This window comes from Hermetia illucens, chromosome 1, assembly GCF_905115235.1.
Source record: "Hermetia illucens chromosome 1, iHerIll2.2.curated.20191125, whole genome shotgun sequence".
Taxonomy (NCBI): Eukaryota; Metazoa; Arthropoda; class Insecta; order Diptera; family Stratiomyidae; genus Hermetia; species Hermetia illucens.
The window spans coordinates 92,200,995-92,489,352 of NC_051849.1; the positions used below are offsets into that span (position 1 = coordinate 92,200,995).

Sequence of the window (288,358 nt, forward strand, 5' to 3'; positions counted from 1 at the left end):
GCTGACCACATTGCCTCCTACAGTGTACTGTAGTGTACCGTTACGGTCTTGAATGAAGTGCTCTAACACACTTCAAGGCCCTGTTCCAATATGGATTGTTGTGTATAATGCGCCTGTGTGCGGTATCAACGTCGCCTCGGAACTACTGTCGGTGGATGTTTGGTAATTTGTATACTAATACAGGCCGGCTTAAAAGTCATGATGTGATTATCAATCCTAACGAAAATCTAATTTCTTTCATGGCTCTTCACTTGAGAACAACTCGACAGCCTGAAGATGTTTTATCACCATAACAAATGCTACTTTTGGGGTTATACACTAGTTGAAAGTTAAGTACATCATTGACGTGGTTCTTTGAGTTTATCATCAGTGTCATACCAAAGCGGTGTTTCCTCTGGGTGGCTGACGGGAGAACACACAATTTGATTCTTGCTGGCCGAATGTATTCCTCAAATCAATATAGTTTCAGCCAAGCCGGTAACCAACGATTTTGGGAGTGAGATTTAATTTAAGGAATTCAAATTGCCAATCTCGAAGGTTTCTAGGCAACCCAGAACTGTGATTATAGGTATATGGGTCAGTGAGACTGATGAACTGATGGACAAACCAAATAAGCCGCGTATTCGCCATGGTACAAAGCGAGCGAAAATGTTGAAGAAGTCAGACGATGACACAAACCGTAACCTCTGCAACTAAAAACGCCAAGTGATATCGACGACTAGGGCATCGAGATCTCGTAGCGAATAAGAAAATGACCAGTTGAGAATAGACAACTGGAATACACTTCTGTCCATGATGGATGATACAGTTGGTGACAGCTGCATTAAGAGAGGATAAGCCAGTGAAAATGTCTAGAAATAGGGAAAAGAAACCAGAGATGCTGATCTATTCGGACTTGTAAGGACCGCTACAGACAAAAACATCAAGCGGGAACTTTCTGACAGTATCAACGACTATATTCAATTAAATATTATGTTGCAGAAAAGAGAAGCAAATTTGGTGGAAACCACTGGCGTTTAAATCTTAAAACCGGAATTTATTATATCTCCAAGGAACTACAAGACTTTCTTCGGTTTGAAGAAGCGGAGCAGAAATTCACGGTTATGTGCCACCGCAGAATGGAATGGCGGAAAGAAAGAAACCGGTTGAATTTGCAAAGTGCATATTGACTGAGCCTGAACTGGGTAAGCAATTCTGGAAACAAAATAGTAAGCACGAGCATCGAGAAAATACCAGTTGGAATGTTCACAGGTGAAAAACCAAACCTGTCGCTAGTGGGAACTTTTGGCTCCTAGGTTTTGTTGCTGGTCCCAAAGAAAAAACGAAGAAAGTGGAACATGAACGCTCGACAAGGAGTCTTGGTAGGCTCTCATCGCAATGTTACAGGACGCAATTCTGCAAATAGTAACAGAAGAGGTCTAGGCTAGCAGGCCGGTGAAGATTATCGAAAGCCCACTGGAAAGGAAAAATAGCTGCCATGAAGGTAAAAAATAAAAGACGTCGTTAAAGTAGAAAATCACGTATCAGATTGATATCTGATGAGAGACCAGAAGACCAACAAATGGAAAGAGAAGCCATAGCCGACCATAGAACTAATCAACAGATGTAGAGTTTGGAACATAGTCGTCAGTGCAGAGAATAGTGTCCCAGCGATACAGTCAAAAAGTACCACCGATGAGGTGGTGAGAAAACCGGAAGTTTGGAATGATTTGTTGCAGGTGGCACAGAGGGAGCAAGTCATGTAGGGTTCAGCAGCAAAGGAAGAGATGTAATCACTGGACGAACATAAAGTCTGTCAAATGGAAGATCTTTCTCTCGGCAGAAAAGCAAATTAATCAAATTAATTGACGATGATGGGAAGGTTTGCTTAAACAAGGCAAATCTGGTCAGAATGGGGTTCTTGCACGGTCGAAGCACCTGCTGTGCTCAAACATGAGACGGTCCGAATCCTAATTACCCCCTAGATGTAAATAGTTCATACCTCAATGAAGAATTGGAGGAGGATATCATCCTGGAGTTGTTTGCAGGATTTGCTGTACCAGTGCAAAAGCAAATTTTTAAGATTAGGGTCTATATAGGCCTAAGCGGTGGCAGTAGCTTTCTCGGAGAACTGGGGTTCAGCAGTGCGGGTACGTATTTGTAATCAAAGCTGAAAAGCATAGAAGAATGGCTTATATTCTACTCTACGCCGATGTTTTGTTAGTGCCCCGATTACGAGAACAGTGAGTGAACAATTGAGCAGACACATCCAAATAAAGTGATTGGGAGAAGTTACCAACTACTTGGAATTGCAGATCGAACGAGAAGATGACAGCTCATTTTTGTTAAAGGAAGAGATAAAAATTGTCAAATTATTGGAAGAGAACGGTTTACTGGATGCCGGATTGGGTAATTTGAACATTCTGCTAGTCTCTCTTTCTTTTTCCATATCGGAACGGTCGCTCTTGGTTCCTATCCTCGTCAATAACGCGATTGAAGAACTCATCGAATCAAAGTGGTTGTCCAATAGCTGCGCTTTCCAGAGCTCAGCAGCAATGTCCTCTTCAGGACTGTCAGGTGGAATTGTTTTAAATGTGGAAGCGGAGGATAGGCAATTTACCTAATAATCTATTTCGTTGCGATCTGCTAGCAGAATTACCGCCCATTGGCAATTGGCCAGCGTTTTATCGGGGAGAAACTTACGACAGAGACATTTATTTTCACGGACTTTCGTTTATCTACTGTCAATTCAAAGCGAAGTATTTTGGTTGTTGAACTGCTAACCTGGCTTGATGACCCCAAGGGTTGTATAGGCGGCTTTGTGGGTCGGCTTCTTTCCTTTTTTTCACGTAATCACCGCAGGACGTTCCTCACGTTGCATTATCGGTGGCTTAGTTCACAAGGCAGCAATCAATGGCCGATGTTGAGGTACGATGATTTTATAGAGAACGGCTTCGCAGTCAGTGACGGTCAAAAATGCCGGCATCTTATGAGGATATAATCGATTTGCGTTTTATCGTCCCTAATATAAAATGTAATAAAACAACTCGCTACAATCCACTTTGGTTATTAATTGCACTTACACTTAATTAACTGATAATTTATGAAATATTGAGGAAAGTTGAAATATTTCGATATGTAACTTATGTATATGAGGAAATAAAATGAAAAGCATTATATAGCCGTTGAGTGGAGTATATATCTATATGGGTGCAGGTACACACGAGATAACCCAACACCATGGAATTATAAAACTCAACGACCTAGTTTTCATCTTTCGTTAAGTTTTTAGGTTTAAGTCTGGAGTTAAAAACAGAAACCTTCAGTTGCTAGTACTTAACAGAAGAGACCGCACGAGTTCTGCCAAATAGTTTCCTATCCAATAACAGATGTCGCTGAAACTACGGGTGCGTGTCAATGGTAGGTGTCCATAAAAAGCTTTCTGTTTTGTAGCAATACCGCTGGTCGTCACACTGTTCCGTGGATAAAGTATAATCCTCAGTCATCCCAAGAAAAGTTTTAGTTTTTATTTTCAATAGTGACTTACATCTCAACGTTAGTTGTTTATTTCTAGCTTAAGTTGAACGTAGCTCCTAATTCTATTTTACTGAGTGGCTATTACATTTGTTTGGCTTACCCGACCTTCTACTTAAATTTAATTTTCTGCGCATTCATATCCAATACCGTTAATTAAATACATTCTCGTGCATGGGGGGAAGAATAGAAGAATAGAATAGAATTCTTCGTTAATTGTCGCTTGTTGCTTACGAAGTACCAAAACTAACATTTCGCATAAAGCACTTATTAAGAATCAATTCAAAATGTATACAAAAATATAAACGTTTTTAGTTAGAGAGGATCTATTAGAAATTATTATAAAAATCCTCATGTATCTAAATATGAATATTTATCAGTCACTCCTCATCACTTGATGACAAATCACGACGAATCCCTGCTGAGGTTTCCAGTTGAGAAGCTGTCCCAGATGTTGACGGTTCGAAAAATGTAGTTAAAGTTGTCTGACTTGCTTTAAGCATTCTCGATTTGTACAATTTCCGATAACATTCAACACTTTTACTTATTGAAAAGGACACCGTCTGCCTTCTTTCACTGTCTCGATCATCCTCCAAATACCCCAACGCCTTCTCAATGTGTTTTTAGTTTATAGTTTTTTTTAGTTGGAAACACTTTTTCTCCCTCGACTGAATTTTTTTGTACCACTTCTGTGTCATCTGTTACAATATTTGACAATTCTTCGTTGCAAAGTGGCACTTCAGGAGTATTAATTACGTCAAATATATTCTCTTCATTCAACTGCCTGAAATTTCGACGCAGATAGTATACTTTAAAGGTAGCAATTACACCTTGGTCCATGGGTTGTAGCAGGGAAGTGGTATTGGGCGGTAGGAAGACCACTTTCACATTTTTATCGCTTTGGTTGAGAGTTGCAGGATGTCTAGGAGCATTATCGATTATGCGATAAGTTGTTCTTCCTACAGAATTCTTTGACTCTTGAACAAAATTCATTTCTAAACTGACCAGTGAATAACGCCGAAGTTACCTAAGCCTTTTTATTATGTTTCTTGGAAAATGTACGTGATAGTAAACGCTTCCAGTAAAGTTCTGTCTCATCGACATTAAAAACTTGTCTCGGGCTGTAACCGCCTTCATCAATAATACTTTTAAGCATGTCGGGAAATCTTTTGGCTTCTTCACAATCAGCATTAGCCGTTTCTCCAGTCAATTTTGAATTATGCAGCCCAAATCTTGATTTGATCTTGCCGAACCATCCTCGACTTGCATTAAATTCGAAGGCTTGGTTTTCACTTCTGATGGTATTGAACAAACTCTTCACCTTTTCCTCGATGATTGCTATTGAAATTGGTATGTTTCTCTGATTCATGTCGAGAATCCAGGGATACATACGTCTTCTCTAATACAAAGAGTCAGTGTTTTGTTATTATAGTACTACATGGTGAAGCAATGCCCGCCTTAATATGCTCGCGAATTTTTGGCGCATTCCTTTTTATCTGATAACACATGCAGGAACAGAAATTTGCGCGGCTCTCTCTTCTTCGTCCAAACGTTTAATTATCTCCATTTTTGTTTTTAAATTAATAACGTGCCTCTGTCTCCTCTTTCTAGAGGAGCTGTATCCTTTATCCATACTGCTATGTGGGTTTTTGATCCTTTTCCTGTTAAAACAATCTTGTCGTTTAGAATATGACGGTCCGTTTAAAAAGAAAATTTCTTACCAAGTTTTAGTCCTTAATTTCTTACTCGAAATCAAACTAATATCGTCGTCCTTTAATCTTGAGTTCTACTACCAAGATTGAATTAAAACTAACGAGGCTTCTTTTATTTATGTGTCAGATAATCATGTACATAGTTGGATCATCATCATCAACGGCGCAACAACCAGTATCCGGTCTAGGCCTGCCTTAATAAGGAACTCCAGACATCCCGGTTTTGCGCCGAGGTCCACCAATTCGATATCCCTAAAAGCTGTCTGGCGTCCTGGCCCACGCCATCGCTCCATCTTAGGCAGGGTCTGCCTCGTCTTCTTTTCCTACCATAGATATTGCCCTTATAGACTTTCCGGGTGGGATCATCTTCATCCATACGGATTAAGTGACCCGCCCACCGTAACCTATTGAGCCGGATTTTATCCACAACCGTACGGTCATGGTATCGCTCATAGATTTCGTCATTGTGTAGGCTACGGAATCGTCCATCCTCATGTAGGGGGCCAAAAATTCTTCGGAGGATTCTTCTCTCGAACGCGGCCAAGAGTTCGCAATTTTTCTTGCTAAGAACCCAAGTTTCCGAGGAATACATGAGGACTGGCAAGATCATAGTCTTGTACAGTAAGAGCTTTGACCCTATGGTGAGACGTTTCGAGCGGAACAGTCTTTGTAAGCTGAAGTAGGCTCTGTTGGCTGACAACAACCGTGCGCGGATTTCCTCATCGTAGTTGTTATCGGTTGTGATTTTCGACCCTAGATAGGAGAAATTGTCAACGGTCTCAAAGTTGTATTCCCCTATCCTTATTCTTGTTCGTGCTTGTGTTTGACCAGTGCGGTTTGATGTTGTTGGTTGATTCGTCTTCGGTGCTGACGTTGCCACCATGTATTTTGTCTTGCCTTCATTGATGTGCAGCCCAAGATCTCGCGCCGCCTGCTCGATCTGGATGAAGGCAGTTTGAACGTCTCGGGTGGTTCTTCCCATGATGTCGATATCGTCAGCATAGGCCAGTAGTTGGGTGGACTTGAAGAGGATCGTACCTCTTGCATTCACCTCAGCATCACGGATCACCTTCTCGAGGGCCAGGTTAAAGAGGACGCATGATAGCGCATCCCCTTGTCGTAGACCGTTGTTGATGTCGAATGGTCTTGAGAGTGATCCTGCTGCTTTTATCTGGCCTCGCACATTGGTCAGGGTCAGCCTAGTCAGTCTTATTAATTTCGTCGGGATACCGAATTCTCTCATGGCCGTGTACAGTTTTACCCTGGCTATGCTATCATAGGCGGCTTTAAAGTCGATGAACAGATGGTGCAACTGTTGTCCATATTCCAACAGTTTTTCCATCGCCTGCCGCAGAGAGAAAATCTGATCTGTTGCTGATTTGCCTGGAGTGAAGCCTCTTTGGTATGGGCCAATGATGTTCTGGTCGTATGGGGCTATCCGGCCTAGCAAGATAGTGGAGAATATCTTATAGATGGTACTCAGCAACGTGATACCTCTATAATTGCTGCACTGTGTGATATCTCCCTTTTTATGTATGAGACAGATTATGCCTCGTTGCCAATCGTCAGGCATTGATTCGCTGTCCCATACCTTGAGCACAAGTTGATGAACCACTTGGTGTAACTGGTCGCCTCCATATTTAACCAATTCGGCTGTGATTCCATCGGCTCCTGGCGACTTATGATTTTTTAGCCGATGAATTGCACGGACTGTTTCTCCTAAACTTGGTGGTGGCAGTATTTGTCCGTCGTCTTCAGTTGGCGGGACCTCCAACTCGCCGATGTTCTGGTTGTTCAGTAGCTCATCAAAGTACTCAACCCATCGCTCTAATATGCCCATTCTGTCGGAAATCAGATTTCCCTCTTTGTCTCGGCAGGATGAGCATCGAGGTGTATAAGGTTTCATCCTGCTGACTTGTTGGTAAAACTTCCGCGCCTGGTGCGGTTGCTCCCTGTACTTTTCTAGTTCACAGACTTGTTGGTTCTCCCAGGCTTCCTTTTTCCGTCTGTGAAGTCGCTTCTCCGCTCGACGGAGTTCGTGATAAGTCTCTGCGCGTGCCCGCGTTCTTTGAGAATGCAACATTACTCGGTATGCGGCATTCTTCCGTTCCGTTGCTAGCTTACATTCATCGTCAAACCAGCCGTTCCGACTCCTTTTGCGGCTGGGGCCAAGTATATTTGTGGCCGTATCCATGATAACGTTCTTCAGGTGGTTGTGAAGATCATTAGTTGATGCTTCATCTCCAGGTCCTCTATTGACTGCGGTTATTGCGGCATCCATTTCCCTCTTATAGGTGTCGCGGAGGGTTGTGTTGTGGATGGCTTCAGTGTTCACTCTCACTTGATTGTCAGAGGGGATTCTAGGTGGTATTGTTATTCGAGCTCGGAGCACCATGCCAACGAGATAGTGATCCGAGTCTATATTGGCCCCCCTATATGTTCTGACATTCATGAAGGCTGAGAGGTGGCGGCGTTCAATCAACACGTGGTCAATTTGGTTGAAAGTGGTCCCGTCTGGAGAGGCCCACGTATGTTTGTGGACCGCTTTCCGCGCAAACCAGGTACTTCCAACAACCATTTCGTGTGACCCTGCTAATTGAATAGTCCGCAGTCCGTTATCATTTGTTTTTTCGTGTAAGCTATGGGAGCCAACGTATCGCCTGAATACGGGCTCCTTCCCTACTTGGCTGTTGAAATCCCCAAGTATGATTTTGATATCATATCTGGGACAGGCTTCGAGGGCTCTTTCTACTGCCTCGTAGAAGGTATCCTTCTCCGACTCTGCAGTCTCCTCTGTAGGGGCGTGAACGTTTATGAGGCTTATATTTCTAAACTTGCCTCGCAAGCGCAGAGTGCATAGCCGTTCGCTTATACTTTCAAAGCCGATAACAGCAGGTTTCATTTTTTGGCTGACTAAGAAACCTACTCCGAGCACATGGTTTACTGGATGGCCGCTATAATATATGGTGTAGTGGCTCTTCTCCAGGAAACCGGTCCCTGTCCATCGCATCTCTTGCAACGCTGTTACATCAGCCCTATATTGGGACAGGGTATCGGCTAGCTGCTTACATAGTTGGATGGATTTCAATATTTGCAACGTTCAATCCTTTCAGGCTTTATTTGAACAGATTGCTTACATTCAACGGATCCTTATCCAGGGTTATCTGAAAGTGTAATTATCTAACTCGTTCTCAATGTTTATCTAATTATAATCTTCTAATGATCTTCTAATGGTGGTCAAAGGGTAGTATAGGTCCCAGGACGAAATGTGGATTGGTACCCATGTTGGAGCATAAAACGCTGGGAGCTCTTTCTTAACGAAAAGCTGCAGGCGGAGAAGAATGAAGGCGAGTTTCCAGCGCCCAAAAACGGGACAAATTGTACCAACTGGTCCTCCAGTTTGGGGGTTGGGTAGGGCTGACAACCCTCCACGGAAAACTGAAGTTACGAAGCCACGGAAGGAGCCTCGGGCTGGACGGATAATGCAACGACGAACCCGGCAACGACAAAGGAATAACGATTTGCGCATTTTCTCATGGAACGTGCGCTGCCTGTACAGAGACGAAGCTTCCAAGCAGCTGTAACCGCGTTACAGGAGATGCGTTGGAAAGGGACCGGTTTCCTGGAGAAGATTCACTAAACCATATATTATAGCGGCCATATAATAAACCATGTGCTCGGAGTAGGTTTCTTAGCCAACCAAAAAATGAAACCTGCTGTTATTGGCTTTGAACACATAAGCGAACGGCTATGTCTCTGCGCTTGCGAGGCGAATTTAGAAATACAAGCCTCATAGGCGTTCACGCCCCTACAGAGGAGACTGCAGAGTCGGAGAAGGATACCTTCTACGAGGCAGTAGAACGAACCCTCGAAGCCTGTCCCAGATATGATATTAAAATCATACTTGGCGATTTTATCAGCCAAGTAGGTACGGAGCCCGTGTTCAGGCGATACGTTGGCTCCCATAGCTTACATCAAAGTACAAATGATAACGGACTGCGGATTGTTCAATTAGCAGTGTTACACGAAATGTTCATCCTGCCGAGACAAAGAGGGAAATCTGATTTCCGACAGAATGGGGGGGCTTTGGGTTGAGTACTTTGATGAACTACTGAATAACCAGAACATCGGCGAGTTGGAGGTCCTTCCAACTGAAGACGACGGACAAATACTGCCACCACCAAGTATAGAAGAAACAGTCTGTGCAATTCATCGGCTTAAAAATCATAATTCGCCAGGAGCTGATGGAATTTCAGCCGAATTGGTTAAATATGGAGGCGACCAGTTACACCAAGTGGTTCATGAACTTGTGCTCAAGGTATGGGACAGCGAATCAATGTCTGACGATTGCAACGAGGCGTTATCTGTCACATACATAAAAAGAGAGATGTCACACAGTGCAGTAATTATAGAGGTATCACGTTGCTGAGCACCATCTATAAGATATTTTTTGGCCCATACCAAAGAGGCTTCACTTCAGGCAAATCAGCGACAGATCAGATTTTCTCTGTGCCGCAAGCGATGGAAAAACTGTTGGAATATGGACACCAGTTGCACCATCTTTTCATCGACTTTAAGGCCGCCTATGATAGCACAGCCAGGGTGAAACTGTACACGGCCATGAGAGAATTCGGTATCTCGACGAAACTGATAAGACTGACTAGGCTGACCCTGATAAATGTGCGAGGCCAATAAAAGCAGCAGGATCACTCTCAAGACCATTCGACATCAACAACGGTCTCCGACAAGGGGACACCCTATCATGCGTCTTCTTTAACCTGGCCCTCGAGAAAGTGATCCGTGATGCTGAGTAAAAAGCAAGAGGTACGATCCTCTTTAAGTCCATCCAACTACTGGCCTATGCTGGCGATGGGGGGGGGGACGAGGGGATGCCCTATCATGCGTCCTCTTTAACCTGGCCCTCGAGAAAGTGATCCGTGATGCTGAGGTAAATGCAATAGGTACGATCCTCTTTAAGTCCACCCAACTACTGGCCTATGCTGACGATATCGACATCATGGGAAGAACCACCCGAGACGTACAAACTGCCTTCATCCAGCTCGAACAGGCGGCGCGAGATCTTGGGCTGCATATCAATGAAGGCAAGACAAAATATATGGTGGCAACCTCAGCACCAAAAGCCAACGAACCGACAACATCAAACGTCAAACGGGAAGAATAAAGATAGGAGACTACAACTTTGAGACCATTGATAATTTCTCCTATCTAGGGTCGAAAATCACAGCCGATGAACGCTACGATGATGAAACCCGCGCACGGTTGTTGGCGGCCAAAAGAGCCTATTTCAGCTTGCAAAAACTGTTCCGCTCGAAACGTCTCACCATAGGGTCAAAGCTCTTACTGTACAAGATAATGATCTTGCCAGTCCTCATGTATTCCTCGGAGATTTGGTTTCTTAGCAAGAAGAATTGCGAACTCTTCGCCGCGTTTGAGAGAAGAATGGATTAGCGGAGAACACGTGGTATCTCCCTTTTTATGTATGGGTCAGATAATGCCTCGTTGTCTGTCGTTAGTCATTGATTCTCTGCCCCACACCTTGAGCATAAGTTGATGAACCGCTTGGTGTAATTGGTCCCCTCCATATTTAACCAATTCGGCTGTAATTCCATCGGCTCCTGGCGACTTATGATCTTTACCCTGATATTTCTTCAATATTTGGCGGTGGCAGTATTTGTCCGCCGTTTTCAGTTGGCAGGACCTCCAACTCGCTAATGTTCTGGTTGTTCAGCAGTTTATCAAAGTACTCAACCCATCGCTCCAATATGCCTATTCTGTCGGAAAACAGATTTTCCTCATTGTCTCGGCAGGATGAGCATCGAGATGTGTAAGGTTTCATCCTGCTGACTTGTTGGTAAAGCTTACGCGCCTGGTGCGGTTGCTCCCTTTACTTTTTGAGTTCACAGACCTGGTGGTTCTCCCAGACTTATTTCCTTCTTTCGTCTGTGAAGTCACTTTTCCCCTCGCCGGAATTCGTGATAAGTCTCCGCGCATGCACCATTCTTCCGTTGCGTTGCTTGCTTACATTCATCGTCAAACCAGCAGTTCCGACTTTTCTTGCGGCTGGAGCCAAGTAAGTTTATGGCTGTATTAATGATAACGCTCTTTAGGTGGTTGTGAAGATCATTTGTTGATGCGTCATCTGCAGGACATCTGTTAGCTGCGGTTATTGCAGCATTCATGTCCTCCTTATAGGTGTTACGGAGGGCTGTGCTGAGGATGGCTTCAGTGTAACTCTTACCTGACTGTCAGAAGGTGTTGTAATTTGAGCACAGAAAGACGAGGAAGATGTCAACAACGATGGCAGTTAGTCTCATGAAAATTAAAAACAAGTCGGAATACCGGAAGCTAAACGCTGGGGGCATAAAGGTTTTATGATTAGCTGATGTGAGAGAGGTGCATGACCCCACAGACACAAGACTTATTACTTGATTACCAATTCTCTACAAATTCATAACATCCATTATTAGTGGTAGGGTCAATACACATCTCGAGACCAACTACATTCTGTCCGAGGAGCAGAAGGGCAGCCGAGTTACATTATCGACTCAGTAGTTGAAGGAAAAGCAACAAGAGGCCAAAGAAAGCTCTTTAGTTGCTATATCGATTATGCCAAGGCTTTCGATAGCTTCCCGCCCATCTGGCTAATCGATGTTCTAAAACTGTATCGCATTGATTCCAAAACAAATATAGTTTTCGCCACAGTGAATGATGCTAGAGGCCATGGTTTTGCAATCAAATGTGGCTTACGTGCTGAGTGCGAGCTGACACACTTGTTGTACTTAGATGACATCAAACTGTATGCTGTACTGACGACCACCTTAGAAGTCTGTTCCGAATAATGTACATGTTCAGCCGTAATATTCGGATGGAATTTGGATTAGACAAGTGTCGAATCCAAGCTATCCTGAAAGGTCATCACGAGCCGCATGCGGGACATAGCACTGGTGACCTCCACATCGAAGCAAGGGTGACTCTACAAGGAACCCATGCTCCAGCTGGAGGGCTTTTAACGGGACATTGCCGCTTAAACAAGAACATGGAAAAATCTGGGCTGGTGGTCTCGGCTATATATTTAGCCAATGTAAGATAGAAGGTGAGGCATTCCTTTACTTTATATGCAGCTGACCTCCCTCTTCAGACTCAGACGAAAACATTTCGGTGAAATTTCCTTCAGCAATAAATCTGCGCCTACTCTGCCTGTGGAAGATGTTCTCAGATTGCCAAAAGCTTAAGAATGCTGCAGACAGGAGACCATTGTATAGGCAATTTTAGGGGATAGTACAAAAGGCTTAACAAAAGGCTTGAGTGCTTGGAATTGCGGCTTCCCCCAGCTAAACCAACTACCTGGGCAAAATTAAGGTGAATGCGACTTCTAGGAACTGCTTATAAGCCTAAAGGATGTCATCGATATCTCGAAAATTCAAGTAGCACTTTCATATTCTTAGCCTCCCTGCTCGCCAATATCCATTCATCCATCCAAATATCTGCTCCCACTGCCAATCCTGTATATTTATAGCAATTTCGCATATGTTCCGTTTTATTCAGTACAGAATGAATGTGGAAAGAAATCTTAGAATCATTGCCGTTAGTTTATTGCCTATCAGAAGCCAGCCGGGTACTCTTGTCTTCGGCTGAAATCTGATTGTAGGCACCACATTTGCATCCACTCACGTATGCCGACTAAGTGATTTGGGGGATGCATGGATACTGCTTCCTGTACTAAAATAGAAGTTCAAATGCAAACGGGAGACATCTAATTTGCTTTTAGGTAACTTAATGAGAAGTGAACTGTATTTGTTTGCAATCACTCCATTAGATTAATTTAGCCTTTAGCTCCGCTATCTCTCTCTCGCACAGAGACAAATTGTTAACCGCCCGCAAAGTATCTAAAAAGGAGCCTAACGATAAACCCCTTTTGTCTAATCTATTTGAAGGGTCCCTCTAATCCATTAAAAATTTTCCATTCAATTTCGCAACCTTGATGACACTCTGAATGCATGGCAGGATCCTTTCGCGGAACGATTCGTATGAAAAATTACCCCATTAAGAAAGTGCCAGCTTTTCACTGGGTCACTTTTCTCATCGAAAAGAGAAATCACAGCCAAATTATAACCCCATGTGATTTCTTAAGCCCGGTTCCTCCTGCCTCATTTTTTGTTTCCTTGTATTTGGCTGCTGGGCGGATTTTTTCTGCAGATTTTCCACCCATCAAATCGCTAAATAATTACATCCTACCACAATCCAACTTGCTGTCCACTTCCTCCATTGACCTAAATCCAAACGGTTGGAAATTCGCCGAGCGATGCCGGGGGGAGAATAAGGCGGAATTGGGAAAGCAGTAAACTTGAAGGAACCGAAAATATAGATGAAAAACGGACTCATCGGAATTTCCGGCACTGCTAGCGTGTCGCACTGGATATTTGAAAACTACGCAAACTTCCGTTTTGGCTTCCGCCTGGAGGGATTCAAATACTTCAATTAAACGGTCATTAAGTCGACAATTAAGGAAAGGCGAGAAAAATGTTATTATCTTTGTAGCTGGTACTATGCGTTGGGGGGATTTAAGTGTTTGGGGAATGGGGTGCACAATGACATCAATTTTATCCGAACGGTTGTAATCCGGTGGGAGTGGGGAAAGTGGGACATATGTACATAACATGAATCGTACTAAATTTTCTGTAGTAAGCTGCTCACTTTCTGGATTGGCCGTAAGGGACTGCTGTCGCGTGTCAATGTTGAAAATGCACAATGTGGAGAAGTGAATTGAAGCATAGCAAGCCATAGTGGGATAAGCTCGAAGTGATGTCGTCAATCTATTATTCTTTCAATATTTTTGATAGGTGATGGTACGTGTAAAAGCAGCGATGAGTGTGAATTCCTTTTAGTTAGGTTTTCTCTCTTATAAACTCTTTTTTTCTATGACTTCAGTACTGAATTACTTGAAGGCAGGAAAATTGTAGAACAGAAGGTTTTTCCTGCATAACGTATCCTCTGTGGACACGAGTCATTGTAATCTGCTCTCATCCAAGGAAAAGTCTGGCTGGTTAATGCATTGTGAGGGACTACATATTTTGGACTACGGTCGATACTAGACCCTGGAACAATTGAGAACACCAGTTGTCAGGAATTGATGTCCCCAATCCTTTCTTCTTCACTTTTGGGAAATATATTGGCAGTTCTCTTGTACAGAAAATGTGAAAATTGTCCTTAGGTGATCACAATCACATTTAGGCAGCTCGTAGGTCCGGAATAATATGTAGTTAGTAAGATTGACACTGTGGCGGCACGAAATGACTTAGACGTTGTATCACAGGCTGTAAGTAATGGATTTTGTCGCTGCTTCGTCTGCTACGACATTTGTTTCTTATTGCAATTCCTGGTGCCAGGAGACATTTTATGAAAGATTGCCTGTTAATAAAAGGATAAGGAATCGACACAATGCGATTTTCTTGGGATGAGTTCGATTGCCATCCAGGAAGTTATGACCAAGTAAACACTAAAACTATACTTCACAAATGGCGTGGACACTTAACAAGTTAATGCCCCTGCACAGCATGTATATATGTAGCCACTTTCTTCATTGGTTGCTATTGAATGGTGTACTACTTCGATTTATGTATTTATTCATCCACGTCCAGTTACCTACGAATAACTAATGAAAGCCAAGTTAGATTGCTGCCAAATTTAAATAATTTCATGTCTAGCATTCGTAGTAAGTGATCAAGTATCTAATATGTAGTATTCCTAATAAAACACTCTTTAATACAATACTTAGATTATAATAATATATTGTCAATCTGAGTGAAATTATGCGGTGTTTCCAACGATTAATTAATTGAAATAATAAAAACTTGTTGTTTCTTTTTCGTTGGTGTGGATATTTATTCTTGCAAATACCGATATTTCGGGAACCACTTGTTCCCTTCATCAGTGCTAACAAGTTTGAAATATCGGTATTTGCAAGAATAAATATCCACACCAACGAAAAAGAAACAACAAGTTTTTATTATTTCAGTATTGTAAATGTATATAATTATATCATTAATACAAAAAATAATCCAAAATATAATTAAAATAAACAAAGAAATTTATTCAAAGACTTCATTGAAACAGTTGAACTCGCTGAAAATGGAAGAGCGTCCAGCTTTGTTCTTCGGAGCTGGGGGATAAAAAGCTGTGCGCTTGCCCTAGGCGCGTGTTATATGTGGGGAAGAAGACGAATTCTGCAGAACACAGTTGAAGAATATCAACCTGGAAAAGAAAAGTGAAAAAAAGAGAAGCAAAATCGAAAATTTCAGATACATATACAACCCTTCCAGGCTTCTGCTCCCTCGGGATTTCCATCAAACTTTCCGGCATGATGTTGTATATGATAGCGTATATCACCCTATGATTTTTTATGACTCGGTCCAATATGTACGGCGTTATTCCAAAGTGGTGTGGTCCAATTTTTCACACGCAACTTCGATCGGTGTGCTTATGTGACGCCGTCTTGTTGAAGCCACAGCTTGGATATATCGATGTTGTCGAGCTCTTGTTATAGAAGGTGGATTAACATGGCTCTACAATGAGTACCACTAATGGTAACGCCACTCGTTCACCATTTCGAAAGAAATAAGGCCTGATGATGCCGGGCCGGATTGTCAAACTTTGTGGCTGCATTGACGCTTGATCGAACACTTGCGGAGTGTGGGACAACGACATTTCCAGTGTTCAGTCAGCGTGGGCCTATTTCAACACTTCTAGATCTGCTTCGATACTGGCCGCTATGACGGCTGAATTTTCGCTCTCTTGTTCAAATTTTTAACGAATTGCTTACGCATCGGTGCAATGCTGAGGATCGAGTTCACGAAGAAGTTTACTTTGCGTATTTGTAACTGTACCATAATTTCTATACGTTCAGAAAGCGCAGAGCAGGGTGCTGTTGTCAACTAAGCATATCGTGGACCACATGCTAGTCAATGAAACAACTTGGTGAGTGGAAGAAAACACAATATTCTGAGGAAGGCAATAAATAACAACACGAGCCGCAGATCCTAACTGATCATGCCCCGCAACGTAATATTGAAATGGCAATGTGTAGTGAATGAAAGTCTCACATAAACTGATGTCAGAAGCCAACGATAGGTTTAAGGTTTCGGTCTTTTCCACCTTCCAACGGCAAAAAACGCAGAGAACATCAGTGAAATATAGAAATCAGGGGAGCTTTCGGAAAACAAATAAATACGATTGTATTATGCCGAAGAATCATCTTTCGCCCTAGTCGGATGGAAGAAATAGAGTTTGTAGTGGCCGCGGCTTTCCAACATTGACAACATTTTCTTTGCCTTGTTCAGGGACAATCTGACGGAGGAATGCATTTAATAATATCCTTCATTCCTTCATTTTCACCCGTCCTAACACCCCTTAGCCTTCCCTAACTCACTACTTTCAAGTTACCCATCACCATCCCTACATTCCAATTTTCAACTTAAACATGTTACTTATGGAATTTTTAAAATAAAAACTTTTAGTTATTCTATAAATAGACTACTACATGCCAACCTTTTCCACCAAGCATTTACTTACATTTGCACAATTTTAAATTTTATTTTAATTTTCCCATTTGCACTATGCAAGTGAACAACGTGAAAATGGACATTCACCCCATTTGTGTAAATCTACTATCGTTGTTGTTGTTTTTGCAATGTAACGTTCCAACACAGCTTCTGAACGGGACATGCGGTGTTGTTGTCACTAAGCGGCATGAACTTCGAAGTTCAAGGCCAGGTTGAGCGGGACCGGCTGATCAGAGAGACAGCAGGTGAGCGTAAAGATCGTTGTTGGCTGTTGAGCAGGAAGGAACGGCGACGGACTTGCAGAGTGCAATACACGCGACGGTGTTTTAAATCAGTGTTAAAAAATTCGAAATTATTATTAAAAGATTAAGCGTTGACCTGCGTTTATATAAAATCCTGGTAATTTTATTTGTGTTATTAATTATTTTCATATTAATTCAAGCACTTTACGGTGCCCTCCGTCTGAATTCTGAATTTTCAAGTGACATTGAAAAACGACAATTTCGAACCACTCTGAAAACAAACAAAATTGTCGACGGCTGATCTTTTCTAATAAAAATACGGAAAATACTATAATATCAATTTAATTTTTTAAAAATATTTTTCGGATTTATTTTCTGGTCGAAATAGTGTTTTCTTGGTGTTTTTAGTGCTTTCGGTAATTTCAACGTAGATAGAAGGAAGTGTACTATACTCAATAATCTTTCAATCATTTCAGCTTATAACAACTGTTAAGTTTTTTGCAAAAACTTTTTAAATCACTTTTCGGGTTTATTCAGTGAATATGATTATAAACACGAATGGTGTACCGAACGCAACTAAAGAGCTGAGAAGACGAATTTCCGATTAAGTGGTTTTAACAACGGTAGCTCTCCAAATACGTCAAGTTCGAGTTCGTCATCATCATTAGCGGGAAAGGCGGGAACACCAGTCGGCAGAGATTATAAATATAACTTTTACTAATTTGGGTGCCGCCGGTTTTTGTAGATTTTTTAGGTCTCAAATTGGAGGACCAGAAGCCACCATTTATTGGATTAACCGTGCAGACCGAGCGTATCAGCTGATTATAAAAAAAAGATAACGAATTTTAAACATTCATTTGTAGGAGTTTTTGATGACCACGCATATATGCATCCCGCAGAGCGCAGAGGTATTGTGAGTTTTTTTTGTAATCATTTTATTAGTATTTTGTTGTTTTTCGGTGTTGTCACAATCTCGACAGATGCCGGATTTTTCTGCATGGTTTAAACCAGACTGTGTGAGAGTCCCAGGACATCAAGGGAAGCCGTGAGTTGACAATATTATGGGAACTACAACCACCCGCTCGAGACGCCAAATTTCTTTGATTTTCCCAGCTAGTGTTCACCTTCTTCTCCACGTATTTCATGTACATGTATATGCTGTAAGCAGAACTATCAAGTACTGCTTGCGGCTTATATCGGTGAACCGGACATCTTCCCGTGATGCAAGGTTTTGATGGATCACCGATGCCATAATAGTCCGTCTCAAATACCGAACCACACACACACCGCGCCCCTACCTCCGATGTCACGAGACAGGGTCATCCGCTCCACGGCAGAGTTTGGATGATGCATTCGGAATTTGGACATAGTAGTCCGTATCCGCCGTTGGACTTTCTCCAGATCGGTTTTCGTCCACGGCAATATTTCGTTTCTTGCAGAACTCTTAGATATTTGTAGAAGTCTGCCGCGGTCATAGCGTCGATGTGGAGGTCATCAATGCTATGTCCGGCATAGGCTCGTGATAGCTTGTGGATAGCTAATCCGAACTCCATCCGAATATCACGGCCGAGCATGTTTATTATTCGCAACAGACTCCTAAGATGGCCGTCAGTACCAGCATACAGCTTGATGTCATCTAAGTACATCAAGTGTGTCAGTTCGCACTTAACACATAGACCATACTTTACTGCAAAACCGTGTCCTCTAGCATCATTCAGTAGTCATGAAAGGCGGTTCAGTGCCATACAGAACCAAAGGGGACTCAACGAATCCCCCTGGAAAATGCCTCTCCGTACACGGATGGATTTTGAGATAGTGCACCCTCAGATGAACGCATTGATAAGGCGGTATGCCACCCTCCCATGCCTGTCGCCAAAAAATTTATTAATTTCGGATCAATGTGATACAGACGTAGGACATCGATTAGCCAGGTATGCGGTACGGCTTGACATACTCGATATAGCAACTAAAGAGTTTCTTAGGCCTCTTGTTGCTTGTCCTACAAATACCGAAGGGATAATGAGTTGCTTTTTGCAACCCCTTGACCCCGGACCTCGGACAGAATGTTGTTCGTCTTGAGGTGAGCATAGACCCTTCTACTAATAATGGACGTTATGAATTTGTTGAGGGTTGGTAAGCAAGTAATCGGTCTAATGTTTTCGGGGTCCTGCACCATATCCCTTTTTGCGGCAAGGTAGGTAATTCCCCCAGTGAAGGAGGGTGGAAATTTCTTCAGCCGACTAATCATCTGATTTTGCCAACCGACTGTGTACGCTGGTAAATTTCTTATACCAGAAATTCTGCACCCGATCCAGACCTGGGCCCCTCCAGTTCTTCGGGCTGCTTATGGTTTGTCGAACTTTCTCTTCGGTAACATCCGCAAAATTCATGTCAGGCGTGTTGGCATGTCGGGTGCCTTCGACGGTGATCCACTCAGTATGCTCAGCATGCTCCACGGGTAACCCCGAAACCAGGCTGTGCGAAAGTCCCAGGACATCAAGGGAAGCCGTCAGGGATTTAGGTACAATACCTGTAGCTGACAATATTATGGGAACTACAACCACCCGCTCGAGACGCCAAATTTCTTTGATTTCACGAGCCAATGGCTCATAGTTCACCTTCTTCTCCACGTATTTCCGTTCAATGTTGCTATTATGGGGGATAGCAACATCAATAATATACGCGGAGCGACCCGTCTTGTCAACTAACAGTACGTGTGTAGAGTGTGGCGATCAGTCATAACTTGCCGGTCCCAATACATGCTGTAAGCAGAACTATCAAGTACTGCTTGCGGCTCATATCGGTAAACCGGACATGTCCCCGTGATCAGCCCATGCTTGTATGCAAGGTTTTGATGGATAACCTTACATGCAGCATTCTGCCTGGTGATGTATTGCACCGGTGCCATAACAGTACAGCCAGAAATGAGATGGTCCAACGTCTCTAACGCCGAACCACACATTCTGCACTGGTCGTTCTCCACCCGTTCTTTCATGATGAGCTTTTTATAAGCTCGGGTGGCGGCCATGCCATCCTGAATGGCACACATGAACCCCTCCGTCTCAGCAAAGAGCTCCCACGCACACAGCCGTCTGTTCGACAAATGCAAATCGACAAATGGCTGCCAAAGACAATTCACGTGTTTACCGTGCATTGCCTTCGACTTCCATTCATCGATCCGCTCTTGGTCCGACTTCACCCCAGTCAGAGGATTGAAAGATCGATCCTTCAAGTTAAGAGGAGTCAGTCCCCAGTCTGCCTTACAGACAGCCGCATGCAAGGGACTCGCCTGCTCTTTGCTGTAAAAATAAGCGCGCAGCGAGTCGACTTGGCGATGATGTAGTGCCGCCACGTCAACCACGCCCCTACCTCCGATGTCACGAGGCAGGTTCATCCGCTCCACGGCCGACTTTGGGTGATGCATTCGGAATTTGGACATAGTTGTCCGTATCCGCCGCTGGACGTTTTCCAGGTCGGTCTTCGTCCACGGCAATATTCCGAATGCATAAGCCAGTGAAGGGATAGCGAATACATTCAACGCGCTCACTTTATTTTTCCCCGAGAGATGCGATTTCAGCACCAGCTTTACACGTCGCAGGAATTCGGACAGCAGAGCATCCTTCAGATCACCAACTCGAGCATGGGTTCCTTGCAGAATTCCTAGGTACTTGTAGAAGTCTGTCTCGGTCATAGCTTCGATGTGGAGGTCACCAATGCTATGTCTAGCATGCGGCTCGTGATGACCTTTGCGGATGGCTTGGATTCGACACTTGTCTAATCCAAACTCCATCCGAATATCACGGCTGAACATGTCTATTATTCGCAACAGACTTCTAAGATGGTTGTCAGTACCAGCATACAGCTTGATGTCATCTAAGTACATCAAGTGTGTCAGTTCGCACTTAGCATGTAGGCCATATTTTATTGCAAAACCATGCAAAACCCTCTAGCATCATTCAGTAGCCATGAAAGGGGGTTCAGTGCCATACAAAACCAAAGGGGACTCAACGAATCCCCCTGGAAAATGCCCCTCCGTATACGGATGGGCTCTGAGGTATTAGCACCCTCAGATGTACGGACTGATTAGGTGGTATGCCACCCTTCCATGACTGTCGCCAAAAACTTTATTAGTTTCGGGTCAATGCGATACAGAAGTAGGATATTGATTAGTCAGGTACGCGGAACGCTGTCGAAAGCCTTGGCATAATCGATATAGCAAGTGAAGAGGTTTCTTTGGCCTCTAGTTGCTTGTCCTACAACTACCGAGTCGATAATGAGTTGCTCTTTGCAACCCCTTGACCCAACTCGGCAGCCCTTCTGCTCCTCGGACAGAATGTTGTTGGTCTCGAGGTGCGCATTGATCCTTCCACTAATAATGGACGTGATGAATTTGTTGAGGGTTGGTAAGCAAGTGATCGGTGTTGTGTCTGCGGGGTCCTGCACCGTGTCCTTCTTAGGGATCAGGTAGGTAATCCCCGCAGTGAGGAAAGGTGGAAATTCCTCCGGCCGAATCATGACCTCATTTATACTGCGTGCCCAGGTCTGTCCGACTGTGTACGCTGGTAAATTTCTTACACCAGAAATTATGCACCCGATCCAGACCTGGGCCCCTTCAGTTCTTGCTGTCGTTTATGGCTCGTCGAACTTCCTCTTCGGTAACATCCGCAAAATTCATGCCAGGTGTATTGGCATGGCGGGTGCCTTCGGCGGTGATCCATTCAGCATGCTCAGCATGCTGGGCAGGTAACCCCCAAAGTCCACCCCAATACTCTTTCGCTTCCGTCACCGAGAACTGTATTGTCTGGGCGCTCTGTTGGGATTCGTTGAGAGATCTGAAAAAGCTCCACTGGTTCCTCCCGTATGTTGCATTCTGGACACGTCTGGAATAACTTTCGCCATAGCGTCGTAACCGACTGCATATGACAGAAAGAATTTCAATAACGGGTATCTCACAGGGGATGGCATAATTCCGGTAAACCCTTTGCACTTTGTTTTTCACCCGTCGGCTGGCATTGCTAGTGCTGATCTGAATCATTCTAGCAATGTCCTGCCTTAGTGAGTCCCGCCGACGTTCCGGGCGAATTTTTCATGGTGGATCTCTTTTGTCACTCAAACCAATAACATGAAAGTGAATCTTTTGACCGTGCAATCTGATAACCGCAACTGGACCACAATACACAAGTGATTGTAGTTGCAGCAGCGACATATCAGCACACAGTCGAGATGCAATCTCATCATTGATTTGAGATAGAATTCCCGGAGTTGCTGGAGATGCATAGAGCCTGGGAATACCTGGTCTATGCAAAGGATCTATATCCGAGAATTCTATACACGCTCTTTGGAATTCGTCCCGGACCTCAGCGGAAACCTCAGCAGACGGTGGAGAAAAGTGCTTCGGCGAGTACTGAATCTGTTGCCTGCAGTGCGGCGTGGTGTTGTTGATGCCGCCGCCTTTGCCCCCATCGACTCTCGGTCACCAGTTTCCCCGATGACCCCAAGTCGAACACGTTCCCTGATGGTGGCCGGGATTGTGTCGCTGCGAGTAATAAAGCGGTACTGGTCTGCGACTCGCTGCACAGTCACGTGCGCGAATTGCGGGAAACGCTCGACGAATCTCTGGTGCAACAAGGGGCGGTAAGATGTTGTACCTGTATTTCGTAGTAGGAGCGGATGATGAAAAGGTTCATTTCTTCAGTCCATTTTATCCGCTTCCTACGCGAACCTGCTGAAGTGGTCGCCACATATTGTGGCGAAACAGCTGCAGCAGGCGGAGCTGTGCTCCTGGTCGTCGTGGCGCCTAGACGTCGAACCGCCCCACGACTAGCGATTTCGACGCCGTGCTGTCCATTACGAGAGCCCGACCCTGACTTGATTTATTTTTATTATCTTTAGTTAGTTTATCGTTTTTATTATTTCTTTTGTTTTGTAACTCGGATAATGAATTTTCTTGCGGAATATATCTCGGATTCACTGCTCCACGTGTGCGGTCGAGCCGTCGGTTTTTTAAGGTTTTGTTTGGAAAGAAATAAGGTTTTCTTCAATGGTTCATTTCAGGTTCAATGTCTGTCTGTCTGACAGTCCGTCTGTTTGTCTGCCTGTCATACGCACTTTTCTCAGAAACGGTTATAGCGATTGACACGAAATTTGGTGAGAAGTTGGGAGCTGTGAACGCCCAGACATGCAGTGAGTGATATCCTTCTACGTTGAGATTAAGGGAGGGTCCCCATACATGCAAAAGGGGGGTGTCAAATTTTTTTTCACCGAATATCTCGATGAGTACTTTTCGAAGCCGGTCGTAGTTTTGACATTTGTTAGAAAGGCGGGGAGTGGGAGGGGTGGAAAGTAGTGATTTCTTGACGGACCCATTCTCAGAAACTACCCAACCAATAAATCTGAAAAAATCATGAAGGTGCCTCTATATGATGCCCAGGCCTCAAAATACTCTCCATATCCATATCTGTTAAACTAAAGTTAACAATAGACTATTACCATATTTTTGGGGAAATTGAGTAAAAACCCCTTTAAGTTGATCGTAGAGTTATAAAAGTAGTAGTATAGAATATGATATGAAACATGTTATCCCCAAAATTGACTTCACCGTGTAAATTTACTGCAATTATCAATATCACACTAAAGTGAGTAGTCTGACATGCTAAATGCGTATACATAACCGGCTACGTACAAATGGGATAGTTCTGCAATCAAATATACTCACAGGAGAAGCAAACAAAATCTTTCATACCTGAGGCGCCGAACTTCCGGTTTCCTGACTTGTTTACTTTTATTTTTAGATTTTAGCTCGCGTATTGTTTTGTCTCGTTAGGCTTGTGCGAATCCCCCTAGTGTGTGTGAATATTTTCAAGATTCGATGTGGACCTACGCCCGTGAGGTATCGAAGCACTTAAAGGATCCCCCCCCCCCACACATTCCTAAGTCTGGCTAGCGCAGAGGCGTGCAAGCACGTGTCGATAGAACACACCGATGGAGCTTCAAGTTTCGGGTGAACCTTCACGGTCGATTTCGTTGTGAGGTTTTTGGAATTGCTCTTCCCTCTAGGTCATTTCCGGGAATCAACGAACTACATTCTTGTGGAGATTTGCCTCTGGAGCAACAGCTTACTGATGAATCGTGTGGTGTATTGATCTGATTGAATGAATAACGAATGTTTAGATTTTCAATTTGATTTCGATCAAAATGAAGATTGAAAGAATGCTAAAGTTCCAATTTGATTTTCGGTTTAGAGTAGTAGTAGTAGTAGGTGAAGCTATTAATTTTTGTGCGATTGATGATGTGTTGGCGTAGCTTTTCGGATCGTGTTCCTTTGCTAGTAAGGAAAAAATTGCCACTCATTATGGTTTTACTTCAAATTCAAAGGGTAGTGTAGGTCCCAGGCCAAAATGTGGATTGGTACCCACGATGGAGCATGCTGAACCAACACCAACAGCTCTTCTACCAAACCCTATCTCCATTTCCACGTGGTGACCGCTGGGAGCTCTTTCTTAATGAAAAGCTGCAGACGGAGAAGGATGAAGGCGAGTTTCCCGCGCCTAAAAACGGAGCAAATTGTACCAAATGGTCCTCCAGGTTGGGAGTTGGGGAGGGCTGGCAACCCTACACGGAAAACAACTTGTTACGAAGCCCCAACAGAAGCCTCGGACTGCACCTTATGACACAACCACCAGCCCGGCAACGACAACGGAATAACGATTTCCGCATTTTCTCATGGAACATGCGCTCCCTGTACAGAGATGGAGCTGCCAAGCAAAGCATGTGCTCGGAATAGGTTTCTTAGTCAATCAAAAAATGAAACCTGCTGTTATCGGCTTTGAAAACATAAGCGAATGGCTATGCACTCTGCGTTTGCGAGGCAAATTTAGAAATATAAGCCTCATTAACGTTCACGTCTCTACAGAGTAAACTGCATAGTCAGAGAAGGATACCTTCTACAAAGCAGTAGAACGAACCCTCGAAGCCTGTCGCAGATATGATATCATAATCATACTTGGGGATTTTACCAGCCAAGTAGGGACGGAACCCGTGTTCAGGCGATACGTTGGCTCCCATAGTTTACATCAAAATACAAATGATAACGGACTGCGGATTAGCAGTGTTACACGAAATGGTTGTCGGAAGTACCTGGTTTGCGCGGATAGCGGTTGACAAACATATGTGGCCCTCTCTAGACGAGACCACTTTCAACCAAATTGACTACGTGCTGATTGAACGCCGCCTCCTCTCAACTTCGATGAATGTCAGAACATATAGGGGGCCAATATAGACTCGGATCACTATCTCGTTGACATGGTGCTCCGAACTCGAATTACAACACCACCTACAATCCCCTGTGACAATCAGGTGATAGTTAACACTGAAGCCATCCACAACGCGGCCCTCTGCAACACCTATAAGAGGGAAATGGATGTCGCAATAACCGTAGTCAACAGAAATCCTGAAGATGAAGCATCAACAAATGATCTTCACTATCACCTGGAGACCGTTATCATAAATACGGCTGCAGATGTACTTATCCTCAGCCGCAAAAAGAGTCGGAACAGCTGGTTTGAAAATGAATGTAAGCTAGCAACGGAACGGAAGAATCCCACATATCGAGTAATGTTGCATTCTGAAAGGATGCATGCACGCGCAGAGACTTATAACAAACTCTGGCGAGCGGAAAAGCGACTTCACAGACGGGAAAACGAATCTTGGGAGAAACAACAGGTCTGTGAACTCGAAAAGTACAGGGAGCAACCGCACCAGGCGCGCAAGTAACAACTCAGCAGGATAATGGATGGATGGAATTACAGCCAAATTAGTTAAATATGGAGACGACCCATTACACCAAGTGGTTCAATAACTTGTGCTCAAAGTGTGGGACAGCGAATCAATGCCTGACGACTGGCAAAGAGGCATTATCTGTCTCATACATAAAAAGGGAGATATCACACTGTGCAGCAATTATAGAGGTATCACGTTTATTTTTATTATTATTCTGTCAAGGGAAAGTCGCACCGCGTCCTTGAAGAACTATTGTGCCCCTTTTACTGGTTATAGTGTACCTATTGATCATAGTATCTCAAGCAGGCCTGTAACCGTTAGGAACTTTAGTATATTCCCTACTTCCAGATCTTTTAGCTTTTGCATCTGGTATTAAGTGTTCTCACAGATGTCTCGACCTACTTTGCACAAGTGCTGGTCACTGTCCCAGGACGTGTATAGAGGTTTCGTCCTCCTCCTCACTGCAGGCAGTGTCCGTAGATATCCCTAGCTTCCCCAGGTGATAGTTCAGCCGACAATGACCCGTGAGAATTTCCACTATGATTCGGAGGTTCTTTTTGGTGAGGTTTAAGCAATCCTTTGTTCGCATAGGTTCGTATCCCCCAATAAGCACCCTGGACTGCTGGTAGGTATCACGTTGCTGAGTACCATCTATAAGATATTCTCCGCTATCTTACTTGGATAGCCCCATACGGCCAGAACATCATTGGCCTATACCAAAGAGGCTTCACTCCAGGCAAATCAGCAACAGATCAGATATTCTCTCTGCGGCAAGCGATGGAAAAATTGTTGGAATATGGACATCAGTTGCAGTTGCAGTTCTTCATCGACTTTAAAGCCGCCTATGATAGCATAGCCAGGGTAAAACTGTACACGGCTATGAGAGAATTCGGTATCCTAACGAAATTGATAAGACCGACTACGCTGACCTTGATCAATGTGCGACGCCAGATAAAAGGAGCACGATCACTCTCAAAACCATTCGACATCAACAACGGTCTACGACAAGGGAATGCCCTATCATGCGTCCTCTTTAGCCTGGCCCTGGAAAAAGGATCCGCGATGCTGAGGTATATGCAAGACGTTCCTCTTTAAGTCCACCCAACTACTCGCGACCTGAGCGATTTAAATATTTCGAGTCAATACTATCAGTCAATGGAGAACAGCGTTATGCTCCTCACATTCTCACGCATTGAAAGTTTTGTTTTACACAAAATGTCTCTACGTGAGGGTCCCCTCTATGGGTAAAAAATATTTAATTAGAAAGATTCAAGAAGACGAAGATTTGACGATTGCGGATTATAATAAAATTTGTACAAGGGCTTAGCTAAATAATACCAATATAATGATTTTATTGGGTTCAATTTATTGGAATCAAAAAAATCCTTCTCTCGGGCATACCTTAGCCCAGCAAAGAATAAACTAAATGTGGACATTATCGTATTATTTTGATTTTGCAAGTTGGGTGAATTGGTATTATGTTCGTTCTATTCTGAATGTGGTAATGTGGGAGAAGCAGGGTAATACACAATGGAGTCTTAAGAATAACTGGAAAAAAATCGAAAAATCCAAATCAAAAAATGAACAAAAGTTGATTTTCAAAAAAGAAAAAAATAGAAATTCCATTTTGACTTTCTACAATGTCACCTTTCCTTCTGACTGTAAAAATGCAATAACAATGAAGTTGTTTCCTGTTATTTATTTTTGGAATTGTTACTATAATAATTTTATGTCATGTAACGAGGAAGTTCATTTGATGTTCTTTCTCCTTCAATTTGCTAATTGCATTTCCCCATTAACACTTCCTTTAAAGCTGCTAAGTACGCCAAGCCTTTCGTAGTCGCAATAACTTCTGCCTCACTGGCCTTCATTTCGTCTTAAGGCTCATTAAGCAGCTGTCAACTGTAAGAAATGACATCCTTTGTTTCAGGAAGAAATGCTTCGGCAATCATCGTGTAATTTTCATGTCTTTATAGCTTGTACGGGTGAAGGACTATATCTATGATAATATTGTAAGCATTGTTTCGGTGTTCCACCCATTGCATTCATTTCTACGGAGAAGTAAAAGGAAATAACTCCACTTCTTCATTCTCCCGTGATTACATGTATTTAATGCAGACTCATCGTAGCTTTGCAGCGTTATTAAATATAGAGCTGAACCGGAAATGTGACCCCTTCTTACATGGCATGAAATAACAAACATCTTGTTCTCGTTACCATTCTTACAGATGAACAGCTTATTCTCATCGTGGACTTTCCTCCACAAAATATACAACGAAAACTCACAATAAGAACCGAGGAAGGAGGTGGAAGCATATTATGATGAACACTAAAAACACAACGCTAAGTGCTAAGGACTAAATGTTATCGAAATTGCTCAATTGAACGTATCAGACACATTTCTAGTGGTAGCAGCAATAGTCCGGGGTAGGGATAACACATTTTTTTCCCTTCGCAAAGGCCTGCTTGGTATGAAAACCCTTTTTGTGTAGCATTTTCTCCAATAGGATAGAACCCACCCTGTCTATCGCCATCACATAAATTATATTTCATTTTTTCATCATATGTGTGGACTACAGAGTGAGTGTAGAAAAGGGCGATAGGCAAGGATTCGAGGACGGTAGTGGAACTGTTTGTGTTTTTGGATGTGCAATGTTTCTTCCATTAAGCGACAATAGGAGGAGGCGATGAGTAAATAAAGGGGGAAATCGATTTCTAATCCGCTTGGTGTTTTTATGGCTTCGCCCTGGTATGACTCGGATGAACGTTGAAGAATCTTCTATATTTCTGGAGTCTATCCCAAAAGTTAATTTAATGATGGCGAGTTTGTCCGAAAATTGGTTAAAAAACTTCCAGTGATGCGCTTTATTTTGGCTACAGATTCGAAACCAGCAGATTTTTAATTTCGAATGGCTTAATTATACCAACGCGATGAGCAGCTGGAACTTGTATAAAGTAATTCAGAAATGTTCAATCGAGTCATTAGAACTTTAAACGTTTTCGCATAAAACTCGAATGGATAGTATTGTTCGTGGTGACATGCATGTACACACAAAATTATCAGTAACAAACTTATGTATCACAAAGAGTAAAAGAAGGGTAAGGAGTTAATTCCACCAGACAGCGGCAATGCTGAAAGTGTACATGTTCACCAAACTCGAGGTCATCTTTTCGAACCTGAATCGAAAAACCGAAGGATGGAGCAAATGCAAACAAACCAACTATATGTTACAGTGTAGCTCACATTTAATCGTTAGGAGGAGAAAACATATTCTGATACCTTGAAAGGCAGGGCACATTTAATAGCCAATGAGTGAGAAACTAAGTGGATCTGTGTGAAGAAAAAATGTAATTTCCTTGCAAGGAAATCCACATCTTTACACTGCTAAACTAGCCTAAAAAAACCATCCATAACAAATAACAGACTAATATGGCACTACCTCCATCTGCTGCTGCATTTAGGAAGCCAGATTTTGCCAATTGTAGTTTTTATCAATGCCGATTGGACAAATCAACCTAATGGCCATATTCTGAACTGTTTCCATTGCATGAATTCTTCCCCGCCTTTTAAAGTATGACCTATCCACTACCACTTCTGCCCTCTAATCAACACATCCACCGGCAGCAGGACCGTACGTCGACTTAAGTCATCATTGGAGATTTTCTGGACTAGAATGATGAACAGCGAAAATTTTGGTAACATTGGCGCGTAGCAACCTCAACTTCATGTTAGTATTGACGTAACTGCAGTCTCAAGTTTTAGATGTAACAGCAATGACAGATCTTGCACTGTTGGTGAAATGGGTGACAACAGGGTCAGCAAGATTGATAAATTGTCACCTTCGATGTTCTGTCCGTTAATGTAGATAGGAAGATTGCGGTGGTCAGTCAGTCTGAGAACCTTGGTCTTATTGGTTTTTATCTTCAGTTTGACTCTGTTTGCTCTCTTTCCAAATTCAGAACCATTTGGCCAAGGCCCATGATACGGTGAGAGAGCAGACGGATGTCATCAACCTAGTTGAGGTAAGGAAAGCTGTCATGCTCAATTGAAGTTTTCCACGTCCTCTTTACAAGGCAGCCATAATGCAAACATAATGCAAACTTGCCGGACTGCGCTTTGAACTTCAAATTCCTCGATGCAGCACGTGACATTTTACACAATAATATGTCGCTCTGATATGAGCTATTAGTTTCTCCGCTGGGTTTTGATGTGGTCAGTACGAAAATCAGCCTGCTCTCGGTTCATTAAGCTTTCGAGATGCGTTCATGTGTTCCAGGATAATTTTAGTTGTTGCCTTTGCGACGGCAGGAAGCATGTAAGTACTCCTTCAATCGTCGTATTCAAGACAGATTCCCTCCTTTGGAATCTCAACGATTATTCCCGGCTTCCATTCACTGGAAAAGACCTCAGATTCCTAGAATTACGGATGAGCGAAAGAAGCAGCTTTGCAAAGGTAGTCAGAGCTGCGACGAACAGCTATGCAGGGAGGTCGTCAAGCATAGCGCATCGACTTGCGACCACATGCAAGTTGTTTCGTGATGCGGTATAAAGTAGCGAAATCGTCGTTATTTGTGGCATTTTGTGTTTGTCTAGTCAGCGGAATAATGCATTCTGAATTTTGGCGATACCAGACCTCAAGAGCATCAGCATGATAAGTAGGATAGCTTTCCCACAGTCGAACGACAGCCGGGTATAAGTGAGCCGTGTTGAACTTCGGGGGTCGGTCGTCCGAGGACGCATCAAGCGGATACAGCAATCATTAATTCGACGTCTGACCCAGGCTTATTTCGGAGTACAAAAACACAGTGTCGCAAGAGAGGCCAGTCTCATCATCTTACCTCCGTTAACTGCATAATGTCTAGCTTGGATTGCTGAAATTCTCGTTGAAGTTAGAACAAGCGGACATTAGCGGGAGCCTCGATATTTTTGTCGATAAGCGTTTGTACATTGCACAATTTAATCACAAACCGTTGATGAAAGAAAAAAGTCGTAATCGAAAGATTAGTACGATTCCGAGACATGGTAGCCGTTTCCGAGCATAACAAAATTCGGAATTTGTAGACTGCTGGCCTACCAATCTTTTATGACAAGCAGAAATATCTTGAGTTAATTTTACAACCCCAAACTCACAGGCACCAACTTCCTGTTTTAATAGAAAGCACCATCGGTCGGGGTGGGACTGCCCCTCGCCTTAGTTATGTCCCCATAACAACCATCAACATCCTACATTTACATACAATTTATATTTTCACCTTAAGTAAACATAAATTTATTCCAAATTGCACTTTTCACAAATTTGTAATAAAATATATTTTTCCGGCAAGTTCATTGTATCAGATATCTTTCTAGCACATGCCGGATGTGCATTTTCGAAGTAAGCATATCATATCAAGCAAATCAAATGTATAAAAGTCAGAAATAGAAATTAACAAAATAAGTTGTAATCGGGATTTTGGCAGGAACGCTGCCCGAATAAATCATTAAAATTTAAAACTTTTGTTTTTTTTTCAGAAGGGTTAATGTATAACCCATAACTCCTTCGATCTGAGACTTCAAGGTGTTACACGGACATTTAGACTGTAGTTACTATTTTCTCTTCCTTTCTCAAATGGGCCTGAGATCATCTATGACTCCTTAGAATCATACCGCGAAGAACAGTAAAGGAGAGCTGAAGCGGATTTCTTCGAACCGGAGATTATGGCACTTAGGCGTGTTGGACGCGCCATGCTCCATTTGGGAGATATTAGCCATCAATGTAGTCTAATATTCTTTTTACCTAAAGGATTGAAAAACTGATAGAACGGTCCATACGGGATATGCTTGTTCCTAGAAAACTGCTTCAAATTCATGGGAAATGTTACCCCGATGCAACATGGGGAATTCTAAGCCATTATGAATATGTCGTACTCATAAAAGCTGTTTTCCATTTTATTTAGAGCATTGCAGATACATTCCCTGTTCATGCTGTTGAAAGCTTTATCGAGATTGACGGAAAGCAGGTGGAGCGACAATATGAACCCCACGCACGGTGATCTAAAGATATTATCTCGGTCGGCACAGCAGGATCTGAAAGGGGAATCAGCCTGTTCTCTCGTGATCGAACTTTCGAAGTGTTCTTTGAAGTGATTCAAGATGATCTTGGGAAGGATGCGAATTTCGGGGTTATACATAGTTGGCGTATTCAATACGCGTGCTCTTCTTTATATTCTCGAATAGCTTTCTTTCTTTCGCTCGCTGGGAAAGACCTTAAATTTCTAGAATTTACATTTGGGTGACTAGCAGCTCTGTAGGAACTGCAAGGGCTGCACAGAAAAGCTCCGCAGGGGTCCTGCTAAATGCCGCGGTTTTACCTCGCTTGAACGCGTTGATGGCGAAGATCATTTCGCTTCTGTTTGGAGAAGCATGTTACGGTGCTATATCATCCACAGGAGGCAGAATTTCATCGGAAGTGATACGATTCAAAGTCCGTTACCGTCCCTCACGGGAGAATCCTAAATCTTACGACCCCATGCAAACTTTTTCGAGATACGTTATACGGTAGCGAAATCGTTGCTGTTTGCGGGATTTTTGCTTCTCTCACCGATGCACTGGGGAATTTGCCTTTGCAATGGCGTACATTACACTGTACTTCTGGTACTTTTTCACGTTAATCGAGCTCCAGCGCGTTGGGGTTACCTCACCTCGTAGCCACTAATATATCTTTCAGCTGAACGACTTGTTTGACTGAGAACCTTATTCTTGTTGATTTTTATCTTTAGTCCGATTCTGCTTGCCTTTCTTTCAAAATTCAGAGCTATTTGACCAAGGTCGATGACTTGGTGAGAGAACAGATAGATGACGTCTCGAGTTTTAAGCAAGACAAATTACGAGGTTTTAGCTAAATTTGAAAGCAAAATCCTCTGAGGAATTTCCCGTACCTACAGAAGGATGGATGATTTCGTTGCCTATATAATGAATCAGCTGGGGACGCATAATTGAATACAAGCAAGAAACTTTTATGAAAGTAATGCCTTTGACTCCAGATCAAACCTGATTTCTACACTTTATTTTAACTAGGGATGATGAAGGCATCAAACACATGAGCTATTGGTTTTTAATTTGTTCGTTTATTCAATTTTGTTTCGAATTATAAACTCGTGTCGTATATTTTTTTCAATTACCAATTTTTTTTATAAGTTTTTTTACAACTTTTAGTCTTTTCATGTCTCTATATAAACGCAGATTCAGATTTGCTGCATTGCACATATTTACAATTTCTTAAAATAAATTTCTTCTCTTTTCACATTTATCTATATCTCTTACTCAAATTTTGTACAATCTGTGAATTTAGTACAGCTAATAATAAAATGTCTTAAAAACACATTAAATATTAACCGCAAGTTTTTTTGTAAATATTATTAAGATTCGAACGAGAGGAATTTCCGTTAAAAAGTAGATAGATTTCACTTAGCTACAAATATTCTTAGGATAGTGAGTAGTGTTTAGATATACTTTACACAGATTTAGTTAGACAAGTAGTAGTTAACATCGAGTTAGCTTACAGCGAAAGTATATAGTTTACTTTTACTAATTTACATTCAAATGTAGCAACTTGAAAATTAATTGGTACAGATATTTTATTGGCATGTGAACTTTCAGTAGTGATTTCTTACGTATTTCGTTTTGTGTTGTGAATCAGTCAGATTTGCAGGAGATATTTCAATATTAAATGCATTTATATGGATTTGAACATGTGAACATTTAGTGAGATAAGAAGTCGAGTAGCGGTAAATTGGGTTCTGGTGCTGGTAAGCAGTTTTAATTTATTTAGAGCTAGAAAAACGTTAAACCTTTGTTCAAAAATAAGTAATAATATATGTCCTAGATATGCTGAAAAAAGTTCCGTTGTATAGTTAGTAATTTTTCATTTCATACAAAAAAAGCAAATATTATGTAAATTTCTCAATGAGGCAATTGTTTACCCCAAAGGCATACTAAACCATTGGTCTTGAGTAATTGAATTGAATTCGTTCCAAACGTAGCTTAAGCCCAATACCATCACGTTCAGGAATACTAATCGGCCATAAAATTTTTGGTTATTGCTTAGTTGCTGTAGATCATAAGATTAGCTAAGTTATATCGCTCAAGGTTTGCAAACTTGGGATTTATATTTCCCAGAAGTTGCATCTAAACCCTTAAAACTAACTCCGAAATGAAGGCAAACCTTTAGCCTGGATGGTAGGCGGAACTGGTTTTATGACCAGTTAAAAGTTCAGCCTCCTTTCACTTTCACAGGTATGATTATTTCACTTTGTCGGCAAAGGTAACATGATAATCCGCTTTTCATTGAGGATAGCCAAACTGACTTCTAGAGGCTGGAGGTCGTTTGTCAGGAAGTTTCCTGTCTGCTTCAATGTGAAATCATCGCTTGGAGCCAAGAAAATGTTGGGTTTTCCCGTGGATTAGTCTGTGGCGTTTATGTACGGTTTAATATGAAGTAGATTATCTTGTTTTTAATCTCTTCCCTTTATTGTGTCAAGAATCGACACATAAGCAAGTGGTCCTCAATTAGCTCCTGAAATAGGTGCGGAGGTAGATGATTACGGGTTTTCGTTTTTTTGAGAAAAATGATGGGATATTTCTCGTGTGTTTCACGTAAAGTTATGACATTTATTGCTCCAATTTAATTTTTTGTTTGAAGAAGGGGTTTAACTTGGGGGCGTTTTGGAAATTGCCGGAAAAGTAGAATAAGGGAAGAAAAAAATATAATGTAAACAATACGGACAATAAAACATAATTTTGAATTTGGATTGCGGAGTTCCTCACATAGTTCTCAAGAAGAAATACACGTAATTGCTTGTATATTCATGTCTACCTCTGCGCAAGCCTGTCACAAATATATTAAGCTGTATTAAGCTGAAAAAAGTAGAAAAAATGATTCCAACATCACAAGTTAAAAGTCTGACCAATTATTATAAAGAAGTCAAACTTGTTGATGAGACAAGAAAAAAGCGAGGTATGTTAAATAAACTATTGTTTGGAAAAATATGCGATATATAATATTATACTAGTAGAATTGAAATATAATAATGGATAAATAGTAATGACAAGTGTAATTTGTTTAATATAATTCATAAGTTAGTTTGTGTAGCTTCTCCTGAGACTTCAGTCCAATTCGTAAAGTGCGTTCAATCTAAATATCATAAAGTATTAAAAATTTCATCGGAAAAACTCCACCAGAGTATTTCACTGTTCGTTGAAGATTAAGCGGATTCAGCTCTATTTTTCATTTTTTCTTCAGCATTGTGCAGACCCGTGATTATTAAGTTAATTTGTCTTAAATATTCATTCACAGTTGAGTCGATTGGTATCCGACATCCAATCACGTTACAAATCCTTCTACCACCAGTAAGTTTTGAACAGCGACCATCTGAGGAATTTCCCGTTTCCCGACCATCCGTTGCAGTAGCCTAGCCAATCGGATGCTAAAGTATCAAGTTTTTCTTTTAGTCGGTAGAAAGACTAGATAACCTTGCTATCGGCGTTCCAGAACTAGATGTTAAAAAGGCTGAGGAAAAACGGGTGGCTCTACTATGGGGTTTGGACCGTTATGCTGCAAGAGAATGGGCCTAAGGCTAGTATAGGAAATCTCTTAATTGGTGAGGTGGAATAAATATGGAATAAGGAGCACAATATTTCTAAAAAAACTTGTCGAATTGTAAAGCAACATTTATATAACACATATAAGAACCTATTGTATACCAACGGAAGTACTAGACCCCGTACCTGCTTAGTAGTTCCCGAGAGTGGCCGGTATTGAAATGAGATTTTTCTCGGAAAACTAAAATTCAGAGCTTTGACAAGACATATTGGGTGATAAGCAAATTAGTGCTAAGTTCCCGAGTTATGATCTCTGGGAGGCGCATTATATGAACTGTTGCAATCAGAAAACAACCCCTGTGATCACAACCTGCAAAAAGAGCATAAATTGTAAGGGAAGTGCACTTCCTAGAAAGCATCCAAAATGACAGCTCAGAGCCTACAATTATATCCAGTACTCAACGGAGAAAATGAACTTTGGCATGCAAAATAGTGTTAATAAACACCCTTGCTTTGGTTCCTAGAGGATGCAAATTATTTACAAGTAGCGAACAAAGTACGTACAGTTGACTGAGTGCTCGGAGTAGCGGCTTCCCTCACTAAACTAGCCTTTCCTAATGTAAACTTGGGGGTATTTAATTATTCTTTGTGAATAAGACCACGTTTATGAAGTTTAGTTGTTTATCGTAGGTTACACGACCATAAACGAGAAAATTCGACCTTCGTGGCTGCATTCAGTGGAACGAAATCGTGAATTTGCATGGAGGTCAGGGGTACATACTCAGAAAATGAGGAGGGATGTAACATTTTTTTTCTAGTTGATATTGTGTGTCGAATCAGGTATCAAGTAAGGAGATAGGGGTCAAAAAGAAGAACAGAATTAATTCTATCTATCAAACCAACTTATCTCACCGGAAAATCTTTGAAAATTCAGGACTATGCGTAAGTATAAAATTTTGGCGTTACAATACGTCCTAGTCTAATACGCCTTTAAATAAAGTTGATAGTAGTAAGTTATTACATTTTGAAAACTAACGAAATAAAAGCAATTAAACTTTCGTGATCGTTTTGGAATTCCACCTCTTAAGCTACTCGTCGTTGTAGATCAAGAGTCAATCATGACTGTTCCTCTCAAGTTAGTCACAGGGGACACTATCCTATACTTTCTGAAAGGAAGAGATTAGCCGCGGTTCTATTGCCAAATACAACACGTTCACCCCACTCGTAATGACGATAAGAGCTTTCTGTTCTCGACGATCGTCGATCCGCTTTCATGTCCGCACTGTTGAAGAACTTACTTCGTTCCTTCGGGACATGGCCAAAAACTCCATTTCCGGCGAAAATAATCACTTTTGAAAGCGGCCCAGTGCTCATTAATATTCTCCCGGGAGCTATTCAAGATGTCTGTCTTCTGATCCTACTGTCAAGCGACACCGAGCCGTGTTGAACTTCGGGATACAAGAAAATGCGGACGTAATTCGCAAGTGAAGGTAAGTGGTCATCAAATGATAATTTCTCTCTAGGCGAATGTTAGCGCTTTTATTGTTTTGCACATCCAGAAGACAACTCCGAAATCTATTGATGGTTGCGATGTAACCGATTATATTTGATGTAGGTTGCCGATCAGTTGAAATTGACCTGTCTTACTCTGTCCTTGGATAATATGTCATTTACCATGAGGCATTCGAATCTGCGGAAAACCGCGAATCACTCTCATTACGGTTCCCATGACCCTGTTTCCTGATCACATTTTCGACTAAGGTGTTATTAAAGCCACCTTAGCATTCAAATTCCTCAGGAATCTTCCTTCTCCTCTGTATTGGAAGTCTCCTTTGGTGCGCAAATGTTACTGTTAAAGTAATAAAATCAAAACCAAATAATAAAATCAAAAACCATTTCCTGGCGCCTGCTTAAAGACAAGTTGGGAGGAAAGCGATCATAAAGAAAACCCTGAAATAGATGGGAGGATTTAGTGGACAACGCAAGTTACATGCTGCTCGTGCTCGGTTTTTGACGTGGCCACTCGATCAAGAGGAAGGGAAGCGAAGATTTCGGGGGTCCAGCACAAACATCGGATTATAGTGTGATAGAAAAGGAAACAACTTATATTTCACTTACTTATCATCCCTTGAGTATTTGACAAAAAGATAAAGTTATTACTTACCATATTGAAGTGCTTATAAAAGCGATAAGAATGATGATTATTTAGACTTCATGGCTTCACAGCACGAATCTGAGTGGTTCCTAGGAAGTTCGAAACCAGACTCCTTTAGAACGTATTGTGGGAAATTGGAAGCTGAAAGAGAGACTTGAGGGCTGTGAAGAGGCCTTGAACAGAATGAGTCGTCCCAATTGAACTTTCTTAGAAAATCGGATAAAATTTTCACCAATATAGAGTTGAGTCAGTACAGACTCGCTTCGAAGGAGAGCAGATAACAGAAGTAGAAGGGAAATAATTGGAGGTTTCTGATAACCTTTCAACATGAAAACGTTCCAACCGGAATTGAACCGTTACGAAAGTGGTTAATAATGAAAAGCGGGGGAGCTGTTATACCATCTATTGGGCACTTCAAAGCATCTGTCATGGATGATGTCCATCAATCGATGCTAGAGAAGGGCAGAAGCATTTAAAACGACCTCCAAGAAATGTGTTTCTAGTGTGTCATGCTCTGAGCTACGTGGATATTTCTAGTCAGAAGGTGAAAGTGGCTCTCATGATTAGCCTGGGAAAAATGGCTATTCCAACAGAAAGAACTTCAGATAGACCAGCTTAATATCATCTTTGCTGATATATTTGGAGAAACCAGTTTGGTGTTACATTTGCTAGGAAGGACTAAGGTCATACCAACTACATCCATGAAACCAATATGCTTACCAGCTTCTAAAGGCCAGTAGATTTCCTCTTTATTCCTTGGGTTCAAAGATAGAAAGCGAGTTTAACAAATCTGTGGATTATGGACCTATCCTATGCTCACGTAAATATTTCTGTGTGGGGAAGTGGCTGTTGGTTGCTTGGTGACAACAGAAGCAACGAAAGGCTGCTCCCAAAAAGGTTTTCGTCACTTCACTTGGTGAATTGCAAAATCTGCCAATTAATGCCCAAGCTTATGAGTGCTGCAAGTCAAGAAGACGCTTTGTTCATTTGATTGTGGGTGCTTCAGGCATTAGCTTTCAGTAAATCCAAATAAAATCAGGACGCCATTATTTACATAAAGCAGGAAACTGAATGGCCTTTGCCTTCTAGACACGAGGCGGATAATCCTTCAACTCTCCGAAGTAGTGAGGTATTTGGGTGTTATTATAGATAAGAAGCTTTTTTAGAACTAATTTGTAGAGGTAAAGATGAAACGAGCTTTCACAGCCTTTGAGCTGTGCGGGTGGATGTTTTCCTCGAAATGAGAATTTAGCTAGGCCTCATTTAATAATGCGGATATCACTAGACTGATGGTTCCTTTGTATTATATACAATGGTTTTTCAAATTGAAGTGTATGTGATCCTAAGAGCAGCAACTTGGGTGGTTGATAAACTGCTGAAAGGCATCTGCATCGCGTTCTGAAGGGATAGTCAAGCTGCAGTGAGGGCGTTGAGCAGTCCTTTGATCATCTCAAAAGCCGTTCAGGAATGTATGTAGAAAGCGTTTGAACTGTATTTCTAGATCCAACACGGTGGAGCTGCTCTGGGTGCCTCTTCATTATCGTGTGCAGAGAAATGAAATCTCGTAGGCTTATCAAAGGAGAGAGGATCAGAGCCAACAATTGGAGTGTTAGCATGAGATAATGAGGTTATCAAAAACTGGGAGCAATTTTCTCCGGGAGAACTTGCTGCTAGACACACCAAACTTTTGTTGTCATAACCAAATAAACATACTGCAAAGTTTATCCCGTAGAAAAGCAGGAAGATTGTGGGCATTCTGATTCACTAGCTAGCCATATGTTTAGAATAAGAATTCTACAAGATGGTGTGTGGCCTCCCTATAATGGGGAACCGGAATCCACAGAACATCTCCTATCTTTGTGCCCCCGCCCCCCGTGGATGTAAATTTTTGGTGCTAATATACCCTCGCTGCAGGTAGCATCACATTTACTAAAGGAAATCCTGTTATGCATAAACGAATCTAGAAAATTGCGTTAGATAAGAGTGTCGCTTACAATGGACCCCTACGATGTGAATACTGAGAGATTATGCCTTTTCCCCTGCATATGTCTACTTTCGATGGTTCTAAAGACAAATTGTCGTTCGTGAAGATACATATATGAACGAGAAGACTCAGTAGATTTTCTTTTATCGCGTAAGTTCGAACCTAGACAATTTATATAATTATCTATCTATTTTCAGTTGTTATTTCTGTATTTATTCAGGGATTAAAAGGACTGTGTTTATGAGTAAAAACATGAAATTTAGTGGAACTCGTTTGACAGTCTGTCATCAGTTAGTTTCCATGGAAAATGCAAAGTGCCTTAAATCGATGACTAACCTATTAAGGAAGAAGTACATTTCAACCAATGTTAGAATTCCTGTAGTTTCGTTCTGTAAAGGTTGATCGAAGGTGTCAAGCGATCTAACTGTTTTAATATCTGTATGTTGTGAAAAAAATATGACCACGACCCCCCTACAGGGAAGCTCTAAGTATGTAATATGATTCCATTCTCATGTATTCGTAGCTGAGTAATTCCTACTCCTCCTATCACATGTATCAGAAGCTAGGAAATGGAAAAATTATATGTCTCCAATAATTTACCTGCTATGTGAAGAAAAATTTGATTGATAGCTATGTGCGACTAATGCATTCGGTGGCACTTTCAAATTAGTGGGGTTGCTCCAATTCGAACCAAGCTCATGATTGCTATTGGTTTCTGAAACTCATTATGAAATTTGTTTTCCGATTTTGTCATTAAAATAATAGGATTTTGGTAGGTATTATATGCACATTGCTCTATATATAGTGTATTATGTTTCAAAGGCTAATTTCAGCGTACCTAGGATATGAAAAGAAACATTTTTTAAATTATTGTTTCATTAAGACTATCGCTTAAGAGCGAAGACCCTGTTTTATTCCAATTCAAATACTTTTTATCAAGAAATGAGTCATATATTCATTTTTAGATAAATAAATAATCCGAAAATGCATGCCTTTAATTGGCATAATTATTTAGAAGTTTACATTATAAAAGTTCATCAAAGTTTAAAAGGTACACTTTTTACCGGCGAAAGAATTTCAAGATGTGCAAAAAGGCGGATTGAATGGATATACATATGTACGTATGTAAACGACGAATTTAATAACGACTAGACAAAGCTTGAGAATTCTTCATCGTCAACGAATAAAGGATAAAGCTTTCACATTTTCACAAAGAATGTTATTTACGACGAAAATTAAGTGGGGGAAGGATGAGAGTTATTTGAGTTTTGGTCTGCTTGATTTATAGCCGTGTACGTTATGGCTACCCCGGCTCAAGTGTTTGCATTGGGTAGGAGTAATATTACTCGAGCTCTTCTTTGGCTTCGCTTCGTTGTCTTCAAAAGGAATCTGAAGAATGACAAAGAGAAGATTTATAATGGCATTACTATCTAAAATTAATTGAGAAAAACTGTTTCAATTTAGGGTGCGGTAGTTCCGCCTTATCTATGGGGAAATCCATAGAATGCCGAAGCCTAGTCTGCTTTGAAAAGGAGGATATAAAGTAAAGGAGGAAATGTCTATTTGATGGCAATATTCTAGGATTTTTCTGTGGGAATTGAGGCTTAACTCCAGCGAAAAAATAGGAGATTTGCTTGTATACACAATGAACAATCAAATGTTAGTTTTTGTGGTGATTATTAGTTAAAAGATGAATTAATTAGTATTAACCAACTAAATCCATACGCAATAATCCTCCACTTGCACTAAGATAGGAGATATGGCGGTTATTGAAAACAAACAAGTAATATCAACTGAATTTATAATTTTCTAATAACTGTCTACCTATTTGCCTACATGGTAGTCCCATTCAAGGCTACTTGAATGTTTATATAAAACTTTGATTCCATTTCATATCACAATGTCTCAAAAAAGTGTACCTATTTGTATATAATATTCATTTACACATTTATGTACTGTAATTGTTCATATATAATACATATTTGTCGTATATTGCTGCAGAGTAAAAAACGCTCCGATGGCAGTTTTTGATTTAAAGCACTTAAACAAAAACATGAATCTAAGCAATTTATTGTACATGACATTTGCAATTTTCGTTTGCTAAAAGTTTTACAATTTTGTCCAGTACACAATCAATAGTTATCTGAAAAATATTTAGTGAACTTACCGAATGACAATACCTTCTTTTTACAATGTACATTTGTTCCATTAATGTGGGATTTCTATTTTATACCATTTAAAATTTTTATTATTCTGTAATACTTCGTTAACAAAAATAAATATAAAAAATTTACAACTATGTTTAGTTAACAATTACATTAACAATATCTAATAAGGATACATTCTCTTTTTTAATTGTGTAGCAATACCGAATTTTCATGTCTGACTTTTCCTTAATTTAAACCTTATGTACAATTCCAGTTTCAGCTCCTTCAACATATCTTCTAGTATTTTGCACAATGTTAGGCGATAATTGTTACTACGAGGTGATTCTCCACGTAAAGTTGAGAGTTCATATGTACTTTCCAAGGTCTTCATGAAAATCCTGGAGGTAGGCTAATAGTTGAGGAAACGATGGCCGCTGTTTTGCGTCCGCTAACCAGCAACATGACATCACCGTGTAACTGAGAAATTATTGAAACAGATATTAATTAAGAGAATGCTAGAAAATAATCATTTTTAAGGTTCCGTGAGAAACAAAACCTTATTAAATTCGATTCAATGTCTGTTACCCCGGATTTACTCGAAAATGGCTGAACCAATTGTCATAAAATTTATGTGGTTTGTGTGCCGGTCGCGTTGGGAATAAGGTGGCTCCCTATATATGCGAAATGGAGGCAAAATCAGATAGGTCAGTGAGTACTTTTCGAAACTGGTCTAATTTTTTATATTGGGTGAAATACAGGGGAGCGAAAGGTGTGCCCCAAAAACTCAACCAAGTCTCATTCTCAAAACATATCGAACTAAAAAGTCTGAGAAAAAAATTGAATGGTGCATCTATACGAAATCTAGGCCTTAAAATACGTTCCCCTTCCCGATATCTGCACAAACAAAGTTAATAACGGTGTATTACCATATTTCAGAAATTTATCCGGAAGCATCCTAGAGTCCAAAATCTGGCATGAGTATAAGCGATAAAATAGGACATAATGAAGGCAATCTTAACTATTATTAACAAAGTTATAGAAGGTGACAGTTTTACATTTCGCGTGAATTTAGTGCACTCTAAGACGTGTTTCATATAAAGTGAACTCATATGAACGTCGCGTTCCATGGGGATATTTTAGTTTTCCTTTCACAGCTTTTTTTTAATTATTTGTATATTAGTATCAATTACTGGAGCCGGAGATGAGTGTGGATATGTATGTGCTAATGAAGTTTGCGGGTAGTGTACAATAAGATGGATACGTGTGTACGTTTGTAACCACGATATTTAATTTACGTACACACATAGTGTTGTGGTTTTGAGCACAGAGTAAAGTAGAAATATGTGGAGATGCGTTAGATCAATTTGGATAGGTACTTATTTATGTAGTAGTATACGATAATAGGAAAACTTTGTTTCTTTTGGATGAGCATAATATTTATGGCTTTAATATGTATGTATATATTTATAACTTGGAGTGTCAGTATATGAAGGAATATTTTGCATTAGCTATGGAGGAATGGAAAAACGTGCATGAATAGTTTTCACATAAGATTAACACAAACACTTTATACCCGTTGTTGAAAGCTTCAAGTTGTTTCGCTTGTTGTGGTATATTATTGTTTTAAAGTTTTTTTTTTAGAAGAAAGCCTTTTAAAATCGGGTTATTGTCTATCTGCTCGTGAATCCCACGGCATGCAACATAGTTCCAGGCCAAGTTTAATGGGGGTCCCCATACACTCAAAGGGACCGGGTATAGTCATTATTCAAATCAAAAGTTTCGATTGGTACTTGCTGAAGTCGATATCAGTTTTAACATTGGTTGTAAAGGGGAGGAGCATGGGGGCCTGAAAAGTCAGTTACTTCAAGGACCCGTTTTCAGAAATTAACCAACCAAACTATATGAAAAAAAAAATTCCTCCATTGGCCTACCACCGGCCACCACCACCCCCACTATAATTTAAGTAGGTAGGATAATCAGAGCCTAAATGCTTGGCACTTAGTGCCCCCAAAACAACTCGCAAATTACCATATTCATATAAGCATATTTTCAGACATAGGCCAGGAACGCCCCTTAAGTTTATCCTACAGTTACTAAGTTCAAGAATAAAGGCTATACTACAGACCATGATACTACCAAGTTTGGTGGAAATTGCGCTACAAAGTTGTAATAACTCCAAATTTTTCTCTTTTGTGCAAATTTGCTGTATTCTAAGACTCGAATGTCAGTATCATAAAACAATTGGTCTGGCAAACCAAATGCATAGACATTATGAGCTAGGTACAAATGGGGTAAATGCCCACCCAAATATGTTTTTTTAAGTAATACATAAAACCTTTAATACCTGAAACGTTTCCCGACTTTGTCAAGTTAAATTTATGAGAATCAGTGTTTGGTATATATCGTGTAGTATTACACAGTTATTTTTAGTTGTGGAGGATTTTAATTTTCAAGAGTTAGATAAAGAAGATATACTTGTTTTCCATATTTAGGGAACCAATTTTTTTCTTCGTCAAAGCCAAATCTGGCGAACATGGGATATTAAGATATAATTGATAAAACTGATGTCACTTTCGGTTTACGTGAAAAATAGTAGACTAGAAGGCAGGGGGATCAAACTGTACAAGTCTTACTTTTTATGCAAATTCTTCATCTTTAATTCAAATTGTAATCTTCATTTCTAATGAATTGAGCTCAGCCGTTTGTGGTGGAAACTATTATAGTTCGGAACTCGCCTATGCCAAAAGTACAAGCATGTCAAGTAGAATGTGAGCAATAATTTTCTCTAAATATTCGATTTATTGAAATTGTATTTTTTGAAAGAAGTAACATGCTATGACCATGTGGTCCTTTTTGACATGCTGCTACTTGTAAAAAATATAGGGAAAAGACCAATACCAATTGGTTTTACCTTATAGAAGGACAATGGGATGTTGGCGGTGGTGGTTAGAGGTTTAAATTTCCGACATGAAGACCTTTTGTATGTCAATGGAAGTGCTAGACCACGTCCCTGCATGGTGGGTTCAAAAGGTCTCCAGGCTATCTTCATTCACCTATATGTTGGCGACATTACAACGATCAAATTAACCATAAAGAGTCAACAGGAAGATATGCGATTGTTCTGCTTATTTTCCCTATAAAGAGGACAAAGTTCTCAGATTTGGGTATTGCATCCACTTTCTGCAATGCGATCGGACGAGAGGTCATTAATATCAAGGTCTCATCCCCTGACATGGCGCTATTGTCAGAGAGGGGGGGTGGGGAGACTGAAATATATCGCCCCCTCAGATCACAAGCTCATTGATTCGCCACCTCCGATGTGTAACATAGAATTGAGCGCTCAAGTTACCATCCTTGAGCGATGAATCAAATCCATTGCCGGGACTAAGAAAACAGAACCCATTACCATAACTAAGATGAGAGAAGCTTTCACAGAGAGCTGTTTACCCAATATGCCAAAGAAAGTTAAAAGACCATGAGACTCGGATTTGTCAAAACAGAGGAAAACGATAGTACGATTCTTCACATGTTGAAGTAGAGGAAAAAACTGGCTTGGTGGAGGTCCGCTTTTGACAGTCCGTGAAAAAATGCTAGGTGGAAATTTTGAAAGGAGGATCTACTCGCAATACTAAATAGCCGCTGACTTCAGATGGCGAAGGCTCACCATCTGCAGTAAATTAAGAATGATTTGGCCCGCTTACAATAAGACTCGATACTAAGAGATTTTGGACAAGACCCCTGCAAATTTGTACAGGGTTTCGGCGCTCTGCTCGAGGCACTGACATGTAGGGGACCATGCTGTCAGACTCGGCATACCCTTTAATTTCTTTTGCAGAAACTTCGTGGATGAGCTGCAGGTATCAGGCCCTTTCTTACTTTCTTTACGATTGTCCACTTCTAGAGTTGGAGCCAGGCAGGTAAACCGTTCTTTGAAGTCCTCATGGAGGTCTCTAGCTGCAGGGTGGGTGAGTTCCCAATTCTCCTTTAATCGCGAAAGGAGTCCTAAGTCGCCTAGGAAGCTGCAATTTGTTGTGAAGAACTTTATTGAAATTTACTACTGTCCCAACAAATTTGTTGAGTTTTCGTATCACAACTTATTTATAGTTCAGACCACTTGATTCTGCATACACTATAGATTCCTTAGTCCTTGCATCAGTGGCGAACACAGGGCAGCTTGATTCACTTGTCTCAGGATGGTTGTTTCTAACAAATTTGATATCAGGATACAGGCTCTCGATCTTGATGATCTCTCATCATAAAAGATCCTAACTCCTTTTATTGATCCAATATCGCAGATTTTGCTAAACCGAAACCATGGTCTTTTACCAGAAATATGTAAGGGCAGTCCCGAAGATATCCCAGCCTTGTGGACAGTAGAACAGAAGGGACTTCAATATTTTACAAGTTAATTTGACTAACCTTTGCCTATGTAGATAAAAGTGTATTCTAATATGTGTCGAAAAATTGCCTCTAACTGAACAGTCTGCTGCTTTGAGTGTGGGCTCACCGCAGTTTCTACATTGTCTCTATCTTCTGCTGGAAGTCGCACTTCCTAATGTCTCAATTCTTCGGATCTTGCCACACTTGGTGAAGCAGCTACGTCGGATAGGAGCGGTGTTAGGCTCACGGTGTCCGGTTTGCATAGTTCCATGATGGAGTGTGAACATAGGGTGTAGGATGCTGCTATGGTGAATAACAATAATTTGGTCTATGTATTTCCGAAACAAAAATTAGATATCTTTCGCGAAAAATTCCCTTCTTTGGTAGTTTTCTTTTTTTGTCATTATTACGACAAGGACTTTGTAGATTAAACAATCAAAGAGAAGCATTTGACGCTCTACAGGATTTATAATTAGTGCCAAACGTTTCAGGCTATAGCCTACATTCACTGTAATATGGTTGTATATTTCTATGTCCGTTCTCGGTTATTCTTTCTTGGCAAAACTTCCAGCGAAGCGAAGCTGTGTTATAACAACGAACTTTTATTAGATTGCGTCATTTTAATATAGAGCGGACCACTGTAGTTGGAGATGAAAGTGGAACACTCCCTAGCTGAACAATACATACATTTTCTTATCAAGGCGTGTTTTGAGAAAGGTACCTACAACTGAATCAAATGGCATTTCCTCAATAAACTGGTCCCAATAGACGCATCGTATCAAAATCTGTTGTGAAAACTTCTACCCAAATTGCATAAGATATTGCCTATTTTGCTAGATATATCAAATGTACTTACAATTCATCGGGACAGTTAACGGGCTGCCCCAGTCGATAGCCATCTCTTAAATATGGTCCCAATTCGAACGGGTCGACTTCTTCGAATGGCATTGCTGCTAGTGTTGCTAGTTCCCAAAATAATACACCTAAACTCCAAATATCACTTGTTGGTGAATAATATTTCTTTTGTAGTGTTTCAAGTGCCATCCACTTAATCGGACGACATTCATTATCCCCCAGACAATGATAGTCATCTGGAAATAAATCACGTGACAGAGCACTATCACATATCCTTACGTATGAGTCGGCATCCAAACTATAGAAAAGGAGCAGAAAAGGAAGTAAGGATACAAATTATTCCGTGAATTCCATTGTACGAAATCGCATAAATCATCTTTAATCTTAGATGAAATTATAGAGTATTTCCCATTGTGAAGGGTAGAGCCTCCATTTTGAAAGATGTTCTTCTACTTACAAGCAATTTCTTGTTGCAATATCCTTATGAAGGATACCTAATGAATGTAGATGAGCTAACCCCCGGGCTACATGTAATCCAAATTCAACTAAAAGGCGTGTACTAAGTGGAGAGCTCGTCTCTTTTGATTTTTGTAAATATCTGTAATAAAAGGAAAGAAGAAAGGATATGGTTATTAGCGGATTAATTTAAGATTGGTTTTTGTTGATGATATAAATATGCTTAACTTTAAATTTTATACCCACATTTTTAAATTTCCCTTTGCAGGATTAGGATATGCTATCGCCGGAGGTCCTGGCAGTTCAGCGTTGGCGACCATCGGTGCTAGAATATTAAGATGACTTACTCCTATCAGCATGGATGCGTCTGAGAGTAGGCAAGCTACTTGTGTCAAAGATGCACCATCCACAACTGTTTTAATTAGGACATCACAATTCTCTCCAAGGAAACCAGAATATATTCGTCCATATGTTCCCTCTCGGATTAGGTGTTCATGCTTGAGAGCTCCCGACTGAACACACGGAATTCGTCTTAACTTGTCTTTAGCTTCATTCGAGTTGCTGTGATAACTTTTAGGCGTTGAATTACTATAGACCTGTATCGTATCGTAATCGTATTGCGTTAATGTAGTAATAATTAGCATTTACATGGATTTAAATAGGTTTACCTTTAAAGTATTAAACTAAGCTTCATATAAACAAAGGGGTGTGCAAGCACTTGTACTTAATATTTGCGCATATTACATATGCACATGATCACATTTGAGATGTTTCGTATGCTTGTGTCACTTCGGGAAAAGCAAGCACTCAGGTACGAAAGAGCGGAATACAACAAAGTAAACAATTAACATCCATTACACCCCAAAGAAGCTTTATGCCAGTGTCCATATACCGCCCATATTTGGTTCGCGTTTTCATTAATTAATGATGAATAATAATTTTTAATTGTCATTTACAATAATGTGTTGCATTTGTGCAATCCAAACAAATGGATGTGTGCTTGCAGCAAACAACAAACACAGGCACAGCGTAATAAATATAATTCCAATTAATTTTAATGAGCTCATGAAAATGTCAAATAAATTTCTTTTCATAATGTTTATCTCAACACAATACAAATAATATTCAGTATCAATCCTTTTCCGTTAGCTGCATATAAGCCTTATAGTCAGGGCGGTGAATCAGATTTAACAACCCCCTCCCACTTTCCTGCCGAATCCTAAAGTTCGATCAAAATGCGATGACAATTAAAATTCAATAAATCATTTCCCAAACCCTTTGTGGATTGTGCAGAAGGGCAAAGCGATTGGATTGGAAACCCCCGTGTATTTCAGATACATAAAACATTTGTGGATGTTGAATGGAATAAAATCTTTTTGCGGCAGTGATTGCCTCTCAACTCCTTTGCCCTCGGAAATGAAAATGTGTTGCGATTTCGGAAGGAGTAAATGATAGATAATGTAACAGAGAAATTCACTCATAATTTGATTTCATTTGCACCCCTTTAGCGATAGCGTTGTGCTCTATGTACCTTTTCAGGGAACAAAATCGCAATCTACGCATCAGTGTAGGATGGAAATTCTGAAATATGAACATATCAGATACACAATAAAATGCTAAGCCTATGATTTATTAGTCTCGAGGCGCAAGCACATAATAATTTGGGGTGTAATTTTGTTGTGCTCAGGTGATATGTATATATACATATATCAGCATCGGTTAACAAATCGCTTAATATGATGAAATATCTACATAAGTAGATAGAGAAAGTTCTAATTCTGAAAATGTCCTTGTTTTAACAGCGCACAGTTGCAAGTACGAACGCAAAGGAAAAAGATGTATATGTGTACATACGAATATCTATTTATTCGGAAGCTTTAATCGATTTACGAATTACGGGTCTTTTAGGGAAAATGTTGGAAAATGGGAAGTTCATAAATTCGGACGGAAGGATGTGCAGCAACTTATTTGGATCTAGGCCTTGAAACCTGTTAGAGCACTTAATTTCAAAAGCGTTAGGTGACACTAGCAGGTAGTATGTATGGTTAACATTGTATTTAGGTATTCATTCAAAGATGAGCCGACCAGTACTAGATATTCAGTCACGATATAAATTCATTTGCCACCTGAGAGATTTGAATCGATTTGGTGTCAAGATATTGCTCGGAGATTTCAACGCCACCGTTGGCAACGAGGAGACACATTAAGGAACGTTTGGAGGCACAGTGTCCATGGCATATCAAAATCGACGTGCTCCCTACAAAAGCGCCTTCTCAAAAGGACGTGGGGATCCCCAGATGGCATTATCTTCAACCACGTTATCACCAGCTAAAAGATGACGCAAACGAAAAAAATGATGCCCAATAGACAAAATATAACGGTTGACGAGTACAACAATGTAGATAACTGTATATACTTAAGCATATAACTGACCGAAAATCGAAATGAACTTGACGAAATAAAATGATGTATCCGATACTGATTTTAAACGCCTGCTATGCAGGAAGGCTTCGAGTGTAGAAAATTATAATAAGATCTGTGCTATGCTACTGATGGGCCTTAGCCTTAGCACAAACTTCCGAAAAACTGGTCAATACCTTCGAGAGCAGGGTTTTAAGGAGAATAATTGCAGGTAAACGATAAGACGACCAACAGCGGATCAGATACAACCAAGGCCACCCTGCGCTGGGGAGATGCTGTCTGTTGACGAAGACAGCGCATCACTGTTCGGATTTTAGCAGCGAAATTGGAGGACAGGATCTATGCATCGAGGTGGTTGGAGGAAAGACGTTCTCAAAGCCAAGGCCGGAAATGTGCAGGAGTGCCTCGACGACAACGAGTTTGATAAGTTTCTGAAAAACTCATCTATTTAGTTTTTGCTTATTGCATATAATATTGTCAACGAGCTGTACCAGTAATACGTGCACATAAAATTATAAGCTTTATATTCCCATTTGAACCTACAATGTAAAATCGGGCTCGTCCCGAAAACGAATAGACAACATTCACTTCAGAGGAATTCTAGTAAATAAAAGTTTTCATTCACACGCGCTGGCTGAAACTAGCAATAAGTCAGAACTAAATAACAATTGAGAAAGTTTTATTTTAGAAAGTTAATTAATTAATCATTAATGCATAATTGATCTTCTGTTTATTTTTACTTCTTTATTAGTTTGGAAATTTACTCTCTAACGTAAATCGTGGTTTTAGAATGACTCTTGAGTTTGGTCCAACTTTATTGTTGCCTAAATAAGATATGGAAATTTAATGAGCCACTTTTCACTTCCACTAGCTCGAGCCCTCTCCGGGTGGCTGCTAATTAAAACTTATTTATTTATAGGTTTAAAAGTCGAAAATGAGCTATTAATTTGGGGTGAACTTTGAGTTTATGCTCCATCAAGTCATAAACTTTATCTGTTTGGAATTGTGATGCGAGGTTACAATTGAATTTTATTTCATATTTACAAATTTTTTTCGTTCGTTGATCAAAATAATTTTCTTCATTTCACCAACAAACATGGTTCCGTGTTTTGTGTATTATACCGGGGTCGATAGAAGGTCAGTGAGTATTGGTCATAGAATTAAGTTTCATAATTATTTTCCATTTATGGTTGGCATTTTTTTGAGTTTAGATGATAAGGCTTTCACTGTGAAACTCCAAGTGTGTCTCGGTGGGGTCTTTAAGGTTCATCATCATCAACGGCGCAACAACCGGTATCCGGTCTAGGCCTGCCTTCATAAGGAACTCCAGACATCCCGGTTTTGCGCCGAGGTCCACCAATTCGATATCCCTAAAAGTTGTCTGGCGTCCTGACCTACGCCATCGCTCTATCTTAAGCAGGGTCTGCCTCGTATTCTTTTTCTAACATAGATATTGCCCTTATGGACTTTCCGGGTGGGATCATCCTCATCCATACGGATTAAGTGACGCGCCCACCGTAACCTATTGAGCCGGATTTTATCCACAACCGGACGGTCATGGCATCGCTCATAGATTTCGTCGTTATGTAGGCTACGGAATCGTCTGTCCTCATGTAGGGGGCCAAAAATTCCTCGGGGGACTCTTCTCTCGAACGCCGCCAAGAGTTCGCAATTTTTCTAGTTTCCGAAGAATGCATGAGGACTGGCAAGATCATAGTCTTGTACGGTAAGAGCTTTGACCTTATGGTGAGACGTTTCGAGCGGAACAGTTTTTGTAAGCTGAAATAGGCTCTGTTGGCTGACAACAACCGTGCGCGGATTTCATCATCTTAGCTGTTATCGGTTGTGATTTTCGACCTTAGATAGGAGAAATTGTCAACGGTCTCAAAGTTGTATCCTCCTATCCTTATTCTTCTTCGTGTTTGACCAGTGCGGTTTGATGTTGTTGGTTGATTTGTCTTCGGTGCTGACGTTGCCACCATATATTTTATCTTGCCTCCATTGATGTGCAGCCCAAGATCTCGCGCCGCCTGCTCGACCTGGATGAAGGCAGTTTGTACGTCTCGGGTGGTTCTTCCCATGATGTCGATATCGTCAGCATAGGCCAGTAGTTGGGTGGACTTGAAGAGGATCGTACCTCTCTCTCTCTCTTTTGATCTCAGCATCACGGCTTGCGTGAAAAAAACCTTATTAAAATCGATTCAATTCAATGTCTGTCTGTCTGTTTGTCTTTCTGACTCGGGTGTGAGTTTTGCTCCGAGACTACTGAACCGATTGGCACGAAATTTAGTGCGAATATGTGGTCTGTGTATCCCTTTACATGTAGCGAGTGGCACAATTTTGTGTTGAGCTTCAAGGGCGGCTCCCCATACATGCGAAAGGGGATTGCCAAATTTTTTTCACAAAATATGGTCATGTGGGGCATCAAATTAAAGAGCTTGATTACTACTTTCCGAAACTGTTACTTATTTATATTTACTTCTGATATTAGGTGAAACATAGGAGATTGAGGGCTCTAAATGTGTGCCCCAAAAAGGGAATCTATCCCTATTCGAAATCTAGGGTTTAAAATACATTCTGTTCCAATATCTGCACAAATGAAGTTAATAATAGTATAATCCGATATTCTAGAAATTTTCCCGGAAACTCCCTTAAGTTCATTCTAGAAGTACAAAATTTAGCGTCAGCATATACGATAATATAGGTCATAATTTTAAATGCAATCTAACTATTATTCATAAAGCTATTGAAAGTCAAAGTATTGCATTTCATGTAAATTTATTCCACTTCAAGACGTGTTGACGTCATCTTCATATGCATAAAGTGAACTTATGTGAACAGCGGGGTCGACAGAGACACTTTAAATTTTCTTTTTTAGCATTTTTTATGTATTTGAATATCAGTATTAATTACAGGAAACAGGCATATGTGTCTATATATGCTAAAGAAATTTGCAGGTGGTGTTCAATAAAGTGGACTTGTGCGTATGCTTTCGTACACAGAGTAAAGTGGGACTGCCTTAGATCAATTTTAAGCACAATTTTTATGGCTTTAATATATATGTACATGCGCATATTTTGTTTGCCAATATATGACGGAATATTTGCATTCTTAGTTAACAAATGGATACAGGTGCATAGAGAGGCGCCCACCTAAGATGAACACAAAACCTGAAGTGCTAAGTTTCCGGTATTCCGATTTGTTTTATGATGTGTATGATATTGTCATACTGCCCGATGTCGGTCACAAATTTTGCAGGGGTAGGAAGAAGGAAGGGCCACAGTAATATGAATATGGCACTGAAGCCTGACTTGTCTTGCAACCATTTAGGTTGGTTTTATAATAACACGGTCCGGTTTTGATATTCTTAATACGCACACTAACGATAAAATGTGGTTGATTTTTGAACCTTTTGATTATAATCTGGATCTAAGGTCTTGCAGTGCTCTTGTACTCTGGAAAGCTAAGTTACCTGGACTATTAGTTCGGTATTAGTTTGCAAAGCGCGTTCCGACAGGGTGGACAGATGGTGGGACTGTGGAAAGTACTTCTCTGCCTCTTGCGGCAATGTGCTTTTGTACTCTGGAGAAGCAAGTGGTAGCAGGCGCGAATCAGGTGTCGGATTGTTACTAACGGCTACAACATGCCACGCTATTTTGATCTAGGAGCCGTTTTGACAGCATTCTGACTGTAAGATTCCGGTCCATGTTAAGGAGCATCACAATTGTCCAGCGGAAATTTCCGATATGGTGGAAAAGGATACTTTCCATGAGTAATTAGACGCAGTTTGGGAGAGGCTTTCTAAAGGTGATATTGTAATCGCGATGTGTGATAGACAAAATCTTGCTTGGGCATTTGCTGGAGAAACACAGATTCGGCGACCGTAACGATAATGGTGGAGGTCCGTGGATTTCACCTTTCACCGCTTGCCGTACGGTCTGTTGCATTTTAAGTGACCGACACCGTATGAGCAATCAGGTTGACCACTTTGCGATTAGTAGATTTAGGAGTTGTTTTTTGGATACGCGTAACAAGAGAGGCGTTGACATCGGCGTCGAACGGGATCACCCTCAGTCGTTTACCTTGGTTGGGAGTTGCGACTCTTCAATTTCAGCAATGAGTAGCTCAATGATTCAGTTGTTGCTCAACAGTGGGGGAGCTGTCTTGCAGATCGTCCGCTTGAGGAGCGTAGATTAAAACAAGTCGGGAAACCGGAAGCTGGGAGCTTCAGGTATAAAAGGTTTTGTGTATCCCTATGTGAGGAGCACAACGTAGTTCTCCATTGGCTTATAGCATTGACCCGAGATATTGAAATCGCTCAGTTCTGGGCAGGTTGCTGCCATTGCCAGAACTGAACGATTTAAATATCTCGAAGGGCAGGTTACTGCCATTGCCAGAACTCAGGGATTTAAATATCTCCAGTCAATGCTATCAGCCAATGGAGAGCTGGGTAATGAAATTGTTTCACGCATTAATGCAACCTGGATGAAGTGGCATTCCGCAACTGGTGTTCTTTGTGATCGACGTATCAGCGCACGTCCCAAATCTAAAATTTACTGCAATGTCGTCCGTCTGCCGCTCTCTATAGTTTGAGTGTTGACTATAAAGGACAATGAACGGCGTCTTGCGGTAATGGGGACGAAGATGTTGCATTGCACTGGTGGCGTGACATGTTTTGATCACGTCTGAAATGAAAATATCCGGGATCAATATGGGTTTGCAACGATCGTGGAAAAACTGCAAGAGAGGAGTTTTCGATGGTGTGGTCACGTAATTCACGCTAACGAGAATTCAACAACCAGTATTGGTCAGAACATCGAAGTCAATGGTAAGCAATCAAAAAGCCGGCCAAAACAATGGTCGCATAATACACAGGATGAAGATTTAAAGGTCTCGAGATTACATCCTCATCAGGCATTTGATAAAATAAAATGACGAAACCGATCACCACGAACCGACCCCACTTGTGAACTGAAGGCTGAAGAAAAGGAAAAAGATGTGAGGAGCGACGAGTGCATGACAGCTCCGTGTAATATAGCCCAAAATTCCATTGCCCTCTATTTTCTAGAAAGCGATTTAAATAAATCATTTGATGGAAAGCCCTGTGTTGATGATGGTCAAACGCTTCACACTCTGAGTTTAACATTATTAGCAAATGCCAACAATTTAACCAACATCAAATATAAACATGTCGGGAAACCGGAAGCTGGACGCTTCAGGTACGAAAGGTTTTGTGTATTTCTTAGTACGTAGCACGTAATATATCCATATATTATGTGAGAGTATCCACTTTCGGGTGATATTGACATTCATAGTCTTCAATTTTCAAAGAAGCAACAAATTTGGGGTATTATAACTTTGTTAGTAATAGCGCGATTTCCACCAAACTTGGCAAGATCATGCTCCAAATTATAGCCTATATCACTGCGAAATTTCATGGTACTAGGATGAACCTAAGTGGGGTTTCCAACCAATTACAAAAAAATGTAGTAATATACTATCATTAACTTTATTTAAACAGATATCGGCATGGAAGGTATTTCGGAGACCAGGCATCATATAGTGGCAGCCTCCTGATTTTTTTCAGATTTTTCAGTTCGGTAGTTTCTGAGAATGGCCCCCTTAAAGAAGTGATCATTTTCAACCCCCCGCGCTCCCCACCCATGCAACGAATGTCAAAACTAAGATTCGCTTTGAAAAGTACTAATCGAGACCTTTAATTTGATACCCCACATGACTATATTTGACGAAAAAAAATTTTACACCCCTGTTTTGCATGTATGGGGACCCCCCCCCCCTTAAATTCGACGTGAAAGGATGTAATTCACTGTATGCGTGAGCGTTCACAGTTCCCACCTTTCTACCAAATTTGGTGTCAATCGCTATAACCGTCTCCGAGAAAAATGCGTGTGACCGACAGACAGACAGACAGACAGACAGACGGAGAGACAGACAGACAGACAGTAAACCGATTTTAATAAGGTTTTGTGTTACACAAAACCTTAAAAAAAGAAGAGGAAGAATATCCGTCCGGAAATACTAATCAATTTCGAGAAATCCGATAACCTTGAGCTCACTTCTTTAAAAAGTAAATACCTACCGAGCGGCGACCGACTGGCTTATAATGTGAATTATATTAGACGAACAAAGTAGATAAGCTAAGCAAAAGGACAGCGAAAGAGATGAGGGAGATGTGGACAAATGATCACCTCAGATTGCATTCCAAAACTACTACATATGTTGTGCAAACGGAAAAAAGATGTGGGTGAACCCCACAGCAGACTGCTGAAATTTGCAGGTAAGTTAGGTTGTGAAAAATCTATCTCAACCGTTGCAAGTCGAATCAATGTCTATTCGGGAGTGGATGAAAGAAAGTGACGGGGGGTTTATCTTATTTTGGGATGGGGTTAATACCTAGTATAAAAGATACAATAATATTCCCAATGTACCAGTAGTACAATACGACGAAATAGAGATCAACATGGTCTTGAACCATGGGGGTAATATCATTGCTGGTGATTTGATCCCATGGGTTGCAAAATGGAGTCATCAGTTGAATCCTGCTTCGTGTCTTTGCAGAGCTAGCTTTCATATCTAATGATTTTAAGCGGCGACTCGAAAGGTGCGGAGTTCTTCGAATACGTAACCGAAGGGTAAGATAGCACCGTCACAGCATAAAGCGGCTTCCTATGAAACTGAGACACTGAGGTTGCTGCACCATAAGCTAGGGCAAGAATATTCGAAATGACGAAGTAACTCTGAGCGAGCTATATGGAGCGTTATGGGGGAATGCTACAGAAAATTATGTTTTGAGGAAATACAAGCCTGCGGGACATTGCTTGTAAAGCTGTTTTTAATATCCCAGCAGAGCAAAAACCAAAACACCTTAAGTGGCCATCCGTTAGTTTTGCAGGAACCCTTTTACCTTTTTCCTTAGCAAGAGGAAGATAAAACTCATATTCAAGCTCATTGTCATGTTTTTAGTAGGCCGCATATGGTCTGTCCTCCTCGTATTGCCATTTTTGGCTCGGCATCATGGGAAATATGTATGTTGCAATACAAAATAGGCTGCTCATGGGGAAAGTGCAGGAACTTTGCAGTGTTACAGTAAGGGATAAAATACACCGCTAAAAATTAGGAGAAGGACGATTTTAAGGTCCGATATGGATAAAGAGCGGGAGTCGTCTGACTTGGTGACTGGGTCGGGCTCCCATAATGGACAGCACGGCGGCGTCGGAAACGATAATCATTGGGCGGTTCGACGTCTAGCTGCCACGATGATCAGGAGCATTCCTCCGCCTGCTGCAGCTGTGGTCGCCACAGATTGTGGTTCACGTAGGTAGCGAATGAAATGGACTGAAAAAATGAACCCCTTCATCATCCGCTCCTACTACGAAATAACGGCGGGGCGGGTACAACATCTTACCGCCCCTTGTTGCACCAGAGATTCGTCCAGCGTTCTCCGCAATTCGCGCACGTGACTGTTCAGCGAGTCGCAGACCAGTACCGCTTTATTTCTCGCAGTGTCACAAATCCGGCCACCATCAAGGATCGTGTTCGACTTGAGGTCATCGGGGAAACTGGTGACCAAGAGCCGATGGGGGCAGAGGCGACGGCGTCAACAACACCACGTCACACTGCAGGCAACAGTTTCAGTACTCGCCGAAGCACTCTTCTCCACCGTCCAGCTGTGGTCTCTGCTGAGGTTCGGGACGAATTCCAGAAAGCGCGTATAGGATTTTCGGAGGTAGATCCTTTGCACAAACCAGGTATTCCCAGGATCTATGTATTTCCAGCAACTCTGAGAATTCTATCTGGGATCAATGATGAGATTGCATCTCGGCTGTGTGATTGTATGTCGCCGCTGCAACTATAATCACTTTTGTATATTGGTGCAATTACGGCTGTCACATTGCACGGTCAGAAGATTCGCTTTCCCGTTATTGGTTTGAGTGACCGAAGAGATCCATCATGGAAAATTCGTCTGAAACGTCGGCGGGAATCACTAAGGCAGGACTTCGTTAGATTGACTCAAATCAGCACTGGCAATGTCTGCAGGCGGGTGAGAAATAAAGTGCAGACGGTTTACAGGAACTATGCCATCCCCAGTCAAACATCCGTCGTTGAAATTCTGGGCACAAAAAGCAGAAATTTTTTGTCATATGCAGTCGGTTATGATGGTATGGTGTATGGTGAAAGTCACTCTGGACGTGCCTAGAATGCAATTTACGCGAGGAACCAGCGAAGTTTTTCAGATTATTCAACGAATTGCAACAGAGCATCCAGACAGGATAGTTTTCGGTGATGCAAGCGAAAAAATATTGGGGAAGACTTTGGGGGTTACCCGCCCAGCATCCTGAGTGGGTCACCGTTGAAGGGACCTGTCATGTCGCCATGCCTGCTATGAATTTTGCGGATCTTACCGAAGAAGAAGATCGATGAGCAATAAGCAGCTCGAAGAACTGGAGGGTCCAGGTCTGGATCGGGTGCAGAATTTCTGGTATAAGAAACTTACCAGTATAAGCAGTCGGTTTGCACATAGCATAAATCGGGTCATTAGTCGGCCAGACGAACTACCACCTTTCCTCACTGCGGTAATTACCTACTTTATCCCTAAAGAGGACATGGTGTGGGACCCCGTAGTATCTGCTGACCCTGAACAAATTCATAATGTCCATTATTAGTGGAAGGAGCAATGCGCTCCTCGAGACCAACAACATTCTGTCCGAGGAGCACATGGGCCGCTGAGTAAGGTCAAGGGGTTGCAAAGAGCAACTCATTATCGACTCGGTAGTTGTAGAGCAAGCAATTAGAGGCCAAAGAAACCTCTTTAGCTGCTATATCGTTTATGCTAAACCTTTCCATAGTGTACCGCATACCTGTCGAATAGATATCCTACGTCTGTATCTTATTGATCCTGTGGTTTTGCATGGCACTGAACTCCCTTCCATGGCTACTGAATAATACTAGAGGGCATGGTTTTGCAAAAAATTATGGCGTGCCAAGTGTGAACTGACACACTTGGTGTACTTGGATGACGTCAAGTTGTATGCTGGTATTGACGACCACCACATGTACAGCCGTGATATTCGGATGGAGTTTGGAATAGACAGGTGTCGAATCCAAGCCATACTCGAGTTGGTGATCTGAAGGATGCTTTGCTATGCGAATATCTGCATTGCATCTCTCGGGGAAGTATAAAATAAGCGCATTGAATGTATTCACTAATTCTTCACTGGCTTATGCATACGGAATATTGCCGTGGACGAAGACCGATTTAGAAAACGTCCAACAGCGAATAGGGACTAATATGTCCAAATTCTCAATGACCATGCAAACTCTGCAGTGGAGCGGATGAATCTGCCTTGTGACATTTGAGGTAGGGGCGTGGTTGACGTGGCGGCACAAAATCATCGCCAAGTCGATTCGCTACGCGTATTTTTACAGCAAAGACTAGGCGAGTCCTTTGCTTGCGTTTCTACTTAACTTGAAGGACCTCTCAATCCTCTTAGTGGGGTGAAATCAGACCAAGAGCGGATCGATGAATGGAAGTCGAAGGCAATGCACAGTAAACACCGAATTGTCTTTGCAGCCATTTGTCGATTTGTATTTGCTGAACAGATGCATTTATGTTTACAATTCACGACGGCGTGGTCGCGACGCCGGTGGAGAACGGCCAGTGCAGAATGTGTGGTTCTGCGTTAGAGACATTGGACCATCTCATTTCTGGCTGCACTGTAATGGCACCAGTGCAGTACACGAACAGGCACAATGGTGTGTGTAAGGTGATTTACCAAAACCTTATATACAGCATGGGTTGATCACGAGTTACCGATATGAGCGGCAGTGATAGTTCTGCTTACAGCATGAATTGGGATCGGCAAGTTCTGATCGGGGTATATCTCATAATAACCTTGACGTGCTTTTAGTTGCCAAGACGGGTCGCTCCGGATATATTATTGGTTTATCCCCCATAATAGCAACATTGAACGGAAATACGACGAGAAGAAGGTGAACTATGAGCCATTGGCTCGAGAAATCAAAGAAATTTGTTTTTCCGAGCGGTTGGTTACAGTTCCCATAATATTGTAACGTATATATTGCACCTAAATCCTCCACAGATTCTCTTGATATTCTGGGACTTTCACACAGTCTGGTTCAAACTCTGCAGAAATATACCATTCTGCATACGTGTTTGATGTTACGAGGAGTTCTCGATGGATTCTCCCACTAACCTACCACCGGCCACCATCACCAGCGCCACTTTATAATTTAAGTAGGTAAGATCGTTCGAGCTTAAATGCTTGCTAGTATTAGGTAAAATCTGGCGAGATTGTGATAACTCGGAAATAATAATAATCGTTGGCGCAACAAGCCAATTGGATCAGGGCCTTGAAGTGTGTTGGAGCACTCCATTCACCCATCAATTCTTCAATGTGGATCCACCTATATTTTAAACTATGAATGGCCGCGGTAGAACGCCCAATTAAGTTATAGTTCCAGAGAAAACTTAAAGGAAGCAGTATCAATTTTCAATAGCTGCAATCTGCTGTGATAATCAACTTCATGTCATTCATGTCATCGGGTTAACTCAACCATATATTGTATGTATATCTGCATATATGTATGTATCTTAATGTATCCGTGAAGTTGCGCAGAGTCCTTTCATGCTCCCTTAGACATTAGTACCACAAAACCCACCGAGCGTATAAAAGGCGCAATGTAGTTGTGGTATTATTGCGAGATGGGCAAAATGATAATTTTTCTACACTCAATCTGTGTTGGAAGTAGAGTGGCAGGAACGAGGACGTTGAATAGGGTTGTTCTTCAATGGGCTTCGGTGGCAGGATTTTCTATTGTTGTTATTCCACACCCTATCCATGTACAGCCATTTACATAGTGCAGCCCCAGTGAGTTCATGCTTTGTTCTCTATGGGAACGTTACACCTGACAGTTTCGTAATTTAACATTTCAGATTTCTAATAATAATTCCTGAAGTGTTTATGTATGTAGATTATAATCGTAATATAGCTGTGTCATTATTGCTTGAAACAACTCATCGAATCGGGGCATATTAAAGCTGGTTCTGTGCAAAATTAAAGTCGCAGTCGGAATAGTGTAGGAAAATCTTCGAAATTTTCAGTGGTAACAGGTGCAGTGGGGTAGTATCGGGATGGACAGTTAAGGCAACATAGTGAATATGATCCGTTATGAATTTGCTGCTATTGAATATATTTTGCAATGGAACAACAAGCTTGTTGAGCATGTTTCCAACATATATCTTCGCTAGATATTCTGAGGGTACGCTAAGATCATAGTGATTCAATTGGTATTATCATTCGTCAGTTATGCTTCTTTTGAATGTATGATATATAGGTGTGAGGCGGTATTATAGTCCGATACATATGTCGACTACATCTTCCGTGCAGAAAAAGAAATAAACATGGACGTGATGGCTGTGCGGGTAGATTTTTTGGTTCCAGTTTCAAAAATCACACTCAGCGTCAGCTAAGTACAAATATTTGTGGGTCGTTTATGTAAAAAGCAATTTTCATATCCCTGACATATAATTTATGGGTTAAACTAATCACTTCAGACGATTTTTCTATGGGTGGTCTCCTAGGGTGCTATAAATTCCGATAGGAAATGATTTTCTGACCTATCTGGTTTTTCTGGCAATCCACCTAAATTTTTCAGCCACGGGCGCTTAGCGATTGTTCTCAGCTGTTTAAATATGGTAATAATACTAGTTCAGTCAATTTTGATTGGTTGCATTTGCGGTCTGGATTTTACGCAAAAGCGTTTCCTTGATTTTTTATTTTGGTGATTCTGGAAACGAGATATGCCTGTATGTGTTAAAATTCCATGCACCAGCAAATATCTCAAACGAAGAAAACTTGGTGCTAATCGACAAAAAAAACAGTTATTTCACTCAGATAGTGATTGATAGTGATCAAGAATTGCTCAGCGTAAATTGCTAGTGAAAGGGGTGGAAGTTTGTAGGTTATTCTTTGTGCTAGCGAAGTGCTACGATTTTCCGCGTATAAAGACATGGCTTTTAGAACGTGTGTAGCTCCTCGACAACGCTGATGAAGAATACTCGATTTTCTCAACTTGAACTAGAAACCCAGCTCTGTATTTTGAATATTCTCGGGTTAAGTAATGTCAGATCATGGGACTCTACAAAGTATTCCTTTTCTTCTTGCGGCGCTGTGCTATTGTACTACTCTTAGATCATAACACATTGGCAGAGTATGGGATTTATCTCTTAAATGTGTATAGTGTGGCGTTGACCTCAGCCTTGAAAGAGATCATCACTTGAAGGTTGGATACGCTGCTTTTTGCAGGGTTGTAGAGATGCAACCTGTCAAGTTTGACAACGAATCATTACGTGGTCCAGCTGTCGTTCAATAGTGGGCGAACTATATTGTTGATGGTAAATGCCTTGAACACTACATTATGTCCCCATCAAAAGTTTTTTTCTGTGGTATTACTCAGGTCTTTGCGAAAACATTGAAGCGGATGGTATAAACGTAGAGGATAGAAGGCTCGAGATTGATCGTCGCGAGAGATGGGAACGTGACGCGTCGAAGTTCCCATATCGTAGCAACTTCCCTATGCAGCCGTGCAAATAACTACGATTTCAGAACCCTATACCGCATCACGAAAGGACTTGCAAGTGGTATGAAATCTTTCAATGGTTTGGTCGAGAACGTTAACAGTCAACTCGTCATCCAGAACGATGGAAGGAACACTTCACCGAGATACTTAATCATATAACATCCGGTGCAGTTCATCTTCGCGTCCCCAGCGTGATGGGCTCCTTGTGGAATTGTTCTTTACAGTCATTCTAGTCTCTGCAGAGCTGCTACTTCCACCTATGCGAAAACCCGAGGTTTATAGATCTTCTTCAAGGAGTGAAAGGTGGGGATGATGGGAACAAAAAAGGGAATCCGGCTTGTGTGCGACAATTGGATATGTATTCGCATGGCCGGGGTCATAATATAATAATAATGGTGTAACCTACAATATCGTAGAACTCCCCGAAATGATGGAAGCCAGGAAGCACATCTGTTTTGTTCTAGATTCTCAAACGTTGACCGTACTAACACTTCAGATCGTCGCTTTACCTGCTTTCCATTTATTTGGGGAAGCTTTCAATAGTGGCAAAAGAATTTGGAGAAGGAGACACTGTGTGTAGGAATGATTAGTTGCAGCTTATTCCTATCAATTATAGCTTTTGCCCTGTTCATAAGCGGGGTCAGCTCGTCATGATCGGTTGCGCCATTTTATTTCATCAAAGGCCTAATATCTATTTGTCTTAAGAGGCGGCTAAAAGGAATAGAAATTTGTGGGCTAGCAACCACCAAATTTTGAAATTTTATTGCTATCGAAATGTCAACAACGCCTCGGATAGGATCTGACCTCATGACTACAACTTTTCGCTTTCGAAAACGGGCAATTATTGGTTTTTGAAATATGTCCATTCTCATCGACAACGGTAGAAGAGAAGAAGACCTTCATTCAGAATGCCCACTTTCTCCAACTCGAGTGGGAGCTCCAACGAGGGGCCTAAGTGAAATAAGATGAACTCTGGAGAGTACTCTTATCCTTCTTGTAGCAGTGTGTTTTTGTACTCTGGAAAGCAAAGTGGTAGTAGACGCGAATACGGTGTCGGGTTGCTTCGGCCGATTACTGCAAGGCGCGGGCTCTTGAACTGGGAGCCGGTTTCCGACAGATTTCTGACTGCAAGATTTCGGTTCAGGTTAAGGAGCACTACAATTGTATAGTGTTAGGCGCAAATGTTGAAATTCGTTTGAAGTGACGTAAAAAGGCTCCAGTGATTCTTCACGTATTCTAAAACGTCAGAATGCATACAATTGAAATTTTTGATTGAGTGAGTTCAGAATTTCAACGACGTGTGTTGAACTGGGGATGACATATTTCAGGTAAACTTATTTAATTTTTCATTTGGTTGTTGGCACGTTGAGGGCCTCGCAGTGTGCACCCTTTTCGGTTTGAAAACTGAATCAGATTGCATGTTACTTCTTTGTGCTGGCGGCTATTCCACTTTCCGATAATAGGGCTAAGTTTGAATATTTGTGTGCCAGTCGTAAATTGCTACCATGTTTTTTGCGCTGTCACTTTGATAGAGTTTCCGCATTCCACCCAATAAAGTGTAATTGCATATCATACTCGCTCTGAGATACAATGGTCCTCTCGACATTGCTATATGCATACCTTGAATCGTCCAAAGTGCACTTAGTCGATAAATTAAGTGTATTTTGGTTTTGTTTGCTACCAGTTTAAGTTTTCCGATTCTGCATAGAGGAAAATACATATAATTAATCATCCTTTCAAATTAGAAATCTATGACTCTAGCTGGGGCCACTTATAACAGGTCATATTCTCGCAAACACTACGTTGGTATTCAAAACAGTTATGCTTAGAACTAATCACAGTGCCTAGGTAAGGGTTGGTTGGATTGGATCGAATTGCTTGTTTGCTTACAGCGACTTATAATATCTTTGTATTGAGATGGCTACCTATCAACCACACCTTTGTTATATATAAATATATTCACTTCTGCCAGATTCATCATCATCAATGGCGTAACAATCGGCTTCCGGTCTAGGCTTGCCTAGATAAGCATCCAGGTTTTGCGTCGAGAGCCAGCAATCGATATTCATAATACCTGTTTGGCGTCCTGGCCTTCGCCGTCGCTTCATCTGAGGAAGGACCTTTCATACACACAGCCCGCTCCGATATTTGCCTGCGCAATTTGAGAGTATGTGCCAATATCGTCAGCATAGGCCATGAGTTGAGTGGAGTAGAAGAGAATAGTGTCTTTCACATTTATATCAGTATCATAGAACACTTTTTCCAAGACCAGACTAAAAGTGAGGCATAGCATGATAGGATCTCCTTGCTTTAGACCGTTGTTGTTAGTGAAAGGTCTCGAAAGTCATCCCGCTGCTGGGATACCGCATTCCGTCTTGGTTGTGTACAGTTTTACTTTGACTGTGCTATCATGGGCGGCTCTAAAGTCAACGAAAAGATGGTGGAATTGGTGGCCAGTATATTTGCTTGGAGTGAAAACTCCTTGATATGCGCCGGTGATGTTCTGGTAGCTGAATAGTAGCTCACAAAATAGAGGAGAATATCTTTTACTGGTTTACAATCGTTAGTGAACTAATCGTCCTAACGTTTTTTTTTGTGATTGGGGCCTAATATATTTGGAAACAACACTAAGATTCTTCTGGTGGTTAATTAAGATAATTTGTTGATGCTTCTTATTCAGGTCAGAAGTCAGAGGGGATTCGAAGTGGTTCAGAGACGGCATGCCTATGGGATAGTGATCCGAGTCAATATTGGCTACCTATGTTATATGTTCGTCGTTTATAGTCAATCTAGTCTACAGCTCCCTTTGTGACTTCATAGTAATTGGTTTCTGTGTAGGATTATCAGCCTTTGTAGGGAAGGACTAGATAGTACAATTTCTCCCCTTTTTCGTTTTCAGTTTTCTCTGTCTGCGGGTTTTCGTTATGAAAGAATTCCCTGCGAACACCATGTGAATTTGGAGATACGGTTTGATAGCAGCGCTGTTGACGCTGAGGCGCTTCCCAATTTTTGTGCTCTGTCGCGTGTAACAATTCACGCTTTTGGCAAGGGATCTATTCTTCTTTTTGATCGTTTCTTTCAGGTTGCTTGCTAATATGGCTACTTTTAGATCCGATAACTATCTTTCGGAAGCTTGAGGTTTAGGAAGCTGTTGTATATGATTATTTAAAGTTGGGGTTCCAAAACAGATTCCTAGGGAACCCCAGCTAGACTTTATTAGCAGAGGAGCTCTACTAGAACTCTACTACTATATAGTCATCTTCTTCTTTTTCTTCAGCCCCGCTTGTAAACGGGACAAGCGGGGTCGGCTCGTCGTGATCGGTTTCGCCATTTGGCTCTATCGAATGCCTGATCTACTATAATACTTTATAGTCATGCGGAGTATCAAATGAAAGATCTCGATTGGTACTTTATGGTCTTAGATTTGACATCGGTTGCCAAATAGGAAAGTGGGGGGTTAATATGTACAAACTTGAACTCATTCTCAGAATGAAATCAACAAATCTGAAAAACCATGGTAATGCCTCTGTATAAATCTAGGCTTGTAAATATATCCCCTTGCGATATTTTCTGACATAAAATTAATAACATAATGTTACTACAAAACAAGGCCATCTGATGGCAACTCCGCACCTCGAAAATAGCTCAGGGAGAAGAAGTATCGGACGATGGAATTCGTTAGCGATTTTCTTTCCTCAATCACTGCATTTGGGTCAGTTTAGCTCCACGCCCTCTTGTCGGCCGTTTTTTTTTTCACCCGAGTGGTATCAGTTTTATCGCAATATCGATTAATGATTGATTTGGGCCACTTCTTTTTTGGTACTGGCTTGTATGAGAATGAATGACTCACCAACTGGGTAGCACAGACGTACACAACCGCGGTTTTGATGCACCTGGACGATTAGATCCTGCAAACTTTTCAGATTGTTCCATCTCAAAATACATCTCATAACGATGTCAATCGATATCAAACTAAAGTCTCACGTGGGGAGTAGTAGGCTGACATTTGTAGAGAACGGACCTGTCTACAAATTGATATTATTAATAAAAATAATTTAAAATTGAAATTAAATTAACTTTTATCAAGAATATAAAAAGATATTTATATTACTTAATTAATAATATATAATTTAAAACTTAATTGAAACTAATTTACTTTTGAGTTATTATCTAAGTTATTTTTCCTTAAAAAGTTTTGAGTAAAAATTCGTCTTTTTTTGGCCTCCCGGGAATGAGCGGCGAGCCGCCGGCGGGTGGCGGACCAGACCGGCCCCCCACCATAAGGCCTAGGGGCACTCGGATCGGTCGTGGAGTCCGCAACGAGGAGGATCCAGACTTGAAAATAGCCAAAGTGAGGATAGCCAATCTTGAAAGAAGAAATGGCGAGCTGGCGAAGACACTCGAAGATTTCAAAAAGCAAATGACAACATTGATAAAAAAAAATGAAAAGCTTACAGAGCAGCTAATGGCTGGGGAGGCGGGCCCGCCGTCTCCAAAGGTAGCCAGAAAAAAGGTTAAGCTATCTTCGACTACTTTTGCAATCATGGAGGAACCGGGCTGCCTTGAGGGCGAACAAGTTCTCGACAGCGAATCTGTCCGTATGGAGGACATAGAGAGCAGTAAAGCAGACGATACGAGAGTCGGCGACAACGGTGGCGATGGAAATGTCCCAGAAGAGGATGCTAACCAGGCAAGTTGCAATAGTGAAGATGGAAAATTGGGTGAGTTTTTGGTCTATGTTTCCAAAAAATTAAAGAAAAAAAACAAAACCCAAGAAAAAATGTTAAATAATGTTAAAAATAATGCAAGTACGAGTGAAAATTTAAAAAATAATGCAAGTACGAGGGAAAATTTAAAAAATGGTCCGACTGGGGATACAATTAGCACCCGAAATAAAGAAAAGGGAGAAAGGGTGCCCCCCATTAATGTTTATAAATTAGGTGGTAGAGATTTAGCCACTCTACTTAATAGGAGCGCGGGGCTCTCAAATTTTGTTATTAAAAAGACGGGGGCCGAGAGAGCCCAAGTCAAATGCAATAAAATTGCAGATTACAAAAAAGCACGGGAGGTCCTCGAGCGAGTGAAGACTCCTCACTTCACCTACACTCCAAAGGAAGAGAAGGTGCAAACCTTCCTTCTGAAAGGCTTGGATGCGGAGGAAGAGCCCGATGAGGTGCTCAAAATGCTCCGGGAGACGGGAACTGAGGTTAAGTTCCTCTCAGTGTCACGGTTTAGTGCGAGGTTCAGTACGAGTCAGCGGCGTTGGATGATACCGTCCCTTCGGCACCAATCGTCTCGGGGATCCCATTTGCAGAAGTAGTTCGACAAGGGGGAGCTAAGAAGCCCCAACAAGATGCAAATGGCGGGATGAACACTATCCTCAATAAAATACTAACCATGTGTGAAAACATGCAGCATACGCTACACGTACACAATACAAAAATAAATAGCATAACAGAATATTTACACAAACAGCATGTCCGCTGCTAGGTCTGCAGTCACAGCGGTACCACTGGATGGTCTCCGGATCATCGCGATTAATGTGAATTCCATCGTAGGAATCCATCGAAGAGCGGAGCTCCTTGATTTCGCTGCCAGACAACAGCCTGACATAGTCTTGATTTCAGAAACCCACCTCAATCCGAGGCATTCGATAACATTCAAGGATTTTGAATTCGTGAGGAACGATAGACGAAATTGTGATGGGGGAGGTGGTACCGGAATACTTGTGGGTCGCCAATATCGTTTCAGGCATATTAACAGGCCTGAATTTGAAACCTTTGAGTGTATCGAAGTCTCATGTATTCTTTTTTCACTGCCTAGAGGAGGGAATCTATACATTCTGTCAGTCTATGCAGTGGGAAACAACCGAGCCAAGTTCAGGGAGGAATTCCATTCTCCGTTTACGATACTCGAACTGAATAGGCTGCATAATTACTATATTATAGCTGGCGACTTGAATGCTAAGCATACCTCGTGGCTAAACGCCACAAACAATCCCAGAGGGGTATTCCTCAAATCTTGGATAGAGCAATACCAGATAGAGTATAAATGCGAATTATATGGGTCAGAGAGTCCAACCTGGCCTAGGGCAGATTCCTATCTGGATTTGTGCATTGCTGACGCGCGCTTGAACTTTAATTTTAGGAATCCTCAACGGAAACTACAGACTCTTCCTTACGATAGCGATCATAACGCTATTCTTATTGAAGTTCTGTTTGATGGACGAAGAGTTCGCCTTCTGCCGATGGACAGTGGCGTCCACAGGCTGAACTTTAAACAAACAAATTGGAAGAAATTCCAAGAGAGGTTTATTCGGGGATATCGAGAGGAATACCCACCTCTTGATGGGGAAAACGATAGTACAATTGCACTAGGTGACAGGAACTTGAGCAACGAGGAAATACTTCAGTATCTTCTCAAGCTAGAGAACTTGACGCTGGAAACAATTGAACAAGTCGTCCCTAAAATTAAACCTCGCAATAATATGGAAGGATATGAAACTGCAGCCATAAAACGGTTGAAAAAAGTGAAAAGCCTTCTGCTCACTCGCGTCAACAAAATCTATCGGAGATATGGGGACTATCATCATCCCATATTGGTTGAGTTCAAATCACTTCTAAAGATTGCGCGGGATCTTATCCGTCAACATTACGTAAATGAAGTGAACTCCCAGTGGCGGGAGAAGTTAAAGGGTATTTCACCAAGCGATCCAGATTCCATGTTTACTAAGATAAATACGTTATTCCGGAAGAAGTCACGAATAACTGTGCCGAGAATTAAAGTCGGTGGCAGCGAGATACAACACCTTATTGACTCAGGTATAGACACGAATAGTGTAACTGCTGATGCGCAAGGCAATTACATCATGATGGATGATGCTCTGAAACTTGAACTTATAGGGGAGCACTTTGAATCGGTGCATCGGCCCAGAACGGGCTTAGAGCCAACGCGACTTTCGGAAATTGTAGAACGAGATGTCCACAATTTCAAATATAGCCTGAACGGCACCGCAGTTCTCCAATTTAGCTCTGCGTTGCAGGCTGATCTCATACCGAGTGATAATCTGCTTGATTACTTTGTCTCATGTGTTGAGTTAACTTCGATATTCAGAAGAGTAAACAATAAGAGATCATCCGGTATGGATGGCATTCCCAACGCGGTCCTCAGGCATTTACCAGACATTGCCATTCGTAATTATTGCATTTTGTTCAATAATTTATTGAACAATTCCTTCTTTCCAGAACAATGGAAGAAAGCCCGAGTATTCCCGATTTTAAAGAGAGGGAAGGATTCATCCAGCCCTCAAAGCTACCGCCCAATCAGTTTGCTGCCTAACATCAGCAAGGTGTTTTGGTATTGAAAGCCTTGAACGGGCATATCAAGAAGAAGGAATTATTGCCGAACGCGCAATTCGGATTTCGATCTGGACATTCGACAATACATGCAATAACGAAGGTAACGTCTGATATTTGCTGGCGGATTAACAACGGTGAGTGCGTAGGCGCTTGCCTTATAGACATGGAGAAAGCCTTTGATACTGTCTGGTTGGATGGACTGATTTTCAGGCTCCTGAAAAATGAGTTTCCCAGTCACCTCGTAGCGATGATGTGTAGTATGCTGTATGGCAAGTGCTTTGTCATCACGGACGGAAATCTCACTACTAGCAGAGAAATTCATGTTCTGAATGGATTACAGCAAGGGACAGTGACTGCGCCTACACTTTTTGCGGTATTTGCCGGCGAATTGCTCAATTCTTTCGATTTTAATAAATCTCCTAAAAGGTCGTTGGTTGCCTTTGCTGACGATCTGATAGCCTACACGGCGCACAAGAAGGTAACTGAGGTGCAAGTTGAACTTCAGAAGATGTTCAATGATATTAAGTTCTTCACGAACAGTTGGCGGATGAAAATCAATGCGCAAAAGTGTGAAATGATTCTGTTTCGAAATTCCTTGGCATATGCCAGTAGGAACTTGAAAAGGAATTGGAGAGATTTCCACATTGTCGCGAACGAGGATAGTTCAGAGCGCATTCCTCATAAGAAGTGCGTTAGATACCTGGGTGTGCGTCTTGACGAGCGTCTCCAATTTAACGAGCACGTTAAAGTCGCGCTAGAAAGCGCTCGCAAGGCATTCATGTCTCTTCGAAGACTCCTTTATGCTCCACATCTTAGCCGGAAGGTTAAGGTTATTTGCTATCTTACTTTGGTTAGACCGGTGCTTACCTATGGGTGTGCTATCTGGTTTAATTTGAGTGCTAGCCAAATGGAGAAAATAAGGATCTTTGAAAGGAAATGTCTGCGTGCTTGCACGGGGCTTAATAGGACTGCTTCGTCAAACTATGAGCATTATGTAACTAATGGAGTGATGTACGCAGCTGCTGCTGTGCCAAGAATCGATACAGTTATCGTCAGATTGATTCGGAATCATATAGTGCGATCTGCTTCGCATGGTGAGAACCCTTGGGTTTTGCAGCCGTTCTACCCAAATGATGGGTATTTCGAGAAAACTCTCACGACAGGCTTCATTCCTCCCGAAGCGTTCGTGTATCTTGACAGGAATGGTCTAATTCTTGATTCTGCCGGTGATCCGGTTATGTATCATATATGATACATAGACGGGCCACGGACAAAAGAATAGAATACCCCCCGAATTTGACAGTGGGGGCTCCGGGATTCGACTGGAGATACTCCAGAGCGAGAGCAATTGGCATTAAGCGGGATGAAAAAGAGAAATCTTGGTACTGGTGGCTGCGGGATGCCGGTTAGCGGTGGCCGTGCTCAGTTCTGCCATTTGTTTCTTGGTGGGGCTTTGTAAATATGTACACATTGAACGGGCGCTGATTTTGTCTCCAGTTGTAACTTATAAATACATACGTTATTATTCTTTGTTTTTTTTTTGTATGGATGTTATTGTAAAAAAAAAGAAAAAATGTGTAATATAAAATATATAATTATGATAGTTTTAAGAACAATAATTTAAGTTAAAAGTATCTTTTGAAGCGATCAAATATTTATTATTACTTTTATATTTCTTTATTTGCCACTAAGGCCAAGTGAATTCTGTCGGGTTTTTGACCATTTCCCGACAACTTATTGTAAAATTAGATTTTCATTTCTTACTGTTTCTCTTCTCTGTCTGTAAATCGTTATTCAAAAATTTTGAGAGCCCACAGTGGCCATTAGATTTAAGTTATTTTTGTTATTTTAAAAGATTGTTTTTTTATTGTTCATTTTTCCAATCTATATACTATTGTTACCTATTTCTTAAAAATAAAAATGATTTTTTTAAAAAAAAAAAAAGTCTCACGTGGTAAATATTGTATTTATACATGAGGAGGTATTTGGAAATTGAGCAGTTCTGGGCTCATATATTTTTACACAAGAAGTTCAAAAGGCTTGCGTTATGAAAAGCGCCAATCTTCAGTTTCGATTTGTGATGGATTTTATCGATAGTTTTCTAAAAAGTAAACGAATACATTTCTAAATATCTTATTGATATACGGAATTCATATTATCTCATGTAAAAATTATATTTCTCTGTACTGTAGAGAGTGAAAAATAGCTAACTTACTAGCAATGATCATACAATGAAATTCAGTTAAGAGTTAAGACTCCAATCGAATAAGGATAAAATTTATGGTAAGATAACAATTTGACCTATTTATTGCGAAGCAAAATTGAAGCTTATATCTGAGAATATAATCTCTTTTCTTAGGAGTTCATTTCACCTGCAAATTACTAACCACCCTAAATCCATTCAAAGTTTCCCAAAAATGTACCTTTATGTCACAGGATTCTAAGGGTCACATCATTTCTTGATTTTTATGACCTAGTCGGCGCCAATTTACGAGCCAATCTTTTTGTACTCAAAAAAGTGTCTGGGTTTTTGCCTACACCTGTTTTTAGATTTGAACAACTGGTTGAACCTTTTGTTGTCTATTAACCTAATACAATTGATGTTATTTCCTAATTGGTTTAATTTCGCTAAACTCTGTTCAAGAAGGAAATATTTTGAGGAACATTTTTTTTATCCTTATAATACACATATCACAAAAAAGTCACATATATGCAAATGGTACGCAAATTAAAGGAAAAACACAATTAATGATGCCTGTGCATACCTAAACCTTCTACTTCTTAAATATAAATTGCATTTAGTAAATAAATAAACAAGTCGAAATACCGGAAGCTTTTGGTTTGGGTATACAGGTTTTGTGTTCAACTTATGTGAGAAACTTTCTATGCACATTTTTCTATGCGTATATGGCTGAAAACCCAAAATATTCTCTCATATTTTTTTCAACTACAAGAAATACGTACATATTACAGACGTAGATATTATACTCACCGTAAACAAACATTGCCTCTTACCGAATAGTATACTTATACATGCACGTAATGTGGTTTAATGTACAAATATATCTATCTGAATTAGGCACTAATAGATACATATGTCTGCCCTGAGTAATTGGGAAATATTTCCCTGCGACCCCTATTCATATGAGCTCACTTTGTTGTGATATTGACGAATTGATATGTTACGAACAACATTTACATAAAATGTAAAAGTTTGACTTTCTAACTTTGTTAATGCTAGTTGGATTTCTCAAAGATACGTCTTATGCTATCCTTTGTGCCACTACTATTACTTATAGCATGAACCTAAGAGAGGTTTTCGGCAAAATTTCTAAAATATTCAAATACACTATTATTAACTTTATTTGTGCAGATATCGGAACGGGATGTATTTTGAGCCCTAGATTTAGATTTTTTAGATACACCACTGTAATTTTTTTAGATTTTTCGGTTGGATAGGTTCTGAGAATGACACCTGTTACATTTTTGGAGGGTTATATTTTCAGCCCTCACTCCTCTATGTTCTACCCGATATCAAATATGGGATTAGTTTCGAAAAGTATTAATTGAACCCTTTTATTTGAAGTGGCCATATTCTGTGGAAAAAATATTGCACACCGACTTTCGCATGTATGCGGGACCCACCTTAAGCTCAACAAAAAATGGTGCTACTCGCTACAGTTCATGACAATCCGTTTCCGTGTAAATCGGGTGTAACAGACAGAGAAATAGACAGACAGACAGACAGATATCGAATCGATTCTAATAAGGTTTTGTTTCTCACAAAATCTTCATAAACCCTCATATTAAACATCAGAACAGCTGACAACGAATGCTGCCTGATTTAGTAAGAAAAATTTAAGAGTTTCTTGAGCTATGCCTACTTGACAATATTCCTGGAAATGGGACTGGGAAGAATAAGAAATGTGCCAAGGGGTGTGGAGTACAGAACACAGCGAGTGGCAACGTGATTAGAACCAATTCATTGACGGCACAATAAATGAAGAAAGTTAAAAAATCTCTTAGATCGAGAAATGAATACTCGAAACATTACACATTTTTGTAAGTTTTCATGTCAGGTTCTACCTTTCATTTTCAATCTAATCTATCTACCTAGTTCTGAAAGTGGCAATCTATCAATTCCAGCCTATCATTCATAAGTCTGTTCAAGAAAGATAGTTGACGTAAATTGCTAACTAGTGCATAGTGTCACAATTACACATACGTGCTGCACTTGCTGGGTTTTAAGATTTTGTGTGAAACAAGACTTTATTAAAACCGATTAATCGTCTGTCTGTCTGACATGTGATCACTAACAGGAAGTTCTTTTGAGTATAGTATGTAAGTACAGTGGAGTCCTGAACACACTACCTAGAACTTGTGTGCGGTTACTGAAGCTCCCATTACGCGCATAACTTTGGGATAAGGAAACGTTCGGTGGATGTGTTACGAGCGAGCATAAGCGCTATAGGTAGGTGGTAGCAAAACGCTTTTTCGTGTGAGATTTTCACTCTCCAAGTGGTGAGTAATCAAGTCGCGGTTGTGGCGCGAATTTTCATGGCTTCACCAAATTCAAATTTTCCCACAGAGAAATTTGTGGAGCATGTTCTCCACTGCAATGAAAAGTCTAAGTTTACATTTAGTGCTTATGGTGCAGCCAGCCAGAAAGGAAAGTAAGGCAAAAATCATTTTGAGGAAAACTGGGATCCGACCACAGCCTGCTCGTCCGCCGTACATTGCTTAAATAGGGCAGATAGCAGAAGAAGAAGGATCGGTAAAATTAAACTTCAGCCAGTAAGGAGAGGGGATTACATTCGTCCTATTCGTCACAACTATCCCCTTTAAAAGAAGTCATCTGGACTGGTCACTTGGGAAGGGTCTCAGCCGACGGCAGAAGTTTTCAGTTAAAAGCGTTCTCAGTGTATTTACGGTGCACATCATCGGTGAATTTCTAGCTTAGTGGATCTAATAGTAAACAAAATTGGGTACAATCATCTCTTCATATTTTTTCAAAAATCAAAAAGGACAGAACGTAACTGTCATTAGTGACCACCAAATAATGTTAACAGATTACTCGTTATCTGAAATCGAAGCTGGTGACCTCATTAATTTATGAACTTATTGCGAAATCATTTTCGTGGCACTTGGATGGGTACCATGGATTCGATTTAACAAAATCTGACACTGATGTTAATGGTGTAAGAGGCAACCATGTCGAGACGATTCTACTCTCATTTTACAACACTAGATTAACGGCAAGGGAGAAATGGTCATAGTTGACTTCGCTCTCTTACACTGTGATTCTTTGTGTCTCCGCTGATTCAAGACCAAAGGCTGGTAGTGCATGCCGTATCAAGTGGTCTTGAATTTTTAACATGTGGTGATGCGAACTTTCAACGTGGTTACTGGGGGAGAGCAAATGTAATCCTGAAGAATGAAGATAACCTACTTGAATTCACCACTTCAGCTAGTCCCATGAAGTTCCACGAAGCTGGCTGTGCAACCTCCTAGGTCTCCTAACTTGGTTGGCGGTTCAACAACCGAGACACTTGGCAATTCCAATGTCCAAATAAAGGTCCCTGAAAAGGAAGCAATCCACCGAAATGTTTGGGTTTGGAATGACGAATGACTAAAGGCCCGCGAGAAGAAATCTCTTTACCATAAGTTTCTAATTGATAAAACACTGGGAAACTGGAAAAGTGTATGCGAAACGGGGAGCAAAGAAAGCGAGCGCTATTCCCGGAGCGGCCGATTACAAAGATGTTACCGATAAACTGGACACTCAGGACGGTGGGAGAGATCTGTATCGATTTGTTAAAAGGTGACACCAATGCACACAGAATATTTTACGCTTACGCTGATCGACAACCCGCAACGTATTGATGGCGGGAATATTTCGAGTACATTTCAATTGAAGAATTTGATTATCCTCCATGTCTACCAGTACTGTTAACCATAGGTGGCAATCCCCAGGTTAGCGCTACAGAATTTGAAAAAGCAATGAAACGAATGAAATCGTGGAAAGCAACAGGACCTGACGACACCGCATCTGAGCTTTGGAAAGCAAAGAGTTGCGACCCAACACTGTGGATCCATGAATTCTTCAATGAGGTTATTCAGCAAGGTATAACATCATCTGACTGGCGGAAAAATATCACCGTTCCAATATGGAAAAAGAAAGGTAGTCCAGCAGAATGTTCCAATTACCGTACGATCAGATTGATTTCCCATACTATTGAGATTTCTGAACGCACTTGACAAACCTTCCTCAATATCGTTCAAATGACCGTCAATCAAGTAATGCTTATGAGGAACTTCAGAGCTACAACGCTGCTTCGCTGCTCATGGAGAAATATAGTGAGAAGTATCTTACTTTTGACGACTGACCCCAGTAAAACAGACACTAGTACTGTTAGTGACAGGCACCTGTCCCAAACGATCAAAAGGTTCGCAGAAAATATGTTGACTGATACGTTAGATGGTGAGTTGAAAGCCTCTTGTCCTGTTTCTGAACAGAACAAAGGCAGAACAAGAAGAAGTTGGTGTCTTCACTGCGAATATAGTGTGCGCCCTTACGTTCACGGGACTAAGAGGATGTGTAGTAATTGATCTAACAATTTGCACTTCGAAGTTGTTAGAGTTGAATAGAGGCTATCACCATTGCTTGCAACTCAGTCTGACTATTGCAGCAAAACAGAATATAATACGAAGACGGAATCCTTGGAAAAAGGGTTGAACAAAGTTCAATGAAATTCTTGGGAATTAAGTGTAGACAACTAGGTACTCCTTTGGCGGTAGAACATCAATTGGGAACCGAGAACTGTAAAAATTCTCAAAATCAGCCAGACGGCTTTTGAGTCGTGCTTGTATAAGTAATAAGAAACAAGTCGGGAAACCGGAAGCTGGGCGCTTCAGGTATGAAAGGTTTTGTTTGCTTCTTGTGTGAGTATATTCGAGTGTAGAACTATCCCATTTGTACGTAGCCCGTTAAGAATATGCGTTTAGCATGTCAGATTTAGAAATTCGGGTTGTAAATTTACATGGTAAACAACTTTTAGCTACTGTAACTTTGTTACTAATAGTACGATTTTGATCAAACTTGGGGATAATATATATATATTATATTTTATACTACTACCAACTTTTATAACTCTGAGACAAACTTAAGGGGGGTTTTACTCAATTTTTCCAAAAATATGGTAATATACTATTATTAACTTAACTTGAACAGATATCGATATGGAGAGTATTTTGAGGCCTCGGCACCATACAGAGGCAACTTCGTGATTTTTTTTGGATTTTTCGGTTGGGTAGTTTCTGAGAATGGGTCCGTTAAAGAAATCATCAATTTCTACCCCTCCCACTCCCGGCCTTTTCAACAAATCTCAAAACTAAGACCGGTTTCGAAAAAGAATAATCAAGACCTTTCATTTGATACCCCACAAGACTACATTCGGTGAAAAAAATTGTACATCCCCTTTTACATGGATGGGGACCCCCCTAAATCTCATCGTAGAAGGACATCACTTACTGCATCTGTGGGGGTCCATAGGTCCCACCATCTCACCAAATTTCGTGTCAATCGGTAAAGCCGTTTTTGAGAGAAGTGCCTGTGACAGACAGACAGACAGACAGACAGAGGCAATTGTAATCTCCAGCAGAGGACATCTAACGTAGATACTGAAGAAGGTGAAATCTGACCCTGACCTAAAACACCTAGGCGGAAATGTCAGCAAAATCCGGAGGACCCAGAAAGGGGATCTCATGTTTGAGCTGAAAAAATCCAGCGTGGGAAAAACTGACGGCCTCGTAACCAAGTCTTAAACTCACTTGGGAAGAATGTCGCGGGTCGTTCCCAAAAACATGAGATCTATATCCAGTGCAAGGATCTCGATGAGGTAGCATCCACAGAAGAGATCTGCACTGCCTTGAAGCAACAATTCAAGTTGAAGGCATTCAGCGAAGGATCTATAGTGAGCCTAAGAATCGCGTATGGCGGTACTCAAACGGCCACAATGCGACTGCCAGTGGAGCCAGCGCAGAAATTGTTGGCCGTAGGGAAGGTTCGGATTGGTTGGGTTGTTTGCCGACTAAGGGAACAGATCTCTTTGAAAAGGTGCTTCAAATGCTTAATGTTTGGACACTTCGCAAGGGCATGCACTACCGGTATCGATCGGTCCGATCAATGTCGAAGGTGTGGGGAAAAAGGACATATTGCCAAGGAGCGCAATAGAGACCCCAAATGTATTTTGTGCGAAGAAAGGAGGGAAGGGATAACCGGCATATTGCCGGAAGTGGTATATGCCCAGAATTTAGGAAGGCGTTAACTGCAGTGAAGAAGGGAGGTTAATATGATACAAATAAACCTCAATCAATGGTCGCACAAGATTTGCTTGAGCAGACTACTTACGAATCCGCGATGGAGATTGCTATCATTAGTGAACCGTACAGAAATCTCTATGGTGGTGCATGGGTCACAGATTCAACTGGTGGAGCGGCGATATGGGCGTGCGGTCGTCAAGCCATACAATATAGTATGTGTCAGGCGGCTAGTGGCTTTGTGTGGAGAAAATCAGCGGTATATTCGTATACAGCTGCTACGCCCCACCGAGCCTCACACTTCCTGAGTTTGAAGAACTCTTAGATGATCTTGTTCACGACGCATGGGGACGAGGTCCAAAGGTGACTTTAATACGTGGGCTATCGAGGGGGGCAGCAAAGAAAATAACGCAAGGGGGCGGTGCTTATTAGAAGCATTTGCCCAGTTAGATGTAGTTCTGGCCAACGAAGGCGATGTAAACACTTATCGGAAAGGGGGAACTGGTTCAATTGTAGATCTGACTTTTGTCAGTCCTGCGCTGGCACGTGCATGTCCTGGCAAGTTAGCGAGAACTTCACGTACACTGAACTAAGGAGGGAGCCACAAGACAGGATACCCGCACCTCAGAAGACGAAATCCAAAAGAACGCCAGGATGGTCTGCAAACATTCATGGAAGTGTGGCTGGACTTGTCTAGCAAAACAGGCACCTCCAGAAGACCCAATTATTGGTGGAATAGTGAACTTGCCAGTCTTCGATCGATTTGCCACAGAGCCAGACGAACGGCTCAGATCGGTAGGATCGATCAAGGGCAAAAAGAGCATGCCTATAAGGAAGCCCGCAAGAACCTCAAGCTCGCTATCCAGCGGAGTAAGCGGGAATGTTTTAATGAGGTTTGTTTGGAAGCGGACATAAATCCGTGGGGTAGCGCCTATAAAATCGTGACAGGGCGATTCAGAGGCCGATCATCTCCGCAGATCACGTGTCCTATGCTCTTGTTGAAAATAATCCAGGGGGGATTTCCCCAGCAAGAGCAGGGTACTAACACTTTCCAGCGTCCCCTGAATGTGACACCGATTCCATTAGTCACCAGGGACGAGCTGCTGGAGATCTGCAGTCGAATAGGCGCCAATAAAGCCCCGGGTCTGGACGGCATACTGAATAGACCGGATATGTTCGCGGAGCTGTTCGAAACGTGCATGTCCGAGGGTATTTTTCCAGCACCGTGGAAGCGGCTGAAGTTGGTGTTGCCGCCTAAGACTGGCAAACCGCCAGCTGAACCGTCCTCCTATAGACCCATATGTCTTCTAGACACTATGGGGAAAATGTTAGAGCGGGTTATTTATAATAGACTACTCCCAGTCGTCGAGAGCCAAGGGGGCCTTTCAGATAGGCAGTATGGGTTCCGTAAAGCCAGATCAACCATTGATGCCATCAAAATGGTTACTGGCTTGGCTGAAAATGCAATTCACGGAAGGGGTTGTACCAGCAAATATTGTGTGGTGGTCACCCTGGATGTGAGGAATGCATTCAACACGGCCAATTGGAACCTTATATGGTGAGGATTAGTGTTCCCACCTACCTCGCCGCTCTTATAGATAGCTATTTGCATGAGCGAACATTGTGGTATAATATAGATGATGGACCCAAGGAGTACGTTGTCTCCGCGGGTGTCCCACCGGGCTTTGCACTGGGCCCACTACTGTGGAACATCATGTACAATGATGTGCTTAACCCTCCGGTTCCGGAGGAGGCCACGGTGGTGGGTTATGCCGATGATATTGCACTGGTTGTGGTCGCAAAGCATCTCGAGGATGCTGAGTTGTACTCAAACGAAGCAATCAGTGTTGTTAAGGCTTGGCTAGAGAGTACTGGACTGGCACTCGCTGAGGAAAAGACAGAAGCGGTCCTCATCACTAAGCGCCGCAAAAGAAATTACGCCTGCCTCAGAATCGGGAATCGTATCATCACTTCCAAGCCTGCCATCAAATACTTGGGGGTGATGATAGACGGAAAACTCAATTTTAAACAGCACATAGAGCATACTTGTAAAAAAGCATCCACCACGAGTATGGCTCTGGCAATGATGATGCCGAACGTAGGAGGACAGCGGCATACTTGCAGGCTGCTCATTGCCAGGGTGGTGAGTTCTATCATGCTGTACGCAGTCCCAGTTTGGGGAAACGCACTGTAGGTGTTAGGCAATGCATATAAACTGAGTACGGTTTACAGAAGAACCACCTTAAGAGTCTGTTCTGTCTTCAGGACCGTCTCAGACGATGCAGCGTTCGTCATCTCAGGAATGATGCCAATTGACATCCTGGCAACCGAAATGATGAACATTTATAACACCAGGTCCATCTCTCCCTTATCGCACGTGAAAAAAGCCGAAAGAGAGAGATCCATAAGTAGATGGCAACAGCGAGGGGACCAGTCAGAAAAGGGTCGTTGGATTAAAGGTTGATCCCTTCCATCAGGGAGTGGGTGAAGAGAAAGCATGGGGAGATCAATTATAATCTCACCCAGTTTCTCACCGGCCATGGAGAATACCGTCAATACCTGTACAGGTTTAAATTGGACACCGGACCTAATTGTCCAAATTGCGACGGGGTCCCAGAGGACCCAGCGCACGTATTCTTCCAATGTCCTAGGTTCGTGGAAGAAAGAAGGAACCTAGAGGAAACTCTAGGTGAAGTGCTATCACCGGAAAATTTTGTCCGTAGAATGGTAGCTTGCCAGGAAGACTGGGATGCGATCAATTTCATGATCGCAGTAATTCAGGAAAAACTGCGAAAAGCAGAAGAAGTGAGGAGATGCGGTTACGAACCCCGCGGGAAGACGGAAGGAGACCTAGCTAAAGTAAGCTAACTCCGTCCCGTAATGTAATACTTAAAGGTGGTTCCGCGGGGTAGGGGGGAATTCGGGGGTGGTTTTAGTAGGTAAAAATCCCACACTCTGGCGTGCCCAGGCCAGAGTCTTTTGAAGATTTCCACCTCCTTAAAAAAAAAAAAAAAATAGCAAACATACAGACAGATATTGAACCGATTTTGATAAGGTTTTGTTTTGCAAACAAAACCTAAAAAAAGCCTGGTTAAAACTTGAGGAATTCCAAGAGTGAATACAAGTGTATAAGTGGCTGTTCTAATTCTCGAAGCGAAACTCTTTTAGAACATATTGTCAGAAAGTGGAAGGTGAAACCGAAACTTTAAGCCTGTGCAGAGTCTTTAAACGGAATGAAACGACCAAGTTGGATTCTCTTAGAAAACCGCACTGAACTCTCCCGAACTCCAGAGTTGAGCCAGTGCAGGCTCTCTTTGAAGCACACCATCCGAGAGAGCCAGAGCCTACCTATTGACAGAAGGTTAAGGTAATCTTCATTCGAAGTCAAAGAACTGAAACTGAACTGAAAAGCTGGTTGTGTGTCACATTCGCACGAAGGCGCTAAGATCGCATCTACTAGATGAAAACTAATGTGGAAAGTTCTGCGAGTCTGCTCTATTCCTTGGTTTTAAAAATTCAAGAGATGCAACTTTTAACGATGAGTGCCCAATGGGGTGTCCATGGACATTGAAGGGGTTTTTCACTGTGCGCTGTTCCAGAAATTTTCTGATGATGCCAGATACCTTAATTGAGTGGAACGTAGCAATTACTGTGTTCGAAAGTGGGCGTTGGTCACTACTCGATAGCAGAAGCTATCAAGGAGGTCTGCTATTGCGATTTATGTGTACGTTAGTATGTTATTTGATGCACAACTATGTGATCCGTTGAATCTGCCAATATATGCAAAAGTTTATACGGATGACGAAATTGTGCTTTCACTGTAAACGAACCTCATTGCAAAGAACTGTATGTCTGTGTATTTCGGTGCTATGAGCGTTGCATTCGGGGTAGCTCTTGGTTTATAGTATATTCAAAGCATTGCAATGGGAACAGTTAATAGACTATTTTTTTAGATGTCTAGATAAACCGTGGATATGAAGAGCACAGAGCATTTATTTATATTTATTGGGAGAATTGAATCCAGCATAAACCATTCTTGCTGATTTTCGTATTCCCATACATGCAGATATGAAGTTATCCTCAAGTGTAGAGAAAACCGGGAGAAAACAGAAGAATATACTGAAGTTTTTTACACTGATGGCTCGAAAACAGCACTGGATTCTGGAGCAGGAGTCTATCTTACGGATGAAAACGAAAAATGGAAAATGGTGTAGCGGAATTCACGAAATATTTTTTACGTGAGTGCTTCTCTATGGGCGTAACAGACATCGGATTTGTGTCGCTAATATGCTACAGCGGATAGCATCACATCCACAACCGAAATCCTGCGATACAGAAACGAATTCGCAGTACTCATTTAGAAAGATGTGTCAATTTACCACTACCGCCTGAATGCTCAGAGGCTAAGTCTATCCTCCACCTCGTAGATAATCACACACACACAATTTCCGTTCTAGCTCAAAATTGTTAAATATAATGACGTTCAATATCATTCTCCAAGTCCAGCACGTGGAATTTAACCAGACCCGTAATTGTACTGCTAAGTGTACAAGTATATAATTTAGAGGTATTTAGAGGGATCTGTTAATGATAATGGGATTCACGCTAAACTTTCCATTATTTTTGCAGAGATCATATTTATTTAAATTGGGTAGAATATTACTGATAGCACAGATATTTCTTTTAGATTTTTAGTTTAAGTAGGTTTTGAGAACGAGATTTAATTGCGTGTACCTTGACTTCTTACTATACTATGCTTCAACCAATCTTAAAAGAAGTAAAAGTTGGTGGGTATTATTTAAGGAACATTGTCTCTTTGGAACACATTGCAAAATCAAGCTATTTACGAGTACTACATATATAAGTGGTTTCTCATGGACCCCGCGCTACCTTCAAATTCTGTGACAGACACGAGTGCACTAATTCAATAAGGTTTTGCTCTCTATGGGAGTTTCATAGTTCATGGAAATATAAACTGCTAAATGTTTTACCTATTGTCATCCTTATAAGCAATGAACAAACGTTGTGAGAAGAAGGTGAGCTACGGTTGTAGAATCATTCGAGGGGTAACTATAGCATAGCTCATCAAAATTCTCAGTTAGCTTGGCTACTCCAATATTTTTACCCATCATGGCAGACTTTCTAATGTTTTCAATGTAAACATATTGTTATGGCTTTCCTGGTTTTCCCTTGTAAAACACCTATTGTACTTGCAAATATATGTATACGTCTAAGCAAGCTAAACGGATCCGCATCCGATGAATCGAATTCGTGCATATTATTATCTACCACAAACCATTTCGGGGAAATCGGCGAGTATTAAACCACTATCCCTTCGAGTTTCAGAATCCTTGGTATCCTTACTTCCTTCCTCTGTCCCAACAACAATGCGTGTGCAGTCACTTCGCTCTGGAATAAATAACTGTGTAGAGTACCAAGCTGCTACAACCGGTATACGCACAGCTTACGGTTCACTATCTCCAACCTATCACGACGAGGCAATTTCTGAATGCCTGGGGATAATTTCATAGGTTCTAGGGAGAGTAGCACCCAAGCCCTTGAAACTCCAAGGGATCCAGCCTTCAAAGGTACTAAGTAAATTAATTTAAGTAGAGAGTTGTCGAGAAGGGTGACAAGCATTTATCTCTAGAATCGATGATGAGAATGAAGTTTTCAGTTCAACTTTGAGCATATCCTTCCCTACATTCATAGAATTTGTGAGGCTGACTCGAGACGTAAAGCAATCATACCTGGTAGCTTTGAGTACGTTTACTTGCTTACATGTTTATCCGCACCAACGTGACACAATTTCTATGACGACGGCATTAACAAAAGCTTTTGTCACCTGAAAACATTTCACGTATTTCAGCTCACGTCATGGCGCTCAACCTTTTCCTGGGGTGGCTTTAGTGTTTTCAATATTTAGTACATAAATTATTATATCGTATTGTATTGTATTTCCCATGAAAGGATAAGGCTTTACATGTACACAAAGAGTAATTATGATTACAGGAGGATATAAAAGAGACTTTTGTTGTTAGGAGTTTCCTATGTTTTTTTTACAACAGAATATGTTGTTAAACAAACCTAAAAGGGCTAAAACGATGTTACATCTATTTGTACAGCAATTTTCAATTGTTGATTTCATTTTTAGGGTTCATCCAATGTTCTGAAATCAAAGCCATTGGTTGTGGATCTCTGAATTTCAGCACTTCATTCCGCCCATTCCTTATATTCATAACAGGTTCTTGAGGTGGGTTACTGGGATCTTCAATTGAACTGATGTAAGCAACAAATACTTCGGCCCCATTCCCTTTGGAATTTCCTAAGTAGGAATACGTAGATTTGAATTTAAATTCGATTTTGGGATTCACTTAGAGAATTCGAGTTCCAAGCAAGGACTTGATTTTTATGGGCTGACATAATCAGGACAATGATGACAAGGACAAGCCTGATTTTTTAGAGGTTTTCCTATATAAATATTAGGAAGTTTACATCATATATGACCTTTCAAGTGCTAGGTGGGCCGTCCCTCATGGGGATAGCTAAGAAATGTGGTTTTGTCACGGCATATTACATGAAGATGAAGTGGAATGAAGTGAAATGTCAACGCGATTATAAAGCATGCTCTATTCGAGGAGAGGCCGCACTCGAATAGAAACGTATGGGTACATGTGTGTCAAGTCCGTTTGAGTTATAATTCAAGTACTCTAGAGTGGCATGCCAGTTGGGTGGTGTGTGCAAAATAGTATTATTTATTTTTTACTGCCCTAGATGTTTACATCCATGATTAATATTGGCTCATCTAAAAAGCAACCTTAACAAGAAAGCTGGTTATGGACAGCATAATTGCTGGTTGAATACAGGGAATTTCTAATCAGAAGTAGAAACCATTGAGGCGGAGACCCAGCGCTTTAGGTATCAAAGATTCTGTTGATTTTTTATGTAAGGATAATTAGGTACATGATGGTTCTATGTATTTGATAACGGGTCCTTGTAGTTATTGACCCCGACTTCGGAACGTACTGATCCAGACCTTTCATTGTCTATCTTACCATTCTATATTCGGCAAAAATAAAATTGTGTACTCATCGTTTACGCGCACGGGAGCTCCCCTGGAGCAATAACCGACCTGCCTTAGTCACAACTCTAGACATTCCACGACGACAACCATTGTGTGTGGCGTCCAAGCCTATACCATCGCTTTGTCTTCTTCTTTTTCCATATTCCATTTCCATATTTATTGCCTTTATAAATTGCTTTGTGTCCGGATAGCTGAGTGGTTAGAGCGCAAGGCTGTCGTATGGAAGGTCGCGGTTCAAATCTCACTGGTGGCAGTGGAATTTGTATCGTGATTTGACGTCGGATACCAGTCGACTCAGCTGTGAATGAGTACCTGAGTCAAATCAGGGTAATAATCTCGGGCGAGCGCAATGCTGACCACATTGCCTCCTAGTGTACCGTTACGGTCTTGAATGAAGTGCTCTAACACACTTCAAGGCCCTGATCCAACATGGATTGTTGTGCCAACGATTATTATTATTATTATTTATAAACTGCTAGGTTAATTATCCTTTTCCAAACGGATAAGGTGAGCTGTCCACCGCAGCTTATTGAGCGGGATTTCATGCACAACCAGGCGGTCGTCGTTATACAGACTACGGAAATGGCCATCCTTCTGTAGTGGCCCCAAAATTCTTCTCAGGATTCTCCTCTTGAACACGGCTAACATACATACATGAGGACTTGCAAGATCATTCTCCTCTGCAGTAAGTGATGTGGGACGTTCCGGGCGGAGCAATTTGTATAAAATATAGTAGGTTCTGTGGTTTGCACGGATTTCGTCATCACAGCTGTTATCGGCACTCATTTTCGACCCCAGATGGAAAAAATTATCAAGCGCTTCAAAGTTGTATTTTCTTATCCTTATGGTTTTCAGTTGCCTAGTACGCTGGCGTTGTTCTTTGTTTCGTTTTTTGGTGCTGACGTTGCCACCAGACCAAGTCTTGCTTTTGTCAATTTGCCGTACAAGATCTTGCCCCGATTCCCATTAGTATGTATGATCTGGATAAATTCACATCCCGGGTTGTTCTTCATTCATTATGTCGATATCGTCAGCGGAGATCAGCAGCTGGGTGGACTTGGAGGGCCCAATTTGTTTGCGATATATCAATAATAAAGTTCTTCTTCTGAAGTTCGTCGTTGTATCATCAGTTTAATCCAAAGCTCCTTATGTGGCCTTGTAACAGGCGGCTTTGTGTATAGGGTTGTCGGCCGTAGCCAATTCTAGACTTGGAGAACGAATTGGTACAGTTTGTCCTGTTTCAGGCGCAGGAAGCTCGTCTTCATCCTTCTCCGGCAGCAGTTTTTCGTTAAGAATGGACTTCGATCTATCACAATGTGGAAGTGGAGGTAGGGTTTGATAGCAGGGCGGTTGACGTTTCAGAAGTTTCGTGCTTGGATGCTTTCGTCCTTGGACTACTAATTAATAATTCACTGTGCCGAATGCTTGCTAGGAATGCGAGGTGTCAAAATATTGAGTAAACACATAGCAGGTGTACTGTATTACAATTTCCATAATAACTGGATCATTGAGTTGGGGTATAAGAATACACTCAAAATATCCTCCGTTTACCGTAAAAGGCGACTAATGCGGACAGAGATTTGTGGACTAGCAAGCGGCAAATTGAGAAATTTTTTTCCTACCACAATAGTGGCTCGAACAAGGACTGGCTCTCGAGAGACTTCAGAATCTCGGTTTTTTCGAATCGAGTGAGAATTCTGGCAAAGCAAATTGGATATTCTGGGCCTAACATTGTAGGGCTCTGAGGATTACTCTTCTTATTCTTCCGACACTATACTTTTGCACTCTGGACACCGTCGTAAAGCGAAAATTTGAGTTCGAGGAGAAAGTTATCAGCTTATGCAGGCGTTCCTTCTCTCCCCTTATTTTATATAAATTTTCACATCGGCCCTCAGAAAAAACTTCAAGCTATCAAGATTTAGTTGAGATTTTTACTGAGTTTATAGCTTTTTTTTGCTTGTGGAGTTTAGTTGTCCACTGCGCTCCTGAAACCAAAAGGGAGTCTCAACAGAAGTGACCCACTTTTTCAGCTTGCGCCAAAATTATGGTGTCCGTGTTCTGGACTATGAAAGCATACATAGTAGTGATTGAACATTCGAGCGCAGGAGGAGACCATCAACGCAGCAAAGTACTGTGAGACAAAAAAATTGAAGCAGGCTATTCAGAATATAAGGAGGCGTATGTTATCAAAGGCGAACTGTTTGTTGCACAAGAATTCTGGACCACGGATGGCCAACGCCACGAAGCAATTTGAACCACCTCGCATTACCCTGACCTGGTGCTTTCAGATTACCATCTGCTCTTTTCATTGAAGGTGGACTTGGGTGGAAAAGAGGCATCTAATGAACGAAGAAGTGAAGAGGGAGGTGGAAAAGTGAGTGAAGGAGCTGGTGGAAACTTGTTTAGGGACCTACTTCAAAACGAATGGCGACTATGTTGAAAAATAGCTTACATATCTGGAAATGTAACCATGTATTTTTTTTAATTTAACTTTCCTGAAGTCTACAAAAAAATTGATGACACTTACTTTTCGGATATGCCTCGTATTTTCAGTGGTGATAACATATTTTGAATAACTCACTGAAGCAAATGATGAACCCTAGGTTTCTTCACCCTTGAGATAGGCGAATGTCGGAGCTTAAGACTTTAACGACCAGTAAGAACGAGGCTGAGCACAACCTGCAAGGGCTTTAGGAACAAGACAGGTAAATGCTTCCGTAACATGTGAAACAAAAGCAGTAGAAGTAGATGAATAAGTGATTTCATTGTTTACCTCCTATAGCCTCGTCCTCCAAATAGAAGAGTGGTAACAACAATGCGCTCTAGCTTGCTACCGCGCTTGGCGGTCTTCCTGATGAAAAATGAAGTTACGTTCAGTGGAGTGAAGTGTTCTATGCAGGAGAGTATTATATAGAAGCTAAAACCTGTTATCAAAACGACATACCTGTGATGCTAAATGTTGCGTACTGCATCGCGGTGAATTTTCTGAGGGAGTTAATATCCAAAAGCTAATTGGATACCTAAATAAATAAATACAAACGCGAAGCGGATGGTGGTTGAAATACAACGAGAAACATCTAGATCCCAGATAACATCTGAAAAGTTTTGGTAATACCTAAGAGCAGTAATGTTGTGGAAATGCTCTCCTTTATCATATTAGGTTCTCTTAATAGTCGTCGCAATGCGTCTATAAATAAATTCAAAGCTCCCTTTAATGATATCGTACACGGAGTCCACTTAAAATATGCTTGCATTGTAATGGGAATTGAAAAGTCACTCAAAATATTCTCCATTTGTTATATGTTATATGTGAAATGGTACTTTGTAATCTTCGAATATTCGACCTTTTGCTTTCGTCAACAATTTATGATCACATTTTCGAATGTACAAATGCTCTCTCGTCACTCCAACTTCAGCGGAAATTTTATCCCTACAGGCTGGACATTCTGGTTTTATGTGCGGTAAGCTGCTGGATTCTCCCAGCTTGGAGTAAGCGTGAACATGGGGTTAGTTAGATGCTTGCTGCTTCTAAATGTGCGCCATTATGCTTTGGGAACTTGTGGGATTCCAGCCCAGAAAGAATATCATCTCAATGGAGAAGTACTACGCTCACTAGAGACTTCAGATAAAAAGGAGAAGTAGACTTTCTGTGAGCAGCTCAATGTGATCCTGGAGAGGCTTTCAAGAGGTAAAGTTGTAATCGTGATGAGTAATCTGAATGCAAAAGTGATTCTGACAACATCTTGTTCTGGCATGTGAAGAGAAAACATGATCTTAGCGACTGTAATGACAATGATGAGAGGTTTATGGCTTTTTGCAGCTTCTGTTGCCTCATCATCGACGAAATACTGTTCGAACACAAAGCATGTCATAAGGGTAATTGGATTTCAACTGACCGGCAACGTATATCTAATTATGTAGATCAACAGCGCCGAGCAGTAGGTTTATGAGCTGCCTTCTGTATATGCGAAAATGTATCCTTTAATAGTTGCCTTCGCCTGAGTATTGCGTCCGCATCTATTTGTAAAGGTGGTGTGCCTCGAATATTCCAAGTCCCCCTTTGCGATTCGGCTGCTGGTTGAGAGTGGGAGAGCTATCTTTCTGATTAGAAGACACCTTGAACATCGCGCAAGCCAGTGAATATTGATGTTGAATATGAATAATATCGATGAGCAATGAGCCGCCATCACAAGTGTTCTTTTTTTTAGGCGGAAGTGAAATTGTTGGTCGATTCTCGACACCTGTAGGCAGCGTATCGTGCCTCGTGGGCCCCACGTGGTCAATAGAGCCGTTGTTTTTTTATTTTTAATTTGAAGCTTAGCTCGAGTGTTGATCATTTGTTAGACTCGCGCGAATCTCCTTTTTGTTTATTGTACAATGGTACGCGAGGAATCGAATTGCGCAAAGGATCCACCCCCCCCCTCCCCCGCAGATTCCCGAGCATGACTAGCATAGAGGCCCGCAAGCTCGTATCAACAGTGCACTTCGAAGGAGCTTCAACATTTGTGGGCGGACTTTTATGGATCAATTTCGCCGTCTTTTTAGACTTTTGGGATAGCTCTCTTCTCTTGGTTTTCCCCGGCCATTTAACCACCGCCGAACTCATTACAAAGTTTAAACGAGTAAGAAAGTCCATGCAGGCAAAGCAGAAGGAAGGACAAAGGACGGTCGAGCCGACATTTTTTTCGGTTCTAGTTCACGGGAGTTTTCCAAAAGGCCAGCGGCCCGATGCGGTCCTATGCATTGCTTTAAGGACACTTGTAGGTCTTCTCATCAGTCCCGAGCCTTGGTAGCACAGATGTATGCAAACCCAAGCTGACCCGAAACTTTCGCGTGGTTTCAGTATTTGTGGGCAGAGTACCTTGAGGACTTCATTGAATCTTGACATCTTTCTTCAATCACCCCGACTCGGCCGATGATATCTGCTTACTCTCTCACCGAGCCGTGGACCTTGACCACATGACTTTGAATTTGGAGAAGGATGCAGCAGAGTCGAAGTGAAGATAAATACCAACAAGACCAAGATTCTCTGCGCATTAACGATCAGAACGGCGCCGTTCAACATATTTATCTCGGCAGTGTTATTTCTGCGGATAATGGCCCCAAGTTTTATGTAACCTGACGTATAAAATGTGGAAATGCAGACACCTTCACAACAACATTAAGTTGAGGTTGGAATGCAAACCAGAAGACCTAGATATCTCAACTATCGTTGAGTGACATTTCACCGGCGACCATGAGGCGTAAATGTGGTGGACGCCGTAATTATTGGGTAATGGCAACCATACAATATATCTATTCGAACATATGACTGGCTTCAGTTTCGAAAACTTACTTACGTACTTGCTTGCGTTGCTGGCAAGATAGGCCCAATAATCATATATTTATGCAAGGTCCACATGGGGGAGGTTTAAAATACACTTCATTTTGAATGATCAACCGTTTCCCTCTGACATGATTACTAATAGCAAACTCAACTTCCTTACTTACTTAAGTAAAGCATGTAGATAGATTTTAATATATGCTCGTAATTGAAACTCTTTTCGAAACAATTTCATCCTTCGATTTTCCTGAGTTATCAATGGTGATTGAATATTGAATAATATAATTATGTTACCTGTGTTAACTGCGAGGATGCGTAGTATGAAATTCTTGAAGGGCAAATGGACTCTGGTTTGGAATATATCGTTTCTGCTATTTGGTCGCCCATTGGAAGTAAAGCTGTCGCATATGGAGAGGGGGTCGGTGAACTCTTGAACCCTGCAAATAGTATTCTCGTACAAATATTCAAAGGAACATTGAATCCTTTCAGTACTTACAGGACTTTTTCGATTCGGTTAATGGGAATTTATTCAAACTAGCTATCGTTGCGTATGATCCACTATTGACACTTGGTGGTCTTCCCAAAGGGTCCAACCGTATGAATACATTCTGATGACTTCCATACGCTGCAGTCGTGAAACTTGTGCTGAAAACAGGAAAACAAGAAAAAAAGAGAAGGGAAAAGAAGAGAACATAACATAACGTCTTCCGCATACGTACTACAAGCAACAGCTAAATATAGGATACGTCCCTGGAAAAAACGAAATATTCGTTCTGAAGAAGATGCCAAGGAATCAGTATCTTTCGTGAAGAAATCCTCAATGATGCACTGAGTTTTTATCTCGGCATCGTTTTTCTAGGATCTTTTAGACGGTGCAAAGCACTGATCATACCCTATCAAACAGCACAAACAACAGCAACAACATTGAAACACCTGACAGGTAAGGAATTTCAATCGGAATTTTTTCCCATATTATTAGCCTTGCCTTAAACGATGCCAAGAATTCTTCATCTTCATTCAAGACACTCCACCATGAAAACATTGAGCGGACGACTGTGTTAGAAAACAGAACGGGAACAGAGAAAATACCGTCATGAACTTATTTGAAATTTAAATTTCCGCTCACGTAGCAAAAACGGAGAAGGCACTGCAAGGACGATGGCGACCATAACGTCTAGGGTGAAATGAAGAAGAAAATCAACAGCTATATATTTTCCGTATCAAATGGCGAGATATACAGTTGGTTTGGAAATTTTGAGTACGGGCGAGGATTTTTCCGAAAGAGGATCCTTAATTCGTCTCCTCTTGTGAGGCTGAGGTCTTTGGATGTGCTCGGAGTGGACGCTTGTGAGTTCAGTAAATTAAATTTGCATGTTTGCGTTTCTTTATTTTATAGACTGCTACGGTTTCCTTCTCGACAGTGGTAGTGAAAGGATTTAAACAGTTTAATAAGTGCTTCCGCTCAAATGGCTGCGGTGTAGACATAACATATAAGATTAGGACTATCTTTTCAGTCCGTTGGATTGAAATTTTGATGAAGAGTTGCAAGCTTACTTCCACGACGTACTGTGCATTCGGGTTCAGACGTTGCAGAATGGATAAAATCAACTAGCAAATATCGAGTTCAATGGCAGGTTGGTTTTCCAGGGACGTTATTTAGAATAGTTTATAAGTATCTTTGTTGTTGTCTTCTTTGTATGTGTACAAACATTCTGTGTGGAGAGAGTATATGCATGAAATTCATTGCACACTTACTGCAGCGAGTCCTGACGAATTTGTTTCCGGGCTCGGACGTACATGGCACTGGCAATGAGCCCAACGACCAGGACGAGCCCCATGGCACAAGCGGCAGCACCCAGTAGGGCTGGTCCTTGGGATGGAGCTTGAGCAGGTGCTGGCGATTGATTACGCGCTGGGTAAACTCCTGGGAATTTGGAATCATGTTGAAAATTTATTTTGAGAAAAAGTATCCTCAGACATGTACAACTATTGCTAAATTGGAACCGAAAAAAAGAAAAAGTCCACTCAAATGAAACTTTTTATTGTGGCGATTGTATGAATTTGTGTTGATTACACGAGTAATTTTCACCCAATGGTATCTGATGAAAAGATATATACATAAACATGCATAGTTGTATATCTTGAATAATTTTTCTAACAGTAGATGTACACGTTGAAGGCCAACGTCAGTTTGACAATCGGGCAAACCATGCAGATAGTGAAAATACAAACCTTTGAGGCAAATTTTATTTCGCCTAAAATCTAATTTGGTATCGTTTGTCCTGGGTGGACCCTGAATATGCATGTGAATTATAATCGGCACTTGCTCCGATTCGTTTCCAGTGCACAGAAGGCGAATCGTGAATGATTCGACCGTCAGCGGAACGAATCCTTTTGGCGGGATGCTGAGTTCGGGTGGAAGTAGAGCATGTTTTTTGGTGTCGTAGCTTATGCTGATGTCGTATGGAAGCTATAATTATTGTAAATCAATTGGTAACAGATTTATTTTCACAGAAGGGGTACTACGTTTTCGTCTATACTTACTGGATCTCGGGTTAGGACTTGCCAGGAAAATTCCAATTCATAAATGTCGGCCGGGACTGGGACAATAAATGGCAAGGCATATTCGTTGATGGCACCTTCTCGAACGTAAAAGAGTTCCGCTTCCAGTCCTGAAAAGTTTGTAAATTTTACGAATAGTTTAATTTATTGTTTAACGTTTACGCAATTCGGATATCGCTTTATCAGTTCCAAATGTTGGGGGAATAAATGGTGAGTTCTAACTTCAGAAGAAGAGAGTTATGTGAGTTCAAATAGTTGAGCTTAACGCTGCGAAAAATATGAATAAACAACCCCTATTAAATAAGATTAACTGATTCCATATGCGCAACGAATATATATGCTTCTGAATTTTTTGAATCAAATTAAATTGGAGGGATATTTGCGTGATCCTTGCAGTTTCAAAGATAATAGCTTGAAACAGTACGTGGAATTTAGATCTTCGCTGCACCTGCTCTTCATCGATTTCGATAGCGTGAACAGGGTGTATCTGGAATGCTCCAGCCAGGAGGGCCATTCTGGAGGAACTAATAGCTATTATCAGAGCGACATATGATGGCGCAAAATGTCACTTGCTACACTGAGATAAAATCTCGGTGTTTTGAGCTTCAAAGCGGAGTCCGTGAAAGTTTCATCCTATCACCGATACAATTTATTCTTGTTTTTGGTGACGTTATTCATGCTACCTTGTCCGGAGGACGTGGAGGAATTCAATGGATGATGATGATGATCTTTCCTTAAACACCTCGATTATGTCTATGAAATCTTTTCGCTCTTTTTTGGGTCATGGAATTTGGTCAAATGGCTCTGAATTTGTAAAAAGAGGCAAGTAGAGTTGGGCTTAAGATAAACGCCAACAAAACCAAGGTTCTCAATCGTCGCACTTTCCTGGTTCCTGGAAATACAGTCTTCCCAGCACCAAGATCAAGTTGGACTGTTCTGAGCTAGTGTTCTTTCCGTGTTGCTATACGAGAGTAGCAGTATAAATATATTACTTAAATGCCGAGTGGCAAGTGTTGGTGGTAGTATCCTCCTGAATCTCAAACTCTCAAAGAATGCAGTTGTCTTGGGGATAATGGTAACATTCTTAAGAGAATTAGCATTGTGTCCCAAAAGAACTACTGTGATTCTTTAATGGTTATAGTATACCTGTAAACTAAAGTATGTCCATCAAGCGTTTGATTTGAGAGAATTTTAATATGTTCCTTACTTCACGTATTTTTCCAGGTGCCTCAGCCTGCTTTGGAAAGGTGCCGAACACTGTTCCAGACCATATATGGAGGAACACTGTCCTATGGAGGAACACTGCAGACCAGAACATGCATGAAGGTTTCGTCACTCTTCTCACAGAATCTGTAGACAGTTTCCGTATATGTCCCTAGTTTCCCAGGTGGTAATTTATACCTGCAATGACCAGTGAGTATTCCTACTATGATCCTGGAGGCTCTCCTTGATCAGATTTAAACAATCCTTCGAGTGTATAGGCTCGTATCTCATGGACTGTCCCACCCCTAGTAGGCTCACATAATAAAATTCCGCTAATTGCTCTGTTTTATCCTTTCAATTTCATCCGCTGTGGCGGCTTACTACTCCCAGCCTTGCTTCCGTTTCCACCATCGTTTCCCTTTTTTTCATTTCAAGAACACCTGTACCGCTCATTGATCTTTCCAAAAACTACTTTAGCTTTCGTAAGGCGAATTTTGACGGGCTGAACTCAGCACTGGCGACAATTACCTAGGTTCCTATCCTCTCTACATTGACGTGCGGCGAAGCATTTCGTTCTGTTAGATCACTTTTTACGTCCATTCCCGTCCCTGCGCACTTTTTCCATTTTGGTTCACCACTGAAGTCCAAAAAAAATATCATCAAAAACTTACTGATAGAAGAAGTTCCGTCGCTGTCTTCTGGTAATCATGCTGCCTATATTTTGTTTAAGGATTGAGGGGTCCCAAGTCCGCATCCACTTGATGTCGGACAGGACCACATGGGAAGTAACTTACTCCCTCTTTTCTTGGTCCACGGACCCCATATTTAGGGCTTAGTACCCAAACTACAAAAATATTAGGCGTAGATGGCTTTACGGTTTCATATTAGGGCAGATGTAAATCGTCAGACGCTGCCTCACCTCTGTCCTGGGAACAACGTGACCGAAGCGGCTCGCAGATGTTGCATGCTCCTTTATATAATTTGCAGAACATGACATGACTGTGACTTATATTAAGCTTAAATCCCCCATACTTCGGGACAAAGCTTGGCAAGAGCTGACCATATTGTGTTTAAGGATTGAGGGGTCCTAAGTCCGCATCTACTTGATGTCGGACCGGAACAAATGGGAAGCAATTTGCTCCCTTTTTTTTGGTCCACGGACACCTCGTTTAGGGTTTAATACCCAAACTTCAAAAATAATAAGCGAAGACGATTTTACGGTTTCTTCCCAGGGCAGGGGAAAATTCTCGCTGCAACAGGGACAGTAAGAATGATGAAACTCTGTCCAGAAAGAATTCGTTTGTCCCTGGTGGCATCCTGATTTACGAAACTGACTAGCTCATAAGGCGGAAGGTTTGGTGAAATTCGACCCTCCGTGGATGAAATAGTTAGCCATCAAAACATGCGAATACGGCTTGGTCTTGGAAAAAGAAGCGAAATCTTCCCGGTCATCAGTTTCTGTAGAGCTGTTATTTACACTCATATGGAAATCCTTACAATACGAAATCTTTCCAAGGGAGTAGAAATGCGAAGCGGAATCTGCCAGAGCTGTATTCTGTCGCCAATATTATTTACTCTACAATTTGGAAGTGGTAGTGGATAAGTTTCACATTAAGACGGGCCTATAGTCCAATATCCCCGAGTAGCCGACTAGTGCGCCGCTCCAGAAACACAAGGCGCACGATAATGGAGGCGGAGTGCAAGCTTTGCGAGAAGTATGCTTCAGGCAATCGTCAACTGTGGTACCTTTGTGTGGTTCACATCCTAAGTGTCATTTAGGGGCAAATGACAACCATATTTTTTACCTGAGGGGGAGTTTCGATAACAATTTGAAGGTAAGTGTTTCCTTCTAAATGGTTTTGCTAAAGTCGGGCAGTTTATTCGCTAATTTATTATTACGGATGGGGGGTCCTGCCTAATTTGACATTTCTTCGTTATTTTATGTTTTATATGTACATATGTATTGCTTTAGAATTTTCTGTGCATGTAAAAATCGATGACGTTTTTCTGAAAATATGCATTAATGCGTAAGTTTAGCACTTGGCACTTTTTATGGTTACTACCTCGGAGTAATCATCCTCAATCTTCAGTTTATTGTAATTTCTCATGCTTTTTGCTATTAATATTGCAGATCAGGATCTGGCGTTTTCCCTTCGATAAGTGGTAGATTTTTAAGCTATTTTTCATATTTTATTTTTCTTTACTTAGTGTTACTTAGTCATTTAAGTTTAATCTTATGTTTTCTTTATATTTTTCTTACTTTTCATTTGTAGTTTATTTTTTTTACAAACTATTAGTTTTGTTTGGTTTCCTTTTTTTTATATTTGGTTCCTCCATTTATGAATGATTTGTAGTGAAATGAAGAGAGAGTTTTGATTTGAGGACTCTATTTGCCCCTTCCTCACTAAACCCGCAAAGCTCACATTCATTCAAGGTGCGCGCTCCAATTTTAATGGCCTGACAAAGTCAATGCAGGGTAGGAGCCTCAAAAGCCGCGCCTCATTTACATCTGAGGCAGGAGATGCATTGACTGCGGGTGCGATCCGTCGTGGATCTTCCTTCTCGATCGCGGCACTTGGATCCGGAGTTTTACGGCTCCACGGGCTCGGTTAAGGTGTTATTTCTTTTACTTGCAATTCCAGATTTAGCTTGCGTGTTGAATAACCTATAGGTACCATGTTGACCTGATTTTTAAGTTTCGTTGCGGACCCACGCATTTGTTAAAGGACAAATTTCGTATAATAACACGTGAGAGACCGGAGCACTCGACGGAGGTTGGCAAGCAGAGAGGCAAACAAGCGCATGTTGATGGAACACTTCTGTGGAGTTTCAGTATTTGCGGACTTTCACGATAAATTTCGCCACCTTTTTTTTGTGGGATAGCTTTCTCTTCTTGGTCATCTCTGGCCACTTAGGATGGTGGTTTGGCCATCAGCAATCTCATTATGTCATCAAAATGTTGTTTTTGAAAGCAGGATGCATTAATACTTTTCGAAACGAAATGACACTTCAGGTAACGATTTCTAGTAGCACGACAGTGAAAATTACCCACGAGAAAACCTTCAAAGAGGTTCTGCTGCAACACAATGCTAGAAGCGAATGCGAATGATAATACTTTTAAGATCGGTCAAAAGTTATGGCGAGCATGTGACAAGTCCATATCAAGACATATTTCTTCCCAGAAATGAACACCAAATACCCCCTCCGGTGGCACCTACAAAATAGTAATTTCAAAAATGGAAGGCAAACACTCTCGAACGGTTACTTGCCCTAAAATGTTTCGTGAAATAGGGAGGGACCTTTTCCACAAAATGTGATTACTGCTATTCTTCTCATTACCCAAGTACATCTTATCGAAGTTCCAATGATAAGTGGGGAGGAGGTCTCGGAAGTCGCAAAGGAAATAGTAGAAAATGAAGCTGCTCGCTAGCGCCAGATATGTTTGCCGAGATATTTCCCGCATGTCTTCATGAAGGGGCACTTCCCAAGGAATGGAGGAAGCAAGCCTTTGGGGAAACCTTCGTCCTACAGACCAATATGCCTTCTAAATACTTCTGGGAAATTATTCAAATGGATAATCTACAACAAGTTTGTTCCGATTGCTACAAGTGAAGACTGATCTACGACCGGGGTTAATCTAGTGGTTAACGTATTATCATATAACTAAAGTCGTATTCGACGAGGACAGATTCTATGTAAAGATCACATTTGATGTGAAAAATGACTTCAACTTTACGAGATGGAGTAAAATACTACAGTCCCTATATGGATTACATGGGTTGAAGTACCTAGTGTGCAACATTACTGACTTTTTAATTGATAGGCTTTTTTCACTCTTCGAGTTCTGGTGTTGGATCTTTCTATCGGCGTAGTCACCATCGATTTCGCGGACGACATTTGACTGACAGTTGTTGTATGGCTCCTTGATGAGGTCTAGATTTACATGAATGAAATTGATTACAACATTAAGTCCTGGTTGAAAAATTCCGGCCTGTCGTTCAGCGGACTTAAGGCGGAAGTAGGACATATGATAAAGCGGAGGAAGTGCAGATCTATCAAGATCAAAGTTGGAACACAAAGTATACATTCCCAGGCTGTGCTCCAGTATTTGCGAGTTGTGATTGACCAGAGGCTAAATTTCAAATTATCATACATGTGGAGTGTGGGGCTACAAAGGCAGACAACATCGAAGCAGTGATGGCGAGAATGATACCAAACCTAGGTGGCTTAAGACTGAACCGTCGCCACTTTGTCTCAAGGATGGTCAGTTCAATCCTATTATATGCAGTTCCAGTGTGAGATATGCATTGGAAAAGAAAGTAGAAAGAAGAACATTGGAAACTGCATATCGGCGGCCTACGTGATAGAAAGGGTAATCCCAATTGGTATTCTGGCGAGAGAACGGCAATGTCTTCATGATCGATAGTATCATACCGAATAATCTTCTACCCGTCGGTGGTAGTTTGAGCTCAGTCAAGCTATCGTTGAGTCGCCGGAGAAGTGAAATAAGTCAGAAAAAGATTGCTGGTCGCACTGAATTGGAAGTTATCGAACATAGCTCAATCGATTTGGGGACGAAAATTTGACTTATTTTTCATGTTTTACTCCAATGTCCAAGGTTAGCAGTTCAAAGGTTCCCATTAAAAGATACAATCGGGAGCACTAAACACCCCAGAATATAATAATCGTTCGCGGAACGATCCATGTTTAATTAGGGCCTTGAAACGTGTAACGGTAACGGTACACTACAAGATTATAATACCCTGTAGGAGGCAATGTGGTCAGCGTTGTGCTCGCTCGAGATTATTACCCTGATTTGACTCAAGTACTAATTCGCAGCTGAGTCGACTGATATCCAACATCCAGTCACGATAACTTCTGCCATCAATGAGATTTGAACAGCCTAGCGCTCCAACCACTTGGCACACCCAATAATATTAGGAAGCATATATTGAACTCCTGTGTGCTGGAGGTTAAGAATACGCTCAAAGTTTTCTCTGCTTGTCATAAAACTAAGAGGTATAGAAATGTATGGGCCAGTAACCAACAAATTTTGAAACTTTATTCCTACCGAAATGTCAACAACGCCTTGGATAGTGACTGACCTTACGCCGAAGACCTTTGGCCATCGAAAACGGACTATGATTTGTTTCTGGAATGAGCGCATGCTTCTCGACAACGGCACCGAGGGTCCTCAGAATGCTGCTAATTTGAGCCCGAATACCAGGGAGATGATGGGACTCCGGATAGTACTGCTCTCCCTTTTACGGCAATGTGCTTTTGTACTCAGGAAAGCCAAGTGGTAGTAGACGTGAACCCGGTGTCGGGTTGCCTTTGACAGCTACCGCAAGGCGCGCTCTGTTGACCTGGGAGCCGACCATGACAAAATCTGGCTGACTGGGGAAGTATGGAAGCGGATCGGTTATGGAAGGAGTTAAAGGCCCTACTAACCGCTGTGAGGGAAGGCGGGCGTGACGTTCCCGAACTCCAATACCGTGTGAAATCCCGAGAAGTCTAGCTTAGTGTACGCCGTGACAAGAGAGAATTTCCTATTGTACTGGTTACGCGATTCTCAACTGTATCACGTCTGGTAAAGTTCACAACAACATGCGGGTACGGACTGCTCCATTTCGGTCATCAATGCACTCAAATGGAGTAAAGCCGCTGGGCTTGACGGTCTCCTAGCAGAGTTATTTATCGTTGGAAGTGTGGTTACTGCAGATCTGATACTTCCATTCGTACGGAAATCTTGGAACCTTTCCCAGAGAGTTGAAGAATGGGATGATTTTTAAGATTTCAAAAATAAAATCACACGTTTTGATTGTGACAATTGGAGGGGTATCTGCGTGCTCCCTGCGTTGCAAAGATAATAGCTAAAATACTTCAGGAGCGGATCTCGAAAGCTTGATCGATAGATCCTCCTGCACCCCTTGAGGATTATTTTGGTACAGTGCGCAGAGTTTAAATCTTCGCTACACCTGCTTTTCATCGATTTCGAAAAAGCTTTCAATAGCGTGAATAGGCTGTGTATCTGGAGTGCTTTATGCAGGAGGGGCATTCCAGAGAAACTAATAGTTGTTATCAGAATGGTATATGATGGTGCAAAATGTGCTGCACCGGGCAAATAATCGAGGATTTTCAGGGCGAAAGCAGAGTTCGCCTGGAATGAGTCCTGTGGCCGAGATTATATCTTCTTGTTATCGGTGATGTTGCTGCCTTGTCCGGAGGACGATGCGGAGGAATTCTATGGACGATGACATTTTCCTCAAGCACCTTAACTACGTTGATGACATCTGTTTACTCTCTCACTGGGTGTTGGACCTTGGCCAAATGGCTCTGGATTTGGAAAGAGAGGCAAGTAGAGTTGGACTGAAGGTAAACACTAACAAAACCAAGGTTCTCAGTCTGACGGATCATCGCACGCTCCCTATCTGCAGCAATGGGTAGAGCATCGAAGGCGTCGATTAATTTGTATATCTAGGAAACGTGGTTTCTACTGAGGCGGCATCATCACCAAGGTCAAGTTGAGATTGTTCCGTGTTAGCGTTCTTTCCGCGTTGCTATATGGGAGTAGCACCTAAGCTTTCTTCAATACCTGTCTGGGTCGTATCATCGGAGTAGGCTGGCCACAATATCAAACGAAGAACTTGGTTGGCGCACAGGGGTACCATTTGTGCGCACTGTGATCGGAAGATGGAATTGCCGTGGATAGGCCACACATTAAGAAGGGCCGCAAATTGCATTGCGGGCTACCCAATGCAATGGAATCTATTCTACCAAAATGGTCGATGAGTAGGTCGCCCCAACGGCATTCGGCGCAGAACAATAAAGGAGGAGTGACGGTGTCTCAAGAAGTCATGGGGGGTGCTGAAAGGCATTTCAGGTAACCGCAAACGATGGGGGGTCAATGTGGTTGATGCGCTATACCCCACCAAGGGGAGAATGGTAACCATATTACTATTACTATACGTTGAAGTCGAAGTCGATATGGCGGAATGTTGAAAAGATGATCGTAGCCTTCCACAAAAGGCTTAGGAAGGAAACAACCAGCCTGAACAATTCAGGAATACGAAGGAGAACAGTAGTTAGGTTAAATTCTGATCTGGCAAAGTGAAAGGATAAGAAAGCCGTTTTAGTTGGAGAGAGTCCAACATAATCGTCTGACAGGAACTAATGGACAGAGAAACAGACACAGCGGCTCCACCAAGAAAAATGGAGACAAAGATTTCCGGAGACCAAGGAATGAAATTGGACTGCAGAGCCTTCTTCTAAAGCCTAGACTGACTACGAGTGTTGTTACCTCACGTTATCAATATGGATATTTCAATGTCAGTATAAATCTGGTAAACAAGGTCAATATAACGACTCATTCTAGTGCACTGATGTTGCCGTTGTGTGGATTATCCTTAAAATCAAAATCAATGCAGTACTACCAAACGAGTCGTGCATTCGTAATAAGGGTTTCTGAATTGATAAAAAAAGTCTAAGGTAATAAAAATCATGTCGCCTTCTATTTTCCAAGTCAAATTCGAAATGTGTTTGGGGTAACAAATTGGATTGCTACACTTAATTTCAATTCTTAATTCCCTGTTCACTGCCTCTAGTGCTTCACTGCCTTCCGAGCAGATAAACATCCAATTATAAATGCCTACTTCCATTATTTCTTATGCCGCGTTTTATATTAAATTACGCATATCCACTCTATGCTGTGCCTCCTTACATTATAGATAAAACGGGGACGAAAATGAAATAGCTTTCGAATAATATACTGTTTTTAGAAAGAAAAAAATCCGAAATATACTTAATGACATTCTTCTTTTATTTGTTTCGCCATTATTAAGGAAGGCAAGCAGGCATTAAGTTCTGAAATTTATTTTCCACGTGCTTCCAAACAGAACCTCCATGCCCATTTCGCCCATTTCTGATGTCGCGCTTCTACGTATAATGCTTCCACCCTAGCCCCTCCATCTGCCGCCGACCTAATTGTAGAATTGCTAGAGAACTGGGCGTGCTTGCAATTGGCTTTGTCGGAAAAGGATTTCGAAATCCAGGCGGAAAATAGAAAACATTTTGGAAGCTTTTCTGTGTCACCAAAAAATTGGATTCGTTCTGTTGTCGATAACGAGCGGAACTGTTGTTTGTTTTCCGTTGGTTTCCTTATATCGATGAAATGAAGGAAGACGTGGATGAAACTAGGAAAATAGACGGTAAAGTTACTGAGCTCCATGCGTGTACTGCCTGAAGAGACTGGCGTTTGTTAAATCCGTTTGTGTAAGAGGTTGATTGAATTTTCCAATTTTCTGACAAAAAGCTTCTAAAGATTTACTTAGTCGGCAGCCAGATAAGGAATGGGTCAATAGAATTCCTTTCGGTTATCTATCGAGTTTATTTTTGTGCGATGATAGTTTACTATCAGCTCATCTGAAGCATTTCGTTACGATTAGGCCAGGTGATAACAAAAGAATATTCCGTTGGCCGATGTAGGAAAAAACTTTGTGGGAGAGTCCATTTACACAAAAGATCTGGGTCAATGATGGGCCTAAGCGACACTGAAGCTTTCAATGATTGCGTGTCCTGGCGGATTGATGTTACTGCGGAGCAATAGAAAACATGTTTATTTACAAGAAAAACAGAAAAGGAATATCAAGTATCCTTTGTTCTGAATATTACTGATTGTACTGTTCGCGATAAAATCTATGGGGTGGGATGAGTTTAGAAATGTGACTGCGACAGATAGGAAACTCCATTTGAATATTCAAAATCTTTGAGCTGGTTGACTTCCTAATTTCCTTCACTGAAATTGTACACACATCTAACGTAAGGGTTATGCTATGATTTCGGGCTAGGATGTATAAATGTAGAAGGCCATTGAGCGTGACCGAATTAGGGGCTTTGTTTATTTAGGACTACATCCACTTTAGGCGCTTAATCGAAAGAAAACAACTTACCCATTAACTTCATGACCTCCTTGTGGTTGATGAACACATTAAGGTAGCCGACCGACAAATAGGGACACCAGGTGACCAAAGTGCCCCAAAAATAAAGCCAAAACTTTTCCATTTCATTCGTCGCTAATTGCTTCCCAGTACGAGGTAGAGCAAAGTTCACGAGGCAGCAGAGTGCTTGTTCACCTGGACGCAGCGATGCTTCCTGATTGAGCTCCTTTTTAGTCTTCCACGTTCAGTGTTTTTGTTTTCCTTCGCTCTTGCTGTGCTTGTTCTACTGGTACACCGGATGTAGTCCTTTCTATTGAATATTTCACTTTTGTTATCTGATTTCCGGGTGTAGAAAACCGCAACAGATTTCACAAGCGACGCTCTATTCCATATGTGAAAGGCGAAGCGGAATAGTTAGGAGAAACTGAAAGGAATTTCAGGAGTGGGACCTGCGTGAATATAGAGATGAACATTTGGGACGTTGTTGTGCGGTTTTTCAGTTTCACAAGGCTCTCATGAAATTCCATGGAAATTATTTGATTTTGCCTCTATCTTTTTGTTTATCTTTGACGGGGCTAGTTTGCGGTGGTGGAGTTGATTTGTTCATTTGCAGGACTATACCACGGTACGTTCATGGGATTGAACGAAATCGACCCTGTTTCTGGTAGTACTTGAGTTGGTGTGGTTGCCGGTACCGTCATTGCATTGGAAGGTGTAAGGATGTAAGTCGGAAAGTAGTTATCAAGCAAAGTGTTATATGATGAATAGTTATAGATGAAGATATGATATTACAGTTCAGCGCGGGGCATAGGCGTTTTAAATCCTGAAAAGAAGGACAATAATTAGTACCAATATGATTATGACAATAAACTACGGCTATAAAATGACCACTAATTAAAGACATCTAGTTATAAGTACTACATACATATTTATTAGTTTTTAATGTTTTGGATTGTGGTAAATTTACACAAAAGGAAGAAATTCGACCTATTAGAACTTCCTCAGTAATAGTAAAATTTCCAGCATGTAAAGGGTATTTTGCGGCCTAGATACTGCATAGGAGCAATTCCATGAATGTATGAAATGAAGTCCTTTTGCTATGGTTCGATGATGTTTTGCGCATATCTGAACTATTCAGCTGAGTGTCATAGCGGAAAATCCTTTATAGATGACATTCAGCATCACGGTGCCTCTATATGCCTCTGTCTTGCTGCTCTGGGTTCAAATACTAATTGTTTTGCGTGTTCATCTGTAAGCTGTGAGCAGTATTAAGTTTATTATACTTCACTAAGGAGTGAACACGGAACACTATGTGTGATGAATGGCGTTGTGCAGTAAACTGCCTTTTTATTTAATCGATTTGGTTGTAATACCATCGGCTCCTGAAAAATTATAGTTTTTATACCAATGGTTGTATGCTCCGATATTAATCAAAGTTACCTCAAAGTAACGACTGCTTCCCATAAAGGACAAATACAAGAATAAAAAGGGCTGTTAACATGCAGATGTGTGTGCTGCGGAAAGGGGCTGATCTCATTGCTACCATCCTTGCCTATAGAAAACCCTTTATGATTTTCCTCAGCAACGGTACTGAAGTCATCTACAATTCTCGCTTTCTCTAATTGTCCAAAAATTCAGACGACGTAGCCTGTGCTTTGATATTCTGAACAGCCTAGTAGCCGATGGTGTTAGACTGTTGCTAATGGCTACCACAAAGCATGCTTTAATGTTTCTGACAGAATTTTGTTCGAAATACTCTTCTCTAGGTTAAGCATATCACCAGTGTGCACTTCGATGCTTAAAGGTGAGTATAGAGGCGATTCTACCTAAAGATAACAATGGTTGATCTGAATGCCAAGGTGGGCTCTGACAACACCTTTCTCGGTTAATGATCAAAGGGTTTGTAGACTTTTGAAACTTTCACCGCCTGGTCGTCGGTGGCGTACAGGGTCTACTGACCGTTATCTAATATTAATCAAATTAATCATACCGCGATCAGGAGTAGATTTAGGAGGTGCCCTCTGAAAGTTTGCAACAAACAAGTTGCCGTCATCCTTCTTGAAAGGGACCATCATTAAATGGTGCCGGCATTAACCATGCGGCATTTTTCTGTACAGCCCTGGGGGTATTTAAGAGCCCTCTCCATGTATGTATGGTTGCTATTTACCCTTTGAAGGGTATACCCCGTCAACTATACCTTCGTCTCATTCTTTCTAGCTGCCTGAAATACGCTTCAACCCCCCTCTTCCGGAGACGCCGCACTCCTTTTCTACTATTCCGCACCAAGGACTCTTGTGACGACCCACTCATCGGTCATTTTGGAAGAATGGATTGCACTGTATGGCGTATGTATGTGTGACAATTACCATTTCCGCCTTTCGAACACATCGCCCACGGGTGTTTGATAGAATATCAGGTCAGCGTATTCCGATAATACATCACTGACAAGCGTTCGCGAAAGCTAGGAGTGTTTGAGTGATTTCATCAGCGCGGTCGAGTAGTTTGAAGAAAGATATAATAGTCCATTGAGCTCCTCCACGTTCTCCGGACAGGGCAGTTTGAAAAACGTCACCGATAACAAAAAAAATAATATCGGTGACAGTATACAACCCTGACAGACTCCACTTTGAGCCTCAAATTGTTCTGAAATTTTACCTCGACGCAAAACGTGATATTTTGCGCCACCCTATTTCTCCCCTATAGCAGCTATTAATTATGACCCTTCTACGTAAGGCATGCTGGGTATTGCTACTTCCACTCGTAAGGAAATCTTGGCAATCCGAATCGTTGCAAAAATCATACCAAAATAATCCTGGAACGCATCAAAGAACATCTTGAAAGTTTAATGGACAGAGAGCAGGCTGGTTTCCGCTTTACACTCTCCTGCAATGACCACATCAACACCTTAGGGCGTGAACAGGGAGTGTATGTGGAGAGCTCTATGTATTCTCCCATCCCAACCATATAAATACCCTTTGCGTCATTGTGGAACAGTGTATGGAGTTTAGATAACCGCTCCACCAATCCATTTAGAGTAAAAGTTTTGATAGCGTGAATAGAGAGTGTATCTGAATACTCTACGCAGAAATAGCATCCCTCAGAAACTAGTAGCTACGATGAGAGCGACATATAATAGCTGTGCCCAACGAAAGGGTTTGTTAAGTGGTGAAATCGAAATGTGTAAAAAGCTAAAACTGAGACAAAATATGAGTTCTATGTCTCTCACTTATTTCGTATTCGGAATGTGCAATGAGAGTTAAAGTGTCTCCGACTCATTGATTATCAATGCGCAATCGGATGAAAACTATGTAATAATTGTCGTGGAAGAGGTTTAGTTAAACGTGTAGGACGAGCATGGTAACACGCAATTAGTAGACGTACTAACTTGTTGCCATAACTTGCAATCCTACACAAATGAGAAAATTGGGAACAGATCTCGACGGAGATCTTCCAATAATACATGTGTGTGGTGAATATGTGTGTGTGAAAACAGGTTTAGCTTGAAACCCTTCCACTTGTCCAGTTTTACGCTTTAAGATAAGAAAGGATCTCAATCGAAGATACGCGGTGAAATAATAAAGTAGAAGATTTTAGAAGATAAAAGATCTCGGCCGACTATCGAGCACCAATCAAATAAATAAAGACAAATTGATGGACTCTTTTGTGTTTTAATATTTGTGCGTTGAAATACTTTACATTTGGTCCTTCGAGCCGGATCTATCGCATCGGCAATAAACAATTTGCAATCGTGTAATTGAATAATTTGATAAGAGTCAATGAGGTGTCGGTTGCGGTTAAATAATTGTTGAATGTTTGTGTATTGAATAAATTTGGTGAATTTCTAAATTTCGTCGGAAAATTACTGCCATGTTGGGATCTGACCAAGTCTTGTAATTTGTTGTCTCGGGCGCGCCGTGCCAAATTCGAAGACGACAGAACATTACGAAAGAACAGCGTGCGAAGTTGCTGCCGCGGATTGTGAAATAGCGGGACAACTGCAATTATGCCTCTATCGTTGCAGCCTCGGAACTGTCATGGGCTAAAATTAGTGATGGAAGTGATTTTGCAGTGAAAAAACAAAGTCTCGCCTCACGAAATCATCGAAAATTTTACTGTGAAGATTGACGCGTAAAAGGCGTCTTCCGTATCTATGGTGGGTATCTTTCGTGGCCGAGAATCACGTAGTCTTGTTGCAAAGTTGTGCAGCGCTATAAAAGTAGTTGCGTCTCAGCACCGTGTTTGTTTCAGTTTACCGTGAGTGTTATCCTCAGGCCGTTAGTCCGTGAATTTTTGTGAAACCCATTGAAATTGGAAGTTAAAAGATGAGTCTCGTCTGGACTTTGATCGCGACCTTCTTTTATGCCGAAATCGGCGTAGTTTTGTTGCTCGTTTTGCCGGTGGCCAGCCCATCGCGATGGCAACGATTCTTCAGATCGCGGTTTCTAGCAATGTTATTTCGGCAGGCGCATGCATATTTCTTCCTTTTCCTCGGCGTCTTGGTTCTATTTCTGTTGGATGCAATCCGCGAGATGCGTAAATACTCATGGACGGATCCCGGCGCCGAGACGCACCTAAATGTGGAGATTCAGCATAGCATGCGGCTGTTCCGAGCCCAACGCAACTCCTACATTTCTGGACAGAGGCCTCCATGAAGCAAGCCCAGACTGAAAGGAGAGTCGAGTGGCGCGGAAGAGGTCAAGTCAGAGGCAACAGAGGAACATAGGTATGTGTCTATGGTGTTTTGTTTCTTTCGCGGCCACTGCTGCCGGGAGATAATAAGGAAACGGGATCCCGAAGTACCGTGAAAATGGCCGTCGGAGGACGGACCATGCCAATTTGGAAACTGGGAAAATAAAATGATTTCAGGAAGTGTACGAAATGGTCAACAACAATTTAAATTTAATTTACTTTTTAATTGGAATGTTTCAACGATTAAATTATATTTCCAGATAGGCAACTATTATTTGCTTGCGTGTGTGTATCAACTCATTTTAGCAGAAGAGGAGGAGCTACAACCGAACGATATATTGATTGTGAAATTGCCAAGAATCGTGCTGTCTAATAAAAGTAGGCTGAATCGTGCGAGATTTTGTTGGTGCCAATTTTCTCGCAGATCGCATTTGTGGTGAAGTTCCTTCCGCTATGTTGGATCCTTGCAGCGGCAACGGACTAAAAAAAAAAAGGGGGTTCTGTGTTCAGGTCGTTCTCTCCTTTATGTATATATTGTTGATGTATGTTGACTCCTGTTAATTTTTTGTTCAACGTCGTATGATTTTGTGAATTTTTAGAAGAGGTTTGGTTAGCAGGGGTAACTGCTTCCAAATATCGTTTTCGACTGGATGCTAACCAGCCATACAAATACAGAATTAAATAACAATAGGATTCCACATATTTAGATATCAACCCAGTTTTATTTAATTCTTATTTAAGTAGAGAGAACGATCCTAGATGCCAACTTCAATTCATAATTTTCCTCTCTATTAATCTTGATATCTGTTTATATGCACACAAGCACCATAGTACGTTGTTGATGCATCCAAAAATCAAATCAATGCAAATTAAAGCAACAATTTTGAACACATTCAACCCAAATAATCTATTAATCTATATATTTTATCCCTATTTGTTTCATATTTCCATATTTGGTGCATGGAATATTTATCATTAAAGATGTTGGTGCCAATAATCCCATTGGATCAGATATCATTGAGATCTTACTTAACACCTTTCTGTTGATCATGGTAATAACAATTAGGAAAGCCAAAATACTCATGCAAGACATTGCATGATGGCGCCAAGTACTTTTGGATGACTTTTTGATTTAAAATTCCATATGTGAAATGTTCTTTACTATTTCATAAGAGTTCAAAAATCACTTGCGTAGTTCAAGTTTCTTTGGAATACTCTTTATTTTATTTTTTGTTTTCGTTAATTGCTCCAAGAATATGCTTCTGCTGCTAAACCGTCTATATAAGGACAAGAAATTATATCATAATTTGCCGTTCTTGGGGGTATTTCTTTTTATTTGAATAGCAAGCGATTGTAAACGTTGCAACGCCCACGCTATCAAAGGTAAATGTCAATAATTCAAAAATTTTGGCCTTAATGGCAAATAAGTATTCAATGACTACTAGATTAAATGCAGGATGCATTAAAACCACGCTTCGGTTTAATTACTGCTGGAGGGTGCGATACTCCATGATGTGGCAAAGTATATTCAGTAATATCATTTTCATGCGATGTTAATCGCATTCGTTTTAAATTTAAATATTTCATTATTCGTTCTAAATAACGTATATTCAATTTAATATTTGGTGGCAATCTTTGTTCTAATCTCAGCTGTTGAGTTGGTGATTCTTCTCCAAATCAAACTGGCTCTTTGTGGTCAAAGAATATTGTGAAGCGCTTGGGCAGACTCCCCATGAGCTTTAAAATAGCAAAGTCTTGATTACTTGAACAACATTAAACATTTACTTTGTTGAACATCACTTACATGTACAAATTTTCCTTACTTTGTAAAATTCTTAATTATGTTCATAAAAAATTCTGCATTGTGCCTTTGTCAAGGTTCTGCTCACACCAATTTTCCACAAGTGAGCAATAGTGTATGAAAGAATGTTAACCGTTATTATACAAAAGAATTTGAATAACTGGCGAATGAGGAACGGAATAGGAGAAGTCAATTTGTGTTTGCAATATTTGCGAATTTCATTTGTTTACATGATTAAGTTTGATAACTTATACATAAGTTGCTGTGAATCAACTTTATACTATAGACGGTTTGGATGGTTTGGATACATTTCATAATTCTAAACACTAGGAATCTCCCCAAGGTGGTTCTGTATTATCAATTATTTTTTCTTTTCGTTGAAATAATGCTGAACAGTGGAGCTACCTTCGTTGATTCTCGGAAAAGTTTTCTAAGGAATAATTTTATTTGATTATTCTTTTATTCAATTCAGTTAAAACTTCTAATTGATTTCTTTTAGTGCCTTAACATAATGAAGTGTTATTAATTAAGCAGATAATAATTTGAAGTCTAACTCATGATCTGAAGATTTCATTATGTTTGGCTAATATGATTCCATTGAGTCGAATAAAATTCAAAGTATTGCGAAAATATATTGATATTAATAATATAGTGGGACTTTGAATATTTCTAATCTTGAATAATGGTACGAGTATTCTACAAGCTCAAGGCAAATCCAGCTGATTATATTAGTAGAGGTATGTCCCCAATAAAGAGAATTAAAAATAAAATGCGGTAGAAAGGCTTTTCAGAGTCTTGGATTTTACATAAAGTGGTAAAATTTCGTAAAAGCAAAGTTGATTCACACTAAAAAAAAAGTAGTTCAAGTTCAACAAAATCCAAATTGATAATTTAGAGTTTTTAAAGAAGTACTCTTCCTTTTCAAAGACAAAAAGGATTCTAGTTTACATTTTGAGATTTTTCATAGCTTTGAAAATGTCGATTTAATTTTTAACTTTGAGCGAGCTAAGAATCGTGGAAGTGAAACTAATAAAATACATAACATAGTAAGTGAGTTAAAAAAAGGGAAGATCTTAAATCATTAAATAAAAATAAAACTAGGTAGCTTGATCCTACTACAATATATTTTAATAGTTAGTAAATACGTGTTTCGAGAGCTACTTACTCTCATCCTCAGTACTTAAGCTACCTTCGGAATGATAACTATCTTAAATCATTCTTTTTTACTTCTTTGTGATCAGAATAAAACAGTTAGAGTTCAAGGAAGGATATATGATTATATAGAGAATTTAAAGTTGAACTGAAAACTGAATCAAATCATGGGCAATTTGCTTGAAATCATATAAGACCAAGTAGGATTTCCTCAGTTGTGAGTGTAAATCATCAAATTACTGATGCCTTTTTGCGGCATTCAAAGATTTATCGGTAACCAAGGATTCTCCTTGCGACTATATTGAACTAATGAAGCTAAATCTATACTATATTTAACTATACACTATACTATAAATGAGATACCTTAAAAGTATATAATACAATACCCTAAATTTTGTATGAAATAGAATGAAATTTAATTCCCAAGCGGTGGTTTGTTGAAAAGAAAATATTAGACCGGTGAAAATGTATTTCAAAACAAAAAATATGATATGATCTGTTTGTTTATTCAAGGCGAATTACGCCATTTCGAACGGTTCAAACGAATTGACTATATTGACGCTATGTGTTTTTAATGAGTAATTCCCTAAAACTATATATGTACTTAAGTAGATGAAAATATTGAATACTCAGATCTATGTGCAACAATAAGTTAAATACGCAAAACCTTAAAAAAAGTGAACAAATTGGCGAAAAGATATTTAATTTGAATAATTAAATTAAAGAAACAAAGTCAATATTGAATTAGATAATATCGCTATTGCAAAAGATCAATTCCCGCAGCAGTAAAAATAAATATAATATTCAATCAATTTTTCAAATGAATAGAGGCACTGCTGCCCGGGGAATATGTTAAGTGGTGAAATCGAAATGTGTAAAAAGCTAAAACTGAGACAAAATATGAGTTCTATGTCTCTCACTTATTTCATATTCGGAATGTGCAATGAGAGTTAAAGTGTCTCCGACTCATTGATTATCAATGCGCAATCGGATGAAAACTATGTAATAATTGTCGTGGAAGAGGTTTAGTTAAACGTGTAGGACGAGCATGGTAACACGCAATTAGTAGACGTACTAACTTGTTGCCATAACTTGCAATCCTACACAAATGAGAAAATTGGGAACAGATCTCGACGGAGATCTTCCAATAATACATGTGTGTGGTGAATATGTGTGTGTGAAAACAGGTTTAGCTTGAAACCCTTCCACTTGTCCAGTTTTACGCTTTAAGATAAGAAAGGATCTCAATCGAAGATACGCGGTGAAATAATAAAGTAGAAGATTTTAGAAGATAAAAGATCTCGGCCGACTATCGAGCACCAATCAAATAAATAAAGACAAATTGATGGACTCTTTTGTGTTTTAATATTTGTGCGTTGAAATACTTTACAGGGTTTATGGCAAAAATTTCACTTATTTAAAACTGGTCCCGTCTGAAAAGACCCACGTTTGTTTGTGTACCCCCTTTCGTACAAATTAAGTACGCAATTTCAGCGACCATTTCATGCGATTTAGATGATTCACAATTTATTGTCATTGGTACACTCGCGTAAGCTATTGATGCCAACGTATCCCCTTCCCTACTTTGCTACTGCAATGTCCAAGTATGATGTTTATCTCATACCTGAGGTAGGCTTCGCGGATTCTATCCGCTGCCCCGTACAAGGTGGTCTCTCTTTTCCACCACTTTTCCCATGTTTGCATACATGAGTTTATCGTTCTATAATTTTCACCAAATAAATGGGTACACGAAATGTGCGTGTGGTATAAAGAAAGCCCTAGGAGAATTTGTAAGATCTCCCATCAGGTGCGACCTCCAGTTGATGAATATGGGGATGCCCGCTGATGTGGCTTTTCAGATTGTGCATGAGCGTGTGTTTGTTCATCACTGGGGCGTGGATCAAAAGGCTATGGAAGTATACCCAGGACACAAAATCATAATGAAAGACGAGAGACGGAGTAAATTTACGCTGCAGGGCCCGGAAACCAAATACCTTTTAGGACTGAGAAAGCGTTTGGGACTCATGGAAAAAAGAGCCCTGAGTTGGAGGAATTAAAGAGACAGGATTTGCTTGTGCAGACCACTTACAATTTCTAGGTGCAAATCGCCATTATTAGTGAGTCCAAAAGAAACCTTGACAGTAATGTATCGGCCACAGATTCGACTGGGGCAGCTGCGATATGGACGAGCGGTCGCCAAGCCATGCGATGCATGATAAGTCAGTCGGCCAGTGGCTTTCTGTGGGCCAAAATAAGTGATGTGTATATATACAACTGATATGTCCTATCAGTTCATGCAGACTCCCCAAAGAGTGTGCCCTACATTCAGGGCTGCCTCAGATGATGCAGGGTTCGTGTCCTCGGGAATCATTCCGGTTGACACCTTGTGTATGTCCGAGGGAATATTTCCATGGAAGCGGCAAAAGTTGGTACTTCTGACCTCCAGGTAAACTATTCTTATACAGACCTATACGCCTTTTGGACACTCTGGGGAAAATGTTAGAGCGGGTAATCTATAATAGATTACTCCTGGTTGTTGAAAGTCAAGGCGACCTTTCAGATCGGCAGTATGGGTTCCGTAAAGTCAGATCAACCATTGATGCCATCAAATTGGTTACTGGCTTGGCCGAAGATAGAATCTATGGAAAGGGTGGATATCGTGTGATAGTAACCCTGGACGTGGAGGATGCATTCAATTCGACCAATTAAAATCTAATACGCAAATCCCTAGCGAAGGTTGGTGTTCCCGCCTATCACGCTGCTATTGTCGATAATTATTTAACTGAAAGGAGGCTCTGGTATGACACTGATGACGGACCCCAGGAGTACGTTGTTTCCGCGGGTGTCCCGTAGGACTCCGTATTGGGCCCAGAACTGTGGAACATCATGTACAATCATGTACTTAATCTTCCACTTCCGAGGGAGGCCACAGTGGTGGGTTACGCTGACGACATAGCACTGGCTGTTGTCGCGAAGCATCTCGAAGATGCTGAGTTATACTCAAGCGAGACAATTAGTGCTGTTAAAAGTTGGCAAGAGAGCTCTGGTCTGACACTTGCGGGGAAGAAAACAGAAGCACTAAGGGCCGGAAGAGAAATTACGCTTGTATTAGAATCGGGAATCATATCATCACTTCCAAATCGAGCATCAAATACTTTGAGGAGGTGATAGACAGGAAGCTCAGCTATAGGCAACACGTGCAGTATGTTTGCGATAAATCATCTACTGATAGTATGGCCCTGGCGAAGATGATAGCCAGAGCCATGGTGGTGGTTGCAGATGCCAGTTAACACTAACAAAATGAGTGCAGTCTGCAGGAGGACAGCCCTGACGGTATGCTCTGCCTTCAAGACTGTCTCAGATGAAGCAGCATCCGTCATCTCTGGACTGATGCTGATTGACATTTTGGCAGATGAGAATGCGAATATATACAGGGCGCGGCAGCATAATTTCCTTTTTTCAAAACTCAATAAAAACTATTGTATGCATCGGAAAATACTTATTTATTTTTTATAATGTAGGTACATGTCTAAAGTTTTTATTTACATTGTTTTGAAGATCAAATCTGTTAGGTGACGTCCCCCATTCTCCATACATTGCGTAAACCGATTTCTGGCGTTTGTCATGACTCTTGTTAGCATAGCAGGTGTTATGTTGGCAATTTCTTCTTGGATGTTGGTCTTCAAATCTTGTAGGGTTCTTGGACGGTTCACATAAACACGGGATTTCAAAAAACCCCATAGAAAAAAATCACAAGGGGACAGATCGGGAGAGCGTGCCGGCCATTCCAAATCGCCTCTAATTGAGATAAGGCGCTCTGGAAAGTGTTCCCCCAAAACAGCCATCGATGCTCTTGAAGTGTGTGCTGTTGCACCGTCTTGTTGGAACCAAGTGTCCCCGAAATCCAAATTTTCTAGCCGTGCGAAAAAAAATTCTGTAGCATGTTTACATACCGGTCCGAATTCACTGTCACTGTAACCTCATTTTCCTCAAAAAACCAGGGACCAATAATTCCGGCTGAGGAAATTGCACACCACACTGTGACTTTGGGCGAATGCAAAGGCTTTTGATGCAATTCTCGAGGGTTGGTGTCAGCCCAGTAGCGCAAGTTTTGTTTGTTAACCGACCCACACAAATGAAAATGGGCTTCATCGCTAAAAAAACAATAGCACCCTCGGGAACATCAAGAAGAAGCTCACACGCGTTCATCCGAGAATTGAAGTCACGTTCTGAAAGTTCCTGCACAATCGCCATCTTATAGTGATGAAAATGAAGATCATCACGAAGAATTCTTCTCACACGATCGGATAGTCCAAGGGCAGATGCGTGTTTGCGCGCTGAACGCCGTGGCGATCGTAACATTGACGCTCTCACTGCTTCAATGTTCTCAGGTGATCTAACGGGCCGACGGACTCCAGTTCTTCCTTTTGTCGCACATGCAGTTTGTCTGAATGTAGTGACCCATGTAACAATTGATTTGCGGTCTGGGACGGGAGCCAACGGGGCTAAATTAAAGCGATTCCGAAATGCACGCTGTGTTGCAATAAACGAACATCCGCTTGAAAAGTAAACCTCAACGGCAAAGGCACGCTCCTCACTATTCCAACGCATGACTGAACCGTGTCGGGACAAAACTTTACAGTATCCCCTCTTGAACGAGACCACTAGCGCTCCGCTATGACATCAACTAACTGAGTGGCGCGCACTTTAAAAAAGGAGGTTATGCTGCCGCACCCTGTACAATGCGAAGCCAATCTCTCCCGTATCGCAGAAGAACAACGCTGAGAGGAAAAGCTGCATAAATAGATGCTGTGGTGGGAATGCTCGGGAAAGGTTGGTGGACTCGCAGGCTCATTCCTGCTATCAAGGAGTGGTTGGAGAGACGACACGGTGAGAGTAATTATAATCTCACCCAGTTTCTCGCGAGGTACGGAGGATATCACTAATACTTACAGAGGTTTAAATTGGAAACCTCACCCGATTGTCCAAATTGCGATGGAGTCCCAGAGTACCCAGAGCATGTATTCTTCCACTGTCTGAGATTTGTGGAAGAGAGGAGGAATCTAGAGGAGACTTTAGGTGTTGGTACCGGAAAATCTGATGCGAAAATGGTAGCACAACAAGAGAATTGGGATGCGGTCAACTGCATGATTGCATCTATCCAAAATAAACCGCGAAAAGCTGAGCAGAGAAGAGAAAGAGGGCGGTCAAGTACGCAGTTAACCGCTGGCTAGCTGTTATCCAACTTCAGTAGTGGTGCTTCGAGCCGGCAGAAAAATGTTACTTACCCTAGATTTAAATGCCAAAATGCTGCAAAGTATCAACAATGTGTTTTTCTCATACATTTGTGATGATGGATTTCTGCTTTAGCAAAACAGGCCAACGGAAAATTCGAATAACCATCATGGTAGTACATGGGTATTCAGCGGCAAGTGTCCAAAAAATAACGCAACAAAGATCCTTTATTTGCATTACGTTTTATGTCGTGATTTGATTAAATGCTATTTCTTTCGATGGGAGAATTGACAAAGGAAAAAGCTTTATGTCAGCCACAGATAGCGCGATGGTTAACTTGGTTGAGCGTTAGCTTCTCGATGTCATTGTTCGATTTCAAATCACGACTCGTCATAGTTGTTCGTGTGCGTCTTTGCGCGCTTCAGCGGCTGTGGTTTTACTACAAGCGGCCTGACCCATAACAGAATTAGAAGCAAAGGCAAGAATTTTTCTTTGATGCAAGTGTACGTCTATAGTAGGAGATGTAACTGAGACGTTGGTGAGAATAAAAGTCAACATGATAAGTCTATTTGCCTTCAATCGCAATCATATCATCCGGGATCTGGGTTAAGACCTGGGGTGAAAATGTGCGAGTCTCCTTTATCACTGTCTTCTATCATTGATATCTCTATTTCAAGCCCGAGGGAAACTTCGGTCCGGTCATATACCGATAAACTTGAAGAGACAAATTCTTTCATTTGAGGGGGACTATAATCGTGGAAGATGAAGGAGCTTCTAACTTTGAAAACGAATATGATATTATTCAAACTTTGAGAGAGTATGTGGAACAATTACTTTCAGCACAAGGATCAAGACAGGAGATGCGAGCATCCGGATAGTGTTTCCTATTCATTTCTTAGTGGAGTATAGAGCATCCACACAGCCAGCCTGTGCGTCAGTTTCACTGTCATCATCCTTACCGATGTGTAAGTGCTAAACTCACAACAGCGAGACAAACATAAAACTAAGACAGACACCCATGAGGACTGAGATTCGAGCACAAAGCAACGAGATTGAGAGGTTGACGTTCTATCCCTTCAACCATGAACATCGGATACCAAAGCTAATCCCAGAAAATCTTGTTCGTACTCGCTATGATTGGCGAACACGTGTTCTCCTGACTTCATCATATATCCGCACTCCATGGTATATGCATATTCCACGAAATATGCGGTTTGACCCTAGTCTGCGATTCCTTAAGGGCACAGTTCCAATTTTCGTTGTCCGCACATGCCCCGAGTGCCAATGTTAATTAGTTCTGCTGGCAGCTTCAATGTTCAGCTTTTCTAGGATGGCTTCTGTTGTGAACTCACCTACTTCTAACATTTGTTATGGCTTTCTTTTGCCCCAAACTCTGGTTCCTTCGTACTAGATTTTCGGGCTTGCATTTTCTTCTTTTCTTTGTTGTGATTCCCCTCAGCTAGTTTTCTTCTCTTTTGTCAATAGCGATTCTACTGGCATTAGAATCTTCAGTGCACCAGGGTTAGCATTGAAACAAGTCGAACGCCAGGAGCTGAATGCTTTACGAATGAAAGTGTTTCTGTATATCTTGCGTAAGTATATTTCAGCGCAGAACTATATATTCAATTTGTACACGCCGATAATGTACTCGTATATGCGTTTACCATGTCAGACTACTCACTTTAGGGTGACATTGAAATTTAGTATTTTGGGTTGCAGTAAACTTACACGGAATAGACCATCTTGAACAAAATTTGGGGTACTATCCTTTATACTACGGTCTATGTAACTCCATGACTTTAGGATGAACTTGATGGAGGGTATTTTGAGGCCCAGATACCGGATAGAGGTAGCTTCGTGATTTTTCCAGATTTGTCAGTTGGGGGGGCCCGTGAAAGAAATTATCAGTTTGCAGTCCCCGCACACACTGCTTCTCAAAGAAATGTTAAAACTAAGGCCGGATTCAGAAAGTACTAATCGCGAACTTCCATTTGATATCCCCCACGACTATATTTGGTGAAAAAAAATGTTATTATACATCCCCCTCTTGCTTACATACATCAGAATGTATAATGTGTATCAGAATGTATACGTAATCTAGACGCCAAAATACATCCCATTCTGGTACATGCTTGAATAAAGTTAATAACAATATATTACCGTAGCTTGCAAATTTATCCCCCCTTAAGTTCATTGTATAAGAACAACATTTGATACGTTTGTAAGCAGTAATATAATAAGTTTGACAAAAATCCTACTACTATTAACAAAGTTATAGAAGTTCAAAATTGTGTATTTCACGTAAATTTATCTCACTCTAAGACATATATGACGCCATCATCATATAAAGTGAACTCATATGAACGGTGTTGCGGCAGTGAATATTGGGCTTCAGTTTCTAGAATTCCCTTTACGGCAAATTTTTTAAACTGAAGTCTCTGCCATAATAAAAGCGAGGAAAACATTTTGCATCGTATGCCGCAAATATCTCCTTGGATACCTTTTCGTGGGGAGATATCCTGCTGTAGTTCACTACTACACAAAGGGTTTCCAAAAAACAGGAAGGTGCAAGCTATGAATTTTAACTCTCTAAGTGTTAAAGTGTCGCAGACTTTGAATCCACCGGTGACTTTGAGAAATTAAGTCACGGCTGAGGGATATTTTACAGTTTCCCGGATTCATATTCTCCAGAAATCTATGCCTGCACTTAGTGTCTGCTCGCAATCAGTATCTACGGTACGGTCAGGGAGAAAGTAGAGAAAGGTAATTGCAATAATGAGAGAGAACTTGAAACCCGACTATGGTCGGTGGCACTGTTACCTCATTCTTCTAGAAAATGAGGTAGGAAGGCTCGGTAGAAGTAAACAGGAGATTGGAAAGTCAGATTTTCCTGTCAGAACCTTCCTTTCCGACCTCTATTAGGAAAAGCGGGTGAAAAGAAAACTGGTGGTGTGAAGGCCACTGATCTTATACTGGTATGCGGAAACGGATCCATCTTTACTGTGAAGTGGGAAAGCTCCCAGCCGACGACTCCTTGGGAAAGAGGACATAGACGTTACTGTACCACTAGGAGAGGCAATATCCAGAGAAATCGGAACAAATTGAAGCAGGGAAGCAGAATTTTCAACGAAATTCGAAACTCACAGTGCATGCAGTAGACTTTTTTACATTAGACTACACTTATGTCTAAAAATATATAGGTTCGTTTAAAGCACGTTATACGGCAGCCAAAGCCTCCTCCTTCCTATTGGCAGCAAGACTGGCAAAGTTGCAGGACTGCTCTACTACTACTAACTACTTTCCTGGAGTAAGAGCCACGGTTTCGGTTTAACAAAATCTTTGGTGTAGGGTCAGCAAAGGGAGTGTTAAGTTCACTTGACGTACAAACTCACGCATTCACGCAACTGTATGTTTTCACAAAAAGACGGGGAATATGTGCTAATAACATTTTTATCAACTTCTCATATACACAAGCATTGGCCTGATAATTAATTTAAATCAGAAAGAAATTATTTTTTATTATAACTTAAAAAGTACGTTAAATTGGATTGGATCTCTCTCCATTGACCTTCATTCGCAATTGCAGAGGAGAGAAGCTATTTGATTTGATCACTTTAGTAGGTCTCATGACTGCGAACGTAGGCACCCCACGAAGACTATATACAAGAGATTCAACTCTCAAGGAATTCTTTGAAATTTTATGGAGACGGGAAATTATTGCATATCTTCGACCCCGATGGAAGTTGCCCAACTATAATTCCTCGCAATAGGGCTGGTGTTAACGTGCAGTGCATTGGTGTGTGTGAATACATGGCTGCGAGTTGCTGCGAAAACGTGGTAGCATATGTCATAACTACAGATATTGCATAGCTGTTTATGGCTTTATGGTGGTCAAAGGGTAGTATAGGTTCCAGGGCGAAACGTGGATTGGTACCCACGATGGAGCATAAAACCTGGGAAATCCCTGCTGAACCAACACCAACAGCTCTACTACCAAACCCTACCTCCACCTCCCCGTGGTGACCGCTGGGAGCTCTTTCTTAACGAAAAGCTGCAGACGGAGAAGGATGAAGGCGAGCCTCCCGCGCCTAAAAACGGGACAAATTGTGCCAACTAGTCCTCCAGGTTGGGGGTTGGGTAGGGCTGACAACCCTACACGGAAAGCAGCTTGTTACGAAGCCACAACAGGAGCCTCGGACAGGACGGATTTTAAAACGACGGACCCGGCAACGAACACGGAATAACGATTTGCGCATTTTCTCATGGAACGTGCGCTCCCTGTACAGAGATGAAGCTGATGAACAGCTAGTCGATACCCTGTCCCAATATAGGGCTGATATAACAGTGTTGCAAGAGATGCGATGGATAGGGACCGGTTTCCTGGAGAAGAGCCACTACACCATATATTATAGCGGTCATCCAGTAAACCATGTGCTCGGAGTAGGTTTCTTAGTTAGCCAACAAATGAAACCTGCTGTTATCGGCTTTGAAAACATAAGCGAACGGCTATGCACTCTGCGGTTGCGAGGCAAGTTTAGCAATATAAGCCTCATCAACGTTCACGCCCCTACAGAGGAGACTGCAGAGTCGGAGAAGGATACCTTCTACGAGGCAGTAGAACGAACCCTCGAAGCCTGTCCCAGATATGATATCAAAATCATACTTGGGGATTTTAATAGCCAAGTAGGAAGGAGCCCGTATTCAGGCGATACGTTGGCTCCCATAGCTTACACGAAAAAACAAATGATAACGGACTGCGGACTATTCAATTAGCAGGGTCACACGAAATGGTTGTTGGAAGTACCTGGTTTGCGCGGAAAGCGGTCCACAAACATACGAGGGCGTCTCCAGACGGGACCACTTTCAACCAAATTGACCACGTGTTGATCGAACGCCACCACCTCTCAGCCTTGATGAATGTCAGAACATGTATGGGGCCAATATAGACTCGGATCACTATCTCGTTGGCATGGTGCTCCGAGCTCGAATAACAATACCACCTAGAATCCCCTCTGACAATCAGGTGAGAGTGAATACTGGAGCCATCCACAACACAACCCTCCGCGACACCCTATAAGGGGGAAATGGATGCCGCAATAACCGTAGTCAACAGAGGACCTGGAGATGAAGCATCAACAAATGATCTTCACAATCACTTGAAGAACGTTATCATATCTACGGCCACAAACATACTTGGCCGCAGCCGCAAAAGGAGTCAGAACGGCTGGTTTGACGATGAATGTAAGCTAGCAACGGAACGGAAGAATGCTGCATACCGAGTAATGTTGCATTCTCAAAGAACGCGGGCACGCGCAGAGACTTATCACGTACTACGTCGAGCGGAGAAGCGACTTCACAGACGGAAAAAGGAAGCCTGGGAGAACCAACAAGTCTGTGAACTAGAAAAGTACAGGGAGCAACCGCACCAGGCGCGGAAGTTTTACCAACAAGTCAGCAGGATGAAACCTTATACACCTCGATGCTCATCCTGCCGAGACAAAGAGGGAAATCTGATTTCCGACAGAATGGGCATATTAGAGCGATGGGTTGAGTACTTCGATGAGCTACTGAACAACCAGAACATCGGCGAGTTGGAGGTCCCGCCAACTGAAGACGACGGACAAATACTGCCACCACCAAGTTTAGGAGAAACAGTCCGTGCAATTCATCGGCTAAAAAATCATAAGTCGCCAGGAGCCGATGGAATTACAGCCGAATTAGTTAAATATGGAGGCGACCAATTACACCAAGTGGTTCATCAACTTGTGCTCAAGGTATGGGACAGCGAATCAATGCCTGACGATTGGCAACGAGGCATTATCTGTCTCATACATAAAAAGGAATATATCACACAGTGCAGCAATTATAGAGGTATCACGTTGCTGAGTACCATCTATAAGATATTCTCCACTATCTTGCTAGGCCGGATAGCCCCATACGCCCAGAACATAATTGGCCCATACCAAAGAGGCTTCACTCCAGGCAAATCAGCAACAGATCAGATTTTCTCTCTGCGGCAAGCGATGGAAAACTGTTGGAATATGGATAACAGTTGCACCATCTGTTCATCGACTTTAAAGCAGCCTATGATAGCATAGCCAGCGTAAAACTGTACACGGCCATGAGAGAATTCGGTATCCCGACGAAATTAATAAGACTGACTAGGCTGACCCTGACCAATGTGCGAGGCCAGATAAAAGCAGCAGGATCACTCTCAAGACCATTCGACATCAACAACGGTCTACGACAAGGGGATGCCCTATCATGCGTCTTCTGGCTCTTGAGAAAGTGATCCGTGATGCCGAGGTAAATGCAAGAGGTACGATCCTCTTGAAGTCCACCCAACTACTGGCCTATGCTGACGATATCGACATCATGGGAAGAACCACCCGAGATGTACAAACTGCCTTCATCCAGATCGAGCAGGCGGCGCGAGATCTTGGGCTGCACATCAATGAAGGCAAGACAAAATATATGGTGGCAACGTCAGCACCGAAGACGAATCAACCAAGAACATCAAACCGCACTGGTCAAACACAAACACGAAGAAGAATAAGGGTAGGAGAATACAACTTTGAGACCGTTGACAATTTCTTCTATCTAGGGTGGAAAATCACAACCGATAACAACTACGATGATGAAATCCGCGCACGGTTGTTGTCAGCCAACAGAGCCTATTTCAGCTTACAAAGACTGTTCCGCTCGAAACGTCTCACCATAGGGTCAAAGCTCTTACTGTACAAGACTATGATCTTGCCAGTCCTCATATATTCCTCGGAAACTTGGGTTCTTAGCAAGAAAAATTGCGAACTCTTGGTCGCGTTCGAGAGAAGAATCCTCCGAAGAATTTTTGGCCCCCTACATGAGGATGGCTCAAGTGGTTAGAGCGCTGGGCTGTCGTAGCGAAAGGTCGCGGTTCGAATCTCGCTGGGGGCAGAGGAATTTGTTATCGTGACTGGATGTCGGACACCAGTCGACTCAGCTGTGAATGAGTACCTGAGTCAAATCAGGGTAATAATCTCGGGCGAGCGCAATGCTGACCACATTGCCTCCCACAGTGTACTGTGGTGTACCGTTACGGTCTTGAATGAAGTGCTCTAACACACTTCAAGGCCTTGATCCAATATGGATTGTTGCGTCAACGATTATTATTATTACATGAGGATGGACAATTCCGTAGCCTACACAATGACGAAATCTATGAGCGATACCATGGCCGTCCGGTTGTGGATAAAGTCCGGCTCAATAGGTTACGGTGGGCGGGTCACTTAATCCGTATGGATGAAGATGATCCCACCCGGAAAGTCTATAAGGGCAATATCTATGGTAGGAAAAGCAGACGAGGCAGACCCTGCCTAAGATGGAGCGATGGCGTGGGTCAGGACGCCAGACAGCTTTTAGGGATATCGAATTGGTGGACCTCGGCGCAAAACTGGGATGTCTGGAGTTCCTTATTAAGACAGGCCTAGACCGGATACCAGTTGTTGGGCCGTTGATGATGATGATAAATCCTCGGAACCTTTTTTTATGTGAGTACACTATCTACGGACGCATCAGCCATCAGGTTTTTGGTTCCCCAGCTGCTTCAAGTAGCACGTCGCATCCACTGTACTTAAACGAATTTGGGGTATTCTGTTAGACGGAAACTGGACCTGAGTGCTCAGAGGGTTTGCCTCACTCCTACATCAAACACAGTCACACAAGCCACAAATAAACCGTATTTGAGGTTTTTCCGGGATTAGGAAAGTATTCCATAACTTGGCCTTATTTGTCAACCCTGATTGGTACCTAAAATTCCTTTGCGGGTATAGTTGTAATGAAAATAATCAGTGGTACTTCAATTCGTTTAGTTTTATTAATGTTTTTCCTTTAAACTTCGTTTTTTGTTTTATCCATTACAAGAAATCTTCATACACCTGCAAATTGCTAATCAATACCAATTCTAAATTCACCTTATACCTCTCCCAAATTATATGGTAAATTTCAGAATAGGTAAACGCATTTGTAAATTCTTGAGTACACCATTTACACCTCCTACAACACGTTGCAGTCATTATGTCTCCATTGTCTTAAGGGCCATCGGTAACGGGTAACTTTTCTGCTCACCCTTTGCTCCGAGGCCCATGAATTATTAAGCTTTAAATATCGATTATCCATTTGAAGACGACATACGGTGTTTAATTATCCTTTCGCCTGTTTTATTGCTTCGTATGCTATACGAGGGAAATCAATTGTTGGAATCGGAGGTAGAGGGATGTGTCACTTTAGGAAAGCATGTTCTGGTTATGTAGTTCATCATGAGAACATTTGTGCCATCCGCGTTCTCGGTACAATGTGTATACCTAGTCAGATAAACGAAAAGGGGCAGTTAATCACGGAATACTGTCGAAAATAATGTGCTCAACATTTCCTTGATTTGTTGTTTAAATTGGGTTATTATGAAAAAAACTTTCTGTTTGGTAAAAGTAGGAAGCCAGTATCTTCGCTTTTTATTTTGGTTGCACTGCAAAGTAAACTGGACAGATACTTTCCCTAATTTAATTCACTTCAAACGCTCTAAACAACTCATGAATCATTCTGTGCATGACTCTCCTTACGTTTGTCGTATTTCCACCCTTGCATAAATCCTCAACCCCTAAGCACCCACTCTAACGCAGAAAAATTGCCCTGTGGGCTGCATAAAATGCTCATCAACGCATGGAATTCAAATCAAAATGAGCTAGCATTAGTTTAACAATTCACCGAACAGCCCCAAATTTCGTCGAGTAAATGAGGGGGCGGCATTTTTTGTGTGCCGCCAGAGGTGAGGGTGAATTTTTACCGGAGAAAGCATTACGGATTATCTTTTAACGTGGAAGTGAAATTTTCTTCAATAATATCCGGTTGTTGGGGTTGTTTCTGCTCTTCTTGTTGTTGATGATGTTGTGCAGTAACGCCGCTTTAAAATGTATGTTCTGTGCGGAGGTACAGATTGTCTGGAATAAATTGAAGATATTGTGCTTTGAATGTTCTGTTATCTAGCGTTTGTCGGAAAAAGTGCCTTGTATTGGAAAAAAAGACGGGGAAGGGGAGAATAGATAAAGTAAATGCACTGGCAAAAGTGTTTGAACATAGAAGGAAATAGGCTGAAGTCATCTTGTATCTGAGATGCAATTGGGAAACCGTTTAAGTAGAATGAGTCAGTTTCATAATAGAGTTATTTTTTAGCGTGGGCTTGCGGTTTTCGTCAGCAGCATTCAGTCTAAAATTGTTTTTGTTCTTATTGTTATGATGTACTGCAATAATGCCAGTTACAGACTAATATATTAATAACTAATATTGCTACCAATCAATCTAAAGGAAATTTGCAGACAGGCCGACTTTAACTCGTGGGTATAGAGCGGTAATGACTAAGCTGAAAGAAACTAGCGCTCCGCAAATCAAGAGTCTAATTTTATTACAAATGATAGTAACCATTTTGTTGGGGCCTACATCCACACGTCCCGCGGCGATTAGGACCAGTGTGCCGGGAGATGATCAAATCAGCGATAGACATCTCACTGAAGGTGGTCGCTCCCACAAGAATACCTACACGAAGGCGGGAAGGAAGAGGACGTATCCGCAAGCTGCAGTCTCGGTTCTGACTACTGCGGCGGAGTTTCCTCTAAGGACGGCAAAATGTCAGAAGGACAATTTACCATCCTCTGGGAATGCTTGTGGAAAAAATGCTGGAGACTGGAACGAAGCTAAAATTTAACAATCAAAGTTTTCGCGATGGGCTTCTCCATTCGGAGTGCACTGACGAGGATGCCTGCTCCAGCAGGTTAGGAAAGAGACTACAAAGCTGTGCAGAGTCCTTAAAAGGGATCTGTCGGCCAAGTTGGATTCTCTTAGAAAACCCGGTGGTTCTTCCACGAGCTCCAGACTGGAATCAATACAGGCCCTCGCGGAAGTACACCATCCGGGAGAACGGGTGAGAGAAGGTGCAACTCTGAAGGGTGAGTACGCGATGGAGATGTTCGTGGACATTTGACTCTGCGCCTTTTCAAAAACTGATGCCGTCAGAGTGGATGGTGTTGATGCTTTAATTAAGTGGATCCATGCTATGCTAACGAAGAGATTGTGTACTGTGTGGGTGTTGATTGCTACCCAACAACAGAAGCAATGAAAGCTGCCTCCGAGGTCCTTTGCCTCGACATGAGAACGTAGGCCTCATGTATTAATGTGAATATATATTGCTATAGTTAGGCCGATGGTCACTTATGCATCGGTAGTGTGGTGGGTTAAGGTGAGACAAAAAGGTTTTCACCGTAAACTAGTCGGACTGCAAAGAACTGTGTGTATGGGTATTATCGGTGCCAATTCGCAGCCCCTGGATATATTTATGCAAAGCCCTGCAATGAGAGCAGCTCATAGACTAATTCGATTAGATCCATGGGGAAACAACGGATGTGGGGGCATAGAGCGTTGGAAGAGTTACTGTGAGTACTAATCCGATTCTCCTAAATGTAGAGAGAACTGTGAAGTTCCAGAGGAATGCGTGGTGGGATATACGGAAATCCTTTATACCGATGGTTTAAAAACGGAGCTACCCCTCGAACAAAAACGAGAAGTGGGCTTTTCCTTTGGGAAACTAAAGTGTATGTGATCCTAAGGGCGGCAAACTGGATGATTGACGCGCGGTTAAAGCAGGCGCATTGCAATCTGCTGTGATAGCTAGGCGGCATTGAGGACGTTGAGTAGCTCATTGAGTACCTCGAAAATAGTCCAGGAATGCAGAAATCGTTAGAATGTTATCTATAGATTCAATACGGTGGAACTACTCTGGGTACTGTGGTCAATTGGAGTATCAGTAGCATTGGCTAAGGTTGTCTTCGAAAACTGGGAACAAGCCTCCCATAATGACAGGTGGCAGAGTCTAAATGCTGCTAGATATTCCAAATTTTTCCTGCCAGAACCGAACATGATTACCGCAAAGTTTATCCTGTCGAAAAGCAGGAGGACTTGCAGGAGAATTGTAGGCATTTTGACTGGACTGGACTGGACATCCACGGAGCATTTCCTATGTGAATCCCCGTCTATGGACACATCAGATATTAGATCTTCGGTGCCGATTTTCTCCAGTTGCGAGGGGTAGCATCACATCCACTAGCGGAAATCCTGCGATACGTTAAGGAACCTGGGATATTCCGTTAGATGTGGGTGTCGAGTACAATGGGTCACCACGACTAAGTGCTCAAAAGTTATAGCTTCTGCCCCGCCACACACAACCACTCTGTTCCCATAGCAAAGGAAATTAACTATTGCGATAGGAGTACCCCCACTGACTATTCCAAATATAACAGAGAATGAGCTCAGCATTAGTAATAATAATAACAAACTCCGACGTAGCTGGTCCCAAGCTTGTCGTCTGACTTGGGGACTGAGTCGGGTTCCCGTAATGGACAGCACGGCGTCGAAATCGCTAATCGTGGACGTTGCTGGAGCTTCGACCACATCGAGTAAGTAACAGATGCAGTGAACAGAGGAAATGAACCTCTTTATCATCCGATGTTACTACGAGATAAGGGGGGGGGGGGGGAGCAAGTGCAACATCTTCTCTTTTTGCACCAGAGATTGGTCGAGCGTTTCCCGTAATGCAGCGATTCGCAGACCAGTGCCGCTTTATTACTCGCAGCGACACTATCCCGGACATCATCAGGGGGCGCGTTCGAGTTGAGGTTATCGCGGAACCGAGAGTTAAAAGGGGCGACGGCGTTAATAACAGCACGTCGCCCGCAGACAGTTTTAGTATACGCCGAAGTATTCTCTTCACCGTCCAGCTGAAGTTCGGGACGAATTCCAAAGACGGTGTATAGAAGTTTCGGAGATCGATCCTTTGCATAGATCAGGTATTCCAAGACTGTACCCATCTCCAGCAATTCTGTGAATTCTATCTCAAATTAATGATGAAATTGCGACTGTGTGATGATATATATCAGCTGCAACTACAATCACTTGTGTATTGTGGTGCAGTTGCAGCTGTCAGATTGCACAGTCAGAAGATTCGCTTTTGTGTTATTGGTTTGAGAGACTAAGGCACCCACCATGAATTATGCAGATGTTACCGAAGATTTCTTGCGAGATGTAAAGCTGGTACAGAAATCGCATCTCGCAGGGAAGAATAAAGTAATCGCATTAAACATATTTGCTTCATTGACTTATGCATTTGGAATATTACTGTGGACGAAAACCGATCTGGAAAACGTCCAGCGGCGGATATGGACTACTATGCCCAAATTCCGAATACATCATCCAAACTTTGCGTGGACCGGATGAACCTGCCGTGTGACATCGGAGGCAGAGGCGTGGTTGTCGTGGCGGAACAACATCATCGCCAAGCCGACTCGCAAAGAGCAGGCGAGTCCTCAGCATGGGGATATTTGTACGACAGAGTTTGGGCTGACTGTACTTAACTTAAAGGATCGATCTTTCAATCGTCTGAGTGGGGTGAACTCATATTCAGAGGAATAATAAATTAATGGTAGTCGAAGGCAACGCACGGTAAAGACGTAAATTGTTTTTGGCAGCCATTTGTCGATTCGCATTTGTCGAACAGAAGGCTGTGTGCTAGGGAGCTCTTTGCTGAGACGGAGGGATTTATGAGTGCCACTCAGGATGGCGTGGTCGCCACCCGAACTTATAGAAAGCTCAAAATGAAAGAGCGTGTGGGAAACGAGCACTGCAAAATGAGCAGTTCGGTGTTAGAAACGTTGGCGTTTCTGGCTGCACTATAATGGCATAATGCTGTATGTAGGGTGATTCATGAAAACCTTCCCTACCTTCCCTTCCCCTGATCACGCGAACATGTCATGAGGTTACCATTGCCTGAAGGCTGCTCCCAATTGTAGATCAAGCAGGAGGCATTTTTACACAACAGTACGATTTTTGCGCTGGTCAATCAACAGTGGATATGCACTGTTAAGCAGCAGTAGGAACAAATACTGTCCTGTCATGACTCTCGAGTATCCCCCAACTCGAGAGTCATGATGTTCTCATATAGCAAGAGAGGGAACCTTGAGGTGGGTCAACCTCAATTTGCTGTTGGTGGTGAAGTACATGTAGTTCCAGATTTTAGACAATATGGTGAAGGCAGAGATCGATGAGTGAGATGATCAGTCAGACTTTATTTTTATTCCGATCTTCATTCCTTACTCCTCTAAATCCAGAGCCGTTTGGTTGAATGCAGGGTATCGCTGATGACGAAGAAGAATAATGTCACAGTCTTGGTGGACTCCACTTTCAACTACCAACTACTGTGAAATTTGTAGATATTTTAAACCGTCATTAGTTGTTCTTCATTTTCCCGGAATGGAGGGAAGAGCACCCCAGATAGACTTCCAGTTGACGCTGTTGGAAGTTTTCTACAAATTGAGGGAGAGCAGCTGAACTGGCAATCTGAACTCCGCATATTACTTCAGAATAGTTCGGATTGTGTTGACGAGGTTCCAAAGCAGAAAGCTTCTCCAAATAGTTCGTAGGGTGTTGCGATCTTATCCGGGAAAATTTTGCCTGCTATCTTTGCGGGGGTAAGTAACGCAATCATTTTTTAGAATCCTAATGATCAATTCCTTATTTTGCCACCTGGGATATCGGGTTTTCCGATTTCTGGGTAAGTGGATGTAGCAACTTTGCTGTCAAGCCCATCAATTTGGCCCCGCTTGAGTACATTTATCGCTGACATGATCTCTCATTTACTTGAAGGAATAGCCGGTGTTCGAATGTTACGCCGATCGGCTATTTTATTTACATGAGGTGTAACGTTACCGGATGTTATATGACTGAGAATCGGGTGAAGGGCTCCTACCACATCTTAAGCTTAGAGACGGAGCATGCCCTTAATATCTTTGACAGGGCCATGGAAAGTCTTTCGTCCACCTGCAAATTGTTTTGTGATGCGGTATAGATTAGTGAAATTTTTATTACATCAAGACGAGCCCCGGTCCTGTCGAGAAACAGGGAGGTTCTTGACGCATGGACGGCGTCAGGATGTTTACTTACATCCGAGTCTTAGTCCGAGCAAAACAAATACGTGTCTGCACGCTGAATTGTGTCACCCTAACTGGTACTACCGAGGAATTGGCAAGAACCGTTCGGAAAGGACGTACTGATATCTCCGCCCTGCAAGAAACCCGACGGTCTGGAGCCAAAAGCTGCGACATAGAATGCGAACGCAGTAGAAGTGCCTATAAACTTCTCTGTTTTGTAGCCCACACACACAATACAGTGTTGGCATTTCCATTTCAGAGGGTTTCCGTGAGGCCAATGAAGAAGTCAAACGATTTGATGATCGGCTGATAAAGCACACCATTATATCAGCTGATCGCACTATTCATTTCTTCACTGCGTACACACCACAGATAGGTCGTCCTGATGGCGAGAAAGATGCCTTCTGGCAACTTCTCGATGAAAAGACTTATCACGTCATTATTGCCGATAACTTTAATGATCATGTGGGTGAAAAGGTAGACGGTAACAGGTGCCATGGGGAAAGGGGTTTGGGGTGCGCAATGTGGTTGGCGAGCGTACAATCGATTTGCGGACATCCATGACCTTGTACTTATGAATGCATGGTTCATCCAACGATTACCTCATCTTCTTTCATTTTATAGTGAGAACAGTAAAACCCAAATCGACTATATTCCCATAAGATGCCGACATTTTACCACCGCCACTGATTGCAAAGCCGTTCGCTATGAAACCGTCGCACCTCAACATCGGTCTTTGATTGCCGTCCTGCGAATTAAGCCACCGATAAAACAACGTGTGGAACGCCACCGCATTAAATAGTGGCGATTTTGTGAAAAGAAAGAAGAAATGATCTAACCTACGCGATTACCAACCATTACGAATGTGGAATAGTGAAACTAAATTAAAGACACGATCTACAAAGCGGCTTCTGCAACCCTCGGGGTCACCAAGCCAGGTAACGGGTATATTAATTGAGATACTTGGCTTTGGAATAATGATGTTGAAATGAAGGTTCGTGAAAAGAAACGCCTTCACCAGAAGTTTCTCGACGATAAAGCGCTGACCAATTGGCAAATTTATAAGAATGCCAAAAGGGAAGCAAAGAAAGTAATATTTCGAGTAGATTTCTACTGAAGAATTTGTTCATCCTGTACTTCCACACCCATTGCCGGCATTTGGGTCAGTTCCACCTACCGCAACAGAAGTCGAGGAGTCAATAAAACGAATGAAATTGGGGAAAGCAACAGGATCTGACGGCATTGCATCTTAGCTCTGGAAAGCGAAGTGCAGGGACCCAACACTGTGGCTCAATGAATTTTTTAATCGGGTTATTCAAGAAGTAGAATATCATCTGACTGCAAAAAAATACCACTATTCGAATATGGAAAACGAAAGGTAGTTCAGCAGAACGTTCAAATTACCGTCCGATCTGGTTACTTCTGCATACCATGAAGATTTCTGAATGCATTCTTGACAATCGTATTCGCGAAATCGTTGAAATAACCGTGAATCAGTCCGGATTTGTCAAGAACTGTGGAACTACTGTCGCAATACACGCTGTGCGGTTACTCAAGGAGAAACCCCGTGAGAAACATCGCCCTCTTTAGGTTGCATGGTCTGGAGCAATTGCCCAAAAATGTAATAATGACCTCATGCAACACGGTCGCAATTTCTATCTGAATAAAACTAAGTTTTGACGACCGGTCCCCATGAAATAGGCACAATCACTGTCAGCGGCAGTGATCTGCTCAGAACTGAGCGATTTAAATAACTCGGGTCAACGCCATCAGCCAATGGAGAACTGTGTTATCAAATTACTTCACGCATTAACGCAATCTGGATGAAGTGGCGTTCCACAACTGGTGTTCTTTGTGATCGACGTATCAGCGAACGTCTCAAATTTAAAATTTACCGTAATGTCGTCCGTCCTGACGCTCTCTACGGCGTCTTGCGGTAATGGAGACTAAGATGTTGCGTTAGACTAGTGGTTTTGATCACATTCGAAATGATGATATCCGCGATCGATATGGGGTTGAACCGATCGTGGAAAAACTGCGGGAGAGGCGTCTTCGATGGTATGGTCACGTAATTTGTGCCAACGAGAATTCCTCCTGGCCTCCTTGTGGGATTCCATGGTGGTTGTGCCAATATCGAGGGCAGAGCACCTTGTGGGCTCAAGCGTGGGATTGCGCTGTACAGTTTGACGATCGGATTCCTTAATTGCATCAGATCTATAGAATACGCAGCGAAATGAAAGGTATGAATGCTGAATCTGGACTGAGTACATGCCAATCGCGGCGGGATCTAATTGTGGTCTCCAAATCAATCACTGTTCGAAGGGAAATATGGGATGTACTTATGCCAAACCAGCAGGACTTAAATACGTTAGATTACTGCTCACTTTAGTCATGGACTTTGGCCAAATGGCTTTGGATTCGAAGAGATAGGGAAGCTGAGTCTGACTGAAGACAAATGCAATCGAAACCAACATTATCAGTTTGACTGTCCATCGTACTCTTCTAACGAACAGTTCATATATATATGTACCATTGTTTCTGCCGGTGGTGACACCAAACTTGATATCACTCGCATCAATCGCTTTGGCTCTTAACATCAATATCAAGTTGAGGCGGCTCAATATCAATGTTATCTCTGCACAACTATTTGGTAGTCCGGCATGGAAAGTGATCGTCAGCGTTACTTGAAAGCCACAGCTCATGTCTGCGTTCTGTCTGTGTTTTTTTCAAAAAAAACTTTTGATTGTATATTTATCGAAATTAGATAACATTCTCAGTTAGGAGTTGCTTACATTCCAGTAGTTCTTAATTATCTATCCATAATTCCTTTTTCATGAATTTGTCTCTGCACTGTGTGCCTCTCCCCATATTCCAGTCATTGGGGTGACCGTCCACCCACCAAAAACTAAGCTTTATGGTACTCCTTAACGAGATTTCAGTCCCTGCTCTTAAGTAGCCTAATGATAAGACAATTGCAATCCGCGAGACAGTCTACGACCCCCTAATTTCAAGGATCTGCAGTTAAGCTCGGCATTATCTTATTTGTATGCTTGGCGCAGTAGGTGGCAGTTCGTCCTTTCTTCAACACACCGGATGGAGATGGGATTAAGGCTGGAAATTATTATTCCTGACTGTTTTTTTACTCCATCTATCGTGTCGTTCGTATTTCCTTTCATCCTTCCTAGAAGGAAATGGTAGCAAATAGAAACTAAAGCATCTCGGAGTGGATGGATAGCTAAGAGCAGCCCTACTTGAAAAGACGTCGAGACAAACATTTTTATGGATAATAGCGAATAATTTTTCACCAAGTACTATTCGGAGCGGCTTTCTCTCTTCCGAATTGGAGATGAAGCCGGCTTGTGATTGATTTTGTAAAGCGAAATATTTATGAGTTCGGAAAGCACTTTTGGCGTGAAAAATAGATGAAAGTTTGTGGGAAAATCATAAGATGTTACTCTTGTGACTTTGACAGAGGCGTTTCTAGGAGGTTCTTCCCTCACGTTTGTCGATGCATGTATGCGCAGTTGTGGGGTGAAGCTTGGCATCTTAGGTAACATGGAAATGAGATGATGACAAGGTTGTGAATATTGTTATATAGAACATTTGCCGTGAAGAAATACTGGCATTTTAAATATTTATTTGAAAATGATCGAAATCAAACGAAAACAGCCAAAGATTATTGGCTTTCGTTATCAATGGAATGGTGATGCAGTTTTCTCGGATTTATTTAGTGTGCTCTTAATGGGGTCTATGGAAACTTATGTGGTTTTGGTTTGTTTTTATATAATTTCGTTTTTAAATTCAATGTGAATATTCTGAGTGAATATCTGAACTCTTTCTATACACTGAAAGGGACAAGGAATTTGAGACTGCTAAGTCCCTAAATTAAGTGTTGCAATTCAATCTGCTACCCCACGTATCAACTTTCGTTAAGTTTGGCAACAACCCTCGTAGTAAGCCTAAATATTCTTCTTATATGGCGCTATAGTTTAATTGCCTTCCTCCGCGTACAGAAGTTTTCGTCTCTCAATCCTGCTGCTTTTATCCGATCTCGCACATTGGTAAAGGCCAGCCTAATCAGTCTTATCAATTTCGTCGGGGTACCGACTTCTCTCATTCCCGTATACAATTTTACCCTGACTTTGTGGCCAGGAAGTCTATGAAGAGATAGTGTAACTGATGGACATGTAACAACAGTTTCTCTATCACTTGCCGCAAAAAGAGAATTTGATCTGTTGCTGATTTGCCTAGAGTGAAGCCTGTTGATAAGGTCCGATGATGTTGTGGGTGTATGGGGCGACCCGGTTTAGTAACATAGCGGAGAATATCTTATAAATGATACTCAGTAACGCTTTATTTCTATAATTGCTGTACCTGTATTTGGATAGATTATGTCTCGTTTTCGGCTGGTAGCCATTGGCTCATTGTCCCATACCTTGAGGATTTGTTGATTAATCGCGTGGTATAGTTGATCACATCCACATTTAACCAATTTGGCTGTAATGCCATCGGCTCCTGGCGACTTATGGTTTTTAAGCCGATGAAATGCACGAATTGTTCCTTCCAAGCTTGGTGCTGGCACTATATGTCCGTCATCTTCAGTTGGCGGCAACTTCAGCTCACCGGTATTTTGGTTGTTGAGCAGTTTACCAATCATCGGTCCAATATGCCCATACGGTTGGAAATCATATTTCCCTTTTTGTCTCGACAAGATGATCATATGGACGTGTATAAGGCTTCACCCTGCTGACTTGTTGGTAAAACCTCCGTGACTGGTGCAGTTGCTCCCTGTACTTTTCAAGTTCACAGACCTGATGGTCCTCCCAGGCTTCCATTTTCCGTCTGTGAAATGGCTTCTCCGCACGACGGAGTTCGTGATAAGTCTCTGCGCGTGCTCGCGTTCTTTGAGAATGCAACATTGCTCGGTATCTGGCATTCTTCCGTTCCGTTGCTAGCTTACATTCATGGTCGAACCAGTCGTTTCGAATTGTTTTTGTGACTGGGGCTAAGTATTTTTCTGGCCGTATCAATGATAACGTTCTTCAAGTGGTTGAGAAGATCATTTGTTGATCTTTCATCTCCAGGACATCTGTTGATTGCTGTTACTGCGGCATCAATTTCCCTTTTATATACGTTCCAGAGGGTTGTGCTGTGGATGACTTCAGTGTTAACTCATACCTGATTTTAATTGTAGGCGATGTCGTTATTCGAGCACGGAGCACCATGCCAACGGGACATTGATCCGAGTCTATGTTGGCCCCCTATATGTTCTGAAATTCATCAAAGGGGTGACGGCGTTCGATCAACGCATGGTCAATTTGGTTGAAAGTGGTCCCGTCTGGAAAAGCTCAAGTATGTTTGTGGGCATCTTCTTCGCCCTGGCCAGGGGCAATTTGACGGGAGAACGCATTTAATAATATGTAACATTCCTCCATTTTCTCCTGTCAGAACACTCCTTATCCTTCCCTATTTAATCCTCTCATTTTACCAATTCCCATCCCTGCATTCCAATGTTAATTTTTTTTAACTTCATTATTAAACTTTTAAAATGCATAATCTCAGTTATTTTACAAAAAGCCTAACAACTGGTCCCTTTCCCCTATCCCCAAGAATTTATTTTCATTTGAACAATTCCCAATTTGATTTTAATTTGGAAATAGTGCATATCAATATTGAAGGAGGAAAATGTGCACTCACACTCCAATTTTCTTCTACCTAATTTTGGAATGTTGTTGTTGTCTTGGCAACGCAACGTTCCAACATAGCGAAGGGATCGCCATGTTGTTGACTGCATGCTCTCGCCGTTCTTTTTTTTTTGAACGAAATATGGGGAGCTGTTGTTGCCGTTGGGCCGGCATAAACTTTGAAATTCAAGGTTATGTTTAGTAGAATCAAGGTTAGCGGGGCGGGAACCGACTGATGGATGGACAGCTGATGAGGTGAACATGTTCTCGAATCTTCTTGGAGCTAATACGAGGAAAAGCGGGAATGATTGGGAGTTCTCTAAAGCCCGCCGTTCACGATTAGTTCGGTATGTCAATTACGCCAGAAGAATCCGCATGTGACCGGCGTCCCTAACGTGGATGCGCTGCAGTTGGTCTGTTGGTTTTGACTGTCCAGGCGGTTCAGGCAAAAAATATCACATATTCTCATCCTAGGGCCTTAAACATCCAGAGTTGAACTAATTATGTCACGGGTTGCTGATACCTGGATGGTGCATTTAGTTTAGCGGGCGGCCGGGTACAGCGAGCTCTAACGGCGTAGCCGTCAGGCCGAACTGAACGCGAATGACGGGCTTAACAAGTCAAGAGGATGAAGTCATTTGAACATACATTCACACACTACCATGGCAAAGAGGAAATCCAGCGAAGAATCGCTCAACAATCGGAGGCGATGCGAAGGTTCCGCCAACCAACCATACAAGATGAAGAAATACTGCACGGAGGGCGCCAAAGGAGTTATTTGTGTAATTCAGCGGCTCAGGAGAGGCGCCAACCAAGAGTGGGCACCGACTTTCGCGCAGTTGATAAAGACGCTGGAGAATGTCGTCTACTCAATTGGTCATTGCACCTCAGGAGAAACCGATTATATTTGGGTATTTATTATTGGGTTGTTTCCAACAAAATGGAAAAATATAAAGTTAAAATTCAATCATTTTTTTTTATCTAAAGTAATTGTTTTTAATGAAAGTTTACGTTTCGAAATATTATTCATTTCATAGGAAACGACCCAATATATACCGAAAATAAAGAAAACCTGCACAGCTTTCCCCTACTTTGAGGGCGTCGTTCAGCCTCCCTCTTTCACTCTCTTTCGCGAATCTTGGAGAATGGAACTTAACATTCTCCGGGTTCTCGGGCGTAGTGGGGTATTCGGCAAAGTCAGGGAACTCGTCCAATTCGAAGCGACGCAAATACTTCCTATAATCACCTCGTTCCATAAACAAATTTGTTAGGCGGTAATTCACTTCTCGTGGATACGTCCTGCGTATTTTGTAGAGAAAGTGTGCTTCCTTCACTCATCATCATCATCAACGGCGCAACAACCGGTATCCGGTCTAGGCCTGCCTTAATAAGGAACTCCAGACATCCCGGTTTTGCGCCGAGGTCCATCAATTCGATATCCCTAAAAGCTGTCTGGCGTCCTGGCCCACGCCATCGCTCCATCTTAGGCAGGGTCTGCCTCGTCTTCTTTTCCTACCATAGATATTGCCCTTATAGACTTTCCGGGTGGGATCATCTTCATCCATACGGATTAAGTGACCCGCCCACCGTAACCTATTGAGCCGGATTTTATCCACAACCGGACGGTCATGGTATCGCTCATAGATTTCGTCATTGTGTAGGCTACGGAATCGTCCATCCTCATGTAGGGGGCCAAAGATTCTTCGGAGGATTCTTCTCTCGAACGCGGCCAAGAGTTCGCAATTTTTCTTGCTAAGAACCCAAGTTTCCGAGGAATATATGAGGACTGGCAAGATCATAGTCTTGTACAGTAAGAGCTTTGACCCTATGGTGAGACGTTTCGAGCGGAACAGTCTTTGTAAGCTGAAGTAGGCTCTGTTGGCTGACAACAACCGTGCGCGGATTTCATCATCGTAGTTGTTATCGGTTGTGATTTTCGACCCTAGATAGGAGAAATTGTCAACGGTCTCAAAGTTGTATTCCCCTATCCTTATTCTTGTTCGTGTTTGTGTTTGACCAGTGCGGTTTGATGTTGTTGGTTGATTCGTCTTCGGTGCTGACGTTGCCACCATGTATTTTGTCTTGCCTTCATTGATGTGCAGCCCATGATCTCGCCACACGTGCCGCCTGCTCGATCTGGATGAAGGCAGTTTGAACGTCTCGGGTGTTTCTTCTCATGATGTCGATATCGTCAGCATAGGCCAGTAGTTGGGTGGACTTCAAGAGGATCGTACCTCTTGCATTCACCTCAGCATCACGGATCACTTTCTCGAGGGCCAGGTTAAAGAAGACGCATGATAGCGCATCCCCTTGTCGTAGACCGTTGTTGATGTCGAATGGTCTTGAGAGTGATCCTGCTGCTTTTATCTGGCCTCGCACATTGGTCAGGGTCAGCCTAGTCAGTCTTATTAATTTCGTCGGGATACCGAATTCTCTCACGGCCGTGTACAGTTTTACCCTGGCTATGCTATCATAGGCGGCTTTAAAGTCGATGAACAGATGGTGCTTCCTTCACTAGAAAATCTAATTAAATTACTCCCGCATTCTTCAGTGCTCTACTTATAGCAGAGTGGATTTCACCACCTCTGCGATAAGCAGGCAGCGACTATATTTCTGGCCTCCAATGTTAGCATCATCCTTCCAAGATACGAACTGACCGCTGCCACTTTTTTTCGCGCATAATTCAAGTGCCTCTTGATCGATTTTAAAGCGACTTTTCCTCCGCTTAGTCCAATTTAACCATTCATATTCATAATAGTGTTAATGGCTTCACTTCCAGAAAGTCTCATATTGTCTAGTGCTTCTCAGCTACTACCACCGTCATGCTGTCTACAAAACCACTTAATGTTGCCTCCTCTGGCACGCTTCACACCGGTGTTAAGTTCAGAATCCCGTCCAATCGCGGAGCCTTATTATTTCCACTTAGCCTACGGACATATAATTATCCCTCCTGGATAACCTGAGTTTGGAGAAGACGGCTTACTGAACCGTTGCGTTCGATGCACCTTCTTCATATTCTGGGAAAAGAATTCCAATTATTTTGAACATGAGTGTTGGGCTCATCACTTGGGGTGATTTTTGTCCACGAATTTTGTTCACTACAACTTTGTAGGTAGCTCTCCACGAGTCCGTATTTGCCTGAAAGTACTGCTATTTTTATCAATTCTGCTTAGTTTCCTGTATGACCTTTATAAGGCTATTAGAAAGATCGCGATACTCTTCCTCCAATACCTAATGTTCTGGCTTCCCTCTTGTCCTTTAGCAAAGTCTCGTCACTGACAGATACAATGATCTCCATAGGGAGATTTTCGGTTTTCATCAGTAGTTTGGTTGCTTACGGTGGTGGAAACAGTTCCGGGGCTGTTATCTTCGGTCGTAACTACTAAAGCCGCAAGGACTATTCCATCTATTAAATTACTGGAGCTTTCGTGGCTATCCTAATTTCCACCTTTGTTATCGCCAGTATCAAAGAAAATCAGACTGGGAGTGTAGTGCAAATGAGGTACAGAGGTAAGTCATATTTAGGACCGAGCTTAAACCTTTGCGTCGGAAGGTGGCTAACATAATGTCCAGCTGTCCAGCATCTCCCAATAATGCGCTGATGTTGTACTATTGGTTGCTTAATAGCTGTAGATATGGACGTCATTTACTTGTGCCCTAACAAAGTAATTTCGATAAGGTTCGCGCATTATTGTTACGTCCGGATTCAACAATTGTCCCTCGATTTCTTAGTGGATTTAACTAGTTCCGAAAAAATCCCCTTTATGGGCTCGACTGGTACGGCTCACGCTACTGTCCAATTCTGAATAAACTTTCACTTTCCGAACTATATCTGCGCGGGACATATTCCCTTTCTTGAAAATAACGATTATTTCCAGACGGACTTTTATGTCATTTTGTCGCTTTTTTCTGCCTACCTTTGCACGGGTTTGCCAATTCATACCTCTTTCTGTCGATTCAACTTTACTTGGTGAAGTGGCATTTTTATTCTTGGCCGCCTGCTGAGCATCAAAGGGTTCACTAATACTACTCCTTCTTCGTTTCCCGGGTTCTCTGTTATGTTAAGGACGTCTTCCCGGGCCAGATCCAAGGAATCGATTTTCTGGCACCAATTTTATTTAGAAATACAAAGTGATTTGTCGATATTCGCACCAAAAATTTACCTTTCAATATATCTCAATATTCCTAGTTTGCGAACCGTGGTTAAGTCCGAATGTTAAAATGCCATTTATTTTTCTCTTAAGAAGACAGCAGAAAAACACCTTTTTTGGAGATGACTGTATAAGTTGCTCTGCACTTAAACCATGATATAGGGCGGGAAAAATTATTACGCTTACTGAAGATATTAATAAATATATATTTGTATCTTCATCCAGTTCTTTACTAACAATCCCTAAAAAAAACGAAAAAAAAAGCCTTTACACGGGATGACCTCCTTAAGGAAGTGTCATCTCTGTTTCTTGCGGATAGATAGATAATAAGCCAACTTAATGCTTAATGAGGGGTAGTGTTGTCTTCTTTGGTATCCTTTCAAGCTTCAAGTTCTTGAGGATTCGGTATAGATCCTACTTCCACTTCACTATTATCTGTTATAGCATTACATGCCATAGTGGTCAAGTTTCCCATCAATGAGGCACCACGGTAGCTGGATATCAGAGACCATTGGAGCCATTGATACTCATCAGTTTATCTATTATAAATGAAATATATTCGATGTATGATTAGTTAGTTAGTTCTTCAAATACAGTTCTGATCTACTATTACTATGTTAAAAACGTTTAGATTTCCATTAAACTTTTCAGAATTATGCCTTATAACATAATTTGCTGTTGCGCAAATGTTGTATTTAGATCAATTCTGAAAATCTCAGATTTTGCAATCATTTTATGTGTTAATGGTTTCGACATTTTTTTTATAATAATGGGGTTTTATTGGTCAAAAGTTACCTTCCAAATATAAGAGAACATATACCCTAAATTGTACCGACAGTAAAATGGATGACATACTTTTCCATCATAATAATTTTCAAGAGTGGCAGATTGACTAATATAAAAAAATTAAATTTGGTAGTTTTCAATTAGTTCCCTAAAAAAATCAACTTTTATATATTTAATAACTGCTGAATGGCTATTTGGTATGATATTCCATATATATCAAATAATTTGATGAAGGGACTTGTTTTAGGACATAGTAACTTCAGATCCTTAAGTAATTATTAGAAAATATTTAATTACGTTTAAGGGTGCAGAAATAAAAGCTGCACTTTGGAGAACTTTATAATTAGTTAGGGGCTTTAATTTTGCTTTTATTTCTGACTTCCACTTTATTCGCGATTTTTCACAAACGTAGTTTTGACTTCTATCTATTCATAGATTACTATGATAATGGCATTTAATTAAAGTGTTCTTCTGCTCACAATCACAAACAGTTTGTTTGGTGGGTTTTCCCCAGCTTATCTCTGCATCCCTCATAATAACCTTCTAAGAAAGTAATTAGGAATACGTGGACATTTTCAAATGGTCTTCACATCCGATCTTCTTAATATTGATTTTTTTTGGAAAGGAGATGTAATACCCTAATAAAATCCGGCCGCAACCCAGATAGTCCTGTTAATGTTATGACTGCAGGAAGATGAAGTTGACCACCAAATCCTCTTCATGTAAACAATTGAAAGTTTGCTCACTCGCTTATCCTACGTGGGTTACCTGATTCACTCTTTTCAAGCCGTGAATATGTTTTCTTATCTTTATGACTTTATTTAACCTACACACTTCCAATAATTATAGTCAAATTGTCCTGAAATCTTCCAAAAAGGCCGTATTATGTTCAGAGAGAATGTTAAGGGTAAAATGGTAAAAAAAATCTTTTGAGAGTAAAGTCATCAAAAAGGATGCTTGGCGCATTGCCATATACGTACCTGCTACTGGCGATATGGCAAGGTTCGGTGTACGTTTGACCTGCGCGGTTTATGGGGTCAGAACACCTCTTCTTAAGTTGCATTAAAAGCCAGGTAGAAAAAATTGTATCTTCAACAAAATTTGCATATGAGAGCTAAATATTCTAAGGACTTTCAGTGGGTAGCAGGTAAAGACTTCAGAAAATATATAATGAAAAACAATGCTCTTTAGAAGTCAGTATCTTAGTTACTGTAAACCACTCAAGATCTAACTAAAATCTGAGTTCTTCTCAAACAAAGTGTAAAACTGAAATTTTTTATGGCGAAGTAAATGCAAGTTTGGAAAGAATTGTCAAATCGCGTGTGTAAATATTGAGGATAATTTATTTGTAATAGTTACTTATCATCGAATAAATCGTTCGTTGAAAACGATTCAAACAATCTATTCAGAATGGAATTTAATCGAAAAATCAGTACAGGATCTTCACCTAGTGTGTCTCGAGCGTCTTCAGTGTCGACCCTGGTGCCTTCTAGTCCTAACAAGTGCTTATACCAAAATTCATTGGCTCGCAATTTAGAACTCAAATCTGTTAATCAGTTAATGCCAAATCAATCGACTCCAGTTGTGGGGAGAAGTTACGCAAAAAACAGCGGAGCTGATGTAACTTTCCATTGTGCTCGCAAAAGCCTTGACAAGCTGGAAGTTCAACTATCGCGTATGAGTAATGCCAAGAGACTAAGCCACTTAGCAGTTATGGATGAAGTGCCGGATAGAAGGAATGATGAGCTGTCAATTAAAAACATGATGTTAGAAGCAGAAGTAGAGCGGCTTAATTGGCGGTTGGAAGTGGCACAAAACAGTCAAGAGATGTATCATAAGGTTATGCAAGAAATGGTCAGGTTTCTTCAACAGTGTTCCCAAGATCTGGATCCTACTCAGAGCAGCTCAGATTCATCTCTTTCAATAGATGCACGTGACTCTATTAAAAGTGGGGAAAGTAGCGACGAAGTCTTTAAACCTGCCGTAGTAGCCCGTTTCAAGAAGTATGACGAGTTTTATACTAAAAGATCGAAGCGAGTACCAGAACCACCAGCTTCAATTCGCTTAGGAATGGAGGCCAGCCGTCTTCTTCGAACAGCAGAAAATTTAGTGAATACAATGGAATTCAACTTGAAGGAACCGTTTGCATCTAATTCTGGCAATAGCGAGTCTGAAGAAATTCCACAAAGTCCTCTTCCATCTTTTCAAAGAAAGACCCTCTTCCGAACTCCAATGAGAAAAACTGTTGGGCAACCGAAGAAACAATCACTTTGGGATAACAACGAAAACCGTAGACTGTCATTGCCCGTAGTTAAAACCACTAAGAGCAGAAAAGAGCAGCTTTCGTCGACAGAGGATGAAGGTCTTGGAGGTTCCGTCAAATCGCTTTATCAGGCAGATACAAAAATGCAAACCTCACGGGCTGGTGGGATAAGTGAGAGTCTTATTGCCAGTAAACGGTTTGCGAAAAAAACCTTGTCGATTGATACAATCTCGAAGGAATCCCAGCTACTATAAGAGAACCATTTGCTTAAATAATGTGATCAGTTGTTTTATAATGGTTTGTTGAAAGTGCATACTATGAAATTCGTAGCACTTCTTATCTAGGTTTTCGTCCTACGACGATCAAGAAGTCAAGAATCGTCAATGAAGCAAACCTATTTTTGTAATAATGTGATATAAATTGTAAAATAAATTAAATAAGGAAATGCAAAATATATCCAAATAGTGGAAATGTGAGATTGGTTAAGAAAAAAGATTCTCAGGTTCTGTGAATTTTGAGATATGAACTTTTAATACTATATTGAATGAGAAAACTTCATGCCCGATAGATATTTAGAAATATACTGTATTTGATATATGTATAATTGTGGCTAATGCGAAGCACTTGTTGTTTGTACCGCATCCCTGGATACTGATGAATTGTTAATTGTATCCATTGAATCTTTTTTGTTTTTCTTTTGTGATTGTATAAGTTTGAATGTGGATCAGTTGATATTGATGTATGTCTTGTAACTGAAGAGATGTATGTACTCCTCAACTTAATAATTCAAATAAAATATTATAGAGTAGATAAAAATTGGAAACTTTTATTTGCATGTGGGTTGTTCCTTGGAACAAGATAATAAGGATTGTCAGAGTCGACAAAATCGATTACAAATTAGCTATATGATTCAACGTCGAATTGTACGAATACGGAAATTTGATACCTTCAAATGTGTACTACGCTGTGATTGAAATTTCTTTAAAAATTTGAAGCAATAGCTCACATCCGTAAAACTGCTGAAACTCCAGCAGGAAAGTAGTAGTTTTCTGAATAGAAGGAACATGTGATGAATCAGAGGTTATGGGGTGGTGACGTAAGTAAACAACACAAGTAAATTTTTCACGTGAAAATTTGGGATTACTGGCCATACCTTGTACTCTTGGTTATTAACAAGTTGGGGTGTAACTGACAGTTCTCAAGTAACGTCACCTCATAATGGGTTTCATTGAAGGCAAGTCTAAGGCCGGGGCTGGAGCCCTCATAAAACCGAACAGGGGATATAATGTTTTTTTTTTGGGAATATAGCCTAGATGCCCGAGTATAGGAATGTAGTTTATAAGGCACTTCTCAGCTACAAGGTAGAGGAATGGGGATCAAGAAGTACAAATTTGAAGTGAGACGAGACACCATTATAAACAAAGTTACACCAGGCCAAAGTGTAGCGTACGAGTTTATTGTACTCTGCAGTATCACATTAAAGTGAGTAGTCTGACATTGTAACTCATGTATCCTTTGACTTGCTGTTTACTTACAAATGGTGGTCTGGCATAACAAACACAAAAACAACCTCAAAAAAATTTATGATTTTGTCCAGAGCAGGGGCATATCTTCAAATGCTGCCTCACCTCTGGCCAGGGAGCAGCGTGATCGAAAGTGGCAACATGTCGTATGTATAATCGCAAACACGACATTGATGCAAATTATAATCAAGTTTGAGGATGTTGATCCGGACCAATTGGGAAAAACCCTCTTCCACATTTGTGCTCCACGGAGCCTATTTTTGAAGTAAATACCCAAAAATTAAAAAAAGTGACTCACGGGTTCGTCCAGGGCAGACGCTGTTTAAGAGGGGTTTGGGAACACAAATGTAGAAGAGGGTTTCTTTCCAATTGGCCTTGTCTGACAACAACTTGAGGACAACAACTCCTCAAATAAACAAAACCGAAATAAATGCCTTTCTTTGAGGTATAACCTCTCCATTTGCCGAAGGAAAATAGCCATCTAGAAGACGCAACTATGATTTGTCTAGCAAACTGGTTATAGCAGTGAATTGCAACTCTTGGCCCGGTGAGAAGAGCAGAGAATGGAATAAAAAGATCTGAAGGTGCATAGATTCTCCGATAGAGGAGTAGTGCGGACTCTTAAAGAGAGGCTCTTGTGTAACGGGATTATTTTGTAGGATAATCGTTGCCACCCCCCCAAAACCCTAACAGATGTCCTGGAAACAGCAACAAATGATCTTCACAACCACCTGAAGAGCACTGTCATTGGAACGTCCACAAACATATTTGGCCCTAGTCGCAAAAAAAGTTGGAACGACTGGTTTGACGATGAATATAAGCTAGCAACGGAAAGAAAGTATACTGCATATTGGGCAATGCTGGACTGACAAAGAATGCGGGCACGTGAACAGACTTATCACGAACTCCGTCGAGTGAAGAAGGGACTTCACAAAACTTGAAGAGTACAGGGAGCAACCGTTCCAGCCGCCGTAGTTTTACCAACAAATCAGTAAGATTCAGCTCTCGATGCTCATCCTGCCGAGACAAAGAGGGAAATCTGAGTTCCGACCGTATGAACTAATTGGATGGATGGGTTGTGTACTTTGATGAATTGCTCAACAACCAAAACATCGGCGAGTTGGAGGTCCCGCCAACTGAAAACGACAGACAAATGCTGCAACCACCAAGCAATTTATCGGCTTTAAAACCATAAGTCGCCAGGAGCCGATGGAATTACAGCCGAATTGGTTAAATATGGAGGCGACCAATTACACCAAGCGGTTCATCAACCGATGCTCGAAGTATGGGACAGCGAATCAAAGCCTGAAGACTGGCAATAGACCATTATCTGTCTCAAACATAAAAAGGGGGATATCACATAGTGCAGCAATTACACAGGTATCACGTTGCTGAGTGCCATCTATGAGATATTCTCATCTATCTTGCTAGGCCGGATGGGCCCATACGCCCAGAACATCATTGGCCCCTACCAACGAGGCTTTACTCCAGGCAAATCAGCAACAGATCAGATTTCCTCTGTGCGGCAAGCGATGGAAAAACTGTTGGAATATGGACATCAGTTCCACCATCTTTTCATCGGCTTTAAAACCGCCTATGATAGCATAGCCAGGATAAAATTGTACACGCCTATGAGAGAATTCGGTGTCCCAACGAAATTGATAAGACTGACTAGGCTGATCCTGACCATTGTGCCAGGCCAGATAAAAGCAGCAAGATCACTCTCAAGACCATTCAACATCAACAACAGCCTACGACAAGGGGACGCCCTATTATGCGTCCTCTATAACCTGGTCCTACAGAAAGTGATCCGTGATGCCGATGTAAATGCGAGAGGCACCATCCTCTTCAAGTCCACCCAACTACTAGCCTTCGCTGACGATATTGACATCATGGGAAGAACAACTCGAGATATACAGTCTACTTTCATCCAGATCGAGCAGGCAGTGCGAGATTAATGAAGGCAAGACAAAAGACATGGTGGCAACGTCAGCGCTAAAAACGAAAAAACGAACAACATCGAATCACACTGGTCAAACGCCAACAATGAGAGAGAGAGAGATAGGAGACTGTAACTTTGAGACCGTTGAGAATTTCTCCTATCTAGGGTCCAAAATCACAACCGATAACAGTTACGATGATGAAATCCGGTTGTTGTCAGCCAACAGAGCCTATTTCAGCTTACAAAAACTGTTCCGCTCGAAACGTCTCAACATAGGGTCAAAGCTCTTACTGTACAAGACTATGATCTTGCCAGTCCTCATGTGTACCTCGGAGGCTTGGGTCTTTAACAAAAAAAAAATTCCGAACTTTTGGCCGAATCTGGGAGAAGAATCCTCCGAAGAATTTTTGGCCCCCTACATGAGGATGGACGATTCCGTAGCCTACATAACGACGAAATCTATGAGCGATACCATGACCGTCCGGTTGTGGATAAAATCCGGGTCAATAGGTTACGGTGAGCGGGTCACCTAATCCGTATGGATGAGTATGATCCAGCCCGGAAAGTCTATTTGGGCAATATCTATGGTAGAAAAAGAAGACGAGGCAGACCCTGTATAAAATGGAGCGATGGCGTAGGTCAGGACACCAGATAGCTTTTAGGAATATCGAATTGGTGGATCTCGGCTTAAAACCGGGGTGTGTGGAGTTCCTTATTAAGGCAGGCCTAGACCGGATATCGGTTGTTGTGCCGTTGATGATGATGATGTATATAGAAACATTTTATTTTCGTGTATTTCTGATTTATTTTTATAAATCTGAATATAATGAACACGGTTATTGGGTGTTTATTATATTCACATTTCATTTATTATTTTGCACCATCTGAATTACACCGGCAACTTGTAAACTCTGGAAGGAAAACTGTTAAAAGGTTACAAGTAAAACTGTTAGAAGAATATCTTTAACAATAGGAGGTTAACAGTATCTTAAAAATAAATGTAGAAGTGGTTTTCGGTAAAACACTTCAGGAGTCATTTAAATTAATCTAATATTTTTAAATTATCTTACTTACTGCCCAGTGAGTTGAGGCTTAAGAATACACTCAAAGTCTTCCCTCCTTTTTGTAAGAGGCGACTAAAAGGGATAGAAATTTTAGGGCTAGCAACCTACAAATTTTGAAACTCTAATGTTATCGAAACCTCAACAGCGCCTCGGATGGGGACTGACCTCACGGCAACGACCTTTGGCTATCGAAAACGGACTATGATTGGTTTCTGGAATGCGCGCATATTCCTCGACAATGGTAGCGAGGGTCCTCAAAACGCTCGCTTTCTCTAACTTGGGCGGGAATCCCAGCGTCATAAGCTGGGCATTCTGGGCCAAAAAGAGGTAAGATGGTGGGGCTCCGGACAGTACTCCTCTCTTCCATGCGGCAATCTGCTTTTGTACTCTGGAAAGCCAAGTGGTTTCCGCTGATTTCGGGCCATTACCGTTCATGTCCTGTTGGAAGGCGAATTGCTGTTATATTCCTAAGGTAGCAGTTTGTAACAAATTAAGGCACAGCAACAAACTGTTACTGTGTTTTTGCGATTTTACGGAAATTTCGGCCTATTTCACAAACTGACTCAGGCAGCGTAATTTTACTAGTTCAAATTTTCGGTGACTTTGTCAATCAGGAAAACATGATAATGCCAAATCTTCGGTTTATGTTGAAAAGTATTGAAAAGTATTCAAAAGTACCTATTTAACTAGAAAGGTACACAAAAAATTGGAAATAGTATTCAGGCACTGAACTTCAAAAAGTACTAAATTTGTTACTTTTGGTATAAAAAAACAACACTGTTCTGAGCTTTTCACATATATCATTTTTAGATATATTATCCTTGAATATTAACAAGGAAGTCTCATCGCTTAATTTAAAGCTATTTTCTTGGGAATGACGAGGTGGTTGTTTTCATCATTGTACACGCATTCTTGTTATGTAGTCGTTTCCAAAAGTAGAAGGAGAACCAATCCAGTAGAATCTGACAAATAGGCGCGAAGCAGAATTTCGATTTTTTAGAGTGACCCGGCGCATTGTTGTATTTGATTGACACCTACGCCCTGCTCACACCAGTTTATTTTTCTTCAGTCCCTGTTCTGAATTGGTTCAGATGAGATGCGAAGAATGCACTATTTCTTATGCTTTCAAAGTGAAAAAGCACCACGCGCGTATTGCGTAAAGATTTTTCTTTGTTTGTTGTTTTTCTAGTTGTTAATTTCATATTTTTTTTCCGTTTGTCGGCAAAAACCTTTGTTAATGTGGATTGAGGTCCACAATAAAGTGTGTTGAATTCCTCCAGAGCCTTTTGATGTCATAGGAGTGAGAAGAGTCCCATAAAATGGATGCAATTTTCTTATGAATCTCCTTTGTATGCGAAAAAACACATAATTGAATTTGTCTCCAGGCTTACATTTTGTATTGTAATACACAAATATTTAAAATAAAAATTTTACTTCAATAACTTAAATTATCTACTGTTTATTTACTTACAAAAAAAAATAAGAATTGAGAAAAATGTATGGACTGTGCAGGCCTCCCTCATAGAATCTCATCCTCATTCTTTTCTTTTCCTTCTCTACGGGTAAGTATTTGAAAGTAATTAGTTACCCTTCAATTTAAACTTCTTAATACTTTGTAAGACCTCTCGATTGTCAGTCGACATTAATGAGGCTCCACACGAAACGGCGAAATTAATTGCAGTCATAAGTCTATGATTTTATATATTTAACGATTGAGATGATTACATTTTTTCCCAACCCATCAAATCAAACAATGATAGAAAATTTCTTTTACTGCATAAGCTGCAACCTTATCCAGTGGTAAAATGTTGATATAAAACCTTACAATATAACATTTAGAAAAATTTGAAATCGAAAATTCTGATTTTGAAATGGAAAATTTCGAAATTGACTTGGAAAAATCTGAATTAGATTTGCAAGATCCACAGAATTCGAAAACGGTGTCTAGTAACGGAACAACTAGTTTTGAAAGGCATTTAACCTTTCAAAAACAAGAGGCTGTCTGACCAGCCGTTGCGATTTACCTCACTGAATAAACAAACTTTGAATTCACTAAAACTGTCAATGATACAGATTCTCAATGAAAAAACCATCCATCCATCCATCAATTAAATCCCCAATTGGTGTGATAGCTAGGAAAGTATATTTAATAAGTTAAAATCTGTTCAATTAAAAAATAATGCAAATTATTCAGACATTGGAAAATGTAGAAGCTTGTGTCAGGACGACAGACTAAATGATAAGCAGTCTAACAACATATGAAATAGACTAGTAAATAATGCCATTTTAAAGATTTTTTTATTAAACGAAATTTAATTTAAATTCCCTACAGGAACTTTTTCGAAAACGGCTCCATTTATTGAAATCCCACGCCTACAGTAAAAAGCGTGTGAAGTTTAAGGGGGTCCCTACAAAAGAGAGGAGGAGGTAGCATTTTTTTTTCTCTGAATGTAGCCGTATGGGGCATCAATAGAAAGGCCTTGATTAGTACTTTCCGTTGTAAAGTAGAGGCGTGAGAGTTAAAAAAATACCAATTCCAAGTGAGGCGAGACTGATTCTCGGAAAACATGATGCTCCTATACAAAATGTGAGCTTTAAAATATTCCTCCTACCGATCTCTGTCCAAGCTAGGGTAAAGATGGTATATTACAATACTTCTAAATTTTACCGAAAATTACGTTAAATTAATCAGAGAATTACAAAATTATGCACAAAACGTGGAGCCCAACATAGCCTAGGGTGGTGTAGAAAACCAGGATCACATTAAAGTGAATAGTCTGACATATTAGCCTCACACTATGACGTAAAGAAATAGTCCCACACATGAAATACGTACAACTTTTTATCCTGGAGTGCCGAGCTTCTTTCAGTCCTATTGGAGTTTAGCCTCAATTTTTTCAAACATTCTAATGCGGAAAATCTAATCAGGTACCAATTTATTGCCTTTATCAAACTGTAAACATGCTTAACAGTTTAAAAAAAAATTTCAACCTTATTATCTTGGTTTCGAATATGGCATGAGGGAGATACTGGGAGAAAAAGGAAACACCTCCAGAAGTAATACACCTTCAGAGGGCTCCAGCTAAAGATGAAACTTACACAAAATTCGCAAAACACCTAAGAAATCTTTATAAAAACTTACTCTCCAGGTTTTGAAATCAGACGGCATCCAGTCCGTTCATTGTAAAGCGTTTAAAAATGACTGAAAACTCGCCAATTTGATGGTTACATTGCCTAAAGTGAACCTTATAAATGATTCAGATCTAGTGTACCCTTGCAAATCTGCAGGATCACTGTTGCATCTTTAGGTTGGACATCGGTTCAGGCAGCTTTTCTAGGAAATACAGGGCGAGGTCAAACCCAGACTGAAGCTTGTAAGCCGATACATTTTACCTATCTCCTTGTTAAGATGTTAGCAAAACACGTTGAGAGAGAAACTAATATCGTCCTCCTGCATCGCAAATAGCAAGTTTAGTGAATTGAAAGGTGAGAAGGTGTGTGTGATTAAAGTTGTTACCTATGTCTGTGTTTAGCGTTTTTTCCAGGCGAATTATCGAATTGTGGAGACTTTTGTATGGGTCTAGTTTTCTAGTGTCGTTTCCTTAACCGATTGCATCCGAGTCCTTTGTCTACTGTTTGGGGTAATCCAGAATCCACGTTTCTATAGTTGCCTTTTGATGTTCTGCGTCAGCCCCGAATAGCTTAATATTGCGCATTGACTTGGTTCTGTGTTTGGCTCCTGGAGGATTGTCAAAATTTATTATCTTGAGGCTTGGCGTAGTTTCTTTTGCGTCCGATTTGCGATGATGTTCCTGTTGTACTCGTTTTTCTTGGCTGTATCCAGGTTTTCGCTCGTTTTCTTTTTTTCTCCTTTCCTCGTTGATCGGTGTTGACCATTCCGTGAATAATAACGTTGTATGCTGCCATCTTGTGATGGAAATCATGGTTTGTGGTGTATGTGATGGTTCGTTGTGGTTGGGTCGGTTTCCTGTAAATGTCAAATCCAAAGTCCCCTCTTTTTCCGGATATTTGTAAATTCAGGAAAGGTATCTCCCCTTCCTTTTCGATCCCCATGATGAATTCGATGTTTTTGTGCTGCCGGTTGAGTTTCTCGGGTATCGTTCCCGGTTCTTCCCTTTTGATGATTGTTAGTACATCTTCCACATATCTCAATCTTGGGAGTGTGGCAGTTTCCTCGAATTCATTCCACATATTCTCGTTAAATACCTTGCATAGCAAAGGTGCTGCTACTGCTGCCCTGGAGGTTGATTTATAAAACTCAGTTCTGAATATGAAACATAATTCACTCATGCATGTGAAGGCCAGTGTTGTACGCAGTTTGACCTTCTTCCTCCATTTGGTTGAGTTTTCGTGTGTCGCGACCCATTCTTCGAACAAGCATAGGACTTCCTCCATTGGCACGGTGGGAACAGCGCTACGCTACGCTACGTCGAAGGATACCAGTTTTTCGCTATTATGTATCCTCGCGGCCTCGCTGAGTCTGGCGATGACTTCCCTGCTGTTTCCCACTACCTGTTTTCCTATTTTTAGGCTTAACCTTTTGATTTCTTCCAGGAGCCATTTTTAAGGTTTTGGGTAAACACAAAACCTTATTAAAATCGGTTTACCGTCTGTCTCTCTGTCTGTCTGTCTGTCCGTCTGTCTGTCTGTCTGTCTGTCTGTCTGTCCGTCACACGCATTTTTCTCGGAAACGGTTATAGCGATTAACACCAAATTTGGTGGAAAGATGGGAACTGTGAACGCTCACGCATATAGTGAGTTACATCCTTTTACGTCAAATTTAAGGGGGGGTCCCCATACATGCAAAAGGGGGGTGTAAATTTTTTTTGCATCAAATATACTCATGTGGGGTATCAAATTAAAGGTCTCGATTAGTACTTTTCGAAGCCGGTCTTAGTTTTGACATTTATTGGAAAGGTGGGGAGTGCGGGGGGTTGAAAGTGACCATTCCTTTAAGGGGGCCATTCTCAGAAACTACCAAACCGAAAAATCTGAAAAAAATCAGGAGGCTGCCACTATATGGTGCCTGGGCTCCGAAATACCTTTCATACTGATATCTGTATAAATAAAGTTAATAATAGTATATTACCATGATTTATAGTAATTGGCTACAAAACCCCCCTTAAGTTCCTGTTAGCACCATTAAATAGGGTATAACATAGAGCAGGGTATAACATAGAGCATGATCTCACCAAGTTTGGTCGAAATAGCACTATTACTAACAAAGTTATAATACGTCAAAGTTGTCGCTTCCTTGCAAATTCAAGACTATGAATGTCGATATCATCCGAAAGTGGATATTCTCACATAATATATGCATTTATTACGTGCTACGTACTAAGAAATACACAAAACCTTTCGTACCTGAAGCGCCCAGCTTCCGGTTTCCCGACTAGTTTCAATATTTTGTGTAAGTGAATTCGTTGCGGCTATTATTTCTCTGACTTCAACATTATCAGGTATACAGCATTCTTCCGTTCCGTTGTTAGCTTGCATTCATTGTCGAACCAGGTGTTTCGACTCTTTTTGCGATTGGGACCAAGTATGTTTGTGATAAAGTTTTTCAGGTGGTTGTGAAGATGATTAGGTGATATTTCATTTCCAGGACATCTGTTAGCTGCGGTTAATACGGCATCCATTCCCCTCTTGCAGGTGTTGCGGAGGGTTGTGCTGTGAATGGCTTCAGTGTTCAATCTCACCTGATTGTCGGAGGGGATTATAGGTGATGTTGTAATTCGAGGTCGGAGCACCATGCGAACGAGATAGCGATTCGAGTCTGTATTGGCTCCCTATGTGCCCTTACATTCATCAAGGCAGAGAGGTGGCGGCGTTCAATCTGCGCGTGGTCAATTTGGTTGGGAAGGCTAACAGTCATCCAATTGCGAATGTTGACTGGTTCTTCCTGTGGTGTATATTTAATCCCCGTCTTGATATTCATTAAGATGTCTTCTTTCGGTAAGGTGGGGTCTCGTATGGTGAAGTTCAAGTCTTCATTGAGTAATGGAAGCTGTTCTTGGGTAAAGTGTTCGTTGGATTTGTTGATCACGTAGTTGAGTATGAATTTTCCTTCGGTTTCAGGTATTTACATACATATTGAAGACAGGTATAATGCTTCTCCTAAACAAATAAACATTGCCTATACATTAATGCATACATATACATATGTGTACGCAATTGATCAAAAGCATCTCAATATTTCCTCTTTACTCCGTACACAAAAGCGTATGTGCACATACTTATGCATGTGTATGTAAATTGAATTCCACTGCTATTAACTTGCATACATACATATCTATTTGATCTATTTTATTATTTGGTATACACAAATATATATCTGTCTCGAGTAATTGATACTGATATACAAATGATTAAACAAAAGCTAAAAAGGGAAAACTAATATGTTCCCTTGTGACTTGACGCTCGTATCAGTTCAATTTATTTGATGAAGATATCATATACGTCTTAGAGTGACATGAATAGTAAATTTTGACCATCTATAACTTTGTTAATAACAGTTGAATCAATTATCATATCAATTATACTGACGCCAAATGTACTTCTAGAATGAACTTAAGGGGGTGTCCTAGTAAATTTCTAAAATATGGGAATAAGCTATTACTATCATAATTTTATTTGAGTAGATTTTAGAATGGAAGTAATTATTAGGCCTAGATTTTATACAGGTTGTTTCAAACCAACCGGATAAACGGTACGCCAAGTGATTCTTCCTCTAATTCTAAGCAAAAAATATAAAGCAAACTTTTTCGAATTTTTGACCCTTTACCTGCAACAGGCACTTAAATTAAAATCGACTCAATGTCTGTCAGTCTTTCACAGCCGATTCACTCGAAAACCGCTGAACCGATTCTCACGAAATCTGTAAATCCCTATACGTGTAGCAAGTGGCGTCATTTTGTATTGGGTTTGAAGGGCGCTCCCCATACATGCGAAAGGGGGATGCAAATATTGTTGGGGTTGGGGTATCAAATGAAAGGGTTCGAATATTAGCTCCTTACTGAGTGAGGGGCCAAAATGAGAGCCTTGCGGGTCTCGCTCTCGGAACCTATTCAACCGAGAAACCACAGTGATGCGCCTATACAAAATCTAGACCCCAACCTATACCGTTCCAATAAATCCACCATACCATACCATGCCATATTTTAGAAATTGACATGAAAACCCCCCTTAAGTTCATTCTAGAAATATAAAATTTAGTAATAGTATAGGCGATACCAACTCTTGAAAGTTTGAATGCAATCTAACTATTGACAACAAAGTTACTGAAAGTTAAATTTCTGCATTTCACGTAAATTTATTGCACTCCAAGATATGTATTATCATATAAAGTGATTTTACCTGAACAGCGGAGTCCATGGGGTCATTTTGGTTTTTGCTTTTTAGCTGTTTTTAGTTATTGGAATGTCAGTTTGCGGGTAGTGTTCAATAAGTTGGATATGTGTGTACGTATGTAGCATATGCTTTTTTGTATAAAGTCGAAATGCGCCAAGATGCGTTAGATCAATTAGATGGAATGTTACAACCCAAAACAATATTTGCATATACCTTTGATTGGTATTGTACATACATGTGTATCTTGTAGTTTGGCAAATTATGAGGGAATATTTAATATTCTTAGCTATGTTCGAATGGAAAAACGTGCATAGAGAGTTGCTCATATAAGATGAACACAAAACCTTTTACGTGAAGTGCCGGGCTTCCAGTATTACGACTCGTTTAAAATTAAATTCGTCTTTAAAATAATAAAATAGCAATAATCAAAAATATTGATATAAACGCCGGTTATAGTTAAGACTGTAGAAATAAAGTGTTGCGTTTTCTTCCTCAAAATTTTACTATTTAACACAATTTTAACATATACAATTTGTAATATACTAGCTTTGTTCCAAAAAAGAATCTCCATTTAACTGTCATAAAATTTTGTGAATATTATTTTATCCTTAACTGTAAATAGTCAATTAGTGACAATAACAAACCTGTAAAAAAAGACCATAAATAGGAAAAAGACGCTGAATTTTGCATGGGAAAGAAGGAATTTGCACTTAACGGGCAAAAAAGAACAAACCCACATTTTGATGGACAAGGATTCAAAGATAATTGTATTCTAAATATTTAAAATATTTCTTTTTTTTTATTCAAAATGCCCAAAGTGAGACAAGATGAGGTTCTTTTGAGGAAAATATGTACTGCTTTTGATAACATTCTGCTTGATATCCTTCCAGTAACATTAATAATTTTAGAAGACGTTTCTTCTGAGGACCATGGAGTCTCCCCATAAATCACTTCTTTTAAATATTCCTACAGCAACGAGCAATTTTGGAGGTCATTGAATTGACCCACAACGGCCTATCCACCATTCATCTTATTCTTCGGTAAGAAAGGATGTAACCTTCCTGAAGTTATGTGGAAGCACCTTATCCTGGTGAAACCACATCCTGCTGCTTTTTTTGGGTGGCGTATTTTCAAATAAACGAGCATAACCTCCCGCAAAAAAGATTTATACCTGTCAATCTCTTTGGAAGAATAAGAGGCCTTGTAAGTTGTCCTCCATCAGTTCCTGCCCTGACTTAAAGTTCAATCAGTTTTGATAATTTACTTCATATTTCAAAGTACCTCTAACTACTGCCATAATAAAAGTTTCGTTTTTGCGTACAAAGACATCCGTTAGTGAAGTTAGAATTTTCCCTAATTCCCTCTTGCACCCAATCGCAAAAGCGTACTCTCATATTTTTACTTCCGAGTTATGCTTGTTTCAGATTACGATGATTTTGGTAAGTTCCCATAACACTTAGAATCTAATTCGAAATTACTTTATGAACCTCTAGTAATTAAAACCAAATTACACTGAAATATTAATGATGTCTTCCAATAAATCAAAGTTAAAGAAAGTCAATTATGTGGATTATCAAAATGTTAAGAAAGGTTTTACCAATTTTATGTCTTTGGGTTCAGGTAATATCGGGTAGTTTTCAATGAGAGGGGTTTAAAATTCGAGGAAATTGGGTTAAACAGTAAAATTTTGGAAAACAAAGACACAATTTTCGCATTTGTAAATTTATTGCTTTCAAGGGGCCCAATTCACTTTTTTATTTAGAATTAAATGAGACATTCTGTTATTATTATTATTCTGTTAAAAGAAGTTGCATTTTGTCCTAAAAGAACTGGTTATTGGTTATAATAATAATAATCATTGGCGCAACAATCCATGTTGGATCAGGGCCTTGAAGTGTGTTAGAGCACTTCATTCAAGACGGTAACGGTACACTAGGAGGCAATGTGGTCAGCATTGCGCTCGACCAAGATTATTACCCTGATTTGACTCAAGTACTCATTCATAGCTGAGTCGACTGGTGTTCGACGTCAAATCACGGTTATTGGTTATAGTGTATCTATTAAGTATAGTATACCAAGCAAACCTACAACCGGTGAGAACTTTGGTATATTTCCTACTTTCAAATATTTCAACTTTGCATATGATATTAAGTATTCTCCTAGGTGCCTCGACCTACTTTGGACAAGCGCTGATCACTGCAGGCAGCGTCTGCAGATATCCCTAGCTTCCCTAGGTGATAGTTTAGTCGGCAGTGATCAGTGAGAATTCTCATTATGATTATGGTTTCTTTTGGTGAGGTTTAAACACTCCTTTGTGCGCTGGGTTCGTACCCCCGAATAAGCATTCGTGGTAAGTCAGTTTAGTTCCTTCAACCGTTCCACATAATTTTTTTAATGTCAAAGCCATGAATCCGTTTCCGATTCCACAGAAGGGTTGTGGCCCGTGTAAAGGAGTCCCTGCTCCTTCTTGGCCAGTCCGTCAGCTGATTCATTGCCTTCCAACCCAACATGGCCCTGAACCCAGAGCACCCTTACCTTATTGTGCAAGACGAGCTTATTCAGTCCTTCAAGGCATTCCCTTACTAGTTTAGAGTTCACCTGGTTGGAGCTAAGTGTCTTGATGGCTCTTTGCATACCGTTTGTCCGGTTGTTTTGAAACACCCTGTAGAGATGTATTACTGATTTTTTTTCAGATTTTTCGGTTGGATAGGTTTCGGGATCGAGACCTGTTTTATTATGTGGGGCACATATTTTAAGCCCCTATTCCCCTATGTTTCATATAATATCAGCAGCTTCATTTGATATCCCACACTCCATATTCGGTGGAAAAAAAAATTTTGAAAATGACCCCACTTGCTATATGTAAACCCTGAACTAATTGTCATTAAATTTTTTGACAATTGGTTCAGTCGTTTCTGGGTAAATTGAAGGTGGCAGACGGACAGATATTGAATCGATTTTACTAAGGTTTCATATAAAACTTTAACAACGGCCCATTCAATAAAAAGTCGTGTAAATTTCAATATGCAGTATCGAGAAAAACGCATTTGAAAATTAGAATGTGATTATTAACCATCAAAACTTAACTGACTTTTATTCTGCTATGTCTGGTCATTACCCTTCGGTTTCTTTTAAAAGTATATTTAAGGCTCTGGCTTCAATTCTCGCTCTTTTAGCGAAGTCATTCGAATGCCCTGCGGACCGGTATGGCGATTGACATAAACCTGACTTTATCTGTTTAACACGGTAATTTCTGAACGACTCGGAATATCGTAAAATTGCTTTGCCCAAATATTCTATACTACTCGTATATCTAAATGTAAGTGATGCCAAAAAAAATAGATTCGTCGGATCCAACGCATGGGATGATCCCGTTAAGTAAAAGATAATCATATTGGTTTATTGTCTGTCAGTCACACATATTTCTTTTGGGAAATGGTTTTGCCTGTTGACACAATGTAAATGAAAGGCCTGGATTGGCACTCTCTCAAGCAGATTTTAGTTTTGACTTTGTTGTAGAATAGGAGATCCCTTACTCTCCTAATGAAAACTTAAATTCAGACAGGACTGATTCCCAAAAACACGATGATGCCTTTAAGAAAGTCTAAGCTTCAAGCTACCATACATTCCACACTGATATCTTCCCCAATTTCAATTTTGTTTAAGTTGATCGTGAAAGTGCAATTCAAACTATAATAGTAGTCAAGATACTGTAAAATTTGGTGCAAGTCTTCCCATTATTAACAAAGTATCAGTTCTAAAATGTTAGATATTGCCTTCTGTTTGTAGTTAAGTCTAAAATTGATAGCCCAGTAGCTTACTCCAAACTACAATTTTATTTTATTATGTATATATATTTCTATATAGCTTTGTACTGATGAAGGTTGTAAATTGCTCCCGAAATATATATACATAATAAAATAAAATTGTAGTTTGGAGTAAGCTACTGGTCTATCAGTTTTAAAGTATCAGTAAAATTAAAATTGATGAAATTTTTGGCGACCTCAAGATATCGTAGATCGTGAGTATCATACTAAAATGAAATAGCCCAAGGCTTCTCCCTTAAAAATATCAGAAAATCTCCTTTATCTTAAATTCACTGTTGCCGGTTTCCGACTTGTTTTCATTTATTGTGAAAAAAGTGGCCGCAGCCCTTTGTTTCTTTGGACTGTTACCAAACTCTAATCGAGAACTTATTTTAAGTCATTCAGCACTTACGACAATTCGACTTAGTGCTAGTCCTTCTTATATATGACATATTCTACAAATAAATTGTAGCGGCCTTCACAAGGTTTTCCTAACGAACATCTACGTTCTTTCGTCTCTTCGGATTTTATCATCCGTAATTACAATGCCTATTTTCGGAAGCCGAATTCCACGTATAGTAATAGTAATATACTGAGAACTAAATAAGTTTGTAATTTTACAAGGATACACTTTAATGTCACTATATGAGTAAGTGATGGCTTGAATGGGTAAATTTAGCACCATTGCTGCTGAAAGACTTATAAATATACCTTACCTCATTAGGAAGATTTTCAGCCACAGCTTAGGAACAATATACACATACACAGGAGGTGCTTATCGTTTCATCTTTGAAATGTTACAGCACATTCTTCTTGCAATTATGTACAGCGATTCCCTTAGCACTAATAATACACACTTACACGTTCTTTAGCAATAAACCGAGCACGATTAGGTATAAACTGTAATTAGATTATGAAGCATATTTCCGCACTGTTTTGAATAATCTGCCTTTAGTAATTTCCTCTACACTTATACGGTGTATTATTCTGTTGTTTAGGGGAATGAAGCTTTACTTTAGGAGGAAACCAAGAATAAATTTTAAATTTAGGTAATTGACGTTTATTCTGCAGGAATTTTGGATGGTTTGATTGGTATTATTGAGTGTAGTCTGCTCTCAAATCTGTCTACATTATGAGAATATTAAAATGAGTGAAAATAAGATAGCTCAGAGTTAAGAAAGTTTTGAAGAGCTGCACATAGGGATGGTTATTTTTAGTTGCAAATTGTTCAAATAAAATGTAAGCTTTAGTAGGTGGTGAACTGAAATTGGTATTGTCATCCCACAAAATGATCAAACGATGAAATATAATTTCATTCATCACTAATTAGAGCAAGTACATCGAGTCCACCTAAATGCGAAGATCTTTGAGCAGAGGAATGGATACATGCATGCACGCTTATCTGAAAGTTTCTTCCTTACATATTTAACCAAAATTAGTCACATATGTATGTGAAAAGTAACTCTGTCCTTCCAGTTCTTTGCTTTCTTTATGTCTCCACGGACTAGAAGACAAGCCTCAGAAAAACTACAAAAAAGCTCATGAGAAACAAACTTTTCACATTATCTATTTTCCATACGATAGAAAAGTCGAATATGATGATAGTCCGGAAGTGATATCTTGAGACTATTTTAGTTAGCCTAAATTGCTTTTCAGCCCTCGCATGTGTGTAGTTATCATAAGAGTGGGTAGTCGACGAGAAAGGGGAGCGCGGACACTTCAATCGACAAAAAATGAGTAGATGGGAGAGCGTAGGTTTTGATAAAAAATTGGGAATCTACTCAATATCTAAAGGATGAGAATGCCAACTTTTGAAATTTCCAAGCTACCTACAGTCATGGTAGATCTTCTCCATTACAGTGTCTCGATTATAGCAAAAAAGCAGGGAACTTCTCTGATGGCACAATATCTGCCTAGCGTAGCTACACAATCCATGATTTATGATGTTTTGTTATTAAAATGAAATCTGAGCCATCACTCTAGATTGCTGAAGCCGCACTGGGTGTGAAGGACGTACAATTTTCTCTTCATTCCTTTGTTGTATTTACTAACGATGGAATACTGGCAAATGTAGAAGATAACGTCAATATGCAATATTTATTCTTGGTAAATCTGATATTCCACAAGAAATAAACGGTTTCGGACACAAACAATGTACACTTTCCAAACAAACTTTTCAATGGGAAGTAACTAGCAACAGGTTGACTTTTGAACTTTAACTTTATTTTTTATTAATTCACTTTAATAACAAACAGCGAACAGTTGCTACACGAAATAGTGCCGAAAACATTTCCAACATTTTCTTTACAAGGACTCCAGAAAGCGTCTGGATTTGAAGGATATCCGCGAAGAACTAAGGGAAATCCTCGGAGGGCGTAATTCCTGTAGTTCTCTGATTGTTTCTGCAAAGGATGTGTTGTCATCGGAATTCCACCGGTCGGTGGTCACATGCGCTGTATTGTAAGAGATGACAGCACGTCATTTCTGTTTCAAAAAGGGGAGCGCTGGTTCACTTGTTACATGCAATATATTCGGGGGAAGTTTGTGACTCACAAACAAGACTTCCCTTCATTCTGTTTCTCATTATTTTTTCGTAGAAGGTGGTAGATTGTATGATTCATGCTGACACGTTGATTGTTGGTTATAAGGATTGTTATTGACGAGGGATATTGAAAAAAATGTATGAATTTTCATCAGGGGAATAGTTGGCACGTTTTGGAGCAGAGAATACGATTTGAGGTTGAACATGTCAACATGTATATTTCAACTTCGCCATTAAGAGCTCCAGATTCGTTCTCTTTTATGCAACGAACCTCAACTTTGATTTGGGGCAAGTTTCTGGAGCAAGTCATTTTCTACTTCCCCTAATCATTCTCTTTTCTGAGGAACAGTTCCTCTCCAATTCACGCCTTGCTACTGCATCTTTCTCTTCCAAAGATGCCAATATGCTCAAACTGAGTGTTTACATCAGTGCATAAAGCCGGGTCACGTGCCTGTGTAAGCTGATTTGTTTACATTGAGATTGAGAGGGTAAGTGAGCATGAGGGTAGTGAGTTTCTGAAAACTACACAAGACTGCACGCGAGGATATGAACTGTGTACACCAGGATATTGAATAGGAGGGTTGGTGTGAAAAGTTGCACTTTATTATTGCAAACGAAGACTGCGCCAGTTGCATGATAGTGCGGGTGTTTGCGCTGGAGATCTCCTCATTTACAAGCAATTACCGGGAGGGTGCGCTGGACCTTATCAATTCCGCCCCCACTCTAACAGGGTTTTTGTATTAAATTTTGAGCACCCTTGAGAAGGGTGTCTCCCGGGAGCTGCTATTATAGTTATAAGTTCGTCCTTTGTCGGGTTTTTGCTTTCTTTTCTCCATTTGCTCTCCCCTTTGATTTTGATTGACACGTACTAAAAGTATTTTGTTCGGGATTGACACCACAACGGTTGGTTGAATGAAAAGAAGGAATTTCATTTGCATCCATATCGTGACAAATTTTGATAATAAAGCAAAGTGTCACAGGCAAGCATTCTAGAGCAGAAAGCAGGAGTGCCCCGAAGATAGGCAATCCCTGTGATTATCATTCAGGGAAATTTGAATTGCAAAACGAGGGTTTAATCTTTTCAATGTATGACAGGTTCGCCAGGAATACTCATGACAAGCGTATGTATGTAAACGTACGTGTTCAGGAATTGAATAGGGTGCCGACGGTAAACGTGCGAATGAAGGATTTGAATTATCATTTTTATAGTACGTAGCGCAAAGGTTGTTTGGGTCATGGTCAGCTTCAACAATGGGTATTTCGTTGAGTTAATTTGCATTAAAAGGAATCCAAAGTATGTTTTGAAACTTTCCACTTTTGTTTGAATATGTGTGAATATGCCAGTTGCGGTGACTTGTATCCCACTTACTTTTGGAAGTTGCGAATCTTGTTCGATTTAACTTCATGGTGATAACTTCCGATGCTATGCCGTTCTTAAACTCCATTCTCTGTTCGCCTGTTTATCTGTCGTAAGCAATTTATTTGAAACTGAGTGCCCTTATTATTACATGTTTTAGGCCTGTGTAGAGTTTGAGAAATTTTGTTGATTTGAAGCGGAAAAAAGATTGGCTTTGCGTACATGTCAGATACTTTTTTTCTTTATGAGTGAAGAGATATCCGATAGACTGCGTAGTTTAAGATTTATACCGACTAAAAAGATTCATCCTATCAGCTACCGATTGGTAGCTTTTCCGCCGGATTAAAAAAATCTAGTAAGTTGAGAGAATCCTTACAGTCCACTATTTCTCATAATTTATGCGGACGATTATTCCATCATATCATGAGGCCTTAACCTTTTTAGACATTGAAAGCTTGTATTGTTAAAACTATGATTAAAAAACAATCTCCATCTTTTCATAGTGACGGAGTTGGTTGTACCTAATTGTATGTTCTTTCATTTCTTCCTATATCCTATCCTATCCTATAATTTACTCTGCAGAAGGAAATTTCAGTCACTAAGGAGGGGGACTACTGCCTGCCAGAATTTTGACCTTCAGCTTTACTGGAAAGAGCGGAAGAAAGTGAACCTGGTAACTTGGACGTTGCTAGTCAAATGTCGGTATGTGAAAATGAAGCCAAGCGGATCGGACACCATGAACCAGGAAGGCTCTCAGCCGGTAACAGAGGAAGGCACGGCGGAAAACGGTGAATATTGTCAGGAATGAGGGCATGGACATGGGAGTACCAAATGATGCGGCAAACCGGCCAGATATGTTTTTTAAGGTTGTGAGCAAGAATTTTATGGACATCTTTATCGCACACAAAAATACAATGCCTTCCACGTCCAGAGTTGAACTAATGATATTGCGGCTTGCCGGTACATATGTAGATGCTGCGTTCAGTTCAAATAGGGGCCTCGTGCAACGTAGATTACGGGTTTACGTTACGTTACGTTACGTTACGTTACGTTAAAAAACGAATGTAATTTTAAACTTTATGTTATATAAGATATGCTACAAAATCATGTATAATATATTTTGGAGCATATCTTATATATATGTAGAATCAGATGTGTAATTTCTGTTTTTGAAAAAAGATGTCATAAAGTGACCACTTTCACTATTACCATTTTCGCGCGAAAAGAAAGTGCTTAAAGTAATTTTACCAATTTATTGATCAATAATTGGAAAAAAATCTGCTCCAAGTAATTTTCTTAGTTTATTGTTGATTGTGTCGTTAGAAAACAATTGCCAGAGAGGTGGACAACGAAATTGGTTTTGTTTTTTACTTATTTATGTTACATTATATTGTCGTATGTCAATGTCATTTTTCTAAGGAACTACTGGATTGATTTTAATAATTTTTTTATCAGATGAAACATAATACTCGTCCTTATGGCCTGGATTATGATTCTATAGATTTATTCGTGCATTTTTCCTAAAAATTTGTTTGTTTCCAAGCATTTGGAGGGGAGCGTATTTTCAAAGTGCACATTTCACATAAACGATGTCTCAGCTGCAAACGTTTTTTCCTATTTCAATCGATTGACAACTCTTGCATTGAGGTTTTCCGCAGCTGCTGAGTTCACTAACTTTTAGAATTTTGCCGACTTTATTGATCCTCACACATGTTCTCCTGGTTCTCAAAAGAAGTTGGTAGCATAAATGGCTAAGGAGCCTTGACTTTTAAGATTTCCACTATTTCGATTCACCACATGAGGGATTCAGTATCTCGTAAAGTTATATTTTTTAATTAAGAACACATTTAATTTAATTAAAACATTTTACAAAATTAAATTTGAAGAATCCTAAGAGAGGAGTTCTTCACTTTTTAGTGTTACAGACTTAGTCTTTTTGGTGAAGAATTTCAATCGCCAACCTTTCGCAAGTGATAATGTTCTAGATTGACTTATATTTTTAACTTGTTTTCCGAATTCCGTTTCAACAACCTGAAGAAAAATTCAGTATCGTCTGGCCATTCACAGTTATTACGATTCTCTACACATTTGTGATCAAACTCAGTAATTTCATCGAAAGAAGGAGTAACACAGTTTTCTAACTTTGGTATATATGGGTTTTCAATATATTCCGAACATTCATTTTCACACATTTCATATTCCTGATATTAATTAACGCTACGGTACAAAATTATTGTTATTATCACTCAATTTAGAAACTTCAGTCGAAGAATTCCACGTCTTCTGGTTTTCTACTTGGCCGCGTGAGAAGCCGCGTGTAATGAAAGAGGTGCGGTCTAACATTTTTAAGGTTTTGTGTAAAACAACGAAACAACGAAAAGTGAACAACACGTACTTTTCTCTAAAACGGCTAAACCGAATTTACCGCATCCTAGGTCATACAAATGAGATACTGACGTCATAATTAACGAGAATAATTGACATTCCAGTGAAATATTAAAATTTGATTCATGAAGAATCTACTTCTCCCCAGCCTTTTTTAAGGTTTTGTGTAAAACAAATCCTTATTAAAAGCGGTTCACTGTCTGTCTGTCTGTCTGCCTGTCACATGTATCTGTTGTAGGTTAAATTTTTCGCATTTGCTAATAATATTAAACTCAGAGTGTGAAGCCTCTGAAGTTGACTATTATCAATACAGGGTTTTCCATTAAATAATTTATTTAAATCGCTCTCTAAAAAATAGAGGGCAATGGAATTTTTAGCTATGTGACACGGAGCTGTCATGCTCTCGTCGCTCCTCACTCCTTTTTCTTTTTCTTCAGCCTTTGTCGCGTTCACAAGCGGGGTCGGTTTGTCGTAATTTTAAATCCCCGTCTAGCGTATCAAGTAACCGTTGTTTCGGCAGGCCTTTTGGTCGCTTATCATTGACTTCGATCTTCAGATCAATATTGGCAATTGAATTCTCGATCTGTAATCAAAACGGGTGACGCTACTAGTCCAAAGCAACATCTTCGCCTCCATTACCGCAGGACGCCGTTCATTGTCTTTTATAGTTGGCCAACACTCAGAACTATAGAGAGCGGTAGACTTTATTTCTGAATATTTGTATATGATATATGTATATATCGTCTCCACAAGAAAAAATAATATTTATTATCGTCATCAACGGCACAACAGCCGATATCCGGTCTAGTCCTGCCTTAATAAGGAACTCCAAACACCCCCGTTTTGCGCCGAGGTCCGCCAATTTGATATCCCTAAAAGCTTTTTGGTGCCCTGACATATGCCATCGCTCCATCTCAGGCAGGGTCTCCCTCGTCTTCTTTTTCTACCATAGATGTTGCCCTTATAAATTTTTCCGGGCTGGATCATCCTCATCATTCCGATTAAGTGCCCAGCGCATCGTAACCTACTGAGCCGGATTTTATCCGCAACTTGACGGTCATGGTATCGCTCATAGATTTCGTCGTTATGTAGGCTACGGAATCGTCCATCCTCACGTAGGGGACGGAGGATTTTCCTCTCGAACGCGGCCAAGTGTTCGTAGTTTTTTTTTATTTTATTCGATTTATTCGGAAACGGCTGGACCGATTGCCAGGAAAATTAGTAAGAGCGTGTGATTGGTGTGAGCGTGTTGTTTGTTCCTTTTACATGCAGCAAGTGGCACCATTTTGTGTTAAGTTTAAGGAGGGCCTCCCCATACATGTGAGTGGAGGGTGCAAAATTGTTTTTCATAAAATGTGGCCATGTGGGGTATCAAATGAAAGGATTCAAATAGAACTTTTCGAAACTTAAATATTTGATATGGGGTGAGACATAGGGGAGTGAGGGCTCAAAATATGACCATCAAAAAGTGAAACGGATCTCGTTCTCAGAACATATCCAACCGAAAATCTGAAAAAAACCACAGTAGTGTATCTCTACGAAATCTAGGCCCCAAAATACATCCGGTTCCGATATCTGCACAAAAGTTAGTAACAGTATAGTTCTATATTTTGGAAATTTGAATATAAATATCAATTACTCCAAACAAGCATGTGTGTATGTAGATATATAGTATATGCGTGCTAATGAAGTTTGTGGGTAGTGTCTAATTCAGATAGATATATTTGCACATTAAACCAACCGTATTTAATATACGTGCTATATGTGTACATATGTATGCCTTTGTGCACGAAGTAAATCGGAAATATGGGTACGATCAATTTATATATGTGCATATATATGTACAGTGTTCGGAAATAGGCAGTTTGTTTGTTTAGGGTGAGGGTAACATCTACGACTACAATATGTTCTTATGTCTTGTAGTTTGGAAAAATATGAAGGATTATGTTGGATTTGTAGCTATATACGGATAGAAAAATTTGGGCTGAAGTTTTTTACATAAGATGAACACAAAACTTTTATACCCGAAGCGCGAGCTTCCGGTATTCTGACTTGTTTTTATTGGGTGCAGGCTGTGGAAATCGTTGTAAATTCGTAGATGATGATTCTAAGTTAAAAACAGGTCCAGTTTACGTAAAACTGCTTTCTTAAGAAATCGATGAATAATTGATTTCATTCGTTTGAGATTGAGGGGGAAATTTGATATTCGATTGATTGATTGATGGTCCCAAAGATGCTAAGCTTGAGGCCGCAGGTTGCTGTGGTTCTGGAATTGACGGTAGCCTTGATCACTTTGCTTGACAGGACACAGTGTGAAGTAGTCCCGCTCTTTCAAATAGCCCTCTTCCACTGCGTCCGGTATCGCTTCGCTACACACGCAATAGTCTTTATTGAGCTACAGACTTTATTCTTTAAATATATTTCATTGGATTTCTTACCTGTTAGTTTTTGTCAAAAATCCATAGAAGTTACTACTAGGCACGTTTATCTACCTTTGTTTTCATAGGAATCACATTCATATAGAGCTTTTAGTATCAGTTTCATCAGCAATAGTTTCAACATGAGAAACTTTTATTGGAGGCGCCGGCTGTTTCGGAGTAGTAAGGATATTATTCAATTTGCTTTTAGCTGGCCTGGCGGGAGAGCGAAAAATCACTCGCCGGTTTGTTACAGTTATCAGTAAAGACATCAGGACTACCAACTTTGCCTTTTTGCCTTCTGTTTGCTACTTTGGTCTATTTTGTTTATTTTTCTTCATCAGCTTGGTAAGTTACCTTCGACCCATTATCTACCGATTTGGACTTTGAAGGCATCGTGTTAACTTTGTTTTTGAGCATTCTAATTTTTTCTTGAAATGAGCTCGCAATTTTATCTACTTGTACTCGTTTTGGCTTCTTCTTCCCATTCGTTGTAGTAATTTGAATGGTAGGTTCTACTTGGGATGCTTCTCAGTCGTTAGGTCGTTGGCATTGACTTTAGTCGGAAATGGCCCTTTGGTTTAGAGTTTTTGGTGACTTTCTTGGAGGATTTGTGTTCTTCTAGCAAAAAACAATAGTTGGTCCTTTTCAGAGGCCAAGTGATCGACCTGCGAAGAGGGTGGATTTTCCAGTACAATTCGTCTGTAGTATGGAGTCATATCCTGTTTGTCTAATACCATGCTAGCATTATGTGTGTGCTAATCTAGGAACTTTTCAGCGCACCTGGTACATTACATTAAAACAAAATGAAGATTTTCGGACCCGGGATCGTTGCCGAATGTCTGATCTGGTTCATTTTTTTGTGTAAAAATGTTATTAAAATCGGTTTGCTGTCCATCTGTCTGTCCGTCCGTCACACGTATTTCTCTCGGAGACGGTTATAGGGATTGATACCAAATTTGGTGGAAAGTTGGGAACGGTGAACGCTCATGAATACAGTGAGGTACATCCGTTTACGTCGAATTTAAGGTGGATCCCTATACATGCAAAAGGGGGTTGTAAATTTGTTTTTACCAAATATAGTTATGTTGGGTATCAAATAAAAAGTCTCGGTCAGCACTTTCTGTCTTAGTTTTGTCATTTATTGGAAATCTGTGGAGTGCGGGGGATCGAAAGTGATCATTTCTTTAGGGAATCCATTCTCGGAAACTACTCAACCGAAAAATCTGAAAAAAAATCAAGAGACTGTCACTATATGGCACCTATGCTCTGAAATATCCTCCATACCGATATCTGTTCAAATAAAGTTAATAATAGTATATCACTGTAATTTTTAATAATTGGCTGCAAAACCCCCCTTAAGTCCATCCCAGCAATACGAAATTTCGTAGTAATATAGAGCATAATCCTACCAAGTTTGGTGGATCGCACTATCACTAAAGTTGTAATAGGTCAAAATTGTCGCTTCTTTGCAAATTCAAGATTATGAATGTCAATATCACCCGAAACTGGATACTCGCACATAATATATGCATATATTACGTGCTACGTGCTAATAGGACAAATGCACATTCAAATGTCTTTATTTAAGAAATACATAAAACCTTTCATACCTGAAGCGGTCAGCTCCCAGCTCCTGGTCTTGTTTCTTGCTCCAAATAAGCTGAGGTTTTATATGCTTTTAAATATTTACAAAAGAATTCTGAATAATAAGGGTGTGCGTTCACCATGGTGCTCAAAATAAGCCCTTCTGCTTTTGCCCTTCTAAATTACTGTATTAGGCGGAAACTTGTTTGATACAAATTAACTCCGAAGGCTTCAAAGTGATTAATATCCATGGGTATCAGGAGGGCTAATCACGTCTATACGTCATCGCTCACAATTTGTGGAGAGGCGCCTCAACAGTCTCCACGACTTCCCGAGAAGCTTGCACTTCTTCTCAATCATTCTGATCCGTCGATCATTTTTGCATAGTGGGTTCTGTCACATCACGTAGCCAGCAATGCAATTATCGCCTCTTCTTAATCTGTGACCTATTCTAAATTATATCAGGCCGGAGTATCCTCATCTCTGCGGCAAGCGACGGAAAAACTGTTGGAATATGGACAACAGTTGCACCATCTATTCATCGACTTTAAAGCCGCCTATGATAGCATAGGCAGGGTAAAACTGTACACGGCCATGAGAAAATTCGGCATCCCGACGAAATTGATAAGACTGACTAGGCTAACCCTGACCAATGTACGAGGTCAGATAAAAGCAACAGGATCACTCTCGAGATCATTCAATATCAACAGCGGTCTAAGACAAAAGGATGCGCTATCATGCGTCCTCTTTAACCTGACCCTCAAGAAAGTGATCCGTGATGCTGAGGTAAATGCAAGAGGTACGATCCTCTTTAAGTTCACCCAACTACTGGCCTATGCTGACGATATCGACATCATGGGAAGAATCACCCGAGACGTACAAACTATCTCCATCCAGATCGAGCAGAAGGCGCGAGATCTTGGGCTGCACATCAATGAAGGAAAGACAAAATAAATGGTGGCAACGTCAGCACCGAAAAACAAACAACCAACAACATCAAACTGAACTGGTCAAACGGGAAGAATAAAGATAGGAGAATGCAACTTTGAGACCGTTGACAATTACTCCTATCTAGGGTCGAAAATCACAACCGATAACAGCTATGATGATGAAATCCGCGCACGGTTGTTGTCAGCCAACAGAGCCTATGTCAGCTTGCAAAAACTGTTCCGCTCGAAACGTCTCACCATAGGGTCTAAGCTCTTGCTGTACAAGACAATGATCTTGCTAGTCCTCATGTATTCCTCGGCAACTTGGGTTCTTAGCAAGAGGAATTGCGAACTCTTGGCCGCGTTCGAGAGAAAAATCCTGCGAAGAATTTTGGCCCCCTACATAAGGATGGACGATTCCGTAGCCGTAGCGACGAAATCTATGAGTGATACCATGAACGTCTGGTTGTGGATAAAATCCGGCTCAATAGGTTATGATGGGCAGGTCACTTAATCCGTATGGATGAGGATGATCCCACCCGGAAAGTTTATTTTGGCAATATCTATGTTAGAAAAAGAAGACGAGGCGTAAGTCAGGACGCCAGACAGCTTTTAGGGGTATCGAATTGGTGGACATCGGCGCAAAACCGGGATGTTTGGAGTTTCTTATTAAGGCAGGCCTAGACCGGATACCGGTTGTTGCGCCGTTGATGATGATGATGAGTATGCCTTTGGTATATATCAGATAAGCTCTGGTGAAGGTTTCGAGCTTTGGGGTAACAGTGATGGTTACTTTCCGTGCGCATCTCCCATATAGCTATACTTGAAGCTGCATGAGTATGGATTAATGTTGAAGTCGAGATAACTGAATTTCCAGATTTTAGGCAAAGTAGCAAAGGCGACTATAAGTTGAGTGATATCACGTCCTTACCGCTGTCAGTAGAAACTACTCTCCTGAGATAAACAAATTAATCGACATCTTCGATGATCTATCCATCAATGCAGATAGGGAGAGTATAATGACCAGTCAGATTAAGAACCTTGACACCTAGTCTTCAAACAGACCCTTCTTCCCCCTTCTCCAAATTCAGAGCCAATTGGCCAAGGTGGGGGAGAGAACAAATGTCATTAGCTTAGTGGACGAGTTTAAAGAAAGATTTCATGGTCACTTGAAGCCTTACATGTCCAAATATGAAGAACGTCATCGATAACAAGAAGAAATAATATTCGTGATAAGTTGCAAACCTGACCTCGATGCTTTCATCTAGAGGAGGCGGGAATTCAGCGGTTAAGGACCATTTCTTCAGTTCCTGTCACATGCTAGTTATTTCGTGATGTGATATATACTTCTAAAATCATTGTTATCTGTATCTTCTGCTTCATGACCTGATGATAGTTGTTTACGTCTTTATTGCGTTGATATCCCTGTCCTCGGAGAATTTGAAATTGCCGCAACGTTTCCCCTCGTATGCTCCTCCCCCTAAAGTCTATGCGTTCCATAGCTACCTCGTAGGCCAATTGCCTCAGTATAACTTCCTTATATAAGGATCTACCTACAAAGCAACGGTAGTAAAGCGTCATTTCGTCCTGGAGCTCCCGGAGCTCATTCTTGCTACATTGTTTTCAATACCACTTACTTTTCGAACCCCTACCGTAGAATTTCAGTGTCAGCAAGGTCACCTCTGTTGTCGATAACAAATCCGTCCGGACGAGGTTTCCTTCGTTTTGCCTGTTCCTGTCAAAATATTGGGACCAATTTTCCAGGATTCGATCAAGACTTTGAAGATTTTTAGAGCACTTCGTTCGAGACTGCACCGGATTACAGTGCCCTGTAGGAGGCAATGTGGTCAGCATTGCGCTCGCCGGGATTATTACTCAGGTACTAATTCACAGCTGAGTCTACTGGTATCAGACGTTAAATCACGATACGAATTCCACTGTCACCAGTGAGATTTGAACCGCGACATTCCGTACGGCAGCCTTGTGCTCTAACCACTCAGCTATCCGAACACCGTGATTTCAATTGTGAGTTCGATTTGAAGATAAGATGGGGTGCTCTCTCGGTTGCTGGCGTTTGTAATAGTCCTTAATTCGTAGTATATTGGGCTTGAATTTTGTAGAGTAAAGATGTTATTGATAAACATTACATAGAGACTTCTCCAGCAGATTTTCTTGTTTTTGTTAGTACTATGTTCAAAATACTTTCTAATATTATGAAACCGGTTTAAATGAACCTAAATAAATTCCTTCAATATAATCTGGAAAAAGTGGTGTCTGCCTTTGTATACTGCGGTTAATAGTCAGAATATTCAACTTGAGTATGTGTCAACGTCTTACCAACGGAAGATCTTCTATTACGTCCCCCGTTTCAATTGTAATTGCCCTAAAGCAGGGGTTTAAATTTTCAATTTCATATTTAATTCAGACAGGAGTGTGTATGAACATATAGGTATGTACATAGAAGAACATGCACTCGTATAGAATCCACTTCATCCGCAAATCCTAGATCTTGATAGATTCTATCAATTCTCGATTACGATTCTTTTCCACAAAATATTGACTCCGTTATTTACCTATCCGTTTTCCACACCAGACACTGAAATTACGATTGAAAATGCTTACAAAACCTTCCTGATACGAGTACGTAATCTAGATAGGTGTGTTCGCGTTTTACAGGCTGTCTACATATGTATCTACATCCTTTCACTTGCTCTGCATTCGTTCATTCACTTTGAAATTCAACTAAATTTCTTATTGACTCTATTTGTAATGTACACACTTGAACTAAGGAGGGAGCAAACAACGAAAGCCAAGGCAATTTCTCTACGATACTCTCCAGGGAATCATACAAATCACTTTCGATCCTTTTGCCAACGTTCGGTGTTCCTCAGTTAACGGAAACAGTACAATGCGATATTTTTTACAGAGAAAGTGTATCAATTTGTATTTAGGGGCGACTTACATATGGAGGTCGGTACCGAGGTAAAGGGGAGTTTCAAAGACTGTGTTTTCCGCCCGTAGATTTTCCTTTCCAATGAAGTGTCGTTTATTTGTACATCTTTGTGGCCTACGTGCTTTGATTGATGCTCGGTTTGGTAAGATATATCTTTCAGCTTCAGATGGAAGTTACACAACATTTTTATTGCACCTGAAAAGGGATGAATAGTAGATAATTTGTCTTCAAGAATTTTACCAGAAGATGGGTTTATTCTTATCTTGATAATTGTCTCATGGAAAAATAAAATTATTTAAGCAATTTTTAATATATTTTAGTCAATAAGCGAACCGTCTTTTTGGTTTCAAGTAATTCTACTTGTGTATAAATGTACTATACATTCCTCTTTTTAAGGTTTTGTGTAAAATAATACCTTATTAAAATCGTTTAGTCTGTCTGTCTGTCTGTTACAGGTATTTTTCCAGAGATGGTTGTACCAACTGACCCTAAATTTCGTGGGAAGAATTATTCGGAGGATTCTTCTCTCGAACGCGGACAAGAGTTCGCAGTTTTCTTTGCTGAGAACCCAGGTTTCCGAGGAATACATAAGGACCGGCAAGATCATAGTATTGCACAGTAAGAGCTTTGATCCTATGGTAAGACGTTTCGAGCGCAATGGTTTTTGTAAGCGGAAATAGGCTCTGTTAGCAGGCAACAACTGTACGCGGTTTTCATCGCCATAGCTGCTATAACTTCTGATTTTTGCCCCTAGAAAGGAGAAATTTTCAACGGTCTCAAAATTGTAGTCTCATATCTTCATTGTTTTCGTTTGATCAGTGTGATTCGATGTCGTTCGTTCTGTTAGTTTTGGTTTTGCCAACATGTACTTCGTCTTATCTTCATTAATGTGCAGCCCAAGATCTCGTTCCGCCTCCTCGATCTGGATGAAGGTAGTCTGTACATCTCCGGTTGTTTTTCCTATGATTTCAATATCGTGAACGTAGGCCAGTAGTGGACTTGAAGAGGATGCTGTCTCTTGCATTTAGTTCAGCATCGCGTATCACTTTCTCCAGGGCCAGGTAAAAGACGACGCATGATAGGGCATCCCCTTGTCTTAGGCCGTTGTTGATATTGAATGGTCTCGAGAGTGATCCTGTTAGCCTAGTCAGTCTTATCAATTTCGTTGGGATACCGAATTCTCTTATGGCCGTGTTTTACCCTGGTTATGCTATCATAGGCGGCTTTAAAATCGATGAAAAAATGGTGCAACTGATGGGCATATTCCAACCGTTTTCCGCAGCGAGAAAGTCTGATCTCTTTCTGATTTGCCTGGAGTGAAGCCTCTTTGGTATGATGTTGTGGACGCATGGGGCTATCCGGCCGGATGGAGGAGAATATCTTATAGAAGATACTCAAATTCAAAAACTTCGAATGTCAGTAGTGCGGGAAGTGAATATTTTGATATAATATATCATAGTATCTGACCATTGAGAAAATATCCAATATGCAATTACAACCAAAGTTTTCATTTTATATTAACAAAACAGGGCTTTATTATTTATGACATGACATGACATATAGTATGTGTGTAATATTGTTGAAGCAGAAGATCTCCTTATGTTTAATACGTATAATCCCGTCTCCGTGTTTAATTGCATCTCTCATGTGATCAGGTATACTGCGAATATAATTTCTAATCATTGTTTTTAAATCAATATCAATGTACTATATATCCTTCATGTGTTCTTTGAAATTTGCATTCGTAGGGTTTCTACGTTGATATAGAGGGATACTGTATATGAATGTACATTACGTGCTAGGTACTACAGCAATTGCACAAAACTTCTTATACCTGAAGCGTCTAGCTTCCAGATTCCTGACTTGTTTTCAACTATGTTTTTCTCAAAATGATTATTTTAAGGTGATTCAAATCTATTGACTGTCTGTCTGCCACACGCTCTTTTGTGCAAAACGGCTAAACCGATGCGAAGAAAATTTGGTGGACTTATGGGAACTATGAAATCCCACGCATACGGTGAGTGAAATAAATTTACGTGGAGTTTAAAGGTGGTTCAGATAGCTGAGTGATTAGCGCACAAGGCTGTCGTATGGAAGGTCGCGGCTCAAATCTCACTGGTGGCAGTGGGATTTGTATCCTGATTTGACGTCGGATATCAATCGACTCAGCTGTGAATGAGAACCTGACCAAATCAGGGTAATAATCTCGGGCAAGCGCAATGCTGACCACATTGCCTCCTACAGGGTATTGTAATCCTATAGTGTATCGATACGGTTGAATGAAGCCCTCTAACACACTTGAACACTTGAATGATTAATTATTATTTCCGAGTTGTCATAATCTCGGCATTTTTTGATTTTACTTAATACGAAGGCTCGGACGATCCTACCTACTTAAAAACTAAAGAAGCGCTGGTGGTGGTGGCCAGTGGTAGGTTAGTGGTTGGATCCGTCGAGAACAACATCGAACACATATGCAGAATGGTGTACTTCTGCATGGTTTGAAGCAGACTGTGTGAGAGTACCAGGACATCAAGGGAAGCCGTGACGGATTTAAGTAGACCTGTAGCTGACAATATTATGGGAACCACAACCACCCGTTCGAGACGCCAAATTTCTTTGATTTCCCGAGCTAATGGCTCATAGTTCACCTTCTTCTCCACGTATTTCCGTTCGATGTTACTATTATGGTAACATCATATTGGACATCAGCCGGTTGTCTTCGTGTCTATTATCACGCCGAGGTACTTCACCGCTGGTTTCGACAAAACCGTGGTTTCACCAACCTGAATAGGAAAGACTGTTGCAACTCTCTCCTTGAAGAATACAACCACTTCAATTTTTTCCAAAGCTAACGAGAATCCATGTTTGGCCGTCCACCTACTTACTCGCCGCATTACCATTTCCAGTGTGCACAGAGCTTCCTTAATTACGTGTGCGGTAACTAGTGCCGCAATATCATCCGCTTATTCGAACAGATGCAATTCATTAGGTATCTCGTACCTGCAATCTGCGCTGTCCTTCTCGTGTCTTGTAGAGTAGGGCACGGTCCTTTGAACCAGCCCTCGGCACCCGCGTTCTAAAATCATGTTGTCTTGGTAAGTAGTCTCCCGTAGCACATATTGCGTCAGTCAGTCCTGGCTTGATTAGCTTCTCAAGCAGCTTCCGTGTTGTGTTCAACGTACTGAGTAGACGATACGCCTATGCCTTTGCTTATCAGCACAAGTCTCGCCACCTTCCAGTTGGAAGGAGAAACACCCACTGTTCAATTTGTGTTGGATGCGTTGTGTAACAAGTTCGGTTTGTATTTACATAAGGGATTTAATACTTCGCTGAGGATACCAACCGGTTGTCTTGCTTTTTTGTCCGCTGGAGACAGGATCGCCCCTTCCAGTTCCTTTGAAGTGAAGAATGGGCATTCCTTAGTAATCACTCTTTCATCGACAGCGTCAGTTCGGATGGGGTGGACAGGAAAAAGGGCCTGCACGATTTCTTTCTTCTTCGTTGCTTTCATAGAACAGGGTGACCGATGGGTACTGAGTTTTTTGTTAATCTCGTTGATTAGTTCCTTCCAGGAGCATGCCTTCTGCCTGTTGATTTCGCGGCGGAATTCCATTTCCACCCTTATACCTTGCACGCTGAGCTATTCGTGCAAGTCTGAGGCACCTCCTTCGTAGGCTTGCCATTTTAGTCATCCACTAGTACATAGGTAATTTCCCGGACACACTTTCCCTTTGGGAGTCGATGCATTACAAGCTGCGGTAATAAGGCTCATCGTTGAATAAACTAGCGATTCCGCTGAAGTTCTGTGGTTGATTTACCCCTCTTGAGAGAGTTTCGTTAAATATTGCAACCCGGTTCGATCGCTCACAATAAGACCTCCGTAAAAGTTTCATCATCACCTTACAACCAGGGAATGTCGGAGTGCTACCGATATTTAGGACAATAAGTCCTGTCCTGGCGGCCATCTCCAAAATTCGTGTGTCTCTAGAATCTGGTTTAGGCATACTCTATTCAAGGGCTTCGTTGTTAAAGTCTCTTCCCACTAGAATTCTTCCTTCCATGTTTCCTATCTCAGAGCCTATTCCGAGAAGCTTTCATAGGTTGGTTCGGTATGAGATGAACGCTGAAAAACGGCACTTCCGGACAATGAACCCAAATGAAGCAGTCTTCTCGTCCATGGGTCCGCACTCTCCCCAAAATGGTAGCAGTACCCGATACATTGACATAACAAGATGGTGGGAAACAACAAGTCAGCTCTTCCTTCTTGGAACATCTGCTCCATGAGTTACACTCCTAAGCATGTTTGTCTACAGGACATGGTGCTTGAGATTTCGCTTTTTGTAATTCTTCTTTGAAGACCTGGCAACACCCCGCATCAGGGACATGACCTATGTCTTCTTTCTACAGACTGCGGTCCTTGCAAAAGTCACAGTATCTTGCCGACTAACAAGTCTTCGCTTTGTGCCCGGATTCGCCATACTTGTAACACAAAGTGCTTCCTTTCTGCTCTTTGCAAACCCCTGCTATATGTTCGTATGCTCAGCACATAAAATCTACCAGATCTTTATGTTCACGCAATGGAGAAGTTGGCTATCTCTGTATTCTCAGGGACAGTGGCAATCGCAAACTTTCTTTTATTAAAATCGGTTTACTGTCTGTCCGTCTGTCTGTCTGTCTGTCAGTCACACGCATTTATCTTGGAGATGGTTAAAGCGATTGACACCAAATTTGGTAGAAAGGTGGGAACTGTAAATGCTCACGTATATAGTGAGTGGTCATTTTTTTAACGAACCCATTCTCAGGAACTACCAAACCGAAAAATCTGGAAAAAATCAAGGGGCTGCCACTATATGGTGCCTAGGCTCCGAAATACCCTCCAAACTGATACCTATTCAAATAAAGTTAGTAATAGTATATTACTATAATTTTTAGTAATTGACAAGAAAATCCTTTTGCCGATTGTTTGTTCCCCTTCTGCCGAGCTGGGAGTACTGCGTTTTGTTCAACTAGGGGCTGCGTTAACAATGTCGGAGTTTCACTGGTGTGCAATAAGTTCCAGCAGTTTACGCCATTTTTGACATCATTGGACAATGGCAGTAGCCTTCATCTTCCGTAGGAGCACCCCGCATTTTCTGAGTAGCTTTTCCTCACTTACTCTTGGTTTTCGGAGAGGTCTATCTTCTCCGGTGAAAGGCTCACATTTCCCTCTGGTTGGGGAGTTCGTCGCCTTTTTTTTACTTACAAAGGAGGAGTTTGCCATATTTTCCCGTAGTTCTTTTCCGGCCTCAAATTCAATAGCATCTCTCCTTTTTTGCTGCCAAGATTGTTAGCCTCTATGGTGTCATTCCCTTTTTCACATCCAGTCGCCTTCACCGTTGGAACAGTGAGCCTTTCTACTTTATCAGTAGGTAATCGTCGGAGCTTGGTGCTTTTTAAAAACGTGGTTTATAGTAGAATTTCCCATTTTAGCTGCCAAAAGTAGTCAGCGTGGTGATTGTTGCTCCTTTTAAATATCGAATATTGCCCGTTTTGCCGTTGTGTTTATTGTTGCTGATGGTGTTGTTAGTGCTGTCATTTTAATTTGGGTCTCAGCTGCAAGCCACTATCTCCGCTATAACGTGCAGTTGCCTTAAGGTATCCCCGTGATTGTGAATGTGAGCTGGGAGGTCACGCGTGGGTTGGAAATTTGCGTTCAGGTGTTAGTCAGGAGACCATCTCAACTGAGCCTGCTCTGCCAATGGTGTCGCAGCTTTGGACGTACTTGCAGCCCTACCAAGGTTATTATTAGGACGAAGACAGCTGTGACATTATCCTGAAAGCCATTTTCACGATATATTACTCTCAAGTGTTAAGGTAACAGAAAGCGAGAGCTGTCAGCTCATATGCAACCTATTCCGAATCGTATGCCGAATCATAAAGCAATGCCATGCCGGGTCGTCGTGGTTGTCGCCGCACACATTAGTTCACTACCAGGTTGACTAGTGATTATCCGGGGCTACCAATTGGGAGGTGTGAGCGGACCTGGTTTGGAAATGGCAAAGACCGTTGCCATTCAGCAACTTTGCCCTGCCTGTCCGAACCCTTTTAGCTTAATATATTATATATACGTATATTCATTTACATACGTAGTATTGAAGAAGGGAGTAAGTAGCTTCCAGTATACGTACACACGTGGAATAATGCAAAGTTTTTGTTATTGGAGATAAGTACAGGCATTAGGAATTAATTTAATTTCCATTACTTCTTTTCAGAGAACTTATTTTGACCTTCACAGCGAAAATACAATAACGGTAGGAACAGAAACTCCTAAATTATTTTGAGGGGTGATTAGTCTAACACAGAAGCCAATTAGCACTGTTTAAAATTAGCCAGTAATTTTCAGAACTGAAATTTTGTTACGGAGCTAGATAGCAGCTTCCTAGTTAGTTAATGAATAATTTTAATGATATTACACTTGGGTCCTTTTTATATTATTGCCTGATTTAATTTAGTGACCGTCAGCAAGGAAAAGTTTCTTTTTATTTATTATATAAGAAGGACAGACGTGCATTACAAAAAATGAAAACTTTTCTATGGGCGCCAGTTTGAATGATGATGAATAAACATTTTTAATGATATTGCGGAGAAACTAGAAAGTCGCACCTGATACTTTCCAAGTTTCTTTTTAGCAATGCTAAGGAAATTTCAAAGAAATTGCTTTTTTCCATTGTTTGACGTTGCGTTAAGCATTGGAAGAATATCATCTTAATTACTTGGTTTAACTTACTTTTTTATGTGGGACACTTGGTTTCTCACTTTACTGCTGAGTATGGTTAAGAGTAACAAATCCTTCGGTGAATTTTCAGATGAATCCGGCACCAGAAGTTTCAAAAATCCTTTGGGAATCGAAGTAGCTTAGGGAATTTATCGACCTTGAAATACTGAAAGAGTTAGGATTGTTAGTACTGACAAGTTTCCCTTATTTATTCATCCGATGAAAATAGTAAGCTTACTAAATGCAATAATATATTATGATTAACGACAGGAAGTGGTAAAAATTTAGTTGTCGGCAGGAAATTGCGGGAAGAAAGATTAGAATGTTCAAATTTTAGAGGGATTTATCATCGACGTTGCAGTTTACGGGTTGTACTAATGCCCCAGTGACTACAGTGGCTATCAAGTTCAAGGTTGCTCGTGGATGTCCTCATTTCGGACGTATTCATACCGCAGTATGTCAGTGATACAGCATTATATCTTCATCCTCATTAATCCGGGGTGGAGCTTATTGCTTTTCAAATCCGACCAGGGCGACAGAGCGGTAGGTTTCGGAGTGCAGACTTTATTTTCTAGTTGTCACAATCTCGGCAGATGCCGGATTTTACCTAATATTAGCACTCAGTGTCAAGCATTGAGGCTCGGACGATCCTACCTATTTAAAAGACAACGAATTGCTGGTGGTGGTGGCCGGTGTTAGGTTAGTGGGAGAATCCGTCGAGAACTCCCCGCAACATCGAGCGTCTATACAGAACGTGTACTTATGCATGGTTTGAACCAGACTATGTAAGAGTTTCAGGAAATCAAGGGAGACCGTGAGGGATTTAGGTACAATACCTGCAGCTGACAATATCGTGAGAATTACAACTACCCGTTCAAGACGCCAAATTTCTCAGATCTCCCGACCCAGTAGCTCATATTTCACCTTCTTTTCAACGTATTTTCTTTTAATGTTGCAATTATGGGGGATGGAAACATCAATAATAAACGCGAAGCGACCCGTTTTGTTAACTAACAGCATGTTAGGCTTGTTGTGTGAAATGTGGCGATCACTTAGATCCGGTCCCAATACATGCCGCAAGCAACATTATCAAGTTCTGCTTGCCGTTCATATCGGTAAACCGGACATGTTCCCGTGATTAGCTCATGCTTGGACGCAAGGTTTTGATGAATTACCTTATATACAGCATTATGCCTGTTCGTGTATTGCATTGCCATTACAGTGCAGTCGGAAATTAGATGATCCAACGGTTCTGACGCCGAACCACACATTCTCCACTGCCCATTCTGTCGTTTTCCACCCTCTTTTTCATTATAAGTCAGGTGAATGGCACATATGAATCCGTCTTAGCAAAAAGCTCCCTAGCACACAGCCATCTGTTCGACAAATGCAAATCGACAAATTGCTGCCAAAAACGGCACGGCAGAGTTTGGACCTAGTAGTCCGTATCCGCTGCTGGATGTTTTTCAGATCGGTTCCCGTTCACGGCAATATTCCGAATGCAAAAGTCAGTGAAGGGAGAGTGAATATATCCAATGCGCTTATTTTATTTTTCCCCGAGAGATACGATTTCAGTACAAGCTTTCCTAGTTACAGGAATTCGGACAGCAGATCATCCTTCAGATCATTAATTCGAGCATGGCCTCCCTGAACAAATCCTAGGCATGCGGCTCATAATGATCTCCGTAGATGCCTTGGATAAGTATCAAATTCCATTCGAATACCACGGCTGAACATGTCTACTATTCGTAAAAGGCTTCTAAGGTCTCATCTAAGTACATCAAGGGTGTAAGCTCGCACGTGCCAAGTGCTAGGCCATATTTTATTGCAAAACGGTGCCAGCCACCATGGAAAACCAAATGGGCCTCAACGAATACCTCTTTAAGATGCCTCTCTATATATGGATAGGCTCTGAGGTATTAGTATCCCCAAATGAACGCATTGATTAGGTGGTTCCCTGACTGTGGCCAAAAACTTTATTAGTTAGGGATCAATAAGATGCAGACGTAGCACATCGATTAGCAAGGTGTGTGGGACGCTGTCGAAAGTCTTGGCATAATCTATATAGCAGCTAAAGAGGTTTCTTCGGTTTCTAGTTGTCCTATTTTGTCTTACAACTACCGAGTCGATAATCAGTTGCTCTTTGCAACCGCTTGAACTGAAATGACGCGCGCATTAACCCTTCAACTAATAACAGGCGTTATGAATTTGTGGAGGGTTGGTGAGCAAGTAATCGCCTTATGTCGGCGGGGTCCTGCACTGTCTCTTTTTGGGGACAATGTAGATAATTCCCGCAGTGAGGAAGAGTGGAAATCCCTCCGGCCGACGAATGATTTGATTTATGCTATATGCCAACCGACTGTGTATATTGGTAAATTTCTTATACCGGAAATTCTGCACCTGATCCAGACCAGGGACCCTCTAGTTCTTTGAGCTTTTTATGGCTCCGGGAACTTCCTCTTCTGTAACATCCGCAAATTCATGTGAGGTGTAGTGGCATGGCGGGTACCTTCGGCGGTGATCCATTCATCAAGCTGGCGGGCAACACCCAAAAACCATTCCAATGTAATGCGTACTGTGTGGGTGCTCTGTTGGGATTCGGTGAGTGATCTGGAATTATTGTTATTATTCTGTTATGGGAGTTACTATTATTCTCTTAAGGAAAGTTGCTCTGCGTCCTTGAAGAACTATTGTGCCACTTTTACTGGTTACAGTGTACCTGTTAGCTATAGTATGTCAGCAAGCCTATAACCGTTAGGAATTCTAGTATAGTCTTTATTTCCAAATCTTTCAACATTGCATCTGATATTAAGTATTCTCCCAGGTACCACGATCTACTTTGCACAAGTACCGGACACTGTCCCAGAACGCATATGTAGGTTTCGAACATGCAGGCAGGGTTAGTAGATATAGATAAGTGATGGTTTAGTCAGTGGTGATCAGTGAAAATTCCCAGGTTCTTCTTAGTGAGGTTTAAACATTCCTTTGTGCGCTTGGGTTCGCAAGCAAGCACCCTGGACTGCTCCATTTCTGGTATGCACGTCCAGTATAGTTCCGTTAGCCGTTCTTCTTCATTTTTTAGTGTCATAACCATAAACCCATTTCCAATTCCACAGAAGAGTTCTGGCCCCAGGGATGCCGTTGGGCACGCAGTCTTTGCAGTTTATGTAACTGCATGGCTTGTGTGCTGAATTCTGTTCTTTCTGCTCAGATTATTGCCCGATGTATAAATAATTGGCCTTATTATTGCAATGAACCTGCAAGTCATCGGGGCCTTCGTAGCGTAAGTGTTTCTGACATGCGTCTTCCAGAGTTTGAGCTCTGTTTTGTGTTTCAGTTCCATGGCAGGTGAGCTTATGGCTCTCAGGTGATCAAGCTTACGCTTCCTACTATGGTACTTTTGACTTGATTGATACGCAGTCCCGCCTTCCTGCACCAGGCACTAGTAACCGTTAATCCAGTTTGGATTCTATCACATAGGGAATTTGTATCTGTCAGTACTTCTATCTGCCTACTCTCTAAAACTTTGCCCATTTAAAAAGCCAGAGTGTTTCTTACTCCCTTGCGGCTCAGGGCATCTTGTATCTCTGTGTACGACGTGTTATCGAATGCTCCTTCGATATCCAAAAACGCACAAAGTGCTATTTCTTTTATTTCTATGCCAACTCGTAGTACATCTGTCAGCCGATACCGAGCAGTTCCAGTTGAACGTCCTGCCCGGTAAGCGCTTTGACACTGGTGTAGGGGATTATGCATTAAAACGTTAGTTCTAATGTAGTTGTTTATTACCTTCTTCACCGTTTTGAGTACGAACGATTTTAAATAAGGTGAAAAGGTTCCTTTTTACCCACTTTCGGAATAAAGACCACTTTTGTTCGCCTCCATGACCTTGGTATATATCCCAGGGCTACTTTGCCCCTTATCACTTTTAGAAAAGACTCTAAGATTGTTTCTAGGCCTCTCTGGAGTAGCGCTCGATGCCATCTACTGCGGATGATTTCAGTCTTTTAAAAGTTTCCACTGCCCACCTAACCCTATTTTCCGCGCATACCTTTTTGCTAGTTTCCTGCTCAAACTTTGATTGACATGTTGATTGCAAACTTGGGCTGACATATGAAGCAATTTCATGGGACAGTTCATTGTTGGCTGATAGTATTGACCCGGGATACCAAAATGACGCTGCACACGGGAGGTCACTGAGAATCTTTATTGCTGTATCATTGGGTCCACCAGAGAAGACTCCGTTTTATTCCGATTCAGTCAGAGACTATGGTTGCGTGAGAAGACCATGTCACTTTTGGACAAGTTGCTAAAGACCAATTTTATTGGAAGACGTAGTGAAAATATCATTTGCTTAGAGGAATGTATAAATAATTGGATGTCCAGTGTGATAGTGTCCATAGTAAGAACAAAGAGAGGAGAACAAGTTATGTATGAGTCTGGTCACATGAAATTGAAACATGAATCCGCCTTTAGTAATATGAAAAGTGGCTCCATCCCGCAACGAAGCAAGTCGAGAAACTAGAAGCTGGACGCTTCACATATAAAAGATTTTGGGTGTTTTTTATGTGATTACCTTCCCTTCAATTGTGTTTCATTTTTCAAGAATTTTTGGACAACTATTTAATTCTAAAAGCTCTGCACTGATAATAGTGTTAGTATCTGGCTTCACCCGGATTTGTAGTTAGAGATTCGTGGACTTGAGACAAAATCTCACTACACCGTTACGTAGAATTTACGCTGACTATTGTGGGCGAACATAGTAATACAAAGACGGAATGCTAGGAAAACGGATTGGACAAAGTTCAGTGTACTTTTTGGTAGCAAAAGGCAGGGCTCTAGGCGACTAAGGACTCATTTGGATATAGAAGCCCAATTGGTAACTCTTAATAACGCACTTTTCGAATGCTGTGAAGGTATTTGCTCTATTACTCGAGGCGACCATACTAAAATAGTTCCCTTTTGGAACAGCTATTATGAGTAAATGGAAGGCCAAACAGAAACTTCAAAGTTGTACAGAGTCCTTAAAAGGGTGAGTTTACCAAGTTGGGCTTTTTAAGAAAATGGGATCAAATTTCACGAACTCGAGAGTTGGGTCTGTTCAGATTTTCATAAAAGTACATCATCCATGAGAACAGGTGACAGAAATGGAGATTCCGGCAAATCTTCCCATCGCCGCTTCTGTGGAGTATGTCGATCGACTCTCTGTTATTTGAACCGCAAAAGTTGCTGAGACGACGTGGTTGTGCTAGCGATTTATCGAAATGTCACAGCGATGGGAAAATCCATACTGTCGTCGATTTGATTGATTCTTGCGACTAACGCACGAACTTTCAGTTAAACGAAATATAACCGCGGCTATATATAATTTATAAAAAGAAGAAAACTGGATAGTCTTTGTCTTTCAGAGATGAGGGGAACGACGGGTGTACTTAGGCCTCATATAGCAATATGGATAAATGAGGCTATGATTAGGCCGCAGTTCGCTTATGCGTCCGTAGTGTGGTTGGTGAAACAAAGGAGTTTGCATTGCAAGCTAACTTTACAGCAAAGAATTTTATGCTTGGATATTACCGGATACACATCCGGTGCAGCACTAAGTTTGCAGTTTGCAACAAAAGGTAGAGAAGACTAGACTGATCCAGAAGAATCCGTGCCCGGGATACCGGTGGTTCAAAGATAGAACAGGACTCTGGAGTAGGAATCTACTCAAACTTTTCGGATAAATTGGATAATATACAACGGCCTTTCAGGCTGAAGTTTATACGCTCCTATGGTTAAAGGACGGGTGCATAGCAATTTGGAGTAATGTTAAGGTGCGACCAGGAATGTTTAAACGGTTTGAACTCTATTCTTAGATTTAACACGAAGGAACTACACTGTGTACCTGATTACTGCGGTGTAAAGGGAAATGAAATCTCGGATGCCATGGTAAAACCGGGTTTAGTTTCTCTCTTGCCGTGATCGAAATAATGATATTGGATAATGTTGCTATCAAAGCTTGGAAAGACGTTTGCCCAAAGGGAGGTGGCAGAGCGTAAATACTGCTCGATGCACCAATTCTCTCCTGTCAGAACCAAATAAACATACTGCAAATATTGTGAGTATTCTGACTGGCTACGATTCATTAGCTGTTATGTTCGAAGTAGAAATAGTTTTAGAGGATGGTTCTTGTTCATCCTATAATGATGAAGTGGAATCCATAGAACATTTCTTTGGCGAAACTGACAGTGGATATCTGATGAAGTGCAATTCCATTATTAGTTATGCCATTGAATAGAACCCACTATCTTAGGATGGTCGATGTGTATGTCATCGTACAACTACGTGGGGTAGAACAGTTGATGGAGGATATCAGCTTCTCAGAAAATCGAGGAGTGAGTTGTGAAATGTGCAGGTCTGGTTGTCATACAATGTCTCACATAGAGGTTTATGGCAACCACACCTTTTGCAAGCTCGTGTAAGATACAAATAGACAGACATAAAAGTAGACAGACAGCAAATTGATTTTAATAAGCAAAACCCTGAAAAACAGACGATATAATTATGTGCGTAAACAGGGGTAAGTTTAGTGAGTTTTTTGTGATTTCATCAGAAATCAGCTTCACTATCAATATTTTCCCATAAGTAACAATAACGATTCATATGTACCAGGCACTGAAGTTTGTCGGTTTATCCAATTACACTTACATAAATCTATTGCTTACCACTATTTCCAGAGAAGTAGTAAAAACTAGAAAAGTGGAATTCAAGCCATCCACAGTCACTAAAACGAATCCATTTGATAACAAATGCGTTGCAAAATCATTAATTTTACATCGATGATTTCTATCATAAATAATTTTACTATCCCTTAAATCCCAGCGAACTTTGGCTCACTTAGTCGCATTGGTTTCTCGTTACAAAGGACTTGCTCCCCAGTTATTTCATGTTTTTTCTATAAAACCTCAAAGCTTGCATGCGATCTGTTTATATTTTTTCGGTTTGGCAAAAATTCAAAATTGCGTTCGATTGGAAAACATAAAATATTGATAGATTTCCCTTCCACACAATTTATCGTACTTTTATTCCTGTTATATTGGTATTCAAATTTTTATGTTTTTCCTGGTGATAAAATTTGTATTTGTTTGTATGTATAGAAAAATGGTGTGATGTGAGGTGACAACAAGAATGGTTTGTATTTCAATTCAATGTACAAACAAATTTATTCGTTGCTGACAAGCAGGAGAAACAAAGAAAAACCGAACGCAATTTTTAATGTAAATATTCGCTCAACAACAGATATGAATGTGAACTTTTATACGTACATACAACAAGGTGAAATGTAATTTAAATTCAATTGTATCACGTAGGATAGACTGGCATATATACATATATGTACGTGGGGGGTTAACATCGATAACGTGGGAAAACTCTTGTAGGAGTGACTCTACGGGAATTGAGAAGGAAGGATATGCCAACGGCACGTCCCGGAGAATTGTATGCCGTGTCAGTCGTTAAAATATACTGTTTATTGCCAATAAAAACCAAATTGAGGTGTTGCACTGTAACCACTCATCATTATAAGAAAAGGTCAACAGGTTAATTTTACGACCAATGAAAAACAGGGTATATCTTCGATTCTATATGTAATATTAAATTGAAGTGCATTTAGATACGTGGGTAGCCAGATTTCGGAAATGCTTAAAGACAATATTAACTGCGATCTATGAGAATAATACAGTATTTATCCACATGTTTTTATATATATTAAGACTCCTAATTCGGCAGCAGTTTATAACTGGTTGTATATCAAAGTATTTTCGAAAAGTTTGCTTTCCATATATGATTCGATACATTTACGCGCCATCACTGTCGGCTCCAAGAAAAATGCTTCAACTTCTTTTTTTAGGCTTTTATAATATGAGTAATCAGAATGCTCGTGGTCCTTCGGAAAGGGTGAAGAGTGTGAGATATTGTGACCGTAATTTTGAAGAAACTCTGCTAAAATGGACGAAAGAGTAAAGCGCAGACCATGAAGTACAGTACAGTTGAGTACATACTGAGCGAGCATGAAAGTGATTCTGAAATTGAAGAAGAAAACAATGAAAATGAGATATTACAAGAAGAAAGTAAGTTAGCTCCGATGAACAGAGAAACCAATGCAAGGAGCATTTATGGCAGACATCGATTCAAGTGGTGCATGGATCTAGCCGTCAATAAAAATACTAGAACTTTACAACACAACATTGTTTTGAAATGCCCGACACTCAAGAATACGCTAGAAACAACTTGCGAGCCTACGGATTCTTGGAGCATCTTGGAAATTATTTTGCTCAATACAAGTATCGTCAAACTGAAGAGACGTTTTAACAAGTTGGGAAACCGGAAGCTGGACGCTTCGTCATGAAAGGTTTTGTCTATTTCTTATATGAAGACATTTGAGAGTGCATTTGCCCCAATAGTATATAGCACGTAATATATGCATATATTATGTGAGAGTATCCACTTTCGGGTGATATTCACATTCATAAGCTTGAATTTGTAAAGAAGCGACAACTTTGGCCTATTATAACTTTGTTAGTAAGCACCAAACTTAGGTAGGATCATGCTCTATATTGTAGCCTATATTACTGCAAAATTTTGTGGTACTAGAATGAACTTAAGAGGAGTTTTGTAGCCAATTACTAAAAATTGTAGTAATATACTACATACATACTATTATTAACTTTATTTGAATCGATATCGATATGGAGCCTAGGCACCACATAGTGGAAACTCTTGATTTTTCAGATTTTTCGGTTGTGTAGTTTCTGAGAATGGGTCCGTTAAAGGAATCATCGTTTTCGACTCCTCCCACTCCCCACCTTTCCAACAAATGTCAAAACTAAGACCGACATCGAAAAGTACTAATCAAGATCTTTCATTTAATACCCAACGCGACTATATTTGGTCAAAAAAAATTTACACCCCCTTTTGCATGTACGGGGACCTCCCCTTAAATTCGACGTAAAAGGGTGTAACTCACTACATGCATGAGCGTTCACAGTTTCCATATTTTCACCAAATTTGGCGTAAATAGTTACAACCGTCTCCGAAAAAAAGCGTGTGACGAACAGACAGATAGACAGATGGACAGACAGGCCTGTGAGGAGTGGCCACATCTCTCATCAGGCGCGACTCCAGCTGGCGGATTGGGGCATACCTATTGATGTGTAAGTATGTGTTCATGCACTTTTCTTTTCTGACTGTGTTTATTGTTCGATTATCTCTGGTGCGTGGATCAAAATGGCTATGGGAAGAATACCCAGAACATAAAGCCACCATGGAAGACGAGAGAAGGAGAAAACTTACGGGCAGGGGCTCCGAACCCCATTACTAGCGGCTTTTGGAAGTGACGAAGCGGGCTCCCGACCGTCGATATCCCTCGGCCGCAGTGCCTAAGTGGTGGACAACTTGGCCACTTCGGCATTTAATGGTACAAGTGATTTGGATCTGGAGAAGGAGAAGTTCAAGCGAAGTACGACCTTACCGATAAGACCAGTAACAAGACCAAACAAAGATGAACAGAAGGCAGATTGTTGGACGACAAAAACCGTGATAACACCCACCGCATATGTTCAAGATGCGCGACAGCTGGAGGTGCTCCAGGAACAAGGACGGGATCCATTCAAAAGAAGCTCGTCAAGTTTGAGATCTCCACCAATGCCAAAGGCAGTAAAGGGTAAGTTATAGGCAAAGTCAATAAACGCCAAAAGTGAAGGATCGTATAAAAGGAGTAATCGTGCCGGGGCTTATAGAGAGCAGAGTTCCGATCCGGAGGAATTACCCTTTGCCCAGATTGGAGCAGAAGTAGTTGAGCTGTCCGAGTTTATCAAGGATAAGTACAATGGGGGGGGGGGGGTGGATGGGATACATGCAAAAGGCGGGTGTAACATTTTTTTTACCAAATATAGTCGCGTTAGGTATCAGAAAGATCTTGATTAGTACTTTTCGATGTCGGTCTTAGCTTTGACATTTGTTAGAAAGGTGGGGAGTGGGAGAGGTCGAAAGTGATGATTCCTCTCAGAAACTACAAAACCCAAAAATATGAAAAAAATCAAGAGGTTTCCACTATATGGTGCCTAAGCTCCGAAATACTTTCCATATCGATATCTAATCAAATAAAGCTAATAATTATATATTACTATAATTTCTCGTAATTGGCTGCACAACCCGCCTTAAGTTCATTCTAGTACCACGAAATTTTGCAGTAATGTAGGCTACAATATAGAACATTATTCTACCTATGTTTGGTGAAAATCAAAATATTACTAACAAAGCTATAATAGGTCAAAGTTGTCGCTGCAATGAAAAAATGAGGTTCATTCAAATAAACCTCAATCATTGCAGGGTCACTCAGGATTTACTCGAGCAGACCACGCTCGAATCTGACTGAATCGACTGTGCGCGGTGATATGGACTTTCGGCCGACAGGCGTACAATGTACTGCAAGTCAGGCAGCCAGTGGCTTTGTGTGGGCGAAAATAAGTGGTGTGTATGTATATAGCTGCTACGCCCAACCAAGTTTGACACTGTCTGAATTCGAGGAAATGCTTGATAATGGTGTTCTTCACGCAATGGGACGAAGTCCAAAAGTGATTGCTGGTGATTTCAATGCTTGAGCCCTAGAGTGGGGTAGTAGAGAATCAAATGCTAGGGGGCGCAGTTTATTAGAAGCTTTTGCGCAGATGGACATAATTTTGGCTTACGAAGGTGCCGTGAACACTTTTCAGAAATGGGGGTCAGGCTCGGTTGTAGACCTAACCTTTGTGAGCCCTACGCTGGCGCGTGGTATGTCCTGGTGCATCAGCGAACGCTACACCCACAATCTTCTTTGATACATGCCCGAAACAGGAAAAGATTTCAGGCTGGTCTGCAAAATTTTTGGATGAGCAGACCTTCATAGAGGTGTGGTTAGATCAACCTGGTACTTCAGGCGCCTCTACGCAAAGAGCCGTCCATCTGGCTCAATGGATCGCCAAAGCGTGTGACGCGTCCATGCCTAGAAGGTGCTTATTTCCCAGTAGAAGACCAAACTACTGGTGGAAAGATGAACTGACCGGTCTTCGATCAGCCTGCCACCAAGCCAAAAGAGCGGCTCAGAGGGCGGTAGGTAGAGTCGACCAGGGGCAGAAAGAGTGCGAATATAAGGCAGCCCGCAAAATCCTTAAGCTCGCCATTCAGCGTAACAAGAGGAAATGCTTTAGGGAGCTCTGCTCAGAGGCGGACGTAAACCCGTGGGGAAGAGCTTATGGAATCGTGATGGGACGATTCAGAGGCCGTTCATCTCCGCAGATCACGTGTCCCACCCTCTTGCTGAAAATCATGCAGGGGTTATTCCCCCAGCAAGAGGAGAGCACCAACACATTCTAACCATCTCTGAATTTGATGGCAATTCCGCCAGCAACCAGAGACGAGCTGCTAGGGATCTGCGGTAGAATAGGAGACAATAAAGCGCTGGGCCTGGACGGAACATGTTCGCTGAGTAGTTCGAAGCGTGCATTTCCGAGGGACTATTTCCAGCGGCATGAAAGCGACAGAATTTGGTACTTTTGCCTATGCCTGGCAATTCTCCAGATGAACCATCCTTATACCGACCCATATGTCTTTTGAACACTGTGAGGAAAATGTTAGACCGGGTAATCTATAATAGATTACCCCCGGTTGTTGAGAGCCAAGGTGGCCTTTCAGATCGGCAGTATGGGTTCCGTAAAGCCAGATTAACCATTGATGCCATCAAATTGGTTACTGGCTTGGTCGAAGATGCAATCCACGGAAAGGGTAGCACCAGTAAATATTGCGTGATAGTAACCCTGGATGTGCATTCCATTCGGCCAATTGGAATCTAATACGGAAATCCCTAGCGAAGGTAGATATTCCCGCCTATCTCGCTGCTATCGTTGATAATTGTTTAACTGAAAGGAGGCTCTGGTATGACACTGATGATGGACCTCAAAAGTACGTTGTTTCCGCCGGTGTATCGCAGGGCTCCTTATTGGGCCAACTACTGTGGAACATCATGTGCGACGATGTACTTAATCTTCACCTTCCGGAGGAAACCACAGTGGTGGGTTACGCTGACGACATAGCGCTGGTTGTTGTCGCAAAGCATCTCGAAGGTGCTGACTAATACTCAGGCTAGGCAATCAGTGCTGGTCAGCATTACGCTCGCCCCAGATTATTACCCTGATTTGACTCAGGTACTCATTCACAGCTGAGTCGACTGGTGTCCGACATCAAATCCCGATACAAATTTCACTGCCACCAGTGAGATTTGAACCGCGACCTTCCATACGACAACCTTGCGCTCTAACCGCTCAGCTATCCAGAGCACTGGTCTGACATTGGAGGAGGAGAAAACAGAAGCGGTCCTCATCACTAAGCGCCGGAAGAGAAATTACCCCTTTATTAGAATCGAGAATCATATCATCACTTCCAAGCCGACCATAAAATATTTGGGGGTGGTTATAGACAGGAATCTCAGCTATAAGCAACACGTACAGTTGCCCTGGCGAGGATGATGCTGAACGTGGGAGGGTCACGGCTTACCTCTAGGTTGCTTATAGCCAGGGTGGCCACATCAATCATGTTCTATGCGATCCCAGTTTGAAAGGAGGCATTGCGGATGTCAGTTAACACTAACAAACTGAGTGCAGTCTAAAGGAGGACTGCCCTGAGGATATGTTCTGCATTCAGGACTGTCTCAGATGATTCATCTCTGGAATGATGGCGATTGACATTTTGGCAGATGAGATGGCGAATATATGCAATGCAAAGCCTATATCTCCCTTATCGCAGACGATGAACGCTGAGAGGAAGATATTTATAAATAGATGACAAGAACAATGGGAACGCTCGAGAAAGGATCGGTGGACTCACAGGCTTATTGCTGCCATCAAGGAGTGGTTGGCGAGAGGAGACGGTGAGATTAATTATAATCTCACCCAGTTTCTCACAAGGCACGGAGGATATCTCCAATACCTGCACAGATTTAAATTGGATACCTCACCCAATTGTCCAAATTGCGCTGGAGTTCCAGAGAACCCAGAGTATGTGTTCTCCCACTGTCCGAGATTTGTGGAAGAAAGGAGGAATTTAGAGGAGACTCTAGGAAAGGTGTTGGTACCAGAAAATCTGGTGGCGAAAAGAGAAGAGGTAGGAAAAAAACGTGGTCACTTACGCTGCTTATAAAAGAAAGGTGATTAAGCTAGAGTAAGCTGACTTCACCCCGTGATATCTTAGGGTGGTTCCGCGGGGCAGGGAGGGAGTCGGGGGTGGTTTTAGTGGGTAAAAATCCCCCACACTGGTGGGTTCAGGTCGGTGTCTTTTGAAGATTTCCACTTCCTCAAGAAGAAAAAGACAGAGAGACAGACAGTAAACCGATTTTAACAAGGTTTTATTTTACACAAAATCTTGGCGATTTAAACTTGATCGAGTTGCCAGCGTTCATGAGAGCTCTTTTGCTAAGATCAATGCATACATCAAACTGTGAAGATATAAGATCCATATTTGCTATAGATGGTACTGGACGAGATATTCTTCGATGTAGTACAAATTTAAAGCGATTTTGAATTATTCTCCTTTGTTTACGCTTTGACGATCCAGAAATATGAGCACAAAGAAAAAAGTCAGATCCTTTCGCAGCTTTTTATCAGATATTCCAAATATTCATCGAAAATTGTCAATCAGTGTATTCAATTGGAGCCTCTGCATGCATCGATGAAATGCTAGTGTCATTTCTTGGACGCTGTAAATTCAAAAGGTATATGCCGAAAAAGCCATGTAAGTATGGCTTGACGGTTATGGCAATGACAGATGCTAGGATGGGATACCTTTTAATGCGTACATCTATTGCGGCAAGGATAGTGATAGTTACACTCTGTCAGAAGAATACCGAAAACCTAGCCAGGCAGTAATTCGTCTTGCGAAACTAATCTTTGGGACAAATAGAAATATCGCAACAGATAATTGGTTCTCCTCAATTAAACCAGTAAACGCACTGAAAAATGAGAAGCTGACTTATGTTGGCAAAGAAATCCCCGCTTTTGTCTCACGTTCCAAAGAAAAATAGAGCTATCATTTTAGTGTCATCCATGCATCATAACAAGGCTTTAGATGTTGATACTTGGAAGCCGGAAATAATAGCATATTATAATTTGAACAAAGGAGGAGTTGATTCAATCCATGAAAAAGGCTCTGTCTATTCAAGCAGAAGGAAAACCAGGCCTATGCTTGTAGATATTGCTTCAGTAAACTCTTTCATTATTTATCAGTCCTTCCGGGATAATGGTGAATTGACAAAATACAACTACATGAAAACTAGGAATCCAGTTGATTAAGCCTGAGTTAGACCGAAAATTTAGAAATCCTCGTATAAATCACGAGGTAAGAATACGCGTAGGACGCGTCCTGAATATACGACAAGAATTTGATTGGGGTTAAATGGAAAAACTGGCAATAAGAAAAACTTCTTCCAAAAAAAGGAGAAGAACAGCTTAGAATAGAATACAGACGTCCAGTTTGTCTAGAATGCACCAGATATGCAAAGAGTATTCTAATTGAAAATTACCTTTGGAAAATGAGTTGTGATTTTGCCCAAAAAATAAATCTTTCGAAAAAATATCTTATGGGTTGCGTTTTCAGTTAATTTTTGTTGAAGTATGTTTTTTCTATATATGTCGCAGCATTCTAAAATAAATGAAGTTCATTATTTATTATTACTTATTTTCTAAAGTGGTTAACAGAAAATGTTTCAAGTATCTACAATTACACAAATTCGTTTGTGAAAAGGAAAATAAATAGGATTCTGACAGACGTCCCATCTGTTGTAAGGGGATATTAAAATTCTATTCATGATGAGTCTACTTCTCCCCAGTCCTCTTAAACGTTTTGTATGAAACAAAACCTTATTAAATTCAGTTCAATATCTGTCTGTCCGTCTGTCTGCTTGTCTGTTTGTTTGACCGTTGCGTCCGTCACACGAGATTTACTCCGAAGCGGCAGGAGCTATCGTCACGGAATTCGGTGAGAATATGTGGTGGAACCGCTACCCGTGCAAAGGGTGGCCTGATTTTGTGTTGGTTTTGCGGAGGGTTCTCCATATATACGAAAGGGGGGGGGGGAGAAAAATGTTGTTAACAGAATATGGTCGTGTGGGGTATCAAATGAAAGGGCTCAATTAGCACTTCGAAAATGGTCTTCTTTTTGACCTTGAGTGAAGCGCAATAGAATGAGGATCTAAATGTGTGCCCCAGAAAAAATGAAGTAGGTTTCGTTCCCAGGAATGTAGGCCTCAAAACACACTCTGTTCCGATTTCCGGTTAAATAAAGTTAATAGTGCCATATTACTATATTTTAGAAATTTACTTGAAAACCCTTCTCAAGTTTATGGTAGATACACACAACTTTGTAGTAACATCACATGATACATGGCATGGGTTTTAAAAAAAATTTCGAATAGTTTATAGGTAGAAAGAATACGTTCGGCATTTATAGGTATGGCACTATGCAATGACCGAAAACCCTCTTGTGAAGACCAGGCGAAGTTCTTCAACTATACTCTCACCAATAATTCATGATCTAGACCGCATCACCAATAATTCATGACCTAGACCATATCTACTCCGCACATTAGATTGGGGAGGACCTGAAGGCCCAAGGCATTTCCAGCGTGCTTTCTATGAAACCCTTCATCCAAACGAAGGTGAAGGAAGAAGGACGTAGAATGAGCTTATGGTTAGTCACTATCGGCGAGCCTTTGGGGATCGATGATCTCATCCGCAAGAAGGCGATAAACGCATTTTAATTCCATTTGAGTGAATCATAAATAAACGGATTTTGCAGTGCAAAAACTATCAGCGAATTGGACATGCGGTTCTGAACAGCCACCGTCAATATCGCTGCGTCAAATGTGATGGTACATATGGGCTCAGTAAGTGTCCCAAGAAGCCGAAAGTTTCAAGAGCATGAACTGGGGGGCAAGCGTCAATTCCACCAACTGCTTCAAGTACTCTTACTGCGAATGAATTATGTCGAAAAGGAACACCCAAAAACGGGCCCCACGAACCAACCAAACATCGTGTAATCTCAACATCCTCCTTCATTTGGCCCTCTGTGTCCTTTGCTGATGCGCTGCGCAGCAAAGGCCAGATATGTTTGTTTAGGCTGTAAGCGAGGTTTCTTTGGGCATCTATATCCCTAATGAACATTTTTGATAAATTCTCACACACAGAAATACCTCAAATTCTCGTCGCAAGTCCTTTCAGGTTCAGAGTTGAACTAATGATGTTGCGACTTGCCGGAACGTGGATAGTGCATTCAGTTCAATTAAGGGTACATTGCTGGCTCTTCCGGCGTAACCTACAGGCCGAGCTATATTTGGATGGCGGGCTTTAGGACCAATTCCCAGACTTCTTTCTTTCCTATAGCAGTGATAACCGTCTGTTCGATAGTGAAGGTAAAGTAGTCCTCTATACCGGCTGACATTTTCACTTATAATACGTCCCTCCACTCAAGCAAAATAGCTCACGTTGTTCTTAATTCCTATCAACAATTCGCATCCCATCTCGTCAACCATCCGCCCAAATAAACCAGCTATAATGATTGGAGGTTTTTTGTAATCTTTCCTCTAGGACAACAGCATATCTTACTACTGCATACTCATGCATACATATGTATATATGATATAAACGTACTTCGCACGCAGATTGAATTGAATATTGTTGGTGCTATGTGCTATGTCTGTCTGCACCAACTAATTGATGCTGATATATAAATATGATAACTAATAAACAAAGACGGCTTTACGTTTTCGTACCATGGCAGAGGCAACTCGTCAGACGCTGAAATATTTTCTTTAAGGATTAAGGGATCCTAAGTCCGCACCCGCTTGATGCTGGACCAGATTAAACGGGGAGCAGCTTATCTAGGAGCTTTCGAGTAAGATTCTTTTTTAACGAAACCTTAAATGTGGATTTTGGGAATCCAGATTAAAAACATTCAGAGACCGAGAATTATTTATACAAAAGTGTAATTTCCATTCCAGGATACATACTGACTGACTGACGTGGAAAAAAACACCCGATGTAATAGATTTCTTCGTAATTAAAGGAATCTTAAAGTAATATATCCATGTTGTCAATAATTGCAAAACAATGTCCGATGGTCAATTCTAAAAGTACATCCAAAAAAACATTTGGGTAAGTGACCAAATGAACACTGCTTTTCAACTCAAGGAAGAAATTGATCTGCTAATGATAAAAATAAGGGGCAGTTTGGAGGTTAAAGGTTAACAAACTAATTGCAGAGAAACGTAGAGCACGCAAGCTATGGGAAAGAAACCGCCCAAGGGAAAGGAGACAAACTTCCTACCCAACAAGGTAAAGCCCTTAATTAAGAAATATAAAAACAAATCCTTTAACAGATGTGGGTATCTTAAATCTGACACCACAAAAAGCACAGGCTACTCATTATGAAAAGCTCCGAAAGATCTAAATAGCCCCAGACAACACATTTCATCTATTAAAAAGGAAAAGGTTAACTGGGTTCATTCTGTTTGCGAAGCTTCTAAAAAATACCTTCCAGTCTCCACATACACAGATACACAGCCCCAGTCAGAAAAGTTGACCATTACACCTTGTAACACTAAATGAACTGAGCACAGAAATTAAAGCAAATGTGCCTCCTTATCAAGAAGACTGTATACAGGAGACTCAACTCTCAGCGGATTGTTCGAAATTTTTGACGGACAAATATCATTGCGCATGTTTGACCGTCGACGGTGAATGCGCGACAAAAATTTCACACATAAGGTCTGGGGTTAGTGCTGTGTATGTGACGTATTGCGTTAGTGTGCGCTCACGCCGTCGCTGCGGGCATGTGGCATTGCAGAGCTATTTATGGATTGTCACATGGGATGGGGAAACACTCACAAGAAAATCATCTGAGCACCATTAACACGCCAACTACATGGATCACGGGCCAGTTAGCTCGTCCCAACCCCAAAGATACACAATGATATTCCGCTTTGCCACTGGATTTGCTCCTACTGTAAACAGTCTTCTTACTCCGAATGTAACTCTTGGTTCCTGTGGTGTTCAGATTAAAGTGTGCTCCTTTACAATGGGAACAGGGTAGTGTTCTGGACCCAACACTGTTTCTTTCGTATAAAAAAGTATACAAAGTGATGAAGCCAAAATTGAAACATTTGCCGATACTGCTATCCTTACCACGGGTGAAAATACCGAGAAAACAAAGATAAAACTACAAACAACTATTGACCACATGGTAGAATGGACCAAGAAATGGAAAATAAAAGTAAATGAAATCAAATCGCCGTAAATTAACTTCACTCACAAAAAAAAAATCCAATTAAGCATAGTCAAGTACTAAGTTCATATAAAAATAACGAAGGCCAAACATTGACATCAAGTATGACGAGACGACTGAAAAGAGTAAAACCAAATGAATTACTAACATAAAAAACCTAAGGAGATAAGGTTTCAAGGGACAGCCAGTCCCTAAGCAAAGCCAACTGGGATGCTTGGGTCGACCACAGGGGTTTTCCCTGTTAATATGCAATTGCAACTTTCAAAGGAAGCTGAGCAGATGGATAAGCCACAATCGTAGCTTAGCGAGAGATGGTTATAATAGGTAAAAATCCTACACACTTAAGGCACGTGAACCCTGGGGTTATGTTTTTGAAGATTCATTCTAGAATATTTAATTCCCAATCAATATCCTTCTACTTTCTACTACGCACTTTTCTCAGAAACGGCTATACAGATCGGCGCGAAATTTGGTGAGAAAGTCAGAACTGTGAACGCCTAGTCATGCAGTGTGTGATATCCTTCTACGTTGAGATTTAGGGGGGTCCCCATTCATCCAAAAGGGGTATACATTTTTTTTCACCGAATATAGTCATGTTGGTTGTCAAAAGAAAAGTCTCGATTAGTACTTTTCGAAGCCGGCTTTCTTATTGACATTTGTTAGAAAGGCGAGAAGTGTTAACGGACCTATTCTCAGAAACCAGCCAACCGAAAAATCGAGCCTCAGAATACTCTCCATATCCATATCTGCTCAAATTAAGTTAATAATAGTACATTACCATATTTTGGAGGAAATTGATTAAAAGCCCTCCTTCAGTTTATTCCAGAGTTATAAAAGTTTGTAGTATTATAGAATGTAATAAAAAGCATGTTATCCCTAAGTTTGATCAAAATCATACTATTCCTAAGTAAGTAAGTATCGTCTTCAGTAGGAACAATCAACTCAAAACTTTACCAAGATTTCCTAAATGCAGGCTTTTGTTATCTACGAGCTATGTTCAAATGCATCATCGATCCAAATTCTTACACAAATATATAAAACCTTTTATACCTGAAAAGTCGATGCGCTCAAATATCTAGGAGTCATGATTGACCAGAGTACACGGGCCAGAACTCTTCTGTGGAATGGGAAACGGTTTCATGGCTATGAATCTAAGAAATAAAGAGGAAAGGTTGAGGGAACTATACTGGGTGGGCCTACCAGGGATGGAGCAGTCCAGGGTGCTTATTGGGGGATACGAACCCATGCGCACAAAGGATTGCTTAAACCTCACCAAAAAGAACCTCTGAATCACAGTTGGAATTCTCACTGCCATTGTCGGCTGAACTATCACCTAGGGAAGCTAAGGATATCTGGATGGACCAGTCCAGGGCGCTCATTGGGGGATACGAACCCATGCCCCCCCTCCCCCTCAGGGGTCGTTAAACCCCCCCCTCAGGGGTCGTCCCCCTCAGGGGTCGTTCCCCTCAGGGGTCGTTAGCGATTTTTAAACGGGTCGCTTACGATACGGGGTGTGACGTCCCCGAGGTGCCCGAGTAAGTAGTTCTGCCCCCTAGCTGGCAGCATACCTGCGTCCTAGGTAGTAGCCTCGAGAAAGCTTCTCGGTGAAGAGCGAACCGCGAATGACCGGTACACGTCGGGATACACTGGGAGTCTCCGGAGCCGTCGACAACTCTCTGTCGGCGTCGACGGGGTGATGTGAGCGTAGCTCTGCCAAGGTGGTAGTTGCGACGTGTATCAGGAGCCAGCCCCTTCGGGACCCTGGTCGGGAAGTGTGCATTGAACCGGTGTTAGTAGACCGCGTTGCCCCGAGCGAGCGCTGATCCTTCCGTGAATTCCGGGATCATCTAAGCGTAGGTCAGGCCTCAGGGAACTGGGGTAGGGGCTGTGTCCCCGAGGGTATACCCGTTCTTGACTATTGCGGCCCGCTCCCTTGCACACGATGCGCTGGTACCTTTTTCATGGAGAACATTCTGAAAATTATAAAAAAAAACGACGAAACAACAGACAAGGAGGAAGAGCTGGGTGCGTTTGGGCGGAGCACAAAGATGCGTCGTTCACCGCAGCGACCAGTGAAAGAGGCAACGAGGGCTGATATACCCGATGAGACACCGGGGCGCCCAAATAAAGAGGAAGCCTCATCAAGTGGTGCGACTGACCGTGCGGGGATGGCAACTCCATTACCTTGCAGTGCCCCTGTCCTGGAAGTAAGCTCAGTGAGAAACGCTAGTCCTGAGCAGATGGATTTGGACACAAATCGAATGGAAATGCATTCGACCGTCCTCGCTAGAGCCGAAGAGGAAAGGCTCATCCGAAAGTGCGCAGCAGTGGTGAAACGTATGCGGTCGGCAACGTTCCTTCAGAGAAACGTCAGCAAAGGCGTCAAAAACGGGCTGATGGAACTGGAGGAACTACTGGACCGCATTTCCTTTTATAGACGCACGTGGAGAGCAGCGGAAGACGATTGTAGAGCAGAAACAGTCGCACTCCCCGCTGAGAATGCTGCTTGCGTCAAACGGACCGCAGATAGCCCTCTGCAAAGTGAACAGGGGAAAAAGCGGAAAGAGGACGACGGCCTGAAGGAGACTTTATCGAAGTAGTCTCCAAGGCCCAAAAAAAGAAGGCGAAAAAGGATAAAAAGAAACAACGGACTCCGGCGCCAGAGACACGTCTGTCCAAAAACAAGGAGGCTGCCAACCCAAAGCCAGTAGCGGAAAAAACGAGGAAACGAAGAAGGACTAGATCGTCGGCTCTGCTCATTAAGCCGACGGAAGGCAAGACATTTGCGGAAGTCCTTAGTGAAATCCGCTACAGGATGAAACCCGAGGAGAACGGAGCAGAGGTGTCTTCGATCCGGAAAACGAGGAGTGGTGGAGTTCTCGTCGAACTGGGCCCAAAGACGACCAACAAGAGCACGTTCTGCGAAGCGGTCAAGGGGCTATTGGGGGAGAAGGCCCTTGTTTCCAGCCTAGAACCCATGTGCTCTCTGGAAATACGGGATCTTGACTGCCTCACAGAAAAGGTCGAAGTAGAGGAGGCGCTAAAGCGTGAATGTCCAGAGGTAACCAATGCCCGGGTAGGTATTACCTCTGTAAATGCTCGAGGCCAAAAACTTGCCGTGGTGGATGTCCCCGAGCAATATGCGAGGAAACTCCTTAACAGCGGGAGAATCAAAATCGGATGGGTAGTATGCAGGGTACGAATGCGGATAGTCCCCACCAAGTGCTACAGGTGCCTGGACTATGGACACACATCAGCAGCTTGCAAGGGTCCGGACAGAAGGACAGCATGCCGGAGATGCGGCCAAGCGGGTCATCAAGCGAAGACTTGCAAGGAAAGCGAGAGTTGTGTTCTCTGCAGGGATCGTGGCGCATCTGGCGAAAGCGTCGCACACACTGCGGGCTCGGGACGGTGTCCGATTTTCAGGGCGGAATTGGAGAGGGCTAGGGTGCGAACGCCATGATCCGCATTTTGCAAATTAACATGCACCGGAGTGCAACCGCTCACCAGTTGCTAGCGCAGTTCGCTGCGGAAGTAAATGCTGATCTAGTGCTGATTAGCGAGCAATACCGAAACAAGGACCCGTCCTCATGGTATCTCGACTTATCGGGCACCGCTGCCATCTGGGTTCGGGACGACGTTCGACTTCGTGTTCTTGCCGAAGGCCGGGGGGACGGATTTGCCTGGATCCGGTGTTTAGGGATAACGTTTTTTAGCGTTTACCTGACGCCGAATGAGTCGATTCCGGACTTTCAACGCGGGCTTGATGCTCTGGAGGACGCCGTTTCGAGCACGGAGGGACGAATCCTGGTTGGCGGTGATTTTAATGCCAGGGCTCTTGAATGGGGCATGCCTCAATCAGACTCCTGAGGGAAACGGATTCTGGAAATGGCGGCGAGAACCGGGCTCGTAATTTTAAACACCGGATCCACGCCAACGTTTCGGCGCTCAGGTTGTGAAGGAAGCATTCCCGACATCACTTTTGCGTCGGAATCTCTGGCATCATCGGTGGACGGGTGGCGAGTCCTAGAAGACTTCTCGGCAAGTGATCATCAGTACATTGCGTTCGAAGTGTTTGACGCTACTTGCCGGCGAGCACCAACACGACGTTCCCCCTGCGTGTGGAATGTCGCGAAGGTGAACATCGGAAGGTTCGTCGAAGCTCTTGGAGCAGGTAGGGCCGCGCTGGGGGGCACTCCGGGGGGTGGTGGTGTCGCAGCTGACACCGTCGTAAATTCAGTGATGAATCTGATAATGACGGCGTGTGAGGCTTCCATGCCCCGGAGAGGCCCCAGGCGCGACAAGCCTTCTATGTACTGGTGGACGGCGGAAATTGCCGACCTACGGAAGGAGTGTCATAAGCTCCGCCGTTTGGCACAACGTTTGTACGCCAATGAGGAGGTATGTGCCATAAAGGCACAATATAGATCAGCAAAAAGGAGACTCCGCAGCGCTATAAATAAAAGCAAAGCTCGCGGCTGGCAAAATCTTATTAATGAGGTGAATGATGACCCGTGGGGACTTGGCTATAAGCTTGTCACTCGGAAAATCGGGGCTCTGCGGAAGCCCTGCATACTGAGCACCGACCAGATGGACCGCATGGTGCGGGCATTGTTCCCCAGACACCCTGTACGGCTTGATGTAAACAGCGCGGAAAGCGTCGTGGATTGCCCCCTTTTCACAATGGGAGAACTCGAAGAAGCGGTTCTCACTATGAAAAACAGGAAGGCGCCAGGTCCTGATGGCATCCCGGCGGAAGTTTACAAACTGGTGTTCCACCAACGGCCAGAATTGCTGCTGGAAGCGTTCAACGCGTGCTTGAAGGAGGGCATTTTTCCTTCTCGCTGGAAAGTGGCCAGACTCGCGTTGATCCGTAAGGGTAAAGGAGATCCGGAGCTCCCGTCTGCATACCGACCGCTGTGTATGCTTGACACGGCCGGAAAAGTGCTCGAGAAGCTCATCAGGGGTAGACTCGCTGAAGCGATCCGTGCTGCCGGGGACTTATCCGCAAGGCAGTTCGGGTTTAGAACAGGGAAATTTACAGTGGATGCTGTTATGGAGGTCGTAGATGCGTTTAATCGAGCCGGGGCACACAGCCGCCGATCTCGACGGATAGTGCTCCTCATAACGCTTGATGTCAGAAATGCCTTCAATTCCGTAAGATGGACAGATATGCTGGGCACACTAGAGAACTCCTTTCACGTGCCAAGCTATCTCTTGCGGATATTGAGGGATTATCTGAAAGACCGCTCCCTGTTCTATGAGACGCTAGAGGGCCAGAGGAGGATGGAAATCACGTCGGGAGTAGCGCAGGGATCCATCCTAGGGCCGGACCTCTGGAACGCTTCCTACGATAGTCTGCTGAGACTCGATATGCCAGAAGAGTCGCGCCTGGTCGGTTATGCAGACGACGTTGCGGCACTTGTTGCCAGACGCACTGTTGAACAGGCGCAAAGCAGACTTGGCATATTGATGCGACGGGTAAGCGGACGGATGACTGTTCACGGTTTCAACCTTGCGCTGGAAAAAACCGAAGTAGTCATCCTGACCAGAAGAAGAATCCCGACCTTGCGTCCCATATCGATCGGCGAGTTGACTATAGAGTCAAAACCAACGGTTAAATACCTTGGTTTAATGCTCGACTCGAAGATGAGCTTCTTCGAGCAAATCAAAGCAGCCGCGGACAGGGCTGCAGCAGGAGTCGCGGCCTTGAGTCGGCTAATGGCGAATGTCGGCGGCCCTATATCAACTAGGAGACGTCTCCTCATGGGAGCAACGCAGTCCGTCCTTCTCTATGGGGCGGAGGTATGGGCTGATGCCCTTGACAAGGAGGTGCATCGTAAACGCCTCGCTCAAGTGCAGAGGCGGGGAGCTTTGCGAGTGGCGTCTGCTTATCGCACTGTCTCCGAACCGGCTGTGATGGTGATTGCGGGAGTGATCCCCGTTGCCCTCCTTGCCAAGGAGCGCAAAGCTATCTATCGCCGTAGGGGCGAAAACTTAAGAGAGGTGGTTGCCCGTGAAGAACGTCAACGCACCCTTAACGAGTGGCAGCTTTCTTGGCAAAATGAGCCAAGGGGCAGGTGGACTGCCCGGCTCATCGACAAATTAGACCCGTGGTTGAACAGAAAGCACGGTGAGATTGATTACTTCCTTACCCAACTTCTAAGTGGGCATGGAGGTTTTCAGTCTTACCTGCACAGGGTTGGGAAGGCGCGATCTCCTGACTGTGTGTTCTGCAATAGAGTGGCGGATGACGCTGAACACACCTTTTTCTCTTGCGAGAGGTGGGACGGCCTCCGGCAGCAGCTTTATGCAGACACAGGGGAGCTCTCTCCAGACAACATTGTCAGAGAGATGCTGAAGAGCGCTGGCAGCTGGAATCGTATTGCGCATTATGTTCGGGCTCTTCTTACTACGAAGAAGATTGAACTCGACCGGCAGAGGGATCGGACGGTAAGGGGTTCCCTGAACTAACAACTCCCTTCCTCCCCTCCCCTCCCGTTGGTGAAAGGAATTCCCTGACTTGAAGGCTCCCAAAGCCGGGAGAGCGGGAGGGCTAGCCCGAAGTAATGTGTCAAACGATTCCAGGCTAGTTCTCTGATGACAGGGAGGTGTTTAGTTGGTAGTCCGCCAGCGTGCTGTTGCGGGAGTCCAACACTCTGTGCGTAAACGCATTCACCTACCCTACTCCCAAAAAAAAAAAAAAAAAAAAAAACCCATGCGCACAAAGGATTGCTTAAACCTCACCAAAAAGAACCTCCGAATCATAGTTGGAATTCTTACTGGTCATTGTCGGCTGAACTATCACGTAGGGGAGCTAGGGATATCTACGGACACTGTCTGCAGGTTTTGTGAGGAGGAGGACGAAACCTCTATACACGTCCTGGGGCAGTGTCCGGCACTTGTGCAAAGTAGGTCGAGACATCTGGGAGAACACTTAATACCAGATGCAAAGCTGAAAGATCTGGAAGTAGGGAACATACTAAAGTTCCTAACGGTTATAGGCCTGCTTGAGATACTATGATCAATAGGTACACTATAACCAGTAAAAGGGGCACAATAGTTCTTCAAGGACGCGGTGCTACTTTCCCTTAACGGGATAATAATAATAATAATTAACCAGAGAATAAACATCTACCCACATCTTGAGAGATTAACAACAAAAGTACCTACAGTGAGTACATTGTTTGCGAGAATGTTACTAAATGTAGCTCGACCAGGGCAAAGCCGTCAGCTCTTAATCTCGAGGATTGCTAGCTTGATCTTGCTCTATGCTGCCGTCAAGGCTTTGGCTTTATATAAAAAGGCAAAAGGAAAAAAGTAGGTGTTGGGTCGAAGTATAGCAAAAATCCTTAGGATAATTGCTTAAGGCTCTTAGGCCACAACAAAGATTACCGATCCTTGGGACGGGTAATGAGACTATCAAAAACCACAGATTGATTATTACTAGCCTGGTTTATTAATTTCTTTCTGATTTATATACAAAATTATTGCTTAGTTTAAAATGCTTTATCGACAAATTATAATTCTTCATGAAAGCTAAATTGCATCTTCATCAAAAATTCTTAGGTGTAATTCGGTCGCCTTGACCGTGATGAACTTCCGTCAGCGTTTTCTTCCCTATATTATTGCAGGCACAGTTGATATGGGTCGATTACCTGGTTAGCACGTTTTGTGGTGCAAGGTGAAGGTCGCTGACTTGAGTATGGGCATTGTGCCGGTGTCGTGTGTCTATCATAAACATTTTGCTGTGGAGCAAAAATGTTTGATGATCTGTTTCTTGGGCAATTGTTGCTGGATTTTGCTAGTACTCGGTAAGAATTATTGCAATAGATATTAATTGTTTACATTTTGCATTTCGTGCAGTTTATTTCTTGTTGTGGATTAATTCTTTGATTTCTGCAGCGAAAACTGCTCGATAATCTGTTTCTCGAACAGTAGGGAAACGGAAAGCTGGACACTTCAGGTATGAAAGGCATTGTGTATTTTTTATATATTTGAATATATTCCTTTATGTATTTATTAAGTGTGTGTCAGACAATTTATTAGGTTGGATCCTGACATTGAAGTGTTAGAATGCAATAAATTAGCACAAAAGCGACAACTTTCAGCTAGTATAACTTTGTTAATAATACTGCGATTTTCACTAAACTTGGCTTCATAAGATAACTTATATTATAACGTCATGATTCTACGATGAATTCAAGGGAGGTTTTCACGCAATCTTCAAAAAATATTTTCAATATTTACTATTACTATTAATAATGCTATTATTATCTTTATTTGAGCAGGTATCGATATGGAGGGTAATTTGAGCTCTAGGTACTGTACAGGGGGCGCTTTGTGCGCTTTCTGCGCTTTTTAGCTGGGTAGTTTTTGAGAGTCATTAAAAAAGTACTAACTTTTCAGCTCTCCCATTTCCTCCTTTGAAATTGGCATCAAAATTAATATAATATAATATTGTGTTGTGTTGTGAAAGGAGGAGGGATGGATAGCTTCAGTCTGAATGGCTGTACGCCACCGCAGCGTCTCAGGGGGTAGGTGAGGAAAGTGCAGGAACTTTGCAGTCTTGCAGATTACTCACTAAGGAAGCTATCTCAACACCTGGCAGCTAGGGATAAAATGCACCACTAAAAATGAGAAGAAGGAGAAATTTAAGGTCCGGTACGGATAACCGGCGGGAGTCGTCTGACTTGGTGACTGGGTCGGGCTCTCGTAATGGACAGCACGGCGTCGAAACCGCTAGTCGTGGGGCGGTTCGACGTCTAGGCACCACGACGACCAGGAGCACAGCTCCGCCTGCTGCAGCTGTTTCGCCACAATCTGTGGCAACCACTTCAGCAGGTTCGCGCAGGAAGCGAATGAAATGGACCGAAGAAATGAACCTCTTCATCCGCTCCTACTACGAAATAACGGCGGGGGCAGGTACAACATCTTACCGCCCCTTGTTGCACCAGAGATTCGTCGAGCGTTTCCCGCAATTCGCGCACGTGACTGTGCAGCGAGTCGCAGACCAGTATCGCTTTATTACTCGTAGCTACACAATCCCGGCCACCATCAGGAAACGTGTTTGACTTGAAGTCATCGGGGAAACTGGTGACCGAGAGTCGATGGGGGTAGAGGCGGCGGCATCAACAACACCACGCCGCACTGCAGGCAACAGGTTCAGTACTCGCCGAAGCACTCTTCTCCATTGTCCAGCTGAGATTTCCGCTGAGGTTTGGGACGAATTCCAAAGAACGTGTATAGAATTCTCGGATATGGATCCTTTGTTTGGACCAGGTATTCCCAGGCTCTATGCATGTCCAGCAACTCCAGGAATTCTATCTCAATTCAATGATGAGATTGCATCTCGACTGTGCGTTGATATGTCGCTGCTGCAACTACAATCGCTTGTGTATTGTGGTGCAGTTGCGGCTATCAGATTGCACGGTCAGAAGATTCGCTTTCGTGTTATTGGTTCGAGCGACAAAAGAGATCCACCATGGAAAATTCGTCTGGAACGTCGGCGGGACTCACTAAGGCAGGACATTGCTAGACTGATTCAGATCAGCACTAGCAATGCCAGCCGACGGGTGAGAAATAAAGTGCAGAGGGTTTACCGGAGCTATGCTATCCCCTGTGAGACACCCGTTGTTGAAATTCTGGACACACTAAAACAGAAACTTTCTGTCATATGCAGTCGGTTACGACGGTATGGCGAAAGTTATTCCAGACGTGTCCAGAATGCAACATACGCGAGGAACCAGCGGAGCTTTTTCAGATCTCTCAACGAATCCCAACAGAGCGCCCAGACAATACAGTTCTCGATGACGGAAGCGAAAGAGTATTGGGGTGGACTTTGGGGGTTACCTGCCCAGCATGCTGAGCATGCTGAGTGGATCACCGCCGAAGGCACTCGCCATGCCAATACACCTGGCATGAATTTTGCGGATGTTACCGAAGAGGAAGTTCGACGAGCCATAAACATCTCGAAGAACTGGAGGGGCCCATGTCTGGATCGGGTGCAGAATATCTGGTATAAGAAATTTACCGGCGTACACAGTCGGTTGGCACGCAGTATAAATGAGGTCATGAGCCGGCCGGAGGAATTTCCACCTTTCCTCACTGCGGGGATGACCTACCTTATCCCTTAGAAGGACACGGTGCAGGACCCCGCAGACACAAGACCGATCACTTGCTTACCAACCCTCTACAAATTCATCACGTCCATTATTAGTGGAAGGATCAATGCGCACCTCGAGACCAACAACATTCTGTCTGAGGAGCAGAAGGGCTGCCGAGTTGGGTCAAGGGGTTGCAAAGAGCAACTCATTATCGACTCGGTAGTTGTAGGACAAGCAACTAGAGGCCAAAGAAACCTCTTCAGTTGCTATATCGATTATGCCAAGGCTTTTGATAGCGTTCCGCATACCTGGCTAATCGACATCCTACATCTGTATCGCATTGATCCGAAACTAATAAAGTTTTTGGCGACAGTCCTGGAAAGGTGGCATACCACCTTATCGGTGCGTACATCTGAGGGTGCTAATACCTCAGAGCCCATCCGTATACGGAGGGGCATCTTCCAGGGGGATTCATTGGGTCCTCTGTGGTTTTGTATGGCACTGAACCCCCTTTCATGGCTACTGAATGATGCTAGAGGGCATGGTTTTGCAATAAAATGTGGATTACGTGCTAAGTGCGAACTGACACACTTGATGTACCTAGATGACGTCAAGCTGTATGCTGGTACTGACAACCATCTTAGAAGTCTATTGCGAATAATAGACATGTTCAGCCGTGATATTCGGATGGAGTTTGGATTAGACAAATGTCGAATCCAAGCCATCCGCAAAGGTCATCACGAGCCGCATATCGGACATAGCATTGGTGACCTCCACATCGAAGCTATGACCGAGACAGACTTCTACAAGTACCTAGGAATTCTGCAAGGAACCCATGCTCGAGTTGGTGATCTGAAGGAAGCTCTGCTGTCCGAATTCCTGCGACGTGTAAAGCTGGTGCTAAAATCGCATCTCTCGGGGAGGAATAAAATAAGCGCGTTGAATGTATTCGCTATCCCTTCACTGACTTATGCATTCGGAATATTGTCGTGGACGAAGACCGACCTGGAAAAAGTCCAGCGGCGGATACGGACAACTATGTCCAAATTCTGAATGCATCACCCAAAGTCTGCCGTGGAGCGGAGGTAGGGGCGTGGTTGACGTTGTGGCACAACATCATCGCCAAGTCGACGTCAAATCACGATACAAATTCCACTGCCACCAGTGAGATTTGAAACGCGACCTTCCATACGACAACCTTGCGCTCTAACCACTCAGCTATCCGGACACACACAAAATTAATATAGTCTTCGGAAAGTACTAATAGTGACCTTTCATTTGATACTTCACTTGACTATCTTTAGTGATAAATAATTACACTCCCCTTTTTCATGGTTCAGTTGGTGTAGCTACTTCTGAGGAAAGTGCGTTGGCAGGCAGTCAGATACAACAAATCTAAAAAATCTGTGCTGCGCTAAGCTAAGTACTTTACGAATGTCGCGTGCTTATCCTTAAACACCGAACGAAGCGGCATGTGTGATAACAGGCATGGTCCTCATCGCCAAGGCATGGCGAACAAGAGTCGACGCGTTTATGACTCAAAATATGCAATTGGAATTGGGTTCTTTACCAATGAACATGAACTCAGTCTATTATGACGCGACCAAAGAGATGAGGCTATTTATTGAAAAGACTACAGAATTATTCCAGATGCTCCAAAGTGGATTAATTGACAACATGCAAAAGTTGGCTACGACCTAACTCAATTTCTAAGTGGACTCGGTGGGTACCGCTCATAACTGCCTGACATGCGAGGTAATTGCGGAGAATGTAGAGTATGTTGCTTATAAATATCCGAGATTTTCCATGCTCAAGGTGTGGATGGAACTGATGCGGGAAACTATATTCCACGGAGAATGTCCTGAAACACATGCTAATATGAAAAATAACTTAGAGTGTGCTGGAAAAATTCATGAATGCGATCCACAATGTGTCGAGGAAGAAGCGGATTTGATGGAAGATGAGCACCACGGAGCCTCCTGGATTCGTTTACTTATTTCGGAATTTCCGCTAGTGGATATGACGCTATCTGCAATTGGAACACATCTGCACCGAAAATTTGACGCATTCACACTTGTAAATAACACCATTGGATGCCTGAGATTTTGCACACTGTTCCCAGATATCGACTAACAGCTAAACTAGCACAACCTCTTCATCTGTATATTGGCAGATTTTGCAGTTCAGTTACAGTGCTTTTGCTTAGCCGCACACATTTTTAAGGTTTTGTGTACAACAAAGTTATTAAAATCGGTTTACTGTCTGTCTGTCTATCTGTCTGTCCATTTGTCCGTCTGCCCGTCTGCCCGTTTGCCCGTCCGCCTGTCAGTCTGTCCGTCACACGAATTTTTCTGGGAGACGGTTATAACGATTGACACCAAATTTCGTGGAAAAGTGGGAACCGTGAACGCTCACGCATACAGTGACTTACATCCTTCTACGTCGAATTTGAGGGGAAGCTCCATAGATGCAAAAAGGGGGTGTACATTTTTTTCACCAAATATAGTCATGTGGGATATCAAATGAAAAGTCTTGATTAGTACTTTTGCTCTGACATTTGTTGTGATCATTTCTTTGATGGACTCATTCTCAGAATCTACCTAACCGAAAAATCTGAAAAAATTAACAGACTGCCACTATATAGTGCTTAGGCTTCTGATAATAGTCTATTACTATAATTTTTAGTAATTGGTTGCGAAACACCCCTTACGTTCATCCTACCACTGCGAAATTGTATAGCAATATAGGCTAAAACCTCACCAAATTTCGTAGACATTCCACTATTATTGACAAAGTTATAATGGGTGGTTTTGGGTTATAATGGGTTGCAGGAAGTTGATTGTCTAATCTGTTTTCTAGGATTCCCTTTTTCTGTTACAGTTTATTTGACCGCAGCGATCAGACTAAATTCAAAGTATCAGTGACCTGAAAGTGGGACTTTGTCTAGCAACCGATAGTCTCTAATCAACATTAACAACTTTGAAGTGCAGCTTGCTAGGTCAATTACTTCACTTCTTTTTCCCCTTACGAACGTAAAGCGATTCGCGGTCATCAGACCAACTGAAGTGATAAAACCAAACAGCTTCTTTACTCTAGAATTTTTTTTTATTACTGCCTCAACAAATATTCGTATACTGAACGTTGGCATCAAAACCAATTAATATATAAATTAAGAAAAGAACTAGGTATTGTGGCATCCATCCTCCGACCACGTGCTAGTACCTAGAATTAGGTACTAGCACTGAGGAAGGAGGCACGTGGTCTCTGAAACAATTGTATGCGGAAGGAAAATAAAAATATTTACAGTATAAGGAGCAATACCTAGTTCTTTTGTTATTCTTATTCTTATATTAACTGTAAAATAAAAAAAAAATTGGCCATTAATTTCAACCAATTAATAGTTCAAAACCAGTTGATTCTGCGTACACTACTAGGTCCCTGGTAAGAACCATAGGGTAAGTAATGATGTTTTCTTGTAATTAGTCTGATATTTTAAGATGACCGTTACTAGGTCCTGCGAATGGAATTGTTTCAGTATGGTTGCCTCCAACAATTTTGATATCAGGATGCATGCTCTCGGTCTTGTGAATCTCTCATGGATGAATATCCTAGTCCTTTTTACTGATCCAATGCCGTAGATTTTGTTAAACCGAACTCATGACTCTTGTACTAGAAAGATAAATGATGCTAGTAAAAAAGAACAGAGGTTGGCATGGTGCAAGTTAACTTGAGCAACAATTTTGTTTGCAGACATAATTGTAGCCTAATGCCAAAACCTGTGCTAATTAAAGAGTCTGTTGCGTCCAGTGTGGGTCCCATGAGGATTATCAGTATGTCTTCAGTTTCCGTTGAAAGTTCTTTTTCTTGCGTCCGATTCTCCTGGATATTCCCAGACTTTGTGGTGCATCAACACCCATGTGCTCATTCCTAAGAAGCTTCACCTTCTTTGGCAGTACCTTCGGCTGTCATCGGGTGTGAGCCTTCCCAGGCTCAGGATGTTGGAAATGCATAGAAACGTTTGTACATACCAATATTAGGCCAGTTATGTTCACATCTCCAACTTCAATTTCTTTCGCTTTTCTTGGTAGAGGCGGAGTAAAAGGTTCTGACAGGGAAGGTTTGATCTGTAGCCCCTTCTTCTTTACGGCCAGAGTTTCCCTCTGCCGCGCCTTTCTCTCTCCTTTCCGGTGACAGCGCCACTGAGTTCAAGTTTTCTGCTGATGTGGAGAGCATGTTTTCCACAAATTTCTCCTTGAGGGAACATTGCCGTAATCTCAGTTCCGGTGGTAGGCGAAGAAAAAAGAAGTGGTTTTAGTGAGTAAAAGTCTGAGACAAGCGTATGACAGAAGCCAGAGGAAGGTTTTTGAATGATAGCACCGATTAATGAATGATAATCAAGACAGGCAGGCAGACAGACAAACAACCGATTTAATAAGTTTTCGGAGAAATAGGAAAAAGTGGCTAATATGCTTTGTATATGAATCTCAATAATTCAATAAGTTTGGCCTGCTGTCACTTTGCTTGTAATTTAAGATTTCCACGACACTAAGTCGTCATACTTTTTATGCTGCTGCACAATTTCATATTCTTAGGATGAATTCACTGAATTCAAGGGGCGATTGTGTTTTAGTAGATATCGGAATGGGAAGCATTTTGTGGCCTAGTTTTTATATAGCTGGATTTTTTCAGATTTTTCGTTTGGGTAGTCTACGAAAATGAGCCCTGCCTGACGTTAAGTTCGCATTTTTTCCCTTCCTCCTCCCCCGTTTTGTAACGAATTCTAGAGATGATTTAAATCAACTTCTCAAGAAGGAACTCTGGTAATCGATTTCATTGCAATCCAATCACGAATATTTGATCGGAAAATGATTACTATCTTAAATGCACACATTTGTCATGGTTCCTAATAAAATTTCTTTTGTAGCTTAGTCTGAGACATTACTAATTAATATCTTAACTCCCCTATGTACTATTAAGAAAGTTCTCAGAATGAAATAATCCTGAGAATAAAGTGCGTGCTGTTAGAAGCCACTAATAATAGCACGTTAGGATTTAGTTGAAATTAATTATTTCTATACGTTCACACCCTCGTGGCTAGACAAAATCAACAATTGTGGCGCCTAGTCTGCAGGATATAAGATAACATATAGTGGATGCGTACACATATGAGTCTAATCATCCAAGCCATCGTACAAAGAGACTCCCTTTGGAAGTTTGCAAGAATTGTATGCAACTCTGAGGGGTTATTTTATGGAACGTAAAATGCGTGCAATTACTTTTATTGCACATCACACATTTGGGAGAATGTAAAGCTAATGGGTCGTAAATATTGCGACGACATAATGCGGTTAACCATAAAATTAAAGGCCAAAATGCATTCCATGTAGACATTAGTCAGGGTAATTAGGAATGGATGGCAACATACTATACACACTACATATTGCCTTCTATTAATCGAGAAGAACATGTAAACTAGGCATTAAGAGGACGAGCACGAGTTTAAAGTCGAGGATTTATTAATCATATTGATTTGGTTCTGCTTGTGCTTTGGGGGTCACAATTTTCCTCATCTTGTAGATTGTGGATCATCCTTTTCCCTATAACTTTCTATCAACTTCAGCGCGTTAATGGCTTGGGCGATATTTCTAAATATTCTTAAATGTTTTTATTGAAGTATATATCATGTCAAGTCGGAGACAACTGAAGACATATGGCTTCCGGCAGTCAAGTAAACCAAGGATAATATAAAAGCCCGAATGTCCATCTAATGTCCTGATGACATAGGCTAAAAGCTCTCTGTTTGTCGTCAATTCCATCCAGAGCAATGTTCGGTCACTGCTACTGCAAAGACAAATTGCCATCTCATAAATCCCCATTTGTTCTGGTCCTGTCTTCCGTTCTTTGCATGTAGATGGAAAGGACAGTGAAGAACATTTCGTAAGTTCTCAGCTCTGGAGGAGTTGAGCAATCGGTACCAGACAACGAGCTAAATACCATATAAGTGAAACATGTTGCGAAGAATTACTCGAATAATTCGCACGTTTTCGGTTGGTATTAACGTTTTCAGATGTTTGATGAGGCGATTGTGGAGAAAATCTTTTTTCTGCCAAAAATAATGTTAGAAATGATGTTGCGTAATTGCTGGCCTAATTTGGATAATTAAATTTTGTATGTGTATGTTTTAGGTATGATTAATTGAAGTAATACTTATGAATGTCGAATTTGTTATTCACCTCCCAACCCGGATTATATTAATTTCGTTTACATACCAATGAATTCGAGCCCACATTTAACGTAGGATTCCGCAAAATAGAGAATTGAGCTCTGTTCCACAAGAGTAATTGCAAAATGGGAAACACGCTTAAAAGTACTTTAACCTTGAATTTCTTTCCCAATACCATTTATGATATATTTTCATATTCGTAATGGGTTTGTATGTAGAAGGTAGAATATAATATAAATGAAACTCGCAAAAACATTGTGACAAGATTGTGGCAATTCCTGGATGAACCTAAAATTAGCATGAACCAGAATGAAGAGCGAGTAGAAATAAGAACAACTACGAGATATGAGACTGGTATCTTAGTTACGGTTGCTACATCGTTGTACTTCGCGGAAGTTTTTCTGCCTACAGTCACTGAATGGAAGCAATTATTTTAATATAAAAGCCTTTTCCACATGGAGAATAAAGCAAAGCACTTTCCATCTCCTGAATACGAAGATACGTATCATATTTACACACCACGGTGATCTGTTTGCCTTTTCTTGTTTGCAGAACTAAATCAATTTCAATATGTAATGTTAAGTTCCATTAAAAAAATATAATTGTTATTGTGAGGGTAAATATTAATATTTCATAAGCTAGAACTTGTTCTGATTCTTTCGATATGCACTTATGGCGATCAGACAACTAGAAGTGGGTTAAATTGGCAATTTCTGGTCTACTTTCGCTCCCAGCTAGGCTTAATTCGCGGCATCTCTTTCCGGGTTTTTGGGTCTTTTTAAAGTTTCAGTGTGAAACAAAACCCTATTAAAATCTATTCAGGGTCTGTCTGTCTGTCACACCCGACTCATTTGGATCAGCTGAAACTATTGTCACGAAATTTCTTTGAAGATGGTCCTATTTTTGATATGAAATGTGAGCTTCAAAAAGTGTAATAGGTCTCGTTTTCAGAACTTATCCACCTGAAAAATCTGAAAAAAAGGCAATGGTGTGTCTATAAGCATCCCGATCCAATTTTTACGGAAAAATAATGGTATATTACGTTTTTTTAGAAATTTACCCGAAAACCTCCCTAAGTTATCTTGAAACTTATGGCTGGTATAATCTTAAGCAAAGAATCGCTTCCAAGTTTGTGCCGGTGTTTGGCTTCCAATGAAAAAACGGTGTATGCTCGAATAGTGCCCTGCGGATGACAAAGCCATGAAAATTGAAAAAAATTTGCAAACTCATCACCGTTGCTGTTATGGTGAATAAGACGATATCTCCGATCTGAGCCCAGTGACTACGATCACATTGGCATCATTTGGAAGCCCCGCCTAAAGTGAGTGTGGTTGTTCATGGAAAATCTCCTCCTTCTTTATATGGAAGTTTCCGCCGTTATTAACTTTATTTGAGTAGATATCGAAATGGAATGTATTTTGAGGTCTAGATTTTATGCAGATGCACCATTGTGATTCTTTCAGATTTTTTGGTATGATAGGTTACGCGGGTGGCATTTTGAGCCCCACTATCCAATGCTTCACCCAGTATCGGAAATATCCTTCGGTCAAGGCAGCGTGAAAAACGTCATCGATACCAAGCAGAAATAATTTCGGTGACAAGATGTGGCTTCAATTTTACCCTCAAACTCCTTTGAGATTTGACTTTGGTGCCGAACGTGACATTATGGGCAACAATCCAATTGGATTAGGGCCCTGAAGTGTGTTAGAGCACTTCATTCAAGGCCTTAACGGTACACTTCAGGGTTGCAGTCCTCTGTAGGAGGCAATGTGGTCAGCATTGCGCTCGCCCGAGATTATTACCCTGATTTGACTCAGGTTTTCATTCACAGCTGAGTCGACTGGTATCCGACGTCAAACCACGATACAAATTCCATTGCCACCAGTGAGACTTTCCATATGATAGCTTTGTGCTCTAACCACTCAGCTATCCGGACGTCGAAAACCCTCTCGAAATCGACTAAGCGGAGGTGAAGGGAAGACGGAGTTCAGGTCTTCGCATTGGTCGAAAATGATCTGTAGGGTGTTCATGTAATCAATGTAGGAGGATACGGGGGGAACCAGTCTGCTCTCTGTCGATCAAGTTCTAGACATGTTGTTTGGTGCCTTCCAATATTATGGTATTTTAGCTATTATTTTTGTGACGGTAGCGAACATGCAGAAACTCCTCCAACCGTCGCACTCGAGACGAATGCCCTTCTTTGGAATCTTTACGTTCATTACCTTTTTCGCTCCCTGGGAAAGGTCTTGAATTCCCAGGATTCCCGTGCGGCTGGAAGTAGCGGATTTGCAGAAACTGCAGTGATAAGTTATTCCCGGAGAAACCGACAAGACCAGCGGCTTTCCCCCTGACGAGTGCATTGATGGTTTCCCTTCTGTTTGGAGGAACAGTCCGTATTCGCAGGTTACAGTGATTAGCCCAATATTCTCAAGTGGGTTTCGCAGAAATCCACACACCTTCCACCATTATGGGTATGGTCGCCAAGACCGAGGTTTTCTATCACATGTCTGAATAAGATGTATTGGTATTCACATCACTCATCACGACAACAATGTAACAACTACCCCCGGTTCAGGATCAACTGGAGTTCATACGTCTTTCCTAACATAGAGTATCAGGCATGAAGGCAGAAGAACCCTATCCCTAAAGAAGATCAAGATCGGCTTAAATCAATTGGTGGCCTACCTCTTTAGTGTAGGAACTAAGGGGGCACTTTCCTTATCCTCGAGTCGACTTTAATTTAACTTTGTGCCCGCTAGAATCGGTAAAAATCCATGATTGCCGGTTCTGCAATTAAGTACGAAAAGTTCAGACATGACACGACAGACCACTCTTCTTAGATATACAAATTGATTGATGGTTTTGATGCTCTACCCATTAATGCAGACAAGGAGAATGCGATGACCTGCAGACTGACCTCCTGGGTTTTGTTGGTGTTTACCTTCAATCCCTCTCCAAATAGAAAGTCATTTGGCCAAGATCCATGACTCGGTGAGAGAACAAGAAGATTTTATCAGTGTCCTTCGGACAACGGCGTCACCGATTAGAAGAAGAAATAATACCGGTGACAGGATGCAACCCTGTCGAACTCCGCTTTGAACCTCAAAATATTTCGAGATTTCCCCTCGGTGCAGCAAGTGACATTTTGCGCCATCATAAATCGCTCTGAACATAGCTATTAGTTTCTTTGGAATACCCCTCATGCGTGCAGCACTATATACTCCCCGCTCACGCTATCGAAAGCTTTCTCGAAATCGATGAATCCTTGAATGATGAATCTTGGAAAATAATAGATTTATTCTTTGAATAAATATACAAAAGTATGGGTGTTCTGGAGTTACAACACCGTGCAATCCTGCCCGAAGATATATACTTATCAAGTAGACCTTACCTGTAATTCGAACCACAAAGTCAAGAAGCGCATTCCTCAATTCCGCCCGAACCAACTCCATACTCCAAAGGCTATAAAATTCTTTTTCTTCGATCGAATAACGTATAGGACATCAAATTTACCTAAAACGCAACATTTATTTCAGGAACGAATTATTTAAATGCACACCAGTGCATTTCCGCTGGGAGATAACGCTTAGGTATAAAAGGTTTCGTGTTTCCCTTTGCGAGGAACGATGAGGGTATAACAGTTCCGTGTGTACATAGTTAAAAATTCGATTGCTCTCTATTTTTTGAAAAGTCTTTTCGCACAAATAATTTGACCTGAAAAGCACTGTGCCGATAATATTCAACCTCATACGCTTCATACTAGGAGCTCAATATTGTTAGCAAATGTGAAAAAGTTAACCTATAAAAGTTACAAACAAGTCAGGAAACCCCAGTTTTTACATAGAGTCCAGAAAAGGGCTGGGATTAGTCAGACAGATGGAGGTTTGGCTTTATGCTTCCGACAATGCATGTACTATGTACAAATAATCTCATCTTTTTCACTTCATTTTTTTTTAAGGTTTTGTGTAAACACAAAACCTTATTAAAATCGGTTTACCGTCTGTCTGTCTGTCTGTCTGTCTGTCTGTCCGTCTGTCTGTCTGTCTGTCTGTCTGTCTGTCTGTTCGTCACACGCATTTTTCTCGGAAACGGTTATAGCGATTGACACCAAATTTGGTAGAAAGATGGGAACTGTGAACGCTCACGCATACAGTGAGTTACATCCTTTTACGTCGAATTTAAGGAGGGGTCCCCATACATGCAAAAGGTGGGTGTAAATTTTTTTTGCATCAAATATAGTCATGTGGGGTATCAAATTAAAGGTCTCGGTTAGTACTTCATGTGGGTATCAAATTAAAGGTCTCGGTTAGTACTTTTCGAAGCCGGTCTTAGTTTTGACATTTGTTGGAAAGATGGGGAGTGCGGGGGGTTGAAAGTGACCATTCTTTAAGGGGGCCATTCTCAGAAACTACCAAACCGAAAAATCTGAAAAAAATCAGGAGGCTGCCACTATATGGTGCCTGGGCTCCGAAATACCTTCCATACTGATATATGTACAAATAAAGTTAATAATAGTATATTACCATAATTTTTAGTAATTGGCTGCAAAACCCCCCTTAAGTTCACGTTAGCACCATGAAATTTCGCAATAATATAGGCTATACCATAGAGCATGATCTCACCAAGTTTGGTTGAAATAGCACTATTACTAACAAAGTTATAATACGTCAAAGTTGTCGCTTCCTTGCAAATTCAAGACTATGAATGTCAATATCATCCGAAAGTGAATATTCTCACATAATATATGCATTTATTACGTGCTACGTACTAAGAAATACACAAAACCTTTCGTACCTGAAGCGCCCAGCTTCCGGTTTCCCGACTTGTTTGTTTTTAAAATCATTTTTAAGAAATAGGTAACAGTAATATATAGATTGGAAAGATGATCAATAAAAAATAATCTTTAAAAATAACAAAAATAACTTAAATCGAATGGTCTCTGTGGGCTCTCAAAGTTTTCGAGTAACGATTTACAGGCAGAGAAGAGAAACACTAAGAAATAGAAATCTAATTTTACAGTAAGTTGTCGGGAAATGGTCAAAAACCCGACAGAGTTCACTTGACCTTAGTGGCAAATAAAGAAATATAAAAGTAATAATAAATGTTTGATCGCTTCAAAAGATACTTTTAACTTAAATTATTGTTCTTAAAACTATCATAATTATATGTTTTATATTATATATTTTTTCTTTTTTTTTTACAATAAAATCCATAGAGAGAAAAGGTAATAATTACAGTTGTAATATTTACAAAGAAACAAAGAATAAAAACGCATGTATGTATAAATTACAACTGAAGGCAAAATCAGCACCCGTTCAATATGTACATATTTACAAAGCCCCACCAAGAAACAAATGGCAGAACTGAGCACGGCCACCGCTAACCAGCATCCCGATGCTACCAGTACCAGGATTTCTCTTTTTCATCCCGCTTAATATCAATTGCTCTCGCTCTGGAGTATCCCCAGTCGAATCCCGGAGCCCTCACTGTCAAATTCGGGGGGTATTCCATCCTTTTGTCCGTGGCCCGTCTATGTATATGATACATAACCGGATCACCGGCAGAATCAAGAAGAATCAAGAGCATTCCTGCTGTAAAGATACACAAACGCTTCGGAAGCCCCTCCCCCCAGGGTTCTCACCATTCGGAGCAGATCGCACTATATGATTTCGAATCAATCTCACGATAACTGTGTCGATTCTTGGCACAGCAGTAGCTGCATACATCACTTCATTAGTTCCATAGTGGTCATAGTTTGACGAAGCAGTCCTATTAGGCCCCGTGCAAGCACGCATGTGTAGCATTCTCATTGTACCGTTTAGACTGTGTAGATGTGTTGTCAATTGAGGCGGTTTGATGCCGTCGAACCTTTGACTCTTCTGACTTGACTCGCCTTTTTTGTGATGATTCGACTTACTTACATCAATATACTGAGTAGCACAATTGAGTCAGAAAGAAGATCAGTTTCAAAAGGTACTAATGAAGCTATTTCATTTGGAAGCCCATATCATCATATTCGGTGGAAAAAATATAAACCTTCAGACCCCCCCTTGCATGTATGGAAGTCCCCTTAAACTCAACGGGAAAAGATACCACTTGCTATATGCAAAGGACTACTTGTTCTTACCAAATTTGGGGAAAATCACTTCATCTGTTTCCGAATAAATCAGATGTGGCAGACAGACAGAGAAATTGACATTGAATCGACTCTAATAAGGTTATTTTACACAAAATTAAACATTTTACACAAAACGTTAGGAATGCATGCACAAAACCTTAAAAATGCGTACACAAAAAACAGCGAGTACTCGAAGTTTATGCGGGCGTGCGAGTACTCAGAACGAAGCCGCATTGGTGATTCATTCGCTCTCTACTTTGGTCCGCCTCAGGATAGTATTTTTTTAATGTTATGTACCAAAAGTGTCTGAAGCTTTAGGCGCGGATTTTGCATATAATAAAAAAAATTTTGTCGAATTTTCCACATTGATGCATTGATATTATTACTTATAACTCTATCAAATTTTGTATAATACTTATAGGAGGGGGTTTTCGGGCAAATTTCTAAAATATGATAATATAATATTATTAGCTTTATTTAGGCACATAATGGAATGGGATCTATTTTGAGGCCTAGATTTCGTATGGATGCACTATTGTGATTCATTTCAGATTTTTGGGTTGGTTCTGAGAACGAGAGCTGTTACACTTTTTGGGGCACACATTTTGAAGCCCCGCACTGCTATGTTTCACCCGGTATCAAAAATATCATTAGCCCTTTCATTTGATACCCCACACGACCATATTTGGTAAAAAAAATAACTCCCCTTTCAGGTATATGGATAGCGCCCCCTTAGACTAGACCACCCATTGTAATGTTAAGCGATTCACAGACTATATGTTCTCACCAAAGTTTGTGACAATTGGTTTAGGGGTTTTCGAGTAAATCGGGTGTGAGTGATAGACCGACAGACAGACATCGATTCGAATCTAATAAAGTTGTATTTTACACGAAACCTTAAAAATTGTGAATACATAAAACTATAGTCCCTATATCTTTGAGAACTCTAAAAAGTTTGGTATACATGGAACAGCTAAAATCAGTAAATAATAAATAAAGTAAATAAGCCCCTTCCTCAATGCGGGTGATACGTCTGTTTTGTTTTTTGGGAACCCTCTTTTTCTCTGCCCATCCACAAGTATACGGTTGTCACCAGTGTTGACTGCGTTACCGTCGAAAGAGTAATTCGATGCTTTGTATCTTCCGGTGATTTGTTATATAGAACCCTGATGGCCCTCACCGTATGCTTGATTAGTTGATTGGTGCATGTTGTGTTTATGTTTAATAACTTTCGGCAACTTAACAATTTTCGCTTGAAGCAAAATGAAGGATGACTCTTCCAGGTCGGATTTCGGTTAAACCGCCTCCTATCTTTTTTCCGCATATTTTGTGACATTAAGGGGTTTTCTTTGACCCCAGTCTTTTTCGCCTTGGATTTTGGAGGAGATATCATAATCTTTGAGCTTCTCCTGAACGGATCCGGTTCACAATCCTGAAGAGACTTACTTAACCCCTTACGCCCGTTTGAGGTTGGTATCAGTGCGGCTTCTGATGCCCACCGCCATCCCTTGGGCACATCCTTTCCTTTCCTTAAGGTGTTCTAGAGAGCGATGTGCTCGGTCTAAACACTTCCTTGCATAAGTTGTTTGAAGCATTAGATGCCACGGTGGCCAAGCTGTCCGCCACTGAGGCACTGCAGTCAAGGGATATCGACAACTTGGAGCCTGCTTGCCTAATGCAAGCCGTCTGTCTGATACACCCGGTTTATTCGGAAACGGCTAAGGACATTATCACAAAAATTTAGTGAGAATAAGTGGTCTCTGGATCCCTTTATATACAGCAGATGTCGCCATTTTGTTTTGAGTTTAAGGGGTCTCCCCATGCATGTGAAAGAGAAGTGTACATTTTTTTTCATCAAATATGGCCATTTGGAGTATCAAATGAAAGGGTTCGCTTAGTACTTTTCGAAACTTATTTTTGATGTTGGGTGAAACGTAGAGGAGTGAGACCTGAAAATGTAACAGGTCTATCCTACCAATCCAATCAAAAAATCTGAAAAAGCAAACACAATTGTGCATCTATACGAAATATAGGCGTCAAACTACATCCCTACATATTTGGTGAATTTATGTGCAGCATAGCATAGGTAATAATATAATATACAATTTTGGAAATTTTGAAAACAATGCTAAAAAAAAGTTATGGAAGGTTAAACTTTTATATTTCACATGAATTTATTGCAATTTAAAACGTGTATGACTTCATGATCATATAAAGTTAACTCATATTAACGTGGAATTAATAATACTAATAATCGTTGGCGTAACAATCCATATTGGATCAGGGCCTTGAAGTGTGTTAGATCACTTTATTCAAGACCGTAACGGTACACTACAGTACATTGTAGGAGGCAATGTGGTCAGCATTGCGCTCGCCCGAGATTATTACCTCAGGTACTCTCATTCACAGCTGAGTCGACTAGTATCCGACGTCCAATCACAATACACATTCCACTGCCACCAGCGAGATTTGAACCGCGACTTTCCGTGCGACAGCCTTGTGCTCTAACCACTCAGCTATCCGGACACTGGAATTGGAGTTTGGAAATACATATATCAAGGAATATTTTGAATTTTGGAATGCAAAAATGTGCGTTCTCACGCAAAATGAGCTGTTATCGGTTGTGATTTTCCACCCCAGACTTTTATTTTTTCCGTTTGACTCGGTTTGTTGCTGTTGGTTGGTTGGTTTTGGTGCTGACGTTGTCACCATATATTTTGTCTTGCCTTTATTACTATGCCCAAGGTCTGACGCCGCTTGCTTGATCTGGATGAAGGCAGTTTGTACGTCTCGGATTGTTCTTCCCATGATGTCGATATCGTCAGCATAGGCCAGTAGTTGGGTGGACTTAAAGAGGATCGTATCGTATCGTATCCTACCTTTCTTCAGGGCCAGGTTAAAGAGGACGCATGATAGGCATCCCCTTGTCGTAGACCGTTGTTGATGTTGAATGGTCTTGAGAGTGTTTTTGTGCTTTTATCTGGCCTCGCACATTGGTCAGGGTCAGGTTAGTCAGTTTTATCAATTTCGTCGGAATACCGTAATTCTACTTTACTAAATATTAAAATGGCAAATTTGTAATGAAATATCTTTAAAAATCTCGTCAATTTTTCATAAAAAATCTAAAATTATTAATAAAGATCCAAATCGTAGTTCGGGCTAGAATTACTGATGTGTAGTATATTGTGCAAAATTTTTAGCATGATCGGTGGAACATAATTTTAGTTATGCTTCTCACCAATTTAAAAAATGTGACTCGGAGAAAAACGCGCTTAAAGTTTTCGTTTTCTGTGCACGTGTAATGACCTTAATTGGGTAGGATGATCAGAACGATTATCCTAAGTGGCCGCCAATGACCTAGAGGGCAGAGCTATCCCAGAAACCTGAAAAAAGTTGACGGGATTGACCGTGAAAGTGCGCCCGCAACGATTGAAGCCCCATCAAAGTGCTCGGTCGACACGTTTTTGCACGCCTCTGTGCTAGCCAGGCTCGGGAATGTGGGGGTCCTTTGAGCTCTTTGATCCTTCACGTGTCATTAATATAAAATCAACGTGCTTATACCGATGCGTGGGTCCGCACCGGATTTCACTGACATTCATTGACAATGCAGAGGAATTATCGACGACCTAACGAATAACAACCAGAACGCGAGCTAAAATTGAAAAATAAAACAAGTCGGAATACCGGAAGCTCGTGCTTCGGGTATAAAGGTTTTGTGTTCATCTTATCTAAGCAATTTCAACGCACATTTTTCTACCCGTATACAGCTACAAAACTACGAGACATACGTACATATTACAGCCGTAGATTTTACGCTCATCCTAAACAAACAAACTGCCTATTTTCGAATACTGTACACATATATGCATAAATTGATCGTACCCATATTTCCGATTTACTTCTTATATCTATCTGAATTAGGCTCTACCCACCAAGTTCATTAGCACGCATATACTATATACCTACATACACACATGTCTCGTTGGAATAATTGATATTCATATACAAATGATTAAAGAACTAAAACAAAATAATTCTTTGAGACCCCATTCATAAGAACTCATTTCGTTGTGGTATTGACGAATTGATATGTGATGATGACGTCATCAGGTTTTAGAGTGCACGAAATTCACAAAAAATTGTAAAGTTTCACCCCCTATAACTTTGTTAATAATAATTGGATTTTCTTCAAACTTGACCAAATTGTGCATTATATCCTTTATTATACCCATGCCAAATTTTATACTTCTGGGATGAACATAAGGGGGGTGCCGGGTAAATTTCTAAAATGTGGAAATATACTATTATTAACTTTATTTGTGCAGATATCGGAACCGGATATATTTTGAGGCCTAGATTTCGTAGAGATGCACTATTGAGATTTTTTTCTGATTTTTCGGTTGGATAGGTTCTGAGAACGAGACCTGTTACACTTTTTGGGGGTCATATTTTGAGCCCTCACTCTCCTATGTTTCACCCAATATCAAATATTGAACCAGTTTCGAAAAGTACTAATGGAGACCTTTCATTTGATACCGCTCATGGCCACATTTTATGAAAAAAAATTTTGCACCATCCTTTTACATGTATGGGGAGCCCCTCTTAAACTTAACACAAGATGGCGCCAGTCGCTACATGTAAAGGGAACGGCAGATCACATACTCCTACCAATTTTCGTGACAATCGGTTCAGCCGTTTCCGAATAAATCGGCTGTGACAGACAGACAGACAGACAGACGGACAGACAGAGCCTGTGAGGAGTGGCCAGATCTCCCATCAGGCGCGACCCCAGGTGGCGGATAGGGGCATACCTATTGATGTGTAAATATGTGTTCATGCACTTTTCTTTTCTGACTGTGCATGGGCTAGTGTTTGCTCATCTCTGGTGCGTGGACCAAAATGGCTATGGGAAGGACACCCAGAAAATAAAACCAACATGGACGAATTGAGAAGGAGTAAAGTTACGGTGCAGGGGCTCGGAACCCCAGTACCGGCGGCTTTTGGGAGTGAGCAAGCGGGCTCCCGGCCGTCGATATCCCTCGACCGCAGTGCCTCGGTGGTGGACAACTTGGCCACCGTTGCATCTAATACTACAAGTGTTTTAGATTTGGAGAAGGAGGTGTTCAAACGAAGCACGACTCTGCCAAGAACACCAATTGCAAAGGCAAAGAATGATGGACTAAAAGGAGATAGCTGGCCAAAAAAGGCGATTTCGACACCCATCGGATCTGATCAAGAGGTACTCCAGCAGCAGCAAATAGATCCATTCAGGAGAAGCTCATCAATTTTACGATCTCCTCCAATATCAAAGCCGGCAAAAGAGAAAGCTCATGGGAGCTCAGCAATTGAAAAATGTGAAGGAGCCAGTAAAAGGAGTAGTCTGGCCAGGACTCACCGAGAACAGAGCCCTGACCCAGAAGAACTACCTTTTATGCAGCTTGGGACTAAAATAGTTGAGCTGTCCGAATTCATCAAGGACAAGCACAACGTGCACCAAACCATCAAGAACATGGTGAGAGCCATCAGGGTGCTTTACAGTAGGTCCCAGGAAGAAGTAACAAAGCCTAACGAAAAGCCGGACATTCCAGCCTCAACAGTGTCACAGGCGACCCAAGTGACACCAAAGCAGAAGGTCACCGATCTTCGATCAAGTAAGCGAGTGCGAGACAAAGAGGGCGAAGCTTTGGTGAATCAACAGGCACCAAAAAGGAAGAAAGGAGTCTCGACTAGTCCAACAAACGGAACTAAAAGTTCAGAAGGGCCCAAAGTGCCCAAAGTAGGAACGTCGGCTAGCGAAGCGAAACCGAGAGAAAATAAGAGCGGTGGTTGGACTAAGGTCGTGAACAAGAAAAGAGACAAGAAACCAAAGATGCGAATTCGCCCGGAGGCAATTGTAATCTCCAGCAAAGGACATCTAACGTATGCGGAGATACTAAAGAAGGTGAAATCTGACCCCGACCTAAAAGACCTAGGCGGAAATGTCAGCAAAATCCGGAGGACCCAGAAAGGGGATCTCATGTTTGAACTGAAAAAATCCAGCGTGGGGAAAACTGACGGCTTTCGTAACCAAGTTTTAAACTCACTTGGGGAAAATGTCGCGGTTCGTTCCCAAAAACATGAGATCTATATCCAGTGCAAGGATCTCGATGAAGTAACATCCAGAGAAGAGATCTGCACTGCCTTGAAGGAACAATTCAAGTTGGAGGAATTTGGGGAAGCATCTATCGTGAGCCTAAGAAAAGCTTATGGCGGTACTCAAACGGCCACACTGCGACTGCCAGTAGAGTCAGCACAGAAGTTGTTGGCCGTGGGGAAGGTTCGGATTGGATGGGTTGTTTGCCGACTAAGGGAACAGATCTCTTTAAAAAGGTGCTTCAAATGCCTAATGTTTGGACACTTTGCGAAGGCATGCACTACCGGCATCGATCGGTCCGATCTATGTCGACGGTGTGGGGAAAAAGGACATATTGCCAAGGAGTGCAATAGAGACCCCAAATGCATTCTGTGCGAAGAAAAGGAGGGAAGGGATAACCGGCATATTGCCGGAAGTGGTAAATGCCCAGAATTTAGGAAGGCGTTAACTGCAGTGAAAAAATGAGGTTAATACAAATAAACCTTAATCATTGCAGGGTCGCACAAGATTTGCTTGCGCAGACCACTTACGAATCCGCGATGGAGGTTGCTATCATTAGTGAACCGTACAGAAATCTTGACGGTGGTGTATGGGTCACAGATGCGAGTGGTGGAGCGGCGATATGGGCGTGCGGTCGTCAAGCCATACAATATAGTATGCGTCAGGCGGCTAGTGGCTTTGTGTGGGCGAAAATAAGCGGTATATTCGTATATAGCTGCTACGCTCCACCGAGCCTCACACTTCCTGAGTTTGAAGAATTGTTAGATGATCTTGTTCATGACGCAAGGGGACGAGGTCCAAAGGTGATAGCCGGTGACTTTAATGCGTGGGCTATCGAGTGGGGCAGCAAAGAGACTAACGCAAGGGGGCGGTGCTTATTAGAAGCATTTGCCCAGTTAGATGTAGTTCTGGCCAACGAAGGCAATGTAAACACTTATCGAAAAGGGGGAACTGGTTCAATTGTAGATCTGACTTTTGTCAGCCCTGCGCTGGCACGTGGCATGTCCTGGCAAGTTAGCGAGGACTTCACGTACAGCGACCACCAGGCGATCACCTTTGAACTAAGGACCGAGCCACAAGGCAGGAGACCCGCACCCCGGAAGCCGAAATCCAGAGGAACACCAGGATGGTCTGCAAAAGCGATGGATGAGCCAACATTCATGGAAGTGTGGCTAGACCTGCCTAGCAAAGCCGGCACGTCCACGGATAGAGCTCTCCATGTTACACAAAGCGTCTCCAAGGCATGTGACGCGTCGATGCCTAGGAGATGCTCATTCTACACTAGAAGACCCAATTATTGGTGGAATAGTGAACTTGCCAGTCTTCGATCGATTTGCCACAGAGCCAGACGAACGGCTCAGAGGGCAATAGGTAGGATCGATCAAAGGCAAAAGGAGTATGCCTATAGGGAAGCCCGCAAGAACCTCAAGCTCGCCATCCAGCGGAGTAAGAGGGAATGTTTCAAGGAGCTCTGTTTAGAAGCGGACATAAATCCGTGGGGTAGCGCCTATAAAATCGTGACAGGGCGATTCAGAGGCCGATCATCACCGCAGATCACGTGCCCTATGCTCTTGTTGAAAATAATCCAGGGGTTATTTCCTCAGCAAGAGCGGGGTACTAACACTTTCCAGCGCCCCCTAAATGTGACGCCGTTTCCACCAGTCACCAGGGACGAGCTGCTGGAGATCTGCAGTCGAATAGGCGACAGCAAAGCCCCGGGTCTGGACGGCATACCGAATAAGGCGCTCAAACTTGCCGTCAAATGTAGACCGGATATGTTCGCGGAGCTGTTCGAAGCGTGCATGTCCGAGGGTATCTTTCCAGCGACGTGGAAGCGGCAGAAGCTGGTGTTGCTGCCTAAGGCTGGCAAACCGCCAGGGGAACCGTCCTCCTATAGACCCATATGTCTTCTAGACACTATGGGGAAAATGTTAGAGCGGGTTATTTATAATAGACTACTCCCAGTCGTCGAGAGCCAAGGCGGCCTTTCAGATAGGCAGTATGGGTTCCGCAAAGCCAGATCAACCATTGATGCCATCAGAATGGTTACTGGCTTGGCCGAAAATGCAATTCACGGAAGGGGTTGCACCAGCAAATATTGTGTGGTGGTCACCCTGGATGTGAGGAATGCTTTTAACTCGGCCAATTGGAACCTTATACGAAAGTCTCTGGCGACGATTGGTGTTCCCACCTACCTTGCCACTATCATAGATAGCTATTTGCACGAGCGAACATTGTGGTATAATACCGATGATGGACCCAAGGAGTACATTGTCTCCGCGGGTGTCCCACAGGGCTCTGTACTGGGCCCACTACTGTGGAACATCATGTACAATGATGTGCTTAACCTTCCGGTTCCGGAGGAGGCCACGGTGGTGGGTTACGCCGATGACATAGCACTGGTTGTGGTCGCAAAGCATCTCGAGGATGCTGAGTTGTACTCAAGCGAAGCAATCAGTGCTGTTAAGGCTTGGCTGGAAAGTGCTGGACTGGCACTCGCGGAGGAAAAGACGGAAGCGGTCCTCATCACTAAGCGCCGCAAAAGAAATTACGCCTGCGTCAGAATCGGGGATCGTATCATCACTTCCAAGCCGGCCATCAAATACTTGGGGGTGATGATAGACGGAAAACTCAATTTTAAACAGCACATAGAGCATACTTGTAAAAAAGCATCCACCACGAGTATGGCTCTCGCAAGGATGATACCGAACGTAGGAGGACCGCGGCATACTTGCAGGCTGCTCATAGCCAAGGTGGTGAGCTCTATCATGCTGTATGCAGTCCCAGTTTGGGGAAACGCGCTGCAGGTTTTAGGAAATGCATATAAACTGAGTAGGGTTTACAGAAGAACAGCCTTAAGGGTGTGTTCTGCCTTCAGGACCGTCTCAGACGATGCAGCGTTCATCATCTCGGGAATGATGCCAATTGACATCCTGGCAACCGAAATGATGAACATTTATAACACCAGGTCCATCTCTCCCTTATCGCAGGTGAAAAAAGCCGAAAGAGAGAGATCCATAAGCAGGTGGCAACAGCGATGGAACCAGTCAGAAAAAGGTCGTTGGACTTACAGGTTGATCCCTTCCATCAGGGAGTGGCTGGAGAGAAAGCATGGGGAGATCAATTATAATCTCACCCAGTTTCTCACCGGCCATGGAGGATACCGTCAATACCTGTACAGGTTTAAATTGGACACCTCGCCTAATTGTCCAAACTGCGACGGGGTCCCGGAGGACCCAGCGCACGTATTCTTCCAATGTCCTAGGTTCGTGGAAGAAAGGAGGAACCTAGAGGAAACTCTAGGTGAAGTGCTATCACCGGAAAATTTTGTCCGGAGAATGGTAGCTTGCCAGGAAGACTGGGATGCGATCAATTTCATGATCGCAGTGATCCAGGAGAAACTGCGAAAAGCAGAAGAAGTGAGGAAGGCGCGGTTACGGACCCCGCGGGAAGACGGAAGGAGACCTAGCTAAAGTAAGCTAACTCCGCCCCGTGATGTAATACCTAAAGGTGGTTCCACGGGGTAGGGGGGGAGTCGGGGGTGGTTTTAGTGGGTAAAAATCCCACACGCTGGTGTGTCCAGACCAGTGTCTTTTGAAGATTTCCACCTCCTCAAAAAAAAAAAAAAAAAAAAAAAGACAGACGGACAGACAGACAGACAGACAGACGGACAGACAGACATCGAATCGATTCTAATAAGGTTTTGTTTCACACAAAACCTTAAAAAAACGGCTCGACCGCGAGCGTGGAGTCGTAATTCTCTGGGCCCGAGTGCCGCGATCAAGCGGGGAAAGATCCACGACGGATCACAGTCCCGATTATTGTCTCTTCTCAAATCACTCAAAAATTATTCAGAACTCGTAATGTAATCTTATTTACAAAAAACCCAAATATATAAAAATAATCATAAAAAAATAAAAATAAATTGAACTAAATTAAAGAACGTAAAAAAAACTAAGAGAAAAACAATTATCTTCAAACCAAAAAAAAGGAAATTTGAAAAACTTACACTTTAATATTTGCTATTAATCACTGCGAGCTCGGCGTGGTGGATGATTTTGTAGTGAGAAGAAAATTTAGAACATTAGGAATTCCAAAACAAAATTTACAATTGTTGTTTTTTTTTATAATAACAAGAAAACCTCTTTGGGTTCGGCGACTTCTGCAAATGCTGCGCGCGGGGATTTTCACGATCGGGCTGCAAAAACAACCCAACCGAATCCGATGATGAATGGTTTGTCGCGGGCAAGCCTCCCCGAAAATTTTACATCAACTGCAGCCGCCTCTTCGCCTTTCTTCCGCTGTTTTCTGCGGTTAATATTAATTTAAACCACGACACGGCTAGTTTTCGAAGTAGTCCCGGAGGTTTGTTTTGTCTGGAACGGAGATAACAAAGGGTTCGCGCTGTGCACGTCCTTTATTTTTCAATTTTCGCTGATTCGACTGTCTTTTCAAATATTAATTGATTCCTCGCAAAGATATCCAGCTCCAAATCCCGTTTTTTTCACAAATTCCTCCTCCTTCAAAAAATATCAGCTCTAAATTCCGCTCTAAAAGCCACCCACTAAAAATCAAACAATAAAAGGTCCTCAGCTTTTTGGCAGAAAAATTGGAATTATGTTATATACTTCAACGCATACCGTGAATTTTATTGCTTTGCATTGAACACCTTGAAATTAGGGGGGGTATCAAATGAAAGCTCTCGATTAATGTTTTCTGATGCAAATATGAGTTTTGAGATTGATTACAAACGGAAGCAGTACGTGAGGTCGAAAAACGCCAATTACTTAAAGGATCGATTTTCAGCAACTACCCAACCTAAAAATCCGAACAAAATTATCGCGGTCCATGAAAATGGTACCTAGGCTCCGTAATAATCTCAGTTATGATAACTGCTAAAACAAAGTTGATAATAATATATTATTATATTTTGAAGGCATACTACGCCCCCTTTAAGTTCATCCTAGATCCGCAAAAGAAGAAATATAGACCTTTATACGAGGCAGTATTCTGGAAAGTTTGGTGGAAATCCTATTATTATTAGCGTTGCGTAGTTGCGTCTTTCGCGTCAAATTACTACTCCCTGAGAGATAAGACGTCAGTATCGTATCGAATTGAATTGAATATTGGATATATGTAGTAGCAGTTATATATCAATGGACCCATGGTGCACCCAAATATTTTTACATGAAAAATTAACAAAACCTTTCCGACTTGTTCAATCTAAATTACCTGACATCTACCCAACAGAAAAAATAATCGAATAAGGTGATTATACCGTTAAATAAAACAAAATAGGGCGTCTTTTTTAACTTTTTTAACATTTTTAAAAATTTAGCTGAAAAAGGATTTGTGTGAGCTACACTTCTACAATATCTTACTTTATCTACATATCTGTCCAAGCCGCCAAACTATTTCGTGGTTAGTTATTTGCTAAGAAGGTTGCCGTGAAATTGCTCCAATTAAATTTGAAAGAGCGGGTGGTATTGCATTCGAAATTGTATGGGGTTTGTAAACATGTTGTCAGATATATGTTTTCATGGCATTGAGGATGAAATATGACAAAATTCTGTGAAGAACACAAAAACACTCGTATTAGTGACAAACTTTATAACAGTTCGGAAATTCACTTCTTAAGTTTGGATATTTCATTCAGTTCCACCCCGTATGACCACTAAATCGTATAATAATTTAGATATGAACTACTAATTATTTTTATTATTTGTACATTTTCAAGAAAAGGGAGATTTTATTTTCGGCTTTCAAACTCAAGCCGCTTTGCACCCTCATTTTTCTTCCCGTCATAGAACAATATTGCACAAATGCACAAATACTCATACATATACGAAGTGGTGCCTCTGGGCATGACATTCGACACCATAATGATACGTTTGATCCTGAAATTCCTTTCCCGTCTAATTCATTCTTATCTGCGGCGTTTCAGGGTTATAGAAAATTAGGATATTGAACTTATTGGGGAATGGCGGTCCTCTCGTATCAGGATACAACCAGAGCCCAAAGCTGGAATGATGCATTGTGATGCAATGTGGATTTACGAACATTATTCGGTTAAGAAGGGTGAATTTTGTTAGGCACGTGCCACTGAATTACGAAGGAAATTACAATGTCCTGGATTTCCTAGCAGTACCAGAAGCCGATAATGGTATTTCGATTATACTTCAGGGATGCGATCCTATTGGGGGAGGATGTTCATATGATTTGACATCTGTCCAGATAAGGACTCTTACAGTTGTATACAATTTAATTTTGTGTTGCAGGGCTGGTGTTATCGCAGCTTTAGAGGTAATTTCGAATTTGGCATGAAGTGAGTCGTGAAGAATTTCGAATAGAAATTGGAGTAAAGTGGGGTGATTTTATGTGTAGTAACGTTTGTATGATTTAGTTGATTCAAAGAAATTTACTTCAACATATAAGGAGAGAGCACAGCACGCTGGACATAATATGTAGATATTATTTTATTACTCAATTTTGATAGTTTTTTTTTAATATGGTAAAAATATATTCATCTTTTATAATTTGACAATTCTTTAATTATTTGAATTAATCTTCCATCATACTCATATGACATAAGACATCAAAAAATGAGTAAAATAGCTACGTTATCGGATCAAAAAATGTTATGTTATTACATTGTTTCCATCAGTTTTCAGCACTTTGAAAACAATCCAGTATGAACCGCACCACCGCAGCTGACCAGCTGCAACTGCATTTTGCCGGAAATATTAAAGATTGTTTGGGTAGTGGCGGAGACGACTACAATGAAGACAAAGTTTCCCAAGTGAAAATTGCCAATTTGTCCAGAATAAGTCTTGCATAGAATTTTTCCGAATAAATTCATGTCGAGTAGCGAAAAAGAAGTGAAACTTGATGGAAACTTTGTTGGATTTTCCGGGATTCTGAAGGAGGGCGAGTGTAGTAACAAAACCTTCTACAGTTCTTACATAAAAGCTGCGCTTTATTAGAATTTAAGAATATATGTATATTGGCTAGTTTTCGATTGGAATTAATGAAAAGGGGAGACATATAGTATAGAGGTCAAATCTGAAATTTAAGTTGAACTTGGATTTTTTTTGCGCTATTGAATTTTACCTCGTATCCTTATGGACGAAAGATTATTTTGCCTTATAATGAAATATATTGTAAATTTTTTTCAACTGTCTGTATAGTCATGCTTTGTTTGACGTTAAGCTCTGGTCTTTCTTGGCTGTTATAACAATGGACCCAAGTTGTTATCAACAATAAGAAACGCTTATTTGCGGAAGGATCCAATGTATTCTATGGTGAATAGCTGAAAACTTTCTCTTTCGTTACACTTTCCACAAGCAGAAAATAAGTTGCTCGTTACCGGAAATATTACTTTGTTTATTGTTTGAAGTTTTATTTAGACTAGTGATGACATTCCCGGAAATAAGTTTATCAGGAATATTTATTTAACTGTTTTTAATTTGGGATCAGTCCGTTAAAATATTGTTTTTGATGCTTCAAAAGCAGTACCTGAAGAATTTGACAGAAAGTGTTCTTAATAGTTAATTAATAAAGACGATTTTTTTCCTGAAACAGTCAAACTTAGATGCAAATCATTACTGGCGTATGTTAGATTGGTGGGCAATTATCCTGAATTTTTGAAATAAATTCAACTCAATTGGATACTAATACGTAGGTCCCTTCCAACGATCAATGCATGTTATTGTACTTATCGGCAGCTATTCAGGAGGAAGGAAATGAGCCAGAAGCATACCTTGTCTCTAGAGGCTCCATTCTTTTTATGCCAATTCTTACAAAATGCAATATATAATAATCTTTTAGCGCCCCTACTGCTGAATAGACCACGATTGTGGGTCTCCTCGAAGACATACTAGTAATTGCGGTTGGAAAACATTTCTGGGATGTTGAGTTGTTTTCAATCGAAACAAACACTGCTATGAAGAAGTTGTTGATGAATGGTGGGGAGGCACTCACGGTGGCCGCACATTTACTTTTCATTCAGATATCAAAAACCTTGGAGTGATGATAAACGCGAGGCTCAACTGCAAGTAGCAGTTGCAACATACTCGTCCTAACAAATCTAATGTCAGCATAGTTCTGGCAAGTGCTATAGCAAATATCTGAGGTTTTTAACGTACTCGTTGGCTATTTATTGGCAGAGTGGTGAGTTATGTAGTGCTTTAGGCAGTACCTTTCTGGCTAGATAAACTCAACTCATTCTGTAGTCAACGCCCAAAAATGAATGCGGTTTACAGAAGGACCGCCCTGTTGTACCCTCAAAATCGTCTAGAATAATGCGGGATACAACAATGCTGGTCGATGAGATCGGCGTCTAGCTGATCGATATGTGATGAATGCTAAAGAGGAGGAAAAAACGTACGGATAGTAACAACGATGAGGACGGTTAGAAAAGGTTCGTTCAATCCGAATACTGAGGGGTTTAACCCTGTCTCTTACTGTGTATAGCGAATACCGCAGATTCAAGCTGGTCTAAGAGAAGTAGATGAAGAAAATACGCCATGATTGCGAGATGAATGAGAAAGAAAAAAAAGGAAGTAACTACTTTACTACTACACAGAACACGACATGACTGCGAACTATATTGAGCGTAAATCCGCGGAAGCGGACCGAAGCGGCTCGCAGATGTTAAGTGCTCCTAAAGTATGGGCAGGTTTACGCTCAACATAATTCGCAGTCATGTCGTGTTCTGCGAATCATATAAAGGAGCGCTTAATATCTGTGAGCCGCTTCGGTCACGCTGCTCCCGCTACGGAGGTGAGGCAGCGTCTGACGATTTGTCTCTGCCTTGGTAAGAAACCGTAAAACCATCTTCGGCATTTATTTTTCAAGTAAGGCTGATAAGCCATAAACGAACGGTCCGTGGACCGAAAAAAGAGGGAGTAAGTTGCCCCTTATTTGGTCCAGTCCGACATCAAGTTGATACGGACTTAATTTCTTAACTCGTAATCGTTAAAAAAATATGTTCAGCTCTGGTTAAATATACGCGTTAACAAATTGGAGAAAGGCATCGAATCGGGAGTAGAACCGAGTAACTAGAAGTTAATTCGGTATACAATATATTTAATCGGGATAAAATTTCGCAATCCCTAGAGCCAGATCAGAAAAAGCTAGAAAAGGCGAGACGTATAAAATCTACAACTTGAAATATCTACTCCATTGCAAAATTCTAATTGAAGAACCTTAAAAGAGGAATGGGCCCGTGCAATGATAGAAGTGGCAGGAATTCGGCCATATAAAAGCATATTGCAAACGAACGAGTGTTTGCGTAACCTATGAAAATTTACACAATACTTCCTAAGGTCAAGCTCCAGTGAATCCCGTTTCGCAAATGATATCAATCAATAGAAAGTTGAGCCGTACAGATTTTTAATCGACATTTCCATAAACATTTTGTTGCTGCATGTTCCACAAAAGAGCCACACCATGCACCCAGACGAGATCCACGGTGGAACTAGTATTGTAATTAAATCCTAGTTTAGACGCTTCGCTCTGAATAATTACTGTAAGGAATACCTTCACGCTACATCTATCCGCCTTAGGAGTAAACGAAATTTGAGACGGGAATGGCAGCAACATCGATCCACGGGACTGAAGCAGGAACTCGAGAAGCTAAGAAATACTTTGACGGCAGAAACAGAAAGTGACTTCCAGTACTTCACGAACAGTCTCAGTCCCTACCACACGGCTACTCTCTATGGAGGGCTACCAAAAATCTGAAGCGACCTGTACTGATTGAACCACAATAAAGATTAGCTAATGGAAACTGGGCGAATAGCGATGCTGATAGAGGAGCAGTGTTTTTCAACCAAATTTCTCAGGCGTTCTCAATTATGTACTGCAGAAAGTCAACCCAAAGAAGGTTCCTGTCCTTGACAATATTATTGGCAAAGTGGTCATCGTTATCAAGTATCTCAACCAGTTATTCAATAGAATTATTCATTTCGATTACTTCCCACTGAGCTGGGAAATATTGCTGGTTAGAATAATCCCCAAGGCTGGAAAGGATTGATTGCTAGCTATCGCCCAATTAGTTTGCTATCTGTAGCGTCAAAGCCTCCTACTGGCAAAACTTCAAACTTTCTTTCCGATGAATAAGTAATTCCCTAACATCAATTCAATTCCGCCAAAGGTATAGTATGACACAGCAAGTTCATAGAATTGTGGGGGTCACCCCGTGTGTCGGGTTGGGGAAATCGATTTGAAATCGATGTGAATTGTATCTATATATAGTGGAGAATATGTGGGAAAAGGGATTTTCCGATATTCCGAGTCGTTCAGAAATTACAGTGTTAAACAGGTAAGGAGTTTGCAGCCGCGGCTAGAGTACTCGGTGAGAAAGAGCATCGAATCTTGTTTTACCTGTTAGTTTTTTACCTTAGCCTTATAAATTCGAACACAGGTATAAATATAAAAATATGGAAAACCAATCAATTGTGTAACCTTATTTGCTGTTTGGAATAAAAAGGATAATCCAGTCTAGAGTGAGCACTGAAAGGCTTTCAAGCTATACTCAGTTATATTTTGTTGTAAGTATTGTGCTGTTTGTGTGTTCAGTGATTTTTTTAAATGGATCGTACGAAGGGAGATCGCTATAACGTTCAACGTCATGCTCGCACTAGAAAACGAGTATTTCATGGGAATCGATACTTATCAGAGAAGAAAAAGGACTTCGCATCAACATCAGCAAAGAAACTTTTAGCAAGCATGAACATGGATGTTCCAATTGCGACAAGTTTTGTATATTGTGTATTGGATTTTGCTGGAGTTTTCTCCGGTATTTCTGCAAATTTCTGCAAATAATAAAATATACGTAGTAGCTAAAAAGGAATGCGTAGGACATGTCGAGAAAAGAATGGGAACGCGGCTTAGAAATGCAAAAAAGAATCAGAAAGGCATTGGTGGAAAAGGGGCTGGAAAACTTACTGATAACGACCTCACTACATTTTTTGGGCTAGCTATTCGTCGACACGTAAATTCGATAGAAGGAATGAAGCAAGAAATTTGGGCAGCTTTCTTCCATAAATTTTCTACAGACGAAAATCCTCAGAATCAAAATTGTCCAGCAGGCGAGGACAGTTGGTGCAAATGCCGCAAAGCGGAAGCTAAAGGAGAACTGGATAGTTTCCACCACAAGAAGGCACCTTTGACTGAAGAAGTTCAAACAGTCATCAAACCAATCTAAGAAGATTTGTCACGAGATGATCTCTTGAACAGATGTTTAGGAGCAGAGACCCAGAATAACAATGAGTCGTTAAATGTATTAATCTGGACTTTCGCTCCTAAACACCTTCATTCTGGGGCCAAGGTCGTAGAAATAGCCACTTTTCTGGCTGTAATTATTTTCAATGAAGGATTCAATGACATTCTAAAAATCATAGTGACAATGGGATGTCAAGTTGGTCACATGTGTCAGGTTTATGTCGACCGCCGTAATGAAGCGCGAATTTGGCGGTCCGAACGACGACCTACTGACCTCGCTAAATGAGCCAGAATTGAAACCAGAGAGCAACAATCAGCCTTACAAGACCTTTTTGAAGAAATAGAGGGTACTCTCAATGGACCAGGTATAGCAGATTAATGGTGATTTTACTGTTGATAATCATATTTAAATTTTCAAATGCGTTTTTCTCGAAACTGCATATTGAAAATCGGCTGCCACCATAGCTCAAAATCTATCCAACCAAATTCTTTGAAATTTTCACGACTTCTTTAATACATATCTCTACGGTCCGCAAACTAGGATAGTTGCAATCGGACTGGTCGTTCTTTTTTATTCATAAAAAAAGCCGTAAAAAAACACTAAAATCCAAAAAATTAAGTTTAAAAGCCCACCAAAAATTCACCTTTTAATATTTTTTAATTATCCTAGTTTGCGGACCGTGGAATATTGTCCACATTAAAATGCCGTTTAGATTTTTTTCCTCAAATGAACATAGCGCCCTCCAGCGTGGCAGCAGAAAAACACCTTTTTTTGGAGATGGGTGCATAAATTGACACGTATTCCGAAAACTAGCTACAATATCAAACTAAAAAATTTATCATTTATACTAGAGATATCAGTAAACATATGGTGCAAAAATCACGTTTCTATCTTTATCCAGTCCTCCAAAATAATTTTTCAAAAAAGGCAAAAAAAACGGCCTTCACACGGGATGACCCCCTTAAATAAGCTGGATTAGAGTGGAGGAAATATTGTTCCCAGGTGTTTCTGCAAGTATCATCGACATTTGTTAGAGTACGGCACTAGCATGATAGAGTATGGAAGAAGCTTCCCGTTAATGTTCACAATATTCTTGAATGCTATCTAGTTGGGCGGAAGTTAAGAATTTGGTACAACAGTTGTACCGCGTGCGATCATAACATCTATACTGGTGTACAGCAAGGAAGCGTACTAGGACCGATGCTGTACTTCATCTACACATAGGGACATTTACATTTGCGGATGATACTTCATTTCTGGCTACTCATATCGAATCTTGACTAGCATCTTGCGCCTTACAACGGCATTTAATCAGATCAAGGAATGGCTGACCACCTGGAGGGTTAAAGTCGATGAGTCAAAATGCACTTATATAAAATTCATGTCCCGTCGGGAAACCTGCCCTCCAAGCAAATTAAATGGAACCCAAGTTCTCCAATCTAGAGGTGCCAAATAGCTGGGATTTCACTTAGGCAGACGGCTTACTTTGAAAAGACATATTGAAGCTAAGTAGTAACAGATGAGCATTAAAGCAAGGAATGTGCACTGGCATTTAAACAAGCGCTCTATGGTCAAATTGGAGTACAAAGTCCTTTTGTACAAAGCAGTCATAAAGCTTACTTGGATATATGGGATCCAGTTATGAGGTTCTGCAAAAATGTCTATAATAGAGCTATTGCAACGCGCGAAATCCAGAATTGCAGCAAATACATGTACCAGCTGGTAACTCATCCCAAGAGTTTGGAAAAAGATCTGTTGCGAAAATCAAAAATTTGACGGCTCAAAAGTTTTTAAATATTTGAAAGAAGGATCCTATAATATTAATATTTGATGAAAACATAACTTTCTACTAGCTTCTAACAGTGAGGATCTATGCAAAGAGGCATGTTTAGGACACATTGAAAATTTGTCTATTTAATGTCGGAGATTAATAAGGAAAAATATTAAAAAAACAAAAACAAAAACCTGTAAAGGTGAAGCTTTACGTTTAAGCTCTGCTGCTTCTGTGACATATCTGGCTAGCGCTCACTTGGCTTCCCATGCAGACTCTGTCTGGATGGCAAGCCATCTCTAGAAACTTTGCCTTATAGGAATCTCTAGAAACTTTGCCTTATAGGAAGAGCTTTATCTATGGAGGTTCTTGTCTTAGTAGGCTAGTTGGGCTACACCTGGCGTTCCTGCCCTGTGCCCCTCGATAGTTAAAAAGTGTTTGCCTGGTGGTCTCTGTGCATGGTCATAGTTGACAAAGGTCATATCAACAGCTGCACCAGACTCTTCATTAAGTTACGTTTTACATCACCTTCGTAGGCCAGTACAATATCGACCGGAGTTCAGAATAAGATTCGAAGATAAGAGGGGCGTCCTCAATTAATTATGATCTGAGGATGCCAGAGGTCGCTCCTCATGGACAATTACGAATACGGTTGAGCGGTTATTTATTTTGTTTTTATTTTCTAGCCTTAGCTCGTGTGCTATATTCTAGTAGGTTGTAGCATTTTTATTTTTTTCCAGGTTCCGGTGCTTGGATCCGCATAGATATAAGGACAAATCAAGTTTTTGTTAAATGACACTTGATGGACTGAAGTGGTCCGCGGACCCAACACATTCCCGAACTTGGTTAGCAAAAAAGGAAGCTATATGTCGTTGGAACACTTCAGTGGAGTTTCAGTATTTACAAGCGGGCATTCACGGTGAATTTTCTTAATTTTTTAAGTTTCTGGGAAAGCTCTTTCCTCTTGGTCGACTCCGGCTACAAGGAACGGTGCTTGACCAACTCTACATAGTCTTTACATTTTTTATGCTAGGTTTAGATAAGGTGATTCGCGACACTGTAATGATTACCTAAGGCACCATGTTTTTCAAGGCCATCTAAATATTAGCCTATGACTGACATTACTATATACATACAGCCTATATTTAGATCGAACACGCGATACCATCTTGGGCTGCATATTAATGACAACAAAATGAAACACATGGTGTTGCAAAACGAATACATGAACGACATCTAACAGCGCTGGTCAAAAAACTAGGGTCCGATAAATAGCTACGATGACGAAATCCGTGGGCAATCAACAGGGCCTATTTCATTTTGGTGATTTTATAGCTGTTTCGCGTGAAATGTCACTCCTTACTGTCAAAAATCCTTCTGTACAAGAAAATAGTGTTGAAAATCCTCATGTATTCTTCGGACACCTTGTAGTGACCGCGGCTGCGCGACAGGGGCGGAATCTCATTCGGCTCTTTCTTAATTAATTTGCTTAAACAATGCATTTAATAGTGCGCATTTGCCTTAAGGTTCGCCGCAGATTGCACATTATTGAATGCCTTCGGGCGAATTGATCTTGACAAGAGGCGAATGATTTGCCGCATCCGCAGGCGCATGCGCATGTTGCCGCAACATTGCCTAGTGAGTGAGAAAGGCTATGTAGCGGGAATAGAAGCGGTGCACGAACAAAGAGGGGGAGAGTGTTGCTTAGTGAGGGAAACGGTGCACGGCAAATTAACCGAGGAGTTGGTTTTTTGGCGTTGGGAAGGAAGGAAGTGCTGGAGCGGAGTAGAAGGGAAGAGAAAAACAAAGGAAAAGGAGAAGAAAGAGTTTCTTTTGATTTGGGAGTTGGATTTTTGGCGGAGTGATGAGTGGAGCTGGACGGAGAAATAAAGGGAGAGGAGCAAAAGGAATGGCAATTGATTCGCCATAAAAGTGCAAAGGCAACTGGATAACTTTTCCCTCTAAAACAAAAATTAAATAAGTTATAAGACATAACGGACTTAAGGAAGAAATCGGTGAAGCGTTTCGCTAATAGTGTGATCAGACGAACAATATAAATGCATTTATCTAAGAAATCTTTGAAAAAGTTGTACATATAATCGGATCTAAAAAGTGGGGCAGAAAAAGCTTTAACTAATGCTAATTTTAGCCAAAAAGAACTATTTAAAGACATTTTTTTTGCATTTGAGAAGGGAAAGAACCTAATTTGGCATTTGTTTTTGAATTTACCTTGTAGTGGCGGAGGAGAGCAAATGAAAGTGTTCGAGTGATTTTAAACTAATAATATGTTAATATTGAATTCTTGATATAATTTGTTTTTTTTTTAGAACTTGTTACACCAGCCGCCAACCGAGCTCGGAGTGACGACCTGGGTGAGTCCTTGTTTTTATTTTCTTTTTATTTCCTTTTTATTTTTATTTATTTTCCTTCTTTTTTTTTATTATTATTATTTTTTCTTTTCTCTTTGAATTTTACCATTTGTTTATTTTTATTTTTATTTGTTATGAAACTGCAACACTAATGAAGATTGAATAGAGTGATAGTGGTTTGAGGACTTCCTCCCTTCCTAATCCTCTTTTCTTTGTTGGTTTCCTGTGGGCGATTTCTTAGAAAAAGGGAGTGTGGCAGACCCTGCCTTGGATGAAGGGATGCCGTAGGTCAAGACTCCAGGCCGTTGTTAGGGATATCGAATCTGTGCACCTTGCGATTTTCGGAGTTCCTCAGAAGCCACACCTAAGTAGAGAGATAGAGAATGGTTATGTAACACAACAATTATAGGGAGATTGAACTAGAATTTGGCTTTTAGTTTGAAGATAGAAAAAAATTGTGAATGCTATATAAACCGGAATAATAGTCAATCCATGGAGCGGAAGGACTAGTCACGTTTAGAACAATATCAAATTCACACAAATAAAGGAAAAAATATGGCTAAATATGGAAATGCCGTGGATGAACAAACGTAAATTTTCAGCTACAGGCAATAAACTTCGCAGTGCACCAACTGCAACGGATTACGAGGAACGTGAACTGCACTGCATAGAACAGCTGTATTGCGTAAGCTTGTCCAAACACCTACACGGAGCTTATAAAGGGCTGGGCCGGCATATTGTTAAAACTATTTCGTTGCTGGAGTGAACGGTTTGCTTTTGGAAAATAGGCTGAAAGTTTGCATGATATATATGGAACCCAATAGGTGCTATCTAGCTTTGAGGGAGAATGCATGGTAGGTGCCTTCGGCTTAGGCTTGTACGTTATCATGTGTATGTTCTGTTTGTTGTACGTAGAGGTAGCCACATACTGACGTATTGTATGTGAACTTCCTTTGCAATATATTCGTTGGTAAACGAAGAGTTCATTTTACCACATTATTCAAGTGGAAAGTATTTGGCAAGTTCATTTAAAACGGTTTTCATCCCATCCGTGAGTCTATTAGTTGGTCTGACCCCGTATTTCCGCAGCCATAGTAAGCAGAAGGGTTTTTGACACTTGCAACTACTGTCATCCGCAAATATACAAAAGCATATTAAGTAACGTTGGGTGGGACGGGGCCTCTATACAAATAATCAACAATTTTGTGACATTGTTGCGCGAAATTGAATGATATTTCTTTCAATAATCAAATATTGAAAATCTGCTTGATATTTATTGTCAAAACAAGTTGAAATTAAAGCAGCATAATTTCAATAATTACAATTCAGGACCAATCTTAGGGTTGGGCTGAGCTCATTGAAGCAATGTACATATGTATACAGTTTATTTATTCACATTTGCATAAAAGCATATAAATTGAACGATGTCTGGAAACTTGCAAAGTTAGCTAGAAGCAGTATTGAGTTCTTGTAGATAACTTCGCTCGTGTCGGGGCGATCCTTGGAATTGGGCCAACTCAACAGAGTCACGTATTATTTTTACAGTGATGTATCCCTTTTGAAATATTAAGTGAACATAATAATGTGGAAACACTTCATGCAGTCCTCACCATTATTAGCTATACTCGTTCCTAGAAAGTAGATACGAATATCCTGTGAAAGTCTGAAAGCGTCCTCTGTGCCCATGGAGGTCTTCCGTACGTTAGTAAATTCAATGGAATCTGCGGGCGAAGGAGATAGAGCAAAGGATTCGACTATGTCTACGGGATGTGCCGTAACACCAGCGTTTTTATATTTACAATCTACCGACTGTAGTATAGTTGGAGGCAATAAATGCCAGCAACGGCTTCTTTTACATTGTCGTCCACCCCCTTGACTTTGATATGATAAAGTGGCAATGGCGCCAGACGGGTTTATTAGACGCACGGAACGAGCGAGACTTTGGAAATGCAGCACACATGGAAAGTAGTGCGAGGATGTGAACAAAGAAAATTGTAATGAAGACGATGATAATGGGATCAGATGTCTGTGTACCAGCCTTAGGAAATATGGGCTATGATACTTAACACGCTTTAATTGCTCTTTTACGAGGAGGCGATTGAGTTATGGTTAAATACTAGTAAGTGTGATGGGATTATGTGGGGCTTGTTGAAGCGGATATAACTTCCCAACGTTGTTTAATTAAATTCATTCAGATTGACAATTGCTATTTGTATAATTAACTAACTATTGCGGTCCTCGTCATTAATTTTCCAAGCGCCATGTGATGGACTTTTAGACATATTTCCACAAGCACATCGATTTTGTAATCAAGATAAAGATTTTGCCGTTCTTGTCAGAACTTCAGTTTACAATATAAATCAAAATCCCCATTATCGTTATTAAGGACCTCGCCATATTCCATGGTTGGTAAGTTCCTGTAATTACATGGCGTTTGCTGTAGTTTGAAATGATTCTGATCTCATTTCAGCGTGGTCCAATATATCATTCTCAACTTTTCAAGTTTCATGCTTCCACAGCTTCAACCTTAAGATGTTTAGAATATAGGAGAGACACACTCTCATCTTATTTCGGACGTCTACTTAAATTTCACTTGCCTTGGATGCACTCGTAAATCTTATGCAAAGTTTCTGGTAAGGATGTGTGTCGCTGCAGGATGTCAGCATGTCAGGATTCACTACGGCATGATTTCAAGCTTAGTTCCCTCTGCATCTCATCCATCAAATATTTTCGCTGATGCAAGCACTGTGTCAGGTGCTGCCTGAAGACATGCAGTTACCATGTAAGGTGGTACCCGTTCATCATTTGTCATAGTGTGACGCGGTGGATTCGCAATGTAAGATTTATAGCATGATGTGGGAATAACGGGGAATTGTAGCATAAATTTTCTTAATTACTGAAATAAGACATTCTACATATGTTTTAACAGTTGCTTCGACATAATTCGAAAGAAAACAACTTTGCTGTTGGCTGCGCTTTACTTTTCCTTCTGAATATTCGTTTTTGGGTTTTCTACAAATATACGTATGAATATATGTATGTACATAATGCCCTATTTAAATATGATAGCAATGAAATAAAATTTTCTCTCAGAAGTAGAAGTTTCTAACCAATAGCTATAAAACTTCAAAGTGGAAGTCACAACGACCCTCTAGGTTTTCAGCAAAGTTGCCGGACTGGTGCAGTAGAGTATGTTTTGTAACCAACCGGGGCCAGCAAGTGGAAAATCGATGGGGAAGTTTGTTTCGAGAATTGTTTTCATGTCATACTTTTTCGGTATGTTGTTTTAGTTGTTCGCGTGAAGCACACTCAAACTGCATGCAATTGGTTAGTACCTTCGAATTATGCTATATAAAATTCATGCTGAAAATAGAAATGCTTTAGGTTTCGTATAAACTTTTGCACTGGTTTCCTAATGCTAACGAAATAAAAAATTGTGAGCAGAGCCTACAGAGCTTGAAATGTAGTTTAGATTTCTAGTTATCATATTAAGAACATTTAATTACTCTAAGATTCAGTGGAGTTGGAACTTTAGACTAGATAAGTTCTAATACATGGTGCAGCCAGCTCTATTCTTTCTCCTTGCATAATCTATTCATTTTCTTTTCGAAGGCTCAATCAAAATTCTTTACTGGTACACAGTTGTTCGAAATCGGGTTGGGTAACAAAAGTTGGTGAAAGTCCCTTTTATTTGCTTGTCCTATATAATACTACAGATAATACATAGCTATGAATCAAGCTGGACTTCATAATGGTGTCGAAGTTAATACATTCCCTAAGTAAAGCAGAATATGTGTGTGTTTTCGCTTCTTATTCTTACTCCTCTAAATCAGCTTGTGATTTAGGATCATTTCTCCCCCGTTTTTACTCCTAACCATTCACCTTACCTCTCTTCTAACATATATGATTCCTCTTCGGCTAGTATACCTTCTATTCCTCTTCTGAATCGCTCAATTGTCGAATTCCTTCTTGGAAACGTCGACGTTAGCAGGAGTTGCGGTCCCGATGGTATTCCGAATCTCTTTCTAAAAAAGTGTAAACAGAACATGTCCCTTCCTCTTTTTATAATTTATAATAAGAATATCTCCGAAAGTATTTTTCCGCATATGTGGAAGGAAACTCGTATTATAGCCTTACACAATAAGATTACAATACCCGGGCCGAAAACTACCGATCTGGATATAGGTGTTTTCTTCTTCTCCAAAATGTTTGTTTTGGTCACCTCATTGTGAAAAAACAGCATGGGTTTCAACACGGTTGCCTGTGATCAATTTGTTGGAATTCACTAAATTTGTTGTGAAGCCAACAAATATAAGAAACGACCTCCATACAATCTATACTGACTTCTTCAAACCTTTCCATTCCATTGATCACTCTTTGCTTCTCACCAAACCCCGATTGTATGGATTTCCGATAAGTATTCTCTCCTGGTTAAGATCTTACTTAGATGAGTAAATCGTGTCTTCCTCATTGGTTGTATCTCGTCTCCATTTTTTCCCTCATTGGGAACCCCAAGGGTTCAGCTTCGGTCCATTTCTGTTTCCATTTTTGGTGAATGATCTTCCTTCCTTATTTATTTGTCCTAGCCTTTTATATGCAGACGATTTAATATTGTTTTCTATTGTCGGCTCGGCTACTGATAATGCAGCCTTCAGTCAAATACATTACTTCAGTGTTACGTTTATAACAAGTTGCTACTTAATATGAAGAAATGCTGTTCTTTTGCTATTCACTAAAAACTTCTCCTTCGACAACCATTTATTATCTTGATGATCAGCCCTTAGCCGTGGTTACCTCTTACAAGGTCCTAGGTGTGATCTTTGACAGCAAACTCCGATTTAATTTTCATTATGTCGAGGCGGCTGAGTAAAGCCGCGCTTCCAAAATGTCCCGATTTATCCTTCGTTCCTCGACATATGAATATCCATTTGTCAGTCATTACAAATCTTTGGTCCGTAATATACTTGAAAATGCTTCGGTAGTGTGGTCCCTTTACCATAATTGTAATTGCGATGGAATTGAATCTCTACAAAGGAGATTTACTCAATTCCTAACATTTAAAAAGAACGTTCCCTACTCGACATATCTTGAACGCCTCGCATTCCTTCCATGTGTCCTTTTCAAATTTAACTTGAGGGGCAGCTTTGAAGCCTCCGAAATTCATTAATAATAATAATAATCGTTGGCGCAACAATCCATGTTGGATCAGGCCCTTGAAATGTGTTAAAGCACTTCATTCAAGACCGTAACGGTACACTAGCAGGCAATGTGGTCAGCATTGTGCTCGCCCGAGATTATTATCCTGATTTAACTCAGATACTCATTCACAGCTGAGTCAACTGGTATCTGACGTCAAATCGCGATACAAATTCCACTGCCACCAGTGAGATTTGAGCCGCGACCTTCCGTACGACAGCGAAATTCATTACCGTGATCTATTATACAGTTTTCACAACCTTAAAATTTTTGAGGTTATTTTCGTGGAGCTCTCGTGTTCTTTCAACTCCCCCTTACCCAAAATGTCCGGGGATTATAGCTGTATGCAGCTTGGTCCCGTGGCTTCATCCCTAGCTACTCACAAAAATAGAATTATTAACACTTTGTGATTTTTGGTTTTGCTTTTATTTTCCATATTCACTTATATGACATAAATAATTGGAGTATTCCCCGTTTATTGTTAATCAAATAAATAAAAGCAAAAGTTTACTAAAATCGGTTTGTTGAACCTATTGTCTTGAAATTTGGTAAGAATGAGTGGTTTATCAGTACATATATACAACCACGCTCACGAAAAACCGATTTAATATTGTATCGTTATCATCACATTCCTAGCTGACAATCAAATAGATTATTCACTGAGGTTTTAATGTGTTAAAAATCTGTTTCGGTGGAGTGTTTGTAAACATAAAACCTTTTTAAAATCGGTTTACTGTCTGTCCGTCTGTCTGTTACACGCATTTTTCTCAGAGACGGTTATAGCGATTGACACCAAATTTGGTAGAAAGGTGGGAACTGTGAACGCTCACACATCACAGTTACATCTTTTTACGTTGAATTTAAGGGGGGTCCCCATACATGCAAAAGGGCGGTGTAAATTTTTTTTTCATCAAATATAGTCATGTGGGGTATCAAATTAAAGGTCTCGGTTAGTGCTTTTCGAAGCCGGTCTCAGTTTTGACATTGGTTGAAAAGGTAGGGAGTGCGGGCGGTTGAAATTGATCATTCCTTTAAGGGGGCCTTTCTCAGAAGCTGCCCAACCGAAAAATCTGAAAAAAATCAGGAGGCTGCCACTATATGGTGCCTGGGCTCCGAAATATCTTACATACTGATATCTGTATAAATAAAGTTAATAATAGTATATTACTATAATTTCGAATAATTGGCTACAAAACCTCCCTTAAGTTCATGTTAGCACCAACAATATAGGGTATAATATAGAGCATGATCTCATCAAGCTTGGTGGAAATCGCACTATCACTAACAAAATTATAATACGTCAAAGCTGTCGCTTCTTTGCAAATTCAAGACTTTGAATGTCAATATCATCCGATTGTGAATATTCTCACACAATATATGCATATATTTCATGCTACGTACTAAGAAATACACAAAACCTTATGTACCTGAAGCGTCCAGCTTCCGGTTTCCCGACTTGTTCAGTTCTGCAAGGAACATTTTTAGATTAAAAGATTTTATTTTTAAGGGAATCTGTGCATCAGTACGAAGCATTTACTTTCATATGTTAAAACTTTATTCAGAAAAGTAAGGAAAAACAGTTTTATGAACAAACCAGGTTTTTCCACTTTATTTACTTCTCGATTTTACTTTAGTTTTGATCTGTTATACAAAATTTTAATTTGTTTTATAACGGGTCTGTCTGCTCTATAGTCGAGAAGACATAATATGTCCACATGCATTTAGATACTTTTCTGTTAGTTCTGGAGAAAGTATATTATATTAGATATTATTTGATTTGTATCGGCATATTTTTTGGTTTATAGAGGCCTTCTCAATAGCATTGAGGCGCTGTTTAGTGACTATGATAGGACGTAGTCACGGCGAGCCGACCCCGCTTGTGAACGGCAAAAAGGCTGAAGAAAAAGAAGATAGGGCGTAGTATCTAAAATATTTTTATCCTCTTTAATTTATCCAAAAAAAGTTAATTCGAAGTAATTTGTCTGGAAACAGCCCGGTAAACCGGGAATTGGATGCCTCAGGTATGAAAGGTTTTGTGTTTTCTTACATTGGGAACCTTAAGTGCATGATAATCTCGCTTGCATATAATCAATAATTCAATTGTATACTACTTTTCAAAAACCAGTTTGATAGTTTGATTTGGAAAGTACTGTACCGATAACAGTCAGCCTCATACGCTTGACACTAGGAGTTCAACATTTTTAGCGAAATTGATATAAACAAATCGGTACACCGGGAACTCGACTCTTTGAGCATAAAGGTTTTGGGTTCATCTACATCTATATATTAAAGCCATAAATATAGGTCATACTAAATTTATAAACATATTCTAATTCCGCATACAAATGCATTCATCTGTACATATATACATAAGTACTCTCCGCGCAAATTGAATTGAATACCGCTGGTGCTATCGTACGTATATGTACATTTAAATTGGGTACTACCCGAAACTCCATTAGCATATACATACGTACATACATACATATAAGTGTCGCAGTTAATGTGAGGATGACCGGATACACGTCTTAGATTGCAATCCATTCATAGAAAATGTAAACTTCCCCTTCAATAACTTTGTTATTAATCATTGAATTCCTTTCAAATGATATGAATTTGAAGGAAATTCATAGTACTGTGTATATATCCTCTTATGGTATTTGTGGTACTATGTATATGTTTTCTTATGAATCCATCTTACGGCTGAGTAAAAAGCAAAAAAAAAAGTAAATAAAAATACCATATGGTTCCAATCAAAATACCACAGCTTGTAGTGCTTAACCCGACGGCGGGTCCTACAGATCGAGCCTAATCCCAAACAGTGAACTTGTTTCAGTAGTTGGTAATGTAGTACAATAACTTGTGATGTAGAGTTCTAGTATGTCTGCCTACAATTGGTAATGAATGTAAAGTAATTGTTAATTCTTCCATGTGAAGTACTAATTTGATGTACCATAACCTTGTTGATTTCAATACGATTACTGGGAAACTTGCCAATATTATGCGGTATATAATCAGCCATGTTACTTTCAAATTGTGTGCATCTACAACAAACTTAAAGAGGGCTTTCAAGTAAATTTCTAAAATATAGTAATATGCTACTATTAACTTTATTTGATGATATCGGATGCATTTTAAGGCCTAGATTTTTTATATTATTATATATGTCTGTTGGATAGGTTCTGAGTACTAGACCTGTTTCACTTGTAGGAGCACACATTAAGAGCCTTCACTCCCTTGGGCTTCATCCAATATCAGAAATGATCGGAAAGTACTATTTGCGTCCTTCCAATTCACATCCCACATGACCATATTTTGTGCAAGACAAGTCGGAATACCGGAAGATCGCGTTTCGGGTATAAAGGATTTGTGTTCATCTCATGTAAGAAACTTCAACGCACATTTTTCTCTCCGGATATAGCTACAAATCGAACATAATCCTTCACAATTTTCAAAACTACAAGACATACCTACATATTACAGACATAGATATTATCCTCAATCTAAATAAACAACTGTCTATTTCCGAATGCTTTACATATATATGCACGTATATAAATTGATCATACCCATATTTCAGGCTTACTTCGTGCGCAAAAGCATACATACGGCTAGTTTAATGTACAAATATATCTATCTGAATTAGACACTACCCGCAAACTACATAAGCACGCATGTACTATATACCTACATACACACATGTCAGTTTAGAGTAATTGATATTCATATACAAATGACTAAAAACTAAAAACAAAATAATTCTTTGCGACCCCATTCATAAGAGCTCATTTCGCTGTGGTATTGAGGAGTTGATATGTGGTGATGACATCAAACAGGTTGTACAATGCACGGAATTCACAAAAATGGCAGTTTCCCCCCTATAACTTTGTTAATAATAATTGGATTTTCTTCAAACTTGACCAAGTTGTTCTTTATTATACCCATGCCAAATTTTGTACTTTTGGGATGAACATAAAGGAGGGGATTGCCGGGTAAGTTTCCAAAATGTGGAGATATACTATTGTTAACTTTATTTATGCAGATATCGGAACCGGATGTAGTTCGAGGCCTAGATTTTGTAGAGATGCACCACCGTGATTTTTTTCAGATTTTTCGGTTGCATAGGTTCTGAGAAGGAGACCTGTTGCACTTTTTATGGATCATATTGTGAGCAGGGAATAACAGATACATACACTTATCAATTTTCCTGTCAATCGGTCAAGCCCTTTGCGAATAAATTGGGTGTGACAGACATACAGACATACAGGCGGGCGGACAGACACCGATTAGATTCTAGTAAGGTTTTGTTTCACACAATACCTTAAAAACAAGTTGCTCCAACATCCGCATATATGGTGAGCACCCTTTAAGGCCAACCCAACACATGGTTGTAGCGGATCACAGAGTGCATATTCTCACTAAATTTATTGACGATACCTCCAGCCGTTTCGGAGTAAATATCGTTTGACAGACGGATAAACAGACAGATATTGAATTAATTTTAGTAAAGTTTTGTTTCACACAAAATCTTAAAGATGAAATGAAAGTTCCATGTAAGAAAATGTCCACACCGTTCTTACCAAATTTTGGTCAATGGAATTGTGCCGTATCGTTTTGAAAGTCAACTTTCAATATGCGCTCAATTGAAGCCTGGAGTGTTGGCGACAGGACCCTTGTATAGTTTGTATCTAGGCTGTCGAATTTACAATGCCTTCCAACTATATAATTTGTTTAATACTTGGCCTTGTTATTAGCCCTCAGATCACAATGTATGGGGAATACTTCAAACTACTCTGCACACATTCACCACTGTATCGTCTATTGCTACTACTTTGCCCCAGGGCTCTCGAAATTAGATCAATTAAATTTATTCTGATTTCGTCAGAGCAAATTATTAGTGTCCGGATAGTTGAGTGGTTAGAGTTCAAATCTCAGTGGTGGCAGTGAGATTTGTATCGCGATTTGACGTGGGATACCAGTAACTAATTCCCTTTTATAAGTAATTTGTATTAAAACTTATATTATTGCAACACTTTACGTTTCTAGAACAAGCTTAAGGAGGGTTCGCAGTAAATTTTGAAAAAAATATCTACTATGATTAACTTTATTTGAGTAGATATCGAGCATTTCGGAGACTAGGCTATATGCATTCCCCCGCAGCCTTTAGTTCAACGTGTATCACTGTAATTCACGGCATTGCGTGGGGCTCACAGTTTCAGACTTTCTACCGAATTTCGTGTCAATAGGTAGGACTGTTTCTGAGAAAGTGAGTGACAGACAGATAGATGGACGGGCAGACTGATAGATAAACAGACAGTAAGCAGATGTTTCAACAAAACCTGAAAAAGGGCAAAGCTGATCTCGACCTAAGAGACCTAGGAGGAAATGTCAGCAAGATCCCTGCGACTCTGGCTGTATCTAAATCGCCATAATGTAGGAGCCAGTGGAAGCAGCGCAGAAGTTGTTAGCGTAGGAAAAGCTCGAATTGGATGGGTCGTTTGCCGTCTAAGAGAACAGATCTAACTAAGAGATGCTTTAAATGCCTTATGTTTGGGTACTTCGTGAAAGCATGCACTCGCAGTATTGATCGGTCCAATCGATGCCGAAGTTATGTGGAGAAAGGCCATTTTAACAATGAGTGCAATAAGGGCCTCAAATGCATATTATGCGAAAGAAAGGAGGAGCGATGTTATTGGCATATTGCTGGAACCTACAGAAACCTTGATGGTGGTGAATGGGTTACAGACTCGACTGGTGGAATGATTATAATGGCTGTGGTCGTCAAACCATACAATGCCCTGGCGAGTAATATGTGCTGTCAAATTAGCCGGGAATTCAGATGCAGGGACCTTTAGGTAATTATGGAGGAAGCCATACGGCAGAAGGCCCCCGCATGAGGATTGTCTGCGAAAGCTATGGATGAGCAAACATTTATGGAGGTGTAGCTAGCCCAACCCAACAAAGCAAGCGCCTTCATGGATAGAGAGTAGAAGATCTAATTGCTGGTAGAGTAGGCAACTGGCCAGCCATCGATCGACTTGCCACCGAACCAGGCGAACGACTTAGAAGGCAGAAGGACAAAAGGAGCATTCCCATGCGGAAGCCTGCAAGAACGTCAAACTGGCCATACAACAGAGCAAGAGGTAATTTTTTATGGAGCTCTACTTAAGGCGGATATAAACCCCTGGGGGTTGAGGTTCTGATAACTTCCTGCGATTTTTAATTTGATGCAAATTGCAGCAGTTACGAGAAGCGTACAGCTGGAGATCTGCAGTAAAATAGCCGACTATAGGCCTGGATGGCATATCATATAAGTCTTTGAAAGTTCTCCTGAAATGCAGATCGCACATGTTGGCTAAGTTTTTCAAAGCATGCATATTCTAGGGGATATTTCCTGCAGTATGTAAGCGGTCGAAGTTGGTATTGCAAATCATTGTCTCCTATAGACTAGACATATGATTTTTTGAGGAAAATGTAAGAGCGAGTAATTTATATTAGATTACTTCCAGTTATCCACGAAAAGAAAGCACTAAGCCTCGTAAAGGAAATTACGTTCGCATTAGAATTAGCAATCTTATTATCACTTCTAAGTCGGCCATCAAATACTTGGGAGTGATGATAGTTGCAAAACCCAATTTTAATCAGCACATAGAGTATACTTGCGAAAAAGCATCCACCAGGAGTATGACTCTAGCAAGAATGTCGAATATAGAAGAGCCCGGCATAGCCAGGGTGGTGAGTTCCATTTTGCAGTATGCTATCTCAGTTTTTATCCAACGCAGATAAACTAAGTGCAGTCTACAGAAGAACAGCCCTAAAGGTGTGGTCAGCCTTCAGGACCATCTCAAATGATGTGGCATTGGTCATCAGGAATGATGCGAATTGACATCTTAGAAGACGTGATGACGAATATATAAACGTCAGGTCCATTTCCCCTAGGCTGCAAGTGAAAGAAACCGAAAGAGAGAGAACCATAAAATGTCAACAGCGATGCGATGAGACGACTCAGAAAAGGGACGCTGGACTGGACTGTGATAGGATGGTGGAGGACCCAGCGTACATGTTCTTCTTCCAGAGTCCGAAGTCCGTGGAAGAAACGAACAGCTTAGAGAAAGTTCAAGGTGAAATGCAATTACCATAAAATTTTATAAGGAGAATAGTAGCTTGAAAGGAGGATTGCCATGTGAGCTTCACAATTACTTTAGTTAACTGGGGGGAGCCGCAGCTCCGAGCACCCAGACCATTGTTAGCTCCATTGTACTATTCCCGTCAGTTGCCCATCCAATGGTTTTCCGCCTACAGTGTGCGCAGGCTTTAGCGAATCTTAGAACATTCTCCAGAGACAGAGAGTGTGCAGATTCTTCATTGAAGAAAACCTTGCCAACCTTGCAGGGCGCCTCCTCGTCACATTGGCTGCACATAGCCGAAACCACTACCCCAATCTTTTCCATATGGTAGCGTAAGGGGCAGTGTCCCGTCAAAAGCCCTACTAGGGTTTTCATGTCCGACTTCTTAAGGGACAACAAAAATGCCGCTCTAGCGGCCCTAGGTTCTTTCACAAGTATTTTCGCTTGCCGGCAAGAGTCCAAATTTCTCCACTTGGTTGCGTGAAACCTTGCAATTTCACCCTTCAGAGTAGATTTGACAGTAGATGGGAGGATTCCAAGAGCTGGTTCTGGCCCCACCATTGTGGATCCAGACCCTCGGCGAGCCAGTCTGTCAGCCTCCTCATTACCGGCGATGTTAGAGTGCCCCGACACCCACATCAGGAATGTTTTGTTCAGTCGGCCAAGTTTCAGCAGGACCTGATGACAACTCCACACCAACAGGCTTGATATGTTGTTGCCATTTAGTGCTAATAATGCCGCCCGACTGTCGGAACAGATTCAAATGATGCGACCCCTCCATTTTTGTCGCAGATATTCTTCTGCTGCCAATGAAATGGCATATATCTCCGCCTGGAATATGGTCGTCATTTTTCCGAGGGGTCAGGTCAGTTCTGTAATCGGATTCTCCGAGAACACCCCTGCGTCCGATCCATCCTCCATGACTGACCCGTCGGTGAAGATTATTAGGTCTGTAATGTGAAAAGACTCATGGCCACTTGTCGACCATTCTTCTCTTTCGGTGATTACGACAGTGTATGTCTTTTTAAAGACAAATCTGGAAACCATATGATCGGTCGGCATCAGGACTACCGGATGTTTTTCAAGGAATTTCCAGATAGATGCATGACCGTTTGATTGGCCGCCTTTCCACGCCCCAATGGTATCGAGCCTATATGCGTCGTTGGCCGTTTCCGTTTCACCAAGTGAATGGGGGGTAAATTTAGGATAGCTTCAAGTGCCACAGTTGGCATAGTACTCATTGCTCCAGTAATACTTAGGCAACCAAGTCTCTGAATCTGCGTTAGCAGCTTCCTGCTGTTCGTAAAGTTCACTTTTGGTCACCAGACGATGCATGCATACATCAAAATGGATTTTATTATGGATGTATACATCCAATATATCCGTTTAGTCCTCAGGTTTTACCTATCGCATTCCCACAGCACCAGAGCAATCTGCAGGATTTCTGATATTGTTCCTGGATATGATGCTTCCACGTTAACTTGGAGTCGAAATGTACTCCTAAGTACAAGTACTCCTAAGTATAAGACTGTTTGTGCCAGCTGGATTTCCGCCCCTGCTAAGGTTGGTAGCGTATAGCTTCACAATTACAGAAATCCAGGATAAATCGCGAAAAGCAGAATATGTTAGGAAGGCGCTATTGGGAACACTGAAAATTCTTGAAAAGAGACCTAGTTTAAGTGAGCTAACTCCGCTCAGTGATTTAATACCTAATGATGGTACCATGAGGCAGAGACGGGAGTCGGAGGTAGTTTTAGTCGGTTAAAATCCCACATTATGACTTGTCCAGGCCACAAGTCTTTTGAGCAGACAGTGAACCGACTTTGATAAGAAATTGTTTTCCATTCTACCTTAAAAAGAAGGAAGGAGCTGTTGGGGGAATTCCCAGCTCACTCTCGACAATAAGTCGCTAATGTACAAGCAGAACCTTAAGACCATATGGACGTATACAGCTTTGTGGCTGTGCCAATGTAATTAACTGGGAAGTTTTTTTTTAACACAAAGAGTCATAGTAGACCTTCCTGATAATAATAATCGTTGGGGCATCAATCAAATTCAATCAGGGCTTTGAAGTGTGTTAGATCACTTCTTTCAAGACCATAACGGTACACTACAGTAGACTGTAGGAGGCAATGTGTTCAGCATTGCCACCAGTGAAGTTCGCACCGCGATCTTCCCTACGGCAGTCTAGTGCTCTAACCACTCAGCTATCTGGACATACTCTCCTTGGTGCATTTGAAATGAGGATCTGCATAGGGACTTGAGTACAAATGGTTAGTGAAGTCATCAGAGAGCATGCAATTAAGCCTAGATATCAGAATACGGAGTGTCCGGATAGCTGAGTGGTTAGAGTACTAGACTGTCGTACGGAAGATCGTGGTTCAAATCTCACTAACGCAGTGGAATTTGTATCGTGATTTGACGCCGGATACCAGTCGACTCAGTTGTGAATGAGTGCCTGAGTCAAATCAGGGTAATAATCTCAACAATATTGCGTCCTATAGGGTACTATAATCTGGCAGTGTACAGTTACGGTTTTGAATGAAGTACTCTAACAAAATTCAAGGTCCTGATACAATTGGATTGTTGCGCCAATGATTATTATATTATAAAAATATGAAGGCTCAAGAACTGACAGATATAACAAAAATGACGAGGCAATAACAAAAGTAAAGGCAAATAATTTACTATCATCAGTTGCGATGCGACCCTCACTGAGGTTAGACCGATTCACTCTTTGTTAAGCCCTTTGGACAAAACCAACAGTGGTACATCAGCACACATACTGTCGACTATTTTCTTAGAACATTATGTCTCAAAGTTTTCCTCACTAAAACCGGTAATTTTAATTTTTTTTCTGTGTTAATTCAAATTTAACAAACATTCAAAAGATATCTAAATAAAAGTGCGGTTTGCATTCACGTGTTTCAAAATCATAACTTAACCTAAACAATTTATAAAAGCAACGGCCTCTGCCCTTAAATACCGTTCAATAACGGTCTCAATTGGGGTCTTCTTAGACCTGGGCTGCGACTGTTGCTACATATTGCCCGTTAAAGTCGTGCTCAGTTGACGTCTTCGCAGACCTGGTTCACGGATGAGTGACACAAATTTTCGCACACCTTATCATTACTTAACGCAAGAAGTCGTCCTTCATATTTTGAGAACGCTGGTAATATAGACTCCGTCCTAGCAATCAGTCCACTTGGGGTCTTATCGGACCTGGGGGACAAACCAAAATGGCACACTATTACTAGCAAATAGTCTAAGGACTTAAGCTTTAGGGGAACAACTAGTTCCGCAGTAAAGCCAACCAAAGTGCTGATGTTCACCTCAAGGTCTTCCCTGCGATGGGAAAATTTGAACCGTAGCTTGGCGAGAGTTAGTATTAATGAGTGAAAATTTCACAACAAATTTTTACACAAAATTTTACACCTTACAGAGAAAAATTACAGTATAAAACCACTGTAGAATTTTCCAACAATTGATTCCGCTTTATTTTCTTAAAAATACTTTGAACTGTAATGAATGTGAGTGAATAAGTGGAATTTCGAAAAGTTTCCCGATCGAGTTCCTTCCATAACGCCTTTCTTCCTATCGATTAGACGTGCGTAAAGTGAAGGTGCATTTTCCTCGTAACGTCTGTCTATCTGTCCGTCTGTTACACAAGATTTACTCCGAATCGGATGCAGGTATCGTCACGAAATTTTCATGCCGAGTATTAAATGAAACAACTCGAGTAGTACTTTTTAGAAGTGATCATATCTAATATTGGGTGAAACGCAGGTGTGCGCCCAAAAAAGTGAAAAATTTGAAAAAAATCACAGCATTTACATAAAATATAGACCCCAAAATACATCCCATTACGAAGTTATTAACAACATATAAATATATTTTAAAAATTTACTCAAAAACCCCCTTAAGTTCATTCTACATGTACAAAATTTGACATCAATATATGGTAAGTGATAATATATGACATAATTTTGAAGTTTGACAGTCCATCTATTACTAACAAAGTTATAGAAAGTCAAAATTTTAGATTTCACATGAGTGTATTGCGCTCTAAGACGTGTGTGACGTCATCGTCATATAAAGCCAGTTCATATGAACGGTGGAGTTTGAGTTTGGATTTCAGATTTGAGATCATTATATTCTAGTTGAGTATAAGAAGCTGTTTTTATGGGTGCAACGAAAAATGCGCTCCTCTCTGGAAGTTCTGTGAACGATCTTTATGTTTAAATTTCTTGAAATTTTGGTTCTCTAATTCTCAATTGCCGTAAGAAATGTGTTTTCGAAAACTATAATACAAATCGGGATTTTTAACTTGATGGCCCAAATGATAACAGATATTACGAAAAAAGTTCACATCTCCCCTCTTTTGGTGTGGATGTTACGGAGGTGCACGGAGCGTTATTGACGATATAAGGATTTATGGCAAAAGCATTTCCTTTGCGGCATGCGTGGGAATCGATAGACTCCGTAGTCCAGATTAGATAGCATGTCGGAATAAATTGAAATAAATCGCTCATGACAGAAAGTTAAGCAAATTTAAATAATGCTTAACAAAATACAAAACGGATTTTTATAGGTACTGTCTTGTTTAAAACAACGTGGCGACATTTAATCGTATGACTCTCAACTATGGCTACAGGTTTTGTTGACGGAAGATTTTAGATTCCTTTTATTCATTAGGCATCGGTAAATCATACATTTTCTCTCTAATCGAAAAGAAGGTCTAAAAGGCGCTTAGAGTACTTTTCCTATATTTCTAGGCATAGTTATAGCTCCTGAGTGCATTCCACTTTCTCCCTTTACGGAAAATAGGGATATGTACGTAGATAGACTGAGCTAAGATATAACCCCAATGCGACGAGACAACTAATGTGGGATCGCAATCCTTCAATTACAATAAGTCGGAAACGTGTTTGGAATTTTAACGTAGTGCAATTATAAAATGAGTTCAGATTGCAACGTTGAAGCACTTGAATAGTATAAGGGTGTTCTCTATCCACACATGCTGCATGTGTGCTAGTTGGAACATTAAGAAAGTTCACAGATATTATGCACTGCAATGCACAAGGAGAAGCATGGCACTGAATCGAAGGCGGAATTAGTAAAATGCAGATACCGTGTTCAAACATCCCAAGCAATTTCAACGGAATTACATTCCTCGAAATGAGATATGCTTGTTCAAGGCGAGTATGCTTTCGTTGTCTCCTGGGACTCGTTTTTGTACGTTTAGCTGATTTAAGTGTTTTCAACGAACTTGAAATGTTTGATAAGAACATCGTGTCTACGTCCTTAGACAGATATTGTCTAAAAAGAATAATATAATGGAATGATTCCATTAAAAAGTATCTTCTCTTTTTTGGATAATCAAAATAGAAACGTTTGGGTCAGATTATTACCTAGCTCTAAGGAACTAATTGATTCTTAGCGTTAAAGATATTGACAATTAATTATCACATGCAATTGTCTTCGGCATGCGCCTAGCTGCTGTTGAGTTATGAGAGCAGCAGATAAGCTAGCATTGTGGCTATGAAAGGTGATTCCGCCCATTTCTGTAACTATGAGCGGGATAGTCCTGATTTTTGTTTCCAAGATTTTGAAATTGATTACGGTTTCAAGAAGCTTTTGTTCGAACTAATAACTAACATTGAAAAGGACCGATTCCTAAAATAGTGCGTTCCTTAAAGGGAATTACATATCTTCTAACTGGCTCGCGTAAGAACATTTTTACTACAAGCTGTTTCCCTACAGTTTCTCTACTTGCATGTACATATGTATGTCGGTGGTGATAAGATCGGAAGACGGTTATACCACAAAAATATGCACTTCGACAGAGTATTTCCCGATTGAGTAGTAGAAACGCTTCGCTTCGATTTTCCTTCGTGTAATCCCTGAGTAGATTATAGTTGGGTTCTTAGGGAATTACATTTTATTTCACATTGCAAGCGCAGATAAGGGATATTAGGGTGTTGGAATAGAGATGCCTTTATGTATGTATGCTGTATTCGGCACCAGCATTGGTTTAAAGGAGATAAGCAGAATTAAGTCAATTCTATGTGATTTTTGTAATTGAGTCTAATAAAATGGAAACAAATCAATTACTATGCTAATTTATTGGATATAAATAGTATCTGATAGGAATTATTCAATGTAATTTATATTCTTTTGGTTTTGGTTGGGAAATATATCAGCTCAATTTGAGAAATATCTATCCATAATACAATACATGAATTTAGTTTCTGTTTTTAGTACCATTTAGGACGATACAAAATTACATTAAAGTGCACGATTGGCTGAACAACAAGTGTTACTCTTCTATTTTTAGGGTAGCCGTTACATTAGGCGAATAATTTTCGAGGTTTATTAGAAACGGGTTTTCTCTCTATTTGTTGGAGTGTCTATTTGTAACGATTTATTCTGAAAAGGTTGTACCTATTAATGTATTAAGTGTAAATATTGGAGTAATGAATCGGTACAGATATAATAAATGATATCATATTACGAAGCGCAAAAGGAGAGCGTAACATTTTTTTTCCGAATATAATTAAATAGGGTGCCAAAAAAAAGGTCTGGACTAACACTTCACACTACAAGTCACAGTTTTGGATTTTGGGTTGAGAGGGGTGAACGGAGGGAGAAATGGTGCGGTTAAACATCAAGGGCCTATTTTTCGAAACTAAATAATCAAAAAATCTGAAAGAAATCATAAAGTTACCCTTACGTGATATCCAGACTTCAAAAGAACATATCATGCCGATATATGTACATATGTTCAAAGTCGATAACAGTAATTACTAGATTTTTCAAAAAATCTGAAGTAATATAGTAAGGATTATGTAGAGCAGGATATTGGGAAGCTTGATGGAGAACCTACCAGAATTAACAATGTTATAGTAGGTTGAAATTGTCCCGCGTTCACGTGTAAACGTCACGTCTAAACTAGGCGTCATGAACCTAGTAATAATGTTACAATGAACGTTCGAGCGCACTCGTGAAGCTGAAAAACTACTGGATCCAGAGTGACAATAGAGGGAGGGAAATCCTTTGAAGGATTTCATCATGGACCATCAGGATTCACATGTCATTGAAGCGCAAATTTTTCCTCGTGGCACTCCGGCGATTAAATATAGTCGAAATCTATAAATATTTGGTAAACGTCAATATTATACTACTATCGTTTCTCTCAAACATGCTTCACCGTAAACAGGTGATCTGTTGGAGACTGGATATTTGCCAATTATATTTACAGTCTGGAGTCTGAGTCTCTTCTCCAAATGTTTTGGCAAATTCTTTGTAGGATGTGCATAGCAACGACACGCCTTTTTAACTTTTGCATATCACTTTGTCTCCTTTTTATGGAAAAGACAAATTATGCTTCTACAGCAGTTATTTGTTAGATCCACATGTGGATGTTCTTTATTAGAGAGAATAACCTTCCATTCTGGAGTTCTAGCGGTATATAGCCAATGTTCAGTAATTTTGTTTGATTTTAAGCTGTTGATTGCAATATCCACTTCTACTTTGAACAAAGAATAAATTCTACTGATGGAGTGTTGACATTCCGAAGAAAATCCCGTAAATACTACAGCTGAAAAAGAGAGATCAGAAGTTATGGGGAGTAGCCCCCTCAACTGGTGTTTATCAAATTACTCGTGCTGATTATTCTTCTCGCATCGCCTCTACTGAGTTTATGCTTGAAAACCATCGTCAAGTGTATTTACTTCCTTAAGGGGATCATTCCGTGTATGGGATCTGGGGAATCGAATTTTTTTTGTTTGCGTCAATTGTGAGAAAAGTGTAGAATATATGGTTAAAGTGATTTTTTGATATTCGGAGTCGTTCGGAAATTATAGTGTTAAACACGTGATAAGTCGCATACCAGATTTACATCGATCACCGTAAAGGTGCCTCTAAACGAGTCGATTTTCCAGGTAATTTTGTGCATGCGCACAGCGCATACCATATTGCATATAGCGCATGCGTGAGCCGCATGCGTTTTTTGACAAATATTGTAGCGCATGCCGCAACGCAAGCACTCCCATCACAGATGGGAGTCTTGTGCGCTTTTTCCATTGAATAAGTAAAGAGACATCGACTGCTTTCTATTGTGCATTCGTATTTATATTATACAGTGAAAATGTCGCTCGACAGCAAAGAAACGACGTTAAATTTCATAGAAGATTATAAATTAAGTGAAGTGCTATGGAAATGTGACCAGAAACGATATTCTAATAAACAATTAAGAAGTGATGCACTTCATAAATTAAGTGAAAAATATGGTGCCGACGTTAAAGCAATAAAATGTAAAATAAAAAATTTAAGGTCACATTTTTGTAAAGAATTTCAAAAAACTCAAACAAAAAAAAGCGGCAGTGGTACAAACGAAGTGTACGAATCAAATTGGTTCACGTATAAACATTTACTCTTTTTGAAAGATGTAAATGTACCATTGCCAACAAAAGACAGCATAGTGGAGAAGAATGCCCAACAGGGGAGCAATACACATGACATTGAAGAAGTAAGTAGTATATTTTAATCAAAAAAATATAATTTGGATAAGAGAAATTTACATGTATTTATCCTGTCATTGAACTGATCCTTCCTCGGATAGAAAATATTGTTGAAATTCGTTTCTTATTTCCTTGGCATCATTTGAAGGTTTCCTAGGAATTGAAGAAAGTGGTTGCAAACCTCTGTCTGATTGTGTCGTTTTTCTCCATGAACCGGGTATAATTTCGCCACAACTGGCATCTTCCGAACCAAAAGTACCAAAGGGTGCGTGTATATTTCTGGAGGAAGATTGCTTTCGTAGAAAGTTATGCAAGTAAATGCAGCATAATACGACATCTATAGCAGTTTCGAGTTCTGTTAATTCTAGTGGCTTACGAAATATTCTAGAAACGGCTGCCAGTAATCCAAAAGCATTTTCAACAATTCTACGGGCTCTCGACAGCCTGTAGTTAGTTTAGAGAGAGAGTAGAGTTTCTTGTTATTTCCCCTGGGAAAGGTTTCATTATATTTGTGGTTAACGGGAATGCATCGTCAGCTACTAAGACATACGGGATTGGCAGCGTTCTTCCAGGGAGGGCTTCTTCTTTAGGTAATTTTAGTTGATTCTTTTCAAGTCTCTTTCCGAATTCCGTATTTTTGAACACACCTCCATCTGAGATCCTCCCCTGGCAACCGACATTAACGTAGGTAAAACAATAATCTGCATCAACAACACCAAACAACACAATGCTAAAGGTGCCCTTGTAATTAAAAAATGTACTTCCACTATTCTGGGGGCATCGAATGAGCACATGTTTTCCGTCCATTGCTCCACAACAATGTGGGAAATTCCAGTTTTTATCAAAGTTGTTTGCAACTACCCTCCAATCTCCTGTGTCCTGAGGAAGCTGAAAATTAAATTTAAATTGTTAGACATAATTACCTAAAATAGATTGTTTTAATAGAATCAACATTTTTTCAGACAATCGCTGATGAAGGATTAGAAGAAATGGATACTTCAAATTCTTTTCGGAAACCAGCGGCAGATGGAAAAATCACAAAAAAAAGAAGGCGGAACGTCACAACTAATGTGAGTGATGAGAGAGAAGAAGAAGCTTATAATTTTATGAAGGCTGTTAGTGAAATGAAAACTATGGATGAATATTCAGCTTTTGGGGATTACATAGCGCATAAAATTCGAAAACTTAAAAGCGCTACATTGCGCTGTATCGCCCAAAACCGCATCAATAATATCATTTTTGAATTGGAAATAAGTCATGAAAATGACCAAGGTTTAATCTTAATTTCTTCGCCATCTACCGCAAGTTCATCGGAGCAATATTCAGCGACTCCTACTCCTGAACCAGAACCTCATCCATCATCACCGATCGCTACAATGCAATACGTCAACAACAATTCTGTAATAACAGAACTTTTGAACATATAATTGAGGTTATTTTTATACGTTATTTCAATTTCAATAAAGAAATGTCAGTATTAACTCTAGAATTTAATATATAATTCGGTTTATGCAGGCATATATACATACTCGTATGTACCAATTCATCAATAAACTCATCTTTATGTAATCTTTCAGTGCTGAACAAATACTTTTCGCTACTTCAGGAACAATTTTCGAAATGCTTTGTGTTGAAACTTTGAATAGGAAGCGTAGGCTTGCGTATGAGTCGCCTGTTGCCAGATAACGGAGTGTGATTGCGAGTCTGATTTCAGCAGGTATAGCCTCACGCATAACCGTATCCCTTTTTCTTATTAGCGGCCTTATCATATCCAATAGAATATTGTAATCTATTTGAGACATCCGTGTAAAATTTTTGAAAAGATAGTCGTCATTATCTATCTCTTTTAAAAACTTATTTTTATTGTCTTTAAAATAGTCACGCATCCATATCCTTTTTGACTTTGCTGTCCTTTTATCGCAGTTCCTTTTAATTATTATATACGCTGCACATACTCCTGCTTTCATTAAACAATTCACTGACATGTTGAAAGAAACCACGAGAAAGCGAAAACAACTAATTGCAACGTGTGGACGCTGGAGTTGCATGCGCTATGACGCACGTGCGTTATTCAATTTCAGGCATGCGTTTTTACGGCGCAAGCATGCGCTTCGCGCACCAAAAAGAGGCATCGTTTGGAGGCACCTTAATAAAGCTCGTATTTATCGGTCCGAATGACGTTCGAATTAGTTTGCTAAAAGGACAAGAATTGAAGCCAAGGCTGTACATGTGTTTTTTGAAGAAACTTAAGGTTTATTGATTAGGTATAGGAGATTAATGGTCAGTTAAGGTTTTATGGCTAAAAATGGCAATCTACTTTTTAAATGCGTTTTTCTCGAAACTGCATGTTGAAAATCGTCTGCCACCATAGCCCAAAATCTATCCAACGAAATTCTTTGAAATGTTCACGACTTATTCGGAACATATTTCTACGGTCCGCAAACTAGAATAATTGTGATTCATTCAGTAGTTTTTTTTAATTCATTGAAGAAGCCGGGAAAAACACCAAAAAGCTTTTAATATTTTTTAATAATCCTAGTTTGCGGACTGTAGTCAAGTCTGTACATTAAAATGCCGTTTACTTTTTTTCTTTAAGATAATCACAGCACTCTCTAGGGTTGCAGCAGAAAAACATCTTTTTTATAGACGGGTGTATAAATTGCTCTGTATTTCAGTAACAAACTACGCGATCGGGCTGGAAAGATTACTATGCACGCTCGAGATATTAATAAATCCATGCTGAAATTTGAAAATTTGTATTTGTATATTCATCCAGTTCTTAATAAAAAATTTCTAAAAAAAGCGAAAAAAAACTGCACGGGATGACCCCCTTATATGCTCGCCTGATATTGTTTGTCACAATGTTGTTGTAAGGGTCCTGTAGAGTTTGGTCAAAATGTTTTTGTCTTTGTACGTCTAAGCACTATGCTGGTTGTTGTATTTGTATTTGTGTATTTGGTTTTCCTCGCTTTAGTAAAAATTTAGTTCCTTACTGGAGAATTCTTATATGCCTGCCCTATTGGTTCATTCTGGTGTCGAAGTTTTTGAGAAGCCATGTTTTTTCCATGAGTTGAAGATACACTGTATCGGCAGCTGGTTTTCACCAAATAGTGATCTAAATCACATCATGACTTCTTTTTATAAATTTTTCCATTCGGTGTTTATACTCAAAAGGAGAGTTGAGAAGTTCAGAAAAGAGATTGGTCCTGTCACGAAATCGCATTTTGGAAATCCATCTCAAACGGTAGTATAGGTCCTAGGGCGAAACGTGGATTGGTACCCATGATGGAGCATAAAACCTGGGAAACGCTTGCTGAAACAACACCAACAGCTCTACTACCAAACCCTATCTCCACCTCCACGTGGTGATTGCTGGGAGTTCTTCCTTTATGACAAAATTACAGACGGAGAAAGATGAAGGCGAGAATCCCGCGCCTAAAAACGAGACAAAATGTACCAACTGGTCATCCAGGTTGGGGGTTGGGTAGGGCTGACGTACAGAACAATTGCTGCTGAGCAGCTTGCCGATATCCTGTCCCAATATAGGGCTAATGTAACAGCGTTGCAAGAGATGCGATGGACAGGGACCGGTTCCTTGGAGAAGAGTCACTAGACCATATATTATAGCGGCCATCCAGTAAACCATGTTCTCGGAGTAGGTTTCTTAGTCAGCCAAAAAATGAAACCTGCCGTTATAGGCTTTGAAAATATAAGCAAAAGCCTATGCCCTCTGCACTTGCGAGGCAAGTTTAGAAATATAAGCCTCATAAACGTTTATGTCCCTACAGAGGAGACTGCAGAGTCGGGGAAGGACATCTCCTACGAGGCAGTTGAGCGCACTCTCGAAGCCTGTCCCAAGTATGATATGAAATTATACTTGGAGATTTCAACAGTCAAGTAGGCACGGAGTCCGTATTCAGGCCATACGTCGGCTCCTATAGCTTACATAGGGATACCAATGATAACGGATTATGCATTGTCCAGTTAGCAGTATCGCACGAAATGGTTGTTGGAAGTACCTGGTCTGTGCGGAAAGCGGTCCCCAAAATACGTAGGCCTCTACAGACGGGACCATTTTCAACCAAATTAACCACGTGCTGATTGCACGTTGCCACCTCTCACCCTTGATGAATGTCAGAACATATAGGGGCCAATATAGACTCGGATCACTATCTCGTTGGCATGGTGCTCCGAGCTCGAGTTACGACACCACCTACAATCCGCACTGACAATCAGGTGAGAGTAAATACTGAAGCCATCCACAACACAGCCCTCCGCCAGACCTATAAGAGCGAAATGGATTCCGCAATAACCGCAGTCAACAGAGATCCTGGATATGAAGCATCAACAAATAATCTTCACAACCACCTGAAGAACGTTATCATTGATACGGCCATAAAGATACTTGGTCCCAGTCGCAAAAAAAGTCGGAACGGCTGGTTTGACGATGAATGCAAGCTGGCAACGAAACGGAGGAATGCCGCATATTGAGTAATGTTGCATTCTCAAAGAATGTGGGAACGCGCGAAGCGACTTCACAGATGGAAAAAGGAAGCCTGGAAGAGCCAATAAGTCTGTGAACTAGAAAAATACAGGGAGCAACCGCACCAGGCGCGCAAGTTTTACCAACAACTGAGCAGGATGAAGCCTTATACACCTCGATGCTCATCCTGCCGAGACAAAGAGGGAAATCTGATTTCCGACAGAGTGGGCATATTGGAGCGATGGGTTGAGTACTTTGATGAGCTACTGAACAATCAGAACAGCGGCGAGTTGGAGGTCCCGCCAACTGAAGACGACGGACAAATACTGCCACCACCAAGTATAGGAGAAACAGTCCGTGCAATTCATCGGCTTAAAAATCATAAGTCGCCAGGAGCCGATGGAATTTCTGCCGAATTAGTTAAATATGGAACAAGTGGTTCATTAACTTATGCTCAAGGTATGGCACAGCGAATCAATGCCTGAAGAGTGGCAACGAGGCATTATCTGTCTCATACATAAAAAGATATCCCACAATGCAGCAATTATAGAGGTGTCACATTGCCGAGTAACATCTATAAGAATATCTCGCTCGCTATCTTGCTATGCCCATACCAAAGAGGCTTCATTCCAGGCAAATGAGCAACAGATCAGATTTTCTCTGTGCGGGAAGCGATCGAAAAACTGTTGAAATATGGACATCAGTTCCATTATCTATTCATCGACTTTAAAGCCGCCTATGATAGCATAGCCAGGGTAAAATTCTACACGGCCATGAGAGAATTCGGTATTCCGACGAAACTAATAAGACTGACTAGGCTGACCCTGACCATTGTGCGAAGCCAGATAAAAGCAGCAGGATCACTCTCAAGACCATTCGACATCAACAACGGTCTACGACAAGGAGATGCCCTATCATGCGTCTTCTTTATCCTGGCCCTCGAGAAAGTGATCCGTGATGCTGAGGTAAATGCAAGATGTACGATCCTCTTTAAGCCCACCCAACTACTGGCCTATGTTGATGATATCAACATATTGGGAAGAACGACCCGAGACCTACAAACTGCCTTCATCCAGATCGAGCAGGCGGCGCGAGATCTTGGGCTGCACATCAATGAAGGCAAGACAAAATATATGGTGGCAACGTCAGCACCGAAGACGAATCAACCAACAACATCAAACCGCGCTGGTCAAACACAAACACGAAGAAGAATAAGGATAGGAGAATACAACTTTGAGACCGTTGATAATTTCTCCTATCTAGGGTCGAAAATCACAACCGATAACAACTACGATGATGAAATCCGCGCACGGTTGTTGTCAGCCAACAGAGCCTATTTCAGCTTATAAAAACTGTTCCGCTCGAAACGTCTTACCATAGGGTTAAAGCTCTTACTGTACAAGACAATGATCTTGCCAGTCCTCATGTATTCGTTGGGAATTTGGGTTCTTAGCAAGAAAATTTGTGAACTCTTGGTCGCGTTCGAGAAAAGAATCCTTCGAAGAATTTTTGGCCCCCTACATGAGGATAGACGATGATCGTCCTGTTGTGGATAAAATCTGGCTGAATACGTTGCAATGGCCGGGTCAACTAATCCGTATGGATGAGGATAACCCCACCCGGAAAGTCTATAAGGGCAATATCTATGGTAGAAAAAGAAGACGACGCAGACCCTGCCTAAGATGGAGCGATGGCGTTGGTCAGGAGGCCAGACAACTTTTAGGGATATAGAATTGGTGGACCTCGGCGCAACATCGGGACCTCTGGAGTTCCTTATTAATGCAGGCCTAGACCGGATACCGGTTGTTGCGCCGTTGATGATGATGATCTGCGAATATTAAAGGAGGGAGGGGGAAGGACTATAAGAGTTCTCAGTCAAATTTAGGAGCTTTTATTTAACCTTTTATTCTTTTATTATTTGAAATAAGTTTTTGACATATTTTTCGTATGTTGCAAAGTTCAATACACAATTTCAAGAAATTACTCTTATTATAAATTACTCTTATTATAACTCCGAGATATTAGAAATAATACTGATTTCCATATGTAACTGTTTTCTTTCTACACGAAAATCTTTCCTTTCACCGTGACTGCCAACCAACTATTATTTTTCCTATCTAACGTTTTTCGTCACCTACTCTGTTCTTCACTCTTGTAGCGACTTCTGAACTGAGTAGAGCGCCGGTGACGTCATCTGTCCGCTGGTATTCGCGACATTCGAAATAAATTTCAAATGGCGCGAATCCTGCCGCGCCACATCACTCCGCCTCCAGATGAAACCAGGGGGGTTTCAGCGACCGAATCCGGAACTGTGTTCCCCATCAGTCCTTGAAGCGAACGCGCCGTTGTTTAGGGTTGCACACAGGCTTCAGTTTGGACAGGGAGACCGCCTTTTTGTGTCCCTCGATCTCGAGCTGGAAGAAATGTTTTTCACGCTCGAGAACACGGTACGGGCCTTCGTAAGGAGGCTGCAGTGGTTTCCCGACGGCATCCGTCCTGACCAGGACGTGCGTACAGGTGTCCAGTTCCTTGGGCGCACAGACAGATGCGAACGAGTGTTGGGTGGGAGGAGTGGCCTTGATGCGTCAGAGATTGTCTCTCAGCAGATGCACCAACCCCGATTCTGTGAGGCCCAATCTCTTGTCGAAGACCGGATCACTTGGAAGTCTCGGGTTCTCCCCGTATACCAGCTCCGCGGGGCTGGCAGCAAATTCCTCTCGGCGGGTTGTACGTAGGTCGACTAGGACGAGAGGCAAGACTTGGGTCCAGGACGGATCGTCGCGTGCCATAATGGCGGCTTTCAGCGTCCGGTGCCAACGTTCTAGCATCGCATTGGATTGCGGGTGGTATGCAGTAGTCCGCTGGCGTTTAAACCCTAGGAGTTTGCCTAACTCCGAGAAAAGGGTGGACTCAAATTGCATTCCCTGGTCAGTGATGACCACTGCAGGGACGCCAAAGCGAGGTATCCACTCTCGACAGAGGGCTTCGGCACAAGATTGCACCGAAATGTCTTTCAGAGGTATTGCCTCAGGCCACCAACCCCGATTCTGTGAGACCCAATCTCTTGTCGAAGACCGGATCACTTGGAAGTCTCGGGTTCTCCCCGTATACCAGCTCCGCGGGGCTGGCAGCAAATTCCTCTCGGCGGGTTGTACGTAGGCCGACTAGGACGAGAGGCAAGACTTGGGTCCAGGACGGATCGTCGCGTGCCATAATGGCGGCTTTCAGCGTCCGGTGCCAACGTTCTAGCATCCCATTGGATTGCGGGTGGTATGCAGTAGTCCGCTGGCGTTTAAACCCTAGGAGTTTGCCTAACTCCGAGAAAAGGGTGGACTCAAATTGCATTCCCTGGTCAGTGATGACCACTGCAGGGACGCCAAAGCGAGGTATCCACTCTCGACAGAGGGCTTCGGCACAAGATTGCACCGAAATGTCTTTCAGAGGTATTGCCTCAGGCCACCAACCCCGATTCTGTGAGACCCAATCTCTTGTCGAAGACCGGATCACTTGGAAGTCTCGGGTTCTCCCCGTATACCAGCTCCGCGGGGCTGGCAGCAAATTCCTCTCGGCGGGTTGTACGTAGGCCGACTAGGACGAGAGGCAAGACTTGGGTCCAGGACGGATCGTCGCGTGCCATAATGGCGGCTTTCAGCGTCCGGTGCCAACGTTCTAGCATCCCATTGGATTGCGGGTGGTATGCAGTAGTCCACTGGCGTTTAAACCCCAGGAGTTTGCCTAACTCCGAGAAAAGGGTGGACTCAAATTGCATTCCCTGGTCAGTGATGACCACTGCAGGGACGCCAAAGCGAGGTATCCACTTTCGACAGAGGGCTTCGGCACAAGATTGCGCCGTAATGTCTTTCAGAGGTATTGCCTCAGGCCACCGCGTAAACCTGTCGACGATTGTGAGACAATACCTATAGCCGTGCGAGTTTCGCAAAGGCCCTACTATGTCGAGGTGTATTGTGTGGAACTACTTGGTAGTGCGGGGGGAATGAGCCCACTTCTTTCCTTACATGCCTGGAGACTTTACACTTCTGGCATGCGATGCACTCTCTGGCCCAGGAATTGACATCCTTGTTCATGGAGGGCCAGAAGCATTTATCGGTAACTAACCGATTTGTTGTCCTGATGCCTGGATGCGCTAAGTCGTGAACTGCGTGGAACACTTCCTTGCGAAATGTGGCCGGAATGTATGACCGAGGTCCCTTTTCCGAGTCTTCGCAGCAGAGAGAGAGGTTTGAGCCGAAGATGGATTTGAGGCTCTGAAGTGCTGCGTCATCCTCCTGCGCCTTGGCAATAGCCGAAAAATCGAGTGAGGCGGAGATGTTAACCTCGGAGACACGAGACAAAGCGTCAGCGACTATGTTGTCCTTGCCGGACACGTGTTGGATATCTGACGTAAACTGGCTTATAAAGCTCAGGTGCCGAAGCTGACGAGGGGACGCTTTGTCGGGCTTCTGTTTCAAAGCATACGTGAGAGGCTTATGGTCCGTGAACACTGTGAACGGCCTGACCTCTAGGGAGAAACGGAAGTATTTGATGCTCAAGTACGCGGTGAGCAGTTCGCGATCGTAGGTACGGTAGTTCCGTTGAGCGGGGTTCAACTGTTTCGAGAAGAAGCTCAACGGCTGCCAAACTTGATCCACCTTTTGGTGAAGGGCAGCACCTACTGCGATGTCGGAGACATCAACAAAAATGGCTTGGGGTGCATCTTGCAGAAGGAATGCCAAGAGTGTAGCGTCGACCAGTTGTTGACGGGATTTGGCAAACGCGCGGATAGCCTCTTCAGACCACACGATCTCTCGTGTGTCCTTAGTTTTGGGGCCAGACAAATACGCGTTCAAAATGGACTGGTGATGGGCGGCCTTGGGCAGGAAACGACGATAGAAGTTTAGCATGCCCAAGAACCTCCTCAACTCCTTCACTGTCTTTGGACGCGGGAAGCTTGTTACCTTGTCTGGGTCGGGCTGTATTCCTTCAGGGGAAATGAAATGACCGAGGAATCTCACCTGTTTTTGGAGAAATTTGCATTTCTCAACGTTTAGGACTAAACCGGCCTCAAGGAGACGTTGAAAAATGCACTCGAGAGGGGCTAAGTGCTCAGACTCAGTAGAAGAAGCGACCAAAACATCATCCAAATATACGAAACAGAAGTCGAGGTTTCGCAGGACCGAGTGGATGAACCTTTGAAAGGTTTGCGCCGCATTGCACAATCCGAAAGTCATCCGGGTGAATTCGTAGAGTCCAAAGGGTGTGCATATTGCCGTCTTTGGAATGTCTTCAGGAGCTACTGGGATTTGGTGGTACGCCTTGGTTAAGTCCCAGGTTGAAAAGATGCGGCAATTTGCGAGGTGATGCGCAAAGTCGTGGATGAGTGGAATTGGATATCGGTCAGGAATAGTCTGTGCATTTAACCTTCTGTAGTCCCCACATGGGCGCCATTCGCCATTTCGCTTAGCGACCATATGCAGTGGGGAAGACCAACAGCTGTTTGAGGGCCTGCAGATACCCTGTTAAACGAGCTGTTCGAACTCTTTCCGTGCAATAGCCAGTTTCTGGGATGGTAGAGGACGCACCTTCGAGAAGATCGGAGAACCAGTAGTGATAATGTGGTGCTGCACATTGTGCTTCACTGGTTTGGAGAGACTACACTCGGTAGTAATCTGGCTGAACTTTTGCAGAAGTGCTCGAACACGAGAGTCGGTAATGTCTTCTAAAAGAACGGAAAGATTATTGCCTGGGTGAGATACCATTTGTCCCGACGAATTAAGGTTGGTCGTGGAATCTATAAGAGACTTGTTTTGCAAGTCTACCAGCAATCCATAGTGACACAGGAAGTCTGCGCCTAGTATGTGGAAGCTGACATCCGCCAGGATGAAACGCCACGAAAATGTCTTACGCAAGCCAAGACTCATGTCCACCTGCCTATACCCGTATGTGTTTATGCGGGAGGAATTTGCCGCCGCCAGTTTGAGCGGTTGTGGAAATAGTTGATGTTGCCGAGGTACAGGAAGAACCGAAACCTCCGCACCAGTATCGATAAGGTAGTTGCGCCTTCTGAGGGAGTCGTAAATTGTTAGGCGACGTGGCGCTGCGTTCTGGGTGGCCGTCGCCAGGACCCCCCACGGACCTAGTTTTTTGTGGCAGGCGTGAATTCGCAAGGGATAGTACACTTATCACTTTATCGCCGAATCTGCGGTGGTACCAGCAAATCCCTCGGTCCGTGGACTGTCCTGGCGACCTGCTACCTGATCGCCCTTTCCGGGTGGCAGACCGCGAGTAAGCTCGTGATTTGGCGCGCGAACGCTGAGCGTCCAGCGTCGCCCGCATCTCAACCGCACTGGCTATTAAGTCGGCTATTTCGCGCCTTAAGTCAACAACCTCGTCCGGTGGCTGTTGAACGGCCGCTATGGTCGGGTGTACGTGCACCTCGTGCACTTTGTCGGCCGCAGCTGCCAGTGCCTCTAAGGAACCTGAGACACACGCGAGGACCGCCTGGGTGCCTTCCGGGAGCCGACGCAGCCAAAGGGACTTCATCAACTCGTCGTCGATCTTACTCCCTCCCAATTGCTTCATTTCGCGCAGCAATTGGCTGGGAGTCCGATCTCCCAACGTTAGGTCTGCCAGCAAGTGATCCAGTTTTGCTGACTCACTTACTGACAGGCGCCTGAATAATTGCGTCTTGAGCAGTGAATATGAAGCCGATTTCACTACGTCAGACACGAGCACGATGGATTCCTCGTCCAGGCCGACCACCGCGTGATTAAAACGGGTCGCGTCCGCTGTGATCCCGGACATCTGGAACTGTGCTTTCAAATGCACGAACCACAGTTCGGGGTTCCGCCGCCAAAACGTAGGGACGCGTACGGCGAGGGCAGTCACTTGCAGGTCCGATTGGCCTGCCGCGTCTTTGTTGTCGATCGACAGCTTGACTAATAAAAACAAAACTTCTTTTCGACGCGAGTGTTAAAGCGAGGACGCTGTGAAACTGATCTAGTCGACACGGCAGGCCGAACCCACAAATGCACGTACGAGCGAAAAAATAAAGCGACACCAACGACACACCCTAAAGCAAAACAAGTCGGAATTCCGGAAGCTCGCGCTTCGGGTATAAAGGTTTTGTGTTCATCTTATGTGAGAAACTTCAACGTATATAGCTACAAATCCAACATAATCCTTCATATTTTTCCAAACTACGAGACATACGTACATATTACAGCCATAGATATCACGCTCACCCTAAACAAACAAACTGCCTATTACCGAATACTGTACACATAACATATATGCACGTATATAAATTGATCGTACCCATATTTCCGATTTACTTCTTATATCTATTTGAATTAGGCACTACCCGCAAAGTTCATTAGCACACATCTATTATATACCTACATACACACATGTCTGGCTGACAAATAACTAAAAAACTAAAACAAAATAATTCTCTGCGACCCAATTCATAAGAACTCATTTCATTGCGGTATTGACGAATTGATATGTGATGATGACGTCATGCAGGTTTTAGAGTGCACGAAATTCACAACAAATTGTAAAGTTTCACCCCCTATAACTTTGTTAATAATAGTTGGATTTTCTTCAAACTTGACCGAGTTGTGCACCATGTTCTTCATTATATGCATGCCAAATTTTGTACTTCTGGGATGAACATAAGGGGGTACCGGGTAAATTTCTAAAATGTGGAAATATACTATTATTAACTTTATTTGTGCAGATATCGGAACCGGATATATTTTGAGGCCTAGATTTCGTAGAGATGCACCACTGTGATTTTTTTCAGATTTTTCGGTTGGATAGGTTCTGAGAACGAGACCTGTTACACTTTTTGTGAGTCATATTTTGAACCCTCACTCCCCTATGTTTCATCTAATATCAAATATTGAACCAGATTCGAAAAGTACTAATTGAGACCTTTCATTTGATACCCTACATGGCTACATTCTGTGAAAAACTTAACACAAGATGGCGCCACTTACTGCATGTAAAGGGATCACCAGATTACATACTCTCACCAATTTTCGTGACAATCGGTCCAGTCGTTTCCGAATAAATCGGGTGTGACAGACAGACAGACAGACAGACAGACAGAGCGCCGGGCCTGGACGGAGTGCCGAATAAGGCCCTTAAGCTTGCCGTGAAATCCAGGCCGGACATGTTCGCTGAGCTGTTTGAAGCGTGCATGTCCGAAGGAATATTTCCGGCGGCTTGGAAGCGACAGAAGTTGGTACTTCTGCCTAAGCCTGGTAAACCTCCAGGTGAACCATCGTCATACCGACCCATATGTCTTTTGGACACAGTAGGGAAAATGTTAGAGCGGGTTATCTATAATAGATTACTCCCGGTTGTTGAGGGCCAAGGCGGCCTTTCAGATCGGCAGTATGGGTTCCGAAAAGCCAGATCAACCATTAATGCCATCAAATTGGTTACTGGCTTGGCCGAAGATGCGATTCACGGAAAGGGTAGTACCAGCAAATATTGCGTGGTAGTAACCCTGGACGTGAAAAATGCATTCAATTCGGCCAATTGGAATCTAATACGCAAATCCCTAGCGAAGATTGGTATTCCCGCCTATCTCGCTGCTATCGTCGATAGTTACTTAACTGAAAGGAGGCTATGGTATGACACTGATGACGGACCGCAGGAGTACGTTGTTTCCGCCGGTGTCCCACAGGGCTCCGTATTGGGCCCACTACTGTGGAACATCATGTACAACGATGTACTTAATCTTCCCCTTCCGGAGGAAGCCACAGTGGTGGGTTACGCTGACGACATTGCACTGGTTGTCGTCGCAAAGCATCTTGAAGATGCTCAGTTATACTCAAGCGAGGCAATCAGTGCTGTCAAATGCTGGTTGGAGAGCTCTGGTTTGACGCTTGCGGAGGAAAAAACAGAAGCGGTCCTCATCACGAAGCGCCGGAAGAGAAATTACGCCTGTGTTAGAATCGGGAATCATATCATCACTTCCAAGCCGACCATCAAATACTTGGGGGTGGTGATAGACAGGAAGCTCAGCTATAAGCAACACTTACAGTATATTTGTGATAAATCATCCACTGCTAGTATGGCCCTGGCGAGGATGATGCCGAATGTGGGAGGGCCACGGCATACCTCTAGGTTGCTTATAGCCAGGGTGGTGACCTCGATCATGCTCTATGCGACCCCAGTTTGGAGGGAGGCGTTGTGGATGTCAGGGAATGCTACCAAACTGAGTTCAGTCTACAGGAGGACAGCCTTGAGGGTATGCTCTGCCTTCAGGACTGTCTCAGATGATGCAGCATTCGTCATCTCTGGAATGATGCCGATTGACATCTTGGCAGATGAGATGGCGAATATATACAATGCAAAGCCAACCTCTTCCTCATCGCGGACAAAGAACGCTGAGAGGGAGAGATCCATAAATAGATGGCAAGAGCGATGGGAACGCTCGGGAAAGGGCCGGTGGACGCACAGGCTCATTCCTGCCATCAAGGAGTGGTTGGAGAGACGACACGGTGAGATTAATTATAATCTCACCCAGTTTCTCACGGGACACGGAGGATATCTCCAATACCTTCACAGGTTTAAATTGGAGACCTCACCCGATTGTCCAAATTGCAATGGAGTCCCAGAGGACCCAGAGCATGTATTCTTCCACTGTCCGAGATTTGTGGAAGAAAGGAGGAATCTAGAGGAGACTCTAGGAGAGGTGCTGGTACCAGAAAATCTGGTACCGAAAATGCTAGCACATCAAAAGAATTGGGATGCGGTCAACTCCATGGTCGCATCTATTCAAGATAAATTGCGAAAGGCAGAGGAAAGGAGAAAAGCGCGGTCACGTGCGCCGCGTATAGAAGAAATGGGATTAAGCTAGAGTGAGCTGACTCCGCCCCGTGATGTAATACCTTATGGTGGTTCCGCGGGGCAGGGAGGGAGTCGGGGGTGGTTTTAGTGGGTAAAAATCCCACACGCTGGTGTGTCCAGACCAGTGTCTTTTGAAGATTTCCACCTCCTCAAAAAAAAAAAAAAAAAAAAAGACAGACAGACAGACGGACAGATGGACAGACAGACACCGTCTCGATTCTAATAAGGTTTTGTTTCACACAAAACCTTAAAAAAGCGGAGAGCCAGTGAAAATATGACGATGCAAACGCCTCGACGCCGTCTCTTGCGGCGATTTTGTTTTTATCGTTACCACTTTTTTAAAACAACGCCGTTGTTGATGGTTGTGACGGCGGCTACGGCGTTGACGCTGGTCTTGACGGCGGCGGCTTCGAATCCCGCGGCGATGACGCTGGTCTTGAGGGCGGCGGCTTCGAATCCTGCGGCGATGACGCTGGTGTTGAGGGCGGCGGCTCCGAATCCTGCGGCGATGACGTTGGTCTTGAGGGCGGGGGCTGCAGTGGCTTCTCACGCACTTTGGTGCATGTTCACGGGATCTTGCTGGCACCGTTTCCTCTTAAAGCTGCACTTCTTCCTCCATCTTTGATAGACTTTCCATTTGAGAACTTATTTTGCGCTTTGTTCCTCGGTGGGATCTGGGACAGTTTGGTTCTAAACGTATTTTAATGCGGCGATGTTCGCTCCGGGGTTACCAATATAAGAGTTCTCAGTCAAATTTAGGAGCTTGTATTTAACCTTTTATTCTTTTATTATTAGAAATAAGTTTTCGACATATTTTTCGTATGTTGCAAAGTTCAATACACAATTTCAAGAAATTACTCTTATTATAAATTACTCTTTCCCGGTTCCCATGGTACCAGTATACCCCTGGTAAGGTTTCGTGACCAACTTGCCACTTCAGATGAGTCCCCGTGCAGACTCGGGTCTGATCGCCCTGATTAGGCCTTTGGAGCATTCGCCTACTGAATCACGGCCGGCAAACGAAAGTGATTACAGCGTCTCCCGGTGCCACCACTATGGAGGTTCTCCTCCTTGGTTTTGGTTTGGCCGATAGGGTTGCCGCCCTATCTTCCTCGCTGCCACCTCTGAGCACCAGGGGGAAGGACAGACAGCACTTTGTTCATCGAAAAATAAGAGAATTTTATGAAAATCTCACCAATTCCGGTCGGGAGAGTAAGGTCGATTCGGATTAGCCAGCAGACTTCTGGAGAAGTGCTTGGAGCGAACTCAGCCGTTGTAATTTGTAATAGTGTAGCTCTCACAGCTCCCCACGCATCTTTCACGCAAGGCTCTTCCCGAAATGACATGTCTACTATAATTAAAGTGCACTTTGGAATAACCCTTGAAAAGGCAGGTAGTTGCAAGGGCCGGGAGTTGATAGGTTCTCTAAGGATAGCTGTCCACCAAAAACATAATATCTTGGAAACCTCAACCAATTATAAATCAGCTTCTGATTGCATATCATAGTCGTGGTTACTATAAATGCTGAGTTATAAATCAAGCCCAATGTGGTACTGCTCCTAACAACGGTGATGAAAAATTTTAGCATGAAGTTATCGATGATGTTTGTAAGTATGCCAACATCAGAAGATCAAGGCGGTTCTCTAATCTCGCTATGCCTTTGTGCGGCTTTGAATCCGTTATTCTATATTATTTATTAGTTAAAAGCAAACACGGGTTCGAATTCAAACATAGCATATTATTGAAATATACACTGATCCATTTTAGTATATTGACGTCATCAAATTGTTTGTGAAAACGAAAACAAACTTCGCCCCTTCATGGACATCATCGTATTATACACCGACAAAGAAGAATGCAGCCACAATTACATTTGCATTGAAATTGTTCAGATCGGGATATTCTGGCAATACTTGCCAAAATCTATGAGTGGCGTCTGGATTTTGTCTTAAAAAGAGAGTTGTTCCAGAATAATGAAACTAAGGCAGTATGTGCTTTCGTCTGTCTCCAGACGGGCATGGGGCATACAACAACATGCATAATAGAACTGATGAAAAACTGAATAACCGTATCCCGCGTCATCAGGAATGAATATTTGTGCTTGATTTCAAATCTTTGCACTACAATCAAGTGCATTCGCTTCGTGAGTTTCCTTTGGGAAACAATCCTTTAGTCAACTGCCTCAGGATACCGTCATGGCAGATAATCAAAATCTCCTTCGAACTTGAAAACAATCTAGTAGAAGAGCGACAGCGAAAGAAAAACATATCCATGGAGGTCGTATAAAAAAATTGTTGTTACCAGGCATTGGCAATGACTCTCTTACGAGATTGAAGCATTCCTCACTTCAATTCGGGTTGCTTCGCTGTCAACAAAAAACTATAAATCATACATTATCATGACTCCGTCGCTTACTAGTTGTAGGTTATGCCACTGCGAAGAGGAGGCGATCTAGCGCATTACCTCTACGCGCAGGATGGTGAGGAGCACCGAGTACACCTCAATCAAAACTTTGTGTTGAAATATAGCTTAATGGCAGATTATTATCAATATATTCTGCAGAGAATCTTGCAAAATGATCGAGTCAAGCTACCTTGGTATAACATTGTTACCACCGATCACAGTGTTGATCATAATAGACCCAATCTAGTTCTATTTCGCAAGGAAGAACTTTCAACTGGGGTTTATAACTAGCACCGCATTGCCGCTCGCGAGTGTAGCAATACTTTTGTTCATGTTACCTTTAGAAATTGCCTTTAGCTCATCTATAGGCTGGCCGTCCTTGGTCCCGTTTAACGGGAGGATGGTTGTGTATTTTACGTATGCCTTATTAGTTTCGATTCAAGGATTAAAGCACTTAGTTACTTGAATGCAGTAGATATTGGAATAAAGGCAGGTTGAGTTGTATTTTAAGGAAGGGTCTTTCTAGCCGGCTACGTGAGTAATAGAACTCTCACATAGTGATGACTCATCATAACCACTAAATTTATAATTACATAAGTACACCAAGTTTACCGTAGTCATTCAAAACTCCGATGAAATACCAGTGACGAAGGGGTATTGGAAGTGACCAAGAACATCAAAGTCAACAAGGTTCCCGGCTTAGATGGTATACCAAACATAGCTATCAAATTGGGAGTATGTATAGGACCGAAAACTTTCTCATAAATTTTAACCGTATGCTGGAAAGAAGGAATCTTTCCAGCATAGTGGAAGAAACAAAAATTGAAACCGAAGCAAAATAAGCCACTAGGCGAACATTTGCTATATAGGCCAATATGCCTGTTACATACCATCGGCAAACTTTTCGAGCGAGTAATCTATAACAGATTACTCTTAATCGCGGAAAGGGAAGGCGGTCTATCAGGGAAGCACTTTAGATTCAGCTCTGCGCGGTGGAAAGCAATAATTGAGGCGCTTGCCTGGATGAGTCCCGCGACGTACGTTATACGTATTGTTTTTGAGTTTCTGATAGAAAGGCGGCTTTATCGAGTGTCAGGTTAGAGCCCTAAAGCATATCGAACAACCTGTGTTGTACCACAAGAATCAGTCCTCCACCTTTTATTATGTAACGTTATGTATAAATTAGTGGTAACGTTGAGTCTGCCTGGCGGGGAGACTTTCATTAGATTGGCAGATGAAATTGGAATTGCAATCGTAGTAAGCCACGTTGACGATGACGAAAAATACGCCAGCCTGCTCTCAAATATGTGGAGGTGATTTTCGATCAGAAGTTGAACTTGAAGCAACATCGGTAATATGCAACTAAGGAGGAGTGGTTACTTCAATGTTACTGCACGCAACACCTCGGTGGGCAACCGTACTAGGTTAGATCAGCAACAGAAAAAAATAGCAGTGGCGTATCGATTTATTGTCCCTCAAACATACGCGCTCACCGTATGACATCCGATGACGCAGCATGTATAATGCCTGGAATGACGCTTATCGAAACTGAGGCGACTGAAGCCCTATAGATTTGCGAACCGAGCTTTGAAACTACTGAGCCTAACACCTCTCGACGACAGTCGGCAACGAATCTATTACTGGTAGAATGACAGAAATCATCTGGCTGAAGTCAGCGGTAGCTTTCGAAACTTTCCACCCTCCACAAAAAAAAAAACAGGTAAACAGACCTCAAATCGAATTTAACAATTTGTTTTACACAAAACGTTGTTAAATAGGACACTATCATATATTATTGTACAATAATACTTTACTTAGGTGTGATACTTGAACGTATGTACCTAATAGTTTCATCGCTGTACCAGGAAACTGAACAAGTTCTGTAACTTATATCAACACCAGAGAGTGCTATAGTGGTTCAGCCAAAGTTGGCAGTCAAATTCGGTGGGTAGTTGCCTAAGCAGTGAGATCCATGCATTAAATGAAAGAATAATGTTTGGATTTTGATCGATGAACACAAGCATTATTATTATTATTTTGTTAAGGGAAAGTCGCACCGCGTCCTTGAAGAACTATTGTGCCCCTTTTACTGGTTATAGTGTACCTGTTGATCATAGTATCTCAAGCAGGCCAGTAACCGTTAGGAACTTTAGTATGTTCCCCACTTCCAGAAGTTTCAGCTTTGCATCTGGTATTAAGTGTTCTCCCAGATGTATCGACCTGCTTTGCACAAGTGCTGGACACTGTCCCAGGACGTGCATAGAGGTTTCGTCCTCCTCCTCACAGAACCTGCAGGCAGTGTCCGTAGATATCCCTAGCTTCCCTAGGTGGTAGTTCAGCCGACAATGACCAGTGAGAATTCCCACTATGATTCGGAGGTTCTTTTTGGTGAGGTTTAAGCAATCCTTTGTGCGCATGGGTTCGTATCCCCCAATAAGCACCCTGGACTGCTCCATCCCTGGTAGGCCCGCCCAATATAGTTCCCTCAACCGTTTTTCTTCGTTTCTTAGATTCATAGCCATGAAACCGTTTCCGATTCCACAGAAGGGTTCTGGCCCGTATAAAGGCATCCCTGCTCCCTTCTTGGCTAGTTCATCCGCTGCCTCATTGCCTTCCAGCCCAGCATGGCCTGGAACCCAAAGTATCCAGACCTTGTTGGACGAGCCGAGTGTATTCAGTCTCTCAAGGCATTCCCATACCAGTTTAGAGTTCACCTGGTTGGACCTAAGTGCCTTGATCGCTGCTTGGCTATCGGTGAGAATAGCTATGTTCTGCCCCCTGTAGTTCCTTTGCAGATTAAAGGAGGCACATTTGTCTATGGCGTAAATTTCCGCCTGGAATATGCTAGTGTACCTGCCCATTGGCTCAAAGTACATTTTCCTTGGACCAATGACACCGGCACCCGCTCCCTCTGCTGTGAGGGATCCGTCAGTGTACCAAGTAATCAGTTGCTGGTTTAAGCCGTATGTCACAGCCACGCTTTCCCAGTTTGTCTTGTTACTCCAACGTGTTTCAAACTTCTTATCGAAGTGAAACCTCGTTGTCATGTTGTCCCTCGGTATCAGTAATTCGGGATACCGCCTAGAAAGGATATCAATCTTCCTTCGATTTAGGCAGCTCCCCGCCTCACTCATGCTACCGGCCATCCTGAATATTGATCTCCTTGCCTGCATCTGTATGTGCAGATGGAGAGGGGTTAATCCCAGAAGGACCTCCAGGGATGCCGTTGGGCATGTCCTCATTGCCCCACTGATACACACGCAAGCCAGCCTTTGGAGCTTATGTAATTCCCTGGCTTGTGTGCTGAGTTGGGTTCTTTCTGCCCAGATTACCGCTCCATAGGCAATCATTGGTCTTACTATTGCAGTATATATCCAAAGTAGTATCTTCGGGCTACAACCCCATTTTTTTCCTGCTATGGATCTGCAAGTCATCAGAGCCCTCGTGGCTTTCCGACAAGTGTTTCCGACATGTGTCTTCCAGAGTAATTTTTGGTCTAGCGTGATTCCCAAGTATTTGACCTCTGTTTCTCGTTTCACCTCCATATCATGTAATGTTATGGCTTTCAGGTGATCCAGCTTACGCCTCCTAGTGAATGGTACTATGGTGGTTTTGGTTGGGTTGATCCGCAGTCCCACCTTCCTGCACCAGGCACTAGTAACCCTTAATCCAGTTTGGATTCTATCACATAGGGTATCTTCATATTTGCCCCTACAGATTAGAACAATGTCGTCCGCGTAGCCCTGGACTTGTATTCCAGTATTAGTTAACACGTCCAGGAGTTCATCCACTGCCATACTCCACATCAGCGGCGATAGTACTCCGCCCTGTGGACAGCCTTGAGTGGTGTTCATGATAATAGAATTTGTACCTGTTTGTACCTCTATTTGTCTGCTTTCTAGCATTTTGCCCATCCAGAGTGCCAGGGTGTTTCCCACTCCTTTGCGGCTCAGGGCATCCTGTATCTCTGTGTGCGATGTGTTGTCGAATGCTCCTTCGATATCCAAAAACGCGCACAGTGCAATTTCTTTTGTTTCAATGGCGTCCCGTAGTACCTCTGTCAGCTGATACAGAGCAGTTTCAGTTGACCTTCCTGCCCGGTAAGCGTGTTGACAGTGATGTACGGGATTACGCTTTAGAACGTTAGTTCTAATATAGTTGTCTATGACCTTCTCCACCGTTTTGAGTACGAACGATGTTAGGCAGATTGGTCTGAAAGATTTAGGGTGAAAAGGATCCTTTTTACCCGCCTTCGGAATAAAGACCACTTTTGCCCGTCTCCATGCCCTTGGTATGTAACCCAGTGCTATGCTCCCCCTTACCACCCTCAGAAGAGACTCTAGGATAATTCCTAGGCCCCTCTGGATAAGTGCAGGGAAAATGCCATCTGCTCCGGGAGATTTCATTGGTTGAAAGGTTCCCACTGCCCATCTTAGCCTAGCTTCCGAGCATACCTCTTTTGCTAGTTTCCAGCTCTCTTTCCTTCCCCTTTTATTCGTTGTTGGGGTGTCAGGCAGATTATTGTCGCCTGCCGCCGAGGGGTAGGACCCCGGGAAATGAGTTCTGAGAAGCAGGTGTACCCTGTCCTCCTCATTCTCGGTGAATGTCCCATCTTCCTTTTTCAAGCAGACAGAGGATATTCTCCCGTCTTTGGCTACAGCCTTGTACAGCCTAGTTGCTTCTGTGATCTGTTCAATCCCTTCACAGAATTCCCTAAAGCTGTTCCGTTTCGCTTCCCTGATGGCGTTGCTATACGCAGTCAGTGCATTTTTATACCTCCGCCAGTCCCCGGTTCGTTTTGCCCGGTTAAAGAGTTTTCGTACCTCCGTTCTCATTCTGGCTAAGTTTCTGTTCCACCATGGTACATCCCTTGATGACTTGACTGTCTTGGCCGGACAGCTGGCCTCATATGCGTCAATGACGATTGTGTTGAGGTCTTCCACCACCGTTTCTAATTCTAATTCGCTCCTGATGTCACCGCTCCCTTGAAGGTGGGCAATGTTGTTGCTCAGGTGCATTGTGTAGGATTCCCAATCCGTTCTCTTGGGATTCCTTATTATTCTTTTTATTTCGGAGTTACCCTCAATGTCGAATCTGATTATCCTGTGATCAGACATTGAGGGTTCATCCGACACCCTCCAATTCCTGACCATACCGTTCATTAGGGTATTTCCTAGAGTTATATCTAGTACCTCTTGTCTGGTGCTGGTCACAAATGTTGGAGTGTTCCCTACGTTGTATATTTCTAACTTATTACTAAGAATAAATTCGAGAAGGTACTCACCTCTACGATTAGTGTCACTGCTTCCCCACACTACGTGGTGGGCGTTGGCATCGCAGCCGAGAAGAAGTGGTAACGCCCTCTCCTCGCAATACTCCGTCAGCTTTGCGACTTGTTCCGGTGGAGCCCGGCTCTCGTCTCCTGGGAAGTATCCCGATGCTACCACTACCTTTCGAGTGCTCCTCCCGGCTTCCAATGAGACTTGGATAGCCACAAGGTCCCCGGTTAAGAACTCTGAAAGACATATGTATTTTAGATTACGTTTGAGAATTATGCAAGCTCTTGGTTTTTCACAAGAGGAGTCCCAAATTACCTGCATGTCTCCTCCTTGCAGACCGCGAATCTGCCCCCGGTACACCCAGGGCTCCTGAGCCAGCACTATTCCAATGTTCTCCTTGGAATTTGCCCTTGCAATCACTGCAGATGCAGCTCTCGCATGGTGGAGGTTTATCTAGGCTATCCTAGTGCTGGCCATTGGCTCCGTTATTGTTTGGAGCTCTTCTCCACTGTCGGAGTGTCACCCTCCTCCTCCGACATGGCGCTTTCCTGCGCGTCGCTGTCCACCCCGAGCCCTAGCAGTCCTAGGTCTAGGTCGTCCAGCTTCTGTTCTTCACTGGGCAGCAGGTCTATTTCCCTGGTTGATCCCGTTCTTTCCGCCTCTATGGCTTCCGCGACTTCTTCAGGGACCTCGGTAAGTTTTCCACCCGATGCCTCCTCCGAGGTTTCTTTCCTTGGCTTTTCCTTGTGCACATGCACGGGTATGTTGCCAAATCGGTAGTTGATATGACAACTCCGACGTTTAATTGCCTCTAGGGATCGGTCATCTACCCCGATCGTGAGGAGTTTACCCTTTCCCTCCACCTTGCTTCTGAAGACTCTCCATAGTCGAGTATGGAGATCTTCGTTCTGAGCAATTAGGAGTCTCATGAGGTCTTCTGTTACTATTGCCGCGGCCTTTGGGAGAAAAACTGTCACCATGTGGGCTCCTGGTATATCATCTCCAGCACATGTTGACAGTTCCACCCCTTCCCAGCCTGGCAATCTAGGAATTATGGTTCTGACCCATTCTGCGGTACCTTCCGTCGCGCAGTCCACCAGTATAAGGCCTGGTCGAAAGCGTATCCCGGTGAACACCAGTTTCGACGTCCATCCCTTGATCATCTGCTTGACGACCAGTTCTTCAATGGTTTCCTGTTCCTCCCGAGTGAGTATTTGCTCGGGAAACCTTTTTGGCAGTATGGCCAGCCGAATGCCCTTGACCGCACTAGCATAGCTAATGCCGGGCTTCCTGGGTCCTGCCTTCACTCCTGACCTGCCCGGGTTTTCTCCTCCCGTGGGTTCAGGTCTGGGTTTTTTGGGGGCATTCCCTTCATGCGGGCTGATCTCTGCTGCTCCCCGCTTTCTCGGCTCCGGTAGAGATGGCTTAGGTCTGTCCTGAGCCTTCTTAAGGGCCTCTTCTGGTTTCAGGCCTTCCTTCAGATAGCGCAGGTACCATTTAACCCCGGCGCCACTGAGACCTGTCTCCTTCCTGACGTCTGTTATGTTTATCTCAGACGTGCTTTTGCTGGTCCCTGCTCTTTGAGCAGTGGTGTTCGTTGGCTGTAGTCCATGCAGTATACCAATGGTCACCTTGGATCCACTGCTTGACGTCCCAACTTCTCCCTTCTTGGGTGTAGTCACCTGGCTTTCAGTAATTTGGAGACGTGCCTCCACCTGATTAACCAGTTTTGGTGCGGTACGGGGCCCCGCTTTTTTGGTTTTTGTTTTTTTGTTTTTTTTCCAATTTAGTACTCATTTGATTCCCACGAGTATGGGGGTTAAGAGGTCCGCCGTGCCATAGCCCCCCGTAGCACGGTAAGATCTAACTTACTCACTGAGGCGACCAGGTATCAGTGAGGCTCCGTTCGAATACAGTCAGTTACCCCCGACTGCAAACTATCCAATGGGCACGGTTCGCATGACACCCTGGATTGGGGGAGGTGTTTTTCGACTCCCCAGTCTAGATCCGTAGCGTTTTGTTAATAGTAGGGTCACCTCGTACAGGGTGTGGCTATCACCACTCACTAACGGTCTTGGTAGACGAGAGGCTTGGCCCCTGAAAAGGCACACACCGTCCCAGAGGAGAGACAACTCATCCTTAGACAAAGATAGGTTGGCCTCAGGGAGCTATGTTCCGCATCAGTCTATCCTGCAGTACACTGCTTGACCCCACACAAGCATACCGGTGAATTGAAAAGATTTCCATATTACGGCGATTGACAAAAGTGAGCTTTTTCAGACACTTGTGTTTGCTCTTATCCCCCCTCCCCCTCCTCCGCAGGAAACTAAAGTTGTTCCAGAGATTTTTCTATATATTCCCCTTTGTCAAGGGTTCATAATTTTTTGCCTAGCAATGTTCACCAACGAGCATTCTATCCGGTTTACTTTGAATGCCAGTGAAAAGGAGAAGTTAAGTCTCCAAAAGGATATGTCTGCCTACTTGCACCAAGATCAATAGACCAACTATGTCCAATTTTGTATGTTGCTGTTAAAGAAGTGGGGCAACTGGTATTAAGAACAATGAAAAGAGAAAATTCACTATCCACTATCTACTGGTGGTTGTGAAATGCTAGTTAACTGATGCCGCGCTTAGTATCGCTGTTTTTTAGAAAATTTTTGCAAAAACAAATGCAATTAATTTTGTTAATTTATCCCAAGTCGTATAAGTAAGTATGTTACGGAATTTAGTGGAGCGACTTGATGGCAATATCAGAAGCAATCACTGCATTTAGTCAGATTCATGATAACTCTTAAGTACCCATTATTGCAGCTCATTGCCCTGGTAACTGCTTTTACTACGTTAAATGCATTTCTACAAGAATTTGCAACGTCTCCTTTCACATTTCATAATTATAGAAAATAAAGTAGTCTCTTATAATTTATTAGTATGAATGCACTGTAGCTTCCTCTATAAGGATATAGCTGGTGGTATACATGCATATAAGTAAAGCAAATCCAACTCGCAGACCTGGAAGATTATGAAAAATGCTTCACTGAAATCCAAAGGACGAGAAACGAATAAAATTGAAGTTTCCTAGCAACGCAGAGAATTTCAAATTTTTATACATGAAATTGGTTGCCTGGCTACCGTGTTAGTATTGCCATATGACATTTTACCGAAAACAGATTATCGTCGAAGGATGGTGCACCCTGACTGTACATATTGCAATGTTTACCTTCATCGGATTTTCAGTGAGTGCGAATTCTATTAGGAAAAAGGTGCTAAAATATAAAAGTTGGAAATTTGTCGCCTTTTCAAAATATGCTTTGTTTATAATTTGATTTTATAATTTTTAAGGTTTTGTGTAAACACAAAACCTTATTAAAATCGGTTTACTGTCTGTCTGTCTGTCTTTTTTTTTTTTTTTTCGGCGTTGGAAGGTGGAAAGGTTCAAAACCTACTGCTGGCTCCTGCCACACAGTTATGTGAGACTTCTACTCACTAAAACCACCTCCTTCTCATTCCACTCTCCCCACGGAACTCCTATCAAGTATTGCATCGCGGGGCTGGATCAGCTTTTAACTGCGGCTCATTATGGT

The 288,358-nt window shown here is 41.5% G+C and overlaps 1 protein-coding gene across 5 annotated transcripts; it reads right to left on the minus strand.

The window, feature by feature from the left end:
- Positions 1–41,762: 41,762 nt before the first annotated feature.
- LOC119661765 (tyrosine-protein kinase Drl) lies at positions 41,763–161,016 on the minus strand. 5 transcript variants are annotated; one of them, XM_038071239.1, is made up of 12 exons: positions 160,855–161,016; positions 159,398–159,668; positions 103,221–104,031; positions 93,052–93,179; positions 92,740–92,977; positions 92,263–92,431; positions 91,004–91,152; positions 90,802–90,944; positions 47,628–47,977; positions 47,383–47,523; positions 46,927–47,223; positions 41,763–42,167 (listed from the first exon to the last, which is right to left on the minus strand). In XM_038071239.1, exons 3-12 carry the CDS (start codon positions 103,330–103,332, stop codon positions 42,056–42,058), a joined length of 1,839 nt encoding a protein of 612 aa, XP_037927167.1. In that variant the 5' UTR covers positions 103,333–104,031; positions 159,398–159,668; positions 160,855–161,016; the 3' UTR covers positions 41,763–42,055. The 5 variants fall into 5 exon arrangements, with proteins under 5 accessions (XP_037927167.1, XP_037927166.1, XP_037927165.1 ...); XM_038071238.1 differs by having other exon boundaries at positions 159,398–159,694; XM_038071237.1 differs by having other exon boundaries at positions 160,699–161,016.
- Between the last annotated feature and the right edge of the window lie 127,342 nt (positions 161,017–288,358).

What these genes read in the sequence shown, in the direction of transcription:
- LOC119661765 (XM_038071239.1), bottom strand. Translation starts at nt 103,332, where the DNA reads ATGGAAAAGTTTTGGCTTTATTTTTGGGGCACTTTGGTCACCTGGTGT. An exon ending in GGAGGTCATGAAGTTAATGG is followed by an intron (nt 93,180 to 103,220) that starts GTAAGTTGTTTT and finishes CAAACTTTTCAG; the next exon opens with GACTGGAAGCGGAACTCTTT. An exon ending in AACCGAATCGAAAAAGTCCT is followed by an intron (nt 90,945 to 91,003) that starts GTAAGTACTGAA and finishes TACTATTTGCAG; the next exon opens with GGTTCAAGAGTTCACCGACC.